Below are 210460 nucleotides of genomic sequence, written 5' to 3' on the forward strand. Positions count from 1 at the left end.
TCTTATAAATTTCTTTTTAATTCTTGGATCTTTAAATTTAATATGATTTTAACTAATACTAAAAGCAAATAAATCAATCTTATATATAAGAGCAAGTTATAAAAAAGAAAATGAGTGCAAGTCATAACAATTGTGAATAGTTAATTTTATGGACAATTTATGGCATTTCAATTTCTCTTTCACTACCACTAGGTAAATAGTTTCTTGGAAAGAGTAAAAGTTAGCAAGTCTGCACACACAGTCAATTTTAACTTTACTATAACTTTAAATTAAAAACCAAAACAGCAAGGTCACAAAGATGATTGTGGCAATAAATTATATTACAACATTTATATAACTAAATTAATATATGCTTGCTTTTTATGAATCATGAAAAATTTTTTGAAAAGAAATAGAAAGTTTTACCATATCACACGAATCTTGGTATTTTCATACCATGAACTTATATAATTATATTTTGAAAGATAAACTAGTTCTTTTTTAAATTTTAATATCAGAGAAAAACAACACACTAAAGGAATCAACAAAATTAAATTTTATTAAATATATGAGAAAAAAATAATATAGTACAATTATACATAAATTTACAATTTCCGTATAGATATAAGTTATATTAGAATTTTACACAAATATAGAATGATATATAAGGCAGTCAAAAAAAAAGTTTTGGCATTCCTAAACTGTTTTTAATCCATCACACTTGCATTTCTTTTTCATTTCTTTCACTAGATGAACAATGTGATCTTTAAGGAAGTCAATTCTCTCATTTTTTGCAACTAGTTGCTTCTGAAGCTTTATAATCTTCTCTATTAACATCTCTTTATCTATTCCAGGTAAATCATTATCGATTTTCTATTATAAAAAAAATATTTTTATTATTCAGCAGCTCCTTACAAAAAAAAAAAAAAAATACAAGAATGGAGAAGTGTCAAGCAGTAGGAAAACATTTGTACCTAGGAATATCATTTCAAGAACAGATAAATTTTTTTTATCAAATTTAACTACCCTTCAGTAACAAACAAATATACTTTAAAACAATCACTACAAGATATTTGATAGAAAATCATTGTTAAATATATCATTATAGTAGAGTTTGACTCATTATTTTTTTTTTAATTATAATTATTATTAACAAGAAATTAGAAGCAAAAAAAAAAAAAATTAGTGTAAGCCCCACTATTTATGCATGTTGTGATATGAAAATAGAATGACAATAACACACTATAAAATGAACTTTCAAAAAATGTAATTTTATCTACTAATCTCCTATCTGTACAAATCTATACATAAAATCTTCAAACTAAATATTTATTTAGAAAATTTTGTTTAATTGGTTGATATGTTCCTACTTGTCATGCTGAAATGTGCTTAACACATTTCCTGGCATTTAAAAAGTAATTATTATCTTATTTTATCCCTTTTACAATAAAAAATAATCATTAACATAACTGGTAATCTTTTCTTACAACAACCTTGAATCAAATATGGAATTCCTTTCCTTGGTGAAAATTATTCTAAGGTAACATCTTAGAATAATAAAATAATGACACACTTACAATTGTATTTTTGATAACTTGATGGATGAAGGTGTCCTATAGAGCTTGCCTCTGCAGCCACACCCTCCAAGCCATTTTCAAAATCTATTAGTAGTAATATTTAGATTAAAAATGAAGATTAATTTTACTTTGATTTATTATTTATCAGTTTCTGATTTGTCACTAAATTAGTTAAGCTTCATCACTTAAAATGAATGGACAAAGGGATAATAATAATTTCCTACAATAATTCATCAACATATTTCTTCAAGCACTGTTTCCCAAGAATAACCAATTTTTCTTCAAGAAATAATAATTTAAACATCTTTAACAACAAAACATTCTTCATACTACTATATTCTTAATTCTTAGGCATAAATAAGTTTATATACTATTTTAAGTATATTTTTATCAGCATTGTTGTGTTACCATTTAATCAATACATCAGTGTAAATTCAGAATGGTTAAAACAGAATTGGAGAATGTGCAATTTGGTCAATTACTTGGCTTTTACAAAAGAAAGTCAAAACTAGCCAAGCCATGGAAGGTAAAGACGCTCTGCTCTTTATGTAATACTAGTCAGATGACCACATGATATCAATTAAAAAATTTCTAGCTATTTATGCTAGTCATAATGTAAATAGGTTAAATAGAACTAGCCTTAAATAACTTTAAAGTTGATAAGTTTTTATTACAACATATAAGAAAGTATAACTTGCACATACTTTTTACTGTCATTAAAATAATAAATAATTTTTCTGATCATTTTGTTTGAGTTTCTTTTCTAAATTTGTTATTTGCATTTCATGTATTTTCCTGGACTTCTATACAAAACCATCGGGTACTGAGGGAGTTAATTTAGGCATTTGCTTCTCCCTCAATTAGAAATGGTTTTGTTTTTCGGCTACCGGGCCGGTACCCCCTGAAGACGTCGGCTTCGGTGGTCATATTTTTATTTTTATTTCCTTCGTTTCCATTATTGCTACTTTTTTTGAAATTTTTGCTGCTTTTTAGCACGTTTTTTTTTCAAAGAAGTTTTATCTATTTAGAATTATAAATATTTGTGTTTTCTTTTAGTACCAATTACTTTAGATGCAGTCCCACCCACCTCAATATGGGCCTGCCTAATCTTCTAACTCCTACTGGCTTAGCAAGAAAGATTTTTTTTGTCGTTCTATTATCATTCATCCTTAAAATATGTCTGGCCTATTTCATACCTTGGACCTTAATATACTTCAGAATGTCTGTTTCTCTGAATAACCCGTAATGTTCAGAGCTAGCTCTCCACCAAAATTTTCTGGTTGATACGAATTCCACATCTGTCTTGCACCAACCACAGTTCTGATGCAAAAGTATCCTCAGTGATCATAGGTTAGAGTCCCCTTGCTGTCAGCTAGCCGTGGGAGGTTCCTTCTTTTTCCTCTTTGCAACGCAAATGTGGGTTAGTTCCATCAAAAAATCCTGCACGAAGGCAATTTCTCATAATACTTGATCCAGGAGTTTCCTTGTCTTCCGGATTGGTTTCAAAATTTCAAGGCTACAGAGTTGAATATTAGTAATCGTAAACCAAGAAAAAAAAATTGGGTCAGCTGTTCAACTATGTTTATAAAAAAATTACCTTTAAATTGACACTGTACATGTATTTGTAAAGGTAGTAAAATATAACATGATTTTTCTTGCCAGTATTTTGAATGTCCGGGCAGCATTAAGTTTAGAATAAAAAAAAAGCAACTTGTTTAGTATTGAATTTATTTAAACTAATAGGCAAATACATCTCCTGCATCTTGCAGAGGGAGGGGGGTCTGAATTATTGTTAGATCAAATAAACTCTTTTGGATATATTTTTAAACTTACTACAGAAAGCAACATTATCAAATTTTTCTTTCGTTTTATGTGATTTTTCAAATCAAGAAATAAAGAAAAGATGACACATTTGGAAAAATTAATTCACATATGAAAAAACAAAAAGCATAAATATTTGTAAAAATTACTTCATTTGATGAAGGCTTTTCATTTAATGACTGAGATGAAGATGAAGGGTACATTGCACTTGCTTTATGCTCATTAGAGCTCATCACATCTAAGGATGCAGCAGAGCTTGCTCTAGAACCCAAACTACTAGTTTCAGTTCTAATACCATTACGAATGTCTACCCCATCTAACCTTCTTTTACATTCTTGAAGTTCTCTCGAAAGTTCCTAACGTCAAATATATCAACATGAGTAATCATACCAACATATATTAAAATAAACTATCATTCACATACACTACTTAATCCTTAACACAATGCTAGATATCACATGTCAGAAAAATTAAAAATAAAAAAAACTATGATTCTTCAAGCCTGCTTTCGTGAGGCAATGACAACTCCCAGCCTAACAGAGGTGTGTAATAATTAGCTCTTAAAGGCATATGGTTATTCTTTCCAATACAGTAAACTCCCGATTATCCAAGGAATTAAGTTGCCTACCTAGCGAGGATAAGCAAATTCGAGGACAATCTGCAAATCAATTAAAAATAACACACATCAATTTTTTTAATAAAAATTATACAATCTTTTATTATCTATTATTAGCAGTTTTCTTAACATTTTCTTTTTTTACATTTTTTTTTAATTGCTGTATGAAAAAGTCAACTTTAAACTTTTTTTGTTTCTTGGTGCTAGAAAGGCAGGAGACTACAATAAAACAGGCACAAGCAGACTTTTAACTTAGGAGTTCATACACTATTGAAAAAAGAAGGCACAAAACAATGTTCAATACATGTGAATTAGTTCTTATAAAAAGTTACTGTGTATGCATGATTTTTAGAAACTCTTATCAGTAACAAAGCTAAAACTAAATAATAGAATTCACTAAATTCACAGAATTAACTAAATTCAGAATTGTTGTTGTCACAACAATTCTGAAATCCTGCATATGGCTGCTAAGTTATTCAAACCTCTGATTCATTCTTTTCTTCATTCATTCCAGGGGTATAAACGTATCAGGGGTTGTATGGGACCATACTCATTTGTTAGTTAACTGTTTCAAAACTGATAAGAGTTCCAAGAATGTGTTACATGTTACAAAAATAAATGACTGAGGATAATTCATTCTTATTCATCATATAAAAGCAAGACAGAAAAAAACATGTTTCTTTCCTTGCTATCTATTAATTGAAATTTGAACTTCATTCTGCATTTGTAGTTCATCAGCTGTAAACCCTAATTCACATTATCTTGCTATTTATGAATATCTCTCCATTTTCACCCTTTCAATTCTCATTTTTATTCAGGTATTGCACTTGAAGCTGCAATGTTTAAAAGCAGACACACTATTTGATTAATTGTAAGCACCTGGGCTACAAACATGAATGTTTGTTAGTATGTTGTTTTCAAAACTCTTAAATAGTTCCATTTTTATGAATTTATTAATCTTCAATTTTAAAGGCTAAGTTGTTTATTATTGCAAAAAAAAGTCAAGTGCAAATAAATCAACCTTGGAAAATCTGGAGTTTATTGTACTAGGAAAACTGAACTTCTTGATTTCACTAATAGTTTTTATTTAACAAAACTTTTTTAGGCTAGGGCTAACAGATTTCTGCTTTACCTACCTTGTTTACTGCCACTGTGTAAATAGCAGGCTAAGTAAAATTATATTTTTATAGTAATACATATTATTAAGTTTTGAATAGTTTTAATCCCAAAATAATTAGACTGATATTTTTCAGACATTAACTTGGGCTTTCATAAGCAAAACTACATCTACTTTATATAAAATTATAACTAATACACTTTTCAATGCAATTTTATCTAATTAGTACAATTAAAACAAGTTTATTATAAAGTTATGAATAATATGCAGATTTTGTAAAGGTTGGTGGTATTGATTATATAACTTAGATTAGAGAAACTGTCTGAAACACAAGAAATTTTTACTAATGTACAGTGTGCGAAAAGGGAAAAATAGGAACCACTCTGAGTAACTCTTGATATAATAACCAGGTCTTCACGTTTTAAGGCACAATTTTAATGGTTCAATGAGTTGACCTCAAATATACTAATTGAATAGTGCAGACGATAATTTACGTTACAAAAGCAGACACAAAAACATATTTTCTCGAAATGAACAGCTTTTTTTCAATGAATTCGGATTTCTAACTCCCAAAATATACGGCAATATAACTGCAATCTGAGAAACATGGTCCCAATAGTTTGGTCAGGAGAGCAATCCAAAGTGTGGACGTTAATTTTATTTTTTGCATATTTCGCCCTATCACAAGAACTTTTTAAGCGAATCAAAAAAACTTGCACACAATTAGGAAATTTGTTCATAAAAACATTATTCCACGCAAAAAATAAATTTTAACAAATATTTATCATTTTATTGAACAATAGTTGAAAATTTTTGAATTGTAAGGTACATAATTTTTTACATCATTTTAAAGTATGCAATCTTACAAGGAAAAATACAAAATTTAAGCAAGTTCGGTTGAATAGTTCCTGAGAAATCGAATTTTAAAGAGGTCATATATTTAAAATTTTATTTATCGAGAACTATTCTAACAAATTTGTTTAAATTTTGTATTTTACCATGAAAAATTCTAAAATGCCATAAAAATTTTATGTTTTAGAATTCAACATTTTTTTGACTATTATTACATAAATAACAAAAAGTAATAAAGATGTACTAAGATTTATTCTTTTTCATGGAACTATCTTTCGATAAACAAATTTTATAATTACGTGCAAAACTTTTTCAATTCACTTAAAAAGTTCATGATATGTAGTGAAATACGCAAAAAATAACATTAAGGAGTCAAAACTTTGGACTGCTCTCCTGACCAAACTATTGGGACCATATTTTCCAGATTTTGGCTACCCCCTATATTTTGGGAGTTAGAAATCCAAATCCATTTAAAAAAAGGTATGTTTCTGTGTCTGTTATCGTAACTTAATATATCATCTGCACTAATTAATTAGCTTATTTGAGGTCACTCCCTTGAACCATTAAGAATGAGTGCTAGAATGTGAAGGTTAGATCATTAGATCAAAAGTTATACAGAGTGGTCCTCTTTTTTTCTTTTGGTGCACTGTACACCACGTTTTGAAGTTTATTAGAACAATTTTATACAACTTTTGTGAAGAAAATTTTTTAATCAATGTATAAGTATTAGCCACTCATGTTGAAAGCTTAGTAGAATTAAATAAATGTAGTCCATTGTGTTGCACTTCATATTTTTTGTGTGTTGATGTAAAGTGTTTTTGTCAATCTGTTAAAAGTGTTCTTGTTAACCGTTAAAAGTGTTCTGTTAACTGTTAAAAGTGCTCTTGTTAACTGTTAAAAGTGTTCTTGTTAACTGTTAAAAGTGTTCCTGTTGTAAAGTGCTCTTGTTAACTGTAACTTACATTAATATAAAGGTTATTCAAATCTAATAATTCAGACTACTTAGCACAATATGTAATATAATATATTAGTCTAAAAAGTTAACAACAGCATAATTCATAAGAGACTTATTGGGAGCAAAAAGTCAAAGATCATTCCTTCTTTATTATTTTTACATCAGTAATAGTGATGTTTTCCTTATTAGTAATTTTATTAACTACAATTCCACAAATTAATTTTTATTTAATTTGAATAATAAATCAAAGAGCAGTTTTTTAAATAAAATGTGTCAAATCTGATCTTTTTAATATTAGAAACTCTAAGTAGGGAATAGAAATTCATTTGAGTGATTTATTATTAAACTATTACCAATAATTATTTTGAGAATGTGGTTTGAAATAAATTGAATAAAAAAAAACTATTTTGATTACAATTGAAAAACATACATACATAAAACAAAATAAAGATTTTAAAACAAAATTAAAACTGAACACCTGAACGATAAGTAAAGCCCAATAAACAACTTTTTTTAAAACAAATTTCTTGTATTTGTACATTAAAATACAAATTCTACTAAAGTGTAATATCACTAGCTGAAAACTCTGGAAAAAAAAGTTTTTCCTTATAATGCAAAATAAATTAAGCATAGTATTAAATAAATTTTTTTTAAATAAAAACATCAAAAAAATTTATGATTTCAAAGGTTTCTTGAAATACCTTAATACTGGCAAGATGTCGTCGTTTTAGAACTCTATTTTCATTTTCAGATTCATCCAACTTCATACTAAGCTTTTCAACTAAATTTAACACACAAAAAGTAAAATGAAAAATGATGCGATAGTAAAATAAAAAAATTTAAGAAATACAAAAAATAAATAAAATAAGAAAAACTAAGAAATTAAATTCAGCATAAAATTTTAAATGTTTCATGAGTTTAAATTTAAATACTTAAATCAGACTTAAAATGTTTATCTGTAACTTTAAATGATCATTGTATTAATAAAATGTACAACAAAAATTTGCTTTATAAACAGTTTTTTTTTTCTATCTGTATCTCAATTTAAAAACTTCCATGGGTTTAAATGGCATAATTGTCCTTCTATCTTAAAGGCAGAAAAACTAACTTTTCTTTTATTTGTTACCAAACATTAAATAATAATAATGCAATTGCTCTTTAAACAATCTAATGATTAGCAGAAACTTTGATTGGAAGGTTTTAAATTTGGAAGTCATAGTTAATACAGGTACTTAGAACAATTCAAACAAAAATAAAAAACACTCATTTAGTTCTACAAGCATTGAACTTCGAAACTTACACAATGAATAATTGCTGTCATTGAAAAAAATATGCATAGATCAAAAATTTAAAAAAAATTTTAATACAGCTGACTCAAAACTCTTTAAAAAACCAAATTTTGTAATATAACACCATTATTTAGCTTATTTCATTTCTTTAGAATTAAGAAATTAAAAAATATAATTTTATAAGGGGAAAAAAAGAGAACAACTTTATTTGCAATAAAATCACTCTCTTCTCTAAAATTAAATATAGTAAAATACAATCAAGCCTCTTTTACACAAAATCAGTGGAATTATCATAATTATTTCATGTTAACCAAATTTCGTACATCAAGAAATGCATCATGAAGACAATTTATTACGTATTATTAATACATGTTATGTACTACGTTAACGTATGCAAACAATACTATTATGAGCCAAACAAATTAAAATAAGCAAGCATAAAAGTTTTAATTATTTTATTTTTACTACTTTATTTATTTAACTATCTGCTACTTCTAACAAAGGAAGAAAATAGAAATAGCATTCCTCAAAATGAATGATAAGGATTTTATTCACATGCTTATTATCTGTGCTGTGTCCAGTTTCCTTTCATGTTAAGCGATAATCAGTTTGAAAATTTCCTGATAAATATGTAAAATACATCAATAATTGATTGCTGACTCACTCACGGTACCAAACATGTGTTTCACCTGTATTAACATTTTTTAATTTTTCCTTCATGCAACCTATGAGAAGTAACTGATTATTGAAATACGGAATCAAATTATAAATGGTAAATTATGCATAAAGAAAGAAAATAAAACTCTATTACAAAGATAAATTAGTGAATGATCCTTCAATAAGCTGTTCTATAATTTTCTTACTTATCAAACTCTTAATTGGATTCAAATCTAAAGAAGAATTATTCTTAAATTTTAATATTCTCTTAAAAACTGTTCTCTCATTAGATTAGTTTGGTTTATATTTATTAAAGCAAATTTTTATAGTTTGAGAAAATAATCTTAAAACAATTTCGACAATGCTAAGGTAAAGATTAAAATGCAAAATCAACTGAAGAAAGTTTACACATAGTTTTGAGCACAATTTTTATCAAAATTAAATGACGTTTTCCTCAACACTGATAAATATCATTGTATTTATTATCAAATTTATTACTGCTTTTACACTAAAATATTTAGAGTGCACGGATTAATTTATCATTGAGCTACCAAGAAAAATTATGAATCCTGAACACAAAATTGATTTAAAAAATAATAAAACTTATTATTAATCAGTTTTTAATGTTAATTAATAAGTTGCAAAATAGTATTCCTAAAATAATGCAATTGCAAATAATTTCACACTTGAGATTTTGAATACCTTATTTAATTTAGAAGTATTTTAAAAATGGTAGAAAAGTATTTTATTTAGAGTAAAATAATGAATATATTCATTATTATATTATTCTTGCCATTATTATTCTTAACATGTCTGCAAAATGTTTCTTTTACTTTTTCAAATATAAATCAATGACAATATTATGAATTTTATTAAAGAGCATGTAAAGTAAAATTTAAATATAGTAGTTGTAAACAAAATCTAAGATTATCGTACCATTTTTAATTTTTTCTGCTAGTTTTCGTGCTAATAGCTGGCCTTCTTCCTCATGTTCTTTGTGAACTCTTTCTGCTTCAGATACCTATACAAAACAAGAGAATATAAAATTTTGGAAAAAAGAAATATTAAGGAACATTTATAAAACATACATTTATTTTATTGTTGTATCATTTTTCTGCTGTTATTAATTTTGTAAGTTTATGCTTTTTGAAGACAGCTAAAAACAAAATAATAAGCATCAAATATAGCTTACAGACTGTAAGTATTTTTCTTGATAATCAGCAAGTTGTTGCTTGACTTCAGCTAATTCTTCTTCTAGTGCTTGAGCCTATTCAATAAAGAAAAAGTAATGAAGTATATCAATAGATCAATGATAATAGCACATCTTATAAAGCTAAATGTAAAATTTGAATAATTTACAGTTAATTATCAAACACACAGAAATTTTCCAAGGCCTAATATTCTTCTTGACATAGAAAATATGTATTTTAAAGGGACTTTTCACAAAGAATTATTAACTATTGATCGTATAAATAATAAACACAAAGATAATTATAAACTAATTACACTTTTATAAATAAAAAATATAAAATCTATCTGTTTCAAAGTCTGTCAGGCTTCATCATAGTTTCAGTCAGATAAATGATATGACGCCCAATGCAAAACTTGTAAAGCAAACTATTGCAGTGCATATTGTAATCTTGTTTGCTTGTGTCTAAAATTATAATTGACACTACGATGAGAAGGAAAAAAGAGGTTAGAGCTCTTTAATGGTAATGCACAACTACTACTAATTTATTAATAGAGAAAGAATAAAAATTTTGAATAAGAAAAATTATAAGAAAAATAAGATATATAATTTAATGAAAGACTCATAAGGCAATATTTTCTTAGACAAAGATATTAATAGTAACATAAAATTAAAATTTGTACTTATTTGAAAAATTGAATGAAGAGATTCCATTTTTATGTTTTAAATTCCAAATTATCACCTTAATTTCCAACAAACTATAAGCAGACTGCAGTTTAACATTTGTGTCTGTGACACCTTCAGTAAACTTTAAAAGTTCTCCCTCCTTTACATGGCAAGCATTCATATCAGATTGTAGTTCAGCATTTGTTGAACGAAGTCTCTCAACTTCTTTCAAGCTTGCATTTGATTTCTCTTTTTCTCTAGAAATTTAAAAACATAAATGTATGAAATTAGAAATAACAAAAAATGAAATATTTTTAACAAAAACTTTTTTGAAATAAAAACATTAAATTAAAAAAAATTTCTCATTTATAAACAATGCCAACTGTCACGAAAAATTTTGGAGTAAGAATAAAAAATAAGCAAATTAGTACCTTTCTAACTGTAGCTGTAAAGTCTCCATTTCAGCCAGACGAGCAGTTAAATCAACAACTTCTTGTTTTAATATATTTTGAGAATCTTTAAGTTTACTTAAATTTTGCTCATACTCCAGTCTCTGTTTTTCTAAATTATGAATCTAAATACAAAATTCCAAGAGTAAGTAATTTAAAACAAAAATTAAGGTAGTTTAAAAATATTGATTGATGTTGTTTGAAGAAAACTTTTTTAAGAAGCAGTAGTATTACAAATAACAAATTTTTTCAGCAAATAGAAACTAAATACAGCGAAACCTCGGTTAAGCGAACTTTCTTGGGACCGAAAAAATTTTCAGTTTATGAGAGTTTTTCATTTACAGGCAGGGTATCCTAGTTAACAAGTTTAACGCCAAAAACTCTTTTCAGAATACTTTCAAATATATAGAAATAATTAAATAATCTACAATATCCATCTAGAAGGATATTTATTTAAACTTCAAAAAATATTTTTTCTATATACAAAGAATATATGAAAAAGTTTGATATAAATACATAATTCTAGATGTAGCTACAAAAAAATAAATTTTCATATTAACACAGATGTTCGAGTTGGTCATATGATACCGAATAGGAGATTTTAGTCCTCAGTCGGTTTCAATTATTAAGTTTACACTTCCTATCACTTGATTACACTACCTATCAATGTATGCCTGTAAGGCATGAGGACCTATGGAGTTAGTTATTCACAATTGATCATCTATCAAAAGTCTGAAATAAATGTTTCCTTTATATCAACAACTCAAAGATTATATTTCTGTTCCTTTTTTTACCCCAGCTGTGCTAAATATAGTCTTCAAATTGATAAGAAAATGAAAGAAATTTTCAGAGGGGAAAAAGCATTGAGAGCATTTAAGACTTCATTTTAACTTGAGGGGTCTCATAACTTGCATTATACTGATGAAAAGATCAAAAGATGGTGATGTCGGAATTATTTGACAAGAGCAGTATCGTTTTTTCTCTTTTCCTTGCAAATATAAGGCAAGGTGACAGGAGAAAGATTGATTCCCTAATAGTGAAATAGCTTAACAACATTTATGGTTATGGATAAGGCAAAAATTTACAGGCTTTAAAAATGGTGAAAAGTTACTTTTTTTTTTCTTGCAAGCTAAAGCAGAAAGTTATTATTTTTTTTTTCAAATTTAGAAAAAGTAGTGTCCGGTTTAAAGAGATATACAATAACATTTAAGGGCAAATATTACTGTCCGTTTTCGGTTACACGAGTGCCCGCTATGCAGAGAATGTACATAAAGGTTTATTCATAAAAAATCCATGGGGAATTAAAAATATGTCCATATTGAGAGGCATCTGTTTAGGAGGAATGTCCATAACAGGTGGTTTCACTGTATCTTTATTATGATATCAATATAGAATGAACAATTAACATACTAGATATAAAAAACTTCTAAATAAAAACAAAAAAATATGATAATTGTTTCTGATGAAAGAAATAACAAAAATGTAGTGCACTAAGCATTTAGAAAGAATCAGCATAAGTTATAAAATTTAATACAAGAAATAAACCAGTCACACAATCTTCCCTTAATTATAGCTGGTAAAAAATAGATATGTATAATTTGAATATTGCCCTCACTTTTAGAGTAAGAGAACTATTTTCTTCCATAGTTGATCTTTGTTTCTTTTTTAAAGCTTCTAATTCTTGTCTCAACAGCTGGTAAACCTAAGTAAAAATATTAGTAAAAATTTTAATTTTTTTTCAAAAAGTTAAACATTGAGAAAAATGTATTATAAGAAAAATTATAGATGACTGAAAAAAATGACAAAACTAATGAGAAAAAGTAGAAATATTCAAGATCAAAATTACAGGTTTTGTAGTCAATGAAAAAGAAGAACAAAAAATCTAATCTTAATGCTATCAATAATAATAAAAATAATCAATTTACAACTTCAAATGCAAAATGCTAAAAACAAATAAATTTTTTTAAAATAATTAATTTAATCTTTCTTTATCGCAAAAATTAATAAGAAAGAGAGATAAAAAGAGAAAATTTAAATATAATGACATACCAAATTAATGTTACCTTCAAATTTATACAGATATTAAAAAAAAATTATTTTAAAAAAATGCTAAACTAACACAAGAACATTTTGTCATGTAGGGATACATGTATACAATTATAAAAAAAAAATTAATTGAAGAAATCAATAGCTCAACTATTTAAGAACATAAATTTTTTAACATTATATTGAAAATCCAAAAATTAACAATAAAATGTTGAATACTGCAGTAGTTCCTAAACTTTTTGTGTCAGAGAACCCTTTAAGTCAGAAATCTTTCTTCAGAAACCAAAACCTGCAATACTTATTAACTAAAGTAAATATTTATTATAAAAATAATATCTCGAGTAATTTACTTCAATGATCTTTGATCCACGTGTTTCGAAAACGACAAGCATTTCAGGTGAATAAATTTTTTACCTCATACAAGTTTTTTCAATAACATAAACAAAAAGTGAACCATGAAAGAAAGGTAACTGGTAAGTAAAATGTATGTAAAGGAAAGTATTGGAAAGGCAAAAGGTATTTTAATAAGGAAGGAGGAAAGACAATCATTCAAACTTTGAATCAAATTTACAGAGAGCAAAATTTTGATAACATCAAAAAAAAATTTATATGCACAAAAAAACCCTTGCAAAACATTGACACAAAAATTTAGGAAACAAACATTCAAGTAAAAATTTTTTTAAAAATGAGATGCGTTACCTGCTCTTGGTCACACTTTTCTTGTTTTTGTACTTCCAACTCAGTTTGCTTTTGTTTAAGTTGGCAATCAAGTTTAACAGATTTTGTTTCTTCTCCTTCCTGATAACATTTTATCATTTCTTGACAATCCCTACGAACTTGCTCAGCTTCTTCCTTCATCTCATTCAATCTTTGAGTTACATGATCTAATTTTGCTTGAGTTTCCTTCAAAATAATTTGGATTAAAAAGTTTAACTATAAGGCAAGGAAAAATATTAATCATTAAACATAACATTCAAAATAGAATATAGAATTGTTCTTAAAAATTATTTCAGTAGCATCACTTTCAAATGAATTAAAGCATTAAATTGGAAATTTGCTTAGAAAATATTGCTTTTTAACGTTTTCTCAGTTTATTGCACATTTTTAACTTTTAAAAAAAAAAATTGTGTTTTTCTTTTTTTTTTTTTTACTAAAAAAAAAAAAAGAAGAAACTTACTAAGTTCAAACTATTTTTTATAATACATTAACATTGAAAAAAAATAATAGTTTAACTGCATGCAATTTTCTAATAGATAAAACAAAAATTAATGCTAAGAATTAAGCTAGTTGGACACAGATATAAAATTATTTTTATCTTCTATATACATTGTGCTCAAGCACAACATGGTATAACTGAACATAAGGAAAATAAATTCATACTAATGTCATTATCATGATGTTGCTATTTTGGGTAATGGCTATGACAATTTTTAAAAATTTATTTCTTTCTTTTTTAATAAAACTTACACCACTTTTATTTTATTATATTTAAGTAAGTTAAACTATCATAATATGTGATCTATTATGTATTGGCGTAATAGCTCAATGATAAATATCACAACATTATTTAAATAATACCATTAGCACTTACACTCAATTAGAAACCTTTGTCTTAAGAAATTGATATTCAAAACTGTTTCTAAAATTTTTAACAAGGAAAAAGAACAAAGAATGTCTCAAGTTTATGAAATTGTTTATTTAAACACTTTCAGTATCAATCTTGTGCAAACCTGGATTACATAATGAGTAGCAAGTCACTTATTCATGCAGGAAGAGATCTCAACATTTATGCAACCCTTTACATAGTGGAAAAATAACTACAACTTAACACACTTAATCAACACACTTAAACACATAATCATGATTTTAATACTGAAAACTGTTCTTACAATGTTTTGTCATTCTGTTAAACATAGTGTTTTTGAATAGCATATTGCATTTGCCTGCATTTCGTTTTCATAGGCAATGCCTATGAAAAAAATTTCTTACGATTTAGCTACCTTCAGTACATAAAGGATATTTGCAATTTAGGTATTTAGTTGTATTTATTATTCAGTATATAGTTGATTTAAAGCTTAGCATCTTTATTTTTTTATATTGTTCATTACTTAACACTGTTCAAGCTTGAAATTGTTTAGGATGAATATTAAATTTTCCTTTACCAGTTTTAATGACAAGAACTCAAATTTTTTTTTTTCCTTAACAGAGAAAAAATATTTGTTCAACACTCTCTTTCATATTCATGTTCAATTAATTAAGAAAATGTCTTTCTCCTGCCTTTTCAGCCTCACTGCTGTCAAGCTAAAAATAAAAATGCATACATAGCTTACACAAAGACTTTACTGATGTCAATGATAACTGTACATGTCAATCAGTTAAGGTAATATAATAGAGAATAACATCATCCAAAATAAAATTTTTCCACTTTTTCAAACAGAATTAACAAAATTAAGAATTAAAAACCACCTAATAAAAATCCCGTTCACTGAATAATAGGACATTAATACTAAAAGGCATTTCTATAACATTTGCGATTTTCTGAAATTAGACTTTAGACTTATTAAAAAATTAAGTTCGGTGAATCTACTATAGTATATGTAATTAGTATATAATAACATCTATCTAGAAATAAGGTGATAATAAAAGAATTGTTAAAAACTTTGTCTAACAACTAAAATTCCCTAAACAAACACTAACAATTATAGGAAGACACATAAAAATAATTATGATGCATTCCTTGGGATACAAAATAAAGGTAAGCGGCATCCCCTGGGATGCATAATAAATGTTATGATGCATCTCCTGGAGATGCATAATAAATGTCATGATGCATCCCCTGGGATACATAATATAAGTTATGAATCGTCTCCTGGGATGCACAATTCTACAATGCCAGGTTTTTTTTTTCAAAAAAACTGTGTGCTAGCAAATAAGATAGTAAGATATGATGGCAAATATAATTAAACCAATCTATAAAAATAAATAAAGAGGAACAAAATTTCTTTTTCATCTAATTAAAAGTCTTTTCCTGACTTGAAATTCTTCATGTTTTTCAATAAACAGAATAAAAATATGCATAAAAGTGCATATTTATAAATGAATAAAGAGGTAGAGAATTTATCCTCTGCTACACATTGCAAATATTTTCTTTTCTTTTAAATATTGGAAATTTTTACTTCCCACCTATCCCTAAGTTTTTTATTTTTCAAAACTTCATTTGCACAGTACCAATTTATTTCCTTTCAATTTCGAATTTGGAATTTTTAATGATTTAGAGTTTTTAAAACTTCAGCCAGTGCTTATTTGAATTCTTGAAAATTTTATTTTTAACATTTATATATAAGAGCTAAGTGATTAAAATTGAGAATATTTTACATTTTTATTTTTTACTGAATTAATATTTTATTATTTTTTACAGAGTTTTTTTCAGTCAATATATTTTCTTGTTTTGTTATTCATGTTTATGATAGTTTATTTCATAATGTTGCAGATTAATACAGCCTTCTGCTTCTGGAAAAAAATATAGATGTGAAAGATGAATACTAATTCAAGAAACAGAAAATGTGAAGACAAATTGATTACAGATAAGAGGGCTGTCTCAAAGAAAATGAAGTCAAACTAGATAAGTCAATAAAAGAAAAATTAAAGTAAATCTCCTTATAGAACTGATCAAATAAACAAGCTTACTCAAAATTTAACAGATGAAATAGTTGCTACAATCAAGTTTTTAATTTTCATTCTAAATCTGTTAAAACTCAATTGTAATATTTTTCATTAGAAATAAATACAAACAAAAACTTATTGAAAATAATGTATTATTTTATTATATTTCCTAATGGCAGAGGTGATTGTGGGCCCAACTCAAAAACCCTGAAAATTTCTTGAGTAAAATCATTCAAAAAATTAATATCTTTATAAATTTAAATCATTGAAATTTTCAAAACATGATCTTCTAAATGAATTATATGCAGCATAATTTAAATGAATAGTTATGTGTAAGTTTACTTTTATTTCTAATCACATTTATTATTCTAAGAGAAAAAATATTTACAAATGAAAGAGATGCCAAGTATAAATTCCAATTCTAATATTTTTAAATAAAACATACAAGAATTTTAATATATATATGTGATCGATGATTTCTTGAAACTTCTGGACTTTGGATTTCCGGAAACTTTCGGATCGCACTTAGCGAAAAATCCGGAAATCAGGATTTTTTCCGGAGCACAATCACCCCTGTAATGGAAACTCAATCATTTCATATAACTTACTCATTTTTAAAATTCTTCTGCATAAGTAACATAATATTTAGCTTTCAGCGATGCTTGTTTTTATATCCTACCTTAGTGAAGTGTTGTTTTAAACTATCTAATCAGCATTATGAATTATTGCATATAATAAAGAATATTGTTTGTCTAATCTTTTGAAAAGGTCATCGAACTTCAATATTTTAAAGAATGCTAGTATTTAAATTTTGGTTATAAGTCATGTTAAAATTATTACTCAAACAATTGGTAATCATACTTTTAGCATAATCATAAAATATTTACTTTTTACGCGCATCTTTTAAGTAGATTTATATCATTTCAAATATGAACTAGCCTTCAGTAAAAAAGGTTTCAAAAATTTGGATGTCTTCCATCTAAGAACCTATTCAGGGGCCTGTCCAGGCCAAATTTACTACCGTTTAGTGGTACCTTCACAAATTCAACTTCAGGAAAAACAGTAATTTCACAAAATAATTTTTCTTAAAATTTTACTTTTGTATCCCCTAAAAAACGATAAATCCATATTTTGTGTTAATTTTTAATGTTTTCTTTTAATTTTCACAAAATAGGTACCTCTCAGAAAAACCTAGACAGACTTTTGCTATTGTTTTAAAAGTCTAGAGAAATCAAGGAATAAAATGGGAAAATATAACTAACTAAACAAGGGAAATGGATCTAGAGTATTTTTTGAAGAAAAAGTCATAAATTTATAGTAATATTAAAATAAACTAGGAAAATATTTAAAAGTAAAAATTACCTGGTGAGAATTCATTTCTGTTTTTAAGTTATTTTGCAGCCATTTTATTCGAATCTCTCGAGCATTAAAATCTGAGTTCAGCTTATCAAAATTCTTTTGTACTTTAGCTATTTCAACCATCTAGAGGAATTTGAAGAAGGAAAAAAAAAAGAAATAAAAAACACTGTTGTTATGACATATAAAATCATTTCATACACATTTGAATTCAATTTCAATTTTAGTGGCTGATTTTGTTCAAAAAATATTTCAAAAAAACTTTATGTTTTAATGTTTCTTACATTTAAACTCATTGGTTTAGATATTAAGAATTGAAAACCTTTGTAAGTATTTTTTGTTAAGGGAATAAAAATTAACTAAGAATTATAAATACAGTGGACTCTGTTTTTAAATTGAATATACATAATACAAATTCGCTACAAGTTTTAGAAAATTTTCAGTTAATCCCAATGTTAAATTTTTGAATTGAGAATTATTAAAAATATACCTAGTTTTTAGAGAAAGATGAATTTATTCCTTTAAATGTTTTTAGTTTTCCCCTTATTCAATATCTGTAATTTTCTATACTCATTTCAAACTATCAGCTGAAACTATCACAATTAATATTTATTCACTAAATTTAAAACAGAAACAAGATACATTACTGAATTTCGACTAAAACAAGATTTAAATTAAAAAAATAATCCGATGTAAATATAAAAACTAAAGAATTATGATTAAATTATTACAGTACAGAACCCATTATCCGGAAATCAGAAAACCGGAAAACCAAAAAACCGGAACGAAATTAGATAAATTTTCGCGCCATTTTCAAAAAAAAAATTTTTTTTCCTCATTAAGATTTTAGGATTTTTTTTTCTTTTCTGAAAGATGTTTACCTTACCATCATTTTGGAAATAATCATTAGTGTATTCCTTCATCGTTTTTTCTTCTTTTTAAGATTATTTCCAAAAAAACATTTTTTTTGTTGGGTTTAACAATAAACAAACGGCTTTTTGTAGCGATTCAGAAAACCGGAAAAATCAGTTATCCGGAATAGCGATGGTCCCGATCGTTCCGGAAAATCAGTTCCCTACTGTATAAGGTTACAAAATGATTTGCAAACAATAAAAATAAATATCTTGTGATAATAATTCTTATTTCAATATTAAGTTCATTCAAATAGATATAGTATCAAATAACTGTGTTAAATCTCAATCAGCATCGAACAAATTTCAAAACAGATTAATTAAAACATATTTCAATTAAAAATAAAATAAATATAGCACATACTTTACTTTCATGCAAAGCAGACAACCGATTGTTCTCTGAGTTAAGATGTTTTACTTTAGCCATTAAATTATCCCTCTCTTTAGCCAAATCTTTTAACTTTTTATCCATTTCTTGACGTATCTTTTTCTCTTTGATAACTTCTTTCTCACTATTTGCATAACGGATAACCATTGTTTCTTTATCTTTCCGGAGAGTATTACATTCTTTTGATAGCTAAATGAAAAAATGAAGTGCCTTACTATTTTTAAATAAAAGTCATGAATGCAAAGAATGAAGTTAATAATATATAAAAAATATTTTATAATTTCGAACAAGCTCATTTGGATTAAAAATGGTAAGTATAAGGTCAGATGATATGTCTTTCAACTTTAGTGCACTTTCTTGATGAGAGTATTAAACAAATTTATTCTTTGTTTTGAAAATAAGGAAATCGAAGATGCCATAATATCTGAAAATTGTGGAATAAATCTTGCTAAATATTCGCCATTTCAAGTAGCTGTTTTTAGTTCAGTTTTGTTTGCTGGGCTTCTGAAATTTTGTATGGCTTTTATCTTGTCTTAATCTGCAGTAAAATATATTGAGCAAAAACAAAGACTGATGCTATGTAGAAAAACAAAATGCAATTTACCGAGACACAAAGTGAAACATAGAGCAGAAATACCAAAAATTAAAAACCTAAGCACATCACAGAAAGGTAATCAAAAAATTTTACAAGTGTTACCAAACTGACTAGGAAAACTTCTAGTATGGCTACAGATTATTACTTTTAACAAAATATGCTAAAAAAAAAATTATTAATGAAATAAAAAGAATACCTTTTCAATACTACTTAAGAAATCTGTCCTTGATTCAGATTCAGCTTTCTTAAATGCTACCTCTTGAGCATATAATGCTTTCCTTAACTGTGCTATTTCATTTTCCATCATAGCATTTCGAGCTTCTAATGCCTTAAATATTTCATTCATAGTATTATCTGGTCTGAAAATCAGAAAACTTGATATTTATTTTTAACTTATATAAATTTTATAACAAAAATGAATTTTTAATTAAAAAAAAAATAACACACATAGATATGAATGAAATTTAAATATTAAATCATATTTAAATAAATCATAATGAGAATAACATTAATTCAAGGAAAAAATGTTAGAAAAAGACTAGACTAGACATTAATTTGAAGGAAAAAATGTTAGAAAAGACTTATTAGATCCCAAGTTTTTCTTTTCTTTTTTTTTTCTTTTGCAGTTAGAAAAGTCTGTTGGGCAACAATCAATATATAGGTGAAAAGAAAAAGAAAATATTATAGTCGATTTTAGATTCACACTCTACTATTATAAATTATACATGCAATATTGATATTATATTCGATGATTTGAACTACCTCAGAAATTCAGAACTTTTATAACCATAACAACATTATTTCTAATAACTAAATAATTTAATTAATTAAAAAAAAATTCTTGCTTCTTTACGGCAAAATAAAAGAACATTTATATTTATAATTTCTAAAAAAATTTATATTAAAACTATTTGGTAAACATGTTAATTACATCTATAAAATATATTGTTAACAAAAATTTTCTTAATATGTCTTATTTTAGCATTAAGGAAATTCTAAAGTTAGAAGAAGAACAATTTTTTGAGATGATACTAAAAATAGCACAGTTTTGAAATCTTTTTACAATTTTCCATTTTTAACATTTGCTGTTTAACAAAATATGGCATATAGAGCATTTTCCTGACATAGCAATACTTTTTTGAATTGTGCTAAAGCTGAGAAATAATATTAACAACTTTTTAAGCAAATTTTTTCAACATTAACATTAAGGGCAATTTTCATAAAGTTAGCAGGCAAGAGTAACTTGAAACGTCAAAATAAAATTGTATGTCCATAATTTTTTGTTCATTTAAAAAACAAAGCAAACTATTGTTTTTATTATTTTTTTTTGCAGTACACACATACGCATTAAGTTTTCATCAACCAAATATGTAAGAAACAATAAAAATAGTCGACAGTCAATAAATTATCTTCATTTTTCAACAAATAAAAAATAAATATGCTTTATAAATAGTCAGCTGTTCTGCATCGAATAATTTTAATCAGTAGAATATTTTTATTTTCTTAACAAGATTTGATTCTCAGCTGGCAATAATTCTTAATTTTCTTTTAATAAAAATTTGACAATAATTTAAAAAGGAATTTCACTTTAAAGGAAAACATAAATTAAAATACTAAAACAATTGATTAGAACACTCCATAACAAATAAATCGATGCACCAAGAAGGAGTTGTCCGATTGAAACAAAAATTGGTGGATAGGAAGACAATGTACAGAATAGTAAATGATTAAAATTTCAGAACAATTTAATAATTTATTGCAGAGTTACAGTAACAAGTTCAATAAGGTGTTGATCCGCCTCTAGCCTGGATACAAGCTGCCACACGGCATGGCATAGACCGATAAAGCTCCCAGATGGTCTCTTACGGTATTTCCTGCCAAATTCAATCCAATTGTCGAACAAGGTCATCAACATTCCGTGCCAGATGCAATCGCCTTCCCATCATATCCCAGACATGCTCGATGGGAGAGAGATCAGATGATCTAGCAGGCCAAGGAAGAGTTTGACAAGCTTGCAGACAGTTCATAGCAACACGTGCCGTATGTGGTCTGGCATTGTACTGCTGAAAAACCAGCCTAGGGAGCTGCAAAAGGAACGGTAGCAAAACAGGTCTTAGGATGTCGTTGACGCACCGCTGTGCAGTAAGTGTACCTTTAATGACGACCAAAGGGGTCCGGCAGTCAAAGGAAACGGCACCCCAGACCATAATGCCTTGTTGAGGGCCGGTGTGGCATGCAATAGTGAAGGCAGGACCCCCCCCCCTCTGCCCTGTGCGTCTCCAAACAAGTCTTCGATGATCGTCAGGACACAGTTGGAAGCGGGATTCGTTGCTAAAGACTATGCGTCCCCAGTCGGCATCATTCCAGCCATATCTGTTCAAAACATTCATGCATACAAAATTTCAAAGCAATCGGATGATTGCTTCGTGGTGTGTCAATCTTTTTGTTATAGAGTGTATATTAATGGAAGAAGAATATACATGGTAGCGTAAAAAATAAGATTTTGAGAAATTTTAAAATTTAATTAAATAGTTGGTAAAATAATTTTGCGAAACATGCGCGGACTGGTAATTAATAAATTTATTTTAAGATGCTTAAAAATGTTGACTATGCATTCGTATTCATAATTATAAAATATATCTTGAAAAAAATTGATAAACATATTATTCCAAATCTATGCATACGTTTGAAATTGTATCAATTATTGAAAGAACAAACTAAAAAAAAATTAATAAAAGCTGATGTAAAAAACTTATAAAAGCTGACATTCTATCAGAAACATGATTTTATAAAACTAAACATTTGTTGAATAAAATGCTTTTATTCAAATCTCCTAATTAAATTACAAATAGATTTTTAGACGACTGAAAAGAAACATTATATTTTATACTTTGAAAGAAGTAAAAAAGAATTAGCAATCGGTAATTAGCGAAAAAAATATTAATCAAATTTTACTCTATGCGTGCTTATGTCAAGTTCCTTGTAAGTTAACCACATTTAAATATTTCTTCATCCTCGCCAAATTATTTTTTTAAAAACAATTCATTTTAATTTTTCTCGGCTTCTACCCAATAAAAACTGTTGAAACTTCAGATTTCGCAATAGAAAAATACTTAGATTAATATGGTATGAAAGATTTTATTTCAAAATTTTTTCACCCACAATTAAATTTAATAATAAAAAAATAATAAATAATTATTACAAATTATTTTTGACATGAAATTATATTTGGGTAAATGGGTTTTATAAGTGAGTGCAATTTTTTTTTAATTCCTTAATTTGTTTTAAAAATATGATAAAAAATGCAAAAAGTGAAATTAACATTAAGGGGTCCAAACTTTGGATAGCTCTCCTGAAGAAACTATGAGGACCATATTTCCCAGATTGCGGCTACACCCTATGTTTTGAAAGTTAAGAATCAAAATACAGTAGGGAACCGATTATCCGGAACGATCGGGACCATCGGTATTCCGGATAACTGATTTTTCCGGTTTTCTGAATCGCTACAAAAAGCCGTTTTTTTTTATTGTTAAACCCAACTAAAAAAAAAAATTTTTTTTTTTTTGGAAATAATCTTACAAAGAAGAAAAAACGATGGAGTAATACACTAATGATTATTTCCAAAATGATGGTAAGGTAAACATCTTTCAAAAAAGAAGGAAAAATCCTAAAATCTTATGAGGAAAAAAAAAATTTTTTTTTAAAAATGGCAGGAAAATTTATCGAATTTCGTTCCGGTTTTTTGGTTTTCCGGTTTTTCGATTTCCGGATAACGGGTTCTGTACTGTAGGTTAAAAAAATATATGTAATATTCAGAGAAATATATATGTATTATTCAGAGAAAGTACGTTCTGTGTCCGATTTTGTAACTTAATTAATAGTAAGCACTAAATAATTTGCATATTTGAGGTCACCCCCAAGAACCATTAAGATTGACACTTAGTATGTGAAAATTCCATCACTACAACGAAAGTTATTCAGGATGATATCTTTTTTTTTTTGCCCACTGTACCAAGCACAGAGGTATATTTAAATTGGGGATAAATGTAACAGTCCAAAATTTATTAGCAGAAACTTCAAGAAAATATAGCTATTTCTAGCACTCAAATACAGCTTCAATAACAGTGTAGTACAGTAAAACAAGAGCTTCACAATCTCAGAAAGGTCAATGATATAACTCAGGTCAAAACACTACTAAGATTACAACTTTCAAGCAGATTACAACTCTGACAAGGCACAAACCTATTTATATAGGCTTGGCAATGAAACATTGCAACTTTCTGCATGATTCCAGACGATTCTCATATAACCTCGAAAATATTTGTTGTATCGCTTTGAAACGCAAAGCTTTCAGCATTATAATTTCGTTGCCAACATGATCGCAAAGTTGGTAAATCGAGTCTCCAAAATAATAATAATAATACATTAGACATTATTTCCTCTCAAAATTTGTTAAAAATTACACAACTTTCCCGTTAATTTTCTAATGAAACTATTTTAGGCATTCATCTGAGACAGTCTGAGACATTCAGCGTCATAACCAAAGTATATTCACAAAATTAGACACATATTTACAAATTCATAACAGTATGAATATTTAAACTGACTCGTAAATAATATGATATACAGATTTCAAAATTCTCCATAAAACTAAAAAATAATTTTTTTTTTTTAAAACAAAATAAAATTTGAAGAAACAAACTTTCTAGCACTATATTTTAATTTGTTTAAATTTGAACTATTCTTATAAAACTTTTTGCTAAGCAATTGTATAGGTCCTTTTTGGTTTCTTATCAATTCACACAGCCCATTTGGCTTGATTTCTTTTTATCATTCTATAAAATTTAAATATTTTTTACTTGAAAAATAATAAATATACTACCTTGCATATTTCATGCTATTTTTTAATAAACTTTCAATAATTTTTTTTTAAATTAAGAAATTATTAATTTTAAATATTTGTTAATTGAAAAATATATTGCCTTTAATATCTCATGCTCATTTATTCTAAAACAGCAAAAAACTAATTTTAAAAAATTAAAACAGATTTACCTTATAATAATTCATTGAAATTACTGCTAGAAAATGTGTATACTGCTAAATAATAAATATAAATAAGGCTGAAATACCACATTTTTATATATACTGCCAATCAAGGTAAAAAACTAACTTTTACATACATGCACTTTTAAAATAACATTTAGATTATTAAATATTGAATGATAGTAAGTGGAGCTGTGAAGTAAAAAATAAGCATATTCAAAATCTTTATTATATTTTTTTTCATCATGTTTGCATATTTATGGAACAAAAGAATATATTTTGATCTAGTTAAAAAAGATTTATGAAAAATACTTTTTAATGACTTAGTTACTGAATTTGAGAGGAAAACATTATTAAACCTTTTGTTTTAAAAAAAACCTGGTTCAAACAAAAAAAAAATTTATTATTTTTTTAAAAAAACTTTTTTTTTTCAAAAAAAAAAAGTTTCTTACCATGGAAAACATTATGAAAAAAGCTATACTTTTATTTCCAGTTACATAATTTAGCTAGTATGCTGACAGAAAAAAAAAAAAAAAAAACAGCAATAAATATATTTTAAAGTTAGTAGGACTTTAATAATAAATTTTTAAAAAAAAAAACAGAATTACTACTCTAAATATGTTTAAAATAACATTTTGATACATTTTATATTACAATAACATTTTGATTCGCGAAAATCTGCGACCAATGGTCGTGAGATACTCTGATTTCCATGAAATATTCGCGAAAAAAATCACATAGGGTGACCTGGGGTAATTCCTGATCAAAAAATGCAAACATCTATTTTGTGAAAAAACTATTCAAGATAGAATTTTAATATTTTCTGGAAGTTTGAGGCTATATGAGATGAGTCCTATGCTACCTTCTTTTGTTTGAAAATCTAATTAGAATTTAAAAGATTTTAAATTTTTAGTGATCAAGAATTACCCCTTCTCTTGATCAATTCTGGGGTAAATCCTGATCATTTCTGGGGTAATTACTGATCACCAGTTTTTATGTAAATAGGCTGTTTAAAAATAATTATACAACGGTAATTAACAAATAAGACATTAAGATCAAACAAATAAACCAAAAAGATATGTTTAAGCAGCTAATAAAACTGTTTATTTAAAATCAGGAATAAAGATTAACACTTCAGCTCTGGCAGCAGCTCTCACACTGAAATTTTCATTTTCAATCAATAAAAGAAATTCACTATTTTTGCTTTCTAGAAGCATAGTATCCTTTTTAAGCTTATAATTTCTCACCATATTTATATAAGGTTAATTTATCAACTATAAAATTATTCTAACAATGTACACACATAAATTTAAGATAGAAGCAAGGTAAGACATGCTAGAAATGGTGCATATCAGAACACATTTTTCTTGTATACAATTAAAAACAAATTTTGTGATTATAGTTAAAATATATTTTATAGTTGTTCCACTTAATAAATATGAACTGTTATTTAAGAAAAGACAATTGACTATTTATTAGCTATTTTTTATACTATTTATAAGAAGAAATGACAATGATCAGGAATTACCCCAGTGATCAATAATTACCGCATCTGTAGGGGGCAACATTTGATATAGTTTCCTATAATCAATTATAATGTTTACAGTAGATGTGAAATAATTAAGCAAAAGCCTACACTATTTTTATATCAAAGAAAAAGAAAGTAACTCAAAATATTTATTATTAAGAGAAGGAGGGGGATCTTTGCAGAAATGTGCACATTTTGAAACCCATCTTTGAAATGGAAAATACAGAAAGCATTTTAAAAGATACTTATTTTGTTAGATTAAACAAAAAACTGTTATTAAGTAAAAGTAGTTATACTTTAGTAAAGTGAACAAGCATTCTTGTCCATGTCTCAAATTTAAAAAAAATATTATTTTTTTAAATAAAACTCAGGTGATCATTATTTACCCCAGAAACAAGAGTGATCGTGAATTACCCCGGGTCACCCTGCCCTTTTGTTTTTTAGACCAGATAGAGTGATAAGAGAAACCTGGAATTCTGGGGTAAAACAAGAATACAATCATTTGTGGTTAATAAAATTTTTTTTATATTATTATTATTTTCAAAACAAACAAGAAAAAACAAAATGCAGGAAAAGACAAACCAGGAAAATTTGTTAAAATATATATGATATTCATTCCATCATTCCATTTAGATAAATTTAAAGATAAAACTTATCTTTCAAAATAATTTATTCCTGGATATGTTTATTTTTGCTTTACTGTTGATATTGATTTTGTAAAGATAACACTAGTATTAAGAATAGCAATAAAAATATGGGGAAAAACAGATATAATAGCCGGAAAATAAGGAAAATCAGATGATAATTCCTTTGTAGTAGAAAACATCATCTATACTTTAAAAAGTAAGTAAAGTATTATAATCAAAAAACAAAAATTCAAAAAAACTAAAAATTAAAATATGATTTTAACTTACATTTTTGCTATCTCAACACTGCATTCTTGTTTTCTACTATCATCAGACGAAACACTATCAATACTTAAGTTATCAGTGTTCGTTTCTATCATGGAATCATTACTAGATACACAGGATTCAACATCACAAGTAATAGGTTCTTTTGTACTATTAAGACTATTCTCTGGAACATTAGATAATTTGTCTTTAATTATTTCATCTTCAGTTACATGATCACTTAATGGTCGCCTATTTGGTGATGTTTCATTGGAAGATGGATTACTTTCCCCTGAAGTCACAAAATCATTATTTGTGTGATCAATTGTTCCATTTTCATTCATATCACAACAATCATTATTTGATGATACAATATGAGATGTTTGCTCCATAGGTACAGAACCATTTGAACAATTGTCAATCTTACAAGAATGATTCGAATCACTTTCACTATTTTGAATATTTGACATGTTTCTGAGCAATGAAATTGAGGACAATTAATCTATACACCAAATTGATAAAAATATTAGAAGAGAGATCTTGAAAATATCACAAATTTTAAGAAATATAAATGCTTTTCTTAGAAATAATACTAAATATGAATAATATATCTCAATGCATTTGACTAGATGCACACATAATTTGGCAACTTTCAGTTCTTTACTTGGGATACCTAAAAATATTAAAATATATATATAAATATAGATAAAATAAATATAGAAAAATAAAGACATAACAATACTTAATGGTGTAAAATTAAAAAAAAGTTTCTAAAATCAATAATTAAAGTAAAACAATATCATGTACAACATAGGATAGAAAATGTAATTGTTAGATAAAATAAGACTATTTACACTCAAGAAAGATTTAACCTAAAATAGAACATTCACAAAAACAAAAACTATATATATATATATATATATATATATATATATATATATATATATATATATATATATATATATTCTCTCCAAAAGTACTTAAAATAAGGATTAATTTTCAGAAAAGTATTTTTTTTAAAAAAGTTATTACTGAGATACAATTTTAATTTTAAATAGAGAACACTACTTTTTTTAAAAACTCATGACTGATATTGCCAATTAGATAACTAACATTGCCAATTAGATAAAGTTATCTATTTGACAGTCATTTGTGCAATTGCAATAATCAACTAATAAAACTGCATTGATAATTTTAAAAAAATGTAACATTAATGCAGTTAACTAACTCTTAACAGTTTTTTCTTTACTAAATATGAAAATTTTTAAAACTATTATTAAATAAAAAAAATATCAATATTGAAATTGCGGGAGAATATCATATCGAGCCAGATGAACTGATTTATGAATACTACAGATTTAATTTAAATTTTAATTATTATTGTAACATATAAGGAAGAATTCCTAAACACTTGATGCAGTAGTGCTATAAATTATAACGATAAAATGAGTTCGTAGGATAAGAATATAAATGTTGTTCATACTCTAAATAATTTTAAAACAGACAACGTTTCAAAATATGATTTGTTACTATCTATGAATAAAAAGGCAAAAAAGAAATCATTTATAGGTTACTTTTAAAGCATCATATGTTCGAATAACAGTTACGTGCAACAAGTATTTACAGCTTGATTGGTACGAGAAATATCAAGTTATCTTCATAGAGCAACAAAATATATGAAACATGATTGAGTTATGTGTTTGAAAAATAAGCGCTTTTAAGAATTATGAGTATACACAAGTTATATACAACGAAAACAAGAAGTAAATATTAGTAGACATAGGTGCCAAGTTGTAAGGCACCTTATTTGTTTTCTTGAAACGTTTCTGGCTGCCTATTTCTAGTACGCTTGAGAAACAGGTCAACAAATAAGTGCTAGTTTTAAATCCAAGTTTAGACATTGCAAATTGGGTCACAATCGCCAAGGCGCTAAGCAGATTTTGAATTTGCAACTTATTTAAAAAAAGAAAACATCTGGAGTATTTCCCGGGGGTTGGTGCGAGTTATACTCTTCGAGTTGTTCCTCTTCTTTAATGCTTTGGGTTCTCCCTAGCCGAAAAGTATTCCTCGCCAAATGCTCTGCAATATGGAGGTAGCAGGTTCAAATCCCGCCGTAACCCTGGATGCATTTCCGTAAAGTCCTTTTCTAAAGTGTACGCTCTGTCTTTCTTTCTACTTGACAAAGGCTTATAATCCTTACTTATGTAATTCAGCACGAAATTGCCAAGACTTAGCTATTATTCTTCTGCACATCACGATTTTCGATCGAAATGGGCTTGTGGGGGGCGGAGTTATCGACAATGCCAACCTTCATCTATCGAAAGGTACCTCAAGTTTGAATCAAGTTGGCATGTCTTATATACCAGTGAATTGATGTTTAATAATTGTAGTGGTTGTTACGCCACAATACTCCACCACCAGAATTTTATCAGGGATAGAATTCGATGAACGGATACCACTAGTTGCTGAACTTTTGAAAGACCGGGAGAGCTGGATTAAGGTCACCGGGTTTGTTTTTTTAGCGCTGAGTGTGAGAGGCGCATTAACTTCAAGGTAGTAGTCGCTCCTGTGTTGCCTTTAGCAGTCGAGTGTATGCAGACTGACGTTGTGTATGATCGAGACGAGACTGAGCAGTAACAGCGCGAGGGGGTGGATAATGTTGCAGTCACAAGTAGCAAGTCAACTGTTCAATGTGAAACATCCATCGAAGTAGGCGTTACTATGAAGATAAGCGCGTGTTCGCATCACGTCCGTAAGTCACCAATGTGGGGGCGGAGTTATCGAGAATGCCGACCTTCATCTATTAAAAGGTACCTCAAGATTGAATCAAGTTAGCATGTCTTATATACCAGTGAATTGATGCTTAATAATTGTAGTGGTAGTTACGCCACAGGCTACTGGTAGCTTAGAGCAGAACTCTCTACCTATGGTGACATTTCGCATGCTTTCACCATTTGTGCGTGGAGAGTCACAGGAAGTACGATCTGTATGGGTGCGATGTGTATGGGTGTTATTTTTTAAAACTTCAATGAAATAAATTTGAGGCTAAACACAGATTTTTTTATTTATGTATTATGTTTTAAAAATCTATGAAAAAAAAAAAACTTCATTCCATTTTAAATTTAAAATTGTTTTTCAAATCAGCTCAATGGGACAGAAAGGTTTTTTTATTTTTTGCATAATTGAAAAAAAGTTTTAAATATTGAAAATGAATTCTTGTTTCGATAAAATGTGTACTTCACGAAATATTTAACAGTTCGAAATTTTAAACTTTAGCCCCTCACTCTGGCCAGTAAAAGTCATGAACAGAAAAACAAGGAGATTTGAAAATTATCAATCTACTAAATTTATAGGTAAGTTAACAACAATCTGAATCTGCATCTAAAACATTTCAATAACCCTTTATTATTAGTAATTCAGCCAGAAGAATCGTAAAATTTAAGTTTATAGAAATTCTTGATGATTTATAAAGTTAAAGAGAGAACTTTTACAAAGATTCTGATGATTAAAAATCGAGTTTATTTAATAAAGCATAAAAATCAACAAAAAATGATTTTTAATCTTTAATACAATTTTCATAACAAATTTTGATTAAAAAGTTGCTATGATCCAAAAATTTGAAAACATTGATTATCAGTCTATGAGTTAGATTTTAAAGAAGACAATTTGTTATTTACCTAAACATCGAGAGCAGTAATTACCATGCTTAATGCACCTTCGAGTTGCAACTACAACTTTCAATTAAACCTAATATGATGTTTATTCCATCAAACTTCCTCTATATAAGATTTTTCTTCCCAGCTTAAATATTAATTTGCAACTCCCAATTTGTATACTTTTTTTTGTCTTCAGTTATGATAAAAATTAAAGGTGGTCTTTACGAAGCATCATGCATATTTTTTGTAAGTGTCAGGCAAGGTTAGATGCTTGAAATTTTTGATATTCTTTAAATTTTCAGGATACTTTTTTAATGTAAAATTATTGGAGATGTGTTTTTTTATTTTTGCGATAAAAATGTTTCCTGAAATTTTATATATTTATTTTTTGAAGGGGAGGGGTCAAAACTGAAGATCCTTTGAAATTCTGGAAAAAAAAGACAAAAAAACTCATCAATTTACAAGTAGCACAATTTTTTTTTCTTAACAAGTAATTACGACACTGATAGTTATTTTACTTTGATCGAAGGTCAAAGGTCATTCAAAAATCTTCGAAAAAAGGTTATTTTCTTGGACTTTCATCGTCAGAATGTACTACTACCTACTGTTAATCATAAATGTATATATTTCAGTGAATACATACTATAACACTCTACCTAACAAAATTAATTCATATATGGTGTATATTTAGCGTGATCTTAAAATTGACCTAAAAGTAGCAAGAAACGGACATTCTGTAGTTTTCAAGGTCATGAACTTCTTTTGCCAAATTTAAAGTCTGAAATTGGCTGGAAAAGAAACCTTAAGTATAACAGAAACAAAATCAATTCACAGACCTATGGTTACTGATTCAACTTTTTAATAATATGGTCCTAAAGTTTGAGACCCATACCTGAGTAACTGAATACAGAAATAGTTATGGAAATGCTTTAAATTGTTTTAAAAAATGTGATTTAGGCCCAATAGGAATATTTGAAGTTTCTAGGTGAACTGCAGTCTCAATCTAGAACTTACTAAGGGGAGAAATACTTTGCTATCAGATAAGTGACATATCCTTTCGATGTATTTCCTTAAGCTAAATCGAATAAAACTTCATTTTCGTTGATACAACAGTAAATCAAAATTTATAAATGTTTTTATGGATAAAAAATAGTACAGTACATTGCTGTGCAGACAAACAAAGTTTTAGACACTATGGATTTTTTAGGATGAATCAAATGAGATAAAACCAAGTCAAATGAAATCAAAACCAATTTATTATTAACAGTTTCAGAAAATTTTTATACTTTAATTTAAACATATTAGCTGTTTTGAAATAACTTCATTTACTTGCCTCAGACCAAAGCTTGTAATTAAGATAGTAAATAAGAATGCGTTATTAGTTGTAGTTGTGTTTATCATATATACATTTGTTCCTTTTTCATTTTTGTCTTGTTTACATCTAATTTGTGTTGAATTTGATGAGCCAGGCTCAAGGGTGGTGACGTATTGTTTCCGATGTACTTTTTTAAGATGATTTGAATGCACTTTTCTTCTAAATAACACCCTTGCTGCCTATGTCTTGGCCCATTAGTTAAGAAGCGTGCAGAGTCGATGCATTAGAAGATTTGGATAACTTGTCCTCATAACTTTTTTTAGAATCACCCTAAAGAATTTTCATGAATTTTTTTCATTTCTTATTTTCTATGACCAATTATGAGAAAAATGCTTCCTTTGCCGCCTTTATTTTTCAGCTTATTATTTTACTTTTTTTAATTTGGAGATAGCTAGAAGGAATTAATTTAGGTCTTAGTGATTTCTCCTTAAAATAATTAAGGGTATATTTTCAATTATAAATAACTCACATTTTAAGTTCCGAATTCTTTTTTCACTTTATTATTTGCGTGAAATCATTTCATTAATTGATATTGACCATACATTGAAAGTGAATTCAAAGGTCACTCTTGGGAAAAAATTAATATATCATTATAGAAATAAGTAATGCAACAAATTTGGGCCAACAGTCTTTTGCCCCACTCTATTTTTCATAAGCAGATCAATGCTATGGACGCTTCTTTATAAATGACACTAAAAGAATTCGCCCTTTAGAAAATAGATCCATAAATTAAGTGACTTTCATTTATAGTTACCTTGAAGGCTATACTAAACTTATATTGTTGACACAGACATCGTAATTTGTAGAGTAATAAAAATCACCACGTTCTTGTATATAGACACCGCAGTGATATATAATATATCAATTGAAGCCGCAGTGAAAAAGGTAAAATCAGTAATTGTCAAAAAAGTCTCATGGATAAATCTCATGGATGGCTATTTTTTTAATAAATTAAAAATTTTGAAATAAAAAAGCTATTTAAAATAAAAAAGAATAAAATTTTTACCAAATTCAATTTTTTAGCATTAAAAAAATTACACAAATCCTATTTTTTCTGAAAATTACTTAACATAACCATTTGCTACAGTTTTGCACCCATTGCATAATATTTGACAAAATTTTAATGAAAATAATTTAAATGTCTAAAATAACTGAGACCGAGCTAAAAGTGTTGTGAACTAGACGAGAAAAAACAATTCAAATCATGAATTTATTCAATTTGATTAAATTTTTAAATTGAAAAAATTTTAACATTTCGGATTTGTAAATTTTCATTCAAATACTATATATTGCATAATGTAAGAATTGTAATATGGCTTTTAATGATACAAACTTGTAAATTTGAAATTTACATATTTTGATTCGTCCAGAGCCGTTCGTCCCTAAAATTAATCTTAATGACTTAAATCTCTTGTGAGTCACAGTTTGTTCTTTATAAAAACGATTTCCTTAATTAAAAAAATAAAGTTATAGTCGTAAAATTTAGTATGCAGACAACATTTTAATTTAAAATTGCATTTAAACTTCTAGTAAGCGATTACTGTTTCAGAGAAAGTTGGAAAAAAATAAAAATAAAAAGAGCGTTTTATCTCACCTGTTTTTGATCTTTTATTTGCAAAATGCATGTGTTAGTTTTTATTTCAACTTAATTTATGCATAGTGCTCTATTTCTCAAGAATAAATTACCATAAGTCATTAGAAGAATTCATCTCCTTATTTTCTGTTTTATTCTATATTTATTTATTGCGCTAAAATGAAACTTATGAAAAAAGTAACATTGAAATATATCCAATTCTTTCGGCCATTTCTGAAAAAATTTCAAATACTCAATTATAAAGAGAAAACGTGTTCCCCTGAACAATTCAAGAGACTAAGATTCTAGCTTAAACATATATTGGGAAAATTCTTTTTTAATGAGCGAATTATATAAATAAAAAATATAAATAATGCACTGTGAAAATTCGTTTTTGCTGAAGGTATGCAAAACGAAATAGAGACTGTACAACTTTTCAGCAATGAAACTTTCTTTTTGAGGGATGTGAGACCAAACCATCGTCATCAAAAAATTTTTAATTAAGGGGGAGAACAAAATTTATTTCTCTCTCTCTCTCTCTCTCTCTTTTATGATTGAAATGTTATATAAGATTACATGTACAGGGTGTTCCGTAAAGACAACTCTTTATACATGTTTTTATAATCCTTATCAGAAAGGAAAACAAAGTATATTTTACTGGTCACAAATTAATATTTAAGCGAGGAAGAAACAAAAGTGCATTTAAAATCTGAGAAATCACAATTTATAGAAAGGAATTTTGAAAACAAAAAGACAGGTTCAATCGTGGGAGGAAACAGAGATGAGTTGAAAGATTATTATTAGAAACAAATTCAAGATTCAATCTCAAAATAAACCTATTTTGAGATTTATTAAATTCTTAACCTGTTCTGTGATTAGTTAGATTTCGCTAGCGTTTTGGCCCTTTTGGAATTAATTTGTGAGCTTAATGAGAATACCTTTTGGTTATCATTTTTGATGAGGATTGTATAAATATTTATTAAAGGCAGTCCGTAGGGCCGGGATAGCGTGGTCGGTAGGGCGCTGGGCCCATGTCCGAGAGGTCGTGGGTTCGAACCCCACCGGCCGAAGACTTCCCGTGTAGTAAAGCGACTGTAGCACGTGAAATATGTTGAGTCGCAAAAGTCCTCCATGTTCCCATAACAAATCAATACCTCTGGGAGTACTGGATTGGATATCGATCGCTCTCTGACTCAGGTCAAAATTACGATCTGTGGATGAATGAATGGATGTATGAATGGGCCCGCCCTATAAACGGGTGTGACGTATGGTGTGGCAGAAGTCGAATTCTTGGCCATAGATGGCCCCACTGGAAAACAAGAACAATCGCACTCCCTCCGCCTAAACAGGCATACTTCAACAAGGGCAGTCCGTAATGAACATTCTGTATAAAAGGTTAGGAAGTAAGATTTTTTTTGCTATAACGTTTGTGGAAAGAATGACCCATTATTTTGAAAAATTTCAAAATTATCCGAAATATGTTTGTAAAAAAACTGTGCAACCAAACGAAATAATCTTTTGTAATGAATGTATTTATAAACATAAAGCTTAAATTCGAAGTTAATCGGTGAAGATTTGTTCAAGTTCTGAGTTCGACTGATTTTTAAAAAAAATATTCGAGAAAAACGCATTTGAAGTTTTCTGAAAGCACGTAGAAGACTGAACAAAAGTTCAATATACTCAAGATCTTAAACATTTTCTTTGTTCAAAAGCTTTTGGATATCTAATTTTCAAGGTATTAAAGTTTATTTTATAAAAATACCTTTCCAAAAATCTTAAATAGCCTACCCATTTCCGAACTTCATGTTTTCATTATTGCGACTGTAATAGTAATCTTTGTAAAAGAATGGCTGCTTTTGGCCAAGCATATTCTTGCAATATTTTATGTTATTATTATGTGTTCAACTGTTTAAATTTTAATTCCTTATTATTTGAATGAAGAAACCAAGCGAAATTATCTTCTGTCCTTTTGCAATGAATGTAATTTTAAACATGAAGCTAAAATTAGAAATCATTTGATGAAGATTTGTTTGAGTTATAAGTTCGACTGACTAAAAAACTGCAGTTTCGATACAAAACGGGAGTAAAATTATTCATAAAAGATAGATATGTTTATGCGAGTGTCTGCTTTATTTCACTAAGTACAAATAAATTCATTCAGTTAAACTAATGAAATTTAACATCTGTCTAAAAAATATAGAAAAAACATGGAAAATAAAGATTAATGAAAAGATATGAAGCAAAATTATTAAATAGAATTAGGTATTATTAGGTATTATTACACTTAAATATTTCAGTTGTGTTAGATGAATCAAACATTAACTGAACAGTATATTGTTGAAAATTGATAAAAATGTCACTGACCACCTTTGGTTGCGACACAAAGGGTTGAAAGAAGAACTATTTCTTTAAATAAGTGTTCTACTGAGATAATAAAAACAATTGAAACAAATCGAAACTAATTATTCCTAATCACTTATGAACCTGTGGAATATATTTGTGTTGTTGTTTTGAAACTTACGACTTCATTCAAATTAATCATGCTTCCACTCATACTAAGCAAAGTCTTTAAACAATTAACTTATGAGTGTGGACTAATCCGGTCTTACAAGATTCTTCAACACAGTTCACGAAAAAAAGAAAGGAAGAAAGAAAAGAAAATAAAGATCCTACTTCCAGCCTTTTTGAGTTACCAACGTTTCTCTACTTAACCTTTGAAGGCATGAAAGATAAATGTCTAAATCCGGAACTAAAAATGATGGTTGTGAAATACTTATTTGTAGCAAAAGAATAAGAGAAAATCATCAAACTTCGAAGCTACTTCAAGATATATTGTTGTTTGAAAAAAGCTTGTATGGTTTTGAATTGTTTATACAATTGTACTATACAAAAGATGACCACAAATCTTCTTTTAATCATTTAAAAGCATTTTATAATTTAGAAAATTTAAAAAAAATGATTTCATTTTGTAATGTAATTAAAATATTATTCTTCAATATTAAAATTGTTTTATTTATTTGTAATAAGGATGTCCACACCTTAAATTTTCTGAAGTATTTTAAATTATATAAGTAACAGTCAGGGTGTCGGTGCTTTTCATTTTATAGCCGTCGTTGAACAGCTGACCTAATTTTTGGTTTACGATTACTAATAATTTTGAACCCAATCCAGAAGACAAGGGAACTCCTGGATCAAGTATTGGGAGAAATTTGCCTTCTTGGAGGACTTTTTGATGGAACTAACTGCATTTGCGTTACATTACGAGGAAAACCACGAAAACCCATGATTAGCGTGAAGGCAAGGTACACGGATCATGGGTTAGTCTACCATTGAGGATATTTACGTCATCACAGTGGTCATTGCAAGCCAGATGCAGATTCGTATCGACCAGCCATCACTGGGATTCGAACCCGATTCACCTTATTGGAAGACGAGCACTCTATCCCCTGATCCACCGCGGCTCTGTCGGTACTTCTTACCTGATAAAATCTATTTTTATCAGATCATGTTACGGAACAAAAAGCAGATCGTCACTTGTCTTAATGCATTGCATCGCTAAAATACGCACTGCTCAAATGAAAATGGAAAAACTATTGGAATTGGAACTCTTTCGCCATGCTTCCTACTTATTAGATATAGCCCCCGCTGGCTACTACCTCTTTCAAAGTCTGTACAGCATTCTAATCGGCAACAATTTTATTCTGTAAATGCCGTAAAACGGCTTTAGAGAAATTTATTTACTCTTATGAGACAAAGTTTTTTCAACAGTTCAGAAATGTAAATATTTTATAAAGTTTGTTTGAGTAACATGCCGCTTACAGGGAAAAAATGTAAAGAAAATTTGAGTGTATACTTTGATGAATGAAATAGTTTCTTCCAACTGCCAACTCCTTTTCATTAGCCAACTTTTTTTTTTTCATGTTTAACGACCTAAAAATAAAAATAAAAACTTTTTAAGTTTTATAATTGTTCTTTTATTATTTGAAAAGAGCTTAAAATGAAATCAAAACGGCCTATAAAAATTTTCCAAAAACGAATTTAATAAAAACAACTAAAATACATATAATCTAAGTTTCATATGCAATTACCTCTAACAGGTTTTGAGTTGCGTAGTTTTGAAGTCGGAAAAGAAAACGAATCGAAAATCATGGAAAAAAAGCTTTCGAGTTTATGCATTACTACTATATTAATAAAAGTTTAATGTTGGAAAAAATAAACTACAGGTCAAAATGGCGAAAAAAAAGAAACCGTGTTATATCTTGTTGTATTTGTGGTATAAAATATTTTTTCACAATTCGAAAAATAATTTAAAAAAAAATTTTTTGATTGATAAAATAAACTCATGATTTTTAAGAATTTTGCGTCCTGGATCCTTTTAAATTGAGATTGTATTTGAATGATATATTAAGTAAATCTAAAGATAATTATTAAATAAAAATAATTAATTGAAAATTATTAATTAAAAGTTATTAATTAAAATAGCTGAGACTGAAAACTAATTATTTGATAATTGATTTCACTTTTGTTTCGCATTTATGAACTAGTATGAAGTCTAATTTTAGATCATAATTTAATCACATAATTTTTTATTTCTTCTTTTTTTTTTCTTACATTTTATTTCATACATAAATGATTTTATAACAGCCAATTTCTGTTTTTTCCCCTTTTTCAATAAAAATCTAAGTAAATTACTTTTCCAAACGTTTGTGGCAGTTAGATTTTAATTTTAATTTGCCCATCATGGCCCAGATCATCATCCTGCACGTTAAGGCATTTAAGATTGTGAAAGCTTTATCTTAAAATGTTCTTGCTTTTTTCCCGTCCCCACAGCTACTTAGTATAATTTATAAATTTTGCATTTTGTATTTATTTTATTTATAATTTTGTATATTTTAAAAAACATTCTCCCAAATACTTTTTTTTGCTTTTAATGATTTCTGGTCATTACATTCTCAATAAACCACAATCTTCTAGCAATTGTTTTTTAAAATTACTTTTGCTTAATGATATCAGCATTTTATAAGAATTATATGTGGTTATTTGTGCGTCATAAATAAAACAGAATCTTAGAAATAATAATCTAATCTAAAAGAATCCAATAAATAACAGAATCTAATCAATAATAATTAATTTAGCATAACGTATAGTCAGAGAAAAAGAAGTATGCTTAAAACTACCAGAATATGTTAAAATTTGCTTAGTTTCTAACTCTATGGGAACATCAAAAAATGCAGTAATTTTTACATAAGTGCTTTTGTAATGATTTTCGTAAAATTAACAATAAAATTTAGTTTTATAATGTGTCATAAAATGTGTTAACTGTGGCAAAATTTGGTAATTTTGTCATAATACTTTCATGACATAAAAACCATTTATTCGGTAAAGCTTACTTTTTTGTTTTGTATATTTAACTAAATGTATGCTAATAAGAACTATAATTTTAAAAACTAGAATTACCGGTAAAAGCTTTAACATATATGAACCGAAAAATTACCAAATGAATGGTTTAAATGCCGTATATCTTGGTTTTATTGGCAGAATTATTCTTTATTTTTGCAAGAATTGTCTTTACTTCACAAAATAATAATTTTACAAGAATGCTTTTCTCCGAGTGGAATCGTTTGCTCAAATAAATTGTATTTTCCTTCCTTTAGAAATGTTGTTTTAACGAAACGAGGACAATTTTTGAAATTGCACATTGTTGTACATTGTAAATAATACCCGTTGTTTTTTCAGTTACCCGTTTTGCTAAACGGAGAATAGCTGTTTGTTCAGAACGGCTTTTCTCCGATATTCATCCTAATTACAAACGGTCAGTTGAAGTTCTAGTTTTTGCTATTCAGTTTTGCATTCCGTTTTATAACAATCTCCAAAAATTTTACAATTATTTTCTAAATTTGTTTTTACTTTTTAAAAATTATTTTATGGTATTTGCACATCGTATAAATAAAACTGAAATTCAATTTCTTTATAATAAAGGTCCCGCAGTGGACTGATCGTTAAGACACGGTTCCCAGCAGATCACAGAAGTCAAGCATCACTGGCTGCGGTCAGTGTGCGGGTGGGTGACCACTTGGATCAGTCTGCGTAGGGACCGAGGGTGTGCGGTATTGGTCCTCGTTAAACTGTTCTACCGTAAAGTGCTCGACTTCGCGTGCAGGTCGTCGGGCTACCGAAGCGGGGGTGCCATCCCCTCTGCAGAGGATCAAAATTGTGATGGCATGTCTTCGGATCATCCTCAGGGATGTTTCCCAGACCGTCGCCAATAGCCCATTGTGCAGCTCTAGTGCGACGTAAATGAACTACAAGAACTACATGAACTTTGTAATAAAGAACTTGAGCCGCAGTGGCTCAGGAGATAGAGCACGTTCCTCCTCATGAAGTGACTCGATCCCCACGATGACTGGTCGATATAAATTCTGCTGACATGAAATGTTTCCATCTGGAGCAAATACAAGTTCAATTGGTTCACATAGAAAACTTGTTCCCATCTGGTAAATGTCTATTGCAACAACAAGTATATTTTTGTTACAAAAAGCTGTTTTGTTATGGTAAAAAAAGTCTGATTACGGATGTCTTTCGTAATTTCTCCGAAAAAAACTTGTTACATGTACATGGTAAAAACCATAGAGATTACGGATTTACTTTGTAAATTTTACGGCTTTGCACAACCAACCTATGCCGTCTTAAAACCGTAAATTTTACTGGTTGTTTATATACTGTACAAGAAAAGTACTACTGTACAATTAAAAGTAAGATACTGTAAATTAAAAAGTAAGATACTGTACAATTTTCAAATTTTTCTTCTTTTTTTTTTTTATGGAAAACCACTTCTCAAACCAATGTGTTTCCAAACTTTAACTTTAGAACACAACAGTTGTAATATTTCGTTGATATTACAGTTGAAACTTCTGTTCATTGTGAAATATATCCACTATACCTATTTCCTTAATTTAATGTTTTAAAAATAACGTTTTATTCAGTTGGCATAAAATAAGCTCAAATATTTATATATTTGAACTAATATATAAATACTTGCTGTCGGAAGTATGAGGCATGTCCCAAGATGCAAAAAGTTGTTGTAATTTGGAACAGTTTGTGAGTTTTATTGTAAATAGCTGACAAAATTTTTTTTTCAAATTATTTATTTTGTAAATGAATTACGGAAGAAAATGTTTATGCATTCAAATGTTGTAATTAGACAATAAATCGGACTATTATCGAAGTTAAAACTAAGACGTGAAAAATGTAGCACAGCACAACACTATCTTTAAACGATAAAATTAACATTTTTCACTTTGTTTAGATACAGACAAGGCTAATGCGACAGAATTCGGAAATTAAATAATGATTTAGGAGTGTGAAAAAAGTTTTCGAATACTTTTTTTCTCTTCCTAGTTTTCCTGATACCATTAATCTATTTTTAGAATGACGGCATTTGCTGCTTCATGATATCGTCTGTAAGAGGTGTAGAGGGAACAACACTAAACCCCAGTTTCTATTCTCAGTGAAGATTTGTGCCTTTTTATCATTCAAGCAACTTTCGCTAGTCAAGACAGTGTTTATTTCGATGCAGCTTACCCTTTTTTCTTTATGATGAGTCCGTCTTTCTTATGTTGATGACCCAAAAATTCCGGAGTTGACTTCAAATCATGACTAAAAAATGACTAAAAATTGCAAAAATGTCTCTAAAAACAGAAATTACCCTTTAGAATAATTTTTTTCATTTAATTTAAGTTAGTAAAAGGACTTTTCTCTTTGTTAAATTTCTACAAATTGATTTTATAAATAGAAAAAAAAATTCTAAATTTGATTTTGTATACATCTTTATAAATTTTATTTCGAATTCTTAAAAATTCTAAAAGTAATTCAAATAAGAATAAATATCATTTTAAGCTTTGGTAAAATTCCTTATCTATATTTCATCTTTATAAAATTAATTTCAAATTTTGAAATTTCTGAAAGAAATACAAAAAAATAGAAAATATTGCTTTCAATCCCTTGAAAAAATTTTCATCTATAATCCTATTTATAAAATTATTTATGAATTTCTGAAAATTCTAAAAGTAATTAAAAAATAAAGCAATATCTATTTTAATCTTCCCTAAAATTCCATATTGATAATCCTTATTTAGAAAGTTAATTTCAAATTTCTAAAAATTCTGGAAGGTGTTCAAAAAAGAGCACAAATATTACTTAATCTTTTTTATCCTCCTTATCTGTATTCTTTGTTTATAAAATTAAATTCCGAATTTCTAAAATGCCTAAAAGTAATTCGAAAGAGTCCTAGTACTGTTTTTTTTTTTTTTTTTATGAAATTTCTTATTTTTAATCCTTATTTATAAATTGTACCTAGTTTCTCCAAAATTACGAAATTAGTTTAAGTGCAAAAATTCCAAAACATGTTCACAACCTTTTTTTTTTAGACTCAAAACCTACTACAAAACTATCTTTATTTTTAATATGAATCACAAATTCCTAAATTAATTCGAACTAAGGAAAAGGTTAGAAAAAAATTTATGTAACATCTCTACAGTAAGTGATTCCTTTACCAACAGGCAATGAATTTCGATTGCAATACTTTATCAAAACAATGCTACTTCTAAGGAAAACAGATGTAAAACGAAATTCCATCAGATGATAAAGCACAAAAGAAATTGAAATACATTATTATTTCCATTCAAAATAAACAAAATGATTCCATCCCTTCTGTTTATGTAAAACCAGTTCTACTCAACCAGTATAGAGTAATGTTATTTCGAACTAAGCTTTCGAAGCTGAAATGAAATAAAACAAAGTAGTGAATTCTTGAAATGAAAACAAACATTCTCATTGATTTTATTACAACACAATATAATTTTTCAACACAAAATTCTGCTGAGCAATTGATTGATAGTGGAAGATGTTTTTTTTTTTGCTTCAAAAGTTTGCCGTAAAATCTTGCTTAAATATTTGTTGAAATTTGTTCAAAAATAATTTTAATACTGTTATAACATTCATCATGAATTCTGTTCTGCACAAGGAATTAAAAGTTCAATATATTTATTATATTGCTCGTTGTATACAACAGTGCTCAGAAAAAAACAATTTTGTGTTTTGTTAATTAGCTGTAATAATATGTCGCTGCAATATTTAGACGAAAAAATAATAGTTCAATCTTCTCTTTAATTCGTAGGAGCATTCCTGTTCTATGTGAAAATGGACACAATTGCTATAAAGAAGCCATATTTCAAATAATGAAGGGAAATACGTGTAAAATAAAATAAACAAATATACAAATTAATTTAAAAGAAACTGTTTTCTTTTTGATGAGGCAGATAGTTTAACTCTTCAAAAATATAATTCTTTAGTATTCCAAAAATCAACGCAAACATAAGCGTTTAAAATTGCTAACTAAACAGCAAGTAACATCGGCTCTTATGTATGATTGAAATCAAACATTTCAAACCGGTAGGACTCATTAAACAAAACTTTTTCGTCAGATTGACCCATTTTTTAATAAATGAAAAAAAACATGAAACAATATTTTACATTATTTCAAAAAGGAATATTTAAAGTTTATTTTCCTTAGTTAGTAGTTTTATTTATTTATTTGCTTTGTATACGAACAAATTGTCAAACGTTTTTAAATGAAAGATATTTGAAATACATATTCACAAGTTCGGTAGTGAAGAATTAAAATTACTTTCAACTAGTGCCAAACTTACAGATCATAGCTTTTAAATAATAAATTACTGAGAAATATCTTTTATTATGTCATTTTAAGATTTTATTGTTAAAAATTTGGAAACAATTCAAAAACTCGTGATGTATAGAGTTTTTTTTTCTCATAAAATTGGCTCTTCTTTTCCTTTTAAAAATTAATATTTTTGAATAAAGGAAAATATACTACGTCTCGTTTTGATTTCGAATTATTCTATAAACAGTTTTAAAATTTTAAAGGTGATTTTCAATTTTTTTTTTAATAAAATATGAATATATATTTTTTCTTTTTACTTTAGTTTAATGTTAACACTTATCCTATACTTAAGCGCTAAAGCATTTAAGCTCAATGCAAGTTTCACCTATCAACAACCTAATAATATTCTTTAACTATTCGCAAACAAAATCCACTTCATCATTATTTCTGTGCCACTTTATTTTTGCGACTTTTCGTGCATTTTTCGGTCAAAATGGATTTTATAACTGAGATCGTTCTAACTTTTCAGTTGCATGATATTACAAAGATTTGCCTATTTTTCTCCCCAAAAAAATTTCATCTAGTTCTTTCAAAATGTTTTTATTGTGATAAATTTTATGTTGTTGACAACCTTCTTTTTAAGGTGTGAATTCTTATAAAAATGCAAGATCGAAGTTCTCAAAATTTGAAAGCACATAATGTTTCCTTTTGAAATGGCTTCCGTAAATCATTAATTAGTTCATAAAACTTCTTAAAATCAGTAGTTATCAAAGCTACAACAATCAAGACGTCAATTTCTAAGCATAATTTCAGATATAATACTTTTCGAATTTCATTAATCAATTCTTATACTCAATTATTTCTCACAAGACTTGTATCATCATTATTTTTCGAATCTCATGGAATATGGTTGGAACTTTAGACCTCATCATCACGAAAATTCGTGATAATAATAATCAAATGAAGTATTTCTCTAACCGGGCAATGCTCTCAAATTTTTAATACTACTTTACATAGCGCTATATAATGTTAAGGAAAATTAAATTAGATGTAAACGTGATACGATAATATACCAAAGATAAATTATCAAATTAGCATTATCAAATTGATAACTTATATCATAATTTATTTCATCCTACCATATTTGTCATTAAAGGTGATTGTAAAAACTAACAAAATGTTTACAATTATCTTTAATGTATATTTTTAACAAGCACACTTTTCTGGAATTTTTAACTGTTTGCACCGTGTGCACATTTTAACAAATAGTTTTTAACTTTTTTTTAGTTCAGTAAATTATAAAAAAAATTATATTTTATTGAGTTTGTAAATTAACTAGAACCAGCTATTTTGTCTGCTTTCGGTAAGGTTCAATGGTTTTAAATGATAACTTAAATAATTTTTGAAACAATAACAATGAATTTTATTTATTGCACCAGTTACGGAGTTTCAGAACATTTTTGATTTTGAACAAAATTTTAAGAAAAAATAAGCAGCTACACGGAGACTTTCGCACTGATATTTTGTTAGCACTTATAATTAAATTATTTTTGTAAAAAAATCCTTTTTTAAAAAAGATCTTTCTCTTAAAAAAATTGAAAAAAATATTTTTTAAGAATATTATTTGCATTTAAGTGTTTCATTTTATTTTATAATAATTGTTGAACATTCGACCCAATTTTGAGTTTACGACTATCAATGTTCAACTCCGTAGCCTTGTAATTTTGAACCAAATCTAGAAGACAGGAGAACTCCTGGATCATGTATTAGAAAAAATTGCCTTCGTTTAGGAATTTTTGATGGAACTAACCCGAATTTGCATTGAGAGGAAAAACATGGACATGGACGCCGGCACACAGCTCTGCACCTATGCCCCCGGAGGGGGCATCTATCAGAAAAAAAAACTGTGACCAGGAAAACAGTTACAACGGCGACATACCACGCTTCCCCCGATGTCAGTCGCTAATCACAAGCCCACCCTAGCATCTGCAACGTCGCCAGAGCTCCCGTTAGGATCCTTACATTTATTATTTATTAATTACTATATAATTATTTAGAGAAACAGATATAAACAGACGTTATGTAACTATAATAGAATATTGATTAGTGGCATTTAAGACCCATGGGAGATGAGCGTCAAAAATAGTGACTATACAGAAGAAGCGTGGTTAAATATAACATATCATGAAAATACATCTGGATAAACAAATACATTGTATGAGATAATGTAGAAAAAACACTAATATGATACAAAAAATATGGGGAGTGGGAAAATTATATACAAGGGGATTTATATTTAAGGCACCAATTTACATTTGTGGAATTGTTAGTATATACACTGGTTATCATAAATTAAGGAAAATTCACAAAAATCGCGATAACTCAAGAAATTACACATGGAATTTTATGAAACTTACCCACAATATACAACACATAGTAAGGTATTAAACAACATAAAAAGAAATTATCAGACATTAATAGTAGTATAGAAATTAGCACATGTATAAAATAAACAAATTGGAAGTATCGGTTTGCAATAGAAAAAGTACCTTTAATATGGAATATGATTGCCTCTAGAAGCAATACAGCACAAACAGCGATGTGTGATGCTTTCAATTATGCGGTCTATCAGTTCAATAGGAAGTGAGAGCCATTGCTCTTGTAAAGCAGTTGCAAGCGTGGCAAGGGTCTGAGGGGGCGGATTGATGGCAGATACACGCCTCCCTAGAGCATCCCAAACGTGCTCGATAGGATTCAAGTCCGGGGATCGAGCTGGCCACTCCATGCGAGTAATTGTTTCCTGTTGAAGATAATCATCAACAATGCGAGCTCTGTGTGGTCTTGCATTATCGTCCTGTAACAGGAAGCAATCACCAATTGCCCCGGCATATGGGCGCACATAAGCATCAAGGATGTTGTCTCGATAAACCTGAGCATTCACGGTTCCCCTTGGAAAGACATGGAGGTATGTGCGCCCTCCTAAGGATATGCCTCCCCAAACACAGACACTGCCTCTTCCGTATGCATCTCTTTCACGGATGTTTGATGGATGATAACGGGTCCCAGGTTCTCTCCATATCAAATAACGTCTACTGTCACTTTCTAGACTAAACCTGGACTCATCCGTAAAGAGAACAGGCCTCCATTGATCTGACGTCCAGTGGACATGTTGTCGGGCCCACTGCAAACGGTCTCTCCTATGGCGTGATGTGAGCGGCACGCAAATGGCTGGTCGTTTCGCATACAGACCACCTTCGTGGAGCCTTCTGCGCACAGTTGACGTTGACACCAACCTTCCGGTGGCTGCAGCAAGAGAGGATCTAAGATGTGTCGGAGTAGCGGTTCTATTCCTGCGTGCACTTAATGTCAAATATCGGTCATCGGCACTGGTCGTAACAGTTGGCCGTCCTTGACTGAACCTCCTAGATGCCGAATCTGTGGTTTGAAATTGCCTCCAAAGTCTATGAACCACAGATGGACTCACATTTAGCCATCTGGCCACTTCTGATTGACTCTGCCCTGCCTCTAGTCTCCCGATGGCTCTCCATCGTAGTTCTTCAGGCAAATGATGCCTAGAGGTCATTATTACGAATTGGCTATCTCAGATTTTCAATGTCGCAATCACAGTAAAATTTGTGTGCTTTCTCTCAAACTTGGACTTTTATGCTCCAGGCAGATGACGTAAGCCGAGTGCAGCGCCACTAATTTGCATATTGCAATTTTACTCAGCTACTCTTAGTGGACAACATATGCAAATTTTGCACGGTTTGGCTTACTTTTGAAAGAGTTATCGCTATTTTTGTGGTTCTTTCTACCGAACTTTATTTATTGCATGCAATTCATTCGAATTTTTTCTGCTATTCAAACACTTTAAATAAAATAAGATCAAAAATTCTATTGAAATTTTAATTATTTTAAATCCAAATCTCCAAAACAAATATTTTAAACGAAAATTAAACATTGTATTTTTTGTAGACAATATACTTGTCTCAATTAAAGTTGTTTTTCTCTCAAACGTCATAACTTAATTAATCAAGTAACCTTTTCAATAACAAACAAACCTTAAACAATCGTCGTATTTTCATTCTAATGATTTGAATGGTCATTCTAGCGCATCCATAATTCTTGTCATTTATTCTCAAATTCTGAATGAAAGTATGTTCTCTATTGAGGAAGTAAAGGATCGTTTTCCGCTCCAAGTGTTTGTTTTGGTTTGCTCTTAATGAATTCACCCTACTCTGTTCAATGAGTGGTTTGGTTTTATTTTTTATTAGAGTTTTCTTATCTTGTCCTACCTTCTTCGGCAAAAATATTAGCAACGAAAAACTCGTTGGCGAAAACGAAGGAGTAAAGTTTGGCGACTCGTTTACCTGTTGCTGCTGCAACCCCTAGGCATGCCCAAACTGTCTGTTGCTCAACTAAGGTGAAGATAGTCGAAACGAAGTTTAGAGTGGGAGATACAGTCAGTGACCCAGGTATCTCCAACACCCTGGCCCCAGTCCCGTATGCGAAATCTTACGGAACCTGGCGTAAGATTAAAATGGCTAGTGATAATAGAGCCGGTTCTCTCAGCAAAAGTGTACAAAAACATGCTGGTAGAGCAAAGGAAAGGGTAAGTAAATAAAATATTATAAGCACGTGTTTTTGATAAAATTATATAAAAATTGTTATTTTCAAAAAAATACTTTAAAAAGTTTGCATCGTGAATGTATTTAATAGATCTAACTTTAATTATTAATATTTCAGTCATATTTATGGCTTTAAATTCAAGTCATAATCATTAAATTTAAGTCATTTATTTATTTAGTATTTTCTCACATTTATTTAAAAAGAGTAAGATTTCCTTTGATCTCATTATTTTCTATACAGATTGAAATTAGCCACATTGTTCAACAACTTTTTTTATGAAACAGAAAATTTTATGATAATACTTTGATTTTATATTTATTTATATAATGTATCTACTATATATATTTATTTATATAATGTATCTACTATATATATATATATATATATATATATATATATATATATATATATATATATATATATATATATATATATATATATATATATATATATATATATATATATATATATATATATAATAAATTATATTTTTTTCGAATTATGTACAAAAATGAAAATAATGTTACATTCAGTCATAAAACAATCTAATAATATAACTACTAATAAACCCATGTAATTTGCTTTAAAGGACTATAAACCCATAAAATTTACTATATATTTAAATATTTTAAGCATTTTTCGTTTATCTTTTCTTTCATTATTTAAAGAATGAGATGCATATATTACCTTTCTGTTAAAATAATTACCAACAGATGGAAAAATGTTTAAAATGAATAAAAGGGTTCATTAAACATAGTTTTTTCAAAATGTTGTTGAACTAAAAAAGCATAGTAGTTTAAAAAACATTGATTTAAGAACAATATAATTTTATTTCTTAGTAATGTAATGCATAATAATTAATTTTCTCAATAAGCAATAAGCAATAAAAAATAGCAATAAGCAATTTTCTCTTTTTATCAAAATAAAAATTGTTTGGTATTTTTCAGACATCGAAAATATTGTTTCCAGTATGTAATCAACTTAAGAATTCAATCTTAATTACTCCTTTAATCTCTTTCTGTTATTTATGCTTCTGAATTTCGCAAATGATAATATTAACGGGTGTTCTTTATGGTGTTTGAAGAATTTATTGAAATGTCTACTTGGTAAAAAATAATGAATAGATATTTTTAAGATAGAAAATTATTATTATTAAGATAGAAAATTATTTGAAAGGAAATTGAAAAAAAAATCTCTGAAAAAGGTTTTTACTGATAATAAAATAATTTATATTGAATTTATCTCATAATTTTTATAGCGTGAACACTGGGAAGAATGGGTCACAATGTGACAATGATTTGAACTACTAACGTTCAAATGATTAAAAAAAAAAAGTAAAAATCAAATTTTCTTCCATTATGTACTACTTTAAACGTAAATGATCATAGACTTACATATTCATATTGAAACATAAATTTTAAAACTAAGTAATAATAGCGAGTATGAATATCTTGTATTATGTTTCTAAATAACTGGCGAAAAAGGAATAATTTTTCCGCCACTTGCTATTCTTAAGAAAAGTTGTTATACTCCTTGACAATAAAAAGCGTCATGATATTAAGGAATAAATAAGAAACAAATGTATAAAATTAAAGCGAAAAAAGCTAAAATATAACTGCAATAGGGAACTATTTGCATAAGCTGGATTTAATTGACACAGCTTTTATAATGTGTTTCCAATGAAACCCAGCTTGTAAAATATTGAAAAGAAAAGAAGAGTCTTAAAAAGAAAAGAACAATTTTAAAAGAATTATGGGAACGACATAGAGTTTGTGAAAAATTTTATTTCACAGCAACAAAAATTAGTTTTATGCTTAATAATTAAATTAAAAACTTTAATTTAACTGGAATTTAAAACAAAATAATTAAAAATTTTAACTGGATAAATTTGAAATAAATAAAATTAATTTTGATTAAAAGAAAAAATTCAAATTTTAAATAATAGATTAATAATTAATAACTGGAGGAATTTAAATACATTACAATGAACAATGCATGATTTAAAGCAAAACAAAAATTTAAAAAAATTGTTGGGCAATATTATTGAATTTTAAAATAAATAATTACGAATATTTTGTAAGAATCATGAAAATAAATCTATGGAATTACTCGAAGAACCTTTGCATTTGGAAATTGCGTCTTTTAAATACTATTTTAAAATTCTAAACCATGCAAGTATACATCTATTTTTTTATGATTTGAAATTGTTACGTAAATTTATTGTTCTTTCGAAGGTCACAACTATCAAATCATCAATGGTTTCTCATCCATGACTAAATGCTGGGCTATCTTATAGAAATGATTTCACGCTACCTGTGTTTATTTTCAAAATGCCGCGTGCAACTTTCATTTTCTTATTTTTTTCTTGACAGTTTCAAATTGCGCGAGCCATCGTTTATTGAATACGTTACTTTTTTCCCTGAAGCATAGCCGCAACTTTTATGCTTTTGAATAAGATTTATAAGTTATGGCGATTTTAAAATTATCTCCGAGTAGTTTTTGAGAGAAAAAATATGTATAGTCGTAGATAATTTGATAGGTGCGGGATCAATTTTTATAATTCGTTTACACTCTTAGAATTTTCATTCTAAATTTAAAGTACAATAACCGGCAGCAGACTGTCCATTCGATTAACTGCAAAGTTTACGGTAACGAACATTTTTTTACCTTTACGGTTTTGAAACAGTTTATAATTTGTATGGTAATAAGCCCATGAATACAGAACTATACGGCTTTTTTCAGCCATTTAAAACTATCATAGCTTCAAAACTGTGAAAAAGAAATTTAACTGGACATAGAAGTTAAGCTTTTCGTTAAAGACACTGCAAGGAGTGCAGGACACTGCAAACTCTTTAAGCATTGAAGGGAAGGGTGGAAATGTGTTGGTGTCAAAGCTGGGACTCTAACCCAGTTCAGTCGGTCTCATGACAGATTAACTCTCTCGGTTATAACATGTATGCAGTTGCGGGTAACTAAGTGACTTCTTTAGATGGACTTAATTGGTGTAATAAAATTTTGGTTATTTAACCGTATGAGATGAAAACAGTTAATAAACGGCTTTTTATGGTTATTTGGCTTTTTTGTTTGAATATGGTAAAATAGCAATTAAAGAAATTGTTATTTAACCATTTTTTTTTTCAAGAAATTTCAAATAGTGTAATGCAGTTTTGTTCTTGCAGTATAAAGAATGAGTAAATATTCAATACTTCATTTTTAATAGGAGTTAGGTTCAATTTAAAGATATTGTAATGATAAATATTTTCATAACTTTACTGCAAAATTAATATTATATATTGCTGGAAATTTTGAAATGAGTTGAATTTCAATTTCGTGCAAATTTGATACAACATTAATACGAGACCAAGTTGGATCATATTATCGCACAAACTAAACTACACCCTTGTGCAAATTAATTGAAACAAACTCAATAAATTCTGAAAACTAAGAGAAAATGCTATTTTATTTAAATTTATACAAACTCAAAAATTTTTAGTACATAATATGATCTCCACGACACTTTATTAACATTTGGACACGATTCGGCATGGATTCCACTAATTTTTTACAGTCATTTATAATATTTGTGTCCTTGCACCACACATGAATTAACGCCGTGATTAGCTTCTCCATAGTTGTACAGTCCATATTTAATAGGCGATTCTTGCATATGGCCCAGAGATTCTCAATTGGGTTAATATCCGGAGAGTTCCCTGGCCATTCCAATGTCTCAATTTGATTCTCAGACATGAATTTCTTGACAATTTTGGACGTATGGCCAGGAGCTAAATCCTGTTGAAAAAACCTTGTTCCATCAGGGTATCGTTTTTTCAACTCTGGAACAACTTTTTTACCCAGAATGTACTCCTCAGAACGCATCATACCGTCAATAGGCTGCAAAGGTCCTACCCCATTGTAGCCGAAACAACCCCAAAACATCTTCTTTAAAAAACACGAAAAAAAAAGTCTGTTGTGTAATTTGCACAAGGGGTGTACTTTAACATTTATTACCCTGTAATATTTAAAATTGTTCAACTTAAATGGAGAAAGGTTAAACTTAGCAACTTATTTATTTTGAAGTCAATCTGCATGGTATTAAGATTCAAAGTACTGATATCTTGATTCAATGTTAATTGATTTTGCTGAGTGTATTCTATAAGTATTACATATTAAGTACATGCTTTTGGTAAGCCTTAAACTATATGTAGTTAAGAAGGATAGATATTTTATGTGGTATTGCAATAAATCAGAACAGAATGAAAATTATTGTCTGGATTTACACTTAGTTTTTGTCAACTATAATAATCGTACATTTATATGCTATTTTAGATATTTTGCTTTAATTTTAGCTTTTTATCATAATATTAAAATGTATAGGAATTTGCACTTCTTATAAATTCTTATTCATATTCTTGTTTAAATTTACACTTTTTATAATGTAAAAAGAAGCAAAATTATTTTTCAGTTTACGTCGTACTAGGGAAAAAGTGGTTAAGCTTAGGGGCAGCATTTCGTTTCGCGCTTAATTGACACGTTTATAAATTGATAACAGAAAAATAAAAATAAGCATGTCTCATATGTCATTTGTCGTTTCAGGGACATGTTGTGATTATTTAAAAATTGTACTTTGATTATTTAGAAATTGTCTACTCTCCTGCAGGGGCTGTTCAAATTTCTAATAATAAAGTAGATGCCCAAGACCATTAAAAAACGGCCGTTTTTTTTATTCTACAAGAAAGGGTTACGAAGACACAAATATACTGATTCTGTTAACAGTTAGTAACTGTTCCATGATAGAAGACAAAGAGTTAAAAAGTTCGCTTTACACTTTCAAAAAATCCTCTCAGCATTGAACCTTGACATCAGTACCTTGAACCATAATAATAACATTCAAATTTTCTGCAGCTTCAATAAGGTGTTAAAATGAACCATGCTTCTGCTCAAGTGGAACAATAGTATCAAGTATTTAAATGTAAAAGGCATGATAATGTGGTATCATATTAAATTTACAGCAAATTGGAATGACTTCGGGTTTAACAAGATACAACATTTCTAACAGTGTAATTTAACTTGAAAATAAGACATTTTCATTAAAATTATATTTAAGATTCACAAAACTACGAAAATTGCTACTGTAAAAATCTAATTGCTGAAATCAAAGATGGATTTTAATAAAAAGAATACAATTAATACAATTTTGAAAGTTTTTTTTTCTCGTAATTAATAAGCTGCCATGAATAGGAAAATGTTTAATTAAAATGTATCCACTCAAAGTTTTTCTTTGTGATTTCTTAATGCAAAATTCTTGTTTGTATCTTTCTTTCTTGATCTATAATAAACAATTTACATTCTTCATTTGTTTGCATATGATTGAGTGGGTTGTAACCTACGCTATTTCAAATAAAATGACCTTTCGCAAAATGCATTAGTAATTGCAAAACTGTTGCAAGAGAGTACAAAAAATTATTTCCATGAATATCCTATTAAACGTGTGCCTTTCAAAATAATAAGAAAATTACTACTTTTTATCATTTTTTTTTTGCATATTTTATTTTAAACTTATTCGCTGAAAATAGCAAACATGTTTAATATTGATTAATATACAAAAAAAATGTATTTTGAAAATGGCGAACTTTAACTCGCTAAATAACAAACAATTTTCAAAGAAAAAAACCAGCATTGTTTAGACCGCCACACATAATGTTGCTTGTATATGTATTTTGAATGATGTTAAAAATGTATTTTGAAAATAACGAACTTTAACTTGTTGAATAACAAACAATTTTTAAGGAAAAAAACCAACATTGTTTAGACAGCCACACATAATAATGTTGATAAAATTATTGAAACTTGAAACAAGAATTTGTGCATGTGAGAATAGTTTTTGCACCTTTACACAATTTATAAAATTTAACACGTATTCTGATTTTATTAACCTTTTTTAAAGGTTCTCCGTTTTTAAAATAGATTGATTTTAAGATTTGTTTTTAGTAAAAGTAATTAAGATATTATAATGAATTTTTAAAAAACATTTACTCAATTATTTAATTAAAAAAAATTTTTTATAACATTTTATGTTAAAATTGACCGAATATTACCCTTATCAAATTGCATGAAAATATAACAGTACTATTTGTATAATTGATAACTGTATATTTAAGATTAATTAAAATAATCAACTGAAGTTTGGGAAATGTTTTTAAAAACAGCTAAGGTCATCAAAAAAGTTTAAGCATTGGATAAAATTTATCATAGATATTCATTTTGTTTTATATTTAAATATCTGAAATAAAAAGTATTTAAATTTAATATTTTAAAAGTTTTTCAAAAATTCTTATATAAAATTAATGATGAATATCAAAATACGAATCATTTTTGCCTTTAAAAATAAATTATTTGCTAAAATCTCCTGATTGTGTACGTTTAAATGAAAGCCTATTGCTTCACTGTGCTGGAAAATAAATAATAATTTGCAAATTTAGACTCCAAACTATCAATAACTATTTTTTAATGTCGCAATTTTTTTATTATTAAATTACAGTTTTGAACTCAAAAATTTGCGTTTTCGACTCAAATGAACCCTACGGCCAATTCCGGCAGTCATAGATATATTTCAAATTCCCAAAAATTTTTGATACGTATGTGACTAAACTCACAACTTTTTATCGACCTGAAATTATTAAATTTGGAAAAAAAGATTGTTTCATGATACACCCTAATCTTTGTTTACATCTGAGACAAAGAGTCTTATACAAACGAAAAATTATGTTTTACTTTTATTATTGCCTTTAAAATAGTTTCTTAAAGATTTTTTAATGATTCTTTGGCATAAACTGTAACTTCGAAAGCAATAATATCGAGAAACATATTGTGAAAATAACAAAGTTTTAAAAACTACATATTTTAATAAATTATTTCAAAATATTTCTTAGAAACAGTCAAACGCTACACCGAATATATAAGCATACGCTATTTAAAGCTAAGTATTAATGGTTGAGTAGTTGAAACGCTTTCTCGTTTTAGAAACGGTTCTTTCCTCTTTATTTCTGGTTCGTTTATAAGCTTGTCATAAATTAATTTGCGGAACTGTATTTAAATACTATTTAGGAGATAATCTGGATTAGAAAATTCTAACGAAGATTCTTGTACAACTGTTTCGACTAAATTTAGTGAGGACAAATTTTAACAGCATTTTATTCTTCAGCACTATCATTTTTGTCCTTTTATTATCAGATATTATACTGCTTTTAAATAAGTAAAAATTATTTAAGTTTTTCTGATTAATGGTTATTTGCAAATTAAACTCTATAGATTCTTTCAGGAAATAAAGAAAGATGAAATTAAACATAAAATAAGTGTTTAATAATAAGTAAAGAGCTCTTTTTGTAAATAAAATTATTCAGATTTTATTCTTTTCATATTCTCTTATGTAGTTGGTGAGAGTAGTTGATCGTGTAGAACAATTATTGGTGAGGAGAAAAAGGAATTATTATCTGTCTCCTATTTGTAAAATTTTCAAAACAATTCAAGTAAATATTTTAATGCAATGCTATATTTTAAATGTTTTGTTAATTAGTTTTCCTCTGCGAGTTTTTAAAAATTAACATCAGCTAAATTCTTTTGTCTTATTAATATTAATATTTTCTATATTCATGCTTGTGGTTAAAATTGAAAAAAAATGTATCGTACTCAAAATTTATGTTTCCTTCTGGAAGCTCTAAAAAATTAAAATTATTCGATGAAGAGGCTCTTAACTTCACAATGATATAATAAGAAGTAAGTTTTTTTAAAAATGTAAACTGTGTTATTTCTACAATTCTAAAAATATAATAACGGACACGTACATTACATAATTAAGAAAACTTTTATACTTTAAATATATATTTTTTTATTATAAAAGTGTGATTTTTTCCAACTCAATGGCTGAAACATTTTTAAAAAAAATTTTATGTTTCGTATTTCTTTTTTTTAATTTTTATTTTTTTACATTATTACATGACCATATTATAGAAATTTATGTTCATAAACTGAATTTCAATTTTAATAGAGGAATAAGTGGGTATCAGAGACATATCAATCTTTCTTATAGAAAATAAGTAAACTAATGTACCGGTATTAAAAAACACGAATTAATTTTCTTTGATCTAAAAAACGTAGAAAAAAGAAAAATTACAGGGAAGAGTGAGAAAAGTCTATAATCTATGAGAGAAAAAAATCCAACACCTATTGTCTAAAGTTATTGAATTGAAAGTGACTCGCTTCAGTTGATGAAAAAACGGCGAATGGAATACGGAAGATGAAAAATAGGCCGCATGTCTTAACGCTTTTTTTTTCTTCTTCTAACATCGTCAACTTTGATTGATTTTTTTTTTTCTTGATGCCTGGGAATTCCAATTATTTATACACGTTTTTTGTCTGCATTATAATATTTGTTTTCTTTAGATTATTGGAGTTTTATGAAAATTATTGGAATTTTATGAAAAGATATATGGTTCTTAAATATGAAAGAAAATTCAGCTTCTTTCTTCTTACTTATATCTTTTATAAGATTTTTCTAAAATTTATAGGTAAAAAAAGTTTTTTAATGAATTTTAGGACTATAAAGTAATGGTATTTAAAAAAACTATTTTCGGCTAGTCTTTTATGAAAAACTATGATTATTTTAATTGACTTTTTAGAGAAAGCTATAGTACTTAAATTTGTTGAAACATTTTATCTCTTTTCATTTTTACCTTTTGTACATTTTTTCTAAAATTTGTAACTAAGATGAATTAGAATCGGTAAAGCATAAAAATAATTTAAAGTGTATTTTAATGATTTTTTAAATTTTAAGCATAAAGATAATTTTAAGTGTATGTTAGTGAATTTTTAAATTTTAAGCATAAAGATAATTTTAAGTGTATTTTAGTGAATTTTTAAACAATTAAATGAGTGAATTTTTTATATATGCTTTAATGAAAACTTATGGTTATTTTAATAAGACTTTTATCGTTAAGTTGTATCGTTTAGTGTTATACAATATTACACAAAAATAATACTACCGAACATAATGCAAATAATATAATTTCTAGTATCTAATTAAAATTATTATTTAAAACCATATGATATAATTTATTTGTGACATTTCTTTTTTAAAATCATTAGTTCAGGTAAAAGCAATCTGAACAATTTAGGTTTAAGATTAGACTACATTGGTTAGATTGAAACTGCACTAGTTAGTAAATTTTGCCAATGATGAGCTAGTAGTTTATTATTGAGTATCATAAAATTCTGATTGCTTAATATATTCAATAAATTCTGATTGCTTAATGTATTCAATAAATTCTGATTCCTTAATGTATTCAATAAATCCTGATTGCTTAATGTATTCAATAAATTCTGATAGCTTAATGTACTTTAATGAATTCTTGACAAAAAGGTTTTTTTATTTCTTATTATTGGTCGATTTATTATTAAGCTTATTATTACTGTTACTATTATTATTTTTTTATTATTTATTATTATTATTACGCTCATGACTAATGCATAACTGAATTTTGAAAATTTAGAAAAATAAAATGCAAAAAATAATAATGCTAAAATAATAATTAAAAGAACCATTTAATTCAAATGTATTAAAATGACGGAAAGATATATTACTTTTTTTGAATACCCTCCGCACAGAAATTAAATCAATAAATTTTTGAGGGTTACTCGAAACAGATAAAACCGCTTTCGAAAATCTCGCTCTCAAGTTAATAATAATTTTTTCATCATTTTTTTGTTTTGAACTTAAATGCATATGTTAATTACAGGATAGCCCTGATCAATTGCGGTTGCATGTATCTAGTGTCGGAGTTATAAAAAATAAAAAAGAAATTTAAAGTTTACCAAGAATTATTTTGAAAAAATTTAAAATAAATACTTTAGTGTTATACATTGCCTCACATTCCGGTATTATATAGTCTGTTTGGTAAACAACACACCGATCTCATTACTTACAAAAGTTTCTTTTTTATTTTAAGCTTAATCCAATTTTTTGGTTAGATTTCCACCACATCACTATGCTTTTATCAGAAATTTCAAATATAAAACTATCTTCAAGCACAAAGATTCTAAGAAATTACTCATACACTTTTGTGTCAGGAAAACTTGTGTTTTTCTTATCAAAAGTATCAATTACTTAATAAAGGAAAATAAAATTTCAATTGTATTCTCAATATGCAACGCGAATAGAAAATTAAAATTTATCATTATTTTTATCACTATTTATCATCTGTTTTCCTTCAGACCATTTTCCTCACTAGGTTCAATTTCCGCCTTTTGAGATGTTGTTCCTTCATTGTATTATGTTCAGAAAATTTTGTAAGCTTTTGTCCTCAAATTTAAATTTATGAATTGTAATACTTATTAAGAAAAATAATAAATTTTTTAAACTTCATTTACTTCTAATATTATAAATTTGACTTAAATATTTTTCGTATCACGGTAAATTACTTAAGACTGATATAAATATTTTTTACGTGACAAAAGATATTTTTTGAATTTTATTTCCTTTTAATAGGACATTGAAATGATTTTTAGATATTTTTTAACTACTTTTTTTCTTAACATTATTAAATGAACATGAACAACTCAATAAAATTTAATATTTCAGTTTTATATGTTTAAGTATTTTCTGATGGTGTTTTTTAATATTTTATTACTTTTTACAAATCATAAGATATTTCACACTTTATTGATTTACAAAAAATAATATTTATTAATATTATTATTATTATAAATAGCAAAACAAATTTTAATTGTATTAGATGGTTTTAAATTATTCTGAATAAAGCTTTAAAGTTCTTTATTTTATTAAAATTTGTCTCCATTCTTATATTCTTTTTACAAAACGTATTAAAATATAAAATATATATAATAATTTTTTAATATCTTTCTTTAAAAGTTCATCAAATCAATATATATATATATATATATATATATATATATATATATATATATATATATATATATATATATATATATATATATATATATATATATATATATATATATATATATATATATATATATATATATATATATATATATATATATATATAATCTTCGAGACAAAGTCCGTTTCTATCTCATCTGTTTTTAAAAAAATCTCGCTTTCCTATCCTATTTTAAAATTGGTAAGAAGATAAATAAGTTTTATAAATAAATAAACAGGTTTAACAAATTATTAAACAAAATACATCAAAGCTTAAAATAATATTCGCAACAAATTTCAAGCTATTTTACATTCAAATTGGTAAAAATAAAAACTTTTCTGAATCATTACAAAATCATTTCAGAAACAAATATTTTGATACAAAATTGGGATGAATGGGCATTGCCAATGTGCTTCTAACTCTGAGCCAAAAGCAAGGACAGCTTTTTCATTAACCTAAATACTTCCGATCACAAATATTCAGGTGGAAGCACGAAAAAAAAATCGCTAAACAAGTTTGAAGATACTTTTATTATGTTCTAAATAATACTGCCGATATGCATTAATGAATATCATCATAATTATTATTTAATATGTCATCTTACGAGTAATTTATGACCGCAACGCCTTGACAATTGTATTGTCATCTACATAAAAACGTGATAAGAATCTTTGGAATCAAATTATTGAAATCGTTATTGTAGTTTAATGACTGACTTTTGTTTTGAGTAAATATTCTAATGTGATTAATGTTAATAATAGAAAAATATCGTTCAAAAATATTTATTTGAAATTTATACTAAAAATGTAAATAACAATTATGGATTTTGCATTAGTTTTAGAAAATTATCTAATGGTTTCTTAAATTCTTTAAAGAGAAATTATTTATATATTAATATTTAATATTGACAGTAGAATTTATTAAATCAATGTCAATATTGCAACGAAATATTTTGTTATAAAACGCACTCTTATTGACTTAGATAAAAAGAAATTTCATCTCAACTTAATTCTTTTGTTAGCTATAAATTTGTTCTCATTAGTACCTGCTTACATTTTGTTACATTTGGATTTTAATGCGCAGTGATCTTCCCATTAAAAAGATATCCTTTTTTTTTAACTTAAACTTTTACTTACACATTATAACACAGCAATGAATATTTTTCACCCAAAAGTCACAGATTTTTGCCGATTTTTATAATTTTGTGTAAGTTTGTAGCTTTTAGAAGTACAAGTGCAAATAAAAACATCGTTATGTATTTTTTTTTACAATTTTGTATTTGGAAAACTGAGGCACAGAAGCTATTTTTTCAAATGGCTGCTTCTCTTTTTTCATAAAGTTTTTTTCGATGAAAAGGAGATTATTGTCATTTTTCTCATCTATCTGGTCTTCTAAAGGAAAAGACCACTAAAAATCCGTCGAAAATTGGAAATTTAAGCCCTCGCATATAAATTAGTTGTATGAAAAAAATTCATCCATTGTTAAATGAATAAGACTAAAATGTGAATAACAGAATAATATGAATAATGGAATAATAGATTGTGAATAATGGAAGTCCCATAACTGCTATGTTTTTAGACATAATCAGTATTGAACTGGCTGAGAAAAACTGAAAATTTAAAATTTTTTTTTTATTGCTTAGTTTTAAAATTTCGAAAATGGGATTATCATTATTGTTCTTATGAACCCAAACTATTAATTTTTTAACATTAAATCGTGAAAACATAAGTTTAAAACATACATCTTGTCATTTGCCATATCGACAATCAGTAACAATTAGTATAATTTAGTAATGCTAATTCCAAATTTGTGCTTTATTAGGTAAGTGTTTTCATTTAATAAATCATAGCCACTATATTGACCTACATTCTTTTTAAATAACTGCTAGAGTACAAGAGTTGTATGGTGTAAAACTTATAAAACTTCAAATACTTGCAGTTACTAAAAACATTCACTTCGTGCATCATGAAAAATACATTCGGTTATGTGTTTCTAAGCACAAAATATTTATAGCAGAAAATAATAATATAAGTTCTGTTAATTATACACGATTATGACGAAAATAATTATTTTCATTTCCTTTCATTTAAGTATTCTTACCAATATACTTCCTCGAGACTATTATAATTTATTTATAACTTAAAAAGATGGAAATCTCTTTTTGACTTGACATGTTAACACTTTCTAAACCAAGGTATCTTTTTCCTTTCAAAACTCTTCAACCAAATAACAGTAAAACATCAAACTTATCTTTGAAATAGCCTGAAGGTCTTTGTCAAACAATACGTAAGTTGCGGTAAAATTTATCGCTAAACAATGGATCGGAAGAAATAGGTTGTGCAAAAATAAATAGCTTAATTACTTTTGCTGATCTCTCTAAAAATTATACTGCTGTTGTGTGCGCTAAGAAAATATAATTAGAGTATAAACAATGTAAAATAATTTTTATTACTTTTTTAAACTTTATGGAAGTAAGTTAATTAGAATATTGAAAGTAGCTGATATTAGATTACACAGAAATAAATAAGGTCTCGAGTAGTATAAAATCTTGAGTATTATTGACTGTAAAAGTGAATTACTAATTGTTTAAGTCCACGATTATGTATACATTGAAAAAAAACATAGTCAAAACTACCAGAATATGGTAAAATTTGCCCTGTTTTTGCTTCTATGGGAACACTGAAAAGCTCGGTAATTTTTAATGATTGCTTTAGTAATGATTTTGGTAAAATTTACAATAAAATATGGTTTAATAATATGTGATGAAATTTGGTAAATGAGGTAAAATTTGGGATTTGATCATGATAACGTAGCATGGCATGAGAACCACTAATTCAGTTAAATTTGCTTTCAGTTTCATATATTTTGCTAATTGTATGGTAATAAGAACTATAATTTCAAATTGACCATTACCATTACTGGAAATATTACGAAAATTATTCAAATACCTTATATTTCGGTTTCATTAACCGGAATTATGGGTTTTTTTAACCAGAAATGCTATTACCATACAGAACGGTTATTTTACTAATCTTGTTTCGCCATTTAATGTAATTAACGACGAGGAACATTTTGCACTTCAAGTCATTTTTGTTTCAGAAATGGTTAAGCAATTTCATTTTTCAGTACCAATGATGCTTATCAATATCATAAGAAAACTCATGGCATTCGAATCAATATAAGTAAATTTTAAAATCAATGTAATTTTATAATTAAATTAAGTAAGTCTCAGAACACTATCCAACTAAAATATATATCTATTCAGCTAATATTGCAATAAGTTTTTATGCCAATGCTTTCCGTATTACTGCTTGAATATTTTTAAATACTGGCCACTAAAATAAAAATAATTAAATTTTTCTTATGTTTACAATATCAAACCATTAAGTTATCAAGTATTACATAAAATTTATTGTGTAAGTTGTAGCCATGCTAAAATTTAAGAGTAATTCCAGACATTTTGTAAATTGTTAAAAACTTTTATAATCATTCTCAGACTTACATTAAAAAAAATTCCCATTAAAATAGCTGTCATTAAACGTAGAAACTTCATAAACGACCTATACAACCGGAGTGTTGACATTCACCACACTGCGATAAATTCCGGATCAAATTACTACAAAAAGTACCGGTACTCAGGGTTCCGATGCTTTTTGCCATAAAATCCATTTTTACCGGAACATGTTACGGAACAAAAAATCTGATAACATTAATTTTTACATTAATAATTAACGCAAAATCACTGAATCACTTTCCTTAAATAAATACTGCAAAAATTACGATACAATATTTTGCGATAAAATATATTTTACGGATGATGCACCCAAAGGGCCGATACTTTGTACCGTTTTTGAACCGGAAATATTTTACTCAGCAAAGCAAGCATGTTAATGTCGACGTTCACACATTTTAGTCTTTCACAGTAACAACATATTTACAACACTTATAATCATATTACATTTATATTGCTAAATTGTTACATGAATTTCTTAGCCTAAATAAATCAAAAATAAGTAAAAATGGTAACTTATAACTTTTTAAGATTTCTACCATCAAAATAAAACACATCAATACTGCTGTTTCTTACCACCATTGTGTTGACATTCATTAATGTAACTATGCGAATGTCGATGTTTCCAACTATTACTGTTCAAATACAGTGCACTTGTTTCGTTACTAAATGCTACCAATTACCACAAGAATATTGAAGTTCAACAGAGAAACTTTTTAAATGTCGACATTCATTGATTTCTGGTTTGCTTAGCATCAGATTCGTGTCTATAGCACTTCTCACCACATTGTATTTGTAATATTGAATAAAGTGATGTATGCATCGGTAAGACAAAAAAAGTAATAAAATAATAAAAAAAATATTTAAAAAAAAAGAAATATTTTAACAATATTTCTGTATCAAACTAAAACATTTTTTAAGTTATATCAAAAAACTATTTTTGAATCAATTAATAAACATTGCTAATTATATTTCTAAATTTTTGTCATAAAAAACAGGCCATTTTACGGCCAGATAGGCACCGGTAATAAAAATTTGGTGTTCTGTTTGTGACTATTACTAGTTTTTTTTTTTTTTAAATGCTAAATAGTCATCTCAATCGTTAAATATCAAATATTATCAAACGTGTTAGGATCATGGTCTTAAAAAACAAATCATTCTAATACCATGTTTTTTACTATATGTTTTTCTTGGGGGGAGGGGGTTATATTTAAAATTACAATGATAGAGTGAGGAAAAAACATACAAATACAGAGGTATGTTGAAATTTTTTACAACTTTTCGGTCAATATCTTTCAACTGATTTTTGAAAATTATGATATTTAGAGATAAATTCGTTTAAAGTTTCAATTATATTTGCTCTTTGGTAATAAACATGACATATTTTTACTCAACTTCGTAAATAAGGAGGAGATCAAAATTATGCTATACAGGTTTTGCCTTGAGATTTGAAGATGAATATAGCACCATTTCTGATTAAAATAAAACTCTTATTATTTTTGAAAATATGTAGTTTTTTTTAAAAAATCAGAAGTAAAGTGTGCGTTAATGAATATGTTTTTTAAATTTCTTGAAAGCAAGTACATGATTGTTACACAAACGTGCATTCTAAATAACGCGTAGGTAGTAAATCAACTGTTTCTTTGCCAACAACACTTTTTCTCATCCAATGAACTCAATGGAATAACGCCAATTTTTCATTTTTAAATAAATTTTTCACTTTCTGTAATACATATCAAGCTACAGCTTTCTTTGCTAAAATCTTCATCATGTTAAATTTATTCAGATATCACTAGAATTTATCATAAGATATTTATTATAAATTTGATATATACATACATATATATATATATATATATATATATATATATATACACACTAACCTTTATTTCAACATTCCTTCATTTTCCGATTAAGAAAACCACAGAACTAGCAAAACTATTTTTATCCTATTTGCAGTGATATTTGTTAAAATATTTATAAAACTCATGAATTAAAGGGTTTGTGTACACATTTAGCGATTATCTGTAATTTTATGATATAGTAGAATGTTTTCCCCATAATTTCATAAGTGTTTTTTCTTCACTCGATAAAATTTAGATAAAATTTCAGGAGTTGTAGGTAATGTACTAAATAATATGTCTTTAGTATATTTATTTTATAGAAATCAAAAGTAGTATTTAAATAAGGATAGTATATAAATAAAAATATATTAAGTCAATGTCATGTTGAATCAAAGCATAAATCTGAGCTACAAGAGGTCCAACCAAATAATATAATGGTAGTATGACATACTAAAGTTCATAAAACAAGACTTGAGAAATAATTAATTCCTTTTCTTAATCTTATAATAATTTCTTTAGTTTTTTTAATTTTACTATATAAGTTTTTTTGTCATTGCTGTAAGTTTCAAAAACTAGCACAAATCAATCTAAAATTTAATAACAATTTTAAATAAAGGTAATAACACTTAGTTTTCTAGGCTAGTAAAAAATAAAATTTAAGAGTTTAGTATTAATAACAGTAATAAAAATAATAACGTTTAAAATCATTAAATATTAAAAAATTAGTTGCTTTTGTCTGAAAAGTTTTCGCAAGAAAAAAAAACAAGAAAAAAGTTTACATTCAATTATTTTTCTGACAATAAAATAAAGTTTTAAAATTTATAATTATAACAATTAAAACTGAGTTTTCAGTGCTAATATCTCAAATTAATACAATGACCGAGATATAGAAGATAAATTATTACTGTCATTGTGATGATTTAAAAAAAAACTAACATATTTTTGTTACAAAAATTTAGGTCAATGACACATTAAGGTCTTAGAAGAGTGTATTTTGAAGGGTTTGCTTGCTCGAAGCCTTGAGCAAATGGGAATGAAGATAATTATGCTTAGAATTATATAATTAAAATAGATGAATTTTTAATGAAATTTTAGGCTCTTAGAACTTAAAAGTGAAAAAAAATTGCTATTGTTTGTAGACTGCTATTTTAACTAACTTCGTAAAATGAAGATAGATAAGTATTACAATTACTATTAATTATATTAGTAAGTCATCTTCTTTATTAGTGATCAGCTTAAAGTTAGCTATTCATTTTCGGTGCCTTATAATTGAGAAATTTCTACAAATATAGAATTATGAGAGAGTTTAAAATATTTTGCTCAAAAACCGTTTTCTTCAAAATAAATTTTAAATGTATTCAATATATAATTTTTTTATGACAAGCTTTTGAGGTCTTGCATCATTGATAATTACAAAAAAATATGAATTCTGCAAGAAATTGCTTAACGTTAAACATCAATAAGGTGCTAATTTGCTCTAACCTTAATAGGGTTTTAAATTGAAACTTGCTTATGTTCAAGTTGAATTACACTGTGAGAAATTAAGAGAATTTGCAGACTTGGTCGATTATCTCTAAAACTACTGATCGATTTTAAGGAAATTTTATATGTACAATACAAAACAAATAACCATTCAACAATTGTAATACACACGCATGATCGTGCGTAACACTCATTGGAGTCGGAAGGTATGAAATTGTCACAGGACAATACAGGCCAATTTCCACAGGAAAGGATAAACTGCCTTATTTCAATTATGATATCACGCTGCAAGACCTGTATATCTGTAAGAGGGAACCTTACCCCCAATTAAGCCTTTTTTTTTTGTTTATTGTGCAACCGCTGTTTCATACCTTCCGAATCGAACGACTGTTAAGCACGATCATGCGTGTGTATTACAATTGTTGAATGCTTATTTGTTTTCTGTTGTATCAATGTATGTGCATACCAAATTTTATTAAAATCGGTCCAGTAGTTCTAGAGATAATCGACCAAGTCTACAAATTCTCTTAATTTCTTGCACCAGTGTAGTTAATTAAATTATTATTAAAATTATTTAAAATTAAAATTATAAAATAAAATTAAAATTATTTCAAAATTAAAACTACTTAATGAAGATGGAAGTCCACGTTATGAATAAAAAAATTAATAGAAAATACAATTATGCAAGCAAATTTAAAAGAATATTAGACTTTTTCTTATGTTTGGAAACATATTAAGATATGTTTTGAAGTAAATATTTAAATACAAAACTCTTTGTTTCCATGCTTTAGATATAATATTCTTGTGATCTTCGAAACTAATAATGAATATTACTTAAGTATATATTTGTATAAAGAAATAAATTTAAAAAAAACTTTTACTTAAACTAAAAAAGTAGATCAACTGTAATAAAATTTTGATTTATTAATTTTTTATTGAAACTAGAAATAGAATTAAAGTAAAATAAATCAGCAAAAAATTTTAATTTCAAAATAAAAAATTTTATTTTCACTTTATTTAATTATCTCTGTGAAATATTTTGATAACTCATACCTTTATTTAAGCAAATTCTATAACTATTCATGCTTGTGTATAACAATTATTGAATAGTTATTTGTTTTTTCAATATTATCAATTTATTCAATGTCTGTACATATCAATGTACATTGTTATCATTGTATGTACAAATCAATGCATGTACATTGTTATTAACATATGTACCTATCAAATTTCATTAAAATCGGTCGAGTAGCTCTAGAGATAGTCGACCAAGTCTGCAAATTCTCTTAATTTCTTACACCAGTGTATTATATTGTGTTATAAAATTTAAAAAGTGTAAGTAATAATAAAATTCAACTTAGCACCATAAAAAGTTTGCGGCAAAATTAAATGATATTCTTTTGTTTGTATTCTTTTGTGTTAAGTAATATATTAGTGACGTACAAAGAGGATTTTGTTACGGGAATCCACATATTTTATCCATTGTATATATTTTATATTTTAAAATTATTTTACATTTTTATTTTTGTAAAAAAAATAATCCGTAAATATGTAAAGTTATCAACTGAAATTTAAAAAAAAAAGTTTTTTTTTAAATATAACTCAGTTAGTATTTTTAAATGACTCTTAAGTCATATGGAATAGTAAGAGTCATATGGAGTAGATAGCCCAATATGAACTATCTACCCCATGCTTTCTTCGTTTAAAAAATCATTTTGTGAATAAATTCGTATAAACAAAGATTGCCACAAAGTCTCGTTTTTCATTAAAAAAATTTCAATTAAATCATATTCAAATTTTAAAAAATTGTAGAAAAGCAGCACTTCCTCTTCCTTAATTTTTAAAACGTCTTAAGAAAATGAATTGTTTCCGACGACGGAGGGTTTCAGTTTATTAGGTCGAGTCGCGCGACTAAAAACCACTGTCACGTTCACTGCGTGCTACACCAGTAATCTAATTGAAAGGCAAAATGCCAGCTACCAAGCATAGTTCGGCTATTTTAGTCTACCTTCGTTCAAAGCTTTCGTTTCCTGACTCTTTCAATGCTTTCACGAAAATTTATTTATCAACCTTTATTTTTCAGATACTAGTCCAAATAGTTTTAAGTGAAACATAAAGTAATTATATATACCGCTTTAACACAACAAAGCTAATGGTTGCCTTACCCATTTTAATGATTACAATGACAACAATTATGGGAATATATAGATGTTTAAGAATCTCGGCCATTTTTGAAACAGGGTCAACTTTAGTGAGAAAGCGTGGCTGGGAGAGGGTATTTTGCCTTGGGATTCTGTTTCAGATCTGGGTCTTAAAATTGTGCCCCTTCAAGCTTTTTGTTGTGATTATTTTTTCATTGATGAATTGACTGGCAGACCTGGTTACTATGAATCCTCGAGCGAAAATTGAAAATTGCTGTTGACTTGTTACCGAGGTTCTTACTACTTGAATTTGAAATTATTTTTTCAGTTAATATCGTGATTCATTAATTATTCATTTTTAAACAAGTATTTTGAAATAAGTGACATATTAATCAGAAATGTTTAGTTTTAATACGTTATGAATTCATCTTAAATCTAACATTTGGCAGAACTGGTGAACCGGTTGCAATTGCAGTGGCCAATTTACACTTGACCTAAATAGAAGATCAAAGTTCAAATGAAAGACAAGTCATAAATTTAAACCTCTAAAATATAATTACGTGGAATGCAGAATAAAAGATGGACTGATAAAGGCGTGTTTCATTACTATTTCATTATGTGTACAATTTTTTTTATTCAGTTTTTGCTCGTAGAAAGTTTATTGGCCTTCAACTTACTCAAGTTCAATCTGTATTTCATTCACACAAAGTGAAATATAAATTTTTGAGAAATAACTTTCAGAAATGCTTTTAGAATTATTTTATACAAGTAATGCAAGTTTATCAATGCATATTAATATTAATGAACCGAGTTCCACTGAATACAAATTCCAAGTTGCTGAAAGTGTAATTTAATTTATGGTTGCTCAAATATATTTCTTATAAAAATTTGATATATTTTATATATAATTACTGTTTTCTTTCTCATTTTTTTTTTAAAAAAAAAAACTTATTTTTAACTATCTTTAAAAACTCCAATTTAAAAATAACGAAACCAAATTTCAAATTTATCTTAGAGATTACGATAACTTTATATAAATTAGTAAGTTAGCAAGAATAGTAGTTAATGTATAGGGTTAGTAGTAATGTAATTAATAGTAATAGGGTTAATAGTATGGCAATTACTCTTGTAATTGTGTGTATTAACGATAATTAAATCTAAAATTTACATTTTTCACACAGTTGGGAATAATTTGAAATTATCATTACAATCTTCGTGTATAAAAAAACAGCATATCAATGTAATTTAAAAGATTAGTAAAAAAATTTAACAAGTTAAATTCTGTGGGCACAAAATATTGGGTTTAAAACATGTTGTGGTGAGTTGTATAAATAGAACTTTTTTTTCTGTCTAGTTATTAAATAAAACGCTTTTTAATAAGATATTGTGTTTCATGAACAGCTTTCTGAAGTTGTTATATTTTCCAAAGCTATTATATTTAAACTTTCGAAAATTTCCTCTGTACTTTTTTACGCTAAACATTTCAGTTACATTCCATTTGCCACAAATAATCACTTTATACATTCTATACTATAAACATGTGAGACTTTGAGTTTCACTCTATAGTTTTTATTCCTCTTTTGAATTGCACGTGAAGTCACTCAGAATGTCTGAGCTTAAACATTTAAATCTTATTAAATGTTTTTGGTACAGTTCCTTTTTTAAATAAAAAAGGGAAGATTATTTTAAGTTCCACCGTAACATTAATTTTTAGTCATTTGAATAAACCACTGAAAAACTACAAATGCCTTGAATAATAAATTCAGTGTAATAATTTCTTATAATTTTTTTAAAAGAAGTCTTATTTTTGTTATTTTTAAAGTGTTTCAAAACGTCTTGACCTATTTATTTTGGACACAATTTATATTTTCTTTTCAATTTTCTAAAACTTACTCAGACAATAACTTTATATAAATAGATAAATTAGGATATTACATATGTTTCTGTTTACAGCCATTTATATCAAGTTCTATTTTATGTTTGAAAAAAATAATGTTAAAAATTGGAAGTACATAGCATTCATTAAAACGAACTTTTTTTTCAGATATTGCAAAATCTTGGAAAAGCAGATCGAACGACAGATGATATTTTGAACCTATATATGAGCAATTTCAACAAACAGCACGTGAGTAATTATTTAATATATTAAATATATATATACTCTACAAACTAATACAATGGATAATTAAAAATCTATAGCTAGCAGCCCAAAGATATCCTAATAATAATTGTATTAATCTTTTATAATTAATACTCTTAGAATAGATAAACTAGATTTTCAATGTTATTTAATTTAATTAGTTTAAAAGTTGATAATTTGTTATATTTCAAAAACTCTGCGAAGATTCATTTGTGAGTAATTTAAAGGTACTTTTAATTAAAAAAAATTAATTCATTATGCAATAATTTTTAGCAGCTCACAAGTATTTAAATATTTTTTTTCAACTCAAAATCAATATTTAAATTAAACTTCGATTAAAAGCTAATGCTATCTTCAAAAAAGATTCAAAAAAAGTATACACGTAAATAATCTTGAAAAAGCATTAGTAAAGTTTTTAAATTAATTTGTGTTGTTTAATTTAAAAATTAAACTACAATTTAAAAGAAATAATTTAGCACAGTGTTTAAATTACATAATAATTTTTTTCCGTTTTTAATTGAACTGAGGAAAGATTTTTACAGTTGAGATATTCTGAAATAAATATCGCTTTGAGAGTTTATTAAAATTTTAAAAAAATTTGATTTAGTAATTTAATAACTGAACTGCCTTTTTTAGGAAAATTGCATTCTCATAATATAATTAAGGATCTTCATCAGACAGTGAAATTTGTTTAGCAAACATAAAACCTCTCTGAAATGTTATGGGGATTTTTAATGGGGATTATGGGGACTTTTAATTTGTAAATGTTCAATTATTTGATAATATTTTGAAGAAAAAAAAACTATGAATAAAATAAATGAAATTATTTTATTTTGAAATTAAAATAACTTGCTTCTGTAGCAACATTGTTTCGTGAAGAACAATTTAACTAGCATTCATTTTGTAATTGAGTAGATATTTTTAAAAATTTCTAAGCACAAAATTCATCATTACTGTACAAAAAAAGTAGATAAATAATAAGAAACTATAGCATTATTTTTGAAGAATTATTTTCAATAACAATAGATAAACTGCAAATTTTGAAACAGATACAATTTTCCAATGTCAGATGACATAAACAGATAAGATTAAAACAAAAACATCTTAAAAACAACTTTGACAGTATTAGTTATGATCGAGCTTGTCGGATTCACACAATGGTCAAACGTTACTATTTTTTCTATTGACATTTTTATTGACCATGAATAACAATCAAAGAAGACTTCTGCATTTATTTATAAATGACTTTCGTTTTGAAAGATTTTTACTTCCTGTAAAAACTACATGTGTGGAGGGTCATTTTAATGTCAACATAAATTCTTTGAAGAACTCCTTACATTCTTCTTAAATTTTGCACCCAAAATAATTCAATATTTCAAGCGGACAACAGCTGTCTAAATTCTTTAGGGAAGGCTTTGCCGAAAGAATTTAGATTACTATAGCCGTTTGACTATATTTTAAAGCATAAAATTAAAAATCAAGAAATTTATTTCCTGTGAAGAATATATAGGTGAAGGGGTATTCTAATGTCAACATAATACAACAATAACAACAAAAATTAAACTCTCTTGTTAAATTATTTAGGTAAAACACTTCTTTGAGAATGCCTTGTCTAAGGAATTTAAACTATGACGCCTCGTTTGACTGTATTTTAAATTAAGTAATCAAGTATCAAAAATTTTACTGCTTGTAAATCTAAACTTGTCAAGGGTTATGGTTATGTCTTTATAAATGTTTTAATAAATTTATTTAATTCTATTAAATTATTTAAGCAAAATACTTCTTTGCAAATGTCTTATATAAAGAATTTAAATTGTGACGCCTCGTTTTAGTGTATTTTAATTTATACAATCAAATATCAAAACTTTTACTGCCTTTAATCATTAGAATTGTTAAGAGTTATGTTATCATTATAAATGCTTCAATAAATTAATTTTATTTTTGTTAACTTATTTAGGCAAAACACTTCTTTAGAAATGAGTAGTCTAAAGAATTTATACCGATTTGTTCATTTGTCACGCAGTCTTTTAATTAACAACACGCAATTTTTTAAGATCATGCCTAATAAGAAGTCCAGCTTTATGATATTTTTAAGAAAATAATCAACATTGAAAAAGTGTTGTGTAAAATAAAAGTGTTTATAGTCTTCGAATAATAAATTATGATAGTAAATTGCAAGATTCAAAGCATGTAGAATACATTCAAAAACATATTAATGGCTTGGGGCTATATAGTGATAAGCTAAAATCTTTTGAAAAAGATTTTTTTACATCGAATCTTTCCTAAGTATTATTTCTATGTTGATAGTTCATAATATGACGGATCTCCCACTAAATAACAGGTAAATGTATGAAAAAATCTTATTTTTTAGATGGAAATCGCGGTGTCTTTCACCGAAAACAATCTTAAGAAACACTGTCTAGTGCAATTTAAAAATGTGACTTATAATTACAAAACAACATAACCGCGGACAATGAACTTTATTTTACATATAGCTAGTTTTAAATTCCTTTCTTCCATGTCTATAAAAGATATTTATTATAGTTTTCATTAACTTTCAAAGAAATTCATTACATTAACCTCTTCAAAATGCTGTGAGTAATACCGCCTTTTAAAAAGTTCACACAACATCTCGCCTCAAACAGATAATGAATAGTCGCTATTGCATTCCGTACACCAGTTTATTCCGTCCCTGTCATTAATTTAAAATAAAAATGAAATAAATTACCGAATTCGATGGTCGGTGTGATTGTAGAACTATTTTATTTTCGAAACTCATATACTTGGTCATTAAACTTAAAAAAACTTAAAAACCATTCAATTTCATCGGCTACTGATGAAAAAGTTTGAACTTTAATTTCACAAAGTTCAAGCATATGACAGTCCAACAATCATTTCCGGCTCTTTTTTAAAATCCCCGACTCTTTTAATTCACTTTTCATTCTTTTTCAATATTTTCCCGCTCCTTGAAGAATCACCCACTCAGTAATTATGCAGATTTTTGCCGCTAATGGTAAACGTAAGAACTATTTTCTACAACAATTTTTGGTTTAATTTATATGAATCAAATGAAACTATTGTTTACTTTTCATTGTAATGATTTATACTTAATATAAAATTTAATTAATTAATTAAAAACTGTTTTATTTTCATTACATTTCTTAAATGTATATTAAAAAATTAACTTTTTTAATATCAAAATGCAAATTATGAATGATTCTTGATATATAGACAGACTACAGAAATTAAAGGATGTAGTAAAAAAAAGCAAATTTTTTAATCTTCCAATAAGTTAATTAATAGAGAATTTTAATCAACAAGAAATTTAGATAAAAAATGGGTAGACGTATCTGTTAACAAGCGAATCACTAAATCATCAGTGAATTAGTGAATAATAGTTTAATCGAATAAATCCCTGAAAAGCACATCTTTTAATTGAACTTGATCTGCTACTCAATTTTTTTACAGCTACATTCCCCATATTATTATAAAATAGTTTTCAAAAAATATGCTATTAAAATGAAACTAATAAAACAAGTAAAAAGATTCCAAATATACTAGCTCAATCAGATAATATACATTCCTCAAAATTGATAGTTTTTAATTGGCTTTACAACCTTTTCTTCTTACTTTAATTTTCCTTAATTTAATGCATTGCATTGGAAAATACAACGAAACAATTTTCTGAAAAAAATAAATAAAAATGGAAACAGATATTTTGAATTTTGCTTGGATTTACTTTTTAATTTGCATTATTTTTTAATCAATTATTAAAATCATATAAATTTTTCCAGTTTAATTTTTCAATCTTCTTAAATTTTTAATCTGTAATTTAAGTTAGAACTTAAATCTTTGAAAAAGATTTTTAAATATGATAAAAAAAATAAGGATACATAATCTAACATTGATTGAATTCATTTATTTTTGTAATCGACATCATTTAATAATTTAGTATTTAAGTTTCAACTTAAATCTTTGATAATAAATGCTTTCATAAAACAGAAATGAAACATGTTATATTAAACATGCTGTAATCCTCATCATCTTAAGTTAATAATATAATTTTATGTAAATTTATTCTTTAATTCATATTAAAATTCCGGTCTCTCTCTATATATATACATATTTATATATATATATATATATATATATATTCTTTCTGCTCGTAATTATGTAAGGTAATATTATCTTTATATCAAATTAATTCTTTCATCCAACTAAAACAAAGCATATATAGTTATAAATTTACTTTTCCTTATTCTCTTTTAAGTCTTTTCACAAACACGTTAGTAAAGCATAAGATTTGTACAAGAAAAGAGTTATAAGCACATTCAGTGTCATAATGGTATTTAGTAATAAACAATGGCGATTACCAAAGAGAAGCACAATCTCTACATTCCATCAAGTGTTCTGGATCTAACATTTCATGGTCTGTCATGCGAATACCATTTTTCTGAATAAAATGGCGGCATTATGTGTTTGGTAGAAGTGCTTTGAATATTTTTCTGCACTGAAGATTCGCAAAAAATTCTTAAAATCTAAAATTACTTGAATTAATTTTTATTTTATGAAAAAATGCTTCTTTATGAATAAAATAAAAACATTATAGTCATTTAAAAGTGAGATTGTTTTAAGTAACTTACAAAAAAAATTTTTTAGTTTTGAATTATTGTTTCAAAACTAGGCTAATTTCTTATTTTCTACAAAAAAGAATAATAATAAGTTTCGCATTGTTCGAAGGAAATAAATAATTTCTTTTAAGTAAAAATGAAAAATTTATAAACTTTCCTAATATTTTGAAATTTTCTTTCTGTAGTCCAACTTGAGAGGTTTATTTGGAGTTATACTCCAAATTTAGTTGCAATAATTTTGTACTTTGATTGATTCAAAAGTTTACCCGAAAAGAAGACTAAAAAGCATTTTTAAAGGATTAGAAAGGTGTACTGAAGATAATAGGTTGCAAGATTTTTTTTTTAAAAATATTGCTTAAATATGAAAAATAACGAAAACACATTAAGTTCTCATGAATAAATTAGCAAAAAAGTTTGAATTATATATTAATGTAGTTCAATGACTTAGAGGAAAATAAATAGATTAAAACAAAAATAATGCGGATGTGATGAAAAAATAAATTTAAAACATTTAACATTGTGATGTCAAAAAGTAAGAAATGTTTACGCTGTTAGGAAGGAATGATTTTCACGTATATATATATATATATATATAATATATATATATATATATATATATATATATATATATATATATATATATATATATATATATATATATATATATATATATATATATATATATATATATATATATATATATATATATATATATATATATATATATATATATATATATATATATATATATATATATATATATTTATTTATTATTAAAATACAAAAAATTCGAAAACTTTTGTGTTTTTACATTTTTTGAGGCGTATAATTTTGATGTTCTATCGTAAAAAAACATATTCATGCAGTTATTAATTTCTTAAAGTAGCAAAAATTAACAACAGTTATCCTTCTTTATATACTCGTTACATTTTATTAAAAACTAATACATAAAATTATAAATTATTTATTATTTTCCAAATGATTTACGGTATCTGAGGCAAGATCGGCGAACAATTAAAAGGAGTAATAGTAAAATATAACTTGAAATTGTTTCAAAAATAATTTAAAAAAATCTTTTTTGCAAATGAAGAATTGTCTTTATGATTTCTAATGACCAAGCTTAAAAATTTTAGTTTAAAATAAATGAAATTAATAATTTAACTAATAGCAAGTAAGAAATAAAGTGGGTAGAAATTCTGCCACAAATTAATACATTACGAGGCATGCTATTACTGCAGTTCTTTTTTTTTTAAAAACAAATAAACTTATTTTGATTTTAAGTTAAAAAATTACATTGTTTTTATGAGAAATATTATAAGAAATTTATAAAAATTACTCAACTCTTATTAAAAAAGTATGTATTATTATTTAATATCCATTTTTTACTTATTGGTTATCATTTGGAGTTGTGGCAATAGTGCAAAAAATAAAATTTACCACTTACAGTCGGGAGTTCACTAAATGAACTAGAACAAAAAGCTATTTGCTAATACACAGGGAATACGAAAATAAAAAGAGGTGTTTGGAATCGTGTTACTAGGAAACTATCGGATTAAATTATTCTGAATCTCACAAACATTTAATCAGAGTTTATGTGAAACAAAGTCACAAAATTATAATAATAATAATACTAATTCAGTTTTTATAATTAATGATAAACTTTAAATTCTTGAAGAAAACCAAATTTTAATTGAAAAAATTAAAACAAAATATTTTTAAATCATAAAAATTACTTTTATTTTGTATTAAAAATAACTCATTTTTTAAATGCTTTTCTTCGTTTAGTTTGCATATTTTTACGAATTATCGCTTTGGTTAAAACCAAATTTGTACCCTTTTTTAAGTTCTATTTCATATTTAATATATTCTATTAATCTTTCTATTTAATCTTTTCATAAATGAATGATTTTTAGTTAAAACAATTTCTTATAGTTTTTTTTTTGCCATGAAACTGAAAAAAGAATTGACAAAGTTTAAATATCCTATTATGTGACTAATAAATTTCTAAAAAAAACAATACTTCATTGAAGATTTGTTTATCAAATAATGAGAACGAAAACTATGATGAAAAAGGTATTAACAGAATAGTCACGTTTTTAGTTCAAAAATAAAAAAACATTCCACACCTTTAATATTAAAATATTGTGACAAAAACTATTACTATTAGAATATTATTATTATTTAAATGTAGTCTCAAAGAAAATATTCTAAACTTGTGAACCTTCTAAACTTGTGAATTGTAATAAGAAGGTTAAAACAAATCGCATGAAAATTGTATCGCCTTTGTTATTTCAAAATAGTTAACTTTCTGCGGATCGTCAAGATAGTAAATTAAAAAAAGGGCATAATAGATTTTTTGAACTTTTTCTATCTTTTTTTTAAAAGTTAGGTGTCAATTCTGAAAAAAATCAAAAAATTCAGAAAATGTTTTTAAAAAATTTAGATTTTTTTTCATTTTTTCACACTTTCTTAAAAATTTCAGTTTCCTACTTATTCATCAGAAAAATGGTGCGAAAGTTTATTAATTGATTCGAACAAAAAATGTTTGATATGATTCTTAATAAAAAAATAAATGTTTTGAGATGAGTAGGCGACAATTCATTTTTGTTTATTAGGTAGGCGTTTTTTAAATAGTCTTTACTTACTGAAAGAATAATTTTTTTGCATCACAATCACATGCAGCATTTATTATCCGACAGGAAGTAGCTGAAAGATTAGGAAAAAAAATGCACAAAAAATTTTCAAGCATCGAACTACTACTATTAATATTTCACGATTAGAATCCAAGCAGTACCTTGACCTCATTGACCACAAAGCTCCACTTTCTTCGATTGTAGGCTTTCTTTTTTCAATTATTTATCCTCATCTTTTTGAAGCTCTTATCATCCTTCTCCCTTTCAAGAGACGAACAATTTCTATTTTTACTTTTGTTTGCATTAAAGTCTGAAAGAAATACAAACAATTTCCAGTTACTTGTATTTTACAATTTATTTATTTATTCATATTCATTAATTTATTAATACTAAATTAAAAATTTCATTCGTTAACTATTGTTCCGTTTATTAAGTTTTTCATACATTACTTTAATTCCTTTTATAAAGCTCAGAAAATGTAGGAATAAAATTTTTATTTTTATCATAAGATATTGTCTTACTTCGCTAGAAGCAATCAATCCTTTCTCTCCTAACTGTTTTAAGATTGGAAAAACATTTTATTCATTTTTTTTTTTTTTTACTTTTTGCTTTGCATCAAAATAACACTAAAACATATCTTAATTATTATAAGTCCCACTTTCAATATTTTCCGAAGGATTACATTCTATTCTATTTTTGTACATGAATGAATTCCATTTTTTATTTGGTTTCTACATGTATTTTCAGGAATAAACTAAAAACAACTTAAGAAAATACGCGTCGGTTCGAACCCTGCCGACAGCTAACGGACAACTCTCTCACGCACTTCTCCCTTCTCATCACTTTTGAGACTAAGCATTTTGCTCAAAAGTGGGTATATGCTGTTTCGATTTTGAATGTTATGGGGTTTTCAAATTCGGTTATACACTGTAAAAAAAAATCCCGAAACGTTTCTGAATATGTACGGCAACTACGGTGCATGTAGTTTTCAAAAACGTTTCTTAATATTTCGGAAACCTCTTGTAGGGCTAGGTTACTAACAGTGTCAACTGTCATCAGATATCTCAAGATAAAATAAAGTTATCATGCCTTATATACTAGTGCATTAGAATTTAATAGTTGTAGTGGTAGCTACGCTACATTACTTCCCCACCAGAATTTTATCTGTGATAGAATTCAATGAATGGAAACCTCTAGTTGAATATATGGGATTTATCACTAGTTGAATAAATGGGATTTACCACTATTTGAATATGGGGGGGGGGGTACCACTGGTAGAATATATGGGGTTTTCAAATTCGATTATACACTGTAAAAATAAAGCCCGAAACGTTTCTGAATATATAGGGCAGGGACGGTGCATGTGGTTTTAAAAAACACTTTTTTTTAATATTTCGGAAACCTCTTGTAGAGCTAGGCTGCTAACATTTTCAACTGTCGTCAGGTATCTTAAGATAGAATCAAGTTAACATGCCTTATATACGAATGCATTGGAATTTAATAGTTGTAGTGGTAGCTACGCTACATTACTTCCTCACCAAAATTTTATCTATGATGGAAATTGATAAATGGATACTTGATTATGATGTTTTGCGAGAGACCGAGAGAGCTGTGTGCTCCCGTGTTGCAATTAGCAGTCGAATGTATACAGACCCCCGAAGTGTGATCAAAACTGAGTAGCGACAGCCTAAGGAGGACAATGTCGCAGTCACAAATAGCAAGTCAACTGTTCACTGTGAACCATCCATCAAGATAGATGTGTTCAAATTGAAGTGGGAGTTTCAGCAGGCGTGTTCAGATCACGTCCGCGAGACACCCATGAGAGGCTTGGTTACCAACAATGTCAACCGCCATCTATCGAAAGGTACCTCCTGATAGAATCGAGTTAACATGTCTTATATAATAGTGAATTGGAAATTGTAGAGGTAGCTACGCTACAATCTGCAACTGAATAGGCGTCATTATAATTCAGTTTCCTACTTTAAAAAATAAGATAAATTTTTCTCAATTGATCGGAAGCATATTAAATGAAGTTATCTGAGGTTTTTGGAAACATTTTTATCGAATCAAAATCAGTTTAGATTAATTAAATTAGTTAAGTTTAGACATTTTTTACCGTGTATTAGATTTGCAGCTATTTCGACACACTTTTGCTTATTTTTACTTTTTTTAGAAGCCTTTTTATAGTGAAGAAGAGCAGATTTGTTATGCTAGTAACAAAGCAAAGCATTTCCTTTTAAACTAAAGAGTAAATTTATAAGATCCTTCCAAAATTTCACTGTTCAATAGCAGAACAATAGATCTGAGAAGGTTTATAAAAAATGTATCAAATAAATTTGAAGCGAATGAAACATAGCCTAATCCCCACAAAATAAGTTCCCTAAGAATACAATTTAAAATATCTTTGAGTTCTTAAGACCAATACCGTTTCGTAATTTAAATTTTTTATATCTAAGAAATTAAATGTATTAATAGGTAGAAATGAAATGTTATTTGTGACATATCACTCGTTTACTGAACTGTCAGTGCTTTTTTCCCTTTGATTAAGCATACATTTTAAAAATGTGAGATTTTAAAAAAATAAAGGAAAAAATTTCTGAGTTTTTAAAATATTTGGGATAGTTTAATATGTATGAGTCGAAGATATTTAAATGCACGTAGTCGACGAAGAGAAACTATACGTTAGTTTTTGAGCGTAAACACGACAATCTGTCTGTACTATCCGTGGAAACAAAAAATTAAAAAAATAATTTTGAAAAGTGAAAGCCAATTTAAAAATAGAAAATCAATTTAAACAGAAACTTGTGGAGTAATATAACAATTAAAAAATTTTTAGGTTTATATTTATTTCGATTTCAAAATTCAAAATTTGATAGTTAAAAAATATGTACCATAAAAATGCCTAAAAAATTTATTCAGTATTAATAAAAGGTAAAAATTAAAAATTGTCATCCTAACTAAGAATTTTACAGGACATTCAACTGCCTTTAATGAACTTAACTTATCTAGGATAAATTCTTAAAAAACTCTTGAATTTCTAAGATATACAGAAATTTTATTGTCGAAAAAGCAAAATTAATTTGAAAATATTTATTCATCTCAATTATTCTAATATTTAATTCTTATCCTAGAAATAATTTTAATTTCAGCTATCATATTGTTAATTATTGTATCCACCTAATGATTTGTATCTTCAAAAAAGAACTCTGGATTAACAAAACTATAACATCTAATGAGGCAGGTGGCATGTTGTAGTCCACAGCTCGTCCAATCCATTGGAGAGAGTGATATTTAACAGGGTAATCTCGCACGTAGACCGACCAGTGTGGAGGTGCATCATCCAATTGAATAATGAAGGTGTCAATATCGCATGCAACTATGTCATCAACCAAAGAGTTAACATGTCCAAAAAAAGTTACTCCCGTGACAATTTACACCTAAAAAAAGAAGGACCAAACACTTTCTTTTTAGACACTGCACAGAACGCATATATCTTAGTGGTCTCTGGTACGTGTTGCTCTGTGAATTCGGGATTATCCGTTCACAAAAAAGAACGTTATGCTTGTTTACCTTACGGAAAATGTTGTGTCATTGAGGAAAACTAAGCGGAATTGATCACTATAAATGGCTCGAGCGGAATTGATTACCGGCTCGATATGTGTCGTGCGACTAAGGCATCACGCATGGAACATCTTCGACTATCTCTAACAAAACTTATTAAAATAAATCCATACAATTATGTTGCAGGTAATATTGTTCTTGATTTATAGTGCATTGAAACCGTATGCATCTTCATGAATCATAATGTATTTCAATTTACATTTAAACGGACGAACAAAAAGCAACCTCTAGCTTTAAAAAAAAAAAAAAAAAAAAAAAAAAAAAAAAAAAAAAAAAAGCAATTTACCCCTGCGTTTGCTTTTATGATTTTTCATGAACTGAAGTATCATAAAATTCAATTCAATTCGAAGATTTTTTTAACTTCCATTTAAAGTGCTACCATTTTTTTATTTTTATGTTTTATGTAGCTATCGTAGCAGTTTAGTTTTTAATTATTACTTTATCCACTTCACCTCCATTGTGTCCTTATATTTGAATAAACTCAACTCTGGAGTAACCTCTGGATAAGAAGAGTCATTCATTCCTACGCTTAAATTATTCAAGAATTGGAATGCAAGAAAAATCCCATAGACGAGTCTACAAACTTCTTGTTGGCACGTGACTAACACCTCACCTTTCTTGGATGATAGCATAACCCACACTTCAATGCTTCAGTATTGTGGTCAAACCTTAACTTCGTACGTGATAAAAATTTTTATAACGGCAAGATGTTTTTCTGCTTTTCTTTTTTCCTTGCCGTGCTTGGTTTTCACGACCTTCAATGGATTATAAATAGGAACTTGTGTTAGTTTCTGCTGATGACCAAACTGACGAGTGAAATAAGCAGCTGTTGGAGGTTTGTTTTGCTTCCTTCTATAGCATAGCATAATTTGTTTTAATAACCGATGTAATTATCTTCCCATCGTTTAAATAGAATCATATGTGGAATAATGCTGCAGGCAGTTTGGAATTACATGTTCTTGGAAAATAATTAGATCAACGCTTGACCTTGAAAAGATATAATATGCAAAGTTAAATAAGGGGAACACTATCTAGTTTTTTGAAGTTTAATTTTAAATATTTAAAGAAATAAATATACTAATTTTAATAAAACACTCATTATCTAAACATAAGTCGTTACATTAGGTCTTTGAACATGAAATGGTCTGTTTTTATTCATACTGAAAAAATTGGCCAATTTATTTAAATTAGGTATTTAGGAATTTAATTTCTGGTTTAAAAGTTAAAATAGACGCTTTATATTTCGTAAGAAAGTACCTCAAGTGTAACTCGCTAATCCTTACTTTAACTTCGGGGTTAAGAACAAAAATGTGAAAATTTGAAATGGTTTTTTTTTTAATATATACAATATATATTTTTTTGGTTATAGAATTATAAAGCTTTAAAAACTATAGTTTCAATGCTAATACTTAAATTTTTTTTATTTTTTTAATTGAGCATTAATTAAGAATTAATTTCGAAACATAGTAAATTCAATTTGAAGCAACAATTTAATAATTTTTTTATGGCAAGCATAATTATTTAGGCTAAATAAAGTTTGATACTTATAAATTATAAGTTATAAAATGGTTATAAATATTTTTAAAAAAATTGGGAGCAGAATGTATAATAGTGCATCCAATGCATGACTATAATGGCCTAAAAAACCTTACATACTTTTTTATTTTACTGCAAATGTGGCAATGTACAAATGGAATACTATATCAAACTTGCGTTAGGTGTACAAGGTACAGATGTATAGATATGACTTGCGTAAGGTTTAATACTTTTATCAGCCGAGAGCGAAAGTTCAAAAAGCTTTAACGAAATTAAAAAAAAAAAAAAAGAACTGTAACATCTTCTAATTATGTTGTACTTTCGAAAGACCGAAAGATGAGTCGTTCCTGCGCATATCGATATCTGTTTGTCAGTTCGTTTTTTCTTTTCCTTTTTTTTCTTCTTTTTTTGTTGCAATTTGTGATAAAATGCCCAGTTAAGTACAAGAAGAGGTACACAAATTAAGCATTGTATGCTTTTTGAGTTTCAAAAGGGTTATAATAGGGAAAAATTTACTAAATTGCTGGTTGGCCTTACCCACCTTGTTCACCCGATGGTGCTCCATTTATTTGCATTTATGACGATTGCTTCAACATTTTTTAAGAGGCAAAAATTTGAAAATTTAGAAAATACTCAAAATGACATTTCCAGATATTTTGCGCAAAAGCCAATTGACTTTTTGAATATAAGGCATTAAAAATTTGAACACTATACGTTTTATATTCGCTGCTTTGCATACATCGCTTTTAAAATCTTTGATAAAAATGAGGTAAAGAAGACTGCAAGGGGGGCATCTCGAAAAATTAGTTTAAAAAATGAAATAAAATTTTTATTAAATGGGAAACTTAAAGGTCAAATTAAAGTCATCAAAGAGATTTTAGTTGTCAAAAGGAATTTGAAAGGAGAATTAATTGTTCAAATAGTTGAGAAAAGCAGAAAAGTATTTTTGAAATTTTGTTTAAAATTTCAAGGACAGATTTAAATATTTTTAACTCTTTTTTAAAGATTCATCAATTATGATTTGTACTTTTAAATAATCATTTATGGCATTATTCATTTATTCGAATACCCATTTATAAAACTCACTCTCTGAAAAACAATTTTATTCAAAAAGTACAGCAAAGTAAAAAGTATTCAAAACTAGTAATTATTTCTTTTTATTTAAATTGGTAATGATCGATAAAGTTTGTTCTTCTATGTGCAAATATGTTTAAATTTACTTATGCAAATAAATTGCAAGATATAAAATTTAAACAGAATCGATTGAATATTTTCAAGAATTGGGAAATTAAAAATACTCCTTTTTTAATTCTTTCTAGGTAACCATTTGGACGTCTTGTACAAAGGTTTTCATTCAATACTTTGAAGCTTTCAAAACTAATTTTTTTCCGACTTTTTCTTAAATCTTATAATGTGATACTCAAATATCAACTAAATAGGATTTACAAACAATTTAAAAAAAATATTATTATCAATTTTTGTTAAATGTTCACTTATAACTTTATAAATTAATCATATTCTTTTTAATTTATAGGCTTCAGCACAAAGACTAAGCAAGGAATTCAAAAATTATGTGTCTTGCGCCAGGGGTAAGTAATATCAATAACAGTTGTTCTAAATAAATGATCGAAGATGTAGAAAATGAATTGGAAAAAAATACATTTAAGGAAATTTAGAAATGTTCATTTGCTTCGTTTTGCTTAGAAAACCCGAAAATTTACCCAACAAAATTTCTAGTTAGGTATTACGTGGACCGGAAAGTAGTATCGTTTCGGCGCATTTGATATTTGTTATCAAGATTTTATTTTTAATTAATAATGTATTAACTTTCGTTAGCAGCAACCTTTCAATGCCAGATTGAAAAAAAATGAATTGGTTTTTAAGACCAACGAATATATAATGCGCCGAAACGACATTACTTTTCGGTCTCCCTAATACAAAGTTTTTATTAGATATCAATAATTTCAGTAACAACATGGAGCAGTCTAAGGACAAGATTAACAGGCACACTCATCAGATTATTTCAGCTGGAATGGTTTAGCATGCAACTGATAATTTAATTTACTTGCTTTTGCAGTCAGTAGCACAATACGTTCACGAACTTAGCAACTAATTTTAAAAATTTAAGAAAATTTTTTATCTAGTTTCCTAAACGAACCATGGATTAAAATAAAATAATACACATTAAAAAATATTTTTTCTAATAACAATTTATCTTTATTTTAAAAGTATTTTCCTTTAGTATGAGATGATAGAATAATTTAAATTAGATATTTAAAATTCTAATTATTTGTTAATGAATATACAGAAGCAAATAATGATAATTTTTTTTTATTCGTTTTCAGCTCCTTAAATTATTTAAATGTCATTAATTTGAAATTATATATTTATTAAATATTATTGAATTAAATATATATGTTATTAAAAATGTATTGAGTATTTTAGCTTAAATATCATAATACATTTTGATTATTGTTAAGCAAATTACACTAATATATATAAATTAGGTTTAATGTAGATAAAAATATATATTGAATTGAAATTATTTATTTACTAAATAATACGAATTCCTTTCGAACTATTTTCTGCTTATTGAATTATTTTTTTCTAAAAAGTATTCCCAGCTTTACAACATAAGAATCCTCTTGACTGGCATAATTATCGGAGCTCATATGGATGACTTTACTTCATATAAATATGAATCAAAAAAGAAAAAAGTTCTTTGTAATGTATCTAAAATAAAGCTTCTGGAAATATTTTTTGAGAATATTATGAGTAAAATGATAAGAAACAGGTAGTTTTGATAATTGATACATGGACAATTTTCCAAAAACTTAGCATTTTTTAAGTCACATATTCTTAAAAATTAAGAGTACTTTAAGATTCTAAAAAAAAGTCATACTTGACATTTATGAGGCACTTAACAAAAGAGTCATCACACATTATAATATGCATTATTTTTTTAATTAAAAAATGCTTTCTTGCGTAATAAAACTGTTGTACAGGAGAATGACAGCAAAAACTGTTACACACCTCAGTTTAGAACTTCAAAGCTATGATAATAACAATAGGTAAATCAAATCTTCAAAGCACTCAATCAACCCATCAGAACGATGATAATAAACAGTGTTGCAGGTACAGGACTAAAAAATTTTCTATTTTTTCTTAAAATAATAGAAAAATTAATATTTAAGTCTTAAATACTTGAGCGGATTCAAAAAATAGTATTTTACACCTTAAAATATATAGTTTACTAATACTACCTTAATTATTGAAATATTGGTGTAGAAATTTTAAATAAATTAAATAGGTTTAAGAAAATGTTTCGGACAAGCTAGGAGAGTGACTTTTAGGCAATTATAAATTTTTTTAGGAAATTGTCTAGGAATAAAATTTTTAATGTTTATTTAAAATGCAAAAGAAAAATTGTCTTAAATGTATAAAAAGGGTAACTTTCTATCTCAAGCCAATCTTGTAATATTTTGTTTCGATCTGATATTGTTAGGTTTTTGGAGAAGTTTTGTTTTCATTTATTTTTGTTTTAGCACAATTAAGGTTTTTGAAATATTTTCCAGTACTTAAATAAAAGAACATTTCTGAACTAATATTTTGAAATCGTGTCATGAACATTTGTCTTTTAAATGCATCATTAAAATTGAACATTCTGCAATAAAATTGCTGCACTATTTTTTATTATTTACACCCAAAAATAAGATCTGAAAATTTAGGTTTAAAGCTGATTATAAATTTGAGACTAAAATTGAAAAAGGCAGATTCAATCCAAGAAATAATAATGTTTAAATATATTGCAAAAATCAGTGTCTTTAAGCAGTTCCTGAATATACCATTATAGTACTAAGAACAATATTTTTGATGCCTATTTGATTGTGAATATTTTAGTTCATATTTATGCAATTTCAGCTATGCAAGCTGCAAGTAAAAGCTTGATGGATACACTGACGGAAATGTATGAGCCATCCTGGGTCGGGTGTGAACAAATTCCAGTTAAAACACAGGTTTCTAAACTTTACTTTTCTTAACTGTTTATAAGCATAAAATTTTTAAACTATATTTAACTCCTTTAAATCTTAAAGGTTCTTGAAATGGTTTGGGATGATTTTTGTCACAAACTTAATGACCAAGTTGGAGTACCAGTTGCAACTTACTTGAGCCAATTTCCAGAAATAAGGGTAAGATTTGTGACTAAATGTATTTACTTATTTTTGCGTTGAACAATTATTTTCTTTTATGCTGATAACATCTTGTAGCTCAAATTGTAGGGCAAAAAACGCAGTCTTAATAAGCTTCGCTAAAATTCTATGACATTACCGTATGAACTTTTTCATTTTTATAATTATGGATTTTCTCTTTTTTTCGATTAAAAAAATATTTTCAATTAATTTTACAGTCAAAAATATGTCTGACAACCAAGTTAATGGTTGCGGGTTCTAATCCTGCTCAGGGCATGGATGTTTCTCTTTGTGTGTTATCCTCTGTTGTGTGATGTGTGAATGTGGTCCACCCTATGAACGGGTATATGTGGCAGTGTGGCGTGGGTAATGTTGCTCACCTCCGTGACTTAGGTTCACAGGTGCCCACTGGGTGACGTTAAATGAGCAACACTTCCGGCATCTTCCGAGACAAAGAAAGACAAGTTCAGTGCCTGCCGTTAGAAAAAGAAAAAAAAATAATATGATTTGAAACTGAAAGTAAAATTTTTTTAAGAACTTTAACTATTTCGAAACTTTTTTCAGAAATATTGATTGGAATTTGATTCTTTAAGAAAAATATGTAATCTCCTTGTGAAGTATTTTCCATGTTTATGCTATTTGAAATTGAATTCCATAAATATCTATGACTCAAAATACTCTCGAAAAAATCGGTTCAACATTGAATGGTGGAAATATTATTATTTTGTGTTCTTAGAAGGAAGCATAATTGGTATCAACCAAGCTTTACTCAAAGAATTCCATAATCAACTTTTGAAGAATAGCTTTCACTTATTCTATACCAGGGCTGTCCAACTGGCGGCCAGCGGGCCGCATGCGGCCGCCAACACATATTGTGTGGCCCGCCAACTTCTTATTCAGGCTGATCGACCTCTGTTTTCCCATTAAAATGTCAGCAAATTGTTTTATAATCCTTCTGTTCCATTATTTTATAATTAATAATTCAACTATTAATTGTTATTGTATAAGAGGTAAGAGGTTATTGTTCAGCTTTTTCAAACTGCGGCCCGCCAGGTGATCAGTGGCCGGAATTCTGGCCCGTGGGCTCTTTGCAGTTGGACAGCCCTGTTCTATACTGTTAAAATTTTTTGATCGTTTTGAACCATAATATCGTTCAAATTTTACTGCAACCTTATTATGGTAATAAGTTGAACTTCTTTTATCGAACTTCATTAACTTAATTAAGGAATAATATGATTCAACTTCAAAGGAAACATTGTTCAAATTTACTCCTTGATAATGTTTCAGCTAATTTGCACCGAATTCTAGTTCAATGTACTGATATTATGATATTTACAAGCTAATGATGTAAATATATTCTCGTTCCTAAAACCGTTTGGAAGCAATTGTTCTGTAGGTTTTGTTTATTGATTAAAAATCCGGGAAAAAAGTACCTAGGCAAAAAATATTTTCTTTTCTCTTTCATATAGGAACTCATTTTTAGTTGGACTGCATTAGTTTGAAACAGAAAAGTAATTAAAACGAATACACAAATATTATACCCATACTTACTATTTTATTGCAGAAACTAAGTAACAATATTAAATTAAGTCATATTAAATATAACATTTATTGTAATACAAATATCTGCAAAATAATTTATTTCTCTTTATGCTTCTCTTAGAATTTTTTTATTCCAATTTTCTATTATTTCTTCAAACTTTTTAAATCATTGAAATTAACTTATTTCGAAAATTAACTTTTTAAGGTCCTATATCAACTTTTTTTTTAACTATTTCAGCAATTTTAATTAAAAAAAACTTTCCACTTTCGAAATTTCTTAAATTCTTTATTAAAATGTGATTTTAAGATTAATTTTGAAAAAAAAAATTTTTTTAAAGATTTATATTATTTACTTATTTTTTTCACTTAAAATGTTGCTCAACTACAAATTAAAGAAATCATCATTATTAAAAGGCAATTAGAAGGTAATTATTAAAATTAATTTGATCTCATGTCGAAACCAGATTAATCTAAATTTGCACGAAATGTTTTTTACAAGGAAACCTGTTTTTAACAATTGTAATTTAGTAAAAATAAAATTAAATGAAAATTTTGTAATTATAAATTTTTTTTAAATTTATTAAATTACAATTTATATTCCAAAATATTTAAGATGTTTTTTCTGTTATATTTATCCAAAACCTAATTTTTAAAAATATGTGCTAAAAGCATTGAAAATCAAAAAAATATTTATGCGTCATTTCAGTAACATTAGCATAATATTTAATTATTTCAGGGGAAAATTGCCAAACGAGGAAGGAAGCTTGTTGATTATGATAAGTGTCGGCACAATTTACAGTCCCTACAACAGCCAAACCGAAAGAGAGAAGAAATGAAAATTGGAAAGGTAAAGTATGAAATACTTAGATTAAATATTTATTTTAAAAAACTAAGTAAAATTTGAATTGTATTCTCAGTATGAAAATTGATTTATGAAATTAAAAACTTAAGAATGTACAAACGAATGATTTAGGTTCAGAACAGTATCCAAAAAAAATTAATTATATATATATATATATATATATATATATATATATATATATATATATATATATATATATATATATATATATATATATATATATATATATATATATATATATATATATATATATATATATATATATATGATAACTGCTCGATGCTTAAAAAATAAAGGTTAAAATATTTAATTTTCTAAAAGACTTTACTTTATTTTACTAATGTCGTTGATCAACCGACCAAATATTTTGATTTGCGACTGTTAATATTCAACTCCATAGCCTTGTTATTTTGAGCCCAAACCAGAAGACAAGGGAATTCCTGGATCAAGTATTGGAAGAGATGTGCCTTTGAGGAGGACTTTTTGACGAAACTAACCAGCATTTGCGTTATATGGAGAGGAAAACCAACCACTGATGATATTTCACGTCAGCACTGTCGTCGATGCAAGGGGGTACGGACTTCGTATTGACCAGCCATCACTGGGCTTCGAACCCGGTTCACCTCATTGGAAGGCGAACACTCTTTCCCCTGAGTCATCACACCTCTCTAAAAGATTTTTATTTTATTTTGTTTCTTAGTTTAATTCTGTAACCTTGTAATTTTGAACCCAATCCAGAATACTAGGAAATCCTAGATCAAGTATTGGGAGAAATTTGCCTTTGTGGAAGACTTTTTGATGGAACTAACCCGCATTTGTGTTACATGAAAAGAAAAGCCACAAAAACCTTCCACGGTTAGCCTGACGGCAAGAGGGCTCTAACCTAAGATCCGTCTACCACTGAGGATATTTCAAGTCAGCACTGTCGTCGATGCAAGGGGATACGGACTTCGTATTGACCAGCCATCACTGGGCTTCGAACCCGGTTCACCTCATTGGAAGGCGAACACTCTTTCCCCTGAGTCATCACACCTCTCTAAAAGATTTTTTTTTTTATTTTGTTTCTTAATGACTACTAATGTTCAATTCTGTAACCTTGTAATTTTGAACCCAATCCAGAATACTAGGAAATCCTAGATCAAGTATTGGGAGAAATTTGCCTTTGTGGAGGACTTTTTGATGGAACTAACCCGCATTTGTGTTACATGAAAAGAAAAACCACAAAAACCTTCCACGGTTAGCCTGACGGCAAGAGGGCTCTAACCTAAGATCCGTCTACCACTGAGGATTTCACGTCAGCACTGCCGTCGATGCAAGGGGATACGGACTTCGTATTGACCAGCCATCACTGGGCTTCGAACCCGGTTCACCTCATTGGAAGGCGAACACTCTTTCCCCTGAGTCATCACACCTCTCTAAAAGATTTTTATTTTATTTTGTTTCTTAGTTTAATTCTGTAACCTTGTAATTTTGAACCCAATCCAGAATACTAGGAAATCCTAGATCAAGTATTGGGAGAAATTTGCCTTTGTGGAAGACTTTTTGATGGAACTAACCCGCATTTGTGTTACATGAAAAGAAAAGCCACAAAAACCTTCCACGGTTAGCCTGACGGCAAGAGGGCTCTAACCTAAGATCCGTCTACCACTGAGGATATTTCAAGTCAGCACTGTCGTCGATGCAAGGGGATACGGACTTCGTATTGACCAGCCATCACTGGGCTTCGAACCCGGTTCACCTCATTGGAAGGCGAACACTCTTTCCCCTGAGTCATCACACCTCTCTAAAAGATTTTTTTTTTTATTTTGTTTCTTAATGACTACTAATGTTCAATTCTGTAACCTTGTAATTTTGAACCCAATCCAGAATACTAGGAAATCCTAGATCAAGTATTGGGAGAAATTTGCCTTTGTGGAGGACTTTTTGATGGAACTAACCCGCATTTGTGTTACATGAAAAGAAAAACCACAAAAACCTTCCACGGTTAGCCTGACGGCAAGAGGGCTCTAACCTAAGATCCGTCTACCACTGAGGATATTTCAAGTCAGCACTGCCGTCGATGCAAGGGGATACGGACTTCGTATTGACCAGCCATCACTGGGCTTCGAACCCGGTTCACCTCATTGGAAGGCGAACACTCTTTCCCTTGAGTCATCACACCTCTCTAAAAGATTTTTATTTTATTTTGTTTCTTAATGACTACTAATGTTCAATTCTGTAACCTTGTAATTTTGAACCCAATCCAGAATACTAGGAAATCCTAGATCAAGTATTGGGAGAAATTTGCCTTTGTGGAGGACTTTTTGATGGAACTAACCCGCATTTGTGTTACATGAAAAGAAAAACCACAAAAACCTTCCACGGTTAGCCTGACGGCAAGAGGGCTCTAACCTAAGATCCGTCTACCACTGAGGATTTCACGTCAGCACTATCGTCGGTCCAAGCCGGATGCGGATTCGTATCGACCATCCATCACTGGGATTCGAACCCGGTCCACCTCATTGGAAGAAGAGCGCTCTATCCTCTGAGCCATCATTGCTCTCTAAAAGCTTTTTGTACAATTTCTACATACCAAAGTTCATGTGTGATTTTAGCTACAAAAAAAAATTGCTACATATGTCATAATATAAGCAATATGAAAGTCGCCAACAGAGCTCTTTAATGTAAAGAAAGTTAACAGACTTGCTCTTTGCTGGGGCGATGAAAATTGCTAGTATTAAGTTCAACAGATTCACTGCACAGGCTCATAATTTGTTGTAGGCGTGTGACGTCGTTTTGGCGGAACTTATAGCTAAAATTTCTTATCAACTAGTCAGAGAGTAAGCCAATGTCAATTTTGCCAATCAATAGATCTCTTTTTTAACATTATTTTTGCCTATTTTTAAGTCTCTCTCTCTCTCGTTCTTTTTTCCTGCGATATCTAGAAGAATGATAATCATGAGCACATCTAATATGTAGGCCAATTAATTATGTCTTTGCAAATTTTTGCCGAATTTTTACCATTTTCAAAGTATCGTGTTCACGGCATTGACTTTCAATTATAGCTTTCTCTTTAAATACATCACAAACTGAAAATACTTAATGGTTGCTCATCTTAAAAAATGTGAATAAAATATTATTACAGTTTATTATTTTTTTTTTTTAATTTTTTATTGAAAAAGACTATCAAAGTAGTGTTTTTTTAGTTACAATCTGCAAATATACATCAGAAACATTTAATCTAAAATATATAGTTTAAATGTTGCATTACAACAACCTACAGCAACACTTTAACACTAGATGAAGTCAAAAATAATTGTACACTACTATGATGACATATTTTAGTGACATTATAGGCAGAAAAATTCTATTGATATGATTGTATTAAAAATTACCCAATCCAGAATTCGTTAAATATCTCATCGGTAATTTTAATTTATTCCATAAAATTTTTAACTCATTTAAACTTTTTTAATGTAAAATCAAAACAGAATCTACAGTAAGTACTATATGAAAGCATAGTTTGAGTAACCGATAAGCTTTGCACCATAAGGCATGCATTCAATGAATCAGCGGGTCACTCTTTTTTAAATAATTAAATAAACCATCATAAATTATGAGAGCATACATAGTTGTTTTTTATTTTAGCACACTTATTATAAAGTGAAATCTTCGTTTGAAATTGCTTGAATTATCATTCTTATTACAAAGTTTTATTCTTTTAAATGTCGAAACACAAAATGCTGAAAACATAAATCCTTTAATAGGAATAAATTTGATCTTTGAGATAGATTATATTTTTAAACTCTAACCACGAACTCTCACAAATTATAGATAATTAAAATTAAGTAACAAAATCAAAATATTAACTGTCATGTATGAGACTGAATTTTATTCATGATGGTGCTTTCTTTGTGCGCCAAAAGGACGCAAAATTTAAATATTCCATTCTTTACTGGATCAAACTTGAGAGGTATTAATTTTATTTTTTTGCATTTCTCTTTAGACAACTAAGATAAACTCAAGGTAAGTGAGAGCATTGTGCATCAATTTTTATAGAAAATATTCTCATCATTTAGAATTTTAATATAGAACTCTATAAAAATTTGTTTTGCTATAAGGTTTGATAAATCATGAAATATGATTACGAGACATTATTGGAAATGTAAGTACACAAAATGTAAGTATACAAAACGTAAGTATACAAAATTTACAACGATAAATATATTTACACAATATTCATTTATTTCACACCCATTTATACACATTGTCAAAAAATCGTACTTCCAACGTGAGTATTTTTTTTAATAATTAATAACTTCAATATTTTAAGTTTAATATACAATTTCTTCCTTCATTAAGTAATTCCAATTTAGGGCTTATCACTGAAATATTTAATTTAATTCAGATGCGCAAAAATAAATCGTTTAAATTACGTAAAATTTTGCATTAGTTTATGTATTTATTAAAAATAATTATTTAAGTGCAGTCGGCAAAATTAAACACTTTTTAAATATCTCAGAAACTATGCAATTCATTTTGATTAAATTTAAGATTTTACTATTCATAATTTTTAGTCTAAGCGGATATAAAAACTTTTATACATTGCAACCGAAAATTTTGTATCAATATTAAATTCAATAATGAAAATAAATAAATAAATATTAAAATTTGTCTTTTGCCTGAAATTATTGTTAAATAAGTTTTTAAGTCAATAAAATAAGTTTTGGTAAAATTTTATAAATAAGATGAATTTTATAAATAAGATGAATTTTATAAATAAGATGAATTTTATAAATAAGATGAATTTTATAAATAAAATGAATTTTATAAATAAAATTAATTTTGTAAATAAAATGAATTTTATAAATAAAATAAATTTTTGATACAATAAAAAATTTAGATAATATTTTGGTACAAAAATTTTCAACTTACCTTCTGACAAAACAGTTGATTCAATATATTTTAGTGTGCGCCTACCCTTATAAATCAAAATCTGTCAGTGAAAAGGTACGTTTATTTTAAGAAAGTATAATTTATGTTTGATTGCATAGACAAAATTGTGATTTGCATCAATAAGCAAATCTTTTCCCTCAAACCATACAGATTTAATTTTAGTTTGTAAAAATAGGATCATTAGATCAAAAGCTATTCCCCGTGAAACATTTTTTGTTCTGGTCTGAATTTATCGGCTGCCACTGTACCTGACTCTCCTAGTACCTTTTTACAAAATGCCAACATCTCTAGTTTTATCTCAACTTAATTCAATAGCCAAAAGTCTAAAATATTAAACTTTGTTCAATTTGTTTTACAGTTATTTATTGAATTAAGAAGTATAAATAAACTCTTGAAATATTTGGCTACTTACGCAATCAATGTATTCTACTCTCAGAAAAGTAATTGCAAACTTTCTTTTACTCTTGTTATTTAACATGTAATTTCATGTTATAACTCTGCGTCTTTATTTCAGGCAAAGGAAAGGTTAGATGAAGCCAGAAAAATGTATGAGGTTATAAATAATGAACTTCACGATGAACTACCAGCTTTATACGACAGGCAAGTTCTACTTTTGCAGTTAATTAATCAATATTCTTTATTTGACAGGGAAGCTTAATTTATGTTTTTGTTGTTGTTCAATAAAATACCAGTGTTTTGGAGATAAAGGTCAGTATGTAAATTTTGTTTAGAAGTTTCAATGTAAGAGTTCAGTTTTATTTTTTAGTTTTAATGCAAGAGTTCAGTTTCAGTAAAAAATGCAGGGTACCATGTAAGTTCGTATATAAAATTTATACCGTAACAGTCGAAAAAAAACTTTTAGTGTCAAATAGTTTATTACATTGAATTTTATGAAGTACACTGTAAGAAATTCCGGATCAAATTACTGTAAAAAGTATTGGCACCCTGGGTGCATCATCCGTAAAATCCATTTTTATCGTAATTTTTGCAGCAATGTTTATTTAATTGAAGTGGTTCAGTGATTTTGCAGTAAATATTACTGTAAAATATTACAATAAATAAAAAAATTTTTACCGCTATTCGAAATTTTATACAGTGTGTTATATAAAAAGCTTTTGAAACAACAAAACTGTACGGAATATCGCTTGCCATTAAAAATATATATAATATCTAATTTAAAATATATATAAGATTATAAGATATATAAAATATTTCATTAATTGCAGTGGTTCAGTGATTTTTCAGTAAATATTACTGTACAAAAATTATGATAAGTAAATTTTTTTTCGGCAAAATTTTACCGTTATTTAATTTGAAATTTTACTCTGTGTTAGATAAAAAGTTTTTGAAACAACAAAAAAACATCGGATATCGCTTGCTATTAAAAAGAAGAGAATGGAAACCGGAAGAATGGAACAATAATAAATCAGTGCCTGCAATTCAAAACCCTTCTTTCATAATAGTTTGGGAAGCTTTTTCTCCAAGAGAATATTATGTTGAAAAATTTGTTAAAATTTGGTCCTGAACCAGCAAAAAAAAAAAAAAAAACTCGCGTGAAATTTTGAAGACAGTTCTTTTTCTCAATTTGAAAAGAATGTTTCTTTTTCACTTACAGCGAACATTATTCAAGGCTAATGCAAATACAATCAGTTTTTTTTTTCCTTTGCCACAAAATAAATTTGTCGCTAAGCTCTCTCAATATCTATCCACTTGAATATTTTACTCGGAATATATTGCAATCGAAGCTAAATAATATGAAGTACCTAGTTTTGAACCATGATTCTCACACTAGTTTTAAGAGAAGACCGAAGCTTAAAAAAAAGGTGGAATCACACTAACTCGTTTATTTTGATAAATATTATCATAATTATGTTACAATTATCTATATAAAATTATAATACATTTAAGTACTCCTCAACATACCTTGTTTAAATACTTTGAGAACTCATGATACATACTGAAAGCGAATCAATCAGTTGGTTCTCTTGAGCAATTGCCACATTGAAAGTTTTGCCACAATGTGTCTTTTACCTCTGATACACATGCATATCAAACAAAATTAAAACTTTATATTTATTCCGCACAAAAAAGTTTACATTTTTGTTATTTATTGTAAGAACGTTTATATTTATCCTTTACCCATTTTTTACGTAATCAAAGTAATAGAGCAAAATTTTAAAAAAAAATCATTTTGCTAGTTTGCCTGAAATATTTATTATTTCTAACATTAAATACTTCAGGCAAACTAGTAAAATGTCTTTCGTATGAAATAAAGACAAAAGTGCAAAATTTAAGAAAATGTGGAAAAAAAATTATGCATGTAATAGGTTTTTATTCAGGAGATTTTTTATATACTTTCTATTTGTATTTATTTTTAACGTATTGCATTACAATGTTAACCAATTGATACACGAACGTAAACAAAAGCAAACCGGTTTCAGTCGCGTAAAAACAATAAAGCTGTATAGTATTACCTGTATAGTATCAAAAATACATATGCAAGAATATGATCAGAAGCAAGATTATTTTTTGAAGAATTTTTCATTGTATATAATACTGATATTTATTTTCTATTTTCCTATTATGATGCTGAGTTTAGTTAATAAAATATTGGGCAGTAAAATATTTACAGTACTTTTTTATGTAATATTTGTAATAGTGTAATAATCTGCCAATTCATGCTTTTAGCCGGATATCATTCCTAGTAACCAATCTGCAAACCATGTTCACATCAGAAAGCCAATTTCACAATGAAAACAACAAAATATTCAACCAACTATCAGAAGTTGTTGAAAACCTTTCATTAGAAAACCAAAAGGGAAAATACAGGACAAGAAAGCCAGGTTCGCCTTTAATCCTTAAAAGGTAAAACATTAACTGATTGCATTCATATATATTATTTTAACTTTGATTCAAAGATGCATAAAGAAAATGTTTAGAAATACAATCTTCAAATGTCTTATAATTAAGTTAAATTATATAATATATCATATATAATGTATATATTCATGGTTCAGCATACAAAAAGACATTAATTTTGCAATAATTTCAGCTTATTTCACAGCAAATGATCCAATGCATTACTACATGTACTATAATCTATCTTTTTAGTTATTACTTTTATAATGTAAACTATTATTTTACTAAACTTTTACCATCCTTTACATAACATGATTTAAGAATATGTGACAATTTTTAACACATTATTATATTTTATAATTTAATAAACATTATTACATTTTTATAATTTATTTTAAAATTTTTTTAAAGTAATGCGTCTTATTTCAAAATATCTATTTCTTTTTTTAAGCTGTAAATTTCTTATGACTGTTTTTATAACTGTTTCAATAATGTTTTTTGGTGAAATAAAATTATCCTTAAAAGGAAGTAAAAAAAAAATTTTCATGCGGAAATATTAGCTAGTATGTGATGTTAAATTATAGATAATGGACAGAAAAAACATTTATTATAAATATTTTCAGCATGGAACTTTAACTAGCTTGAATATTTTCTATTCATATCTTTTAAAATAGTACCTTAGCTTCTGAGATGTAAATTTTTATGAGGGGAAGGAGTTCCAAAAATGTAGCGATAATACGAACGCTTAAAAATTCTATTAAAAATATTTTTATGACAGAATTTTTATTTCTTAGAAATAAATAGTTTATAATCGTGTCACTCATTAAAATAGTATCTTAATCTTTTAATATTAATTGTTAAATGGTTTAAATTTTAAACAAATTCTTCAAGAAATACGCTTTGAATCGTAAATATTTACGATTTTGTCGAATGTTATAGTTTATTAACCAGAAATTATTTGTTTAATAGAATGACATAAATATTTAATATGGTTCAACATTTGTTATAATTAAATATTTATAATTGAGCAATTATAAAGTAAATATTTGTTATGACTGCTATCGTAATGTGTTATTAGCTTGATAATAAATCTTTATTAACAAAATGTGTTCTATTTCGCTTAACTTAAACCCTTGATAGCAAGGGATTGAGCGTTACTGTGTTAAATAGTCACATATTACGTAAAATAAACATCGATTTTTAAAGATATTTTTTATTTGTTGTTAACAGAAAGAGTAATAAGTATAAGTGGACAGCTAGTGTAGAATGATTGAAGGCCTACAATATTGCTAATGTTTTAAATTTTCTAACTGTATATATTACCTGTTTATTTTTATGTATTCTAACGAAAACTGTAGATCATCAAAATTTAGATAAAAAGTAACCATAGTAATTGCATTTTCATAAAATTAAGTTAAAGAAACTGTTCATTAATTAGCCAGAGATATGTAAATTGTCTTATTTTCTTCAAAAAAATATCATTTTAGCAGCCAGTTGTAAGCCAATTAACCAATCCAATTTTGTTAACCAATAAATCTAATACATTTTTTAGAAAATCTATTTCCTTAACCGTTTTTATTTACAAAACCCGAACGCTTTGAGTAACATTCGTCACACAAAAGGTCCAGTATAAGAAAACACCATGAACTACAATGAATGCAGTACTACTGATGATGATACGATTAGAAGTAATCGAAGATTTCCGACTGGTGATATCTATGCAGAAATACATCTGAACAAACGTTTCAATATTCTTCTTCTACAATAACGCTAACTACTGAGCATTATTCTATCCTGGAAGCTTCCATCTTAGCACTACTTTACATTCACTTGAAATGCTCTCAAGTGAACTCAGCAAACAGTTATGAGTAATCTACGTTGCGCTCGTTTTGATTTATAAGACCCTAAATAACATCGCTGCTATCGCTGTTGTATTTCTGATTCCTCTATCATCACACTAGTCCACATCTCCATTCGGCAAACCTTATATAAATAAAATATTTCATGAATTTTTCTTTTTAAAAAATGCTTATGTTCACTTGGTGCTGTTTTTATCGTTATCTATTTTTTAATACCGAATTTGAATATATATACATATATAGTATACATATAAACGTTTTTGTTCCAAAAACTATTTGTTTCTTATTCGACTGGCCAAATGGATGAAGTACCTATGTTCTCTAACATTAGGAAATTAGAATTTAAAAAAAGAAAGAAGAAGCTAGCTACTATTGTGGATTCAAGAAATATATGTTTTCCAATCTACAAATTTAGTTTTAAAAAAATTTGTCTTAATTAGAATAATGAAATAAAACTTTTATAATTTCGACTTAGACTTCAACCCTAAAAACGGTCTCGAATAATTGCTTGGCAGTTTTAAGAGCACTTTATTCTTAAACCATTTTAAAAAGGTTATCCTACATAAATAAATTTTTTAAGATTAATTATGCAAAATTACTTTTGGTCGCAAATTTCGACATTTGCCTTTGCTTCCCTTTAATGGACAAAGCGAGCTATTTTCATTTTGTGACGTAGTGAAGTTAAGTGTTAACCCAGCTTATAACCAAAAGGCAATTATTTGCAACAACTTTGTTTCAAATCTTAGCCAATACCATTTTTTTAGCGTACTTGTTCTTCTTTCACAAATAAGCAAACAGAACTCATTAAATTACAGAACCAGTTGAAATTTTTCTTCCTAGCTTCGAGAGTCAGCTAAAGTTGAGACAAATGTTAGCAGTGGAAATAAAACTATTGAAATGCTCCAATCATCAAGGATCACCTATTACCCAAAAATTTCTTCATAATGGGTTTTAAAAACAATTTCTTTAAAACTTAATTTTTTCATGCATCTTCTTCGACCACTTGCCTTTCCAATAAGTTTTGAAAATCATTATTTTTTTATTCAGGTTTAATACTTTTCTAGTTACTCTGTTTTATTTTTATGAACAGTATTTAAGTGGTAAAACATTTTAAAAAACGTTGCAATTGTTTTTTCAAAATGTGAATAAAATTTCTATTTAGTGATGGTGATACAAGGCATTATGAAGAAATTGAGTTCAGGAAAAGTCAAGCGCGTATGTCAGGACATATATCTAATGGAGAAATCATTTCATCTAATACTCTACCATCTGGTAAGTAGGAAAAATATAATATAAGTGTAAAAGAAGCATGAATAATCTTACAGTATTGAATAGACTATTAACGAAACCAAGATATTTGTTTTTAAGCTTTTATTGAAATAAAATAAAATTGCATTAACTAAAAATATTGTAATAAAGTATTCATTTTATATATACGAAAATACTAAACAATAGTAAAGTAAACAATGTTATAACAAACAAAATTTATTTCTTTTTATAAAAAAAATAATATTACAGTTTGTTCTTTTTTATAAACTTTTTTCTTTTTTATATTCTTTTTTTGTATTATTTTTTATTCTTCTTTATATTTTCTTATATTCTTTCCTTATATTCTGTTTTTTATATTCTATATTCTGTTTTTATATTCCATATTCTGCTTATTCTTTTTTTATATTCTTTTTTAAAAGATAATATAATTAGTCTTGTGCTATAGTACAATTTAATCTCCCCTTATGGACTCTTTTCCTGGGCGGACACCTCATATTAAGGATTAAGAATTTCCAAAGTCCTTGACAGTCTACTATGAAACCATTATAAACTTTCTTTCAAGGACAGATACTCTCTTAACCGGACATGAACAGTAATTTGCGTCTAAAAAAAGCTCTTTTAAATCCTATTCTTTTTTATAAACCTTTTTCTTTTTTATATTCTTTTTTTATATTCTTTTTTACTCTTCTTTATATTTTTTTTTATTCGTTCTTTATATTCTGTTTTTTATATTCTATATTCTGATTTTATATTCTATATTCTGCTTATTCTCTTTTTATATTCTTTTTCAAAATAATGTAATTAGTCCTGTGCTGTAGTACAATTTAATCTCACCTTATGGACTCTCTTCCTGGGCGGACATCTCATATTAAGGATTAAGAATTTCCAAAGTCCTTGACAGTCTACTATGAAACCATTATAAACTTCCTTTCAAGGACAGATACTCTCTTAACCGGACATGAACAGTAATTTGCGTCTAAAAAAAGATGTTTTAAATCCCCTCAAGGGAGACGCTCTACAATTTTATTAAATATTTTTTGTCCCTTTTTTAATATGAATTTTGCATAAATGTAGGTGTTTTTCATGGATAAAATAATGAATTAGGTTGTTTATGAATGTCTGTGGGCTGTTTTCCCCCACGCATGTATAATCAGTGAACTTTTGTCTAATTTGATGAAGGTAATTCTATCTATTTGATAAGTGTAAAGTAAATTTTTAAAAAAAACGGTTGTATTATATTTACATCAATCGACAATTTTACACATGCACTGAAAAAAATTTAAATTGTGATTTGACGCTCGTGTGAATAAAAAAATAAGAGCATTGTTTGTTGCTGTGAATAGGAATGAAATGAGTCCCAATTAAGTTCGAATTAAGTTTTCTTAAATAGTCTTCATCCTCTTCATTATAATTTAAAAAATTTAAAGCAAATATAAAATTAATGCTGAATATCAGGATATAAGTTTTAATAAATAATTTTGTTTAGATAAAAAGAGAGACATATCTCTAACTGTATCCCAGACCAATGCCATGAATTCAGACAACACATTGAGAGATTCTCTGAGAAAGCCAGCTAAAATTGAAAAAGATTATGAGCCTGTTGAGGTAAGATTATCTTAGTAAATTAATGATACCTCAAAATATCCACTACTTAATCTAAAAATGTTCATCAAATTTATTTACCCGCATATTAAGGTGAATGAGCTGAATCAAATGGGAGATTCTAAGGATCAAAAACTTGATGAGCTTTATGACATACCTGTAGGTGCCACAACCACAGATTTACCTGCTGGAGTTTTGTACAGGGTAAGTATTATTTATTTTTTTAAAAAACCATTAATTACTTAAACGATCATTGGTAAGAAAATGTACAACGTATTATTTAACCCTTGCTCGTTAAATCAAGTATCTAGAGAGAAACCAAAAATTAAGAGCAGTTAAGTATTAAAATTAAAAATTAAGGAATAATATAGCTTTTAACTTCTCATTCTTTTGAATTTTCTCATTTCTCTCAGATTAATTTAAATGGAATTCAAAGTTTAAAACATAATTGCTTATATCTCTCTCTATTTATCTAACTAGAGAAGATGCCAGTCGGAAAGGAAATAAAACATAATATTTATAATTTATTCGAACTGCTCTCATTTTTTTTACTATAACCAGCGTTGAATAGCTGATCCCATTCTGAGTTTACTACTACCAATGTTCAACTATATACCCTTGTAAATCCAAACGACAAGGGAACTCCTGGATCAAGTATTAGAAGAAATTTGTCATCGTGGTGTACTTTTGATGGAACTAATCCGCATTTGCGTTACATAGGGAGGAAAACTACGAAAACCATCCACGGTTTAGCCAGATGGCAAATGGACTCTAACCCAAAATCCGTCTACCACTGAGGATATTTAAGACAGCACTGTGGTCGGGGCGTGTCATGTGTGGAATTCGAATTGATCAGCCATCGCTAGGATTCGAATCTGGATAACTTTATTGAAAGGTGAACAGCCTATCAGTGAACTTATATGAAAATGTTTTTAAAAAGATGTATTTGTGGTCTAAACACTACATCATGAAGATAATTTATTTAAGATCTTCCACAGTAAGCATAAAATAGTTTTCTATTTAGTTTTCTCGAAAAGTAGTTAGAGTACTGAAGCCTTTTCTTTCTGTAAGCATCAATTCAACTCATTGTCGGACTGAAAGATAAAAAAAACTACATTGTTAGAAATTTCTCTGATAAAATGGTTAAATAAAGTTAATTTAATTGCTATTTTGACACATACAAACAAAACAGTCAAATAATCATAAATAAGATTGTATTCAAACTGTTAACTGTGAGCGAAACCGTTTATACGATTAACGCTTAACGGTTATGCGCTTTCACCTAATACGGTTAAACAACTAGAATTTTATCGCACCAACTAGGTTCACCTAATGCAGCCGCTTAGCTCGTAACAGCTGTGTAAATATTATAGCCGAGAGGGCTAATATCGTGACGGACAAAACGGAGATTCAGGTCTCAGCGCTGACACCGCAATATTTCCTCCATTCCCTTCAACATATGAAGAGTTTCTAGCGTTTTGCACTCTCCAATTCGTGACCCTGGACAATCAGAATACGATAAGCTCATTCACGTATAGATAGCTGCACCATAAAGCTGCTTAACACAAAAAAGTTTAGTATTTACCATGTCTGACGATAGGTGAAGCAACCAGATAAATTAATTAAACCACATTCCGCGGTTTATTTAATAAAACACAACTCATCTATTAAATTTCATTTTTACGGTTTTGAAACCATGCCAGTTGTAAATGGTAATATTGTATCTATCGTATAATTTTGTATTAATTTTGTAAGAACATTTTCTACCATTAAGGTTTTAACCATACTAGTAGAAAACGGTTTCAAAACCTTAATGGTAGAAAATATTCTTTACCGTAAACTTTACGGTTTTTTGGATGGACAGACTGCTTTCAGTTATTTTACCGTAATTTTAGAATGAAAATTCTAGCAGTTGACTTAATCATCCCAACGCTCGGTTATAGAAATAAAAAGAATATCACGGCTGTTTAGAAAAAAAAGCGAAATTTAAATTAACTATAACAAAAAACTAATTCTTGCGTGCTAATAATGTACCTTTAGAACCTTCCGCAAAAAATTACTGTAAGCAGTAGTGCTCAGAGAAAAAAAAGTTGGTAAAATTACCGTACTTGTATGGTAATGACATTACTGGTGAACTAAAAAGTAATAAACTTTGCATGAATAATCTTTTGCTCAAGCCAAAAGATAAATTTTGTTACACAATTTAGCATAAACAACAGAATTTTGTCTTAAATCTGCTTTTAATCAAAATAACATCATTTAGAAGCGATCACGCCCTTATACATAGCAATTTATTGGTTAGTTTATCCAGAATTCCAGATCCAATGCTATAATAAGTGCATTGAATTATCTCCTGGTGACATCTTTGATGCACTTGTTTAATCCATTTCAGCAAAAATTATGTGTATTTTTCATGGTATTGTACTATGATCAAATCTTTTTGTTTTTGAACAAAGTTCTAAAGAAAAAGAAACATTTTACCATTTTTTACGATACAGAATTAAATAGAAGTAGCTTTACTATGAGCAGCCAAGTGAATATTGTATTAAAATATCGTAAAAAAAAATTCTATTGAAATTGATGAGCAGATGAAATTGTGAACGCCGAGGAAAGAAAAGAAAATCTAAAATTTGAAAAGAAGACCCATTTTTGATACATCATAGTTAATTTTCATCAACAGATTCAAATATATTTCATAATTTTTATTAAGTATTTACTTTTATGTATTATATTTTATTCATTATAAGACACAAATGAAAAAGGAAGAGCTTTTCTCTCCTTTTGTTTCGCATATCAACTTTTACTCTGAGGCGAAAATTCTCCTTAGTTTCTAATTCCAGAAGAGTTTTCTTTTTTGTCTAGACTTTTGAAGTGATAACTTTTCTGCACCTGTAAAACAGTAAGTTGGAATCTCTCCAATAGTTGAACGATTCAGATTCGTGTCAAGCTGAAGTTAAGATTTTTTTTTTCTCAATTCTGCTGGATAAAATGATTAACTGCGGTACGGTGAAACTGATTTTATAAACGTGAAGGCTATGAAAATTGTAATAAAATCAAATTTTCTAATAGGTTGAAAATATATGCAGTAGGGAACCATTTATAACGAACCCACATTTAACCAGATACCGAATTTAACGAAGAAATTAGTGTGCGTCGTGAAATATAATAAATGTATTAGAGTGTACTCTTTTAGCGAGGTATTTTTGATCCTTTTTCTCGAACTTAACGATAGAAATAATTCGGCAAGAATGAAAAAATACTAGAAATAATAAATAGCAATTTTAAGTACTAAAAGCAAATGACTCAATATGACAATTATAAAGACTCACAGACGAATTTACTATAAACACTGAAATGTAGTCTTGCAGAGTAATTATAAAACTCTAAATAATAACTTACTGAAACTATATGAAATATATAGATATAACTATATAAAATACTGGCAATAAAAGTTTTTATGTAAAAAGTGTTTAATGAAGAAAATTGAAAATGAAACAAGGATTTGTGAAGTTAAATAATCAACGCTAGTTGAATAAGTTTTTAATTGATATTATTTTCTCAATTCACGTAAGTTATTTCTTCATTTTTAATTTTTTGTGTATTATATCTTCAATTCGGTTTAAGCTAGAGACAGAATTGAATGAGCATTTTAACTATTTTCCAAGTTTTTCATTAAATACGAATCTCAATACACTTATATTTAGTAATATATAAGCTTAATATTTTGCTATTTTCAGATCTACTTCACTTTAAAATTAAAATAAATTACCCTCTAAATTTTCTTATAATTTGTATATTTTAAAACCATGCGTTTCTTGCTCAAAAAATACTGTTACAGGTAATAAAATGGTTTCTAAAAGAGAAAAAAATGCATGTACAATTTTAAATTAAACAATATGTTAAAACTTAAATTGCTTTTGAAATATTTTAGAACTCATACCAAAATCAATTCAATGTCCTAGAATTTTGAGTCCAAAATAAACGATCTAAGAGTTATCAGAATTTGATACCCGATCATGAAAATTCAAACTAAAATTTCGGATTAAGAATCACGAACAAATAAATTCACCGTAAAATTCGGTGATAAACAATAAAGAAATGTCAGTTCGAAGTATAAAAACTGATGTTTAAAAAATCAAAATTAGCATTATAACTTCAATGATTGCCGCTCTACTTGCATTTAATTACTCTGAGAATAGAAGCTTATCAAACCACACCTGCCAAATTTTATCTGCCACTAATGTTCTCAACCCCTTAACAGTGACATTTATTTCAAAAAAATGCCCCAAAAATAGAAAAATTTTTTGACTGTTTAATTTTGTTCTTTATATTATTATAAAAGATAGAAATTGGTTTTTATTACAAAAATAAAATTTTAAATGCAATAACTATTGTATTTATAATTTTTGCATACACATAAAAAAGTAATGGATTACACACACATCTTATTCTATTAGAGCAAATTAAACATAATTTTGAAGCTAAGTATAATATAACTAGTATAATATAATATAAAAACACAACAATATGATTTTCAATACATAAATTTTACAAATCTTTCACAGTATGGTATATCCCTTTACAGTATGGACAACACCCACATTTTCCTTCCCTCGACTGAAGTCGTACTCGTAGAAAAACTAGGACCACTAATGTCATCTATTATTGAAGCTAAATATAATATAACTAGTATAATATAATATAAAAACACAACAATATGATTTTCAATACATAAATTTTACAAATCTTTCACAGTATGGTATATCCCCTTACAGTATGGACAACACCCACATTTTCCCTTTACAGTACATAGGAAAATAGTGAATTAAGTATCCTAAATCAGAAACGAACTCAGCTCGGGCTTCACAAAATAGAAACGTTAATTTTTCTCCTGCCCGAAGTCAGTTTGGGCATCACAAATACTGTACGTAGTATAGTGCGGCTTTCAGGAGAACTCCTCCAGACACCCGTCTCGCGTCGTGGCTGGTACTATGGTTACGAGGAAAGGTCACTTCGAATAGGGGTGTGGGGTGAATCGTTTTGTCTTAGTCTTAGCGTAGGTCGTCGTGAGTAAACCAATCGACACCTTTTTTACTCCATTTCACCCCCCATTAAAAATGTGCTCTTGCTTGTTACCATAGCAACAAGCAACCCCGGACTTTCAGTCTGGAGTGATTTCGGGCTACACTGGCAAGGGGTTAAACCATTCATTGTGCTAGGAAATTACGAGAGTTAGAGTGCGGGATGGACACAGCTTACTTTATTTTTGCCTTCATAATCGGATTTTTGCGAACTAAGATGCAATAACTATAAATAGAAACTCTTAAAATATGCTACGTAAAATGAGCAGGCTAAATTTTAAGTTAAGAAAACAGACTGTAAACGTAATGTTTTCTGAATAAACATGCCTTTTTTGGCAAATTCAGATTTGTGACACTCAAAGTATGGGGAAAATAAGTTATATAAGTTACTTTTTAACTTTTTTTTTTTCATCTACTAGAATTCATTTATTTATTTTATTGCAATAAATATTGTAACCATGAAATTGTTCTTTATTATAGGTTCGAGCTACTTACAAATATACAGGGGAAGATGTGGATGAATTATCGTTCGAAATCGGAGATATAATACGTGTTGTTGAATACGAGGATTTAGAAGAACAGGTAAAACAAAATTATTTATTTATTTTATTTATTTTTATTTTGAGGTTTCGTAAAGCAGGATGTTTATAAGTAAACTAAGCCTACTCTGAGGTATATAGTTGGTGTAATCTAACATTAAAATCAAAATTGCACCAAATTAGGTATAGGAGAAAAGATTGCGGGAAAATAGTTTCAGTTTCATCCAAAACTCACCGATATGCGGTGCTGAAGCTGAAATGAAATGAAACATGCAAGTAGGGACCACAAAAATGGGAAAATGTTGCGTGCAAGAAAAAAATAAATAAACAGAAAATATATATATGCAATGAGATGTTGTCAAATACACTCATTGTTAAAGGGTAAGAAAGAATGAAGACATAGATGATACACAAGGAATAAAGATGTGGATACAGATCGGGCATGAAAATATAATTACAGATGACACTTCATAGTGTTTTTTGTCTTGCGTAATTTTTTAGTCCGGTCACCATTCCGTTAAAACAGTTTCAGTTTCAAATTTTTGCTTGCATGCGTTGTGCAAAATTTTTCACAATTTCTGAACATATAATTTATCTTGAAATGTTTACCAAGAGAGACCTTGGACTTTAAGTAACCCCTTTGTAACCTAAAATCAGATGCTACTGTCATTAACTTAATTTCTCCATTTGCATACTTCAGTTTCACATGCGTTTTCAGCCACTTTGCCATATTTTTCCTATCGGCAAGTTTAACTAAATTATTTTTTCATTGGATTTTCTTCTCCATATCATCATTAGTTGTTTACTGAAATTTATGACATGTCCTGCGTATCATCAGTTTAATTACATTACAAGCACTCTATAAACTTTCTATCATATTGACATACTGACAAATTTGGCACATGTGTAGATGTAATTATTTGTACCTACAAATGGAGCTTTCTGAAACGGCATTTTTCGGTCCGGACGACTCTTTCAATTGTCCTCCAATTTACAGAAAAAGTTAATAAGTATGTAATATACATGTATAATATAAAAAATACAGATTAGGTTGCTCAGATTAATATTTAATTGATGAGGTGATAAATGCTTTACTAGAGTCTAACGATGGAATAGTGAGGATTAAAAACACCAAAGCCAGTTTTGTTGCAGAATGAAACTTAAAAATGTTTTTTAATAATCGCCTTTAACTCCTCTCAACTTTCTTCGGAAATAAAAAAGGTTTTAATGTTTCTAATAAACTCTCTTTCATTGTTAATGATTCAATTAGTACTGATTACGTTTTTCTTTTTTCATCTCTTAATTATTAATCAGCTAAGCTAGTCAAGTAAAATTAGATTTTTTTCTTCAGGGAAATTAGGCACGGAGAGTATCAAGTCGAAAGTCAATTTCACGCCAGGTAGCGGCAAGCATGTCGGCATCCACAGAGGCTATTGCGGTTATAATTCTGGCTTTAAGGTCATCAATGTTCGACACGATCCTCCTGTAAACATTGTCCTTTATAAATCCCCAAAGAAAAAGTCCATCGGCGTTATATCAAATGATCTGGGTGGCCAAGGAATTGGACCTCCTCGCCCAATCCATCTTCCTGGAAAATGGTCATTCAAAGAACTACGAACGATGATACCCCAATGAGGTGGTGCACCATCTTGATGCAAAAAGACATGTGGCTGAAAGCTCTTCTAGTTGGGGAAATACGAAGTTTTCCAACTTGTCTAAGTATACGACTGATGAGACCGTCTTTTCTGTAAAAGAAGAAAGGCTCAATGACTCGGTCGTGCGTTAGTCCACACCACACATTAACCTTTGGGGAATCCCTTTGTGTCTCACGGTATTCATGGGGGTTTTCAGATCCCCATATGAGCACATTATGGACATTAACAATGCTAGAAACACCCATTTTGATGTTTAATAACTCATAACACTTGCCGCTACCTGGCGTGAAATTGACTATCGACTTGATATTCTCCGTGCGACGAAGGGGGCACACGTGGAAGTTCATTGACAAGGGTCGTGAAACTTTTTGAGTCTATCTAACCATTTATGTTATTAATTTTAATATATCTTTAGTATTTTATGAGTTATTAAACATCAAAATGGGTCCGGGACTATATAAACACCCTGTATTTTAAATATATACATATTTAGGGTGACGATTACAGATTACCTAGCATTCGCTCTTAATGTTTTATGCGATCCACGAATCTAAATCGAACAAAGTGGTACGCTTTCTTTATTTGCATTACTATTTGTTATTAATTTTTTTTATTAATTATAATTAATTCTATTTTAGGAGGAAGGCTGGTTAATGGGAATGAAAGAAGCAACTGGAGAGAAAGGTCTATTTCCAGCCAATTTTACCCGTCCCATATAAAATAATGCGATGGCTGTCAATAAAAAAATTCACTCTAAGAACAAGAGAAGTTAAAGTTTAGAGAACTTTTAATGGAGAACGTGTACTTATGTAAAAAAAACATATAGAAAGAGGTTTATTTTATTGGCAATATAAAAATAGATAAATTATGTATTTCGTGAACTCATTGTACTTTAACTCATTGCTTTATTACAGCTTAAAATTGAAAAAGGCGTTGCTTCCGAGTTAAAAACTAGAGTTTATTGTTGTTGGCTTTTTGTAAATTGCTTGTTGAAATTGTTTTAAAAACTGAATAATAGTGTTACTTATTTAAGTTAAGAAAGGCTAAGTTGTTTCATTCAAACTGAATTTCAAATGATGATTTATTCAATGATGTTTTATAATATTAAAAATAAATTTATTTATCATGCAATTCCTTATACTTCTATATTTTTCATAAAGTTTTATGGTTTATAAAATTAATATTTTGTAGAACAAGTTTTATTATGATTATTTTAATCAAAAAATAATTTTAATAACTTTTTACTGAAAAACTACATATTGTTGACTATTTACATTTATTCTTGATTTCAATTTCAGAAATATAAGGATTCGAAAAAGTAACAGAACCAAGTGTTTTGTTTTTATTTTCTATTTTCTTTGTAGAAATTGAATACAAGAAAATCATGTTACATTTATAAATTGTTTTAGGGATAAGTAATGGATATTGGTTCTACACTTCAAATTTTGATGAATTTTATTATTTTCTGTGGAATAATAAATATATTATCTGTGTTGAAGTTAGTCATTTCTCACTTAATCTATAACTTTTTTTTTTATAAATTATCTTTAAAATAATTTGTTGTTGTTGTTACTTTACGTCGCACTAGAGCTGCACAATGGGCTATTGGCGACGGTCTGGGAAACATCCCGGAGGACGATCCGAAGACATGCTATCACAATTTTGATCCTCTGCGGAAGGAATGGCACCCCCGCTTAAAATAATTTAGAAATTTAACTGACTAACACTGACCTGACAGCAGTTGAAGATCAAGGGGAAAGAACTGTTAATGTCCATTTTTCATAAAAGTACGATGGGATAACCCTCTGTAGCATTTTAAAAATTATTATGTTTTGACAAATCATTGACATTGAAAATTGGTTCTTCCGAGAGTTATTAAACAGTGAAGGTAAACCATGGTGGGAAAAAACCATTTCTGTCAGACCCAATTTTTCTCAGAATCAACATTCATGAACGTAAACCATTCTTTTCCCTTGATCTTCAGTTATGTAGTTTAAAAAAATACAAAAGACCAAAAATTGGAATTCACCGTTTTCATATGTTTCAAAAGGGAAATTCTGACATATTGACCATACATGCGTCTCGGTCCAAAAGTTTATTATAATAACAATATCAGTAAAAGGGTGTATTAAAGTACTTTAAAAATAAATTAACAGAGGTGTTCTATTAACACAGCCCTTAATGCATACAATCCGAGTTATTATCAAAATTGAAATAAAAAGCTATGAGTAATATGGGGTACAAATTTATATTATTTAATAGAAGAAGAAAAAGAAATTTAGCCTAACAACTCATCCTGAAAGAAGGAAAATTTAAAAAATAAGTCCCAGTTTAATTGCCGGACAAAACTTAAATGCGCTTCTAGCAATTGCTTTTTATAAAAAATCAAGTTTGTCAATTTCTCTTTAATTATTCTTCAAATTTTGATGGCGTCTTTCTTTTTTCATCATCATATTCGTGTCTATTCATATTATGATTATAATGTACACTTTTAATGTATGTATACCAGAGTTTGGCATCGATTACAACTGTATTTGATTGCTGATAATTACTGCAAAGTAATCAATTACTCGTAACCACCATTGCTGGTAAAAAAAAATTATTTTTTAGCATACGTTTATGTTTTTAGAAATTTTGACACCTATCCATTAACTTGATATTAAAATCAAAGTTCTCCTTTGAACCAAAAAATTATTTAAAAAAATATTAAAGTGTCCACCAAATGGCCCCCTTTAGCAACTATTAATAATAAATAGAAAACAATAGAAAGCAATACCTATAGCCGAAATAGACAATAGTATACATTAAATATAGGGTACACAGAATTTTTTTAACCTTCCTCATACATATTTGCATCATCATTGATTTAAGCGACACCTGTGCTAACTATATAGAGTGACAAGGACAAAGTATTTTTTTTTAAAAAGTTTCATAAATACTTTTTAGCATATGTTTGTTTTAAGAAATTTTAACACCTGTCCTTTTACTTGATATTAATATCAAAGTACCTTTTTGAACTAAAAAATTACACATAACAATCATTAAATAGTCTTGGAAAGAACCCCCTAAAAAACAAAAATTAATAATAATAGGAATAAAAAGATGAGCAATATCTACTACTGAAATAGAAAACTGTAAACATTAAGTCTAGGGTACTCAGAATTTTTAATGCCTAAATTGAGCGCACCATCCTGCAAATTTATATTCTTTCAATGACGCAATAAAGCAATCGTATACAGTAAATGCAGACTACAAAGAATTTTTTTACAAGCCTCATAACATATTTACATCATCATCGATTTTAGTGACACCTGTGCTAACTATGTAGAGTGACAAGGACAAAATAAGAAATTTTATAAATATTTTTAATAGTATTTGTTTTTATAAATTTCGACTCCTATCCTTTTGACTTGAAATTAATATCAAAGTTCACCTTTGAACTAAAAAAATATAAAAAAATTTAAAGTGTCCACCCAAGGGCCCCCTCAAAAGCAGCTGTTAATGATAAGTAGAAAAAAAAAGGAGAGCAATGCTTATAACAGAAATATAAATGCCAATAACAGAAAAGGACAAAATATTTTTTTAAATGTCTTATAAATATTTTTTGCATATGTATATGCTTTTTGACGCCTATCCTTTGACTTGATATCAAAAATCGTTTTTGAACCAAAAATTATTTTTAAAAAAATCATTAAATTGTCCAGAAAATGACCCCTTGAAAAGCAGCTACTTTAATAATAATTTTTAAAAAAACAAAAGAGAGCAATGCTTATAACCGAAGTAGGAAATAGTATGCATTAAATCTAGGCTACACAGAATTCTATATCTCGCCCCATTTTAAATTTGCATCATCATCGATTTTTGCGACACCTATATACAGGGTTCCCGCGGTCATTGAAAAGTTTTAGTAGTGGTAGTAAATTTAGGTTAATGCTAAAAGATATTTCTTATTTTAACATGCCACTTAATCGTCAAATGGATTAGAAGTTTCTTTAGTTAGGCTAGCTGGGCACCTGGGCCGCGTAACAGCCAATATCTTATGGATTAGAAGCAGGAATTTTCATGCATTTATACTTTCTTTGGAAAATAATATTCAGAGGTGGTTACAAAAAAATTAAAATATCGATATTGGTTTTGTTTTTGTTACCGCTTTTTAAAATTTTCAAAGTCCGCGGGAACCGTGTATATAGAGTGACAAGGACAAAATAAAATAAAAATTTAAGCATGCTTTATAAATGTTTTTTAGAAGATGTATATGTTTTTAGAAATTATGACACCTTTCTTTCGACTTGATATTAGTATCAAAGTTGTCTTTTGAACCAAAAAATTATGGAAGAGTCATTAAAGTGTCCTCAAATTGACCTCTCAAACGCATCAACTGTTAATAATTAGAAAACAACGGAGAGCAATGCCTATAACTGAAACAGACCATATTATAAAGTAAAATTAGTCTACACTGAATTTTTTTTACCCTCCTCATATCATAATTGCATCATTATCGATTTTATCTATACCTTTGCTAATTATATCGAACGACAAGCAAAAAATAATTTTTTTCCAAAAAAAACTTTTATAAATATTTTTAAGAATATGCATAGGTTTTTAGAAATTTTGACATCTATCCTTTGACTTGATATTAATATCAAAGTTCTTTTTTGAACCAAAAATTTATAAACAAAAATCATTAAATTGTCCGGAAAACGACGCCTTTAAACACAGTTATTAATAATAATTAGGAAACAAAAGAGAGCCATGGCTATATCCGAATGGAAGAAGGCCAAGTCTCACCCTGGGCTTTCATGCCACCAATAATCATGACATAAGTTATTTTCACTATTTTCATCTTTCCCTTCAGCTCTAAAGATAATTTTGAGCAATAAAAATTAACTAATTAGTCTTAAATATTTTATTAAATTTTAATGTAAAACTTCAGAAATGCGGACGTTAAAATTAAGTAATTTTCAGTATCAAAATTCATAATTTGAATGAAATCAGTTAAATATTTTATTAGAAAAGGCGTACAAAAAAAAGAGCATCCCAAAACAAGCTCATAAAAGTTTTGAATACTATGACCTGTTAAAAAACTTCATTAAACCGCCACAAAATCGCGTAAAGCAGCAGAAGTAAACAAATCTTGTTATAAACGGTTTTGAGGCTTTACACCAGCTAATAATTGTCTTAAATAAGCTACTTTTCTTTGGCAACTTGAAAACTTCTGATTTCCGAACTTAATGAGCGAATGAAAATCGCTTTCGTTGAATGAGGTAGAAATTTCAAACCTGTGACTCCGATTCTGTGTCATCAACTGGGATTGGTCTGCTTTCTTAGATTAAGTTAACTGCAATTTCTTTTATTTATTTTTTTCGGCATATCTCTCTTCCTTTTCAAGATTTCTGGGGTGTGTTCATTGACTGGAAACTGCGAATATCATCCATAGGCTTTATTGAAATCTCCTATAGAAACCTATATTAAATTCAAAATGAGAGAAATCGTTCATATTCAAGCTGGACAGTGTGGTAATCAAATTGGAGCCAAAGTAATTATATTTTATAATTTAAAATTATCTTTTGTTTTAATTACATTTTTTTAAAAACAAATTGTATATATGATACAATTATTGAGGGATCTAAATGCATAGTTAAACTTCATATGTATTTTTGTTACACATATTCATAAATATATTGTAGAATATCTTTCCGTTTTTACACGTGTGTGAAATTTTGATCTTAATCTCACTTTTACGACATTTATAAATTAAACTTGTTTTTTGATGGCATAGTGTTATCATATTTAATAGCATTAAAAATCAGTTATCAATCATATTTAATAACATTAAAAATCAGTTAACACCCATAAGTATTTTTTTTTTAAATAATCTACATTTGCGACGAAATTCTTGACTAAATAACATTTTGAATGAGTGGGTAGACTAAATAATATTTTGAATGAGTGGGTAGACTAAATAATATTTTGAGTGAGTGGGTAGACTAAATTATATTTTGAGTGAGTGGGTAGACTAAATTATATTTTGTGTGAGTGGGTAGACTAAATTATATTTTGTGTGAGTGGGTAGACTAAATTATATTTTGAGTGAGTGGGTATTATTATTTTTTTTCTTTAAAGCTCTAAAACAATCTATCACAGTTCCTTCGCACATATTGAAATATATTTTTTGCATTCCCATTAGCATGTACACAAAAATATTCCCATTAGCATGTAGATATTGCATAATTTTCCAATGCTTCTAAAATGTTTCTCAATAGTCATGGAAAAGTGGCATTTTTTAAATTCTGATATCCCTCGAAAGTTAATGTATCTCTTGGAATTCCTGTTATAGGATAAAAATTTACTAAGCATTGTAGACAAAACATTGCTAAATTTTCTAATTTATCTGAAAAATGTCATTGTGAGGGAGAGTGAGTCACACAGTGGCTTTTTGAGTTTTTATGTTAAGCCCTGATCTTCTCAAAACATCCTTTTACATTAAAATACTTCTTAAAATTACTTTCATATATTGAAATGTTGCATTAAGCAATTGTTGACATAATTATGGTGTAATTGATTTTGGATTTGTAAAATGTTTTACAATGGTTAAGAAATGATGTCTGCTTTTCAATTTTCTTTTGCTGGGATTTAGAAATCAATGTAGCTTAGGAATTCTATGTACCTTAAATGTATAAATGCTCTATTACTTAGTAGTTTAAAAAAGATAAAATTCAAATTTAGTATTAGGTGTAAAAAAAATTAGTCCATCATTAACCCTTGTCAGTCAAAAATATTCATAGCATATTTTCTATCATTTAAAAACTAATTATTTTTATTAAATATAATGGGTAATCTTTATTTCACAATCTTGACTCTAGTGCAGAATCAATCTATTTTTAGAGATTTTCTCTGCATTTGGCTAACATAGTTTCCTAGAATTCAAAATCAGTACATGATTTCTAAAATGTTTTGTCATTAAAACATATTTCTCCCTTTTTTTTCTGTCCACACTTAATATATAAGGCTAAAGAAAGGAGCCTTGTCAATTTAAAAATAACCAATGCACGAGTTCCTTATTGGAAACTATTTTAACATCTACATGCCACTTGCATTTTTGATTTTTCCATATGCTGATGTGTCCTGTGGGGCTTAGCCCTTTATTTCTAACTTTATTATTTAAAATGTTACCTTGATATGATATTCTTTTATTTGGTAACTCAGGCTTTGCATTATTATTTTTCAAAATGAATTTCAGAATTAATATACTGTTTTGATTACCTACACTTGATTTTATTTCCAATATATATTGTTTGTAATTATTGCATGGAACATCATCCATCTATTCCATTCTGAATAGTGAAATCTAAGTATCATTTTCCATTAATTTTGTTTTCTGTTGTAACTAATAATTAAATAAAATTTTGCTTCAATTAGCCATCTGCTCCAACCAATAACATTTTCATAGTAATCCTTAAATGCAATTATTTTTTTCCCCTAAAAGTTTAGTCTTGGCTGTTTTATGCTCATTTAATTGAAATCACATCAGTTTTTGCTATAAGCTTTAATTACCACCTAGCCCTGTTTTTTTTTCCTATGGCCCAAGTAGAATTATTTTCTTTTAATCCATTTGAAAAACATGGTTTTTAAAAAAACTTCACACTATTTTATTCTTTTTTTATTAATATGACAATGTTTAAACCATTAATGATCAATAAAATTTAATAGATTTTACATCATGTGATTGAAAGTGCTGCAATGTAAATTTTAAATAAAATATTTATTAAAAAAAAAAATAGAAAATCTGACATTTTTCTTTTTTGAAACAATTCCATTGATTTCTTACTCAAATTTTCAGCATTTAAAATTACATAGTTCAAAGCAAGATAAAAAATTTTACTTCTGAATCCCTAGTCTTTTTATATCTGTATTAAATTGAATAATGTAAAATTATTTTTGAAAGTCAGTTGATTTCAAGGACAACTTTAAAACTAAAAATTAAATTCTGACAACTATTGAAGTGCTTTTCTGATTAAAAAAAAAGTATTTATGTAAAGCAAGTACATTTTTATGTCTAATTTGAGGTTAAACCAAATGAATTTTTTTTTTTTTTTTTTAAAGTAAATTTGGGTTTTAATTATTTTTTGCCTCTTTAATAAACCTAATTCTGACTTGAAAAATATTCAGTTTTTTTTTTTTTTTTTAAGCCATCCATTTTCATCTATTTTGTTAGTTCAATCTAGAGCCAAAAATTAACTAAATACAAAAACATGACTTTTTGACCATTGGTTGTTTTTGTATATAATCATCCCTTGTTTAAACTTTAATTATCAATATTCTTATTACATCAGAATCTCATTAGATCAACAGTTAAGGTTCTTTCTTCTTTTTTTTTTTAAATTGTACTTTTATCGAATTGTTCGGTTAGTTTATGTACATTTTGTCATCTTATTAAAATGTATTTATATCCATATGTATATATATATATTAATATTTGTATCTTTTTAATTCAGTTTTGGGAAGTCATATCAGATGAACATGGAATTGATCCTACTGGAACTTATCATGGAGATTCCGATCTTCAACTTGAGAGAATTGATGTCTATTATAATGAAGCTTCAGGTTTTGTATTTTAATAAATATATATGTTGAGCATAGTTTAATATCAAAAATATAAATTTGTCTTATTCTAAATTATTGTTTATTTAAAGAACTTACAGTTAAAATAATGATTAAAAGTTGTCAGATGACATTTTTTAAGCATGTGATTCTTGTGCTAAGTTTACAAATCTCGAGATCGTCGATTCTTCGAAAACTTCTACAGTTCGTCGAAAACTTCTACAATTAATAATTTTTATTTTGACAAAATTTTCTCTCAGCTCTGCTAACATTTAAATTTTGATACTTAACGTAATGAGGAATTTACCCACAACCTCTTTTTTTTGCTCATTCACTTGCAGTAACTACTTTCAACTCTGATTTGTTAGAGAATAACACAACTTTTGATAAACTTAAAAAATAAGAGATTGAAAAAAAAAATTGCATGAAAAAATAATTCCAAAATGGCAACAAAAAAAAAAATTAGAATTTTTTTTTCTTTTTTAAAAGAACTTTTTATGAGAACAATTTTGGTTAATTCTTATTTGTAACAGAATTATTTACAGTTCCCCCTGTTTATTTAGCTACCATAAGATAGAATTAATTTTTAATCAGATGTTACGACAAATCCCTATATTTTCATACATTGTTATTAAAAAACAAGAAATTTAATTTTTTTATTTGCACTAAATCCTGCAATATATCAAAAAAAAATGTTTCTGTTATTGCTGGTGATTTTCACTGGGTTTGGTTTTTATCGGGGACAAACCAAGTTTTTACCTGAACATGGTAAAAATTAGGTTTTTACACTCGGAAAAATGGGCTTACAGATATAGTAGTTTATTATTTATAACGATAGAAATATATATTATTTACATATTATAGCTAATATTGAGAATTATTAGATGTGTATTTATTATATATATAAGCAAGTAACAAGCCATTGGACAAGTGATATAATGTAAGGCAGTGGTCTCCAACCCCTGGGCCGCAGACTGGTCCGTAAATCAAATGGTACCGGGTCCTTCCTATGGAACATTAAATTATTTTCATTTTATTAAGTGTGATGCATTTATCTCAGGTTTATGCCATTTTTTATGAGCGAGGTTAAATGGGAGGCTTCACCAATACCGCTAATGCAACTATTTTGTTTTGAAGAAATGTTTAAATGCAATTACATTAAAATTATTTAATCAAAACAATCTAAAATACAAACTGCATAAATTTCAGTGTTTTTACTACGACATTATTTATTACAACTCAACTCTTGAAATGTACTTTTAATCAACCTATTTTTGATGTGTCTGATTAGCCTAATTTTCTCAAAAGTATAATGATTTTATCATAAATCTTATTCAGTTGTCAAGGATTTCACGATCTTTAAAATACTTTTTTTTTTTATGCAATAACTTATTGCTAAGAGGATAAAAGCAATTCCCTAAAAAAATTTTGAGTTTCCTAACCCTATTGAAGTAACATTTTTGCTCAAATTATTACTTGGATATTTGAAAATGCATAATGAAACAAGCCTCATTTACAGAAATCAATTTTAAACTTTTTTTGTTCCAAAATTTTCTATTTATTTTTAATCATAACTCCCTTTTTGAATTAAGTAAAAAAGATCTTTAAACCATCTTTAATTAATTAAATCCCTATCACTATTCAAAATTGTAAGTAAGCATAATGCATAACATTTCAAGTATATTTTCTATCAATCATAACTGGAAAATTCCACAGTTTTTCTATTTTGATGATTATTAAAATCTCTAAAATTCTCTATGTGTAAAATATTTAGTACATTATGTAACAATTATCATGAGATTTTTATGTTGTAAAGTCTGCTGGATTTTTTCTTGTTGGCAGCTATGCTTTTATTTATCTTCCATTTTCAGAAAGTTAAGTAATTTTTTTTAAAAAATGCATATTGAGGGGGTAGATATTAAAGATAATTTCTTCCAGCAATCACATATCTTTTTATTTTATAAATAAAAACAGTCAAAGCTCGTGATATTAATAGTAATCAATGGTTTTGTATTTAATTAGTTTGTTCTGATAGTAATTTCAGATATTTTGCAGGAGGAAAATATGTTCCCAGAGCATTGCTCGTAGATTTAGAGCCTGGCACGATGGATTCTGTTAGATCTGGTCCTTTTGGTCAACTCTTTAGGCCAGATAACTTTATTTTTGGTAAGTACTTTACAAAGTTACTAATTAAACAATTTCTGAAATTTGAATTTCAAACATAACATTTCAAAGAATTAATTATTTGTGCTGAAGAAAAGTTAGTGTTTTAATGAAGGCAAACTGTGTGTGTACATCATTATGATTTTAGCAGTTTAATTTCTTAATTTAAGGTAGTGTTGAAATTTCAAATTTTGACGAACTTTTAATTTAATATTTGTGATTATTTTTTTTTTATTAACACTTCAATTTGCATATTACTGTACCAACTTTCTATGAAAGGAAGAGAAAAAAATATATTTGAATTTTCATACTCTCTAATATTATGACATTTGGTCGAAATAAATGTCTTTCAATATATAAAAAGGAGATACCTTTAGATATTTTTCTTTTCGTGCTAACTTTATAATAGTTATTAGTATATAAGTTGTTTTTATTTTTAAAAAAATATGCTATGACGATATTATTTCTAAAGGTTAACATTTTAAGCCTGAAAATTTGGATCTTTGTTCAGTAATTGTTTATAAAACAAGTTTAACACTTTCAAAATTTTATTTTATTTAAGTTAATATTGGATATTTTTATAGTTTTAATACCTTTATTTTAATTTATTTTTGGCAGCTAAAAAGTAATAAAAATAATGTTGAACTTTTTTTTTACTATTTTTAAGTTAAAAATTTATTTTGTAGCGCTTGCTTCTAAATGAAATATGTATTATCTGAAAATTCCAAATACAGTGGTATATAATTGTGATTAATATAAATTTTATTGGCTTAATGTTTATCTCTTTCAAGGACAAAGTGGCGCTGGCAACAATTGGGCTAAAGGACATTATACAGAAGGTGCAGAATTGGTTGATAGTGTGATGGATGTTGTAAGAAAAGAATCTGAAGGATGTGATTGCTTGCAAGGATTCCAACTTACTCATTCTCTTGGTGGAGGTACTGGTTCCGGCATGGGAACGCTACTGATATCAAAGATCAGAGAAGAATATCCTGATAGAATTATGACTACTTTTTCTGTTGTTCCTTCTCCAAAAGTATGTTACTCTTTAATTTTATATAAGAATTGATTATATATGTTTAGAGTATTATACAGGGTATTTCAAAATTCATGAGTGAAAATTTGGGATGATACAGGTTACTTATGGTGATGAACATAGGCCGCTCATTCTCTCATGGGTTTAACTCCTGCTTTACCATAGGCCAGTGTTTCCAAAAGTGTGGTACGCGTACCCCCAGGGGTACGGGAACAGTTGAGCGGGGGTACGCGTTCTTATACGAAATATCTTGTAACAAACGAAATTTTCAAAAAAAATTATTTAAAAACAAAGCTAGCCATAAAAATTTACGATTACATATTTTTCTATTGGCGATTTTTTTCAGAGTTAACAGTTAATAATTAGTGGTGTCCACAGCCAGTTGTGATTTTTATCTTTTGTGCAATTTTTTTACAGTAAAAATCGCATCCATTTTCTTATTAGTGGTACACAGCGTTGCGAAAAATTTAGAAAGGGTACGCAAAAGTCATAAGTTTGGGAAACACTGCCATAGGCAATTGATCATTTGAGCAGTTTCTGTAATTTTGACATACATGCTGTCAATAACATTTAGTACCTCCTATCTATTTGGTGCATTCTTCTGTGGGATAGTCAAGGATACCTTTTAGTGGTTCACTGATTTTTGCCCATGAGTTTCAAAACACCTCAGTTCTTTTTTTATTTTATTTTTTTTAAGGTAATAGATGAAATTTGTCCTAAAAATATCCATTTTCATTTATTTCTTTTTAAAAACCCTTTCTCATAATTTGTTGCTATTCTGAAAAAAAAAAAGACAATATTCTGGCAAAATTAAAATTGTTGGCAAAAAGTCCTTGTCTGTATGGGAAAAAAAAAGCAAAACTAAAAATTTCTTTAAATTCTGAGAGCCACCTTTAATTTTAAAGGTATTGATTTTATCCATGAAAGTAACCCTGAGTTAAGCAGCCAAACTTTAAATATCTTGCCCAAGCACAACCTTTGTCAAATATTTTACTTCAGAAACGTATATTTAATTTTTGCAGTTTAAACATGTGTTTACATTTCACAGAATAGGGGAGAGTCCGGTAGCCCCCGCCCACAGTCAATTTCATATGTATAGAATATTTTATTCAAGTCAATGGGCCATCGGACATTAATTGTTGTATTAAAAAAAGATTATTTTCAAAGTTTCAAGTATTTATGCAGCTAACATGGTAAACAATAGTTTAGAAAATATGTTTAATACAGTAGTCGTGAAATTCAGAAAAATTGGTTGAATGTTTCGATTAAACTTCATTTTAATACTAAAAAAATATTTTTTTTCTATACATACAGCATTAAAGTATGTAGTCTTAAGTTTAATTTACACAAAGAAAGAAGTTTGTATTTCGGGTGGGATTGATTTAAAAATAATGTTGTAAATTAATGTTATAAATTATGTTGGGATTGATTTTAAAAATTGGATTTCGGGTAGCCCCGCTCACATGAATGTCGGGTATCACCGCCCAATTTTATTTCGTCGATAAATGTACGGTTGCAAAGATTATTATTTTATTGCCTCAAATTTGAATATTATATGAAACATAAATTTATATATTTAAAAATGAAAAATTAAATATTTTTAATATGTAATTGATATATCCAAATTAAATTTAATATCAAGAAATCATGAATATTATGAAAAGCTATTTGTTTACTTATTTATTTTCACTTATTTGTGAACGAATCAATCTACAGAAGCATTTGAATGCAATCAAAATACAAAGTGAATTTGTAATTTTATAAAGTATTTTATAAAAAGTTTATAAGAAGAGATCAACCAAATAAGTTTATATTGAAAAACAACTATTGTTGTTATTGTTACTTAAATTAAATTATTTTTGTTAAATATTTAATATAAATATATATTGATATTATAATATTAATATACATTAATAATGATAAAAAGTATGACATTTGTTGTTATTAAATGATAGAATTCACTAAAAGTATATAAATATGTAATAAATAAAATAATTTTGTGATAAAAATGATAAATGAGGTTTATCTATTGTCAATACATTGGTCATTCTCATTTACACCTGAAAAAATAGCCAAAAAACACAATTTTTGTAACTGGGCGGGGCTACCCAACACATTTTGAAAAGAGCTAAAAACATATGTTTTTTTTTAATTTCTATTTTTTTACGTTTAACTATTCTTTTTGCATTATCTAATTAGATGATAAAACAATAGAAACATACAAAAATGTTGATTATTACTCAGTATTATACAGAAATATAGGCAATACTCCTTAAGTGAGCGGGGCTACCCGGCTCTCCTCTATGTACTTTCTTATAATAAATCATTTATTTTATGTTACAAATTTCTTTAAATATATTTAAAAAAATTTAAAACTCTTTCTATTTTTTAGTCCTTATAAAGTATTATTGTAGAAAACTTCTACCAAAATTTTTAGAATTTTTACTGATGTAACCTTAACATTCTAAATTATTAATATGCATTACAATTGGAACTTTTTTATTTCAACATGGCTCGGTAATAACCATGTTTCAGACAGAAGTTTACGCCTGAAATGTACAGAGAACTCCAGATTATTATCAGCAGAATTTAGTGGGCCATGACGGGTGGATAAGCGAAATAGCGGCTAATCTGCTAAATGCTTAAAAATCATCAATTTTTTTTTTTTAATTATAAATTTTAATATCTATTATTAGCAGTTTTCTTCTCATTTTCTTGTACATTTTTTTATTTCTGCATGAAAAAGCCTGCCAACTTTTTTTTTCTTCTTGGAGTTGGAATGCAGGAAGTTAAAATAAAACAGGCACAAGCAGACTTTTAAAATGGAAGTACATATGCAATTGAAAAAAGAACACGCAAAATGTTTGGAACACATGATTTAGATAGAATCCTGAACACATGATTTAGATAGAATCCTGAACACATGATTTAGATTAATCCTGTATCTGAAATTATGTACATGGCCCATAAATTATTCAAGATCCTGCTTCATTCTTTTAGGGGCATAAGTGTTATGTGGGGACCACCATCATTTGTTAGTTATCAATTTTGTAACTGATAAAAGTTCACTATTTGATTAATTGTGAGCACCTGGGCTACAAAGATGAATGTTTGCTATTATGATGTTCTCAAAACTCTTAAAATAGTTCTATCTCTATGAAATTATTTTCAATTCTAATTGCTATATAATTTATCATTGCAAAAAAAAAAAAAAAAAACATGTGAAGCATGGATAATCGAGAGTTTAGTGTATTGCAAAAATATTATTATTTTCTGTGCTACAGTTTGCTTGGCTGATTGGGTTTTTTTTATTTTTATGTAGGAATATTTATAAATATTATATATACATTTTTTTTAAAAAATTATTTCAATTTATATAAACGTAATTCATATTGCAGTTAGAAATTTTGTTGTGTAATTAGAATATAGTGTAATTAGAATAAATTAATTGTAAATGAAAATAAATATTCTATTAATGTGTATGTCTTTTATGCAGTATTTATGGTTTTGTCATCCTCTATTCCTTTTTAGTTTTTTGACAGTTTTAGGCATTAAAAACAAGTTATAACACAAAAATTGTTTAAAATTTTATTTTCTCTTTACACCATCAAATAATGCTTACAATATATGTTAATTCTTTAGCTCATTATGAGCAGCCATTTTTGTTAAATAACATTGTCGAGAGAACTGAAAAGTAAGCAAAAATGAAATTAAAAAGATTGTGAATACAATTTGTTTTGTTTTTAAAATAAACTAACTATTGCAACATTTCGTGAAAAGAAAAGATAATTTTCAGACAAGAAAAGTATGATGAATCTATTGAAACCTTTTAAGAGAATTTTACAAAGGTAATTTGGCAATGCCGAAAAGCGGCTCAGATTTCCTTTTGAGGATTCAGTATGTATGTATGTGTATATATATATATTTAGTATTTCTAACTCTTAATGAAAATAAGATATTTCGCTATCTTTTTTGCCATAAATAATACCTAGAACCACCTAGCATAAAAATAGGTGAATCTGACACTCTTTGTTCATTCAAATAGAATTCAAGATGTTTTACCTTTCATTGAAAGGTAACATCAAAAGAAACTAGTGGTTTGATTAATTTCTTGGAGACTTGCTATCCATTGAGTCTTTGTCAATAGAAAAAATGTTTGTTTAGAAAATTCAAAAATGTTTTAACTTTTTTTGGAGTGATTTATTAAAATTTAAGAATATTTTTAACAAATTTCAACTCCTATATTAGAATGGACAATTGAATTTAGCCGTTCTAATGGACAATTGAATTTAGCCATTCTAATGGACATTGCAATAGCATTGCACCTATGAAATAATAAACAGAACCTCATGTATTGGTTGTGGTAATGGAAGGGTTGCAATAATAGGGAATCATACTAAGGAGCACTGATTATAGTACCTAAGTAATGAATACTTTATGTTTAAAGGGAACAAAATGTGACTTGTAGTTGATTATATTTAATTCAATAAAAATTAAAACGAAAATTTTTCCACCAATTGTCTTTATAAGATAAATCAGGTGATCTTTTCTAAAGATAAGTCACAGCTCTATTGTTTTTCTACGTGTACAACTTCATTATGCTGATTAGATCATAGACACTTTGCTAAAGGTATGATTCAGGGTTGGGTTTTTGACGTCAAAAAGTGGTTTTTGACATGACAAGGGTATAATACTGGTTTAAACCGTCAAAAATGTCAAAAACTGAAGTTTGCCAAGAAAATATATAAACTTCAAAACTACCAACAGTTGCCATGCATTATATTGAAATTTAATTATACTATAGGTAATAAGAAAATTTTAATTATAATTATATGAAATTTAATTATACTATAGGTAATAGGTATAAGAAAAATTTTTGCACAAAAATTGTTTAAATATTTATATTTAAAAAAATTTTTTTCTTTTTGATACTTAAGAAAATTAAAAGTTTATTACTATGCATTTTTGACATATAAGGAACATATAACTAATATTTATAAGGAACTTACAAGTTATGTTGTATAAATACAAACTTGATATAAGATACAAGTGTATAAAATTTTTTTTTTAATGTTATACCGAATATCTTTATTATCCAGTATGTTAATTTGAATTTAAAAGTAGTTATATTTATGAATAATGATAAATATAATTCATATTGTTTATAATATTTATTTATAATTATTACACTTATCATTTTAAAACAATTTTTATCTCTAATTTTTTTTCTCCACTTGTATTAAGAATATAAATAATGCATATCTTGAAAGCAAGAAGTAATTATTCAACAGCTGAATATTTAGATATTCAACAAAGCTATATCATCAGGGGTCTGTCCAGACATTTTGTGAAAGGTCCGTTTTTCGCGAAATTGTGAAAAAATTACTCACATTCTTTCAATCAGGGTTCGCTTTTATGAATTTGTGCAAATAGGGTTCGTTATTGCAAAAAAAAATTTTTTCAAGGAGTTTTTAAATTGTATAGACATACAAGATTATGCTCAACACTGTAAAATTATAATTAAAAAAATTAAATTTTAAATAGTAAACAACAATTGCTGCTTCTAAATTAGAGATGCAACTTACAAATATTTGGTATTTAGCCTATACTGCTGAACGCAGAATATTAATTTCGGACGAATAATGGAAGAAACGTCTGCCGAAGACAAAACTTAATTCGTTTACATCCATCTTTCTTGTTTTCTGCCCTGAAAAGGGTTTATTCGATTAACAAAATAATAATGAAGATAAACAAATTTGTGAAGGGTCCGATTAAAAGAAAAATCATTTTGTGAAGGGTCCGTTTTTAATTAAAAATATTTTGTGAAGGGTCCTTTTTTATGAAAAGATATTTTGTGAAGGGTCCGTTAACGGACCCAAATTTCTTCTAAACAGACCCCTGATCATATTCAGCAAAATGAAATTCACAAGTATTTGGATAAACTAAATTTTCAGCATAGTAAATGAATAGGCTGAATATACTGTAAATCGACACTAACTACTCTGTGTATTTAACAGAAAGCACTTAAATTTGTATTGTCTTATGTTAAAAAGATTATTAAGAAGATTTAAGAGAATATTAAAAAGATTTTTCTTTAAAAGAAGATGTCTAATGTACAAAACTGCTATTGTTTATCTTTAAAAATGTCTAATTTTTAGTATAATCTATACTATACACTAAATTTGGTTATAAATAAATTTCTTAATAATATCACATGCTGATTTTCAATAACACATGAAAATGAATACATAATATTACAAAAGATGTGAGTTTTCAAAAGTACAAGATTTTGGTTACTATTCAAAATATAAGTGTTTCTTCAAAATTCTAAATTTATTTTTTCTAGAACATATTTAGAAACACTATCCTTTATAAAAAAAATATATAAATTTTATGTATTAATTAAATTTCACATATGAATATAGGTTTTTGACATTTTTGACAGTGAGGTTTTTGACGTGACGGTTTAAACCATGGTTTAAACTGTCAAAAACTGTCACATGTCAAAAACCTGCCAACCCTGGTATGATTAACAAGTAGCACTAAAAACTACGTGTTACTTGAATGTAAAAAATTTAAAAAGCATAAGATTCTAACTTCAAATAATGATTCAAAAATTAAAACAACTTAGAAAAAAAAAAGTCTCCAAGATGAAAAAAAAAATTTTTTTTTTTAAGATATTAAGCAGATGATAAAATCTCTACCTCTTTATTTATCTATTAATATGTGAATTTATTAAGTTCCAGAGATAGAAGAAGAAAGAAAAAAAAATTTCAAAGCATGAAAAAAGTTATATCTAAAATCAAATTTTCTAATTTGGACAGATTTAAATCAAAACGAGTCATATAATTTAATATTCAAAATTATTATTTTTTAATGCATTTCGTATGTGTGTTTTTAAAGTTAAACTTAATTTCACAAACATAAATCTACTGGTGCCTTATTTTTTTTTCTAAATACAGAATTACACATCCCAAATGTTATGTTAAAAATACATTTTGCGTGCCATGTCTAATCTGCTTTGCATATTCAAAGCATTATAGCACAAAGAAGAAAAAAAGAATTAGATTTATTTAAAGAAACTCAAAATTTATTTTTTACATTTAATTAAAAAAATTTGAAATTTATCTAAATTTAGTATTAATGGTGTTCCCTAAATTTAGTATTAAAGCAAGTTGTATTGCAATATATTTTTTAATGTATCAGTTGACATTTTCATTGAAGTAATTTAAATTTTAAAAAAGCAATTCCTATTTACATTTTAAATTTAGTTTTTTAGTGTCAGTTGAAATTTTAATAAATATAATTTCATATTTTGTTTTAAGCTTTTCTAAATTTATCCTAGTTTCCCTAAAAATGAAAAAACATTTTTGAGAATCAATGTATTAAAATATCAAACTTTATTTTTAGTGTCAGAAGATATATTTAACCTTTTGCAGTTTGATAACTATTAGCCACCAATTTCTATAGAGTATCAACAAAATATGATGGTTAAGGATTAAATACGCTATTTTTAATAAAATAAGTTATTTTCAAATTGCAAGAAAAATGCTATACTTTCAGAAACAGCATTTTTAAATATTAGATGACACATGGATAGCTAAACTAAGCCAAACAAGTAAAATTTTTATTCTTTTTTAATAACTGATCATAAATCTATTGCTACTCAATAGACTAGACATTCATAAATATTTCTTGAAAAAACAAACATCATAAACAAAATCTTGAGGAAATTTTTTTTTACAGATTATAAAAAAATAACTTCAATTTTTTCTTTTTTTTAGGTGTCAGACACTGTTGTTGAGCCTTATAATGCTACTTTATCTGTACATCAACTCGTAGAAAATACCGATGAAACCTTTTGTATTGACAATGAAGCACTCTATGATATTTGCTTCAGAACTCTAAAACTTACTTCACCTTCTTATGGAGATTTAAACCATTTAGTTTCAGCAACTATGTCTGGAGTGACTACTTGCTTGAGATTCCCTGGACAACTGAATGCTGATTTACGAAAATTAGCTGTCAATATGGTGCCATTCCCGCGTCTACACTTTTTTATGCCTGGATTTGCTCCTCTTACATCAAGAGGTAGTCAACAATATAGAGCTCTGTCAGTTCCGGAACTTACTCAACAAGTAAGTGCAAGTTTAAAATTTATATAAATGTTCTACTCAATATAAATTATTTCATTATTTTCACAAGTGGCATTGGTCTTCTTTCTTATATATAGCCTTTTTTTACCCAACTGATTCATGAAATTTCTCATTCTAATGTCATTTATTGAATTCAAAATTTTTAATATTTATATTCGTAGTAATTGCAACGTAAAACGTTAACTGCCACGATGTTGAAGAAAAATTTAACTGAGGCATGACATATCAATTTAATTATTTAATCAAATATGTTGGGACATATATTACAAATAAGCATTAAGAAACTTTAAAGATACTCTTAAAGTTCAATGAAATATATTGAGAATTTTTTTTTTATCTAAATATAAATTTTTTTATCTAGAATTTAAGAGCTAATGACCTTGTTTTATCATTTGTTTCCAATTTGTATATTAACTTTTTCGCGATCTATTCATATGAACTTTGAAAAATTTCATTTCAAAATTTTGAATTGTTTAGATTCAGCATTTTACTTTTATTCATTAAATTAATGCCAGAAAAATTTGGTTTAGAATAAACAAAAATTGAGCAGAGATTCAAATTATAGATAGAATTTTAACATTGTAAATTAATACAATAGTAAATTCTAGGGAATTTATCTTAGCTAAGAATTTTGAAATTTGGCTTAAATTTTTAATGTTAGGCTAATAATATGAAGTCCTTAGCGGAGGCCCTGTAACTCGAATCAGAATTTTTGGCAAAATATTCATATTTGGACATGTGGCTTTTTGCTCAAATAGGTTGTGCACTCTTATGTTACTGAAGTATTTTTCTAATTAAAAACTTCTGTACATACAAAGACTAATACAGATAGATTTTATTAGAGTCAGGGTTGCAAAAAACCCGGGTTTTTGTAGAAAAACCCAACCCGGGTGGGTTTTATTGGGCTTTTCTGGGTTCTATTGGGCTTTTCTGGGTTTTTCCTGTTTTTATGGGAGGGTTTTCAAAAGAGAGGGTAGGGATAAGTCCCTTATTTTAAAAAAAACTTATTTTAATATTAATAATTAAGTTTAATTTATAAATTGACTTCATATAGATAATTAATACAAATAAATTGATGTGAAAGTCTGAAAAAAGTTTCTTCATATATCATGATACAAAATGTTATATGTACTCACATATGTCACACATTTGAAACTTATTTTAACACAGGATTACTTTTTATTTATATTTTAATCTTAAAAAATGTTAGGAGAATTTTTTTTATTTGCATAGAAAGCGAATCAATGGCCATACAGTCAAACCTAGCCAGCAAGGTGACTCTCCAGTCTCCAACACAATTAGTTTCTTCACTGTAGGTTAATTTTTTTTAGGCTAGATTACATATATATTTCAATAGAATAGCTCTTTAATATAACAGAGGATGAAAAAAGAAATCAATCTTAGAAAAACCCAGTAAAACCCACTTTAGGGTGGGTTTTACCGGGTTTTTCAGAGTGGGTTATACCCAGTAAAACCCGGGCGGGTTTTATTGGGCAGGTGGGTTTTTTGCAACCCTGATTAGAGTTCATCACTACTTTCACATAAATCCTATCAGTTTCTTCACAATAATAGTAAACTCAACAAAACAAAAACAAAATTCCAAGTTTAGAATGTTTAAACTTTTGTTTAATTAGTGGTATATTTATGAAAAAATATTTCAATATGGTAATAATTTTAATAATAATTACTTCATTTTATATGGTGAAGGAATAATATATATTTTCCCCTTAACATTTTGCACTGAGAAAATGTTAGTACCTTTTCTTTTTGCTGCATCAAATCAACACTTTGTTGAACATTTCATCAATACTTTTTACAAATATTCAGATAATACTAAATTTTTTTATAAAAATAGTCTGTTTTTCATTAAAATAAACATAGTGATAAAAACTCCTTAACTGGTTTTTTGTCAAGATAAAATTTTGCCTGAAACATTGTCATTGTTTTTATATACTCTCAATTTTGATGTTATGTAAATCATTAATTTTTAGATGTTTGATGCTAAAAATATGATGGCTGCCTGTGATCCCAGACATGGAAGATATCTTACTGTTGCTGCCATGTTTAGAGGAAGAATGAGCATGAAAGAAGTAGATGAGCAAATGTTGAATGTGCAAAATAAAAACAGCAGGTAATTATTACACTTAATCTTTTTTTTTAATCTCTCTGGACTAAGTAATTAATTTTAGTATTAAAATTTTCTTAGAATATAATATCAAAGTTGATTGATTTACTGACAATCAGATGTGATATTTAAAAAAATAAAAAAAAATGATTTGAGGCAACAATTGCTGAATTGGGCATCATAATGTTCTGGAGAGTTGTAACATCATAGATGGACTGTAAAACAGAAAAAACAACAGTTAAAATTGGCAGCTTGGGTAAACAATTACTTAAAGTAAAAAGGTGACATATCACTGATTCAGAAGAGATTTTGACTTGTAATCTAAAAAGAAAAAAAGTGTACTAATGTTTGAAATCATGCAAAGAAATCAAACACTGATTCAAAGAGAGTCTGCTGGTTATTAAATTAGCAATACTGAAGACAATAGACAAAAGTTGACAAGTGTTGAACTTCGTAAATTTTAGTTGATCAAATTTGTCAATGAAAAGTTAAGCATGGTTTAACACTGTACACATCAACTGAACAATGACTGATCAGAATATATTTAACAACATGATGTAATGAAATTGAGCACCAGAACAAGTTATTTGCTAATTTTAAAATCTATCAATAGATTAGATTACATATAATTAAATTATTATTGACTTTCAACTTAGAAAAAATACAAATGGTATTCATTACAATTGGCAACTATGCTTCCTGCTGACACACTCTGAACCACCAAAAGGAATGTAAACAAAGATTTCTCCACTGTAAGCAAAGGTATGAACTAACCGAGTAACATCAAATAGATTGACGCATTTGATGTCATTGGGCCGGCCATTAATTGTTATAATAATGTAAAACATTTTTATTTTTTATGTATGTAATGGCTTTGTTTGTTTTTTAACAACCTATCAAACTTGATATCTGGGATATGTCTCTAAATCGTTCAGTGAAAGAGTCAAACTGTGGTGGAAGAGGAGAGGAAATTGAGCATAAAATTTAAAATTAATAATCCAAGAGGATCATTACGTCTAAAACACTGATTGACAGTCAATTTATAAAAATTCGATTTTAAGAAAAAATCAGCAGTCAATTTCATAGCTGCCAACTTTTCTGCATTATGCAGAAACTTTGAATATATGAAGTTAATAAGAAAGTAAATGTTTCTAATTATTTAATATTGTTATTATTATTGTGGATAATTATTAATGCCTAATCTTACATGATGTAAGTGTTAATTGAATTTTAATTTCTTAGATTTATGCAAATTTTATTTTAATTTTATAAAAATCCTTTTAAAATTTATTTAGTGGCAGTAAATCTTTAAAATCCAATAATCCAAATAATTTGATGTTTAAATTCATACTGAACTTATTTTTATAATAAAATATATTGTTTTCAAGAGTAAAAACTGGAATTAATAATGAAATAATTAATTGCTATATCCTGTGAGCTATGTGTTTTTACGATTCATTTATTTCATACTTTCTTAGTTACTTCGTTGAATGGATTCCGAATAATGTTAAAATTGCTGTTTGTGATATTCCTCCCCGAGGCTTGAAGATGTCTGCTACATTTGTCGGAAATTCAACTGCCATTCAAGAAATATTTAAAAGAATATCTGAACAATTTACAGGTATTTATATTATTAGCTTTGTTATAGGTGGAACTAAAGTTAGGCATTTGATTCTGTAAATAATTACCAGAAGTAATTTCATTTATCTTATGCAAATTAAAAAATTCATTGTACAGTATTCATAAATATTGTGTGAGTAAAAATTAACTCTAGAGTTTCAAAAATGTTTGGCTGCTCCATAAAATTTGTAAAACGCATTGATAAATTTTAAGTCTTATTTAAAATTAATAAGAAATTTTGCTTTGTGGTCTTTTTCAACTTTATATGTCCTAAGTTAATTGAAAATTCTTTTCTTTGCAATGCATCTGTTTAATTGAAAAGGCAGTTGCAACGGACATAACTGTATCAGTTAGAGAATGATTATTTACTCTTAATTATTATTAATAGCAATTGAGACTAATACAGTTTTGTTATTGCTATAAAACAATTTATAAAAAGTGATCTAATTTTAGGTCTACATTATTATCAAATAATAGCAATTAAATTAACTTATGATGACTGTATGATTCAAGAAAAGAATATCGTAAAGGAAAGGGAAATATATATAGTTTTTTCTCAATTTGTGATTGTTTTTAAGTTTTATTTTATTTTTATATTAAGAAATAGATGTTAAAATGAGAACTGTGCCATGTTTATGCATATTATTGTAAATAGACTTTGTAAGCAATATGTAAACAAGAGTTGTTTTTTTTTTTTTTGCAATATTACTTTTAAAAAAAGGAAATTGTTTTTACCTTAATGCTTATATCTTAGAAAATTAACTACAACCTTGTTACTTATCAACAAAAACACTGAAGGCTATATGGTTTTAAGAAATTTGGTTTCACTTTTATTTGCTGACCTCAATATTTAACTTGTTGCCTCTCTGATAATGCAGGGGGGATATATTTTCCATGCTGTTTGTCTTGATATTTTATTTTTTATGCTTGAGGATACTAGAAATGATGACATATAAATATATTGGAGAGTGTAAAGATGACATAGTTCCCTTTCATATTCCTCTGAAAAATTGTTTTCCAATCACTACTACAGCCAGGGTGCATAGCATTTTTAAAAAGTGCTTTTTTTTATTATAATGTTATTCAAAAGCCCTTAAAGGTGCTTTTTTTTATTCAGGGTTTGTAAAAAGTGCTTAATTTTTTATCTTTTTAAAAATATTTTTCTTTGCCATATCAACTGTCTTTCTGAATTCAAAAAATTCATGATTTTCAAAATTCTCTCTGAAATATTTATCAGAAACTAGTTATTTTATAATGATTATGTGAAGTTTTTGAATTAATTTTTGGATTTTATGTTTAAAAACTTGAAATGATGGGGGGAAAATAATTTTTATTACCTCACAAATCCTAATTGTGATTATTTTTTTTGGAAAGTGATAACAAATATTTTTTGTTGAAAAGTCTGACTATGCACTCTGTACAGCTACTAGTAAACATGTTTTGCTACTCCAGGGTTCCCACGGTCCTTGGGAGTCCTTGAATTTTTTTTTTGCTAAATTTAGGTCATTAAAAGTGCTTGAAAAACGTCTTAGGTCCTTGAAAAACTTGATAGGTCCTTGAATTTGTCCAATACTGCCGGCGGCCCTTTTTATAAAACACCCGCGGATCTTTCTTGTTCTTTCTGTTTTGTTCCCGAGCTCTCTCACGTGGTTTTTAACGCCACCGTTTCTAACCGGGCCTAGCGTCTTGGTGTCTGCCAAGCGCGTGGAGCACAGCAGACAATCAATGCGTTCGGGGCGAGACTCCGCTTCATCTTCTGTCGCATATGCTTAGATCTTCTCTTTTCTTATCGAAACTGGAATAATCTCGAATTTCGTAACAATATGTACCTTGTAGTTTTCAATAAATTTGCCGTTTTACCATCCGCACTTGTCCTTACGTTTGCGTCATTTCAAAACTTTATTGTACAGCGTATTCGCAAAGGCACGGCTTCATATTTGTTTTATGTAGTTTAGACTAATTATGCCTGGGAAGTGCTATTTTAATCCCCAATGGATGGATTTTATCGATGCCCAAAAAGAAGTTCAGAGTCAAGTGCCGATTATGCATGAAGGAGATCGATATCGCGAAAATGGAAGAATCTGCTCTTAAATCACACATGAAAGAAAGGTAAAACAAAAAAGCAGTCTCATGCCTTATGTTCTCTTTTTCCAAAGACATCAACATCTAATTCATCTGGTGTAAATACTCCTTCAACATCGTGTGCCCCATGTGAAACAGAAACTTTAGTGGCCAAGGTAACATTGTCTTCAAAAGGAATGTGCTTGATGCTGAAATTCTCTGGAGTCTGAAGTGCATCACTAGTAATTATTTATGTAACTCCTGTGAAGGGATTAGTAAATTGTTCTCCAAAATGTTTGCTGATAGCTGTATAGCGAGATAATTTTTTTGTAGTGCCACAAAGTGAGCCTATTTGGGCTCCTTTGGATTGGCACTATACTTCAAAGGGATTCTTATAAATGAGCTGAAGAATGTTGATTGCTACACTGTACTCTTTGATGAGACGTTAAATCAGTCTCTACTATCTAAGCAGATGGACATTATGCTAAGGAATTGATAATAAAGTTTGCACTAAGTATCTTACCTCCCAATTTATGGGTCATGGAACTGCAGAAAATATTTTGTCCTCTTTTTACAAATGCATGGATGATGGTTAAAAGCTCTCTAAAATACTTCAATTATCCATGGATGGACCCTATGTCAATTTATTTTAAATTTCACTTCAAAAATCAATAGAGGTGTAAAATTATTCTGATTCTTTTTCTGCTTGTTTAACACAATATCAAAGCTTTAACCTCTTTTCATTAATCATTCTATCCAACCCTTATAGTCTTGTGAAACATTTTGTTAATTTTCCCATAATAATAATTGTGCTTTTTTTTCTCCAGCCATGTTCCGTAGAAAAGCTTTCTTGCATTGGTATACTGGAGAAGGTATGGATGAAATGGAATTTACTGAAGCAGAGTCAAATATGAATGATTTGGTTTCAGAATACCAACAGTATCAAGAAGCCACAGCTGATGATGAAGCAGATTTTGAAAATGAAGAAGAACCCATTGAAGAAACAAATTAAAAGTTCTGTCTGTTCAGTTTTGTTTATGTGAATTAGACTTTGTTATTGCTCAAATGTTTATATCAATAAACTAATGAAATATGACTTTGTTAATAAAATTACAAATATTGTTTTATTATTAATTATTTTGTTTTTAACCAAAATTTAAATTTTGCATAATTCAGTGCTGCCTGTTAATTTTACATAATGAAAAATAATTCAGAATCACAGAAGAAAAGAAAGTGAGTAAAGATGACAACAGAAAAAATTCTTTTTTTCAATAATGGGTATTTTTCCAGTATTCTTCACATGATACATTTTGAACTGAAAATAAAAAATTGGTTTAGGTTTGACTAATTTATTGGTTTTTGTTAGAAATATTGACTAATTCTAAACTCTATTTTGAAACATGTCTGAATGAGTAGTTTTGTGTTTATTAGATGCTACTCAGTATTGTAATCTTAAGAATGAAATAGTTCAGACTTAAATTCATGTTGCATTTTAAAATACAGTGGAACCTGTCTAAATTGACCACCCTCGGGACCAAGTCAAATGGTCACTATATAGGGGTGGAAAAGGACTTTAAATCCTATTCAAAGTAGGACTGTAGTTTTACTTAACATTTCATTAATATGAGTCATAAATTTAAACTATCAATACATGCATCAAATACTCAAAAGGAAATTACATATTTATTTTTTTGTAAAAAACACAGCAAACTGGCACTAAGTTTTTATAGATACAGTCAAATTACGCAAGAGGTTAGAAAAAAAACTTCAGTACACATGTTTTTGGCTGTGTTGAGCCTTGAAAAAAAATTTGTACTTATGCAACATATTAAATTAAAAAAAAGACTAGAATCTTTTTAAGAGATAATCCTCTTTCTTATCTTCTGATGAATGTCATCTTAATGGGAGATGTTGGACGACAGGTTAATTGCGCATAGACATCAACATCATCTCCGTGGTATTCTAATCTATACTTTTTGAGGATCTGAAAAAAAGTTTTTTATTTAAAACATTTTATATTTATGGGCTATAATAGAATACTTTATTTTTCCTGCAATTTCATAGTTAAAAGTGGTAACGAAGTTTATACTTTTTTTATTCATAGGTATGTTAAAGAAATTTTTATCTTTGTTTAAAATGATATTGATCACCATTGCACTCTAAAAATAAACGTATACGAAAATGTGAAATCTTGCAATATAATGTTAGAGTTTTAGAAAAAGTGTTACATCATTAGTTGCGATACTTATTCCCTATAACACCGCTTGTTAATACAGGGTGCTTAAATATTAGTGTGGCCTGTTTTTACTTGAAATAAGACTTAATTTAACATGTGAGAGAGTTTAGAAAACTATTTCATGCTTAATTCGAACTTTTTAGCATTAATTCTTTTATTATATACCCTTATAAATTAAGCATTTTATCAAGATAAGAGAAAGAATTTTTTTGGCTTAACTAAATATAAAAACTCTTAATTTATGTTTCTGCTGAATTTCCTTATTTAATATACATTAAAAAACAAAGCACTGCGCTTAATTTTACAATGAAATCATTAAAAATGGAATAGTTTTATTAATGATGTTAACCTTTAGCAATCTGAAAGTGTTTTTTAAAAAAAACCGGACCCAGATTTGCAAAAATTGCCTGGTATGTCTTTGGCTAGCCCTGTTAATACAATTATATCCGTGCTTACATTATAATAAAATTGCTTTTTATTTTCTCATTTGATTTTTTTTTTTACAAAGTTAAATAACTGTCACTGGTGATATTAGATGATAAACAATCATAAAGTCCTTAATTTTTTCAACAAAAGTGCTTAATTTTTGCTTTGTTAAAAGAGTGGGAACCCTGTAGTAATTATAGTCTCTACTCCTATTTCCTACTGCAATTAAACAAGTTTTAGTGTTTTTTTACATCCACTTTCAACTCTAATTTGGATAGCGTTTTTGCTTTTTTCTCGCTTGAATATAGACTTGCAACCCTGAATGCGCATGCTTATTTGTCTAAATCTTCAATAATATTCTACTTAATTTAGAAAGCACTAGTAGCATTTTTGTCGTACCGTAAAACAAAATCACTTTTTACTAGAGTTTAATAAAGATAGTGTTCTGCATTATCCACTCTTAACATATATAGAGTTCTTGTAAAAATGAAGTGGAGATAATTTAATTAGAGGTCGCAAGTGAAGTAAAAAATAAAGCATTTCTGAACTATGACGACGTATTATTAGTTTTAATCATCATAATTTCTCAACTATAATGATTGTTGAAGAGAAAAAAATAATCAATTACCAAATTATTTGTCTAGTAGAACTAGAATCCATTTGCCTTTTACTTGAATCTCAATTTCAAACAAACTGATTTTTAGTTGATTTTAAAGCATTTTATCCCTCATTACCGATTAGTGAGAGTTTGAAAATATTTTTATTTAATTTTCACTTAAATATTTATTTTCAACCATATATTTATTGCCACCATTTTCACAAATACGTATTCTTAATATTAAGGAAGACCCTTTGTGAGTATAGAATAATTTTATCGAATTCAAAGTCAACAGTACCTCAGTGACAAGGCAAATGACTTCTTGCTGAGCAATTCTTCGACCCACACATGTTCTTGGTCCTATTCCTCCAAATGGTAGAAGAGAAAATTGGGAGGCCTGCTGTGATGTTACCAGGAACCTCTCTGGTATAAATTCTTCAGGATCATCAAATTCTTCTTCATTTAAACTCATTGGTTGAAATCCCAAGGCGATCAATGTCTAAAAAAAATAATTTTATTAGAATGATCGAATAATTCAGCTATTCACCAGAATTAAATAGCTTATAAAATTCCTATATTTTGATCTTTTTGGGCTAATAATTTACATATTTCAGTAAACTTCTGATCATGTTGGGAAATCTCCAAATAAGTAACTATCCCGGATAATCAAATTTTGATGAAAATTAAAAGAAAAAATAGAAAATTATTATTCAATAGGTTATTAATAATTTTATTCAGACAAAAGAAAAAAGAGTAACATAAATTTTTCATTATTATTGTTACAACTTTTTGTAATATAACAAAATGTAGTTTATTTCATTGTTTCGTGAAGCTCATTATTTACTCTTCAACGAATTTCATTTCAAAAATTTCTCCAAGCGAAAGACAGCAGTTTTCTAAGATCGACATTTTCCAAATGTTTTCGTACCACTTAAACGAATTTTGTTTTAAGGCAACCAGAAAAGATTTTATTAGCGCCCTCCCAGTTGACCCGTTAGCCTGATGATAGAGAGTCCACTTCATTGTGATTATCCATATTTATAATATTTTATTTTTTTTTTGGCTGAAGAATTTTAGAGCGAATTTTTCTCAGTATAAGAATAGCTTTTTGATTAAGATCGACATGGTTCCAATTTTTTTTGTTCCACTATAACGAATTATGTTTTAAGCTAATTAAATTTATTTAGGCGGTCCTAAATAATTAAGAGTCCACTATATTAGGATTATAAAGATATACTAGAAGTTCTATATTATAAATTCGTTTTTACATGCAAAGCCCTTAAGACCCATAGATGAAATTACGAAGGTGAATTAAGTTATATTTCAGATCTAAATGATTTACGCACAGTAGTATATTTTTTTCATCTGAAAGGAAGCTTCAAATGTAAATGCATATAATTGAAGCATAAACTTACCCCTGCGGGTACTTGATAGCCGGAAATGACCAGATTTTTGCTGCAGGCTCGAATTATTCCGCCAACAACTGGGGTCAATCTTGAATTATATATATGTAAAAATTACTAAAAACATCAAACTTTGTATTCATTTTATAAAACTGAAAAATATTAACAAAAAAAAAATTTTTTTTCGAAAAAGTTCCTTTGTGTTTAATTATATTTATGGGAAATGAACTTTACATGTTTTACACGTTTGATTATATTTGTGGGAATACGTCGTGAAATATTTTTTTTTAGATCCACTTTCACCTTACTAGGGATAGTGAAAAACGGCATATTTATATATGATTGTTTTAAAATTACTTTACGTCGTGTAGAAATCGGTAACAGATTGCGAAGATTTTTACAATTTAAAATTGAAGTTATGAAGCTAGAAGTTGCTGTAAATATTTTTATAATGTTATTAAAATGAGGCAAAAAAGGAAACGGTAAAATAAAAAGTAACTTGAGATTTTTTTCAACACTTCGTTTTTCAATAATAATGATACTTTTTTTTTTCTTTCAGTAGAAACGAATTCACTGGTCACGTTAAGCTTTACATTTCAAATAAATCTCAAGAAAAAATCATGCTTTTTGTTTATAATTTCTTAACTTACTAAACGAAAAGTGAAAAAATAGTCTACACACTTTAGTATATGATCTATCATTTAGATGATCTTTTCACTATAACGACTTTTTCACAATAAATTCCCGATTTCTTTCCATATAAGCGCGATGTTTTGCAGCTCATTTGAACGTCCGAAACAGTTCATTCAAATATGATTTTCAAATTCATTCCGACGTAAATTAAGTTACGTAATTAGCAGTTATTTTGTCGTTTTCCTAATTCCTTTTTTAAAAAAAAGTAGGATGGCTATTTCGAAACTAATCTCCAATATTTATGGGTTATGATATATTTACGATATTTTGTGAACTCTAATTGTATAGTGATCTCATGTTATTACATCCGATTTCGTTTAGGCGAAACAGGTCGTTATATCGAGTGCCGACTACACTTTTATGTTTGTTTAGATAATAAATGGGACTTTTTTAGGAAAATGACCCATGCCTTTTCAATTATGCATGCATATACACTTAAAAAATAAGGCTGAACGAAAATAGTAATGACAGAGAAATAAAATCTAAAATTTTTGCTACCTAAGCGATTCCTTCAAGCAAGCCTTCGAGTACTTTAACTTGTCATAAGTTTCGTAGGAAATGCTGCCATCATTTGAGGGTTGTAGTATTTCTCGTAGCTCTTCAAACATCAGTTCTTGTTTCTTTGGATTCTTTGCCAAATAGTAAAGCAAAAATCCCGCAGCGTGAGATGTCTGAAATGAAATTTTTTTGAAACACTTATATAAAAGATAAACATATTAAAAGAGGCATATATTTATTTCACACACATATTTTAGTAGCACTAAATTTTTAAAGGAAAATTCATGATATCGGATGGAATTAGTGAAGATATTAAATACGTTATCATAAGTAATATACAGGGTGCTCTGGGATAACCATCTTTATTATAAATTTTTAGAATACTTATCAAAAATGAAGTATAAAGAGTATGCACATTAGGGGATTAGGGGCCGTAAAAGCATGTGCAGTGCGAAAAAAACGGACCACCCTGAATAACTTTTGATCTAATGAACAGATCTTCATGTACTAGAACTCAATGTTGATAGTTCGAGAAGGTGACTTCAAATATGCTAATCAATTAGTGCAGACGATGTTTCAAATTACGAAATCCGACACAAAAACGTATTTTCTCTTAATAAACATAACATTTTCCTGACGGATTTGGGTTACTGACACTCAGAATATAAGGCATAGCCGCAATCCGGGGAGTATGGTACCAATAGTTTGGTCAGGAAAACGGTCTAAAATTTTGACCCCTTAATGAAATTTTCACTTTATGCGTATTTCACCATATTTTGAGAACTTCTTTGGCAAATTGAAAAATGTTTCAATTGGTTTAAAAAAATCTCGAGATGTGGGGATACACACAAAAGGAGAAATTAACATAAAGGGATCCAAACTTTGGACTGTTTTCCTGATCAAACAATTGGAACCATATTTCCCTGATTGCCGCCACCCCCTATATTTTGAGACTCAAGAAAAAACTGTAAAAAAAAACATGTTTATTTAGAAAAAATACATTTTAGTGTCTGATTTCTTAACTTAAAATATCATTTGCTCTAATTAATAAGCATATCTGGTCACCCCCTCGTACCATTAAGCTTGTGTCCTAGATCCTATAATTAGATCAAAAGTCATTCAGGTTGGCTCGCTTTTTTCGTATTTTTCCGTAACTCTGTTTACGAGAAACTTGAATCGATGCGTTTAAACAAGAACTTAAATAATTCAACAGAGGTTCTTGCTTTTTATTTTTTATTTTATTCTTCTTATCTCTTCTCTTTTATTATTCTTCCATATTTACATTAATTTCCCGTGAAAGCGATTCCCCGTGAGGATAGCCCGTGAAAGCGTTCTTAAAGAAAGGTAAGTGCAAAATATTTTGGTTGCAACTTTCTAGCAAAATAGATTTATACAGAATTCAAGAGTGTTCTTATGTAAATTAACACTACTACACTAACTACAATATTCGTATGCAGATATTTTTGAAAGTAAGTAAGCAAACATACCGTTTGAACGCCTGTTAGTAGCATATCTAGAAAAACAAGCATAGCTGTCTTGGTGTCCAATCCTTCTTTCAACCAGTTCATGAGAAAAGTCGGTTGTAGTTCACTTTTATCAGCATGTTGTTTTTCATACGTCTTAGCCAGATCAGACAAAGCACCATCAAAATGCTTTATGGCTAAGCTATTCACAGTTACATATAATCAGCATTAAATACAATCATATTTAACAACATTTATAAATGTATAACAACAAAAATTCTGTCTGGTTAGAATCTTTTTGATGTAAATTTTGATTCGTAACCAATCGATAAATGGGTAAACGAGTTTTGTAGTTGCATACATAAATTTTTTGATTCATGCAGTTAGTTTCAAAGACTTAGCGAAAAGTAAAAATAATATTAGAGAAGTAAAACTTTTGACCCTTCTTTGAAACCTCTTAAATCCATTAGAAAGAAAACATTGTTGTTCAGGGTAGTCTTAATGCAGTTTTCATTTCGAGTTTTATTTTATAACATAACTATTAAATAACACTAAAGCAGTGTGAAGTGTTTTTCGCAAATCCATTTAATTGCAGCATGGACAAAATCGAATATTAGATTTTGAAAAAACTATTTAATATTATTACCTATATGAGATCCTTTCTGAACTTAGCTTAATAAATAGCTGGTCAGTTAAAGAGTTCAGACGTAATTTAGTTAATTACAATGAACTACGATTTCGATAGTTAAGAGTTTTCAGCAACATGAAACATAATTAACGTAACTATTATTAAAAGTAGTCATATGGTTGACAATATCAACTTTTTTTTGTTGCTGAGATTGTAAGCTTTCTAAACAAGAGAAAAAGGAAATTTTATCCGAAAGCAGCATTGAAAAAAGAGCATTGTAGCCCGTACTATAGAGTTACTATATTTGATATTTTTTCAACTTGTGAAAAGGCAGAACTTTGCCAAAGTTTCATGGATTCAAGCTTTTTAAACAAATCAAAATTGGAAAAAAAAAATCTTCATAATTTCAGTTTAATTCGAAATTGAGAAATGTTTTCAAGATTTCAGCTGGACAATAGCGGCAACGATTGCAAGCATTTTCTAAAAAAGAAAATTATTTATCATTTCAGTAAAACTTGAGAAATTAATTTTTTTCCTATGCCTGCTCGATTGACACTTTTCATTCAGGTATCAGTGGAGCAGATTTGGTGGTCCTCTTTCAGGGACACCATTTTAGATGGGGTAACGTTGCTTCGACTGTAAGGAAGATAATACAAAGTATGAAAGAACATCCATGCCTAGTCTGGGTTTCCAACACAGGACCTTTCTGATGTGAGTTCAGCGCCCTGCCCACTACACACAGTCCGGCCAGCACTTGAGAATTTACAAATGTCTGTTTATTTTATTTTAAGAAAAACATATCAAAATGCGAGAAAAGTTTCAAATCTACAATAACTTTAAACAAATATTACATCACTACTAAAAACTTACCGATTGTATTCAGCTGCAGATCTTTGATAGCGTGCCATTGTATTTATAGGCAAAGACTTCCATAACTGTAGGCTGCCGGCAAAACCTTCCAAAGTCTGCATACACTCAAACTGGCTCATTAGTAGTTCGAACATTCTTTTGCCATCAGATCTTGGAGGTAAATCAAGGCATCCTATTCTGGTATTAAGTCCAACAACAAAGATAGCTGGATAAATGAAGCAGTTTCATTAGATTAGAATCTGGAGTTAAAGGCAACACTCTTATCAACTTTGAAACGTGTTGAGACATAATATCGTTCCCATTTGATGCTTTTATAACCCGCCATGTTAAACGACATTTTTAAAAATAATAATCTTTCTTTACATTGATTGCACATCATTATGGTTCAGTTTGAACGAAAAAGGGTTCAATTTAGCACCGTATTTAGGTTATCATGCCGATATTATGATTAAATATTAAGCTGATTTTTTGGAGTATATAAGAATCTTCAAAAACAACGGATAGTGCAATTTTTTACTATTTCAATATTTTGTCTCTTGTATTGGTTTCATCCAAATCAGCTTAGAAGTTGGGAGTTTAAGTTTCTCTTGTCATCTACTGTTTTTACTTCTACTACGTTTAAACTTGTATTATATTTCTGCGATTTTTTGTCCAAGTTTTGTATTTGTAACTACCCAGAACATTTTTTCATCATACAGCTTCATTTTCTAAAATATAGATTGCATTGACTATTTTTGTAAAATATTGATGTAACTAAAATATAGTAACATCAATATATTATACAAAGAATAATCATTACAATAATACAATATTTTATATTTGAATAAAATAGCCTAAATTTATATATTTACCGTGCCTTTGTCGTTATAAGCTGTTAATTACATCAATTTAGATTACACAACACTTGGCGCAAAAAGTTTTGTAGTTTAAAACTATGTCTTAATGATAATATATTTTAAATATTATTCATTTATTATAAATATTTTTTACATTATTCTATTAATTTTTCAGAAAATCCGTCAAATATACATTTGATCACTCATTCCAGTGTCAATAAACTATGATATCAGCTGTTTTAAATAATAAAAATTATCTGTTTTAATTGTTATTAAATGATGAGACTATCATTAAATATGGCGTGATGATGCACTTTTCGTTTGAAGGTAACGTTTCAGACTTTAAGCAAATGAGCGCATCACTGATGCAAGTATTAGAGCACCAACATCTAGTCATGTGATAAGTGTACCAATCTTTTATGTCCAAAATGTGTGCGAAAAATGCTGGAGCATTAAAAATGGTGACATTATTGTCAATTGCTTACAAAGACACCAAGAGGAATATTCTTCTGCTTTTTAGCAGTTAGTGATTACCCTTTTCTTTGATTACCGGGATCAGTTGCTCATTGATTTCAAGGAATCAGGTATCTCCATCTCCAATTTATTGTGCTGCAAAACGTTGAAAAGGAAACGAAAGATCCATTAAAACTACAAAATGGGGTAATTCTACTTTATGATAACGCATGTCTCCAAATCAAAAATGTCGTTAGGCAGAAAATTGCACGCTTTAAGAAAAGGTCGTACTTGAGTACCCACCTTACAGTCTTGATCTCTCCCTCATGCTATGGTCTTATCTGCAGTATCTCAAAAAGTTCTTGAATTGGTGACAATTCTTGTCAGTTGAAGAAATGTAGCAGGCAGTTTCGTATTTCTTCAACCAGCAAAATCTTCTACCCAACTGGTATTTTCAAGCTAATTAAAATATGAGGTAATTGCCTAAAAGCTCACTGTAGTTTTGCACGAGTGACATACCAAATATGGATTCCACTGTTTTTGAACGGAAACTTTTAGGTCTCCCCTTACGTTGTCTAGTTTAATGTTTAATAAATTAAGATATTGATATACGGAGGAAAAATACTGGTAATACTACCGCACTGTATGGTAATGGCATTTTTAATAAATCAAAAGGGAAAAAACATAATTTTGGTTAATAAAACCAAAATATACGTTGCTTAAACTATTCACTTAGCAATTCTTTCCTTCACTTTTCTTTCATTCACTCGGTAACGGTTTAACGGAAATTCTGGTTTTCAAAATAATAGCTCTTATTATACCACAATATTAGTAAAAAATTCGATACTAAAAGATAAATACTACCGAATAAATGGTTTTTATGCCATGCTGTAAGTTGACATGATAAAATTACCAAATTTTACCGAACTTGCAAAATTTTATCACATATTATAAAACACTATTTTATTATTAATTTTACCAAAGTTTTCAATAAAAATTACTAAGCTTTTTGGTGTTCCTATAGAGCCAGAAATACTGTGAATTTTACCATATTCTGTTAATTTTGACCATACTTTTTTTCTCAGTGTAAAAATATTATATCATTCAGTAAAAGTCTTTTTTCTCCACAAATTATATTCATTTTAAAATGTACTTACATTCTAGTGCCCATCTATACATTTCTTTCATCAAGTCTTGAGTTTCTTGGGTTTCGCCATAAAATGTATCCATTCTTTTGATGAAATCTACTGAAACAGCGTGAATGCTGTTTAAGAAGGTCTTTGCACCGTTAGGAGTTAACATCGACTGCCTAGCAAAATCTCTCAAACGATACCATTCTTTTTCAATCCTAAATAAAATACAATCAAATCTTCAAAGCCCAACGATCTAAAAAGTTTTTGACAATTAACAATTTCACATTTGAGCCAGAATAAATCTTTAAACGATTTTTTACTTTCAATTTACGTAACTGTAACAAAATTTCGAAATTTGGATTTATTGGATTCAAACGACGATAATTTAGCAATAAGAATTTTTGAAAACTTTGATAATAATTGAAATTACACTAATCCACAAAATTATTATTTTTCCAATTGCCTAAGTTTTTTTTCCCTAGTGTATTGTCGTTTTATACGACTATGTTGCTTTAGTTACTTATAGTTTTTTTTCTTTGTATAGTATTTTGAGCAATAATGAAGCTCACAAAGTTTAGACTGTGGACTAAAATGTCGACTAGCGCAAAATAATCATAATTGGATGCTTACAATAATAACAACTTCTCCTGAGCCATTATTCAACTAAATAAAATTGAAAAAAACCGTTTGGATGTTATTGATATGGTATTTAATTACTTTTTAATCACTTTCTGTTTGTTCGTTTTATATAAAATGTCCTTTTAAGTATGCTATTTCAGGTGACTTCAATTTTTCTTAAATTCTTTTTCAAAAAAATTTTAAAAAATCATTCTTCTTGAAACTTTTTCCTTTTAAACGACGTAAAATTCAATAAGCGAACATAATGCGGAATGTATTTTTTTCGTATATTTAAGAAAATGTTTCTAATATTATGCTTATTTTTCATTGAAAAAGTACTTTAAAACAAGATTTCTTAAATTGTCAAAATAATACTATTCTTGCAATATTTGAAACAATATTTTTGAATATACACCAGTTATAACATTATTGTCAAGCTTCAATGGATAGAAATGAGAAAATAAAAAAAATTTGTCACACATTTACTGTTTTTACAGCCATTTTGCTGTTTTAATTTAAGGATTTTTGACTATTCTGCAATTAAATTGCAAAATTTTCCTTCAAATATTTTTCTTTGTGAACTTATAAATAATAATATTTCAATAACCCTGGTTTGTGTTTCATAATACAATTATATAGTCCAAAGTTTATTAATAAAAATTAAATATATATAAATATTCAAAATTCCTTAAAAATCTTTTTTTTTTGTGTGTGTGTGAATAATATTCTCACTCTTCGTGTAAAAATTTAGACGCTTTAATATGAAATTTTAACGAAATCGTGTTCGATTTCTCAGGAGCTAACGATTCAACCGATTTTGTTCAAATTTAGCATTTCGAAAAATAAATTTACATTCTTTGAGAAGCTGTAAAAATTTTTATGCCTGCCAGTTCAAAATTTTCGGCTATTATTCAACAAAGTAATAAAAAATAATAAAAAATATTAATAAATCTTTTTTGCATAGAATTATGTTTGTTGAAAGAGAATTTCACAATTTTATGCAAAAATCTTTCGATTCGCTTAAAAAATTCTCAAGATGTAGTGAAATACGCAAAAGTAAGATTAACATTAAGGGGTTCAAATTTTGGACTGCTCTCCCGACTAAGCTTAGGGCCATATTTCTCAGATTGTCATTGCGACGAGTTATGTCCGTGATAAATTGTCGCCGCTACGAATTGCGCCTTACGACAAAATGTTACAGCGACTAACTGTGCCTTTCGACAAATTGTCACAGCAACTAATTGTGCCTTACGACAAATTGTCACCTAGTCGAATTGTGGACACGACGAATTGTCATCGTGACGAATTATCTCCACGACATATTATGTGCGACGAGCTTTTCTATTTGAGGATGTCTGAATATTTTTGAAAAATCAAGAGAAATAGTTTGTTCAAAATGCACGAATAAAGTGTCGAAGCACATTTTTGAAAAATCAAAAAATAAGTAAATAAATAAATAAAATAAAATAAAATAAAATAAAATAAAATAAAATAAAATATAATAAAATAAAAATAAAATAAAATAAAATAAAATAAAATAAAATAAAATAAAATAAAATAAAATAAAATAAAATAAAATAAAATAAAATAAAATAAAAATCAAATTGAGTAGGTTTTACTCAATTTTTCTGCTTAAAATAAAATTATGACGATAAATTTAAATTGTAGCTAATTTTAATAAACGTGTAAAGATTGTATGCCAACATGCAAAATTTCATACCTTTTGAATCAGTCTAATTCTTTATGAGCAACTGAAAGATGTAAGCAAATATCGATGCATCACATTTTAAAATATCCATAAAAGATTTGTATCCACGTATATTTAAAAAAAAACATTAATATATAAACATTTAAAATAAAATGTAACTTTTCTTGCATAACAATATAATAAACTTTTTATAAAAGTAATATTGAAAAGTAAGAAATCCATTTCTTAGTAATAACAACACATATTCTATGGTAATAAAAAGGAAGAAAAATTCCCTTTCGAGAGCGTCTTATTTCCAAGTTTAACGATTATAAATTTTATTCCTACAAAAAAAATACTTTTGCTCATTTTAAAAGCTTTTTTAAGAGAGTAAAGAACTTGTTGAAAGTTCAAATAAAAAAATTGCTTTAAAAGTTCATTCAGAACGATTTTTAAAAGGGGTTTTTCATATTCTTTTAATTTTGTAGGGGTAAAAAATAACGTGTAATGTTTTACCTAAAGCACAAATACTTTACATTGAAATATAAGCCTAACATCCCTAGGTTTAAAACCATATATCATTAATGTCTAACGTATTGTTAAATACAAAAACATATCCATCCACCAGTACTTTATAATTGTGTTAAAACACAATACAAACACATAACTTTACTTACATTTGCACATCTTCTTTTTTAAAAATCTGCGAGGCATCTTCATCAATTGGAAAGTTAAGTTTTCTGCCATATTTTTCATCATATTTATATAAGGTTTCGAGATCTTCACGACTAAAGGAAACAACAATATCCCTTGATCCAAACTTTTCTCGAAATATGTCACCAACAAATCTCTTCCCTTCATTGAATTGCAATTCCAAATCATATGTACCTATTTAAAAACACATATCTTTAGTTTATTTATTTACTGCAAATACTTTGATCATAAAATATACTCTGATGAAAAACTAATAGGCTCTTTTAGGCTTAACATGATATAGCTTTAGGCTTAACATAATAGGCTTAACATGACTTTGGAGGCTCTGATGTCATGTTACGTTAAGCTTTTTAGCAAAGAATATGCTAGTTTTATAACTGTTGCGAGTTTGCAATAGTTATTTATAATTGATAGTTTTATCCATTGTTAATTGATAGTTTTATTAGCCAGTCTCTATGCTAATTACGAAAATGGCGCAAAGTATCAACGGCACTGCTTTGTGAAAATGAAGAAGTTTTAAGTATCGAATTGTTAATATCCAAAAAGTTATAGCATCACAATGTTGTTTCAAATCATAAAAAAGAAATTTAAACAAAATAAAAAAATTGCGAAATATTCATTGATTAGGAGATATATATGAGCTTGTAAATGTCTTCGGCTAGTATATTGTTTGTTTGTTTTTACTTTGATTACAATGAAAAAACAAAAAGAAAATTATTTGTTTTACAAAACAACTTCATGTTTTCAGAACAGATTATAGTTACGTATCCTTTTAAAGTTACGTGAATAAACAGCCACAGGCTGTAAGAAGTTATGAAAAATAAACTGGCCGGAGACTTCTGCATGCCACTGTATTGATTGAAAACTAATAAAAGATTGCGAGAAATATTCATTGAAAAATTCATTGAAAATTCATGAAAGATTATGAAAAATATTCATTAAAATATCTTTATAGATATAGAGAAATATTTATTGAAAAGTCATTACAAACAATGGAAATTTTTTGATTTTTGAACATTTTTTTTTATGATCCAAAACAACGTAATGATTGAATAACTTTTCAAATACTGAAAAAAAGGAGCACAAATGCTTTTTTAAAAAAACCGTGGTTTTCCTACACATTCATTTCATCTTCATATTAGCATATTGATATTTTGCTTTTTTGTTCTTTTTTTTTTTTTTTAAATTTTGAGAACAAGTTCTTTGCTTTAGAAAAATTATTTCAAATTTTGGAAACAGAAAACCTATTCTCAAAAGGACCACTAATACTTTCAAAAAACAATTTAAATAAAAAAAAATCTTGTTTACGTGATTTTAAACACTTGTTGCATCAAAATTTAAAATTTTATTTTAATGATCATATTGTTAGAGCACTAATATTATTTCTATTTGAGTATAAGTGACAACAATTAGAACTTGATCCTATTTAAAATACAATAATAAAAATTGTTATTGATTTAAAGATATTTTTCTTAATCTAATGAAAATGTCTTTTAATTATGTATTTATTTATTTTTATTGTATCTAATACCATTTTCACAGAAGCAAATAACAATTAGAAATTTTATTGCAAATTATGCAACACAATTATTACAAATGTCGCTGTGAAAAATTATTACAATCTCTAGTGATTGAACAAATAATAAACAAACCACCACAAGCTGAATTTTTAGCTAATTTAAGCAAATATTAATAAAATAAATTTAAAACTAACACTATTTTATTTATAAAAGAACAGCGTCTTTTAGGTCATATTTTTTTCTCTTTTTATTATCAGCAGTTATAACTATTGCTCATTCCAGCCAAAATGTCATTTTCCCCTCAGCACATATATTGGCTTCAGTCGCGTTATTTCCAATCAGAACTAAACCTAAATCTGAGAAGATTATCAAAAAGATTTCAGTTTAACCTAGTCTAAACTTTATTGAAAATTGCCAAAAAAAGAAAAAGAAAAATGGGCCAAAATAGCCGCGAATTACACTGATCTAATTTTTTGAAAAACAGTTTTACGATAGTTTCAAAAAGGTTTTGGGAGGGAATGTCATTTTCACCTCAGCACATATATTGGCTTCAGTCGCGTTATTTCCAATCAGAAAGAAACTTAAATCTGAAAAGATTATCAAAAAGATTTCAATTTAACCTAGTCTAAACTTTATTAAAAATTGTCAACAAAAAAAATGGGCCAAAATAGCCGCGAATTACACTGATCTACTTTTTTGAAAAACAGTTTTACGATAGTTTCAATAAGGTTTTAGGAGGGGGATCTCATTTGTTTAATCGGCAGCTTTGTCTCCTCTCTAATACAAGAAAGTATAACTATTTTTTCCTCCACTGTTCACAGTATCTACATTATACTACAATAATAGCATTAAGTTTAAAACTGCTTTTTTTCTAATTAAGACGAATTAAATTAATATCATTCTTTTTTTTAAATTATTTATAACGTTAAATATGAGAAGGTAAAGTAATGTTTTATTTAAACTGTTTCACCCTGTATAGAAATCATCATTGAAAAAAAAATTAGAAAAATATGGGTTGTTATGTAATTAAATGTACGAGATACAATTTAAATGCATAATGAGGTCAAAAAAACAGTCTATTTTTTGCCCCAAGTCAACAAAAATTGTAAAAGAAAAAAAGACAGTCAATATAAAGGTTTATTTTTTACCCTATTATATAAAAACAAACAACACAAATTCATTCTAGAGCACTAATAGCTGGTATCAAAATAATAGCTATTGTAATGTTTAGCACAGTTAGCAAACGGTTAATAAAATATTGACATGATTAATATTAAGAAATAAATTTTAATTCTTAAGGAATTTTATTGTGTAGCTTTCGAGAAATGACAGTTTGAAAGCAATTTAATAACAAAGTGGTAGTTTTGATGGAAAAAAATCATTTTAACATTTCTATTTATCAACAGTTTTTTAATCAAATTTCATTCAAATCTTGAGTACTTCGTTTTATTTTATATTAACATTCCTTTTATTCTGCGTTACTCTCATAATCTGGTATTCTCTATTTTTGTATTTTTGTTTTTCTCTATTTAGTTTAGAAAAATCTTCATGGGGGGGGGGTTGATTTTCGTATTTTCCATGTAGTGTTTATTGATGTGAAGCTTTTTCTTGTACCTCCACGTTATTAAATTGAATATAGTTATGTTATAGATCACCCTTCAGATAATCTTATATTCAAAATATTCAACGCGTGTAAAGTATTTAACTCGTATTCAAAGTAAAGGAGCATCATCTAAACCCTTTCGGAAAATAGAATTTTTTTTTAAATCTTTCTTATTTTATTTCATTTATTTGTCTTTTTCGGAAGCTCATAGTGTGTATAACAATGCATTAGTTTGTAAAGTAATAAGTTAGTAAAGTGTTTTTCGAAAATTTAAACTATGGAGGAGCTGCGGTGACAAAATCAAAGTTGTGTAACATGCAGCTCATACGATTCTGCAAACTTCAATTTTATTTTTTAGTAAGCCATATTTTTAACCATGGACCTCATAATTACCTCAGAAACTACTGATCTGATTTCAATTATATATTTTTTTTATTTAATTTTTCGAATATTCTATAATATAGCGTTTTTTAATGTCTCTAAAATTAAATTTATTATAAAATTCTACAGTTCAATATATATGTAATAAAAGGCAGTCATTTTGTTATTTTTGCTTTTATTAGCTAATTTTGGTCTTTCACAGTTACATATACACTACAGATAGTCATAAAAGGCGAAAAGATTTATTTTTGCAAAAGTTATGGTTGGTGTCCACGTTAAATGTAGATAAAAAGTAACTAGTAAAAATAATAAGTATGTGAAAGTACCAAAGCAAGGTAATTGGTGTCCAGCAGTTCCTATAACTGGAAGTCTCGTCAGGATTGGGATTTCTTTGAATGGTTTTGCTGAATTATAGTCTCTAAAACCATCTTTCTCGGTATTTGCAGTAGTAGCATACTGCTTTGGCAGCGATCTTGAATTTGTAACATTTTTCTGTAGAGCTTTGCGAACAGCAATTGAAAACCGCGTCTTTATAGCGGCAATTGAGTTCCACATACCAGAAAGAATTTCCTAAAAAAAAAAAAAACAATTGCAACACGTTTAACACTTTAGAAGGATAATATTTTTCAAGACTTCTATACAAATTATCATTAATTCTTATCAAATTTCTTTCTATACAAATTATCATTAAAGTAAACGAATGAAGAATGGTTCTTTGTGAGATAATGAGCCACTCTTCATTATCGTTAAAATGAATGAGTGAAGCGTAGGGTTTATTGTGAGTAAATAAAACACTATTCATTATAAATAATTACGTAACATAAATACTGTGACATAAGACAGTTTCTAATGATTTTTTAAGGGTAAAATGGGCAAAAAAAGTCAATACTTTTCAAGGTCAAAATTCACAGGTCAATCGAATTTTGACAGCTGGCGCTACACGTTCTCTAAAAAAATTCCTGAAATTTTGAAACGATGCAATTTCTCACAAAAGCCCTTAACGAAAGCGATTTTAGTTAGGTATTTAACTCAATAGTTCGCTTGTTTTTTGAGTCACGTTCAAAATAACAAGGTCATGGGTTTGAACATTAAGATTTATCAATCAACTATGCTACTAAATTTCAACGGAAAAATTGAATAAAAGATGAAATTAACGATGAGACACAGGGTGGTTCAAAATGGATATCGCTATCTCTTAACAAGCTCTTACCCTGGTTCAAATCCTGGTGTTGGATAATTGATTCGCATGTTGTTGCATTCTACAATTCACGATCACAACGCTTGATAGAGGATTCTGCTCTGTGCTACATGAAGCCCATTTAGATAACCTATACCATCAGGCGTACTATGACAGGTTTTAGAGCCATACCCTCTTTGTAAAATAACACAATTGCGAGTTTAGCTACATTCTATAAGTCTTCCACGAAATTTTTGTGTTCCAATGCGTTATATTGGATTTCACGCATGCGGTTTGGATTTGTTGTTCATCATGGATGATAGAATAAACAAAAAAAAATTATAAAGTACTTTTGATTAAACGTATATACGAAAAAATTATTTTTATCGTTAAATGTTTTCGAAATAATCCACACATTTGGATCACGAAAGTAGCAAAATAAATTAAAACCGTCTTAAATTTGCGTAATTATTTAGAAACATTTTTATATTCAAACTAATGTTTATCATCAATTACAAATACTGTTTGCATAAGACAATAATATATAAATGCTTAAAATAAACTTCATTCTTAGCAAAAAGGCGTCAAACTCACACAAAAGATAGAATGCATAAGTAGTAAGTTTTATTTCTAGCTATGTTCAAAGTGTATTAACAATCTTAAATGTAATCTGTTTTATTTTATTTCTTTAGTATTGTTCAAATGTTAATTTCGATTTTCACCGCAACACTCGTGCAAAGATATTAAAGCGCAATTAAATTGTTTTTCTTATATATATATATATATACTCACTTGTTCAAATAATGTAAAGACGTTCATTTGACTTTTGTCCCAAGGCTTAACGAATATCATGACGGCATAACAAAAAATCCTTGACTAGACACATATTTCAACGACTCATTTGCATTAGCAGACGTGAAAATGAACGTTTTGTTAGGGCTTTGTTAAAAATAAAAATATTGTTTTAAAAATAGACTTTTGTTTGTGAAACACGAAAATGCTATATTCTTTCAGCAGACGAATTCTGATTACTTTAAGAACTGAAGAAACAGCTTTTATTACTCAATCAATGAATTATGCGCTTTAAATTCCGTCGGTAAACTTTAAGTTAGTTTAGTGATATGAAACTTTATAACTTCGGTAAAAGGGGTCAATTGCTTGAGGGCACAAAAGCGAACTTATATATTCTCTTACAATGCATAACATCTAACGCATTTGCAACTTTTTAGGTAAGAATTTGTAATCTATTTGTGATTATTTGTTTAAAAAAATTTAAAACTTCATTTAAATATTCTGATATAAAATAATTTTTTAATCTTGAACATAGAATTAAAAATGTAGCCAAAATTTTACGCAGTGAACGTAAAACATTTACCCAGATTATTTGTCATGTAAAACTTTATGCGTATTTTTTTCATTTTCTTAATATATGGAAAAGGTAAGACACAGTTTTAGCCAAATATGAAAATTTTAAAATTTCATAATTTTCTAAACTTTCGATAGAGATAAAATTTTTCATATATCCTTCAATATAAATGTACTACCTTATTACACTGTAAGAAATTCCAGATCGAATTTCGATAAAAAGTACATCCTAAATGCGGCATCCGTACAATCTTTTTTTCCGTAAAATTTTATACCCTAATAGTTACTGTAATATTTATTTAGTTACAGTGATTTAGTGATTTTACAACAAATATTACATTAAAAAGTACGATGTCAGATTTTTTGCTCCGTAAAATAGTATGGTCAAATGAATTTTACGATAAAAAGTACTAGCATTCTGAGTGACAGTATTTTTTATCGTAATGTCTTACAGTGTACAATATGCACGCTTAAGATTTTAAAAAAATTCAACAATTGTATATTTTTTTATAAGTGATATTTAGCATATGTACACTCAATTTTTTATTTCATATTTTTCCCGAAAGCTGACACTTATTTAGGAATAAAGAGCGTTAAAAGTATTAAAGCGGAAGAGTTTTTATCAAATAGGTAATGTCATCCTTATATATAATGTCATCCTTATATACATCTTTCATTACTAATGAGAAGATTTTATTTCAATTTGAAGTACCAAGAGTATTGTATTAAATTTTTCGGTTCTTTTATCACAAATTTATAGAATTTTATCACACTCAAATTAATTAATATTATTTACATTATAAATATATATATATATATATATATATATATATATATATATATATATATATATATATATATATATATATATATATATATATATATATATATATATATATATATATATATATATATATATATATATATATATATATATATATATATATATAAAATATTATTTTTCTACCTTGAAAAATGACATATAAAACTATCAGAAACAAAAGCCGACTGAAAAAGAATGGGTGTATCAGTGAAAGATGGAACTGAATAGTCAACTCTTTGAATGGGGGAAGACTTAAAGCCTTACTTGATATGTCCCCGAAGTTTCCTAATATTGTGCAAAGATGAATGAAAAATGTTACTAGTTATCTTCGTAAAAAGTTTAATTGCTTATTTAGTTTTACTATTTATTAAAAGTTAAACTAATTTTTTAGTTAAAAAGAAGCATGTTATCGTATTCACACACGGTGAGTGATTTGACACATAAAGATTAAGCGCGATATAAGATTTTCAAGTTTTGCTTATCTAACTCCAAAGCATGTAAGTTAATTTTAGATTGTAACTCTTACAGTGTTGTCTGATAACAGAATAGGTTAAAAGATTAACAAAACTGTTTATTTTTCGATCTTTAATAATCTTGATAAATGTTATTTTGCTTACATCATGTGACAAATGAAGTTTGGTGTGCTCTATCTTATTGAGGTAATTATTATTAAGCTTTAATCGGAAAACATGGAAGAGATTATTTAACTTTTGAAATTCCCCAAAAAATTATTAAATTTTGAATGTTAGAAACTGCAAATTTTTGATTGATATACATTCCATATTTTGTTTTAATTGAGATTTTTTGATGTTTATAAATATTACTTGCAAATCATGAAATATTTTAATAATAAATACAAACAATTTTTATAGATTGTATGTCTGAGATTTACTTAGTATGTAATGAGGTAGGTTAAGGGTTTACATCACATTTGAACAAATTGGCAGGCATTATCATCGAACCAGAAAATTTCTTATATTTTAACTAAATTGAAATAATTTTTAATTCAATTTAAATAAATTATGCAATTACAAAAATTTTAACAATTTAAAAGAATAATTAAATTTAGTTTTATTTGATGATATTATAAAAATTTTAACAATTTAAAAAAATAATTAAACTTAGTTTTATTTGATGATATTGAAGTTTTTGTCCAATAGAACTCTTTTTAATTTACTGATTAAAATAAAATTTAAAATGTGTTTGTAAAAGTGTAGTTTTGATATACATACATTCTCTATTGTTAATTTATTGACATTTTTTGTGCTTAAAAATATTATTTTTTATGGATATACATTTTCTAATACTTATTAATTGACATGTATTGGTATTTAAAAATACTTATTTGAAAAAAATAAAAATTTTTTGTTTTCAATATAAATAATTATTCATGCTTGAACCTCTGAGGTTTACTTAGTACATACTGAGATATGTCAAGGGCTAACTTCACATCAGAAAAAAATTTTTAGGTATCATCCTTATATTGATGTATAATATATTGTACCCAATGAAATTTTAAAAAAAAACATTAAATACTTTATGGATTTGTTTCTTCTCGAAATTTTCTGCTGCAGCAAATATGTAGGAGAAATTCAAAAGGTGGTTAACAAATCGTTGATTGAAAGCTGATTAACAAATACGACTTCGCAAAGAAATGTTTTTTCTTTTCCAATGTTACCTTTTGGTTATGCATTTTCCTTCTTTATTTCTATTTTTTAGAATAATTATGAGAAAACAATTGTTGATATAAGTTATTCGAAGTGATTTAAAGCTCAGAAGTTTCAATTTCATTTTAACATGAACATTTTTAAATAATTTTATATTCAGTTGTATTTTCGAACTACTTTGTAAATTATTTCATTTACCTCTAGAGCACAAAAAAAATATATCTCATTATATTTGAGGCAAGCACCTGAGACCAACTAGGAAACCAAACTGATTTTATTTTGATAATGTTGACTCAATTATTAAAATCTTTTAATTTGTTATCTCAAATCGACTGCAACTTGCAAATTTAACTTTCTTCAAAAGTTTACTTAAGAAATTTTTGTAAGAATATTTTTGCACCAGCATACTAAACTACACCTAAACTAAAAACTTTAAATTCCGTATTTTATTTGCACTATTTGTCAAAGTCAACAATAAGATGAAGAAAATGTACTAGTAGTAATATTTTTAATACGAGATGAATGTTTTTCCATGGGCATTGCATCTCTGGCAGTAAATCTTTGAATACAAGGACAGTTAAAAAAAATAGGCAATAAAAGTTAAATAAGTTTAAAGCGAAACTAATCTCTTATAAAAATGTGCGTCCTTAGAAATAACTCTTTCTCGGTAGCATCGTTCGTGTCTGTGTTGTGAAATAACATTACAATGGTACAATAAACAATCAAGCGTGTGAGCAAGCAATATTTTTATGGTCTAAACGAAAATCTACTGGTTTCATGTAGGAGGGGATTTTTCGACGACACTAAATAAATAATTTAAATACATTTTTTTTACTAATCAATTCTTTTTATTTACATGAGTAATATTTATTCATGAAATTTTATCGAAAACGAATAAGCTTGTCTAATTCTACCTCCCTCAATTATAATAAATTAAATTGTTTTTCTAAAATATGAATAAAGGAAAATATGAATATGAATAAAATATGAATAAAGGAATACTCATTTCATTCAAGTTATTTCTAGTAAAACTTTCTCAGTGTAATACACTAAAAACTGACGATTAAAAACCAAGCATTGTGTATTTTAGCATATGGGAATCACTTATCAAACTAATTTAAATTCGCTGTTTTAAAAATAAGTTATCCGGCTGATGTCATCTAACCTTATTATTTAGTTGCATTAGGTTCTTTTTTTTCTTCATAAAAATGCATAACAGAAACCAAACTTTGACACCAAGCTTTCATCAAATCTTTATTACATTTAATACATTATTTCAAACCATTTGTTCATTGTTTATGGTTTTATTTGGTTAACATTTGATATTATTTTATTTGTAGTCAAACTATTTTTCATTGAAAATGAACTGGAGAAACAAACCTTTTCATCCCCACCTATTGCGTTTTAGCTTTAATATAATCATTAGTTTCAGTTTCGATTTTGATGTTTGTCATATTGGGGCCGAATTTTCAGCAATTATTTAATAACTCTTCATTACTTTACGTTTTAAGTTCACAATTTAAAAATAAACTATCATATGCGTAAACAAAAATGATTTCTGATACATATTAAATTATCTTGAAAGCTCAGAATTCTTTGAGAACCAAGTTAGATATAGATATTTTCATAGAGTTTTTAAGCGTATGATAACAACTTTAAATCTTTTTTCCTTGTAATACTTAAGCAATCTCATACTTGTAATCTTTTTTTTTCTGAATAAAATAAGCTACGAAAGCAGAAGCTATTTGATCAAATAGTTTTATTCTTCTAAACTATGACAAGAGAAAGCATTTCTGAATAGTAATTAATCATTAGAATGTATATTTATTTGTGGCTAACTAACCTGAGGGCAGCTAAAAAATAACCATTCATTAGAAAAATAATGGAGCTCATTGAATAATTTTTAATTTATATTTGATTTACAATTTTTTGCTGTTAGTTTTAAGTAAAAGTCAATAAATAAGGAACAATTAATGCACTACCTATAGACATATATCCTAAAATTGAATAATATTTAAAGCACTTATTTAATTAATATTTTTTGACAGTAAAGAGTTCATGCATAAAAGGCAGAATATTTTTTTTATTTCTGTTAATGCTTTTGCCAATTAACAAGTAATTTAAAATATTCATGATTGCTTCTAAGTACTTAATACTTTTAATGGTTAAGCTCAATAAGTTGTTCAAAACAACCAATATAGTGGATGTCATATACTTGAATACAATAGCCAAAATTCAAATATAAGTGGGATTTAAGGCAATTAAAACTTATCACAAAGCATTAAACGTATTAGTGAATATATTGTTTTTGTTTTTTTCAGATATCTCTAATAAATGGAAATTAATGAGGAAGTCTACTAATTAAATTCAAAAAAATTTAGTTACAATCATTTTAATTTAATCAGAACAATGTTTCCAATAAAGCAGTCAAAATTTGATTATTTCTTATCATTTCATTTGAATAATGATTAGCGACCAACAGAATGATTGTTATAATAGCTTTTAAAAATATACTTTAAGTGCATTAAGGAAAAATAGTATATTCGAGGGGTAATATTTTAATTGGTTTACAACTGATATGATTGCGCATGCAAATTTTAAACAATTATACTTTATTTGTTCATATGTTGTTTACTTACATATTAGAATTTTGTTGCTGTTAAATACAGTGGGTCAAACTAAACTTTTGCAAACATTTAAACATCGAAAATAAGTTCTTACAACATTTAAATTTAAGTAACTTCAAAAATAGGCTCTTATTTTTTTATTTATTATTTTATTTTAAAATTTTAGTTTAAGTCATATAAGCATTAAAAGCGAGAAATAATTTTCAAATATAATTCAAAAAATCAATAAATATAACTAATCTATATATAATTTACATAATAAATGCAATATTTAATTTATGTATTTAATGTAATTTGTAATTTATGTTAGTAATATAATATGCAATTCAAACAAGGAACATTTAATCATTTTTAATACAATATATTTCTTCTTAACTCTCTAAGAAGTTGATGTCGAATTTTTTACTTAACAAACCTAGCCAATTTGCTTTTTTTTTAAAAAAAATTGATTTTGTAATCAATAAAGAATATATTGATGTTGATATTGTAATAAATTCTAAAAGAATTTTCATTTCTTTTTCAGATAAGTAATAATGAAACATCTAATCATTTTCGTATCATTTATATGTTTTGCTACTGAAGTTGTATTTTCAAAGCAGCCACCACATATTATATTTATTATCATCGACGATTTGGTACGTCTACAATACAATTTTTAATAAATATTCTTTTAAAAGGTTATTAAATATCTATCATGATTTTTGTATTTTTCAATAAAATGTAGACTATATAACATACTTAAGGTTATTACTTATTATTTCTCATTTTTGTTATGATTTACTTACTCTAGATAATATTATAAGTAATTTTAGCAGAACAAAAAGTAGACAATATAGTATACTTAAGTTTATTACCTATTACTTGTCATTTATTTGTCATGATTTACTTAGCCTTAGATAATATTATTATTTAAAGTAAAATTTGAAAAATTTCCTTTTTAGCGTAAAATGCACATGAATATTTTAAATAGTAATTTGTATTTTACGTGTCATATGAAGATTTAATCAAGATTTTCATTAAACATAAGAAATGTTTAACCAAAATTAATAACTTCAGTTTCCATATTTTTAACTTCAGCTATTTTCCATAATATTAATTTCGTTTATCATATCCTTATCCTTAACATATATAAGGATAAGGATATCCTTCAGCATATGTTCGATTAAAATAAGCTTCTACTGAAAACAATATCACAATAATTGATTTCTACTCAAAACTATATTAATTGTTGTTACCCTGTCGTCGTTGTCTTATTAATTCAACTGTCATTTTCAATGCGTTAAATTAGCATTTTAAATTTAAATTAATCTTATCGAAAAGTCTATTAATATTTTATTTTTATAGTCAAAAGTTTTTAATAGCTTTAATTACTTGAATTCAATGTCATAAATATCTTTAAAACAAAGTAATTATATTAATTCTTATTTAATTTAAAACACATTTTTCAAAAAAATAATTACAATTTAATTTAACAGTTGAATTGAATTTTATATCAGCTCGTGCTATAATTTTATTCATTCATGTATTTTATTAAAGCTATACACTTAATCATTTGTTTATTTTTTTTACATGTTTTCTAAAAAAAAATTTCTAAAATTTAGGGATGGAATGATGTTAGCTTTCATGGATCAAAACAGATACCTACACCCAATATTGATGCCATTGCACAAGATGGGATTATTTTAAATAATTATTACGTTCAACCAATTTGCACACCATCCAGAGGTGCTTTAATGACGGGGAAATATCCCCTACGATTAGGTAGGAATTTAGATTTTATTTTTTCATTTTTGGTTTATTAATTATTTATATAATGATGATGGTTTTGTTATCATTATTATTATTTTAACATTCTCATGATAAGTTAAGTACTTTCAGTAATAAAAATACTTATTAGCTCATATTTTATTAGTATATATTTTGTAAACCTCTGAAGATTCTATTTTTTACACTTACAATTTTTTTAAATGTCATAAAAAGTATTATTGTCAAGTGTAGTAAGCACTATTGCATTAAACTATTTAAAAATTAAATACATTGATTGCCCTATTTGTTTTATAACATATTATCATACAAAATCTCTTATTTTACAATTGAATTACCATTTTTTGTATGCCATGCAAAATGTATTTAACTAAAGTGTAATTGGTATTAAAATTATTTTCCAAATTCTAGAATGTAAAAATCTTTCATTCCAATTTTTTTTCTTTTAACCAATAGGGGATTTTTTTAAAAATAATTTTCAATAAAAACCATGCACAATGAATTTTGTTACGTAAAATAAGTTCTGACGTTTTCCTAAAAAAGAAACAAAAAAAGAAAACATATTTTACTCTATTGTTTATGCAGCTACCCTCTCCGGTTAAACGTCGAATCATAACATCAATGCCTTGAAACATAATACAGTGCGATATTGCACAGACTTTAATAAAGTATTTTATTTTATAACCGTCGTTGAACAGCCGACCCAATTTAATGGGTTTACGACTACTAATGTAGCCTTGTAATTTTGAACCAATCCAGAAGACAAGGAAACTCCTAGATCAGTACCCCTTGAGGTATTGATTTGTTATGGGAACATGGAGGACTTTGAAACTCGACAGATTTAACGTGCATCAGTCACCATTTACTACACGGGGAGTCTTCGGCCGGCGAGGATCGAACCCACGACCTCTCGGACTTGGGCCCAGCGCCCTACCGACCAGGCTATCCCGGCCTTTAATAAAGTATTAAATCGAATCATGTTTCTGTTTAAATTGAACAACAGCATCACTTAATCAAGTTTCACAACTGCAATAATATGGTTCTACTTAGCGCCCTATTACGGTTACAGAAAATTCGAATGATATTATGGTTCAAAAAGCATAAAAATTGTAAAAAAGTGCAAAATACAGGAACTCAAACCAGACTGTTTTGCTTTTACATTATCTTGTATAATTATTTTTGTAAAATTTCATGCAGACTCTGTTTTTCTTAAAAATAACTTTTATGCAAGGTATTGCAAGTCACTCTTTCGCACAGGAGCTTCTTATCACAGCAAAGACACGATTTATACTTGCACTAATTCCACTATCTTCCGACATAGATTTCAAATGCTTTTTTAAAAATAGTTAGAGTAGTTATTATTATTTTTTTTATTCGAAAACTTTAAATGAAAAATAAAGGATAATACTTTAAGTTAAAGGGCTTTAAATAGGAATTGCAAGGTCAAAAATTAGATTAAAATAATTGTGAGTTCCTAATCATATCTAAAAGTTGTTTTGTAAAATATTTCGTACCTCTGACTTTACTTCTTTGGAAAATCTAAAACTTTATTGAATTATTTTAAACCGTTCGTTTATATTTTCGAAACAGATCTATAGGGCTCAAAATGGACCTAGTTACAGTTTTTGAAAGCAGTCAAAGATGTTAAGAGACCTTTATTTTGTACTGCTTTTCAAGCAAATCCTTATTTTTCTATTTGTCCTTTCAATAAGGAGACCAAGAATAAAGTAATAAACTTCAACATTTGGTATTGACAGCTTAATATAGATTTAACAGAAATATTATTTCAACAGTTAAGAATGACAATTACTTACTAATGGATAATTTCTTTCCGTGAGTATTGGACATAAAATTTTAAAATAAATTTCTAAAATTGAGACTTAAAAGGCTCCCTACCACTACAAAAACTGTAGGTCAAAGAAAAAACAATAAAAACCTGTAAAACTACATTGTAACAAATGATGTAACCTTGATGAAGGGGGCCTAGTTGGGTATTACGATATTATAAAACTAAAGGTAACTAAGCACCTCAGGATATAATTGCATCAAATGATTTAATACACTTTGACCTATAAAGATACGTTTAATTTGTTTGGCACATGTAAGAAAAAGTTTTAAAATATCTAAATGGGGAAAAAATTGGGCAAAAATGTCTTCCGGGTATAAAAAAAATATTCATAGAGTATTAATTTTTCTTGACAAACATGCTTTGTTTAATTACATGTGCGGAAACCTAATTTAATATCTAAAACCACCAATTTAACATTATCAACAATTATTGATTCAACTACAATTAACTGAATTTTTAATTTTAGTGAGATTTAATTAGTTTCACAATTAATTTTTTAAATTATGCTTTTTGAAATTTACAACATATTGAACCATAATATGTTTAATAATTGCTCTGCAACATCAATATCGTGCCTAATTGAACCAGATTATTATACTTTTAACTTAATTACACAGTATTATGGTTCAATTTGAGTCTAAACATGGTTTAATTGAACACTCAATTTAAATATATCACTTATTACGGTATTTATGGTTAAATGTGCCGGCACTCAGGGGGACTGTACTTTTTACTCTAAAATCCATTTTTACCTGAAGGTGTTACGAAAAAAATCTGATATACCGTAACTTTTAGTGTAATAATTACCGTAAAGTCACTGAAACACTCTAATTAAATAAATATAACAGCTGTGAAAATTACGGAATAATATTTACGGTAAAAATGGATTTTACGGATGATGCACCCAAAGTGCCAGTACTCTATACCGTAATTTGATGCGGATTTTTTTTCACTGCATGAGTTCAATATCATATAAAAACTAATAAAACTACTTTTTGAAAGCAAGCTTAAAATCCTTTTAGAAGATAGTGTCACTTGTAAATATTGCTGTAAATATTTTTTAAAATTGTTATAAGAAATATGAAGTGTATTTATGTTACTTTATTCATTAAAGGATCAAAAAACACTTTTTCAAATATTTATTATTTTACTTTAGGACTTCAACATGACGTAATCTACGCAGAAGCACCTTGGGGTCTCTCCCCTGAAGAGAAAATCTTACCCCAGTACCTAAAAGAACTTGGATATGAAACACATGGAGTAGGAAAGGTGGTTTTTTTTTTTTTTTTTTTTTTAAATTTTATTTCGGAAAGAACATTTTACTTTTCAATAAGCTCTCGGAAAAATCGTTTCAATATTAAATCATAATACGAATTTCTGCAGCTTAATAATCAAACCATGTTTCCTTTCAAGTTGAAACATAGCATCTTGCAATCAAATTTAAGATAAAACATAATAATTATAACGCTGTTCAGCGAATAATATGTTATTTTTATATTTTTTTTTCTTGGAGTTTGAAATAATTATTCATGATTGATAGGTTAAGTTCTTTCAAGTCTAGCCAGTGTATATTAAACTGATTATAAATGTGGGACCACGCAAAATGTCACTATGAGAAGTCACGTTTTTCTAAAAATAAAAAATGTTTGTAATTTAATTTTTCAATATTTTAAAAGTTACTCTAACACATCACTGTTTAGTTTCATAAAAAATGGTAAAAATTGAGAACTATTCTTCGATTTTAATGATTTTAATGATAAGTATAAAAAATCTCGTCGAATAGGTGATATTTTAAAAAAGTTATCTTTTAAAAATTTAAAACATTTGTCCATTTTAAAGACTGTCCTATTTTTTACATTAAAATTCTATAAAGAATTTAAAATTTGAATAAAGAGTTTTAAATCGGTTTTAAAGCTCTCAAATTAAGCATTTTTTGTTTTTCTTGGCAAAAGATCCTCAAAACTATTTTTTTTAAATAGTTCAAACTTAGGTTAGATTTAATATACTACACAGTAACAGTCAATAATTTCATTGGTGGTTCTATAATGTTTCCCTTTTTTATCTTATGAGTAAATAATACATGAGCATTCATTATATTTTTCCCTATACCGAAAACAAATAGCAACTGACTTTTGTATTTCAAATTTAAATATTATTTATTTTCAGTGGCATTTAGGTTATTTTCACGAAAGCTATCTTCCTGTTAATCGTGGATTTGATTCTTTCTTCGGATACTGGAATGGTAAGGAAGACCATTTCACGCATTGGGAAGAAGGGGTAAGTGTTATTAATTTTATAATACTCAAAAAAAAAATACTTATAATATTCAAACATCTAAGTACATCATTAGAAATATTATGTTAAAAGTTTCATATTTCTTATATCTTGAATGATTATACTTATTTGAAATAAAATTAATATTTTAATCGACTCGAAACAACTGCTGAAATAAATATTTTTTTATCCATTTTATTATTTTTGTATTTAATGAAGTATTTCTAGTCTTTTTGAAATTTGAAAATTTGGTTATTTATTTTAAATAAAAGGCATTTAAACATATATTATTTTATTTTTAGCAAGGAACTCATGGATTAGATTTGCACGATGATAATGTAAACGCTTGGAATTACACGGGAAAATATTCTACAGAGTTATTTACTGAAAAAGCTAAAACCATAATTCACAATCATGATACTACTAAGGTAAGAAGCTGGTAGTACGATAATTGTAATTTTTAAAATATTTTAAAACCAAATAATTTAATCGAAATTAAAAAATTTCTTTTCCTTTCTCGATAACCTTAAATTTAGTACCTTTTAGTGAAGGTCAAATAGTTTTCCATGATAATTTTTTTATCGTTTAAAAAGATGTTTTAGCACACATTTAAGATGTTAAATGCTGCGTTATTAAATGTTTAAGAATTTTAAGTTTTATTTGAACCATAATAATGAAATAAAAATAATTGCTTTATTTCCTATACAAAATTACTGAGAACAAAGTTTTGAAGTTTTAATTTTTTTAGAAGTTTCCGATTCGAAAATTTAGTTAAATATTCCATGCTAAAATTAAAAAAAGTCTCCGTGATTTTCCCTACTTTAATAAAGTGATTACTTCGTTTTTCATTAATTCAGTAAAATAGTCAGATTCAAGTAAAAAGTTGTTGAACTGGAGAAGAAAAAAAACTGTTATTATCCGTTTCCTGCAAATTCATGTCTTTTTATGTCTGACTACATTATAAAATTTAGGACAAAATAATAAATAAATAAAGTTTTTATTAATGTAATTTAATACTCATGTTAGAGTTGAAGAATATATTTTACTTCTAAGAATTTTAAAATCAACTGCAAGATATTTATTATAGAAGAGGGAATTTATGTATTCAGCTTAGATATACTAAAACTATTGTAACTAACATTCATAATGTACAAAAAAAAATTAGAAAAATGTGAATTATTATGAAGCAATCAAACAAGAGCAAAAATGTTTTTTTCGTTTAAAAACTCATTTTGAAGATTGTTAAAAAAGAACAAAGAAAATTGTAAGAATAATTTTCAAAATAATGATAATATTAATGAACACAATTGTTATGCAAATTTCATATTATAGTGCTTTTGTAGGAATTATGTTCAGAAAAAAATAATTAGGAAAAATAGTTAATACATACCTGGTCTGTCTCCCTGCGACAAAAATGAAGCCTCAACCTAATCAAACTGCAAAAATATGAGAAAAAATTTGTCATTTTATTTAAATATTTAAATGGAAACATCAATTATTTTTAAATTTAATCTTTGTTTTATAATTCAGTTACAATTTTGAAATGTAAAAAAATTAACTTATTGCCAACAACATACAAAATTCCATACTCATGTTCTGTTTAATCTCTACCTGATTTAAACTATTATTATTTTCGTAAGCAAGCATAATTATAATTAATAACAAACTATATTTTTGAAAATAAAAAAATATCTTATTATAAGCATGATCATCGGTAATCTTGATATAAAGTAATTAACCACTGTTACCAATTACATTTTTCCTAACTATGCTTTTAAGTAGAGTCATAATGAAAGGTTTCGCTGTCCAGCAGGTATTTTAATTTCTGAAATTGAAAATGAAACAATTCAAAAATGAAAAGAAAGATTTCTTACCTTTCAATTTCTAATATATTTAATAGCAAATGATTGATGGAAGTTAATTTTAATGAACAATTTACTATCGTTTACTTTAATTCTGCAGATAATTGATAATATTTCTGTAGTACTTTACAGCGCATTTTGCAGCCCAATTAAACATGATCGGTTGCATCTAACACTTATTCAGCACAGAGTTAAGGAAAATATAATTGACTACTAGTAATTGATTGCTCAAAATTTTTATTGCGAGTAATTTCAAATATCGATTACAAAAAAGATATTGATTCCAAGCAATCATAATTTATCGGTACAATCATTACAATATTAAGCTAATATTACTGGTAATTTCAGTAATTAAAGTTGCATCAAACCTTAATTACATTTGCAATTTTGATAATAAATAGAAATAATCATTATTTGCAATCTTAATCACTGAATTGATAACTGTAAATAATTAAATTTTTTTCTAAATCTGCTTCGCTATGCGTTTACAGTTTTACAATGCAATTTTAGTTCTCATTAGTTCTTTTTAGAATAAAACTTTTATGCTTTATTTGCTTTCTCCGAAACGTAGTCTACACTTTTAAATATTTTTAATAACCTTTCTTAGAAAATGATAAATGAATGATTACTTTCATCAAAATATCGGTAGCTAACAATATTACTTTTTCAACACAACATTTGATACAAAATCTGGAAAGAAAAAAATCTTTTTTTTCGTTGCTTTTTATTCTGTAGTTATTTTTTTTGTCCCACGGATCGAATGAAGAACCACGTGACAGTCGGTTTGGCGTAGACCATATTAATCTTCTTGAGTATGATTGTGTTGTAATCTTATGTAATATCTAATTCTTATGTGTTGCATTTCGTTAATTAAAGCAATAATATTTAGAAACTGCCACAGAAGAAACTAGGTCATTCAGGTCATTGTAAATTTGGTCGAATTAAGGGGCCCCACCAATTGACAACTGCAAACTGTTCACAGCGTAGCCTTTAAAAGATCATATGTCTAAATAATGATAGCCGGCATTGGCTGTTATGCCTTAGCTCATGAAATACATATAAGATTTTTCCTCTACTGATATGAAACTAATCATCATAAAACGACCCAATATATTTTAGAAATTAAATTTGGAGGAAAACATATGTAAGTGGAGCATATAATGGAACCATAATGTTTGTCGGTTAAAAAAAGGAGCTGCTTCATTTCAGAAAAGAAAAGTTAGAACTTGTAACTTGTGGAATCTTAATATTAGAATATATAAGTATATATGAAATGTTTAGTTTCGAAATTATTAAACGCAATTTTGACCTTTTGCTTATGCAGTAGGATAAAAGTATTTGGGACCCGACTTACTTCGGATAATCGAAACATGCGGATTATAGAGATAAAATCGCTTTTTAATATATTCCATCAATAAGTTCAGAAAATAGAGGATTATTTTTCAAGAAATGATGATATGCACTATTTAAATTTCGTTTTAATCTGACAATTTTAAAATTTTTATTTATTGTCAAATGGGTATAATGATATTTAATTTTAAAATTCACTTCATTATTGCCCTAGATAGCGGTACTCCTTTTTTGAATAAACTATTTGTACAAAACAGCCCCTCATCAGTTGATTTATTGACTTTCGAAGTTGATTTCATTGATTTATATTCGGTTATAAGCTTTACATGGCTTCTCTTAATTTCATTCGCATTGTGATTCCAATATTTTTCCTTGCACAGATTGCCCAACACCCTGACTTTTGGCAGATATTGAAGCCATTTGATGTTGTGAACATTTTTAGAAGCCATGACGATCAAACTAAACTACTCTAGTAATAAGGAAAAATTAAACGAATGAAACAACAAAATTTGACATTTTCAGATTGATTTGTTTAGCAAAACAGATTTTTCTAAATAACAAAACCTTTATTTGTTACCCACATAAAATTATTCATTCTATTTAATCATGTGGTTGAAAGGGGAGGGTTTTTAAAGCCTCATTTCTAGCTAAATTACGACAGCATATTACTGAAATTGAAATAGAAAAAAAAATTGTGCGTGTAACGAAGAACGTTTCAAAGTCTATTACATTAACAGAGGTATTCTAATTAGAAAGAATCGACTAATCGAGGTGCTTTGGTCGGTAGGGCGCTGGGCCCATATCCAAGAGGTCGTGGGCTCGATCCTCGCCGGCCGAAGACTCCCCGTGTAGTAAATGGTGACTGATGCACGTTAAATCTGTCGAGTCTCAAAGTCCTCCATGTTCCCACAACAAATCAAAACCTCTGGGGGTACTGATCCAGGAGTTTCCTTGTCTTCTGGATTGGTTCAAAATTACAAGGCTACGCAGTTGAACGTAAGTAGTCGTAAACCCATGAAATTGGGTCGGCTGTTCAACGACGGTTATAAAATAAAATAAAATACAATTTAAGGGGACCGGGATAGCCTGGTCGGTAGGGCGCTGGGCCCATATCCAAGAGATCGTGGGTTCCATCCTCGCAGGCCGAATACTCCCCGTGTAGTAAATGGTGACTGATGCACGTTAAATCTGTCGAGTCTCAAAGTCCTCCATGTTCCCACAACAAATCAATACCTCTGGGGGTACTGATCCAGGAGTTTCCTTGTCTTCTGGATTGGTTCAAAATTACAAGGCTACGGAGTTGAACGTAAGTAGTCGTAAACCCATGAAATTGGGTCGGCTGTTCAACGACGGTTATAAAATAAAATAAAATACAATTTGAGGGGGCCGGGATAGCCTGGTCGGTAGGGCGCTGAGCCCATATCCAAGAGGTCGTGGGTTCGATCCTCGCCGGCCGAAGACTCCCCGTGTAGTAAATGGTGACTGATGCACGTTAAATCTGTCGAGTCTCAAAGTCCTCCATGGTCCCACAACAAATCAGTACCTCTGGGGGTACTGATCCAGGAGTTTCCTTGTCTTCTGCATTGGTTCAAAATTACAAGGCTACGGAGTTGAACGTAAGTAGTCGTAAACCCATGAAATTGGGTCGGCTGTTCAACGACGGTTATAAAATAAAATAAAATACAATTTAAGACCTACGCTCCTTCGAGTTCAGCCTTGTTATATTCTAATCGCTTTTCTGTACTACGCTGTACTTTCAATTATAAATTATGCAAATGATTGAAACTTAATATAATGCAAGATGTTTTATGTTTTCATAATTTGCTTACATGATGTATAAAGATGTTATACAATTAGGATGTTTGTACTGCTTAGAATATTATTCTTTTAGTTGCAGTCTGTATAGAATATTTTTCTGGTACTCTTCGTGACTCACCCAGTTTGAGAGCTTTCTAAACAGCCCTGACCTTAATCTACTGTCTGAATATGTTCAAAAAGCATTTCAATTTCATCAGAAACTGAGAATGTATTAAAATCAAAATATCAATAATAGAAATAAATTCCAAATTATTATTTATGAAGGATAACTTTGATTTGATTTAAAAGTGTGTCGAAAACGTTTTTCAACCAATAAATTAAATCTTTAAATATTATTTCCAGCTTTAAGCATTTTTTCAAAGAATTTTGAGCTAGGATAGGTTTTTAATTCGGCGTAATATATCTATTTTTCGGCGCACTTCCTTACTATTATTAATCTTAAAAGAAATATTATTAGTTAATATAATTTCAACTCATGGGCGCCCATAGGGGAGGGCCGAAGGAGCCCCCCCCCCTAGATTTTCACTAGAACCCAATCGAAATAGGACAAAATGAAATTTTGTCATTTCTGAAAAAAATGAACATAAAGCCTTTCGAATCGAAGTCCTTTTCAAGTCAACAAAATCCAAATTTTCTAAAGCAATTCAAGGTCATGTTTGCTTTCGTTATCACTTGCTTAAAGGGTGCGGGGGGGTCGACCTCTCTCTTATCTGAGGCATTGAATTACGAATTGCACATTGAATTGCGGCATGAGCATATCATGTAAGTTTTGAAATTTCGAAATTTGTACTATATTGTTTAATTGAAATATTATTTTAACTAATCAAGCGGTATTTAATGCTTATATTTATTTTATTTCTAGGTCATTGTGTGTTTATAAATGTTGTGAATTTTGGTCTTGACTCCTTGTGAAACAATCGTTTTATACACCCGATTAAAGATTATATCACTAATAATGTTGTTAAATTATAACTCTTTGATAAATTTTTAGATTATCAATTTAGTGCATTTAAAAAGTTACAATCAATGTGTTATTGTAATTAATAATGAAACGTATGCGTATTTGATTAATCATGTATAATTAAAAGTGAAATTAATTTAAATTAATTAGTTATTCAGCTAATTAAATTAAAAATATATAAATAGATAAAATTTCCTTTCATTAATTTTTTAATTCATTACGCTATTTGTCGTTTTCCTTCATGATCCCCCCTCCTAAATTCAAACATATGGGCGCCCCTGTTTCAACTCATGATTTCATTTCTGTATGGATATATTCTTTAAACTGTATTTAAATTAATGCTGATGTATTGATATTAAAATATGTTTATTTTTAACCTGTAACCCATTTCGTTACAATTAACCATCAAAACATTGAATATATAAATTCTATTTGCAGCCATTGTTTTTATATTTAGCTCATCAAGCGGTACATGCTGGTAACTCTTACGCCCCTCTACAAGCTCCCCAAGAATATGTTCAAAGGTTTTCGCATATCAAGGATCCAGCACGGAGATCTTTCGCTGGTAACATAAAGTTCTTTCACATATCCATTTATTTAATAAAAATACAAAATTTTTGTATGAAAAGAATTAAATTTGCTTAAAATATTTTAACACATAAAAAGAATTAAATAACACATAAGAAAATTAAATTTGCTTAAAATATTTTTTAAAAATACCAAATTTACTGAAAAAAGGAATAGCATTTCAAATTTCAAGAATTGTTACCAAATTTTAAGAATTATAACAACGAATGATAACAGTAAATATTCCAATAACAACAACGAAGAATACCATATTTGAGAATAACGCCAAAAAATAGCGCTTATTCTTTGGAGTTATTCTCAAAATAGTCAAGGGTAAAACATGTAACAGCCAATTCGCTTGTTAATAAATATGCATCAAACTGTTGAACTTTCACTCAAACAGTTAATAGAGGCAACTTTTAATTAGAGTGCAAGTAAAAATAGAGATTAGAGTTAAAAGTGGAGTACTCAAAAATAGAGTTCTTCGTTACTTTATAGAACTAATGTAATACTCAAATAACTTGTTTATAGTATTACTTCCACCCTAAAAGAGTGATTGAGGGTGAAAACAATCAGTTACTTTCTAATTGGAGGGAAAAAAATCGGTAAAATTGCCTTACTATAAGGTGAAAACTGATAAATTTCTGGTTAAGGGGAAAAAAAAAAAAAGAAACATAATTCTGAAAATAGTGTTTCGGCATTTTATAAACCTTTTTCAACCTTCTTATTAAATTTTGAATCGTGAGGACATTGATCTATAAATTTTTATTTAGAAATTGTGCCTTGAAAAATAGTTTAAATCAGACTTGTTTTTAAAGGCATGACATCAGCATTGGATGATTCAATTGGCGATCTTTTCGAAAATTTGAATAAAGCTGGAATTCTGAGCAATAGTGTTATAGTATTTACTACTGACAATGGTGGAGCAGTACAAGGAATTGATGAAAGTACAGGATCCAATTGGCCTTTACGTGGAAGTAAATACAACATGTGGGAAGGTGGTGTGAGAGGTGTTGCTTTTGTATGGAGTCCTGAATTACGTCAAGCAAAAGAAAGAATTTCTTCTCATATGATGCATATCAGTGATTGGCTTCCTACTCTTTATTCAGTTGCAGGTGAATTTGTAAATTTTCTTGATTTTAGATTCAATTAATAAAGGCTTACTATGTTATTTAAAAATAAAGCAAAACTAAATCTGCTTGATTTTAGATTCAATTAATAAAGGTTTACTATGCTATTTAAAAATAAAGCAAAACTAAATTTGCTTGATTTTAGATTCAATTAATAAAGGTTTACTATGTTATTTAAAAATAAAGCAAAACTAAATTTGCTTGATTTTAGATTCAATTAATAAAGGCTTACTATGTTATTTAAAAATAAAGCAAAACATGTTGTCGAAAATATTCAACTTTTAACTTGCATTTTTTTTGAGAAGTAGTTAAAACAAGCAATATATTTTATTCTCCAGTTTTTCTGCTTTAATAAATTTATTTCTAATCATCAGAAACAGATAAGGTCATTAATTTCAATTCTATTTATTGCATGTAAAAAACTGGGCTGTTATGAAACTTATATTATTATTAATAATGAGAAATTAATCAGTTATTTAGAAATAGTATACTATTCAAGTGAAATTTTAAGTCCTTTTATTTCATTTATAATTATCAAGTTTACTTTGAATGGAGGGTTAGAAGTTTTATTGATATTTCATCATCAACTTCTTCGACGAATGTTTTAAGCATAAAATGACATGGTAGTCAAATTCTAATGCACCATTCTCAAGAACCATTTTTTCCCTCTTATTAATTTAGCAAGTCATTAATTGGATTTAGGTTAAAAGTCCATTTTTTGAAGAAAAAAAATTTAATTACAAATTTCAACGGCAAAGTCAATTTTTAACCCAAAAGAAACCAGTATTAATTTGTTCTAGAGGAGAAGAAGATTAAAACAAATTGATAATCGATTCTATAGTTTTTCAACAACAACAAAAAATCGCTCCTAACGTTAGTAATTTAAACACAAGATAAACAACAGTCGATTGCCTTAAAATTAATTTACCTGTGCCAAACGCTTATTCATTTTCTTAAATATTTGAATCTAAGTTTTATTTATGTATATTAATTTATGACTCTTACTCTCAAATTTTAGGTGGGGATAAAAAGAAGCTAGGAAAAATTGATGGCTATAATCAATGGAAAGCACTCTGCTGCAGTGATACAGGTCCTCGTCAATCAATTATACATAACATTGATCCAAAATGGAATGTTGAATCCGTTCGTAAAGGGAAATATAAATTAGTAAAAGGAAGCGTCTTTGATGGTACCATGGATGGTTGGTTTGATAAAGAGGGCAAAAGGGAAGTAAATGTTCCTTTTACAAGTGAAGAACTCGAAGAGCAAACAAAGGTAATTATTATTTACTATGTTACTATCACTACAGGCTGATTTTTAAACTTTTTGTTAAAAATAAGCAAATAATGGCCAAATTTCTTCAAAAGGTTCAAAAGCAAAATTCAAACAAAAAAGAATTTTTATTATTTAGCTAAGATTTTGAGAATGTTCAGTTCTTTTCATCAAAACAGTTTAAAAAATGAGAAATACTTAGTGTTTACGATAAAACTTTGAGGCTTACACAAAGAAAAAATTCGAGTATTATTACCGTACTGCAGGGTAATGATATTTCTGGTTAAAAAAAAAAAACATAATTTTGGCAATAAAAGCCAAAGTCTTTGGTATATAAACTGTTTATATGGTAATTTTTCCGTCCATATGTTAACGGTTTACCGGAAATTCCGGTTTTCGAAATTATAGTTCTTAATATCACACATTTAGCAAAAAAAAATGACTTTAACCAAATAAATGGATTCTATGCCATGCACTAAGATATCATGATTAAACTAACAAATTTCACCTCATCTACCAAAGTTTATCACAGATATAAAATCTTATTTACTGATAATTTTACCAAAATCATTTTACTAAAATCACTTCGGTACAAATTACACTGTAAATTTTGCCAAAATCTGGCTGTTTTGATCATACATTTTTTTCTCAATGTAGATACGATCGTATATAAGAGCGTAGAACAGCCTTAATCGATTTACAATATTAAAGGATTTCCTTACTGTTTTCTCAGCTATACTCAGCTATACTATTTCTCAGCTGTTTTATCTTCAATATCTTCAAACTTGTGTTCAGTTAAAACAATTTTAAGAAAACTACTGTCTTATCTTTAATAATCTACAGTTTTAATTATGATTTTAGTAACTGATTTCTTAAAAATACAAAATGCAAGATATTTGCAAGCACATTACATCTAGCTATAACTATATGTAAATATATCTAACTGCGTATAGCTAATTCAAAAAGTATTGAATTCCGGATATTTGTCCCATTGAGACTATTGATCGAAATGAGTCATAATTTTCTGATGTAAAGCAAAATCCAATGTGAAAAATATTTTCCATACAATTCATGCAAGTCCTATAAATTTGAAACTCTAAAATTAAAAACTAGCTTAAAAATAATCACCCAAGAATTTTTATTTTTAATATTTTGTCTTGTATATGAAACTTGCCTTGCAATTTAATTTGTGTTCTTCATCCTTCTTTAGGTCTCAGACTGAATTTTCTTTAAGCAAATCTTACTTTATTTTGATGGATTGAACGTTTGTTTTTATTTTACAGTGTATCATATACGAAAAAAAAACGAAATTCTAATTAAAATTTTTTTATTTTATTTGAGTTCTTAGTTTTTGTGAATGTTGCAATATTGCTTTTATGCCTTTTTGACAAATTGTTGTTTGGAAAGGGGTGGATAAGAACATAGGAATTACATAGGATTTTTTTATCAATGAAAAAATTTTAAAAAAATCATTCCAATAGAATTTAGAAAACAAAATAGAAGGATTGAAGCAATAGCATGAAAACTAAATAAGACATGATAAAAACGTTTTTTTTTTGTTGTTATTTTAGCCAAAATAAAACAGAAAGAGAAATGTTTTTACATCTTAAAAGTAATTTAGATAAATTTAAGCTAAAATTCAAGTTGATAATTTGAGGTTAAAAAAAATCTAAACAACCATAAATACTAACAAAACATTAATAATGAAAAAATATTGAAAAAGCATTATATTTCTAACTACATTTTTCTTTTTATAGAGTTAATTTATTTAACTAAACCATTTAGAAACAATTGGTTCAGTTTACTAAGTTTTTTTCATTACTAAACAAATTTCAGTAAATATGCAATTTATATACTACCGCAATTTTCTCAGAATATCCCATATTTATCCTTATTATTTGTGATCTTATTTGTTTTACGATATTCCAATTGGCATTTGAGTAATTACAAACCTTATATTTGCAGGTATATAACCAACTATGGAAAAAATCTAAAATTTCCTCAATCTTATCCAAAATGTATGGAGAAACGATAAATGAAAACAATATCGCCGATTATTGTGTCCCTGAAACGGAGAAATGCCATTCAAAATCAGCAAAAAAGTCTAAGAATTCGGAGGACGTTAAAAGTCACAAATCACCTTTGGAAGTACAATGTGGTCCGAGACCTGAAAATAGTTCAACTAATTGTAAACCAATGGAAGCTGCTTGTCTTTTTGACATCATCGTAGACCCTTGTGAATACAATAATTTAGCAGCTATGAAACCAGAGGTATAAATAATTTATATAAAATCACGTTCATTTATTTGTTTCCATTCAAAATAATAATTCTTTTAAGGCTATTATTCGATGACTCTGCCTTCTATGAAAAATTGCTTTATAACGATCAATTTGCTATTTTTACAACTGTAGTAAGTTTTAACAGTTATTTATAACTGTTTGGTTAATTTTTGTCGATCTCTAGACAGCGCCCTCTATGCTAATTTATAATCATGTCGGAAAATGTCAATATAAAGAGAAGCCACAATTTTGTGAAAATGATAAATGCTTGATTCTTTTAATGTTTGAAAAGTTATTATAATGAGGAATTTTTTGCACTTAAAATATGAAAAAGTTGAATATTACTTATTCATTTTTTATGGTTTTTAGCAAGGTTGAAAAAACAAAGCAAATAAGCAATTTTAAAAAACTGTCTTTTAACTTTTTTTATTATTTAAGCGATTTATCCATTTTGAAGTCCAGAGAATTCTTTTCAATAAAATAGCATATATAAATTTAAATTAAAACTCTTTTCTGAATTTAAGGCACTTGTGATATTTTATTGATGTTATTTTTTTATTTTCCATTAGAGAAACAGTTTAAACTTAAAGTTAAAATTTAAAAGTACATGTTTTAAGTTATGAAGTAAAAAATATATTTTATGCTAAAATCCAAAATTTTCTTATCAGTCAAAATTTTAAAATACTTGCTCCAAAAAAAATACAATTTGTCGTCAGAAAGAGTTGTGATGGTAAATTATAAGCAATATTAATTTAAACTTCTGCTTTCGTTAATCATTTAATTACAAAAAATTTTGAAAAGAAAGGGTAATTGATCAAACAAACGCTTGTTTATACATTGCTTTTAATTACAAGAAAGGCACCCAAAGTGTCTTTTGCAAATCTAACTGATTTTTTTATAAGTTTAATTTTTTTTAATTTTAAAATAATGTGTATCAATCAAAATAATATAATTTTGCAATAAACTTTGTCTGTTTTGCTTTTAATGCGGAGACATAAAGAGAAAAAAGTCCAAGTTTGAGTTTTTAAAAAAATTAACAATAGTAAATTTAGATCAAAGAATCACATTTATAATTTTTCAAAAGAATCAAAGGATTTATCGTTAAAGTTTAAATTAAACAAAAAAAATTTCTAATAATAATTATGTACAAATATTGAAGTTTTTTCCTCGAAACTATGTATTTTAATTCTAATTTTAAAATTTCATCTTTTTGTCTATGCCTTTTTAAATGCAAAGTTAAATTAGGGAGAAAATCCTTAAATTTAAGCAACCTTCCACACTCAATAGTGCAGTTGGTCTAACGGATAAATAAACGAATTTAAGATAATAATTGAAGATTTTGTTGGCTTACAGCTTAATAATTGCTTTGAAATGGAGAAGACGAATTTTATGTCCGATTTTTGAACCTAAAAAACTGTGCGAAAAGATATTCAGCATGATTGACTAGTGACCTATCTGGTATCTTCTTTATTAATGCTGTTAAATACTTTCTCTTATCACTTCTGATGAAGGACATCATAATTTCTGAAACTTTTCCTTATGTTAACTTTTTCTTTTAGCAATAGTTTCATACGTTAAGTACGTTTTGACAAAATTTTAATTCAACATATTTCGCTTTAAAATATAAAATTTTGAAATTGCTGCTTAAGCTTTATTTTGTTGAAATTAAAAAAAAAATGTATTAAGTACTTACCAATATCTACAAAATCTTAAATGTATGTATTGAGATTTTAAATACAATTCTTTCGAAAAATTAGTAGGTTATTAAACAGAAATTTCACATATGTTAAGTGGGTTCCATGCTTCATAAAATTTTAATTGGATTAATACATTTTCAAATATATACTTAAACGGTCAATCGAGTACTATTTGCTTCAATTTTCATGAAATATATTATTATTGTTTATTTTGATGCAATTATAATTGATTGTATGATGTTTGAATACTAGATTTTAAAAAATTAATTTGATGAATATTTAAGTGAAATTAAGTAAGATAAAATTAATTTAACGAATTATTATTATTCGCATTTTACGAGACAATTATGTGTAAAATTTCTCAAAAAAAAACTTTTTCGATGAATTTTCATAAAAAATTTACTCAACTAAGTAATAATTTCTCCCCTTTTATTGCAAATATTTTGCCCAAGCACACGTAGCAAAAAATGAAAGATTTAGACATATTTTGTAAAATATATCTCTTCTCTGTTTACTTAAATTATAAATATTATTTTCTGCTGCTAATATGATTACTTACATATAATTACAAGGCAATTTCTAATAATTTCCTTTAAATAACCAAAAATAAATAGCCTTTACAATTCAAATAATGTAAATGGTTTTATGTCTTCTATTATTATTGACATATAATTACAAGGCAATTTCTAATAATATTTTCTTTTAAATAACCAAAAATAAATACCTTTACTATTGATGATGTAGAAGTTTTTATATCATCTATGATTATGTTTTTCTTCTAGATTCTTAAAGATCTAGAGGAGGAACTCGACAAATACAGAGTTCAAGCTGCTCCTGTGAGAAATCAGCCAATGGATCCAATGTCAAATCCAAAATATCACGGTTATGCTTGGATTCCGTGGAAAAAATCTGCAGATATTCATTAACGATGAACAAATTTAGTTGCAATAATTTATGTACATATATATATTAATAAAGGATTTATGTTTGATTTTTAGCATTTATCACTGTGAATATTCCCCAATTAAATGCTACACATTAGAAAGAAAATTTAAAGAAAAACCATAAAATATAAAATTCTTTTAACTTTTCCTAGATTAAATCGACGTTAAATTTGAAACATCACGTATTAAATTTAAAATGAAAAAAAAATGTTTTCAAATTTCAGTTGTGTTGTTAACTTTTTTTATAAAGTTTAATTTGAAATTTATTTTTGATAAGTACTAAACGAAAACTGAAAGTGATATAAAGTAAATTCAGATTCACTGCTTTTTTAAATTTCTTTTACTAAAAATTGTATTCAGCCAAATTTACTTAAATTTTGTGTTTTACTTTCATTAAGAAATTATATAGGTTAAAATGTTTTAAAAACTAGTACATTTTACTTTAGTAAAAATTTACCATTAATAAATTAAATAATAAAAACTACAAATAATTTTAAAATATATTATTCTCATAAGTTTATCTTCCAATAAACGAGTTTTGCAATTCTATTCAAAAAAATATTTTTAATTGCTTAAATCGTTGCAAGCTTATAGCTATAAAAGTAAAAAGTGAAGCTAACATTAAGAGGTTCAAGCTTTCGATCGTTTTTCTGCCTAAACAACTGAGACAAGATTTTCCAGATTTTGGCTTCTCCCCATATTTTAAACGTTAAGAATTTAAATATATCGAAAAAAAATTCAGGAAACGTATGTTTTTGTATCTCATTTCGTGACTTAAAATATCGTCTAAGCACTAGAAATATCGTCAAAAGCACTTTTAGACCACCAGGCTTTCATTTTAGTTCGCAAAATTTCTATCATTAAGTTGAAACTTTAAAAAAGGTGTTCGGTTTTTGATTTTGTACATTTTCCATTAAATTGAAAAACAAAATACACATATTGACGTCTTAATTTATGAGAAATAATTAAAATAATGAAGTATTCAAAATAATCTAATTTTGATGCATAATCGCCAAAGTAAAGTTATTTATTTTTTGAGTAAAATTTGTCCCTCGGATCTAGACTAGAAGATGCTTAAGAAGGAAAACTTTTTACACTAAAATGTAAGATAACATAGAATACATAGGAATAATTTTAAATAAGATAGCTTGGTGGGTGGGTAATAAATATTTAGGTAATAATAAATTGTTTCAATACCCACTATTTAAAATGTTAATTTTTCCCAAAAATCTAATTAACTTGAAAAGAAATCATAGAAAATTATTTAATTTAAATATAATAATTACATTTTTCTTTAAAAAATAAACCCAAATTACTAAACACTATACAATTACTGATTAGATACAAATTTGAAGTTATTTTTCTAGCGAAGGTTAAAATTATTATTAATGTATGTTTAAGTTAATGTGAAAAAAAATTTATGTACTATAATAACTAATCAATATGTATAGTACTTGACTACCGTAAATACTAACGAATACGATCTATTAATATAATGATATGTTTGTAATTTTATAAAATTTATTATGTGAATAAGGTCATAGTTTATAATAATCAATTAGTCTAATAAATGTAATCTATTCGTGTTATTTCTTTTTTCAAATTTATAATTTTAACTAGTTATTCACAAGTACAAACAATTATTTGTTATTAATAATAATCCTTTTATGTGGTGAATTAAATTTATATGCACAATATGTCATAAGAGCCAAAACTAAATTACATTATATATTAAGACAAATGATAAACTTCAGGTATTTAATTGAGCATTTTATAATATTAACTATCCGTCAATGCTGTTACATATAAAGGTGACATGGGACTTTCAAAGAAGCAAAAATTTGTCAGAAAATCGATATTTTAAATTGTATATTTTTTAAATCTAGGCATTTAACTGGAAATTTAAAAAAAGAAAATTCTGGAATAAGAGTGAAATTGTTGAAGTTATGGCCATTTCAGTTTTGACCACGCCCCTTTGTTTACCTTTTTTTGTCTGCAGATAACTGTTAAAATTAGTTTCGTTTAAAATTAGTTAAATATTTTGTTATTATTTTTGAAAAAATTAAAGTATATAATTATTAAACTGGTTCATTAGAAAATATTTATAGGTATTTATATTAAAAACAAGAAATATTTGTTCAGAAGTGAAATTTGCAATGAAAAAGTAGTAAAAGTCATTTTTCTCAAAATGTCGTTTTTGACAAATTTACAATTTTCAAACTGTTCCAGCGTAATGAATTTTCATTCTATTGACTTGAGAATTTAATGCTATATATTTATGAATATCATTAACATTTAGTTGGAAAAGTTTTTTGAGTTAAGTGAATAGTATTTTTTTTATACATGATATTTTATAGTGGTATGATGATTTTTTTCTAAAAATGTAGGTTTTTCACTGTTTTTTTAATGTTATTTGTTTCTATAATTAAAAATAAAAAAAGTACTCCCAACAATTTTTTCAATATTACGTAATATGCAATATTTTAAAAGAATTTTGTCATTTTGACGAAATTTCAGACGCGAGGAGTAATATAAAAAAAACATAAAAAATTCAAAAATTTAAATTTTTAAATTTCTTAAATTTTGAAATTTTGTATAAAAATTGTTTTTAACAATATAAATGTATTCTGAAAATTTCAAACAAATCCTTTGATAATTTCAAAAAAAATTTTGAAAGTCCCTTGTCGCCTTAATAAAGTCAATATATGTTCTATCCTATGTAAGACATTACAGTAACTCATACTCATTAGTAACATGATGTAACAGTAAAATATTATCCGTGTGGCACACAAATGGTAATAAAAATTAAATACTACAATTCATACCAGTAAAAAGTTTCCAATTATACCCTTACATATAACATTAATGCGAATATTAATTTAGCATTAATTGGATTTAAATAAAGAATATATCTTAGAATTGGATTCCTTATTTATTTGAGAATTCTCTTAAAATCAACTAAGCACAAATGACTTAAGAAATTCGAAATATATTTTTATAATAATGATTTATAATGGTTTATATGAACTAAATACATCACAGTTTTTTTCTGAATCACAGTTTCTGTCTCTTAAAAGATTTACGTATATCTTTAAAGTAATATGATACAGCCAAAGGTTGAAAGAATTTATGAAAAATAAACTATAAAATTCAGGTAACTTTGTTAAATTTTTAGAAACAATTAAAAGCATTTTGATACAAAAAATTATGAAATTAAATAAAATAATATATTTCAATTTAGCATTACACATGTATACAGTAATAACAAATTAACTTTTTATTTGAATAATTACTTAAAAAATTATGAAATTAAATCAAATAATATATTTTAATGTAACATTACAAATGTGTACGATGATAACAAATCAACTTTTTATCGATGAATAGATTTTAGTATCAAACTATCAAAAGAAAATTAGAAAAATATTTTGCAACTAAGAATCATCTGTTTATTCTTTTTTATATTTTTATATATGTAAAAAAATATTCAAACCAAATAACGTATTTTATTATATATATATATATATATATATATATATATATATATATATATATATATATATATATATATATATATATATATATATATATATATATATATATATATATATATATATATATATATATATATATATATATATATATATATATATATATATATATATATATATATATATATATATATAATACCATATATATATATATATATATATATATATATATATATATATATATATATATATATATATATATATATATATATATATATATATATATATATATATATATATATATATATATATATATATATATATATATATATATATATATATAATACCATATATATATATATATATATATATATATATATATATATATATATATATATATATATATATATATATAATACCATATATATATATATATATATATATATATATATATATATATATATATATATATATATATATATATATATATATATAATACCATATATATATATATATATATATATATATATATATATATATATATATATATATATATATATATATATATATATATATATATGGATAGATAGATAGATAGATAGATAGATAATTTTTCTTTAAGGTGATGATTACAAAAATAAAATAACATTTTAATTTAATTTCACAAATGTATGCCGAAAAATCTCTCTGACAAAATGTATAAAAGCAATAATGTGTATAAACAAAACCATATTTACCTCAATGGGTGTTGAATCTGAGATAAGTTGAAACCTCAGCTTGGATCAACTTTTTCTGATTTAGAAAACAAAAAGGACCTGCATTTATACTCAAACTGTGTCATGCAGAAGGGGATGGACCCTACAAACCAATCACATCAAGTCAGTTAAGTCAGGTATTTCAATCCCCCTCCCCAATGGGGGTGAGTCCTTCACCTCTCGTGGGCTAACTTTTTTACGCACGAGTTAAAATATACTTTAAGATGCTACCATTTTACCTATTGTAAGTTCATGATTGGAGAAAAAACTTTAAAAAATTATGACCCCTAATGTTTCGGATGTGAATGTTTCAATAAACAACCAATTGCTTGAAGAAAATCGGACAGTGACCCAAAGCATGTATGGAAAATACCAAGAACTGTAAAAAGTTTAAGTTTTGGTTCATTAATCAATAAACAAATTGATTTCGATTGTTGATATTACTTTAAACAGAGTAATTGAGTTTAATACTTTAATTTGTCAATAAAATTTTTAAAAAAAATTAATGGGAGTAATTTGTGGTCAATAATCAGTTTCTACTGTGTCATAATGTTCATGGTTCGAAAGTCTCTTCAAAATATAACAATTAAGAAAAACTGAAAATTAATTTACTTAGAAATTCGAACACAACTAATTACAAAACGGGCCAACCATAGATAATTCCATGAAAAATATATTTATATAGTTATTTATTATTAAACAAGGAAAGTATTTTATTTAAAATTGCATATTATATTATAACATTGATGAAGATATGAATTTTAACAAATATATTAGCTGAAAATATAAAAATTATGCAAAACCATGTAGGAAAAGAACTAGACAATAATATATATTTTGTATATAAACACATCTATATATACATATCGCATAAGAAATTTCTATAGTGAACAAACATTTAATAGAAAACCATTTTTAATAATAAATTAATTTTATTGCATTATTTTTGATCAACTTTTCAACTTAGCTAAATAGTTTTTTTTACAACTTACGAACTAAAATTAATTATAACTTATTTTATTAATTATAACTTAATTATTAATTATAACTTAATTATTAATTATAACTTAATTATTAATTATAGCCAAAATAATTTATAACTTAGTACTGATTTTTTCAATAGTTTCAATGATTTTCCATGTTCTTCAATATTTCAATCAAGCAATTCTCAAAATTGTTTAAATGTGAAACATTGCATTTGAGATAAACCATGATTTAAGTAATTGTCATGATATTCATTCGACAATTATTTTTGCTCGGATATAATTGTGAATAATTTAATTAGTATTCTTCTTTAAACCTGTAAGACTCAAGATTCAGTTTCTATAAATATTGGGCAAATCAGGCGAGGTTGGATACTTGACATATTTGATTTTGTAGAAATTTTCAGAATATGTTCTTTAGGTAAAGCCATTAGAAGCATAATGGCTTTACCTAAAAAACATATTAACATATTTAGGTAAGGCATTTAGGTAAAGCCATTAGGTAAAGCCATTATTTTTTTTCTTTCAAATTTTATCGGTGTTTTTTTTTCGGGGAGGGGGATGAAGGGATCAAAACTAAAGTTGCACTAAAATTTTAAAAAAAACTTAGCTTGAATATTTATGTAAGAGAAAGTACTTTTTCGTGTCTAGTTTCATATTAATTGCTATGTCTAATTAAATGAGATATATTACGTGTGAGCCTCATGATGTGTAATATATGATCGAATTTATGAAACTGCGACCATTGTATCGAAAGTTGTTCAGGTTGTTTGGTTTTAAGTTTGCCAATTGTAAACATCGAAAGTGAATACAAAAAAGTGAATCAGAAAGTGAATACATTTGACATACTGCGCGTGGAAGCAAATGTTATCTACGCAAATGTTAAAAATATTCCTAATTAAAAGATTTAAAGCCAACTCAAATAACCACCAAAATTTATTTGCTATATATTCACTAATAAACATTAAACTGAGAGATTCAGTGAAGTTTCTCTCAAAATATACGTGTGAAATTAACTTAACTTGAGTTAATTTTTTAACTTATTTTTGATCTCATATTTTGATTCGAGATAAAACGAATCTTCTCATCTTGAGTTAAATTTATTTGAGGGACAGAGCCAACTGAAATTACTGTTTTAAACTTGCTTACTATATAAGTTTTGCTCGATCACTCTAACTTGAAACTTAACAAACAAGGATATTTTACCTTTCCCCCAAGCAAATCAGAAATAAAATTGTTATAATACTTTTTTTCTCGTTTACGTCTTACTCTCATATCTGCACTAGAAATGGCATGTGTGATCATTCTTATTATATTGATTTTGCTAACTTTAAATCAATAAGCCTATAAGAATTCATTAACTAGAGGAAATTAAAAGCAAGAGATTCATTTAAAGCAAGAAAATATAAAGTTTCCATTTTTGTTAATTTTCTGTATTAATTTTTCTTTGCGTTATATGGATAAAAGAAGGAATTTAACCTTTATTTATTTATTTATTTAATTTTTTTACACTTTTTGGCTTATTTTTTACTATTTTAAGCATACTTTTCCTACCAAATTAATAATTTAATATTTTTTTCGAAAAATCTTTAATGAACAAATGATATCGGTTTAATTTTCTCTTTTTAGGTCACTCGCAAAAACATGATTGAGCAAATAATAATAATAGTAACTCAGATATCGATTTAACATCTCTAAAACTGAGGAACAAATTATTTTTTGTTTTCTGTTGCATGAAAGTTTCATATCACTGATTTCAAACCTGCAATTAGTTTCCTTCTCCATGCTTCAGTTTTTTTTTTCTACTGTGATATTAGTTTTTTTTTTTTTTTTTTTTTTTTTTTTTGTCAAAATGAAAAAAAGTTTAAAAACGCTATCAGAGAGTCGCACAAATATTGTGACAAACTTATGGATGAGTTTGGAAGCATCATCGAGATTAAAATTGTATGAGGTCCCAATGTCGTCATGCACCGCTAGGGGCTCTTACCCTATCAAGAGCTGCTTCTTCGTGTGCTTCTGAGCACGTCATATTGCGGAAAAGCCCCTTACTGCTTACCATGACATTTTCGAACGTGGGTTCCTATACAATTTTGATCCTGATGATGTGCCGTAACTCTTCTAGAAGTTTGCAACATTTACATGACTTCCTGTTACATATAACGTTTTCAAGCTTGTACATTTCAAAAAAAATATACCACAAATGTCATTTAGAAAAATGACAACTCTGGGAGCAAAATTAATTTTAGATCCCCACATATGAATTAGACAAGATAAAGCATTTGTATAAATGAGCAAAAACTTTGAACTTGTGTACTTGAAGTTCGAATAACGCTAAAAATTAGCTGAATAAAAAAATTTTCAACTTAAGTTTTTATTTTATTTTTTTAACTTCACTTTTTTTTTAATGGAAATTAATTTCAAGAGAAAAAAAAATCAACGCATAAACTTTAAGGTTAAATTATTTAATACTCTTAAAAACCTTCCTTCGCTCAATTCTTCAATTGTGTTTTGTTAAAAATTGTTGATGCAATTAAATATATTAAAATCTTTCTCCCAAAGAATGACTTTCACATATTTGCTTTTGATTAATTGAATAAATCAGAATTATAAGTTTGGATTCCTTAAGTAACAGTAGTAAATATCTTTTGTCAGTCGGAATGTCACCATTCGTTCAGCTCATCGAATGAATAAGCCCAAGCAACTATATACATTCAATGTTGCATTGTTTTCAGCTTACAAAAAAAGTTACGATCTCTTAAGTTTTCTTGATTTGTTTTACAAGGTCGGTGAGAAACAAAAAGAATCGCTCAGCTATATGAAATGATAACACTAAAGCGTAAGAGAACCTTAGAAATACGTGAAATTATCGCCAAATGATTGCATGTTATTACAACTTAATATTTTATGAAATCAGCTTAAGCCGTCTCATAATTTTCTTTGTTTTATTTCTTTTTTACAACAAAAAAAACTTGGACTGTATACTTTCTTGAACTGGATGAATTGTAAATATTTCGATACCGAGACATGTTTCGTGTTTGCGAATGAAGGGATATGAATTTAGATAAAAAGAGGTAAGTCCATTCTTTGAATTAATTAAAAAATATTGAATATAAAATAATTTTAATGATTTTGAAAAATAATCTATTGAGGTCTAATTCAGAATTCTTTTTTAGTATGTTCAAATATACTTTATAATCTATATATATAAACTTTAGAACATTAATAATATTTATACTACAACTAACAATAATAAACCAACTCTCCATGAAGATAATGAAATAAATTTTAATAATATATATTCACTAAGGCAGTATATTAAAAGATTATAAAATCAAGGATAGTTACTTATGTCTCACAATTTGTAACTGGAGAAACATTAAGGCATGATCAAAATTGCATATAGGTCCATCAATATATGTGCTATGTACATATATAAACGGAGAAAAACCATATACTATATTTATTTAAAATAGATCATGAAAAAGTTCTTTGAATGCTCTAGCTTCAAAATTAAGTATAATTTAACTTGATGTTGCTACTTTATTAAAAAAAACTATTGAAATAAATTACTTGCAAAAAAAAATACTTTTTAAAAAAATAGGTATCAATGCATTAAATAGAAAATACCGTGTTTCATCATATAATATATAGATTAACCTAATTATTAAAACTTAGGTTAGATTATTTTATTCCTAAATAATAATAATGTGCAAGAAAGGATTTAAGAATGCTAATTAACTATAAATTTCATTTAAAGTGATGCAAATGTAAGTTGTTATAAAAATTATTTGAATTTAAATTTGTCAAAATTTCACTGAAAGATGGCATGCATGCGTAACACCGTAACACACACCTATATATATATCTTACGTTCTTAAAAGCCGTAATTTCTCATTCTTATTACGGAAATTAAGAAAGACTAATAATGCAACAAAACAAAGCAAAGTGCAATTAATTTAATGATATAGTGATTTTAATTTTTAGGTTGAAAAGAACATGTTGATTATCAAAACATTTATCTTGTTATTTCTACACATTTCAAATGCCGAGGATGAAACTCTCATTGAAGAAGAAGCAGAAGTAAAAGAAGAAGCTGAAGAAAAAGAATACCGCTTAGAAGAAGAAGCTCTTGAACAATATCTCGAGGAAAATAAGAATCCTCACATCGTTTTTATACTAGCTGACGATTTAGTAAGTTCAATTTTTTATTTTTAAAAAAGATAGGAGAATCAAATAATAAAGCTTGACGATGACGTGGAAATTTTAACCCATTCCTTATAAAAGTATTTGTAATTTTTTTTAACATAATAAAATTGTTAAATTTACATTACTTGCCAGTTTAAAACATTTGCCATCTGTTAACAGCTTTTTTAATGTTTGTCATCTGTTAACGACACTAAGAAAAATTTATGGTCAAACTACCAAAATATGGTAAAATGTATTGTGTTTCTGACTCTATGGAAAAATCAAAAATCTCGGTAATTTTTAACAGAGTGCTTTGGTAATGATTTTAGTAAAATTAACAATAAAATATCTTTCTATAATATCTATAATATAGGATAAAATTTGGTGAATGTGTTAAAATTTTGCAATTTTATCGTGATACCTTAGAGTATAGCACAAAAACCATTTATTCGGTTAAATTTACTATTCAGTTTTGTATTTTTGACTAAATATGTTGTAATATGATCTATAGTTTTGAATATCAGAATCTCCGATAAACCGTTACAGCATGAGCGGCAAAATTACCAAATTAATGGTTTGCGCACTGTTAAATTTAGTTTTATTGATTTCAGTTTAGTTTAGTTTTATTTTATTTTTATCTCTTCTTACCAAAAATTTCATAACCATTCTGTGTAATGATAATCAAATTCAAATTCTGTGTAATGATAATCAAATCTTCAAATTCAAAATCAAATTCTGTGTAATGATAATGATTTTGATAATGTCTTCATTATCAAAATTTTGGTAATTTTACCAAAATTTTGCCCCGAAAATAAAAATAAAAATTTTACCAGAAATTTTTCGGAAAGATTAAAACAGGGTGAAACCTCTCTACTTAAGGTTGTTTGATCACTATGCTGGAGGTTTGTCTAATATGAATTCAAGTTATTGAAACTTACTCAGTAATCAGTAAAATGCTGAAGAAATGTAATGAGTAATAATTGTGTCGAAAGAAGTATTTATTTATTTACTGAAGAAATACAGTAAATCTTAACTAAAATTGCTAAATGAGTTATAATTTGTATCAGAAAAATGAACTATCTGAAGACAATTCTATTATTTGCTTTTTTTTTTTTTTGTTTAGTTTCTTGGATTTGGTGTAATAATTCTAATCTCCCTTAATAGACGTTTTGTAATAAAAAAAATTTCAGAATAGATAGAAAGTAAAAATAATACTAATGGAAATAGCATAGATTAATAGAAAGTGAAAATAATACTGGCTTTTAGTTTATTAATCTTAAGTACACAAAAAATAAGCTTTCTTCCAAGATACTCTAATGACAAATTGTGCAGAAGAAAAAATTCGTAACAAAAAAATTTATTTTTTCTGAGTGAAAATGATATCGCGTATAATTTCACTTGCAAAAGGCTGATAGGAACAAAATGGTATTTTGCTTGATACTGCTTTGCAATCTCCTTCTAGTCAGCTTAAACAATTTTTACTATAAAAAATATATGGATGATCTAACCTCTAGCACGGTTAAACCTCCTATGTTAATCCAACTCAACTTCCAGCAACTGCAGCTGTTTAAATCAAGAAGAGGTAAGTTACACTGAAGGAAAATACGAAATACTATTCATTTAAAAAGGAAACATGGAATTTTTTTTATCTTTTGAACCGTCAAAATCCTGTTGATTGCAATGAAATATCCCCACTATGTGTTTTTTCTCTCCTTTTTTTCCATTTTGTTGTCATTTCAATATATTTTACAGCAAATTTCATAATTTGCAATCCAAACAAGCATATTTCTAACAACTCTTTTTTTTACTTCATTTATTTCCTTATTTTTTTACAGTTTACGGCCTTGTTTTTCTCTCTTCCCTACCAGATTTAGTTCAAATTTTTATTCAATCAATTTTATTTAAACAGAGGACAATATTATGAAACATATCAAATATTATCAAACATTTATTTCGTTGTCAAATATACATTTTTGAGAATAAATATTAATAACAATCAACAATAATAATTAATAATCTTCAAGATAAATTTTAATGAAAACTATTGACTTAATAATAAGAGTAGAAAATACTTATGTTGTAACTAGAAAAATACGTTTACATTATACGTTCAAAATAAGAAAGTTCTGAGAGCTTACAAAGCCAAAAAGAGAGATATACTGGTCGTAAAAATATTTTTAATCTCATTTTAAAGGCGAAAAGGATTCTTAAGCATTTTTATTCACCATAATACTTAAGAAATAGTATTTAAATCTTGAACTTTTTAAGTTTTTATATCGAAGAAACAATTAAAATGATCTCGTTAACATTTTAGATTTTTTAAGGAAAATTTACACAATATCAGAGAGCATAAAAGCAACCAAAAAGTTTTTCGTCAGCTTCAGATTTTATTAATAAATATAATAAATTGTTTTTTGCTCGAAATTATTACTGAGTGGCAAGTTTTATAAAAGTAAACAAAACCTTTCTTTAATATGAATTAACTTTTTACCTTTAAATCTAAAAAGGAAATATAACTAAACTTTAAGAAAATTCAGTTTCACATTGACATAACGTCCCAACGTAACGTAATTATAGTGACGTATAATAATGAACCCAAGCGTCGTAACTGTGTTATGTTTTAGTTTAAAAATAATACCGTAATAAAGTTTAAGAAATGTTAAATTTCAACCAAAATATGATAAAATCTGATACCGCATTAAGATTATAGCATATTTCTACAATATTATACTTCAACTTAAACCAAAGTTTCTAACTATCGTCTTCACCTTAAATAGTTCTTATTTATTTAATGCATGATGGTCAAAATCGCAAATTAGTCAGGAAAAAAGATATGTTTATTTCGAGAAAATACGTTTCTGAGTCGGATTTCATAAGTTAAATTCTAGTTAATTAATTAGAGTATCTTAAATGGACATCTTCAAATATTGAATTTGAAAATCGTTTCAGGGGGAAACTTTTTTATTTTGTGTCGAAGAATAACTTTAAGTGAACGATATCTGTGATATCATTCGTTTAAAGTTATTCATAGTTTCGTTTTCACAGGATTTCAAAAACGGGAGTTATAAGATTTGGATTTAAAAATTAACAATCCATATACTGAAATACTGACACTAGTTAAAGTAATGGAACTTTAAGATGCAATGTCAATTTTCTGAACTTTAATAGGGTGCTATTTTGAACATTAATTCGTCCGTCTTATTGTTAGACTTTATTACATAATACCACACTCAAAAAAGTTCCAAATCAAATTACGGTATTAATTACTGGCACCTTAAGTGCAGCATTCTTAAAATCTATTTTACCTTAAAATCCATTATTACCGTAAAATTTTGTACCGTAATTTTTTCCGTAATATTTATTCAATTACAATGAATCAGTGATTTTATAGTAAATATTACTATAAAAATTTCAGTGTATCAGTTTTTTTGTTCCTTAAAGTTATGCGGTAAAAATGGATCTTACGGTAAAAAGTACAGGAACTCACTTTCACTCAGAAACGCTTCAAAACTTTCACGCAAAACTTTCAATACGGTAAAAATTACAGAGACTCATCCTGAGTGCCGATACTTTTTACCGCGTAATTTTATTCCAAGTTTCTTACAATGCATGATCCGTTTTGAATAAAAACGCGTGGTACAAGTTAGTAAATGAAACATTATTGAGATTGAGTCTTTGTGAAATGCTATGGTTATCATTATAAATATTTTGGGTCAAACTTAAAAAAAAGTTTTTTTGATAGATAAAAAGTTTTAAAAATAGTACTTTTTTGTCTAAAGAACAAAATATCAATTTTAAGGCAAAAATAATACTTAAAATCCATAAAGCCTGCTTGTTTTAGCAAAGAAAATAAACATCTAAGAAAGTTGAATGTTAAAAAAATGTTAAGTTTGACAAAACGTGAATAAGAAAAACGCTTTTAAAGTTTAAATAACTACACACAAAAGCGTTTCTGTTGCATAGTTAAGATATAGAACAGTTTTCACTAAGTTAAAAAACATTTTATAAACCTTAAGTAATTATTTAGCCAAACAATTGTTCCAATTTTTATAGGGCTGGAATGATGTCAGTTTTCATGGATCTCCACAGATTCCAACACCAAATATTGATGCTTTAGCTGCTAATTCTATTATATTAAACAGTTACTATACTGAAAACAATTGTGCTCAGTCCAGAGCATCATTAATGAGTGGACTTTACCCTATTCATCTTGGTAAGCCATTTTTAATTAATTTGTTTAAAGAAAAGGTTTTATTAAAAGTTTTACAAAAGTTAGAAAAGAAAGGTTTAGGATGCATTGAGTTTTTATGGTAGTATAAAATTATTAAAACTTCTTTAATTGAAAATTGTTTAATGAAAAAATTAGCACCCTATATAGTGTAATTTTGATATATTTTTCTCTGAAAACAAAATAATTAAGAGTTTAAATGATTATACACACCTTTAGAAACCAGCTCTTTAATAAAGTTGAGCAGAGGATCATATATATATATATATATATATATATATATATATATATATATATATATATATATATATATATATATATATATATATATATATATATATATATATATATATATATATATATATATATATATATATATATATATATATATATATATATATATATATATATATATATATATATATATATATATATATATATATATATATATATATATTCAGAGAGATAGGGAGACTGGTGTTTCTTTAAATTCTTTTTAACTTTATACAAATATGTTTAGATGTCAAGAACTCCTCAATAAAAGTATGCGAGAAAAATAAAATCAGAACTTTAAAATCAACAGAAACTGAATCTGAAACAACAACATAGTTTATATCTTTAAAAAGGTACGTGCTTGCGTTTTTCTCAACAAAAAATATTCATTTGATTTGATTTGAATGGTCAAATACAAACTTTAAAAATTTAAGGATTCGTAACAAAAACTAACACATCTCTTTCAAAGAAATAGACTGTAGAATGCCCAGAAATGAAAGGAAGCACCCTAAATAACTTTTGATCTAATGATCAGATTTTCCCTTTCTAGGGCTCAATCTTAATAGTTCGAGAGAGTTGTCTATAAATATAAATAGTAATTTAAAGGCGATATTTTAAATTACAAAATCAGACATAAAAACGTACTTTCTTTGAATAAACCGACCTTTTATACAACGGATTTGAATTTCTGACCCTAAAAATATAGGGAATACCCCCGCAGTCTCGAAAATATGAGTCGAGAATCTTTTAAGCGAATTGAAAAATGTTTGCACACAAATACAAAATTCGTTTATCCAAAGATCATTTCAGACTTATAGTTGAAATTCGATTTCTCAGATGTGTTCGACCATCTGATTTCTTTCATACTTTGTATTTTGCCAAATAAAAATCACACTCTTTCACTTTTCTTTTGCCACATGAAAATCATTGTTAACTTATGCAGGAATACTTATGCATTTAAACTTATGCAGAAATTTGTGAGCTTAACAATTCCAACTTTTTCTGACTATTATTGAGTAAAATAATAAATAAATATCAAAAAATACTTTTTACATGGAGTTATCTTTACAAAAACGAATTTTATAATTATGTGCGAAGCATTTTCTATTTGCTGAAACATTTCTTGACATTTGGCAAGAAATACAAAAATATTAAATAACCTCTCTACTGACAAAGCAATTGGATCCAAATTTCCTAGATTGCGACTACCCTTTATCTCTGTGGGTCATGAATCCAGGTACGTCGAATAAAAGGTATATTTATTCAGAGAAAGTATATTTTTGCGTCTGATTTCGTAATTTAAAATACCGTCTGCACTAACAGGCATATTTGAAGTCACTCCCTGGAACCATTAAGAGTTTATATTTTAAGCGAAGGAGCATTCATGAGGAAATTTTAGAGAAAAAAACACTTTCTTTAACCGTCTTAAATTGAGATTGGCAAGTTTTCAGTAGATAATTATTTCGTTTTTTACAATTATCTCTAATCTCAATAAAAGGAACTGAACTACCAATACTTAAATTTTATTTCAAAATATTCTTAATTTTTTAAAAAATATATTTTTAAGGTCTTCAGCATTCTCAGATAAGTAGTGGAAAAGTTGCAGCATTGCCTTTGGATGTCAAAATCTTACCAGAATATTTGAAAGACAAAAATTATTTGACATACATGGTAGGAAAAGTAAGTAATTACTTTGTTTTTGTTCTTCACTGTATAATATAATATAAAATCTTAGCTAAATCCACTTTAAAGATGAAAAACATTGTAAAATTTCATAAAATTTTCAACTTGAATAACAATATTACAAAACTTTAATTCTTTCTTCAAAAAATATTGTTACGAAATAAAACCATTCTGGAGCACTTAATTCTTAACTTGTATGTGCAAATTAATATAATTTAAAGATTAATTTTTAACTGCTAACAAATATTACTTAAGAGTAGCGTATTTTAGAATAGCATCTATTTTCGTATTAAATATTATTTTCGCTTAAATTAAATTACTACACAACAGCTAATTCGAAAGTGTGAACTAAACTAATTATGCAACTGGCAGAAGATATCCTGTAGCACGGCTTCAGGTGCTGCAGATTATCATAACATCTGCAGATCACTTTCATCTCCAATTACCTAATTTTTACAATTATAGTTTCTGTCTAATTGAGTTGGGATCGCTCCTGAATTTGAAATCTAAAAATATTGTGCTGCAAATTGACTCTATAAATTCTACTAAAAGCGTTATGCATTAATGACATTTGCATTAAAAATGAACAGAAAAATGGAGAGAGTACAAGAGTCTTGGTTTTTTAAACACTTTCTACTTTCGATCTGTGATAAATTAAGGTTGTAATATGTTGTTTTTAAGTGTTGAAGTAAAAATTATCCGTAGGAAAGAAACGGAATAAATTAATTAATTTTTTAGTTCACAAGAAATACTTACTGTCAAAATTTACTTTTCATATTTTTCTATAAAGCTGAAACATCAATCGAATAAATTGCCTATATCTATAACGGGCTAAACCAATTCGATATTTAACTTTTTCACAGAGAACAAAATTCTGGTAAAATTACCGTTCTGCATGGTAATGAAAAAAATAAAAAATAAAACTCTGCGTGGTTCTGGTAAGAAAAATAAAAAAAATAATGAAAAAAAATAACATAATTCTTGTTAATAAAACTAAAATTTACGGCATTTGAACGATTCATTTGATAATTTTTCCATTCATACAGTAACAGTTTAATTCCTTCTGTTCTGGCTTTTAAATTACAGTTTTTATAACCACACAGTAAAAATTACTAAACTGGAAAGTAAATTTAACTGAATAAATGACTTTTATGCCATGCTCTAAAGTATCATGATAAAATTACTAAATTTTTTCACATATTATTACAAATAATTTAATGTTAATTTTACCAAAATCATTACTATGTTATTCTAAATTATTTTAGGATCACAGCTTTAAAATTTATTTATTGTATTATGATTTACATTGATTGATATCATTATCAATGTTTTATTTTTATACTTTCAGTGGAATTTGGGATATTTTAAAAAAGAATTCACTCCAAACAATAGAGGTTTTGATTCATTCTATGGATTTTATAATGAGCAAATTGATTATTTTGATTTTACTAACTATCAAAAATACGGCGAAACCATGAACAAAGTAAGATTTTTTTAATATTTATTTATTAATATTTATTTATTAATATTCATATATTAATATTTATTTATTAATATTTATTTATTAATGTATAGTTTATGTTCGGCCTTCAAGTATATAATCATTAATATTATTTTAGCTTTTTTATGGTGTAGATCTTCAAGATAATGCTACTCCAGTTAAAAATATGCGTGGACGTTATGCAACTGAAGTTTTTACCGAGAAAGCTGTTAACTTCATAGAAAACCACAATGAATCATTTGTAAGGGCTTTTTTTTAACATTATTTAACATTTTATACGTGTATTTTCAATGCGAATTAATATTTTTTAAAAGCTACCATGTTACATAATTGAATTACTTAAAAAGCTTTTAGAGGTTAATGAAATAAACTTACAATAAAATATATATATATTTCTAAAAAAAAAAAAAAAAAAAAAATCTTAGCTTAACTGATTTTAAGTATTATATTCTTCCTTTAAAACAATTCAAAGTAGATGTATTTGGTCAAAGGTATTTCCTAGCCTGTTTGTAATTGTTTTAAATTATTGGATTTGTAAAACATTTTTATAAGAAAATTTTTTGAAAAACTCAGCATTTAATCATGTCTGTGCGGAACAGGTTGACTGGCAGACAAATACATTAGAAAAAGTTTCTCTTCAAGGCTTTAGTATATTGGATATTTTATATGCTATATATTTAAATTTTGCACAAAAAATTTTAAAATTAATAACTTAAAAAATCGAAAGAGAAAAATACCTTTTAAAAAAGAGAATCTCTTATTTATACTCACAAAATATATGTGTTATTTAATGTTTAACTTTTACTAAAATATAACTTTTTTAGCCACTTTTCCTCTACATGGCTCATTTAGCACCACATACAGGAAATGATTATATGCCTCTACAAGCACCTTTACGATTAATATATAAAAATGCACAGATTCAAGATCCTAAACGTCGAATTTATGCTGGTAAGTACAAAATTTATCAGACATTTCTGCAAAATTAATATATAAATAAGGACCGAAACATATCTTCTCCATTGCCTTGATTGTCCGGATTGATGGCCTTCTCAGGAAGTCTGCTGTATATCTGTGCTGTATAGTGCAAATGTTTCAGATGGGAAAGCTAAAAATTTTATGTGTATTAAATCATTTTGCTCATTTTTGAGAAAAATTTTGGATTTACTTATAGCATCCAAAAAATAATTTTTTTAAGCTTAAAAAAAATCATATATTTTCTTTTTTTGTCAGAAAAATAGAAGCGTTTCTCTGCTCCATGCATTTTACTTTTTAAATCAAATATTTTCGCTTTAAAATATTTTTTAACTATATTTTAAGCGTTTGGACTTCGAGTAGTTGATTGCATACTTAACTTAATTTTAAAAAAAAGTGGTGGAAGGTAAAAATTAGTCTTAATCCACTCCATACCCTTCTTTTTCTTCTTTTTTTTTCTTAATTTGCATTTCCTTTTTCATTCCACTTTTGTCCCATTAATAAAATCAGTAGGAAAATTTATAAGAGCTATATTGAAACAGATATGAAAGATAACTCTGCGAAAAAATGACTTATTAAATACTAGTTTAGATTTATTGGATAATGGTTTTATTCTGGTTTTACTCATGGTATCCAAAAAAAAAATTTCAGCTTATAAAAAATTAGTTTATATTTTTTTTCCTTCTTTTTTTTATCAAAATACGTTCCTTTAAATTTTATTCGTAAGTAATTTCGTGATAATTAAATTTCGTAAATAATTTACGATTGAAATTCATTTTTTTTTTTTTTTTTTTTTTTTTTTTTTTTTTTTTTTTTTGCAAAATATTTCTTTTTAATTGAAGGTAGCCGATTCCTAAGAATAAACTGGGTGGGAAAGGTGTTAATACCGTATTTCAACCACGTTTCCAGATACAATCAACAATGCGAGTGTGAAGATTTTTAAGGGATGAAAAAAATTTTTCCCCCTCTTTATACTAAATGCATTTTTCATGAAATTTCACCATAGGAGGTGCTTAAAGTTTGCCCTGCTATTGATCTGTCCTTGTTGATAAAAAAAAATATCCTGAGTATCTTGAAGCATTGTGGCCTTGACTTTTCCTGAAGACAGCTTTGGCTATTTTGTTCGGAGCAATCTCTCTTCTGTTAGACCATTTATTTGATTTCTGGGTGACAATAATTGCGTGTTGTGTGCCTTATCACAATTCCCTCAAATGTCGTAGGAAGTCATTTGGAGCAGCTACAATTTAGGATGGCAAATGTAAATACACATACGCTTTAATCAATTGTTAACTGATTTTGAGAGAAATTTTCATTTTATTGCAACAAATCGCAAAATTAAGTGTATTCTGTCTATTGGCGTCTCCCACATGTTTAAAGTCATTATTCTCTGCTATTTTAATTTACCATTGTACAGTAACAAATAGTTATATTTTAACATTTCTAAAAATGACACAATCACAAACCGATTTGGATATTTAATAACATTTGTATTCGCACGACACGACCAGAAAAAGGGTTCATGATTTGCAGATAATTTGAGCTTAAGTATCAAAACCTAATGTCTAATATCTGATTTTTTTTAAACGAAAGTATTACTCAGCCACACCATAAAAAATAAATTTAAAAAAAATAATAACTTTCTGCTCATTTCACAATCAGCTTTGTAAATGCTAATTATTTTCAACTGGATAATTTTAGGAAAGAAGATAAAGTTATGATAAAATTAATACCAGAAAAATGCTAAATTCCATCGACGTTTAGTTACGTTACGTTTTCCAAGTTACGTTTTATTTGATAATTCTTAATAAGCTACGTTTTTTTTAATTCATGGCTTCAGAATACTTAAATTAAGTATTATAATGTTGGATGAGTCTTCTTTTTAAAAATATTCTAAAAGTCAAGCAAAATCACTTAACACAGTAAACAAATAATCAAGCAAATGATTCGACTAATAATTCTCAAACCAAATAACTAATAATAATGCTTATAATGACTAATAATTCTTAATTTCATTCATAATCTAACTATGAGTAGAAATAAAAAGAAGTTTAAATCACATTCAAATAAAATTTCACCCTTCTACACCTCATTAAATTAGGAGTAAAAGTAATTAAAATTTAAAACATCTTATTTCATTCAAAATATTTTGTATTGGTCCTCGTTAAACTGTTCAACCGTAAAGTGCACGACTTCCAGTGCAGGTCGTAGGGCTACCGAAAGGGGGATGCCATCCCCTCTGCAGAGGATCAAAACTGTGATCGAATGTCTTCGGATCAACCTCAGGGATGTTTCCCAGACTGTCGCCAATAGCCCATTGTGCAGTTCTAGTGCGAAGTAAATGAACTACAACCACATTTCAAAATATTAACTTTTTATTTTTTTAATTTGTCCTTTACTGTTCTTAATAAATATAATATAGTCTTATATATAAAGAAAATTAATATGAGACCTTTAAAAAGTAAGTTATATTTTTATTATTAATAACAATGAAAACCAAATAATGAAGATTAGAATATATCCTCTTTTAAATTCAATAAGCAGCTGAAATACTATCTAGGTAAAAATTAACTTTTTATTTTTATTTTGAGAAAAATTTAGACTTTGTGAATATTTATTTAAAGTCCAGTTGAATCGCTTACTTAATGCTTTGATCATAGTTTTATTACTTGTTTAAAGTATTATATCTGAAATAAGCAAGATTTTTATTAATAATTAAATGCATGAATCTGATTTGAACACGCATATTTTTATTTAAAATATACTTTTTAAACTTTTCTTGTAACATTTAAAGAAAAAAAATCTCTGAAGCTGTCAGCATTGTAAATTATAAAATAATGCAAGATTGCGAATCAAATGTATATATTTTATATTTAAATGTTAATATTCAACTTTTTATTTTACAGTGCTAGAGTTTCTTCTCTGGAATTAACTTTTAATGTTTAATTTCAGGTATGATATCAGCTTTGGATGAATCGATTGGCAAAACAGTTGAAGCATTAAGTAAAAGAGGATTTCTAAATAACACCATTATCATTTTTGCATCGGATAATGGAGGTCTGAATAAAGAGTCCAATTGGCCTTTTAGGGGCCTAAAAAGGGGACCATGGGAAGGCGGTATACGTGTGCCCTGTTTTATATGGAGTCCACTCCTTGGGTTGAAGGAACCACGCACAACATATAATCTGATGCATGTGACTGATTGGCTACCAACGGTATATTCAGCGGCAGGTACTTGTCACATAGATAACGAAAGTTTTTGTTTAAAAAAAAAAACTATATAATATTTTGAAACGTGTGTTGTTTTCAAGATTTCTTTTAACTTCAAGGTAAACAACCATCAAATAAATTGTTGATTCAAAAGATAGATTGTGCAGAGTTAAAAAGGTTAGTAGAAAAAAATTACAGATGTTGATGAACAAGCTCTTCGGTCCATGAAAAAAAAAGTGATGGTCAAAATTGCTTCTCTTTTTCACACGCTTCTGAAAGTAGACTTATGAAGAAAAGAGATTTTATTATAACCATAAAAGAGTGATATAAACAGGAACTCCCCTCTACTGAACTGTATTCTATATATTGTTATGAAATTATTTCAATGCTTCATCAATTTATATAAAAACTTAACTTTCTGAAATACCTTCACATACTTCAAGTTTTCTTAAACTAAACAAAATACTGAACAAAAATAAAATAAAACTAAGGTCAAATATAATTTTTTTGTGAAAGAAATATTATAAGAAGATTATTTGAGAGTTTCCATAGCAGTTCATTTACCTTAATAATTTTAAGTTTATTCGCTTTTATATACTATAGGAAGCTATACAATTCGAATCCATATTAGATATAGCAAAATTACTTTTTCCACTTCACTTACTTTGGCGGTAAATAAATAAGAGTGTGTTGTCCTATCCACGTGTACTATTCAATTTTTCTAAGAAAAATTGAACTTAGTCTACTACGGTTCAAAGGATATTTATAGACATCATACATATACCTATTTCATTATTTGCCGAATTATAATTGAAATTGTTTTCATGCTTTATATTAAATGAGTGAAAAAGTTTTTTTCCGGTTTGAAATGATACACAAAAAAATCAGCAGAAGTTACATTAAATAAAAAAAAACTAATTTCAGTGTCAAAATGCTTAGAAAAAGATTCGAAAAACATTCGGTTTGATTAAAATGGCTAAAAGCAAATTTATTTGGTAGCACAAAAATTTACATAGTTACTTATTTAAATATGTGATTCTAATTTTTAAAAAATGATGCTGAAATAATATATTTATTTATAAAAAAAATTATATTTATCGTATATTTAAAACAAAGTGCTTTCAAAATAAATATTTTAATTATCATTTTTATTTTAATACTTAATTTTTCGCTTCTTAATTTCTTGCGAAACAATGCTTCATGTGTTAACTATTAAACAAAAATTTAAACTTAAAATTTGACTCCGTATTTCCAAACACTGATTTTTTCTGATCAAAATGAGAAAAAAATTTCAATCCGTTATAATTTAGCAATTCTAGGTTTTTTCAATTTTTTTATGAAATGAATCAAAAACCATAGAATAATATTTTTTTTAATGCGTAAATATTCTATTAATGTTTTTAATGAGTAAAATATAGTATTAAAACTTAAATTTAAATAGTTATGATGATAATAGTTGGTTAATAATACAGACTATATTACAACGTTGTGGTGTAATGAAGCTTAACTTTCATCTATAACATTTATTTTATTCATTGAAAACAGACCACAATTTTTAAATTGAATTAAGGGTTCATTGATCACTTAATTATTTGAATAAAATTCAAAGCATTAAATTCTATATAGTTTTAAAAACAATTTTAACAGAACTGCAGGGCTTTGAAATACAGCGAAAAAAAGGATTTAACTGTTTATTGTTTAATGGAATGAGAAAAAATGTTTATGAATATTTAAATTGTTGAATCTTGCAATCAAATATTTATTTAATACCTATATTACTTTATTACTTTCGATGAATAAAATTTCACAAGACTGAAAAATTAGATCTAATGTCCTCCCTTATAAATATTAACTTTTTCTTAAATTATAAATTTTGCATTGTAAGCATGACGTAATTCTGCCTGTCGAACTTGAACTTTCGAACTTCACCTATTTTTGAGCGTCCTAATGTAGAGCCCCGGAAATCGTGTAACCTTTTTTTATAACATGAGGTAAAAAAAAGTGTTTCAAAAGTATGGGAACTAGTTAAATGACAACTACTTTCTCATCATTTTTATTGACACTTTATCAGTAGCCGCCAAGACAGGATGTTGCAGCGATATTTTTTCAATAATAAAAATGCGCTTTTACTCAAAGTAATGACCCCGGAATTCAAATGTCGAATATTATTATTATCTTATTGCATTCGTTACAGTTATTTACATCGGTCTAAGAACTAAATAATAAGGAAAAATTTAAAGTAAATATAAAGAGTCCTAATTTTTAAATGCATATTTTGTACGAATTTTCCTTTTACTCATAAAATTACTATCAAAAATCCATTGGGTACAATACGAGAAGATATGGCCCCTAACAAACAATGGTTTGTAACTAAAATATTTATCACTTAATTTGTTTATATAAAAGAGAATGTGCGAATATCTTCTAAGATAACACTGATTGAACTTTTTCAAATGCTTATGAGCAGCAACGATTTGAACCACTTTAACAATCTGGAGTGTGCTCTATGGGATCAATGTTGCAAAACTTATCCATAAATTTAACTCCAATATTAGTTAATATATTTTAATTTTATAGGTGGTGATGTGAAAGAATTAGGAAAAATTGATGGTTATAACATGTGGAAAGATTTAATAGCTAACACTCCAACATCAAGAATTGAAATTTTGCATAACATAGATCCAATAAGTAAAACCTCCGTCCTCAGACGAGGTGATTACAAATTGATTGATGGAACTGAATCTGGTGGAAATGATTTGTGGTATGGGACAGATATAAATAAAGAACTGTATCAACCGTCTTCGATGGATGAGTGGATATTTAAAAATGGTAGTCTAGCTAAAGAAATCTTTCAGAACTCAAACATCTGGCTTGTAAAAACTCCGGATTCATGGCGGAACAATACTTCTGTGACATGTAAACAACCACCGCCTTCTGGAAATGGGGGCTGTGACCCTAATGAGGCTCCATGCTTGTTTAACGTTGCAGCTGATCCTTGTGAATATAATAATTTAGCATCACAATACCCAAGAGTAAGTAACAAGTAAACATAATGAACAAAAAAACTGTTCGGGGATTTTGAAACAGTTCCAAGAACGGATTTAAAAAATTATTTAGTTATTTATTTTTTATTTACACAATTTCTTCTTTATTTATTTATTTATTTTTAAGGAGGGGGAGATTTTATTTATATATATATATATATATATATATATATATATATATATATATATATATATATATATATATATATATATATATATATATATATATATATATATATATATATATATATATATATATATATATATATATATATATATATATATATATATATATATATATATATATATATATATTTGCTTTTGTATGAGAAAAAAATTAGAAATAAATTTTAAAAGAAAGATATTTGACATAATTCAAAATTTAAATATTATTCAAACCTTTTAAAGTGATTTAAAAAGAAATTGAGGGTTACAGATTGACATTAATTCAGGTTTTAAATTTAATTTCTAACAGACCAATCGTCAGATCAAAATTATTATTAAATTAATTATGTTTTCCTTATAGATTGTGAAGTCTATGATGAAGATCATTAGCAATTATAACGAAACTGCTGTGGAGCCACTTTTAAATTCTACCGATCCTCGTGGGGATCCAAAATGCCATGGCTTTTCCTATGTTCCTTGGTTGGATGAAGAATACAATCTTGACTGCTCATATTTAGGAATATAATCTATTTCTATAAAAGAACTCTCTTTTTTCTACTTTTCTTTAATCACCATTCGCATTTCATTGTGTTCCAAACAATAAAATAAGTTTTTATTAAGGTTATTACTTGTTATGCATTAATGTTACGTGTTATAATGTTATAAGGCCCTTTGAATATCTGTATAAAATTTGAACAAAACTAAAGACATTATGAATAAGCACCTGAATGCATTAATTCAAGAGGCTGAATATAATTTTCTGAACTATTTTATTTTTCAAAAATACATGGTAAATAAGAATTTGACTATCAATAAATATATAGAATAGCTAATTAACAAATTAACTTCTTTCTAAAAGAAATTTTAGCAACCAAATACCATTCTTTTGGGGGGCGGAACCTAATCGAAGCTCTCTCAGCGAATTTTAAGAGTTTGATAGTCATTTATTGTAGTTGTAATATAATAATTTAGTTGTAGTATTTTAAGTATTTGTAATTATATGAATCTTTTAAAGGGGTGATATCATCAAAAGTGTCAAAATAAAGGAATGATCTGAGCAGCTCATATTACTTGAATGGATGAAAAAAATCATACTCAAAAGTTCTTCAAGAACCTCAACCAGTTTTCAAAATTGCTCAATATAATTACAGTCGAATAAATACATAAGTAGAAGGAAACGTACCTAAACTTTTAACATTACAAAAGACATTTTTAAAATTAATTTCAAAGATAAGTACCGCAGAACCTGCTGGTATTGATAATTACATTCAATATATTTTATCATTTCATTATTCGATATATTTATCGATATATTTTCCGCTATTATCGATGTTTATAATGGGGCCATAAGTTTTACATGAGTATTGTAGTCTTATTCAAAAACGGCAGTGAAATAAGAAGTTCAATGGTGGGAAACTAATAAATTTTTAAAGTTAAAAGGGACATTCTTAGGAATTAATTTAACAAATTTGCTGAAACCTAAATTTTTATTATCTAAGCACCTAAGATTCTCAATTAAAATATTTAAACTGATGCCATACACTTAGCATTCGAACTGTAACTTTTTTTTCAAAATCAGCAATTGACCAATTTCCAAATTCAGCAATTTTCCAAATCTCAATATGGAGAAACTGAAGCGTTTCTTCATATTGAGATTTGGCACCATTTTCATAATCAATACAGTGGATACAAGCAACATGTGTACAAATCCTAATCTAATAGTTAGGAAAAACTGTTACAAGCAAATAACAGTTATAAAATACCATATTATTTGTTAAAAAAAAAGTTTATTTCATATGACGAAAGAGCCTTTTAATAACAGCCTTTGTAACAAGAATGAAGGAGCACTATTATTATAATTACAATAGAAATAAAGTACGCATCATTCATACATTCCAACGCAACTTCACGACTGCCATGAAATATTAATGAAAGATTATAATAGCAACACGAAATGAAAAAAATGTTGGAAAATCCCGTTTATATATTAGATATTAAACATTTGATATGTTAAACATCTTAAAATCTTGTTTAGGCAACTTATCCCGAACTGAATAAGAATGGATAAAGAAACGAAGAAAACTAAAAACATAAATTAAACGTACTTAACAGTCATTTAAGAAATGTTTCATATGTACTTTTAAAGAATCGCTTTTTATTCTCAACCTTTTCATGAAAATTTGAATCATTATTACATATTTTACCTTTATTGTAGTTTATGAGTTATGTTCGCTGTACTGGAAGTCACGACCTAATGCAATATTATAACATAATGAAATAATTAGGCGTAATTGATGATTCGAATCTTTATGCGGTAAGATAGCTAATTATTTTTGGTTTACTGTAGATATATTGTTGAGTGCACACTGAAAAAAGTATAGTCAAAACTATCAAAACAGAATAAAATTTTCTTATTTATAATATAACTCTCTATGGGAGCACCAAAACGCTCTGAAATTTTGATTGAAGTGCTTTTGGTAATGATTTTGGTAAAATTATTATTAAAATACAGTTTTATAATAGGCGATGAAATTTGGTAAATGCGGTTAAAAATATTATGATTTTTTTATGATACCGTAGAGCATGGCATGAAAACTATTTATTGGATTAAATTTGCTTTCAGTTTTGTATTTCTTACTAAATGAGTGGTAATTAAAACTATAATTTTGAAAACCAAAAATTTCTGTTAAGCGTTACAATATGAATGAAACATTTATCAAATGAATGTTTTATATACCGTAAAATTTGGTTTTAGTAACCAGAATTCTTTTATTTATCAGAAATGTCATTACCATAAAGTACGGTAATTTACTAGAATTTCTTTCTCTGTGTAGTTATGATATTAATTTAATAATTTTTTTAGTAATCGCGATAACGTTCGCAATTAAATGATTCATATATTGCCGTTTTATATTGGCTAATATTTAATATTATTTTATATTTGCATGCTTGTAAGTCTTTTTTTTTAAGTTGATTAAATGATGTAAGCGTCAATAACATTCCTAAAATATTTTGCCTTTTTGAAACTATTTTAGTTTAGTTTAAAGTAATATTGGCGTTAATAAAATCTACGTGAGAATATGAAAGTTCCGAACTATTTAGCCATATTTTGCCTACCGATTCCCTGTAAGGTCTATTGGGCAAGAATGTGAAGCTCAAAAACGAGGCAATCGCTAAACGCAAAACCGAAAAACCACTTTTTCAATTTAGCAATTATTTCAAAAGTAGTACGGCATTCATTTACATCTTTTACGAATGCAAAATATACATTGTATAACCTTATTTTTTTAGTAAAAATGAACTTTTCCTTCCAAGCCATTATACCAACTTACCCAAACTTTACCAATACCTATACTTCATTAACAAACTAATAGCTGAATACCTTTCATTAGAATAATATTGAACATGAGATTGATTCATATTCGTATGAGATTACTTTGTTATTCATATGATATTCATATGAGATTGATCATAAGTACATTTATTAATCTATAATAATTCAGAATGTTAAGTTTATTTCGGAATGCTTTACTAGGAGTTAAAATTATTCCTACTACTCATTTAACAGAGGGTCAATAACTTATTTATTGTTAAGGGATAATACTGTTATGCTATGTCATTTCGAATCTCTCTCAACATTCGACTTTAAAGGAACAAATATTTTAAACATTAAATATTTTCAAAAACTCACCTCTTAGGCGAAATTTTTCAACTTTGGATGGTAATTACCGGTGAATAATTTTTAATATTTGCAAATTTTCATAAATCTAAACAATTTAGTAATGGAGTATCGTTTAAAATATTAAAAAAAACAAAATAACAAATTCTTTTCATTTTCACAATACTTGGTTTTAATCATATTGTCATTCAGCGACGTTTCCAAAATCATAATTACGTGGAATGAAAAACGTGTGTCAGACAAGTTCGTTGGATGCCGGCAGGATTCGATCCAAGAACCTCCGGAACCGTAGTAGGATGCTCTATTCACCATAGTTAAAACTCCAGACCAGGGAGAGTTAGGAAGTTTTAAATAGTGGTCACCACAATGACACATCGTGACATACATTCCATTCGCTGAAAAATTTATAAGATATAGCGAAATTAGCAAAAATTGAAATTAAAATTACCGATTTCTTGACTAAACTATAGTAATCTTATTTTCCAAATTTCAACTCTTTGTACCTTGGAAATTGGAAATTAGTCTGTCATTGCAGTGACCACTAAATAAAGTTGTCTAGCCTCTCCCTGGAATGGGAGGTACAATTGTGGTAGTTAGAGAATCCAACAACGAACCGGAAGCCCTTGATTTGGCAGCCAACGGACATCTCTATCAAACGTTACTCAAACATTCAACATAAAAGTTTTGAATCATGTTTAAAATAGTCTAAGTTTCTTTTTCTGTTGAATGGAGCTTTCGAATAAAACCGAAACATCAAACATGATCGAGTAGTGCCAGCATTTTACCGAAGTGTCATCTCTATGCTTTGGCAACGGTTCCAAGATGATGGAAACGTCAGTAGACGTTACAGTACAGTTCACTCCCCCCCCCCCCGAGTTACAATTCCGAATGAAGATCGATTTTTTTAACAGTAACAGCCAGAAGAAGCAGACGGAGCATGACATCCAACCTGTTTCGTCAGCTACCGGCAGCCACGGGTATCACAGGTTCTAGGCAAATCGTGTATATATGTTTAGGAAATATTGGCTCATACCCTCCCTGTCCTGTCAAATGCGCTCCGCTCATGACAACTACCTGCCCCTAGCGATTTGCCTGCAGTACTACAGAACATGCAACGTTACGTCACAGTGGGCTTGTGTGATGTTTTCCAACAAGACTAGGTTTAGCTTGCAGCTGATTCACGTCGGACTTTCATGTGGAGACCGTCAGGTACCTGTTGCCAACAAAACAACATCATTTAACGACACCGTTACTGTGGTACAGGATCACTCGTTTGGGGTGTAATTATGAGCTCCAAAACAGATCTGCTTGTTCAAATCGGAACCACAACAGACTCAATTTATCTGGACATCATTCTGGAACAACATGTACGGTTGTTTTGGGCTCCATGAACCCAGAATTTGTGTTTTTGAATGATAACAACATCCGTCCTCACCGAGAAAACATTGCAAAAGTAGGCTTTCAATCTGAGAATATCACCCGCATGGAATGGCCAGCATTCCCAGACATATTAGGTCGATGTATAGCTAACCCGTCAACCACTTTCTACATGTATACCGGAACTTCGGAGAGCATTCCCCATGCACTTCGATTCATAGCACTTCCATTCATAATATTCCCAAAGATATGCTAAATAATTTGATACTTAGCATGTCTAGGTGTTTTATGAATTGTATTTCCACACATGGGAGACATATAATGTATTAACCATCAAATCAACCATGCAATTTTTAAATATACGTAAAGGAAATATTTTTGGTAATTGCTCCAGGGAGCAAAAATCGTAGTTTTTATAAATGGTATCATACATACACCATATTTTTTTTTTCGTTTAATAAATGGGCTTTATGAATAAGTCAAGTTTTGCTTGTTTCTGAACTTTTATTTGCCTGAGCTGGCATAATCCTTAATTTATGGACACGAGTGTAAAAACATGGGAGAAAAGAATTATTCTTC

General features: G+C 27.4%; 5 protein-coding genes across 8 annotated transcripts; 3 read left to right on the plus strand and 2 right to left on the minus strand.

Moving 5' to 3' along the window:
- Window positions 1–517: 517 nt before the first annotated feature.
- Window positions 518–29419, minus strand: LOC107450924 (coiled-coil domain-containing protein 186). Of its 2 annotated transcripts, XM_016066867.4 has the most exons (14): window positions 29162–29419; window positions 27612–28260; window positions 20323–20485; window positions 19508–19720; window positions 18239–18358; window positions 13913–14116; window positions 12783–12869; window positions 11150–11292; window positions 10795–10975; window positions 10056–10130; window positions 9800–9884; window positions 7619–7698; window positions 3527–3733; window positions 518–852 (listed from the first exon to the last, which is right to left on the minus strand). In XM_016066867.4, the coding sequence occupies exons 2-14, from the start codon at window positions 28055–28057 to the stop codon at window positions 676–678; spliced, it is 2181 nt and encodes a 726-aa protein (XP_015922353.3). In that variant the 5' UTR covers window positions 28058–28260; window positions 29162–29419; the 3' UTR covers window positions 518–675. The 2 variants fall into 2 exon arrangements, with proteins under 2 accessions (XP_015922353.3, XP_042899907.2); XM_043043973.3 differs by lacking the exon at window positions 3527–3733.
- Window positions 29420–48301: 18882 nt separating this feature from the next.
- Window positions 48302–110884, plus strand: Amph (amphiphysin). Its single transcript, XM_021147865.4, has 13 exons — window positions 48302–48482; window positions 70477–70557; window positions 84528–84582; window positions 86915–87009; window positions 87088–87183; window positions 89462–89572; window positions 95037–95122; window positions 97211–97387; window positions 100403–100512; window positions 101996–102114; window positions 102205–102315; window positions 107673–107774; window positions 110025–110884. The coding sequence occupies exons 1-13, from the start codon at window positions 48411–48413 to the stop codon at window positions 110103–110105; spliced, it is 1296 nt and encodes a 431-aa protein (XP_021003524.1). The 5' UTR covers window positions 48302–48410; the 3' UTR covers window positions 110106–110884.
- Window positions 110885–114773: 3889 nt separating this feature from the next.
- Window positions 114774–136282, plus strand: LOC107449552 (tubulin beta-2 chain). Its single transcript, XM_043043970.3, has 8 exons — window positions 114774–114922; window positions 117882–117990; window positions 120043–120153; window positions 120942–121186; window positions 128971–129324; window positions 131334–131473; window positions 132946–133088; window positions 135976–136282. The coding sequence occupies exons 1-8, from the start codon at window positions 114866–114868 to the stop codon at window positions 136158–136160; spliced, it is 1344 nt and encodes a 447-aa protein (XP_042899904.1). The 5' UTR covers window positions 114774–114865; the 3' UTR covers window positions 136161–136282.
- Window positions 136283–136812: 530 nt separating this feature from the next.
- On the minus strand, window positions 136813–184630 carry LOC107449551 (putative cytochrome P450 49a1). 3 transcript variants are annotated; one of them, XM_043043969.3, is made up of 11 exons: window positions 184564–184630; window positions 167845–167890; window positions 153235–153478; window positions 149368–149578; window positions 146410–146600; window positions 143964–144168; window positions 142490–142667; window positions 141003–141175; window positions 139824–139902; window positions 138707–138907; window positions 136813–137132 (listed from the first exon to the last, which is right to left on the minus strand). In XM_043043969.3, exons 3-11 carry the CDS (start codon window positions 153461–153463, stop codon window positions 137025–137027), a joined length of 1575 nt encoding a protein of 524 aa, XP_042899903.2. In that variant the 5' UTR covers window positions 153464–153478; window positions 167845–167890; window positions 184564–184630; the 3' UTR covers window positions 136813–137024. The 3 variants fall into 3 exon arrangements, with proteins under 3 accessions (XP_042899903.2, XP_071043520.2, XP_071043519.2); XM_071187419.2 differs by lacking the exons at window positions 167845–167890; window positions 184564–184630 and adding an exon at window positions 156538–156654; XM_071187418.2 differs by lacking the exons at window positions 167845–167890; window positions 184564–184630 and adding an exon at window positions 154878–155085.
- Window positions 156794–205450, plus strand: LOC107457163 (uncharacterized). The gene is made up of 20 exons (XM_016075253.4): window positions 156794–156932; window positions 161091–161202; window positions 162169–162328; window positions 165337–165449; window positions 166347–166457; window positions 166757–166882; window positions 172884–173010; window positions 173831–174127; window positions 175161–175417; window positions 177380–177685; window positions 180174–180314; window positions 189549–189755; window positions 193803–193962; window positions 195818–195930; window positions 197282–197416; window positions 197553–197675; window positions 198259–198385; window positions 201359–201637; window positions 204194–204648; window positions 205187–205450. The coding sequence occupies exons 2-20, from the start codon at window positions 161101–161103 to the stop codon at window positions 205349–205351; spliced, it is 3504 nt and encodes a 1167-aa protein (XP_015930739.3). The 5' UTR covers window positions 156794–156932; window positions 161091–161100; the 3' UTR covers window positions 205352–205450.
- The last annotated feature ends 5010 nt before the right edge of the window (window positions 205451–210460 follow it).

This window comes from Parasteatoda tepidariorum, chromosome 11, assembly GCF_982258835.1.
Source record: "Parasteatoda tepidariorum strain Cologne lab strain chromosome 11, Ptep-v5.0, whole genome shotgun sequence".
Classification (NCBI taxonomy): domain Eukaryota; kingdom Metazoa; phylum Arthropoda; class Arachnida; order Araneae; family Theridiidae; genus Parasteatoda; species Parasteatoda tepidariorum.

Excerpts from the sequence above, each read along its gene's own strand:
- LOC107449551 (XM_071187418.2), bottom strand. The coding sequence starts at position 154,937 with ATGATATTCGTTAAGCCTTGGGACAAAAGTCAAATGAACGTCTTTACA. Across the intron at positions 153,479-154,877 it reads TCTTTACATTATTTGAACAA|GAAATTCTTTCTGGTATGTG; the intron begins GTGAGTATATAT and ends TTTTTTTTTTAG. Across the intron at positions 141,176-142,489 it reads TACTAACAGGCGTTCAAACG|ACATCTCACGCTGCGGGATT; the intron begins GTATGTTTGCTT and ends ATTTCATTTCAG.
- LOC107457163 (XM_016075253.4), top strand. The coding sequence starts at position 161,101 with ATGAAACATCTAATCATTTTCGTATCATTTATATGTTTTGCTACTGAA. Across the intron at positions 166,458-166,756 it reads TCACGCATTGGGAAGAAGGG|CAAGGAACTCATGGATTAGA; the intron begins GTAAGTGTTATT and ends TTTTATTTTTAG. Across the intron at positions 174,128-175,160 it reads TACTCTTTATTCAGTTGCAG|GTGGGGATAAAAAGAAGCTA; the intron begins GTGAATTTGTAA and ends CTCAAATTTTAG.
- LOC107450924 (XM_016066867.4), bottom strand. The coding sequence starts at position 28,057 with ATGTCAAATATTCAAAATAGTGAAAGTGATTCGAATCATTCTTGTAAG. Across the intron at positions 11,293-12,782 it reads ATAGTTCTCTTACTCTAAAA|ATTCATAATTTAGAAAAACA; the intron begins GTGAGGGCAATA and ends TTTTGTATTTAG. Across the intron at positions 7,699-9,799 it reads AGCAGAAAAAATTAAAAATG|TTGAAAAGCTTAGTATGAAG; the intron begins GTACGATAATCT and ends TGTTAAATTTAG.
- LOC107449552 (XM_043043970.3), top strand. The coding sequence starts at position 114,866 with ATGAGAGAAATCGTTCATATTCAAGCTGGACAGTGTGGTAATCAAATT. Across the intron at positions 131,474-132,945 it reads GTGCAAAATAAAAACAGCAG|TTACTTCGTTGAATGGATTC; the intron begins GTAATTATTACA and ends ATACTTTCTTAG. Across the intron at positions 133,089-135,975 it reads AATATCTGAACAATTTACAG|CCATGTTCCGTAGAAAAGCT; the intron begins GTATTTATATTA and ends TTTTTTCTCCAG.
- Amph (XM_021147865.4), top strand. The coding sequence starts at position 48,411 with ATGGCTAGTGATAATAGAGCCGGTTCTCTCAGCAAAAGTGTACAAAAA. Across the intron at positions 89,573-95,036 it reads AAGAAATGAAAATTGGAAAG|GCAAAGGAAAGGTTAGATGA; the intron begins GTAAAGTATGAA and ends TCTTTATTTCAG. Across the intron at positions 102,316-107,672 it reads CTGCTGGAGTTTTGTACAGG|GTTCGAGCTACTTACAAATA; the intron begins GTAAGTATTATT and ends TCTTTATTATAG.